The sequence below is a fragment of the Calonectris borealis genome, chromosome 1 (genome assembly GCF_964195595.1).
Source record: "Calonectris borealis chromosome 1, bCalBor7.hap1.2, whole genome shotgun sequence".
Taxonomy (NCBI): domain Eukaryota; kingdom Metazoa; phylum Chordata; class Aves; order Procellariiformes; family Procellariidae; genus Calonectris; species Calonectris borealis.
This window is the reverse complement of record NC_134312.1, coordinates 59,832,534-60,120,891: the sequence shown is the minus strand read 5'-3', so window position 1 is coordinate 60,120,891 and position 288,358 is coordinate 59,832,534. Positions and strand designations below refer to the sequence as shown.

General features: G+C 40.7%; 1 protein-coding gene across 1 annotated transcript; it reads right to left on the bottom strand.

The window, feature by feature from the left end:
• Window positions 1–59,801: 59,801 nt before the first annotated feature.
• Window positions 59,802–262,762, bottom strand: LARGE1 (LARGE xylosyl- and glucuronyltransferase 1). Its single transcript, XM_075156462.1, has 14 exons — window positions 262,657–262,762; window positions 207,427–207,728; window positions 201,183–201,265; window positions 188,108–188,231; window positions 168,581–168,752; window positions 125,446–125,550; window positions 109,132–109,244; window positions 107,486–107,611; window positions 95,375–95,530; window positions 83,825–83,988; window positions 79,061–79,339; window positions 72,537–72,683; window positions 67,209–67,404; window positions 59,802–62,940 (listed from the first exon to the last, which is right to left on the bottom strand). The coding sequence occupies exons 1-14, from the start codon at window positions 262,760–262,762 to the stop codon at window positions 62,743–62,745; spliced, it is 2,271 nt and encodes a 756-aa protein (XP_075012563.1). The 3' UTR covers window positions 59,802–62,742.
• Between the last annotated feature and the right edge of the window lie 25,596 nt (window positions 262,763–288,358).

The following is a 288,358-nucleotide window of genomic DNA, read 5'->3' as shown; positions in this document are numbered from 1 at the left end:
AGTGATGCCACTGAAATGCGGCTGCAATTATTGTTGCTAAAGCTTCTGTCGCAGTTATCACCAAAATAAAACACAGATGAGAATATACATACACTTAATCCAGCCCCTGCAGTCTGACCAGCTCTAGTTGACAAACCACTACTAGGGACATTATCAGCAAACCTACTATTGTGGCATCGTTAATAAAGAACTGCAATGCTTTACAGGAAGTCTTTCAATCAAAATTTTGCCTGGTAGGTTCTGTAGCAATAACAAAGTACAGTCACCTTTTGATTTATAGTGACATTCAATGGGTAGCCCAAGAAGAGCACAGAGAAAGAAGTCATTGGTAAAGGCCACTGGGGTCTGTGCTGTTTTAATTGAAGCAACAATGCTGTCTTTGACTGCTACACAAGTACTGCCAGACTTTCAGAGTTTTTGCTGTTTTTCAGAAAGCCTGAACTGAAATGAACTTGCAGAAAACTATATGCAACTGAAAACAGCTATTCAGAAAGAATGGACAAGTCAACCAAGTCCAGATTTTAATCTGGGGTTTTAAAAGCTTCTGTCTCATGCTGTAAATTAAGGTAATTGAGTTGTAAATCAACGGAGTTGCAGTGGGGGAAAGCTGGTGAGAGAAGACCTGTCTGGTGTTTAGCACACTAAAGCAAAAGCTCTATTTCAATTTTATGTCTGGAGAATGAGCAGCAGGAGCCAATGGACTTCCAAGCGGCAATTTACTAGTTTATCAAGACAAGTCTTGCAGAGAAGCAGCCAGCAAAGAGGAATGAGGGGAAAAAAAAGCCACCAACATATGACAAAGTAATTTAAGGTACTGCATTCAGACATCAGAATGCATTTAATTTAATCTCTGACTAATGTAAATGCTGCTTTGCTTCTATTTGTCATCAGTGATGCTAGTCTGTCAAGGTGACACAGACAAAGGAAACTTAAGAAATGTGTTTTCATTACATGTATCACAGATAAAAGCTTTGGCAGTCCAAGCAGAAAAAGGAAGAATTACAACATTCCCTCGTTCCATCATATGTAACATGCAGTGCATGTACCTCCCTTCCAGGATGGTTTCTTCATCACCACAAAACTTAGACTATTGTGGCTATAATGCACCTACTAATCAACTTCTCTTTAATTGGGTCCCTGCTATGTGTAATTGAGATGTGGCTTTTGTCATGAAGCCAGTCAATAACTCTTCTTTTCACATTATAGCAGAAAAAGTGCTTTCAAAGAAGGAAGCTGAAAGAAAGGCAAACTGAATAATCCTTCAAGATTCAACAGGGAAGCATGAACTCAGCTCAGTCATGGTTTGGTCCATCAATCTTACAATGATCAATCAACGAGGAGTTCAATCTCCTGAGCCCAAAGTTGCATGATGGGATTCTTAACCGCTTTGGACTCGTGCCCTTCCAGCCCAGTTGAAGTTGAGATTTGGCCAAACACTTCAGAGTTTTGCTGAATTGGGAATTTAGCCATGGGATCATGAAAAGAAGTTTTTTGTGCAGTACTATTTTTTGCACAAAACCTGGAAACATGTAAGGCTATTTACAGCAATAAACACATGCTAGAATATCAACAGCTTTCAGAGTCAACCAGAAGGCTCCTCTGGGCAGTTTAAGTTGTGTTCATACAGCAGGGCCTCAGGAAACCATTCCAAGACACTTGCTCTAGGGTTATTCCAAGCATTCAAGCCCAATCACACTAGTAGCCGAAGCAATGCTCTCCAGCCCTATTAGCATTTGTTATTTGCAATAGCAGTATGCAGAAACAACCTTCTGGGCAACCCCATGCCACCCCCTTGCTATATTTTATAACTTGGATTTCCTCATCCCCCGCTCCCAACTGTTGCTGACTCACTGGCAGGGTTTTTTCTTCTTTCACTTTGCTGTAATTGCTTTATGCTGAGACTCTATTGATCTGTTGAGGATGCGCGAGCAGGGAAATTTTTTGACAACTCTGAGGCCAGAGGTCTCTGGCTGCTGGCAAGCGATCATGGGGAAGTCAGATGGGCAGAGGTGCTGGGCCAAATCTCAATTCCTTTTTACTGAACACCACCTCTCCTGTGCCAGCGACACCACCCCTCTTTACACAGCCTAGCAGAAGCATTGAAATGGCCACATGAAATTGTGAACCACACAGGTAGTTCCTGCCTCTCCCAGGCCCTAAGACAGACAGAAAAAGAAAAAGCAAAGCAAAATCTAACAGAAGAACAGGCAGGCTAAGCATGTTATCTACAGTGACACAGATGTTTGATCCTGTGAGCTACTGAACCTTGTTCTTACAGCCCAAGCTGCTGGTGAGTCTCCTTTTCCATGTAGTTTTCAAAGCACTGTAGTTCTCTTCCTCGGGAATTGACCTGCTGTTCCACCCACCACTCACAACGAAGGGAGCATTTTCTGTTCCTTCGGTGTCGCGCATCCCTCTTCAGGCAGGGGAGCCTGCTGGGAGCCACACAGCCCTGAGTGCAGCCACATTAGTTCTCACCCACTGTTTCCTCAAATGTTACTAGTTTCAAGATTACCAAATGTTTATCCCGGGTCACAGCAATGACAGGGATGCTTTAGAAGTTTTATTACTGGTTAATGAAACAGGTATTCTGTTTGTCATGAACCAACTCACATTGTGCACCTAACCAGCCTCCTGCCTGACTTCAAACGCTGAGGTTTTCAAGCTTCCAGGCATGAAGGTGCCAGCACTTCAAACCTTACTATTCCTCGAATCTTTGGATTGGCTTTGCTGCGTGGATGCAGTCAAAATTGGGCCAAGCAGAATGCATAAAGTTCTCGCTTCTTTGTATTGCACAAAGCTCTTTCATTAACAGTTCCTACAATGCAACGTCATTTTGCCGTTCACCATGAGAATTGTTGGCGAAAACGAATTAGTCCTTTTATTTGGAGGGCTCCCAGCATACGAGAAGAGGGATTTGATAAAATCAAAGGTCCTCTGTGGTTCAGAAAGCAACTTTAATGTGCACCTAAGCTTTTGCAAGACATCATTCTCTGGCCGTGCAAGCTGCACTGCAGCCAATATTAGAAAAAAGGAAGAAATGAGTGGGTGTAATAAGGCAATTGCAAATGGGCTATGCAAACATAGAAGATGCTCTTACGTTCTTGTTTGGGAGATTTTTGTAAGCAGAAATAATGAAGCCCAACAGAGTTGATATAAAAGAAACATACTAAGCCTGTTTGACTAGATTACAGAGATGGTCCCATTAGAGAGCAACGTTGACACTGATCAGTATACATCACATGGGATTGTCCCCTTCCTCCCTTGCCTCTGAGATTTGTTCTGTCACCCAATAAATTTGATTTTTCTTATTATGACTTAGAGGCTGAAGACTTGGTATTGATCCGGCAGCACAGGGTCTCAGGAATTGTCTGGGCTTGTCCCAGCATGAGCTTATTTTAGGTTGTTCTAGCGACAAGGAAACCATTGCTTAAATTTGTTTTATTCTCACTTTAGTTTAGAGGGATAACAAATAGTTATTCTATATGGACTATTGTGTTGTTTGCACCTTTCCTCACCTCTGTGCTATCAGTAATCTGGTCTCCTAATCCTGCATACACACAAGGCTTCCTGTGCAGGGCTTGTCACTTAGATAAGAGACACTGCACGCCGTTACTTACCACCCTGCCCTGCAGTGTGCAAAGCAATTAGGCATGAAGCAAGAAAAGCAAAGAGGCATGTTGATATATTAGATGTCCTTAGCAGATGACTGTGGAGCCATGGAGGTTCCATCTTTGCTCTGTACAGGACTGTAGCTCTGCACTCCTTGCCTCTCCTGCCAGCAAGCTTCGCAGTTGCACTTTGCTGCCTGCAACACGCAATACTTAGTGGGCTGGATGGGCTGTTCTGCCAATGTATCTGGTGAGCAGCTCAGTTCCTTTCGCCACCTAATTCGCCTCCTTAAAACAAACACGTCAATACTTGGTTTCTTTAATTCAGGCCCCTCTATATATCTCCTGGCTTGCAAGCCATTTTCAGCTAGCAACACAGCTGAAATACAGTGCTGGTAGAAATTGAGCTGTCATCTTGCTTTGATGTCAAAAGGCTTTTGTAACTTGAACCCCTGATTGTTTTGGTATCAAGACTACAAGGCAACAAATATGCCTCTACTTGAACAAGCAAGACACCTGCCAAATAGCTATGCACAGTGATACATGGCTGCCTCTGACTGACAGCTTTTTCTGCTAAAACCAGAGCACGGTTCCCTTGTGAAGAGCTACTGACAGTGCAGAAGGTACCTCAGCTTTCCCTGCACCAGGTCCCCAGAGAACAGCGGCTTAGTCTGACTGGAGCGTGCAGCAGCCTGTTGTCGTCCCAGCCCCTTGCCCTTGAGAAAGCGGCTCCCTGTAGCAGCGACAGGAACCGCTGCTGCCCAAAGAAGAAAGGAATGACTTGGTGTAAAGCTCTCCAGGCTGCCTGTATCCCGTGCAGAGTCGGTGACCTTGGCAGCCTGTACACAGAGCAAAGATAACAAGCTGAAAAGGAGTCACAGGCTGTAGCAGTTTCTGCAACAACCGTACTTTCCAGCCTGACTAGACAGAGTAAGCGGTGAGAGAAAGGGACCTGCTGGGTCCCTTGAGAGGCAGAATTGCTGAGGATTGTGCAGTGGCTGTTTTGCTTTTTGTCTTTGGCAGAGTTACATCCCAGAGGTTAGGAGACAGGTATGTTTGCACGGTATGAGTACTGCTGCTTACGGAGCAAAAGGCAATATAAAGCAGCAATGAAGAACAAGGATGGCTCGTCAAGATGGTAGGAATAACACGGAGAGCCTAAAGCATTAGCCAGGCAGGGCTTGCAACTAACCTTGTGTCATGGTTTAATCCCAACAGGCAACTAAGCACCACACAGCTGCTCACTCACTTCCCACCCCGGTGGAATGGGGGACAGAATTGGAAGAGTAAAAGTGAGAAAACTCGTGGGTTGAGATAAAGACAGTTTAATAATTAAAAAGAAACAACAACCACCCACACCAACCACAACCATCACAACACCAACTTATAAGGAAAAGAAAAAAAAAAGAGAGAGAGGAATAAAACCCAAGACAGACAAGTGATGGAAATAAAAACAATTGCTCATCACCAACCAATTGATGCCCAGCCAGTCGCCAAGCTGCACCCCCCCGCCAACCTCCCTCCTAGTTTCTTTGCTGGGCATGACACCATATGGAATATCCCTTTGGTCAGTTGGGGTCAGCTGTCCTCCATCCCAACTTTCTGTGCACCTCCAAACTACTCGCTGGTGGGGTGGTGTGAGAATCAGGAAAGGCCTTGGGTCTGTGTGAGCACTGCTCAGCAATAACGAAAACATCCCTGTGTTATCAGCACTGTTTTCAGCACAAATCCAAAACATAGGAGAAGGGAGAGTGGGGTGGGAGTGGAGTGCAGGGAAGTGGGGGGGTGTCTGAGTTTGGGTGGGGGACAGGAGGGGTTATGGGTGGGTGGTGTGGAATAGGGAGTGTGGAGGGGGAGAGAGAGAGAGAGAGGAGGGAGGGGTGAGCAGGGGCACTAGATAGGAGGGCAGGGGATGTGGGGGGCCACGTCACAGGGAAAAAACTTGTGTAAAAAAAACCCGCAGCGGGGGGAAACATGGAAAACCTTGTGTGGTGAAAAACATGCATGGAAAACCTCGTGGGGGGGTGGGTGGGACAGAAAGACTGGAGGCGGGGAGACATATGTGTAAACACAAATCAAAATGAACATTGCATGGCTGCTATAGAAGTGCAGGCTCCCATTGATCAGGCAAGAGCAGTTTTAGAGGTAACAGAATAGAATCATAGAATCATACAGGTTGGAAAAGACCTCTAAGATCATCGTGTCCAACCGTCAACCCAACACCACCATGCCCACTACACCATGTCCCTAAGGGCCTCATCTACATGTCTTTTAAATACCTCCAGGGATGGTGACTCCACCACTTCCCTGGGCAGCCTGTTCCAAGGCCTGACCACTCTTTCAGTAAAGAAATTTCTCCTAATGTTCAATCTAAACCTCCCTTGGTGCAACTTGAGGCCATCTCCTCTTGTCCTATCGCTAGTTACTTGGCAGAAGAGACCAACACCCACCTCACTACAACCTCCTTTCAGGTAGTTGTAGAGCGCGATGAGGTCTCCCCTCAGCCTCCTCTTCTCCAGGCTAAACAACCCCAGTTCCCTCAGCCGCTCCTCATAAGACTTGTGCTCCAGGCCCTTCACCAGCTTCGTTGCCCTCCTCTGGACACGCTCCAGCACCTCAATGTCCTTCTTGTAGTGAGGGGCCCAAAACTGAACACAGGATTCGAGGTGCGGCCTCACCAGTGCCGAGTACAGGGGCATGATCACCTCCCTACTCCTGCTGGCCACACTATTTCTGATACAGGCCAGGATGCTGTTGGCCTTCTTGGCCACCTGGGCACACTGACGGCTCATGTTCAGCCGGCTGTCAATCAGCACCCCCAGGTCCTTTTCCTCCGGGCAGCTTTCCAGCCACTCTTCCCCAAGCCTGTAGCGTTGCCTGGGGTTGTTGTGGCCGAAGTGCAGGACCCGGCACTTGGCCTTGTTGAACCTCATACAGTTGGCCTCGGCCCATCGATCCAGCCTGTCCAGGTCCCTCTGCAGAGCCTTCCTACCCTCGAGTAGATCAACACTCCCGCCCAACTTGGTGTCGTCTGCAAACTTACTGAGGGAGCACTCGATCCCCTCGTCCAGATCGTTGATAAAGATATTGAACAAGACCGGCCCCAGCACTGAGCCCTGGGGAACACCGCTCGTGACCGACCACCAGCTGGATTTAACTCCGTTCACCACAACTCTCTGGGCTCGGCCGTCCAGCCAGTTTTTTACCCAGCGAAGAGTGCACCTGTCTAGGCCGTGAGCCGCCAGCTTCTCTAAGGAGAATGCTGTGGGAGACAGTGTCAAAGGCCTTACTGAAGTCCAAGTAGACCACATCCACTGCCTTTCCCTCATCCACTAGGCGGGTCACCTGGTCATAGAAGGAGATCAGGTTGGTCAAGCAGGACCTGCCTTCCATGAACTCGTGCTGGCTGGGCCTGATCCCCTGGTTGTCCCGGACATGGCTCGTGAGCACCCTCAAAACCAACCGCTCCATGATCTTCCCCGGCACCGAGGTCAGGCTGACCGGCCTGTAGTTCCCCGGATCCTCCCTCCGGCCCTTCTTGTAGATGGGAGTCACATTGGCGAGCCTCCAGTTGTCCGGGACCTCCCCAGTTAACCAGGGCTGCTGGTAAATGATGGAGAACAGCTCGGCAATCTCCTCCGCCAGTTCCCTCAGTACCCTTGGGTGGATCCCATCCAGCCCCATAGACTTGTGAACGTCCAGGTGGCATAGCAGGTCATTAACTTCATCCCCTTGAATTATGGGGGGTTTATCCTGCTCGTCGTCCTTGTCTTCCCGCTCAGGGGGCTGAGTACCCTGAGGATAACCACTCTGACTATTGAAGACTGAGGCAAAGAAGGTGTTGAGTACCTCAGCCTTTTCCTCGTCCTTGGTGGCAACGTTCCCCCCCTCATCCAATAGAGGATGGAGATTCTCCTTGGCTCTCCTTTTGTCATTAATATAAAAGCATTTTTTGTTGTCTCTCACGACAGTGGCCAGGTTGAGTTCTAGCCCGGCTTTTGCCTTTCTAATTTCCTCTCTGCACGACCTAACGAGATCCCTGTACTCTTCCTGAGTTGCCTGCCCCTTTTTCCACAAGTGATAAACTCTCCTTTTTTTCCTGAGTCCCAGCCAGAGCTCCCTGTTCAGCCAGGCCGGTCGCCTTCCCCGCCCGTTCTTCTAACGGCACATGGGGGCAGCCCGCTCCTGTGCCTTTAAGACTTCCTTCTTGAAGAACGTCCAGCCTTCCTGGACCTCTTTGCCCTTCAGGACTGTCTCCCAAGGGACCCTCTCGACCAGTGTCCTGAGCAGGCCAAAGTCCGCCCGCCGGAAGTCCATGGTAGCGGTTTTGCTGGCCCCCCTCTTTAGTTCACCAAGTATCGAAAATTCTACCATTTCATGGTCGCTAAGCCCAAGCCGGCCTCCGACCACCACATCTCCCACCAGCCCTTCTCTGTTCGTGAACAGCAGGTCAAGCAAGGCATCTCCCCTGGTGGGCTCGCTTACCAGCTGCGTCAGGAAGTTATCCTCCACACACTCCAGGAACCTCCTCGACTGTTTCCTCTCTGCCGTGTGGTATTTCCAGCAGACATCCGGAAAGTTGAAGTCCCCCACGAGAACAAGGGCTAACGACTGGGAGACTCCTGCCAGCCTCTGGTAGAATATTTCTTCTGCCTTCTCGTCCTGGCTAGGTGGTCTATAACAGACTCCCAGCAGGATATCTGCCTTGTTGGCCTTCCCCCTCATCCTTACCCACAAGCACTCGACCTCGTCATCACTACCATTGAGCTCTAGACAGTCGAAGCATTCCCTAATATACAGGGCTACTCCACCGCCTCTCCTTCCTCGCCTGTCCCTTCTGAAGAGCTTATAGCCATCCATTGCAGCACTCCAGTCATGAGACTCATCCCACCATGTTTCCGTGATGGCGACTAAGTCATAGCTACCCCGCTGCACAATGGCTTCCAGCTCCTCCTGTTTGCCGCCCATGCTGCGTGCATTGGTGTAGATGCACTTGAGCTGGGCTGCCGATTTCTCCCCCGACAATGGCGTGCGGTCCCTAGGCTCTTCTCTAGAGAGCCTGGTTTTATCCCTGTCCCCCTTCGAACCTAGTTTAAAGCCCTCTCGATGAGCCCGGCCAACTCACACGCGAGAATCCTTTTCCCCCTGTGAGACAGCTGAACTCCGTCCGTCGCCAGCAGGCCCGGTGCCGTGTAAACCTCCCCCTGGTCAAAGAAGCCAAAATTCTGTCGATGGCACCAGCCCCTGAGCCACGTGTTGATCCGATGAGTTTTCCTGTTCCTTTCGGTGTTCCGCCCTGCCACTAAAGGGATCGAGGAAAACACTACCTGTGCTCCCGATCCTCCCACCAGTCGCCCCAGCGCCCTGAAGTCCCTTTTGATCCCTTCGGGGGAATAGAAAAACTGGTGAACTGGGAACCAATTACAAGAGAACATACAAGTAGATGGATTAAGTGTAAAAAATAAACCCAAGAGGAGCCTAAGACTGAGGAAGAAATAATCATCAACACCATGCACCTACTAGCAAAAAAAAGAGGAATAAATAAACAGCACAGCTCTCCTGGGGAAAGCCTCAGGCCTCTGGCAGCTCATCAGACCCTTCCCCCCTCAGGCACACATGATTTTCTATATAACATTTTTAAACTGTATTAATGAGGCTTTTCTGTATTAATTTGGATTACAAATTTATAACATTGTAGCAAAGCTAACAGATAAGATCGGGCAGCTGTTAAAACTATCAGCCATTGCCATTCTTGCCTGCAACTTATCACACAACTTTTCTGGTACGGAAACTGAAGACAGTGGTGAGGTTTCTTCCCGTGGTACTGAGCTGCAGCACACTGACCAGCTCGGACTCTCAAGGATGCAAGAGTCAGATTTTCACCTTTATACCCTTTTCCATTCCTAGGATTTTCCACACCTTACTCAGACATACACCACAGGATCTGGCAGTTTTCTATCTCATTCCAGGAGAAGAGCTCTGTCCTTATTTGTAAATAAGGCAGGCATTTTCATGAACATCAGATAATCTGCAGTTTGTTATTGATATTCTAGCTCTGGGGCTTCTATGAACTTTTAAAAAAATCACACTTCAGCCCTGAAAGAAGGATGCTAACCCTTTCCCCTGGAATTATCTAACAACTTTTCCTGACTTGACGTTATCAGCTGTACTAAATGAGTGGTTATTCTGGAGAAATAAAGGTAGAAACAATATTGTGAAAACACAGTTAACCCAGAACTTAATCCATATTGAATCTCTAGTTGGCTCACTATAATTATTATTACAGCACCTACCAAAGTAATCCCTGTCCCCCCAATCCACTTCACAGAGCATAAACCACCACCAGCAAAGTCTTTCTACTTCTTCCTAGCAACAGTCTTAACCTTGATCCTAAGTTGTTTCTGAATTTTCACATGCAATATGACAAAACATTAGGAACTTGAAGATTTTTAACAACTGAAATTTACGGGGAAGCCTGGATAGAAGCAACAGTCTTGCATTAAAACTGCAGCAGATTCTCAGAAGAGTTTGAAAGTACAGTTTTTCAATCTTGTATTTGGGAAGATTTGAAGCGTCAACCCTTTCATTTTCCTTTGTCAGAATGAAAGATGTAATTTCTGATCAAAAGAATTCAGCATCTCTGATTTGAAGACTTTCAGAAAGTGTTTTCTTTCAGCACATTTCTGTCTCTGTGGACCAGAGGAGAAGCTAATTTTGAAATGTTTAAGCTTTCCAGGGATGAAAGCTCTATTTCTGGACCAGATCTACTGAATATGCTGTGTGCCACTTGGTCTTCGTGCTGGGAAAGAGCTTTGAAACCACCTCTCAGACATGCAGAACGAAGCCAGCCCAATTCTGCTCTTTGGTCATGGAGTTTAGCATCACATAGGGCTGACAGCAAACTGAGAGGGTTTACATCAGAAATGACAGATGGCAAGATGGTTGCCACCCCTATCAACTCTGCCCTGCCTACCAGCTCTTGAGTTTAAACCTGCCTGACACAAGGACAGCTCCAGTTTATGGCTGTTAAAGGTGAAAGGATGTATTTTTCATGTCAACAGAGCAGAACAGTTGGTGATTTTTCCAGAGCAGAGATTACAGCAGGCTGCCAGGCAGCCGTCAATTCTGACACGCCATTCAAAGAGCCCCTGTTGCTGCATACCAAATGTCTAATCCATGGCTCAGAAAAGAATTGGAAGGTGGACTACCAACGGATATGCATGTAATAAGCTGGGATTTCTGCAGCATGGTGATTTTTTTCTAACAATCCTTTAAAGATTATAAAATACGCCTAATAGTTTGCTGAAAATGCTGAGATTTAGCCAAGATTTAGTCACACATACACACTGATGGAAGGTAAGCATTCAGGTGCACACATTGAACAACAAGTTCTACAGATGTTTCAATCAGTATAAAACATTTAACATATTTAGGTTTGGAGAATGAAATGAAAACAGGCAATATTATAAAAAAGGAGGACAGTAATTTTCTGCTCTTCTTCCCCTTCGCAAGTGGGGAAACAGTGAAGAAGGTTACTCATTAAAGGGCAGACCTGGGCAGGGAGACTATCTTTACAGAAGTCTATAGGTCTGGCTAGGGACTGCTGAAAACTGTTAAGTCAAAGCCACAGCATTGCGTCTGAAGTGAAGGCATATTTCAGACCTGTCAGTGAAGTGCTCTGGTAACTACCAACACTTGATTAGCAGGTTGCGGCTAGAAGGGAACGCAGCCTGCCTAAACAGCAACCACCCCTTCCCTGACCATCCTGTTCTCTCATGGAGGCAGCGTTGCCCTTGATAGGTGACTGGATCCACTCTCCTGTGGAGAGAAAACATCCCTCAGGAAACAACATCTTGGCTGTTTGTTGTTTGGGCATGTGTACAGATAACTTAACTCTCCTGCTCCTACCCTCAGAAAGTCTCCATAAGGCTGGCTCCTACTGTTCTGGGCCATCTGGATACATCAATTCTAAAGTACTGTAATAGAAAAGCAGTCCGTAATGTACTAGAAGACAACATGCAGTGTTAGCTGGACACCAGAGACGAGGTAGATTAAGTATTCCCCAACAGTTGTCGTGTGCCATTTGTACTGTGCATGTAGGATGTGTGGGTATTCAACAGACACTGCTCTCTCTTGAAACAAGACCTCATTGACCAGATGGTCCCAATTGTTTTACAGTTAATTTAAAAAAAAAAAAATCCATATAAATTCTGATTAACCCATGTAGCTCCCTACTGTGAGAAAAATATTAGGTCGAATAGGTCACTTGTTACACCTTAAAGGTCTTCCAGTGTCCCAGTGAAACAATTAGACTCTGCAGGGCTCCGATGGCCTTGGTTCAATCCCTACCACCAACAAGACAGTCTTTCTAACAACATTAGAAAGGATAAAATTGCTGCAGCTATTATTTTTCATTCTTCACTTAAGAAAATGGTCCACCACCTAGAATTAGGCTAAAACATTTTCCCTTGAAGTACAGTGTATGAAACACACTGTATAAATTGCATACCTTTCCTTGATGTATTCAGGACTAGTAACCAAGTAAGAAGGGCCATACAGTTACTGCAGGAAGTTAGCTCTTACACTATTATGTGCCTGAGGCAATTCCCCATCTCTCTTACAGAGGGAAGCAGTGAACATACCCCAGGCCAATACTCTGTGTGATGTAACTCCAGCCAACAAAAGAGAATTCCAAGATTACTCTAATGCAAATGCATCAGTAGGAAAAAGGGTCATCTGCTGCCTCCCCTACCATTTTCCTTACAGCATTTCTGTCACCCTGATTTGCTGCTCTTCAGTCTATAGAAGCAAAGGGTAATCCTGTCATGCAACTACCTCCTTCTCCAGTAAATAATTTTTTGCTTGAAGGAACAAAACTAAATGACTTTTAATTCCATTTTGAAATAAACTGTGCTTTGCAACTCCTTTTGCGGAAACTAGAAAGGAGCCAATTTTATTCTGGATCATGTTGTTCTTCCTTAGCATTGTGTGCTTGGTGAATTATATTAGCACAGCATGAAGTTGGCACAAGATATGTGATGCAGCCTCAACTGTAAAATCAAAACTCTTTGGCTGGAAGAATAAAGGATATTACCCCCACCCCCTCTATCCATGAAATTCAGGAAGAAAAAAAGCATAGTTTGGCTAAGTTCCTTAATTTGTCATTAAAACATATAGATATATTCTACAGCAAATTCCTTTTGACTGATGTGAATACCTGACTAATTCTGTAGGTTGAGAACAGAAGTGACAAATCTACAAAATTTGCATTAAGTCAGTTTTAATATAACATATATTGAACTTTCTTCTCTTGGATCAGAATCAACTCGTGGATGTTACTTTAAAGAGTTTTGCTCAACCTCTGCAAAGACTCCTGCCAACTGTATAGACTGGATGGCCAATAAAGAAATCCAAGGTAATTGATTCAGGATCTAGCCCCGATATATTCCCTGTCAAAAGGAACAACTTCAACACTTCCTCAGGGTAAGACCTCTTTAGCATCCCTCTTTGGATAAATTTGGTCAAGACACTCAATCCACTGAAGAGATATGTTATCATGAAACACGTCTTTTGCCACTCCCATAAGGCACCTCTGGATTTCAGATGAATTCAGATGCCCTGAAGAAAAATATTTCCATTAAAATAACCAAAATTTTCTTTTGGATCAGTTTGATGTTGAATAACTGGTTTTCCTGTTAAGGTTTTCAATGAACAAGGGTTTTGGGTGTGATGAAATGCCAAGCAAAAAGCATTAAAGTGGCTTGTTATCATTTTTATTGAAGTTCTCTCTGAAATCCTCTACTCTATTTTTGTAACCAGCTTTGAAACTTACATACTGATTATTTCACATGGCAGGGCTTCATCCGTGCTGAAGACCATAAAAATGCAGTTATCTTAAAGGGACTCTCCACCTATCTTGCTCACCCTAACAATGAGCAAACTCTTCAGAAATAGATTTAGAACCCCATTAGCTGCAGTTACCTGAGCTGGTAGCACTGAACCTCAAATGCAGCTGTTTTAGCCCTGAGGGAAGCTCACGCTACAGAAAACTGCAGTTTTTCCAAGACCTTTGATATTGTTCTCTTGACATCTTAAATATCCATGGATAATGTTAAGACAGGGTAGGGCAGAGGACTCCCAAACCCGAGGGAAATGGAATGAGGATTTGGCTCCATTTCAGGAAACGACCCATAAAGCAGCTCCTGACTCAGGACCTTGGACAGGGAACAAAGGTGAGTCGATGAGAGCAGCCGCCTTCCCGCGGATGAGCACACACATGAACCGAGTGGTGCTTCTTCCCAAAAGAGAGCAACCCATGAGGCTTTCTTGGTCAAGAAGACTCCAAGAAGTCCTAGAGTTTTGGCACTAGCAATAAGGATGTTAGGGAATAAGCATGGAGAGAAAAAGTGGATGAAATATGAACACAATCTCCAAATGACCTGCATTACCGACAGGTTTAGTAAGACCCTGCAGTAGCTGCAATGTAGAGGCAGCGAGGTGAGGATACGTCTTAACCACCACAGCTGTGTACTGTTCACAACATTTCAAGTCCACCCATCAAGGATAAGCAATATGAAAAAAAAAAGAAGTAGAAAAAAAATTAAGGCATGTACATTCATAGAGTTACTACTTCTGCAACTTGTGATAGCACAGCATAATAGTACATGGTGATAACGTGAGTTTTTAAAAAAAGAAAGGAAAGCAACTAATATGATAAACTTAGTGGATGGGAGATATGTAAGTCATAAAAGGGCTTAAGACTCAATGAATTCTCAGGAGAACAGGTAAAGAGTACACTGAAATGCTGTAGAATTTCCGAGGTCTCTCAATCTCTTTCTTTTTTGATAGCATGCTTTAAGAAAACCAAGGCCCCAGTTGTTTTGTCACTCTCGCCCTTATTTATAAACCTCAGCTTATTTCCTAGCGAGGAACAATTAACCCTCCAGCACAAGTACCAATCCATATACTTAAAAAATAGCATAGAATGAGTGATGTGCAATCTGAAATTAAACCACACAAACATTTTAAGCTCTTGAACAGACTAGTGAAGATAACTGTTAAGACAGAAAGACATATTCATTGAGGGTGCCTGCTGAAGTGATCACACCAGTCTAGCCACAAGAATAGCCTCCTCACTATGTATGGCAACACATCACAATAAGCTGGCATCCAGTGAACTTCAGTCCAAAATAATCTCCTAAAAGATGTAACTTTTCTGAAGAACTGCATACCTTTCTATTAACCTGTAAAGCAATATGGTCAAACAGCGTAATTAAGCAAACAGAATCAGAGGTCTGACAAATGCCTTCAGTCCCATGGCAGTTTACTGTAACTTACTTGGCAAGAAATACTGACAACTTAGCTAATATCTAGAGTGCAGGTTTGAGTTTCATTAGCACAGCCAGTCTAGGCATTCTCCAAAAGGAATTCACCACACTTGAGCTATATTTACTGCAGGGACCACCATCAGTGAAGACATTTATGTTGTTCAGGAAATCAGTTCATGCTGCTGATATGCATGTCTTTAAGAAGGCTCAGACTGTTTTGATTTTTTTTTTTGTCTAGTCTTAGAGCAGCACTTGCCAACAGTGTTATGTCACAATCAGGGGGAGTTTGAAAAAAATTTCCCTATCTGTTTATTTGCAAGACTTCTACAGAAGATTAGCAACAGTTGCATACAAAACCTTGAGGAATTTTGTGTCAGGAGGACATCTAATAAAATACACATTGAATTTTTAATTCAGGCAAATGCATTTTTACCTTCCCTGAGAGGGGAAACCAAGCTGCTATCACAGCAGAATGAGTTAATGTTCCATTTCAGAGCTATATGTAGAGAGGCTAATATTATCTTTGCAGAAACATCAATAGTAAGCTGCCCAGAAGACAGAAAAATAGAGCTCATGTGGGGGCGCGCACACACACACACACATATATATATAAAAATTTAAATTGCAAGGAGCCTGAAGGAAGTTGGCTACATTTCAATTTTAAGTAGAAAAATCAATTCCACAGACTAGACAATTATTCCCACAGGGTGAAGGCTGGAGTATTTTCTGTATTTTCACTCAATATTTTCTAAACTTCCGTTATCAATCTGACATATGATACAGGGCAGAAATATTTCAGCATGAAGAAAATACTGCATTAGTGCCTTCCGAGGGACTCCATGGACATGGATAGGGTACCAGTTTGACTAAGACTGAATCCTGGCCTAATTCAATTACTGTGAGGAATTTAATTACTTTCTTTTGTTAGAGGGCGTGTGCAAAAGTGTCCAACAGACTGAGATCTGCATACTCAACTCCCATGGCTAGGTGAGGAAATATCACCTAAAGCATGCTTTCTCTGAAATGGTATATTAATCAAAACTTAAAAATCTAGAGCAAGGACTAAGAAATATTGAAACAAAGGATCTTCAAATTGATGGCTGAAGCTTTAGATCAGTCAGATCATCTAGATCATCCACAGCAGTTTAACTTGGTTTAAGATACAACAGCTAGGTGTGAACTATACCCAGATTAATCAACATGAGTGAAAAATTTGCTATAATGAAACAAAGTAGAAAATTTTTGAGGGCAGTAGAATGTTTTAAGACTGTGGTTAACTTTTCTCTACTGCCATTTTTACAACTCACCATAATGTGCTATACCTTTTCCTGAAACTAAAGCTCCTCCAGAAGATGTTGTTTAGTAACTCCCTTTTCAGAGGGAGCTACAGACCATACCGGTGCCAGGTACCTCCTCTGCTTTGAGCTTTACAAACTTCTTATGAAGGTGCTTACAAAGTTCCTTGAAAAAAATGTGAACAGCAGATCAAAAGGTAAAAAAAAAAAGAATGTATTTCTCACATTTTAAAAAATTTTTAACAACCTCAGTCACACTCCAAGTGTCAGACACTAAGTTAGATTTCCATGGATATCAAACAAATTAGACACAGAAGCTAAAATGCTAAACTACAGGTTGACTTGAGTTAGACTAATTTTCTGCTGATGCTCCTAAGTCACTATACGTTTCTGTACCCTGCAAATGAGGGGTCAGATTCTCAATGTCCTCTCCTTTCCCCCTTCATCAGTTCCCACACTGAGTTCCTGGAGGAGAAATCAAACTCCAGCCTGCTCACCTGAACTATACATCTTCAAGCAGCGAGAACCCCTCTCAGCACAGTAAGACAGCAGGACACGCAGCTGCATGCCTGAGGAGTGACTTCGTTTGATACAGTACACTATGGAGTAACAGACTGTGGGATACAACTTTGGCTTTGAGAAGCTGGCTTCTGGAGCCATCTAAGCTTCAGCCTTGGAGACCAGAAGTGCATCAACTCCTCTCCTCAGCTTACACTGTCCTGTCACATTGACTGCGTGTTTACAGTTCCGGGTGGTATTTTAGTACTACAAGAATACAAAGCTTAACTACTGATGACAGGGATGAACGTTGCATATCATGCAATACCACTTTTTTTTTTAAACACTATTTGCAGGATGAGTGCATTTTGCTTACTGCAAAATGGGACAAGACAGGATGGGACAGGCTAGGAAATATGCCAGGATAGCAGAATGGACACAGGGCTGCTACCTACTTCACATATACCAGAGCCAAGATAGCCAGGGAGGAGTGGGGTATGTGGAACACTAGGTCTTGCTGGGAAGGGGAAAAGAGCATGCCTACATCCAGGGGTGCTACTAGACCAGACAGAGTGGAAGAGATCAGTGTTCTACAGATGCACCCAGACAGAGCAGCCACAAATGGACAACCTACATATTTTAAACAAAGCACGTGTTTAAATATCACCATCAGGAGGAATTCTGATCTTCCCTACCTGACTTTTCAAAAAAACGACAGGAAGAAAATCAATAACTCCTCTCTTCCCACCCTGGACAAGATACTTTGGCACCACCAAGTACTGTCAGACTGGAAAAGGGGAGCAGGGTGGAAGACAAGTTTCTAGCCTTTGTCTCATTGGGTTTGCAATGGAAATCACAACTATTGATAAAAGTGTTGCCAAATGGGCAATATATGTTTACTTATTTTGGTTCATTTGTCTTCATGGAACCCATCAAAGAAAATTAATCTCCTAGCTGGAAGTAAGCCGTTGTCAGAGCCAAACTCTTCCAGCTTGCCTGCAGGGAATTCCTCACCTTTCACTATGATTGAAGGCCTGTACCACACTACTGAGCTGCACCTCATTAAATTAGCACTGAGCAGGCTTCACAGAGCTGCTTCCTTCCTACCAACACCATGACAGTCAGAGCTTGCTGCTGCCATCAGGAATGAGCTGCTGCATGTCACAAAAGCACAGACATTTCCTGCAGCTAGAGGTAGCTGTCATTAGGAGCCACACAGTCAGGTTAATAATAATTTCAGTATCAAATTTCTCTGCCTCCCCGCCTGAGAAACAGATAACATGTTATATTTTGGTTTCAGCAGCCTGATTTGCTTCTACTGTTTTTAGATGACTTACATCAACTTTGAGAAAAAATTGTGCACATGGGAAACTCTTTGACTCAGACTTGGGTCAGTGTGAAAGACTTCATTAGCAAAGCCTCTCTTTTGCCACAGAGTGCTCATGCATTTTATTAAAGCAAGTATTTAAACACATCTGCAGACTTTGTTCCACCAATTAGCAGAGGAGTCTGGGAGGGGAAAAATGAAACATTGAAGGCATGGCCTTCAAAAAGATGCTCATCTTTGCAGGCCAGTGCTTCCAGATAAAAGAAAAACAGCCTCATGGAGCAGCTACTGAGAGCAAGGACAAGGCAAAGCAGTTCCCTAGTAATCCTGTCCCAAAATCCATGTTTAAAACCTATTATTTATGGAGCAGAGTAGCTCAAAGTAGCTGATAAAAACTGGTTTCAGTAGTTACCATGATCATTCAATGGGTAGTCTGAGCTTAGAGTGGTGAAGCTGGACAGCCTGCAAGGAACAGGATTTCAGACTAAGTGATGCAAGGGTTCTGTCTGGCCTTAGGAGTTTAAGCTGAGCTCTTATCAAACTCTTCCTGAACAAGTGTCCACACTTCAAGTGGTGGTCCAGACAGTATCAGGGTGGAGGGGCTGATTATCATCATCATCCATTCCTGAAATTGAGCCTGCCATGGGAGAGCAGTGTCAGATCAGTATGTGGGAGTTCTGCAGCTGATACCAAGCAGTTCATTGCAGCTCTCAGTGCAGCAGATCTGGAGGCCCTGCTGTTCTCTTTGTGTCCCTTTCCAAGAATACCAGAGAGAGCTTTAAAAGGCAGCTCTGGAGACAGAAAGTCCGCTCATGCCATATCCCATGGTGCCCAGTTTGCTTTCTACGTTGCCTCTCAGAGCCCACCCTATTATCTGAGAGGCCTGTGAAGTTATATACTCTGTTACTGCGTTCATGAGTCTTGATAGGACTTTCTTTTGAGGGAATAAACTCAGCTGCAAACAGATGATTTCACTTGGCTAACAAGCATAGCTTTCATGTGTTTCACGGCACACTGCCGCCTCCCTGCTAGAGCACAGCTCAACCTAGAAGGATGCAAAAGAAAAGAAGAACAAAGGCTTGCCATAAGAAATACTAAAGTTTTCTTGCTGTTAAACATTGTTCTCATCCAGTCAGAAAGATCAGAGAGGACTTGAACACCTTCAGAATATCACTGGAGATTTATCCTTTCAAGTTGTGACATTTCCTTCTAGCGATTGTAGCTACCACACATTAGCACTGGTCACATCTTCAGATCTGGCTGTATGGCAACCGAACACTAAGCCACATGCAGGGTGTGCAAAATGAATGTGCCATTTTTACTACTACTTCGTCTGAAAGACCACATTCAAAACTCAAGAATTTCTCTTGCTGAACAGCCCAACTCTTACCTCTGATCCTTTTATCAGATCAGGCCTTCTGAGATTTTACTACCTACTGGAAAAGAGCACTGAACTGTGAAGGGAACCCAACATTATCCAACCTGCAGCAACAGCAATGCCTTCAGGTGGCTTCCCCCCAGCTGAACTGAATTTAGTCTGTTAAACACAAACCAAAGCTGAAGAGTAGAAACAGACATGACACATCAAAAAAGCATAACCTCATATTAAAGAGAGAGCAAAAAAAAGCCATGGGAAGAACTTCCCTCTTATCCTGCCTTGTAGCAATTACTGCATCTCTTGTGCTTTGTGAGTCCATCTTTTTATATTTTGTGAGATGACTTCTGCTGCTTCATTCACTTCCCACCAACTTACTGACTAGAGAGTAACTTGAGCAGTTCTTGAACGCCAGCAAAAACGCATTTCTACATTGCCTACTAGCACTTAAAAAAAAAAAAGAGGGACCTTGCAGCAAGAGTTGGAGAGACAGCTTAGCCTGTGTGGGCTGCAAACCGCTTTTGGACCTGCACATGCCCAGCTGAATCACACTTATCTCTCTGCCTCATTGGCACGGCTGGGCTGCTGAAGAGGCAGATTGCTCTGGTCTCTTCTGGGTTGTTTACTATTCAGGGGTTAGGACCAAAGTTTTATTTCTCTCACTAACTTCCTAAGTGCCTTTTGTTCAGCTAGTTTACTGCTTTCGGTAAATGGGCTGCTTGAAACTAGCTGAAATTTCTAAGTCGGGATAAGGCTATGACATCCGCACAGAAAAAGCTTTGGGCAGATGTCTTTTTTTAAAGAGCTTTAAACCAGTATGTATAATTAATGGTTCAATCAGATTTCAAGGTTTTTGTGATGGGGGAGCAATGGGGGAGAGAATCTTTCTGTGGCAGAAGGGCTGGGAAAGTGAGCCTTTTCCAGATTTCTCTCAAAAATGTTACTGGTAGGAGCCACAGTCCTTTGGAGCCTTCTGGGAAGGAAGCTGCAAGCTCAGCCCCTCTCACCAGAGCCCTGTTTAGCATAAAATGAACATAACATGCAGGGTCTCTCCTGCATGGTTGTAGCCAACCTCAGTAAAGACCGGGTAACTCAGCAGTAACCCCATTCACCATGGCCAGGCCACCAGCAAGACACAAGTCATCAAATGCAGAAGGTTCAGCTATTTTGGTGCAGTAACAGTGACTGGGTCTCAGATCATCCCAGGTCCCCTGCTACTGTCTCCTAGTTCTTATCCTGAAGCACATTTGTTCAGCAGTTCAGATTTTTTTTAAAGCAGAAGTCTCATGTTATGCTACTAATTTCACAGGGTCAAGGCCATGACCACTAAAACACATCCAATCTGGAAGTTGGAAGGTGAGAGCCAACTTTACAGCTGCAGGGAAAGGAAGTTTTGGCAAAAGACTGCAATTCTGAAGAGTACCATAAGACACAAGGATCATGCAGGTTGTGAGTCATTACAGCGTTCCTCCAACAGCCACCATACAGCCAGTTGCACAGAACTCTGTTTTTCTGCTTCCCATAACACCACAGAACAGTCTACCCCCTGCCATGATATGGATTCCACAGAATCCATACAATTTCATCATGGTATCTAAAATATGAAACATTTTATTTCTAGATGTATGTTTCTAGAAGGATAAAGACCCTCCCACACCCAACTTCCCTTGCTCCCTTCAAGAAAACTATTTTCAGAGACAGCTTAAATGTCTGTAATACCTACTTGCTTATCAAACTCCATTGCTTTAAGTATGTGAAAAATAGGGTATAATTCAGCCAGTACATATAACATGCAGAACAGCTCCACCACTAAGTACAACTTTCATTACTCAAATCATATTTGTTTTATGAATTTACTTACCCACTCACTAACAACGTAGTGCATTTCTTGCTGGACAAAGCCTCTACCATGGAGGGAAATGTGTTGGAAGCAGAAAACATCAGTGCTGGCTTGTTAAAAAAATAAAGATAAGTTGCGCTCACGTGCTTCAGAAACAGCATGTAAAGAGGGACTTACTAACCAAGAAGGAAGAAGATTTCTAAGGAAAAAGCTAGGAAATACGAACACATCTTAAGATATGTTCATTATAATGCATAGTACACTCCCAAGATTACAGATACTTGTAATATATCACATTTGCAAGCATATAGATGAAATGACTATATCAGAAGGAATATAATTGGGCAATTACAAGTAAGAGCATTTTGAAGGAATGAAGTTTTATGATACAGTTACTCTAAATGCTTTTGCACTGTTCTTAGAATGAACATTTTACAGGTCCTTTTCATGATTTCCTAACACTCCCATATCAGGCTTCAGAAAAAAATCCCTCCTTCCTTCAGGTTTCCCCATCATGGACCTCACATTTAATTAGAATATCTGCTACACATGCCTTCCCTGCATAAACAATTTCATTTGAGTATAAACACTGAATTTCTCAATGAACAGACCAGTTCAGTTTGGCAGCCAGCTCCCATGATTGCAAAGCGACATGTTCCATTTTAAAAAAAACACACAGGAGATAGACATCACAGGTTCCCTTCCCTCACCTTCCTAATGGTGCCCAAGCTCCATGGGGAAGTCAGTTATAGCTTTGAAGGGTTATCTGACAGACTATTAATTCCATAGTTTCCACACCAACTGCTTAAATATTTAATCTCTTGACACGTCTTAATGATATTTCTCACTGCTGAAGGTTTAGCTTTGTGAAGGCACTTACTAGCTGCCCAGCACCCTGCTGTTGAAGTCCCAGTAGACTCCTGCAGAAAGCCAGCAACGGAAGAGTTAAACTGGAGACAAATGGTGTACACACAATAATTGTAACTAGCCCTCATTTAGACCTGCTTGATGAGCATAGCAGATTATTTGTGACACAACCTCAAGCAAATGAAAAACCCCAAATGAATTTGATGCATTCCTATATGGCATGGCTAAGCACAGGGGGCTTTAGCAAGTTTAAGGAGAAACATGAGAAGGCAAATGGGGTTAAACAGCTCACATGGCAGCTGTTCTTGTCCCTGAAAAGAAAATGTGTTCAATTATTCATGTTCAGCTTAAACTGACAATGAAGCCAGCTTCAACAGAGCAATTCTACATTATTCATACCAGGGAGCCCGCAGTCTCTGCAACGAGATGTTTTTGCAGATGGATGAAGCCTACAAATGGTTCAGAAGCTGAGCTTGTTCATAAACTCAATGAAGAGAGCATGTGTGTGAGATTTAAATATGAAAATCCATTGAGTGTTCCTGTGAGCAAATAGATAAGGTTTACATCATCTGGAAGCTACAGAGGCTTAGAAACTTCATTGAGGTAAATTTTCAACTATCATCAGGAGGAAGCAGTGAAGTTTCCATCTCAGGTGTCTGGTCATTGCATCCATTATGCTGCAAGACACAGCAGTACCGATAAAATCCATTTAACATAGTTGTTACTACATCACAACAGGCCTTTTGTGTTCACTTCTGCTTAACTCGAGGGCCAGGGAATCTCAGTTTCTCCAAAGACTAGTCTTCAGAGCAACTTCAGCAGACAGCTGCATCTCTTCGCTATGTCTCTCAAGGAACACTAACAGCTGTGCTCCTCCGGTCATCAACAGCTGGAGGAGCTGCTCAGGTCTCCGAAAATCACACCTGCAAATTAAGTATCTCAGAGGCTATTTTGTGCGTACAAATTTTAGAGAAGTCTGGGGATATGCTTTGGCATTGTGTCTCTTGCTTATGACTGCAGAGCTCTCCTGTAAGAATTACAGGGCCCTGTTCAATGGAAGCACCGTGCAACCACAAGTTAACTGAAAGCAGGACCTGCACCTTTCAAAGTCACCCCTTCCATTCTTCTCTGAACCTGGTGTTTTCAGAGTAACATCCTACATGGATGCACTCATAGACCACAAATTTCCCTACAGAAGTTGTCTGTTTTAGCCACAGAGAGTGTAACAGAGAACGGGCTGGAGAGATACAGTAAGACTCTTCGAACAAGCCAGACAGAGCCCTGTTCTGCAGGCAGAGAAGAGCTGCCCTCAAGTGCTACCAGCACAGCTGAGAAGTCAGTTTTTCAGCAAACCTCAGAAGGTGCTCCTCAAAGTGACAAAGACTGAGATGGTTCCCTTTCACTCCAGCTGATTTTTCCAGTCACCACAACAGCTCTGCATGAGAAACGCTGCCTCCTTTTCTAATCTGAGGAAAGCAGCTATACAACAAAGCCTTATCAGTAAATCCCACCCTTATTTCCAAGCCAATACAACCTCTCTGGGCTATGCCACTACATTTATTTTACTCAATGGTGTGCAAACTCAGCTACAAACATGCACCTGAGGAAAGCAAAGGGCTTTGAACTCCAAAAAGGAAGAAAAGAGATCATAGACTAATCATATATATAGGACTGAACATCAACACAGCCCTCGAGGTGCATGGAGAAAAATAAGTACCATAGATAGGTATCCAAACCAGTGAGCTCACAAGATAATACTTGCCACAGCAACAAAGAGAGCATAGTACCAAGCTGTAAGTTAAGACCACAGATGACAGCAGCCCCTTTTAGTACTTCATGTTTTATGAAAGACGAGAGCCAGAGGTAGCACAGTCCTGTAATCCACATCAGGGGTCTTAGGCTGACCTCTCCCAGTAAGAGTATGCCAGTGTAAAACCAGCAAGGCACAGCAGAAGTCTTGTGATGCTTCCTCTGCCTTACTCGCCTCCAGCGAACACCCATGGGCACGTGCTTTCTAGTGACCAGTGTCACTGTGCAAAGCTCGTTCGTCTGATCTCAGCCTCACCTGTGTTACATAACTAAAGCCTTTATTCCTACTAAGTGGTCCACACATTTGTACTTCTGACCAACTCAGAAGTTGTTCTTCTATAATTGCTTTATTTCAAAGATTGAAGTCCACCCTCCACAGAGCAGACCTAAAATTTCTGTTGAAATGTCCGCATTGAGCCCAGAACCCATCTTTGGGATATAAAGCATTTTGAGAATGAGAGCCAGGTTTTTAATCAAGATTTAAATCACATAGTCCTCCTGTCCTTCCTGCAATTAGTCATCCCATTAATCAATTATCCTCACTGTTGGGAGCTGGAACTCAATTTTTAGTCAGACTTTGTCTCACTTGAGGTGCCAACCACTGTGTATCAGAATTCTCTCTTAGGTTAGAGAGCCATCTAGCAGCAAATTCAGCACTTTGTAGACTCGTGTAGCACATGAATCACAATCATCTTTCATATAAGCAAAATAAGCATGAATTTTTTACAACATACATTTTCCTGATTTAGCCTTGTAAACATTTTCTAAACCTTTCCAGACCTCTCCCACCACCAATTATCCTTTTTAAAAATATAGGCACCATAGACTGATTAAATAAAAGTACTCAGGGACTTAATAAGAGGTGACAGCATTACTGTTTTATAGGTTATCATTTCACTGACTTGTTAATTGCAGGGTTGCCTTTTACTACCCAAACCAATTGATTTTCAGAGCTTTACATATTTTCACATCATATGTTCCCAATGTGCTACACAGTATATTGATTTTTCACTGTGCTTTTTATTGGAATCGTAGTATTCTGGATGGGATTTCAAAGATCCACCTGGAGTTTATGGAAGATATTTTATGGAAAATGTTTTATTACCAAGAGGAAGCCAAGCTAAACATAGCAACATCCTGTCTTTGCATTCATACCGCAGGAAAGCTCACACCCTTCCCTCGAGGGCTTCTAGACCTGGCTTCTCCTCCCCACCAGCCTTGGCATAAACCACAGCACTGAAACACGGTGGCAGAGAATGACGTGGCTTGGAACCGAGGCTTTCATCCCCTAGCAGAAAGAATGCTTATTTTAGCAGTATGATTACAATAGCAGAAGAGTAAGCACTGGAGTAATAGGAAAAAGGGGAGAGAAAAATAAGTCAAGATCAAGAACAGAGCTGAACCTTGGTGCAGTGAGAACACGGTCAAATATTTATCTGTCCTGCAGATGTACTTGTCATTCAGACAAGCGACAGACACCAGTCTGACTTCATTCATAGCCTTGAATAAACTCATTGATGTAGGTAACCCCAGACTTACACGAGCCAGAATCTGGCCCTAAGCATTTCAGAAGAACCCTCTCTTAGAGAGGGATTTCTGACAATGCACCGGCCCTCAGGCAGACACAGACCTGACGTGAACGGCAAAGCAGAGAGAAATGCAGCTCTTCCCCTCCTGCGCTCTCATCCATCCCCTGGTTCCTCTGCTACCGAAGACAACGTGAGTTGGCAATGCTGCAACAGAGGACCAGGGGATGGTGACAGTAGAAAAGTGAACTCATCATGGCCCTTCTGGTAAATCTATGTGTGAGTCGATCTCTTGGGTCTGTACCATTCGATATCATTGCCTTCAGCAGCATACACTTTGCACAGTCGAATGCAGCCAGAAGGCCAGACTTGTAACAGGCATCTAAGCCACAAGTCTGGGCTATTCTAACCTAATTTTGATTTTTTTTGTTTTAAGAAATGAAGATTCTAGCCTTACATTTTTTAAAGAAATACTGAAAATATGAAAAATGTGAAGCTTATGCATGAAGGAAATGAAAATATTATTTTAAAATCTGAAAACATGTATGATGATGTTAAACATGCTCAGAAGTCAAAATTTTTATTTTATTTTTCTGATGAGGAGGATACTCCTAATATTTTGCTTGCTTTATTTTAGCTAATATTGCTACTTCAAACATACCTGAACCCCAGCCCCTTTGGTTATTTTTCCTCCACACTTGGCTTATTAATCAAATAACATAAGTCATTCAGATCACTACCAGGCCACAGGATCCAGGGATTATTTCCCCACCTGTGATTAGTCTAATTGCATGGACTTAATCCAAGTATAAGCTACTGAATTTCCTTGTATGCTGAAAGGAAAGAAACCACAGTTTACGCAGAATCAAAAGTTACCTCTTCCCTCCAAAGCATCTTTTCTTATCAGTGGGGAGGGGTGGGGGGGCAAGCTCACATAACACAGAGGTTAATGCTTCCATAGCTCAGTGTCTTTTAAAGAAGAACACAAACCAACTTCCAGTTGCATTTCTGCGGGACAGCTCTGCCCGCCCACGCACGCAGTGACCCCCTGCCCACGCATCCCCAGGCGGGGTCTGAGCCGTGCCGCTCCCGCAATCAGCTGCGCGATCCGTCCCCCCTCGCCTTCCCTGCTGCTGGTTTCCTGCGCCAGCATCGCGCTTTTCCCATCAGTAGCGATCAGGAGGCACCATCTAGTGGTGCCTGGAAAACCCGGTTTTTCATTTGCTTACAGGTTCTGAGACCTACAGGAAGAGTTTGTGCTATATTCTAAGCGTGCACCCTCTACCCCCTTCCAGGCAGGGAAGGAAACCTAACATAGAGCAGGCAGGACAGCCCTGCAGAAACAGGCGTGACAAGCAATTGGTCACCGGAGCCCCGGACAGGCTCTAGACTAAGTCAAGCTGCATAAAAAGACTGAATGGGGTGTTAGTGCACAACACCCAGAGCACAGGGGTGTTACCCCTGGACCCTGCCCCGGGACATTCAGGCTTCCAGAGCCACTGATGGCACTCCCAGACCCAAGCCTTGTCAAGACAAGGGCTTGCAAAAAATGAGGTCCTTATACCAAAGCCTGACCCTGAAAACCAGGTCAACTTGTCAAAGGGAGCAACTCCTTTTTGATAATGTGGCCATCTAATGCAAAGGTCAGTATGAGGACAATAAGACTCCCAGAGTTTTTTAAAGCCTACCCTTCCCTCAGCTTTCCCTTTGACAGCTATTTGTATTCTTCTCCCTATCCCTCTTCAGGAAAGCCAAAAAAGCAGACACTGATAGAAACAGACCTTGCCTAGGACTTAGCATTTGCAGTCTGTCTTTAGTTACATGCACTCAAACAAGTTATTTGGAGATAAGTATACTGTGAACTTAATGAGCTTCAGTTATTCCATGATAAGACACATAAATTCTTGTCCCATGGTAAATATAGGATTTTTTGATGTTCAGGAAAAGAGTAATGAGCTACCTTCACAAGCAGACCATGCACAGCATTTACTACAGTTATATGGCACAGTGTAAGTTTTCAACCTTTCCTACCTCCCAGAAGTATATGAGCATACCATCCTTTAAGGTCACTTCAGCTTGCCCATCTCCAAGAGGACACCCAGCAAGGCAGCTTCCCTGGAAAATTCCTTTAGGTCAAAGCCCCTCAAAAAGCATTTGCTCAGTCTTTGCCATGCATCCATCTCTCTAAGCACCAAGTCAGCTCTCCCCCAAGAGCCTCATAACTTCTCACAACGCTGTGAGATCCTTCAATGCTTTTGCTAAACCAACACAACCTCTAACCAAACAGGGATAGGAGGTCCCTCCTGGACTTTTAGAGCCATCCACCACACCCACCAGTGTGAGTCAGCTGATTGATTGCCCAGGTGATACAACACAGGCACAGCTGGGCTCAATGTCCATCAGTGATGCTGGGCAGCAATTGGTTTTTAAGTGGGGAAAATCCCGTTGTGGGAACAACATTGAGGGCTGGTTCTCTTGGGGCATGCTTTAAAAGCAAAGGAATCAGTACCCCAGAATTTGGACATGGATGAGGTTAATTCTTTGTCACAGGTCTGTAATTGCTCGCTCTATTGCATAAAAACTACTGCAGGTCCCAAAGAGTTTTATATCCTTCAAGCACTTTGCAGTCCAAATTACTTCTCACCTACTCTAAGCAAGATGGCTATCAAAGTGAGAACTCATGACACAGGAGGTAGCACTTGCCCATGGACTCACTAGGCTTTTTAAAGGAGTAGGAAACCCTCAGCTTTTAGAAATAGAGTATTTCAAGGTGCGTTATCAAACCTGAACTGAAAACAGATTTGCTGCTGGGCTGCAGCTGCCAACACATCAGCCAAGGGGAGCATGAAGTTGTGAGCAGTCTCCAAAGCAGGGATGGCTTTTTAACTTCACTGTTATCTCTCATGGATTTGCACTGATTCATAAGAGCTATAGATGAAAAAGACTATGAAAGAGCTATGATAGTGGTAACATTATTAACTGGTGCTTTCTCTGTGGTCTGGTTATGAGGCAGATGGAGTATCTCTTAGAATTAATAAAAGGCAAACAACACAAAGGAGCTCAGTGCAAAGTGATAGAATGAGGTTTCATCCAATATTTTTCTTGTATTTCACTTTTGTTTTTTTTCTTCTCCTGAAAAATGAAGAAAGCTCACAGGTCAAGCAGGATTATGCATTGAAGTAAAATGTTTAGATGTACACAGGTCTTTGCACTCCCAAACAATAACGAGTTCCTCAGATGATGAAACCACTTTGGTTTTGCCTGATATCCTTTTGTTTCACCTTCCACATACTAAAGCTTATCATACAATGGTTGCTGGCAGAGCACTGAAGGAAATGGAACAAATGCACCCTTAGCACAACAGCATTAATTTCAATACAAGTTTGCCAGGGCTGCATTTGGCCTAGTACACATACGCAGTAATTCCAGCAAGCTTTTTGTTGTAGCCATTATCAGATAAACCACGCTATTATCCTGAAGAGGCAGGGCCAGCAGTGGAGAGAAACAAAGACGTTTTGGGACAATCTGTTTGGATGTAATGAGGCAACAGGGATCTGGCACACTAGCTTGTTGGCTAGAGAAAGTTGGTGGGTCCTGGGAAAGGCAGGATTGTGGTAGTCAGCTTGGTAAGAAGCACTGGTTAGAAAAAGCCACTCAGCTACCTCTGCCTGTGGAGGTCCTGCAGCGTGGCAGAGCTGCGGGGAGAAGCCACAGCATCTGCAGAGAGGTTAACGAAGGGGTTTGTTCCTGCCTCCTGGGACAGCAGGAGAAAGCCAGAAAACTCACCCCGTGTCACATCACTGTTAGGTGGGCTGGGGCTCTCAAACCAGGCTGGGGCTCCCGCCTCGTGCTGGGAATCTGAAGTGAACTTGTGTTGTCAGCAGAATCCCACTGCTGTAAAACTAGAGAGGAGTATCAGCCCTGCAAGTAGATGGCTACAGCAGACTTAATTCTGGGTACCCCCAGATGAACCATGACAGGTAGAAGAGTGTCTCTGTGCCCCGTACTGGGGGAAGGGTAATCCAAAATTGTTTTGAATTTATATATTAAGATAATTCAGCCCTGGCCAGAAAAAATGGGCCCTCCGGGAAAACAAGGATCAAAGGTAAAGAGGGATTATTCAGTCCTCCTGGATTACAAGGGAGCCCAGGTGAAATTTTGTGCTGTCAGAAATCTACATTTCTGGCAAAACTGGGCAAAAACAGTTTGCTTTTTTCTACACGTGCCAGACAGTGATATCTGTGCTTTGAACCTCTGCAATGCAGCCTTCAGCTCCATAGTCAGAAAAATAACCCAACCCAAACCAAACTGAAACCCAAACACCACATCCTCAGAGATGAAAACGCAGCACCCAAACAAACAGACCTTTTTCATCAGAAGTTGCCTGTGCCTCAGTTCCCCATGGACAAGCCAGGATGATGCCACCCTTTCACCTCGCAGGACTTGGTGGGTACCAGCTGGTGCTGGCTGCAGTCTAAGGCGCTTTGGTCAGAAGATGCCCATTGCCATGTCACCACAGCCAGTTTTTTGTGAGGATTGAATAGCTGCTCAGGAATGATCCGTTTGCACTCAGTTAGACGAAGATCATGGGCAAAGTATTTCTTGGCATCTCCTCAGGTTGTTTCCAAAGGGTAAGCTGATCTAAACCCAGGGGGATACTGAGAGGTGCCTGTTGATGGTTTTTTTCAATGCCACCTGAGAGCCCTGCGGAGAGGGGGAGGCTGGGAATTGTCTGGAGGCAAGATATGGCTCAATCACTTTTTGGGGGGCTCTGGTTATCATAAGCCAAAAACCCGCTCCATCAGGCTATTGTCCATCCAAGATAAAATGGACCTTATCCTAAATTTTACCAGGAAAAAAAAAATGCTTTAAAAATCGCAGTTATTTCCCTCTCTTTCTTCACTAACATTTTTTCTGCCACCCAGAGCACTCCACACAAGTCTTGTTAGTTCCCATTGCATTTGCCTTTATAGCTGGGGGTATTTTACATATAAGCTTTCTTAAGCAGAAGAAAACATATTGCTCTATAATTATGTAACCCTGCACAATACTGGAAACAATAAAGTTTTCACACTATTTGTTTACTTGTGGTGTTTTAATCTCATCCAAGGACAATAATGTCCAGCTTCTTTCAGTAATGCTTGAGCCTGAAAAAGGGTTAAGAGTTTTCTTGTAGGTCTTTGCCTCACTTTGCCTCCCAGCGCAGGGCTGAGCTGGTTTTACATATGTCTCTGAGTGTTCTCTGTCACTTTTCCCTTACCAGTGGTTTAACCTTTTGTGGCACTGATATTTTGTATAGTTAGCTACCAGCACAGTAACTCTGGCCCGTACTCTCCATAAAATGAAGAAAGCAGATCCTTTACTGTTTAAGCTGTCTCTCCAAAGAGAGTTTTCATCCTGTAGACATATTTGCTTAAGGAATATAAAAATAATTGGAATTTCCTCACCTCTAACTATGAATATAACTTTTTCTTTTCAGCGTCCTCTGCAGATACTGCAGTAGAAGCACTCTCTCAGGTTAATCAGGTTTTTGTCAAGAAACCTTCCAAAATCAATGAACCATCAGACTAACACTACAGCTACACTTTGGTGTGCTTCGAGTCAGAGCAGCCCCCATACTAGAGCCCGTAAGGAGCACTGCAGTGAAAGCCATTTTGGTCAGCAAGTGCAGGATCACAGTCAGAGCGGGAGGAGGACAGAGATCCCGGGTGGTGCCGGTGTGAGAGCTGAGCTCGCCGACTGGGTCCAAACTCAAGACAGGAGGAAGCCAGACCATGGGGTGGGAGCCTTGGCTCTGTCCTTGGCTTCTTGACAGGCACTAGTATGGGATGGGCACTAACAGGGATCATGTGTCTGGACCACGGTTATGCTGGGAGCTCTCTTTTAATATTAAACTGCAGTCAAAAGAGGACCGTTTTAGTAACTGTGGGTATCAACAATAATATAAAACTTTACAGGGGTATATCTTTAAACGCAGATTGCAAAAAAAAGCTGCAAATGTTTCTTTTGGATGGGTAAAGTAAAGTTCCAGGATTGCCTCCCCTACTATTTTCCTGCAAAACAGGTGAAATAGTTGGGCTGATTCTGTCTAGAGTATAATTCAGCCAGAGGCAGATACCCACCATGGAACAAAACAGCTTAAACAATCTGTTGACATTGAAAGCAACAGAATACGTGCAGATAAGAATGTCAAGAAACATTGACTATAGCTGTTACTTCCTGCACAGCCTATAATTAGATACCACGATAGTACCTTATACATACTTAAGATACAAGCCAGAATACTTTTTTCTTATTTTTCTGTCTCTGCATTCCCATCTGTGCTCTTTGTGTTGTTGCTTGCCAGCTTTCTGATAAAGCAATATATCTGTGGCTGGTATCTGCTAGGAACCATTGTGAAAAATGTTTTCTACAAAAAAAAATGCTATTAATTTTTTTCTCCGAATAAATGCCGAGAACAGTAGGGTTTAATTTCCTGCCTCTCCACCTCCCTGACTTCTCTTGTTAACCTCAATTTATTTTTTCATCTCAGCCTGTAAAAGAGCTTTACAAACCACAGTGTCATTTCAACACTTATTTTTCATTCTGATGCCTGGTTTGTGAAAACATCAAGTTAGATATTCTACATTTTTTTAAAAAAGACCCTTTTTTAGGTGCCTGAGCACACTTTGAGAAGCTTGACTTTAGGCAGCCATTTTTTGGATACGATGGCCCTAGCAAAGTGCTCCTCGGACTCTTATGTCTGACTGATGATCATGGCCTTTTTTGGAAGTCAAGAAACACAGTCAGTATTTCAGGGCACATTTTCAGTCCTGCTCCTTAAACCCTCAGTTCTTTAAACCCTCAATAGGAAGACCCAGAAGGTGTGTGTTGGCAAAGGTGGCTCCTGTGCACACCCCACATTGCCCTTGGCACTGCATTTACAGGTGAGGGCAAAGGAAGAATTTGGCTGAAACACACTTGTACCTGCCTATCCCCAGCTGGGACGCTGGCCTGAAAGTGCCTTGGGGAGTCAACACAAGAACTGAGATATTACCAAGCTAGCGAGAGTAAAATGGCATCAAGACTCACAGACCGCGGCTCGGGAAAGCGGCGGGAGAGCTGTGGTGGCCAGGTGGGCTTGGGCACATTTCAGTCTTTGCTCTATATCCATGCCAGCTTGGCCAAGTCCAGTCCTAGGAGTTATTTAATGCAGTCTGAGGCACAGGGTCATGGTGCCGTTCCCAATTGAAAACTTTTGCCCAGCTCCAGCGCTTAACTGGGTTTTGTTACCACAATCAAGAACACTTGAATTGCAGTGCAAGCATGTGTCTTCTGCTACGCCTGGTGACAGGGCACTAAGCCACCCTCCTTGACTTTGCTTGAGTGCGGTAAAGTACTGGGTCTACACTATCAAACAAACCAGGGATGGATTTAATCTGTCTTTCAAGACTCTGATAAAAGATGAGTTCGTTAGTTCCAGGTACACTTAACAGGTAACGGTCAAGAGGCAAAGTCTTGAGCTATTTTTTCATCTCACTGTTAGCCTCCCTAGCAAAAATTGTGTTGTTTCTCTAGATGACTTAAGTTTCTAGAGACACTAACCCAAAACCTTCTGTTAACTACCAAAATTTCCCTACCAGCCACATACATCTAATGAATTACTGAATGTGACCATATATGTAACTTTAATTTCTTTAACTACTGGACAAAGCTAAAATAAGTGTGGAATTTAATGCAAGTGCTCATAAAGTATCACAGAATAGAAAAATATAGGAGTGCATACTCATTTGAAAGAAAAAAAGAACTTCTTTTAGTGTCTACTACAGGCTTTAGTTGAATGGGGAACAACAGAGTTAGAAAGGCCTGAAACATTGCCCTGTTATTTCCTGCTGTCTCATTTTAATGAACTTTTTGTATGTGTTAATAAAAGTTTCTTATTCTCCTCACATAAAATCCTTAATGTATTTGCAATTGTGCTTTCTCTAGCCATTTCTTTATTATATCAGTTTCTCTTTCCCAGGATTAGTTTGGGTGAAGGATGAGAAATATTGTTAATTACCAGCTTTTAGTGCTGAGACTGTAGTCAGCCCTTTCTTGAGAACATTTCCAACCGAAGGCCACCATCCTGCATCCATTAATGCTGAGGAGAGGTTGTAGGCATGTAAGTAACTGCATTGTCCTCTTTGGTCATTACTGATGGCTGTCCCTGTGCAAGTGCCTAAGGCACTTCCACCAGCCATGGGATGACCCTAGCTCCCCATTTGCCCCTGCAGCACTCCTACAAGGATGCTCTAGATGGTGATGTGCAGGACTTCTACCTCCTTAAGATCTCTGCTGTAAACTCTATACAGGACAAGAGAGTTTCGGCTTCTTGCCATATGACATTGGCACTGTGGATGTCTACTTACATCCCCTGCTGCCAACCACAAGATCCTTCCTCCTTCAGGCGATTTTCCCTTCCTCTCCCCACTTTCCCGCTCTCTGCAGGTAGCTGACTGCTCCCTCTACTGCCATAACAACAAGCAGCAGTTTAGCCATGCTGAACAGCCCATGCTGGTGGTCACCATCCTCCATTTGAGAGGGGAAAAAAACAAACCCAAACACTTTGTTTTTTATGGGCACTTCATTATCTTCTACAATGGGAGAGAAGATCAGCGTTAGTAAACTTCCTCCACACCACTACCATCACTTGGAAAACTCATTATCAAATACAGCTTCCAGGGACATATACACGTCCTTAGCTGTATGGTGATGGGAAGATTTCCGCATAAGAGTCTGTGCCTAGGAGGAACAGGATCCTCTGCAAGTTCCTGCCACAGACATGCATACACATTGGCTTGTCATCCCTGCCTAGGCTTCTTCTAATCATCATGCTGCAGCCATCTTTTACATCCATAAGGCGTTAGGTTAGGAGGTAGTAGGAAATTGCAAGTGTGTCAAGTACCCTGCAAAAAGTGAAGCAGGAGATGGATAGGGAAACATCTCAAAAATCAATATTTGCCCTAAGAATGACTTCCCAGCTGACCTCTTCTGTTCATCGCAACCCTGACCCAGGAACCAGGTCCCATTACCTTGCTCTCTATTCTGCCTGCATCCCTGCCCAGAAAGGTGACTTAGGATTACTTGCACGCTCTCTTTCTGTCTCCATAAAAGATTGATCCAAACTGAGTGGAAGTGCACTCACCCAAAGAAAGAGCATAGGGAGATGGTACTGTGCCTTCTGAGATGTCCGTAATACAATATAGACAAGAATCCTCAATTCATATATGCCAAAACTGGAAAAGAAAAAAGTTGAAGATCCAAAAAGAGAACTCTGCAAATCCCAACCACCCTGCAAAGGTCTAAGCTGGCCTGGATGTCTTGCAGCTCTTCCACCTCCCTCATTTACCACTGCTGGGTTGGCCGCCACCTCTGCTGAGGGTGCATCACATGGGCAAGAATCCCATCAGATGGAAGCTCCCCAGCGTCCCCATACTCAGGGTGCAGGAGCCAACTCAGCTGATGTAGCAACCTGGCTGTCTGAAGAGGTGCAAGTGTTGCAGCTGCTGAGGTGGGACAGCCATGCGATGAGGTGCTGTGGACTCCCCTAATTAGTTGATAGTGGAGCTTGAGCATGTGTACCAGGCCTGCCCGGTGGTTGCCTTCATTCAGGGTTTACTGTACTATCACCCTCCTCCTCCCCACTGATGGGGAAGGCAATGCTCTGCCCATACATCCTTGCTGCTGACAACATCCTTTGTGTCCTGGTGGAAATCACTGAGGTCTCCTTAGTTGCAGCCTCTGTCCCTATAGGCCCTGGAAACAGTGAGCCTTTGGCTGGCTTGCCCCGCTCCTCCTTGGGGCTGCAGGACCCAGCAGTGATGACTCTGCAGAGCAAGCCTGGAGACAGGGCTGATCCTGAGATGGGCTGTGGCGGTGACCAGGCTGAGGGGAAAGGCCCCCACCAACCTCAATACAACAGGCATCAGGCTCTTTCTTCTGAAAGACTTTGGTCTTTTAACAACTCCCTTTGGGTAGTGTAGGCTTGGTAAAGAGCATTCAACAAACTGATCAAGTGGTACTACTTGTTGGCTGAAGACTATCAGATGAGACAAGATGATACAGTCCTATGGTAACACAAGCACTTCTTTTTCAGTGTCTGAGTGATGAAGCCATTTCACCTCTGTGTCAGGTCTCTCAGAGAGTTGGTACAGGGGAAAAATGCTAAAAGGCATCCAAAAAAGTCACTGCATCTGTGGTGCTGTTTTGGGGTAATAGCAGAGAGAACAGCAGGAACTAGCTTAATATTCAGTTCACAACCTGCTAAAAAGCCAGTGAACATGTAGAAGATCTGACTGAGCATTCTTCCTCTTTATGTGACCTGATGTCAGGTACAAAGCTCACAGAAGCACACCATGCCAGGTGAAGATGGGTATTTCCCCACCAGCCATAACAGTACAGAAAAACCCACCAGCAACTTTACTAAAAATCGATAGATGAGTGCATACACTGGGCCATAAGCTTTCATCTAACACTAAAACCCCAAAAATATCTAAAGCAAGCAAAGTCTGTGCTGAGGGACAACTCTGCTGCTTCCCATTTCTAAGAAAATGAAAGCAGTTTTAAGGCTACTTCACTACTAACACTTGATCAAAGAAACCTGCAGCCAGGCCCCAGCCCAAGAGCTCTGCATGACCCATAGGGGCACAGAATGGCAGAGCTGTTGAGTTGAGAAGGTGCCTCTGGAAACAGTCTTGTTCAACCTTCCTGCTCAGACTGGGGTCACGTAGAGCAGAAAAGTTGCTCAGGGCAGTGCTTGGTTTGGTTTCAAGTACCTTGAAGGGTAGAGACTCTACAGCCTCTCTGGGCAATCTGTTCCAGTGGTCAACCACCCTCAAATGAAAAAGTAGAGTAGAGGAGCAGAGTAGTGTAGCATAGCATAGCTCAGCTGGAAGGGACCTACAAAGATCATCTGGTCCAACTGCCTGACCAACTTCAGGGCTGACCAAAAGCTAAAGCGTGTTATTAAGGGCATTGACCAAATGCCTTTTAAACACTGACAGGTATGGGGCACCGACCACCTTTCTAGGAAGCCTGTTTCAATATTTGACTACCCTCTCAGAAAAGAAATGTTTCCTAATGTCACTGTTCATGCAGCCATGGTCCTCCAACTCAGAAGACCGGGCAGACCAAGGTCTATCAGTATTATTAAAGACTGAGGCAAAAAAAAAAAGCATTGAATGCCTCTGCTTTTTCTTCATCCCTATTTGTCAGGTAAATCCCTTCTCCTCCTAGCCATCCTTAATCCTCAGAAAAAGTCCCCTGGGTAAGTGAATCAGCCTGGTGGTATCTCAGTTCTCCCATCACGAAACAGAGGTGGGAATGTTTCTTTTCTTCCGAGTGTGGCTGCAAGGGAAGAGGCATGCTCTGAAGCACTCGGACACTGGAGCAATGGCAGGGCGTGGGCCATGCATCTAACATGATAGATGCTGATGTGTCTGCTGTGACGAAGCAGTCATGGTGCTGCCTGTAGGAGCCGCTGGGTACAACCAGAATAAGTTCTGATGGCACCTCCTGGCATGCTGTATCTGTGACAAGGCTTTTGTTGGAGCACCATGGCCAGGCTATAGGCATGATTATTTTGATGAAATACATTCATACATCACCTCCCTGCTAGAGTTTAATTGACATAAGGGAACAGAACATGGAAGAAATCTGTGCTGCAGAGTGACCCAAAGATATATGGGGCCTACTTACAAGCTCAGGTGAAAAATGGAAGAATAATGGCATGTATTTTGCGAGGTATTTGACTTATGGGCCTATAACTCTTAAATCTCGGCAAACGTGCTCCAGAATGAGTTAGAAATATGAGAAATTTACTGCACACTAAGCATTCTTCCCCTAATGAAAGCAGTGGGCCTTCCCACACCTCCTTTTCCCCCCTCATGCCATTCATCACCAAGTGGAGAAAAGTCAGAAGCTCCAAAGCACGCAGGTAAAAATATGATCCTGACACCAGGTTTTACACCTCAATCTACCCCTTATTTCAGCAAAGGCTGCTTTACACTATCAGCCTATCCATCACTCCAATTCACATGATGGAGGAGGCAAAGAGGAGGGAAGAGACGGGATGTCAAGAAAGGTCTGTTTCAGAAGAGGTGTCAGGGAGGAGCGATTTTCACAAAGTGGTTTGTAACTGTGGAGCAGGGCCACCGCTGGTTGGGGGCTGAGGTGACACACACTCCTATTATTCATGCTAGTCAAAACCATAGGACATGCAGCCCAGCTCCTTTCGCTGCTGCTGGTGCTACCCCTGGCTCCTCAGAGTGGCTTCAAACACTGTTCTGTGTTCCAGGGATGGTACCCAACCAAGCTGGCTGGGTCTAGGGAAGAGAAAGATCTGTTCTGGGAGACAACCAAGAAAGATGGTCTGGAAAAGCTCTGTGAAAGCGCTTAGAGACGGAAACACTATAGATACCTCTTGGGAAATGGGAACCAGTAAAAGTAAGATGTGAGGCCATAGGGAGAGGAACAGAGTGAAAAGGTGAGTGAGTGCAGGCAGAGTGAAGATTTGTTTGCTCTGAATTCTTGAAGTGTTTTGCCTGCACAGAGTCAAAGGACAATAAAGTTCCAGTCTGGACTTGTTTTTAATACTTATTATTTCTTGGCTTGGAAGAAGAGGCCTTTATAGTTGACAGAAGAAATAAAGCAGTCTACCAGAAAATAAGTGAGGCGTGAACTGAGATAAGAACAAGGGGAGATCTGTTTACCAAGCAGGATGAAAATATAAGTAATTAGCTTACCAACAGACAGAGACTGCTCTATCAAAAGGCAACATGATGCACAGAAAACCTCTACTGATGGACGCATAAGAAACCATTTCAAGGAGATCAAATTTACACTCAGCTAACAAGAATTTAAACAATGCTCTGTCATTAGTAATTCCGATAGCTCTTGCAGAAGACCTCACCTGCATTATCCAAACTTTTCCAGTCCATTTTATTATTCATAAAGTATTCACGTGGCCCTTTGCAGTGAACCCCAGGCTGACTGGGGATGCTTCTGGTTAATGAGCAGTTCAGACTTACTGTGGATGAGGGGTGGCCTTAGGCACCGTCACAAATGCAATTCTGTGATCTTAAAAAGGACTTTTTCAGCTGAAAAAGAAGTGTGGATGAAGGTCAAAACACAGGTCAGGATGTAGAAGTTAGAGACTGTCACTTCTGATCCACCGACATCCTGTGTGACTCTCAGAAAAGCATGATCTCTGCATGTATTCATTTCAAAAGCTGAAATAATGCTAATAGTTACCTACTTCAAAAGGCTGCTGTCATGACTAATCGCAAAAGTGTTTATAGAACACTATGAAATTCTCAGGCAGAATACACCAGAGAAATGCAAAGTATTGTTTATAGTTGCAGAGAAAAAAAAACTACATTAAAAACATCAGGGTTGCAAACTCAAATATTTGAAAGCTGGGAAGCGCCAAAATTAAGGTCATCAGTGAAATCTTAGTTTGGCTTCTCTGTTTGCATGTGTTACAAGGTACATTGCAATTATGGCATCATTTCAGCTGAGCAAATGCTTTCCCTCTATCAACATATACATAGAAGGTGACATACACATACAAAGGCGACAGACTCCATTGTGGGAATGGAGTGGAGTTGGCCAAAAGCCTAAATAGCTGTGTACCCAAAAGTTTTCTATTGACGAATTAAGTGTTTAAAGGTGTGTGATAAAACATGATGCTGGAAGTATCCATCCTGGTGTGTATGTTACACCAATGGAAAGCAACACAACATACAGTAGTGTTATTGACAGTGATCGGTAGCACTTTGGCATTCAACTTTTTGTTAGAATTTGTTTTTAATTAACTCATTCTGGTCTTGCTTTTCCTTCTATTTGATCACTTTTTTGTTATGTCTGTGGCATCCCATACTGCTGCTTTTAAATTTCTATCTATCTCTCTTCTTTTGTTCTTCTCCCTTCACCCCTTCTGATTGTCCTTCCTCCTTTTCCTCTTTGCTTTTTCCTCACACACACTTCCAGTTCTTCCTCAAAACCCAGTCTTTCTCCTCTCTTTTCCTCACTTGCATTTAATCTTATTGTGTTATCTTACTGTCATCTCTGCTAGAGCCCCATTTCTGCCCTTCCACTTCCCCAGCCCAACACCTGCAGATAAAAACCAATTCCTCTGGCAAGAACTGTGGCAACAGATTAGCATCACTTTGATTACAAACTGCACTGTGGAATTGAGAAGACATCCAGAATAAGAGAGCAAAACCAACAGACAGCAGAGGCCAGGAGGGTTTGCGAATACCACAGAGCTCAATGAAGCATCTCCCTGCAACCCTGGCAGTCGTGCAGCCTGAATGGCCAGGTGGCAGCCTGTGCAAACTGGGAGGCTGCCCAAAGCTCTGCCTCTTCTTCCTCCTCAATAGGATTTCTGTATGGAATCACCCAGGAGAAAGTTAGGCTCTTAGAGAAGAAATACAATTCGAAGTTGAGTGTGCAGTGAGCAAACTTGATAAGAAATATTGCAGGGGAAATGAAACTTCAAAGAGACAAATGGGTTAATGATAAACCTCTCCCACCTGGGCAAATTTTTCATGTCAATTAAGCTGGGGATAAGTCTATTAGGTTTCACTGGAGTTACAACACCGTACACGACATCAGAATTGTCCTACGGTATTTTAAATATTATCCCCCCTTCCCCGCCCCGCTCTCCCTACAGCATGAAAGTGTCTGTCTAAAGGACAGGATTCACATTTGCACGACCCAAATAACAGAATTCAAAGTGTGCTAATGATCCAAGCTGTTGCATTTGGCATTTTGAAAGGGCAATGCTAGGATCTGAGATTATGGGCACAAAGACAGATTTAAGCAAATCAAATTCTCAGAAATATTCCCATATAGACCACTAACTTGAATTACAATGTTTCTAGAGATGACATTTAGCTAACTATAGCATTTAAAGCAACAGGACATGGCTTCCTAAGACAACTTTTTCTTCAGCTTCCTGAAACCATGTGCATTCACAGGATAGAGGGATAGAGCCCACTGTGATAAATGAAGTGGAAACTTAAAACATCAGGTTGCTTCACATAGGATTAAACATTCCTTTTTTCATCTCATTGAAGAGTATTGGCTTTTTTGCAGGCTGAAAAAATCAGACTGGGTCTGAGATAAAACATTGATTACATTGGGCCACCCACAGAATTATCCAGGAACGACAACTGCAATTTAGAATCATAGCCTGTCTTACCTCAACTTACTCAAGGCATGCAAGTCACTAGAGAGCATCACAAAGGATATTTACACTTCCAGGCTTATATTCCCTTCAGCCAAGCCCATTGCAGAATCTTCTTCTCTTTTATTCCAAGCATGAGTAAAATTTCTGTCAATTGTACCAGATAACCTGGCTGTGTTATAATGCAGTTTTCTTTGGGTTGGCTGTACAGACAGGAATTAGTTTATTTGGCTCATTGAGAATCCTGACTGACTCAGATCCCCCTGGAGCATTACCACAATAACCTGCGTAAAACATGTTGCAATCACTGCTTAAAGTACCTGCAGCTTTATGGTGTCTGCAGATAATCCAATCACCCTGGACGTAAATGATATAAAGAGCTTGGGACACCCTGATCTGAAGAGGTGTGCTGTTCCTGTGCCACGATGCATGTAAGAGAGACTGACAGGCAGAGGGACTGAGCCTGATCCCCTTTTCTTTTTCAGAGGGAGGAAACTGAGACAAGGCCCAGCAAAGATTTACCTGGAACTTGCCCAGTCCATGAACAGTGACATTGCATCTTGACACACGTCAACACATCCTGAACCCTGTTCCTCCCTAAGTGCTCCCTAATTCCCACAAAAAAGGCTCCAGGCTAGTTGTTCTCAAAGGACTTGACTGGCAAAACTTGATCTTCTCTCTTTGCATCCACCACACAAGCAGCAGCAGCAGCACTGGGTACCTCGTCTCAGAAGAGTCCTCCTCATCCTGACGCAGAACTCTCCAAAGGTGACAGGTATAGCACTGCCATCTCCTAGCAGGTACAACTCTCAGAAAGGGCTTAAGGTCAGAAGAACTTATATCCCCTGGCCTGAGTATAAGGGAAGTGGATGAAATATTATGCTCTATGTACTATGGGGCATAAGCATACAAGATCTGAAGTTCATTTGGCCATCTCCATGCTCCAGACTGGGCTTCCCAAGTTACCAGTCACTTGAGAGAAAGCAGGCCCACACTCCCAGGGGCACAGCTGTTCAGTCCTTGGGTCCTTTGCTAAGAACATCCCTTGGTTAACCTTATCCCCAACCATAATGTCAGTCTGACATATTACTTACCCTCCTTCAAGTGTTTCCAATGCATCCTCAGAGATTTCTCTCTACCTGATACAGACTTTCACCTTGGTTGGGTTGTTAAACCTGTCGTAGCTGCTATGAGGTACTCAGAAGGTGACTGATATTTTCCAGGAGTCTCTAGTGGCAGAACAGTGCCTATAATTAACCATAACTTGTTTTTCCTCCTTCTCCCCCTCGCTCTCACTCAGAGAGTGCAGGCAACAATGCACATCATAACTGGGTGGCCCTCCGGATGAAACTGTTGTCTTTGCTGAAACCAAAACTGAAAAACAACCCAAAATGCAGCAGGAAACAGGCAGATAAAGTTTCAGATAAAAACAAAAAATCATTACACTCATGATTTCCCCAACAGAATTATTTTCTGCTCCCCAAGGAACAGCTGTTTTCAGACTAGATTAGCATCACTCTACTGCTGACCCTTCAGAGTAAAGCTTCAGGGCAGCAGCTTCTCAAGTTCTACATGATTTACCATCCGTATTTTTCGTTGTTGTTGCCAATCATCTCGAGTGCAAAATAACACTGAGCAAACCACTGATTCCTGTTCAACATTAGTCATGAGCGGGATCTTCCACCTGATTCTCCACGCATCCATGTCACACAGAGAGCCATCAAAGAGAGGTGCTGAGCTGAGCGCTGTATATCTTAACTGGGGGAATTTAAGATTATGGACCATGGTTTTTGTTGCTGTTGCACCTGCAAGGACCATCAGCTTATGTCTAGCAGAGGATATTGTCCTAAACACTCGGGGGAAAAGATCAATTGATCCTATCTCTTCTGCTCAGCTGGCAGGAGCAGGATCCAAGCCACCGACCAGCAATATTATTGCATGAAATAAAGCACCGATGTAGGCTGTACTCCATGACACTAGTTTGGAAGTTTGCTCCACCACAGGAGTACCACCATCAATCACAACAAGAATGTATCACCGTAACAGACAACTTGTTATCAGATTGTAAAACAATTGCAAGAGTGTCTTGATTTTCTGTAAAGCTAAGCACAGACACTAAGAGATGTAATAGATTATCCAAGGCTACTGCAGTGCCAGATACGGAAGCCAGGTGGTTTCATGCCCACATTAGGGGTTTCTGCCTCCCTTTGTAGGATTTTCTATACAACTGGAGAACGCAGGGGGCACCTCTTCCCAGCTCATTAAGGTGACTGACCTGGGTTTCACTTCAGTGTTTCATGATAATCCTCTGAGCGTGAGGTATCTAACAGTGACTTTGTCCCCATGTCTGTCCACCTCCATTATCCTGGACTGTGCTGACACAGCGCATCTATCAGTGGTGTCCATCTGGATTAGACATAGGTCCTCAGCCCCAGACAGCAAGGATTTTCACCTGCAGTGGTTCTTTCCCTGTTGAGCATCCTTCACAATCTTTTGCAAGAAGTGTTTTCAGACCTTTTTCAGCTTCTTTTCATTCCCTGCTCTTCTCCTAGGTCTTTGCTTCTTGGCCCAGTTTTGTAGGCTGCCATTGCCAAGGGTGTATATTTTGGTGCTAATTGCTATGCCTGTTGTGCCAGCCCCACTGGGAGTTGAGCACCGTTGATATCAACAGTAACTATTGGTTGCATTTGATATGAGTGATGCCCACTTTGTTTTCATGGCTACTCTTACCTTCTCCCAATGTTTAGTTACTCTGCCCGCCAGAGGTGTCTGCAATGTTTCATTTTGTAAGACTTTGTAAGTCAACTCAAAGAAGGAAAACCATAGCCAGTAGTACTAGTTATCTGGCTCCGAGTGCGAGTTGTTGGTATGGCAGGACATAACTTCTAACCAGCCTTTCCTCTGTGCTCTTTCTTAAGTTCATTGGCTCCAGCGAAAAATCTGATGGTGCAAACCATCAGACAGCAGCAAAAGCCCTTCTGGTGGAGGGGCACAGTGCCAGGCAAGGGCAAAAGAAAAACTCAGTCCCTGGGACTAGTTGCTCTGTGAGATGGGAACAACTCATAAAAATCTCTCTGTTTCCCTTCTGCCCCCCTATCTGAAATTTGGCTTACACTTCGCTTCTCTCCTGTATCTTGTTTGAGATCCATATTCTCCCGGGAAGATACCAGCTCTCCAAGGGCAAAACTGCAAAATGCAATGTGTGTAATGCAATATGGGGAGAGCACTAAAGACTCTTCTCAGGGCTGTTGGGGCTGTGAGCTTTGCTCTTTTTTTAATGCAATGCCACTAAAAGCAATGGGCCTGTGCCCATCAGGGAATAGTGCCCCAGAAACTTAGGCAAGAGCAGAAAGTAAGTCATTAACCAGTACACTGAAAGTAAATAAAACCGTGAGAAAGCTCTTTCAGCTTCCCGACTCCCTCCAAAGGGATCCTGCCTTGTTTATTCAGCATTTTACAATGCAACGATTAAAATTTGCTAGCTGACTTGTTAGAAACACTAGCTAGCATTTGTACACAGTTGCTAGCACAGTGGGCAAGGATGTCCCTTACATAGAGGGGCAATGACTTTGTACTGAGAGAGAAGAGGAAGACAAGGCCAAAACTAGACCCACAGGAAAAAAATAAGTGGAACAAAGTGTCAAATGCAGAAGGGTGAATGAAGTTGGACCCTGCCCAGCTGCCACCAGAGGAGCAGGAAAGCAGAACCGCTGTTGGGCTACATGTCATACAGAGGGAAGGAGAGACTGTGATGAGCACGGCAAGAAACCTGGCAAAGTCCCGAAAAGCCCCGCGCACCCCGTGTGCCCAGCATCACCCACCCGAGCGCCAGCCAGCAGAGGGCAATGCCAGTCCACGTACACACCGCTTCACTCGCAAAAGCAATCGCGGGTGGCCCTGTCTGCCAGCCTGTGTCCCCACGCTGTCTCGGAACAGTGGATTAAATAGGATATTTCTTGTTTGCAGACTTGTGACACTCTAGTCCTGATCGTGCTCTTGCTTTCACTGATAGAGCCCTAAACAGCTCTATGTGCCATGGTGTGGGGAAACGGGGACCTGTAAGGCACCTGTCCAGCCCATTCAATACAGTCACCTTTATTTTTCTTATCAGCCTTGCAGCCCGTGCAATTGGCTTTCCTGAATCACTTGCTATGAACAATGGTCTGAGTTATTATCCACCGGCTTTCAGCTCTGAGGCAGGTAAATGATAAGCAGTTTTGTGCTGCGTGATTTCTCTGTATTTTTAGAGTATGCTTGGCTAAGCCTTTGGCACTGGACTGTGCAGCCTGACATCATTAGCGCCTTCAGAGAGATGCCAAGCAGAACTGCAGTCTAGTCTAACAGGCCCCAGGACAGAGGTGGGTGCTAACTTACCCACCTAGCAGCTATAGTCTTGGGTCATTCTTCCAGGCTATTGCCTCTCCCATCACTTGTTTCCAAAAGAAAACAGTCAAGTTTTGAACTGTCGCAAGAGTTTTCATGCATTAAATGATAATAAAAAACCTGCCTGTCTATGACCATAAACTTCAGGCCATGGAAATACAGACAGGTGTATGTAGTGACAGGAGCAGAGCACAGCTAAGAGAGATGAGGGCAGGAAGGCTGGTGTGCAAGGAGAGCACATGGAAGAGCAGGAGAATGCCCGGGCTTGCTGGACTCCCAGAAAAGGTCGGGACTGAGGTGCCAACAGGGAAGCAATTCAGACAGGTGCTTGGGCAGAGCAGGGCTGTGACGAGTGGGTGGTTGCAGGAATTCCCCTATGGATTGGATGAGTTTGCATAGCCTTGATAGAGGCTATGCACTACTGTGAAGAGCCTGGCTCTGTCTTCTTTATAACCTCCTCCTAGACTCAAGGGGGCTGTGGTTAGGTCCCCCTGCAGCCTTCCCTTCTCCAGACTGACCAAGCCCAGCTTCCTCATCCGCTCCTCACAGAGCAAGAGCTCCAGTCCCTTATCAATTTGAGGGCCCTCCCCTGAACTCACTCCAGTTTATCAATGTCCAGACCCAAAACTGGATGCAGTATTTCAGATGTGGCTTCATGAGTGATGTTTAGGGTGGGATAATCCCTTCCCTTGATCTTGTTGGCTGTGCTGTTGTTGATACAGCCCAGGAGGCTGGTGGCCATCCCTGCTGCCAAGGTCCCTGCTGGGTCATGCTCAGCTCACTGCTCACCAAGGCCCCCAGGGTCTTTTCAGCAGAGCTGCTCCCCAGGCAGGCAGTCCCAGCCTGGGTTGCTGCACCAGGCTCTTCCTTCCAAGCTGCAGCACTTGGCACTTGTTCCTGTTGAATTTCATGAAGTCTTTGTCAGCCCATGCCCTCAGCCTGTCTAGGTCCTGCTGGATGGCCACCCTGCCCACCACTGTATTGACCTGTCCAGCTGCCATCATCAGCTTTGTGTCACCAGTGAACATGATGAATACACACCTTGTCACCTCCTCCAAGTCACTGATAAAGATGTTAAACATCATCTGTGACACTCGTCACAGCCCTGCTCTGCCCAAGCACTTGTCTGAACCGCTTCCCTGTTGGCACCTCAGTGTCAGGAAAGACCCCTGCATTACTCCATTTGTTTCTGGCCTCCAGGTGAAGCACAATCCATTAACCATTTCATTGCACCAGCCTCTCAGTAGAGGCTGGCACACAGGAACAGGGACTTCCTACCCCCAGGTGTCTGGTGAGGATGTGGGACAAGCCCTTTACCAGTTTCCTTCCTCCCATTTCCTTACCTGTCTCCTCAGTCTCTTCTGTACAGTAAAGAGAAAGCAACCAGGCTGAAGGAACTTAATAATCCATTGGTAAAGCCTGTTTTGTTTTGTTTTTTTTTCTGTGGCATTGGTTTTTTTTTAAACTTTTTTCTGTAGAACAACCTGGAGACAATACCATTTAGGAACACTTCACCTATGTCAAATACGGATTTTAGTATAACCGAGGCATTTCAGCTGGTTTGGTTTTTTTTGTTTGTTTGTTTGTTTGGGGTTTGTTTTTGTTTTTCAGGAGTTACTGCCACATTTAGAAGCCAGTTAACGTCAACCTACTTCAGATACCTCAGTTCTAAAATGGGGTAAGCCCCCTTTCCTACAGAGCTCTACATACATGGAGGATGGACATTCAGGGGACACTAAGTATCACACTCTTTGGTGCAGGGCATCCAGCCACAGCCTTCTCATCTTGATACCACCTTCCAAACTCCGCAGGTACAGGGATGGCAGAGGTACAGGCATGAAAATACCTACAAAGGCCTCTCATTCATCTCTGGAAACCAGCTCCATGGTACTGCCATCCTGGCAGCCAGCGGACTGCTGCTTCCTCATTTGCCCTCAATCAAAGAGAGCCAGAAAATTTTGCATGGCAGCTTTGCCCCAAAAGGAAGGATCCAGTCACACATTTCTCACCTCATTTTAATACCTGCACATATATAGCTCTACACCTTTCTCTTCTAGTCAAAGTCAAGCAGAGCTGTGACACAGGCTGAAATATTTTCCTTTCCAAGAACCAAATGCTCCAGCTCCAATGCCTTTAGCTTTGCAACAGCTTGTAAAGCAAACTGTACCGAGTGCTGGAATCAGCAGTAAAATCGCATCTGATTATTTTTTTTCCCCCAGGAACAGCTGGGTTAAAAATCTTTGACTAACAAGCTTTCACTGCCATACTAATCACTTTTCTTAATCAAATCAATGAACCATCCAATTTAAATCTGTTTCTCATGAAACAAACATTTCACAAAGATTCAGGTGTGATAAATAACCACCAAACTCAAGACACCAAGCTGAAAGGGGCCCCCAGCTCATGGTTCCTGCCTTTCCTGACAGCCAGAGACACGAAGGGAGCAGTCACCCGGCTCAGGGCGAGGGCTGTGGCTGCTCCTCGCTGTGTCGGGAAGGGCAGATTAACTGCCAGGCCTCTGATGTATTTTGTTGTAGCTGAGGGGAGTAGGTGTAGCACTGCGGCAGAAGGACTTTTACAGGCTCCAGCTGAAAAGTAAACATCCTGTTGTTATTTTAAGGGACATTTAAAGTTAAGGTCCTATGCCTCACGCTTAACTGGAATGAGCAGAGCGGTGGATTGTTTCCATTGCTCAGAATAAACCTCTCCTCTCTGCAGGGGGAAAACAACAAAATTAAGCCAGACCATGCACAGGCAGACATTCCTATAGCAAGGTGATTCCCTGTCAGAGAAGAAAGCTCTCATCCATAAACCGCTTCAACATATGGTACCAAACACCCCTGCTATGCTGGAAAGCAAAAGCACGATGATGCTGTGTTAACGGGTTCACTGCATGGAGGTACAGTGACACAGATTTGTGCCTCTGCTCCCTCCCTTCAGAGTCACCCTAAGGAAACCACTGAGCCTCACTGAAACAGCCTGAGATTTCCCATACTCTCTGCCAGCCTGCAGCACCTCAGAGGGACATTGTGCAAAAATCATCTCTGTGAGGGCAGTAGCGCATAGAGAGCAAGCAGGAATTTACCACGGCAGTTCTTCTCCCCACGCTTGAAGCATCCTGTGGACTGCAGGCTTCCAGCCTACCCATACGAAAGCACACAGCCTCACGACCTGAAGCGCCACTGCATAATGGAAAGGTACAAAGAGAAGTGAAGAAAGGTTGAAAACAGTGTGACTAAAACAAGAACTGAGCTCTAAGAGGGAACGTTACTTAAGGCTTGAGAACAGGCAGTGTTGGGTTTTTAAAAAAAATCTTAATAGATAAATAAATAAATGCTGTCATTATGAAGTGACATTTCTGGTCCTTGAAGGCTGTCTCTGCTATTTGATGGAGCAGTGTGGCAGCCTTCTGAGCTGTGATGCTTATTCCCCTATTAAAGTAATTCTGGAGCCAAGCTGAGTGATATATGTTAGTGGAGCACCTCATGTTTGTTTGTCTTTAGCTGAGTCTTTGAGGATGAGTTTCCTTGCAGAAGCCTCTGAAGACGTCAGTACAGGACCATCCGAGTGATGCCCAAAGAGACACAAAGAACGAAACTTCTTGAGCCACATAGGATTTCTCAGCAAAGGATTGCTGGCAAGACTGAAGCGTAAAGGATCCCCTCAGTCTTGGGCCAAAGGAAAACAACCATGTAATCGCTGGGTGCCTTGTGACTCAGCTGACATATAGCATGTTGTGACTGGGGCCTATGTGCTCTTACAGGAGACCACCACACATCCACATCCCCACCCCCCAAGGTACAGCCACACTGAGCAACCTGCCAAGTGCTGCTAAAAGACCCTAACTGCCTTAACACGGACAACTCCTAAAGTCCTTGCAACTAATGTTTCATGCATGCCAGGAGGCAAGTACCCTATTTAGGGAAATATGACATTAATCAAAGAATTAGTTACAGGATATTAAACTCGCCGAGGTGCTGTTATTAAATACGTAAGGCAAACAACATTCTGGATAATTAACAGACATCTATGAAGAGTCTGCAATCTGAATGTGAATCTCTGGATGCTGCTTTGTTCCTTAAAGCTTCCTAATGGTTTGTCCAGGTAACCATGCTGGTCAAGCCTGACTTTACAAACTTCCCCCGGACTATTACAAAACAACACATCAGTAAGACGCAGCAGTAGTACAGATCTCCCAATTTCTTTACCACAAACCTAAGCAAAGGTTTCCCACTTGCTGCAAACGTTGCTCAAGCTGAGCAGGTAATGAGCAGGTACGTGGGTATGCACATGTGCTCCCCCAGCAGAGAAAGAGTTTAATCAGCTGAAGAAAGGACAAGGACTTGGGTCCCTCTAGGAGCAGGGCTGAGACTAACAGGATGGTAACAGGTGGGCGGCTCCCTGAAAAAAACATGAAAGAGCGATTCTCAGCAAGAAATACATGGCAGTCCTCAAGTGAAAGAATAACCCAAGGCCACGATAAAGGAAAGGCAACTGTATATGGATGTCTCACACTTGCCTATGCAGTTCGGGAAAGAGGAACAATTGCTTCGAAGAACTGTTGTTATGCCCTGAAGCAGAGGATGAATTGAACCCATTAGAGTTGTTCATCCTTCTCCCTGGTGGCCACTTCAAAATACTGGCTTTTGTTTAAAAAATGTGTACAGCACTTATAATTGGAAAATTAACCTTCAAAATCAGAACCCAACATAAATGAAGATGCTGTATCAGCAAAAGCCTGAAACAACAGCTCTGAGAGGTTGTTGCCATTTACCACCTGAAATTGCCAGCTCTGGAGCCAAACTGGGAGGTAAATGTCAGCAAAATGCTACTTCTCTCCTGGTATACAAAGGCTGTTTAGTGGCCAGCTGATGCTACAGGTTTTACCACAGGCAAGGAACCTGCCATTCCCTTTTTGGTTTTGATATGAATATTCTATGCTTTTATTTATGTTCAACTACAAAATTACCAAGACTAAAGTTTTCAGAACCTCCCAGTGCCTGGGCTATGAAATCCAAATTTTGATATGTGAATTAGATTTTGATTTTTCTTTTCCCCACAGACACTGGGTACCTTATAGCTACATTGACCATATGAGGGCATGTGATTGACACTACTGTCATGCAAAAGTTATTCTTGAGGTATAATTTGAGCGGGAGGAGAACAGAGGGAAATTGTAGACTGTGCTTTTGTGTGATATATGGGGAAGTGAAGAAATGGTAGCCAGATTAGGTCTATGGAAACCTGAGACAGAAAGTCAAGCAAACTAGGGAGATAGGTAACCGTCTTTTATGCCATTTTAATGGTTAAATCTGTGGCAGAACTGTCACCAACATCCCCAGCCTAACACCTGGCTCTTGAGCTACATAACATACCCCGAGGCAGCAAACACACACACATCCCACATCTGTCCATACAATCCGGTCACTAGCTAACTCTTCTTTTAAAGCAGCTTGAAGGTGAATGTGGTTACACAAAGACCACTGGGAATCACAAAAAGAGCCTGGAGGAGAGTTGGTACAGAAGTGGGTAATGCCCCATCAGTACTTCAGTCTTGGGAACTCAACTTGCCCCCTTTTGATGAAACATAACTTCTGACCTCAGGGTAAACATATTGTAATCTGCCCTACTGCATCTGTCCTGGAGCATTAATATTTGACATAAATCCTAAAGGAAGCTCTGTTCTTTATTACGGATTTGTCAGAGATGTATGGATAGGAAGGGTTGTGGGTAATATGGAAATGGCATAGGCAGAAGATCCCTTCTGGGAGCCTGATTATTGAAAATCAGCTGCTATTTACACAGTTAATGCCATTCACTTCTTGCACCTGCTCAATCATTCATTTCCCGGTGCAAACCAGCTTTGCCCTGCTGCAAAGTCAGGGAATTTAAGGGAGTTACACCTGCAGGTTTTCTCTTTCTTTCCAATGATTGCAGAGTTCAGCTTATAAAACTCCCACTTGTACATTTCTAGTCCTTCATCTTCCTTTTCTGTGAATTCTTTTTCTACCTATTTATATGTATATATACTTTTCCAAGTATTTATGTTTCTGATAATGAAGCCAAAAGCTCTCTCTTTCTAGCTCTTGTTGGACTCCCAGCCTGTTCCTGCATCGCACAAAATCCATTTGATTCTGTAATAGTCTGAAAAACAAGAAATTCAGCTAGCTTCCCAACTTATGCTAGATTTTGTTCATATTCTATTCAATCTTTGAGAGAGGCTCCATACCCTACATCCAGGGACATCCTGTTCTTTATGATGTCCCTACAAATGTAAATTCTGTGCTGACATCCCTGGAAAACACACTTTTATAGTAGACTCTACTTTTCATTTTGGTTTAAAAAAACCTAACAAACAATTCCAAAACAAACCACAAAGGATTATGCAGCTGACCTGTCTTCCCACTCTTGCCCCCATCGCCTTTCTTGATAATGAAGTTCTGCAGAGAAGCCTCAGGCCACTGAGCAGCCAGGAAGGAGGGAAAAAGCTGTAGTCCTATGGTTTTTCTTACTGGTGCTAAAGGATGTACAGCTGTAAGTGAGATTATGGGAGGTGCAATTGCAGATCTGAGCACCTGAAAAACCTATCAGCAAGGGTTAATTAATAGAAAACTGAAGGCTTCTGGTTTTTGCATTTTTTTTTTCCTATTATCAAGAGAAGGGCTCCCATATAATGGAAAACCCACGCATCCTCCTAGCAGAGAAAGCATTTGCAATACTAACCTGTTAGCTGGGTTTGCTTTCATGGCAGTGGTGAGGTGTTACTCATGGTAGAGTATCCATCTGCTTGTTGCCTGACTTAAATATGAACTGAATAAACTCCCCCCATCTGCCAAAGTCTTGTCTTTGATTACAGAAAGGCAACAGCAGGAAGAAGGTCAAGGTCAAGTAAAGCAGATAAACATATGATTAACTCTGAGCAGATAACGACTCACCTGTCTTCAGTGGGAACAGCCTTGTACTAATGTGTCTGATTGAACCAGGGTTGGAGGAATAAACCAGATTAAAGGGCATGACAATGCAAAATTAAAAAATAATAAAAAGCTTAAGGATGAAAACCTCTTTTTTTTGTTTCCATCTGAAGAAACGAGAGTCAGTATGCTCCTGAAATCAGCACATGTCAAGTCAGACACTGGAAAGGAATTGAGAGGATTATTTCACAATTTTATTGCACAACTGAAAATTAACCTTTTTTTTAAATATTTACAAGCCATTTATTTTGCACACACAATCTAAACAGCATTTTCCCCGATAAAATTGTCACCTAGAAAACTTACACATGGACTGAAGCATACATGTAAACTAAGTGGTTTCTGTTAAATGCAAGTTGCCTCAGTCTAACCCTGGAGGGGGAGGCAACCGGGAGATGGGGCAACAGAAGGAAAAAAGACACATTTTTCTTTTTTCTCTCCCGAAGTGTTACTTAAGATGCTTTCCCCAACCCAGGGAGAGAAACAAAAGGGTTCAGTATTAGTTCAAGCAGAAGGCCAGCCAGTCACGTAACGTACTGACAGGGTGGTGAGTTGAAGATTCAAAACCTTTCAGTGCCACAAGCCTTGCAAGAAAACGATAAGCCTTGTTTCATGCATGGTTCACCCTAAAGGTCATGACATCCCAATTTTCCCCTGGAGAATGTAGAATCACTTTGGTCATGACAGAAAAGGAATGAGGTTTGGCTCATAAGACACATGAAAAGCTGTTGTCGGTTTGGTTTTTTTTTTCCCCTTCTTTCTTGCGGATATCTTGCCTGCGCTTTTGGAAAAGTGCTGGCTGACACGTTGCAAATGCTGCCACGGCTCTCGGCAGAGCTACGCAATGATAATACAGCGCAACAAACGTTGCGTAACTTGACCAGCAATGCTGGGGGTAATATTTTAACCATCATTAGGAAGCCACAGCTTTGTGCTGAAAATGAGTGCTTTCCTGGCTGTTAGCATGAGCTGTCTGTCACAACGTGTATCACAGTCTCTGGAGTCCACAAATCACCCCCCTCCCATGGCTGATCTGCCCACACGTTTTCCATCATATAGATTGTTGTTTTCGAGTTTGTCAGCTAATATTGAGTATATGGCCTTGTAGCACTTACTGCTTAGCTTCCAGGGGATTTTGACACCTGCAATCTTAAATGAGTAGGTGGTAGCTCTGAAACTGGTGCTCACTGGCCCGGATTTGTCCCATATTACTTTGGGCAGGCGTACACCTGAGGCACCTGCGTGAGGACCATCAGCACTGTAACCTTTTCTGGTAGTCAGAGCGCAAAAGGTGATGTAGGGCTTAGGTGAACAGAAATGTCCTCTAGCAGAAGTCCTTCTCACTCCATTGACTACCAAAGGAAACTAAGGGGACCAACTCCAACAGAGTGGGTTTCCAACAGCTGCCAAGTTGCATAGGATGAATCTGGGCCTGAATGCTTCCAGCTGGGCACCTAAAAACCTAGGGGTTCTGGCACTGCAAGGTACATTTGGTATTTAGATCACTTTGGTGCAACCTTTTTTCAGGTTTTGGACCCTCTGCTGTATGGTGGAGAAACAGAGTAAGTGATGCCAACATGATCTATAGCGAGTTTGGAAGGAAGGGGAGTGTTTATAGACTTGTTATGCTAGTTAGTGCTTGTCCATTGGGAGCCATGCTACTGGGAGATGGCTTTGTGAAAGGCAATTCAGATGCATAGGAAAAATGAAACCTATGGCCTCAGACCAAATGATGTATGTCAACTCTTCTAAAGTCATTGTTTCTTCCAGAGCCACACATAATCACCACCGTCATCTTACGCATGGCTACCAAGTTGTAGTAAAGTGTCAGGTCCTAAGCAACCTGATCTAGTTTTGGCATTAACAGTATTGAAGGCCTAAGTCTCTCACTCTCCTCTTCCCCAGTAGCCCAAGTATTTGTTTTTCTCTTATTTTTTAAATGAGTTCTTGGTGGTTTAAGGGACCCAGCAATGGACAGTTGTCTTTTTCTATGTAATAGTTACAACCAGACCTCAACACTGTGGAAACTGTCTATACTGTTTTTAAAACACCTGCCAACACCTAACTAAGGCTGGTATAAACATGGATTTAGGGGTGCAGCAGATTGGGTATATGGAGAAAAGATTGAAAACCCGAGAATGGGCTAGCTGAGGAAGGCTCCTGCAATTGAGCCCTACAGAAATTGTAGCAAATTTGTAAATTGTAGAAACTTGTGCTAAAACTTATGGCTTGAGTAGGTTACTTATCTTAATAAATGCTGCTGATTTCAGCCCCATTGGGTTACTTGCAATGACTCTCTTCCTCTCAAAACAATATTTCTTTGGAAGATATATAGGTGTAGCGGACAGAAAAGTTTGAACAATATGAATATGTTAAAAATAAAACAAAACATAGTGATCCCATTCTTACAGCTTCAAATTGCCGAATTTTCTCTCAGGTATAGGCTTGAAGATTAAAACTGGAAAAAAACCCTGCAGAATAAATTTGTGTGGAGGCCCAGGTGCCAGGCCAGAAACATAGTGTGTTGATATTGCTTTAGTAATGAACTCACGCAGTGGTATAGCACAAGCCAATGGTCTTTCAAACTCACTGGAAGAGACATTGCTAAGATAGAAATAAAACCTGTGATAGCACAAAGCAAAGAAAATCCCCCAAGCTACAGGAAGGGCCATCTCTGCACTGAAGTGGTGCTGAGGACATCTCAATGACCCCTCAGTTCTATTCTTCACCCCAGACAATGCTGCAATATTTGCAAGTCTGATGGATGCAGAAGAAAGCTGTATCAGTTTAAGAAAATAAAAAAGTTTTGCAAACTGTTAGTTTCACGTATGAAAATGGAAATGAAAGCAACAAAAATTATAAAGTATTTGGGTCTTGGGTGATCTGATTCAGGGAGTTGTTTCTATTTACACGCACTTGTTTTGCTCTATGAAGTGTAATCAGAAAGAAGATAGCAGTGCCTGTGTTCTCTGCATTCATGACAAAAGCTGGCAGATTAACTTGGTGGATATTTTGCACTGATAAATTTCCATGAATGTTAATCCTTGTGGGTCCTTACAGAACTCACTCATCGATTTTTTTGGATTGCCTTTGCTGTTCTTTGAATAAACCCTAACAGTGAAAAGTAAAAGATGTAAACTTTCCATGAGCCGTGTGAACCAGGATGGCAATATTCACTGATGTTATGGACAGAAAGCATCATTTCATTCATCTGTCTGTTCTCTTATCAACACAGACAACAGAAGCTTACTGCCCAGCCTGAACATTGAGCCTCAAGCCGGCTGGATTAATCGGTGCTAATATAATTAGTAAACACTCGGCAAGGTGTTGAGGGAAAATAAACACATCTCTTGTTCTCATTCTGAACCAGTAAACTGCTGAGTCCCATCTCTTCCTAACCCCAAGGGGCCTCGGTCACTCACGGCGAGCTTACATCTAAAATGCAGAAAAGCTCAGCACAGTCTGTCATCAGAATAATAGATTTCATACTGAACTCACTATTGCCATCTAAAAAACCTCAAAGCAGACAGCGGTGCAGCTTCCTTCCTGCTGCTGGTGGTTAGTTCCGACTGGATGAAGAGTTCATGGATCAATCAGCACTGGATAGCTTTTCCTTTCCTCATAGCATCGCTGCAGAGCACCGCTGGAACAACAGATCCACAGGCAGATCAAAAGAATAAATTCTGCGAACCTCGCTAACTCCAGCTTTGCCCCAACCATTGACCCCAGTGCTGACAACTTAAAAAGGCTGGGTAGTCAGACTTCTACTGTTATCAAGTTGCTATTATCTTTTTTTTTTCCTTTTTCTTAAGAGCACCAAGGGAACAATGTGGGAATCCAAAGAATTGAAACAAATTAAACATCTTTGAGCTGAGAACGGTTTAATCTCAGTGCTGACTTTCATGAATTTTACAACCCATAGAATTTACTACAGGTGGGCCACATTGGCCAACGTTGGATAAGAAATGCCACAGATCCAGAATGAGCTTAGTCCAACCCACAGATCCTATGAACAGATGTTCTGAGGGACCTCAGAATGCTTTTGCCTTCCTCATTCCTCTGTAAATCTGGCTACTTAAAACAATTCCCTCATGCCTCCCCCAATTATTTACTCCATCTTTCCACTGCTTACCTGACAGACTGTGCCGATAGCCTTTAGAGTGCTCCCAAAGTGGGAGCAGACATGCTTGGACAGAGCTGAGATTCATCACTCTTGCATGTTCAGCTGTGAGCATTCATAGCTTGGGGGTGAGTGCTACAAGGCCTCTGAGTGTGTAATTTCCATCAACTCCGTAGGATCCCTCCACAAAAGAAAAGCCTGTAGAACAGAATTGCAGGCGTTCTGCTCAGAAAGCCTGAGAGCATGGGGGATAACTGATTTTCCTAAATCACAGTTTAAACCTATCCTTAGGAAAAAAAAAAGAAGAAAAGTCTGGCTTTGCTCAGAATCAAGGCAGCTATCATATTATGAAAAGCTCAATGAGAGCAAAAGTAAAAAGAAGTATCACCCAGCTGCTTCATTCCCTGAGTACCATCCACTCTGTGCACAGAATGAAAGAGGATTTCTCTAAAAAAACAGCAAATGATTGTGTAGAGACTATGTCCTATTACATATGTGCTAGGGGACAGAAAAAAGTTGTAAAAGCAAATCACCAGCTCCACCACCAATTTGAAATTTCAGATCCTCTAACTTTGACATGACTGATTTTGCAGCTTTAGCAGGAATCTTGTGATATAACGGTTAATGTTGAAAATTCACATGTCCATTGTCTGAGAATTATGTTGCCATAATACTGAGGAATAGGCTTAGCTTGGCTTGAATTCCTTGGCCTCGTGTTTGGGGACCTCTTCTCAAATATACTTGGTGAGAGTGGTGTCTACACGCCTCATTGGAGAATTACCCGTGGGTCAGCACTATTTCTTTTGGACTGAAATCTTGTATCTCATGGCAATGGACCACGGAGCTCAAACTCAGCCTTTGTCACCTGCACAGTGACTTCCCATGAATCCATGTTGCAGAGTTTTAGGACACTTTAATCCTACAGAAACAGTAATTAGTTGGGAGACAGGAAGTTGTTCTCATCCGGTGAGGGGAAACTATAGCACAGAATGACTGGAAAGACACTAAGCTCTTAGCCTGGGTTTCAGATCTTTTGCATCCTGATACCCTCAATGAGCTATCACTTCCACTGCAGTACCCATTAACATGTCTGGACAAATACATTCATACGATCCATCACACAAATAAATATTTGGCTGGCTTTCTAATTCTCAGATTATTTTTTCAACTGATCATAACAATTCTACTCTGCAGAGCAAACAAACCTCAAATCCCAAGTATTCGGAAGAAGAAAATGTTCCAGCCAACTGACACGTACATAGCTCCTTTTTAAATTCTCAAGGACTTTGTGTCTTGTTTTGGGAATGTATAACTACTGATGAAACAAAATTCCTATAAAAGCAAGATATTTCTAAATCCAGCTTTGTAAGCATTTCCCAAGCCATTATTTGCTGTGCACAGCCAGAAGCTTTTCCAAACTTCATTTTATATTGTGAACCAAAGTAACAATCTTCAAACAATCCCCAAACCACCTAGGTGTTTGGATGTAAACATACCGTCTAAATATACGTTATGAATTACTACTGTAAAAATGACTTCATTTAGCTATCAGTGCTTCTGTGTCTTCAATACTACAGTGGAAAAACTAGGTTATTGGCTGTCATTGTCTACTAGCGACTCATTTGTTCCAGTCTCACTTACTGGAGTTGCAGAAATTTAGCTGCTTTCTTTTCCTAAAATTGAAATATTTTTTGAGCTAACAATGATACATTCTTTTTTTTGCACTCCCACCATCTAATGTATTAGACCTTGATGAAGTTCATAAATAATGATGCGCACCCCACTCGCTGAGCTTGCTGTGTTCTCCTGTTGCTGCACTGAAACCTGAGGAACACCCATACAGTATCTGGCAGAGCAGGAAGGAATGGACTGTGCAATGCCTAAGAGTAATATCTCTGCTGATTTGCCAGGACTCCCAGTGCTGCTGGTCATTAATCTCTCTCAGCCAAAAACAGATGGGGCTATTAGGCAGGCTGGAGTATTGGGGAAACTGGCAAGATACAGAAAGAAATGCATTATCTTCTGGATAGAATTGCATGTAAAAATGAGAACATTAAAAATGTATTTTTCATATTTAATTGGACAATGTACGATTACATGTACCAGAAAATAATGTGCAGTGTGTTTTGTGCAAGGCATTCATAAAACTGCTCAGCTGTGCTAGGGCCTTATTTCCCCCCGCGGAGAGAAACAATTCTGACCAGGTTTTTGTGCTTTTCCCTCTAACGCAGAGCTTACTCTGCTGCAACAGCTACTGCAAATAACACTACAAAGTGCCTCCACTTGTCGCAGTAAAAGGAAAATGCAGTTTATGATTTACATACAAACCACATGAAGCCTACCAGGTGAAAAATCAGTACTTTAGGAATAATGTGAGCATATCTGATATGCAGTCTAACAAAAGTGATGGAACTGCAGGTACAGCTGCTAATTCTTTTATGTCACTGAGTCCAAGAGGATGATTACAAATAGAATAAAAATAGCAAATTATGAAGTGGAACTGGACTGCTTACACAGGAAACTAGCAAGGCTGGAAGGAATTACTGAAAGTAGGATTTGGAAAAAACATCTGATAGATACTAAGGACTATTTGGGATAAACAAAGACATTTTCTAGGTCTGCCAGGTAGGCAAATGGTAGATAACCCTTAGCCAGAAAATGATGGGATGGAAACTACAGCCAAACATTTAAAGGTGTATACTGTGACAACAAAGAAATCATGGAAACATATTAGAGGGTTACAATAAGGCATTAAATAAAGGCAAGTGCTTTGCCCAAAACTTAAACTGGCAAAGCATGTTGTATCAAAGGGAGAAGCATGAAAACAAAAATAGGAGGATTGGGTGCCAGCCAGCAGATTATTATTTGGAATAATAATTACATCTGAAATGTGGTGGGATGTCAGGAGGTGTTGGGAAATACACAGTTCAGGCTCTGGTGCTGGAAGGGGCTTAGGGGACTGAAAAGTTTGCACTCACTCATGTGTCAATGTTTTGGAGTGGAGGGGGAAAAAGGAGACACAGAACAAAATGTGTCAAGATAATACCCCAAATTAGAAGAAAAAAAGAATTTTGTAGGATTTTATTTCTGATCCCTTGACTAGGAAAGGAAGGTTAAAAAGGAAAATACAAACCCCCAAAACCTAGTTTGATATAAAATTTAATATAAATTATAAATATATAAATATTGATATAAAAATTTAAAACCAAAAAACCCTTTTTCCTTTTCAAGAAAGAATCAGTGGCTCTAAATAAAAATAAAAGAAAAACTGAAATCCTCACATTAAAAATGGAAAGGGCTTATAAATAGCCATGGAGTATGGTATTCCCTTAGATAAATGGAAGACAAGGACAAGGAAATGCTGATATGACTAAATTGGAAATTTTAGAAGTTATTCAGGCCAAATAGGAAACCTTCAGAGAATGGAAATCAAAACTTTGTAAAGCTGAAAGGAAGGTATGTAATAGTTAAGATGGAGTTTGAGCAAGCTAAGAGGGAATTTGAAGAGCAAATAGTAGGAAGTTAAAACTGAAAATACACATTTGCTCAGTACACCAAAAGCAGAAAACCGGAGATAACCAGTTGGCCACCCCAAACAATAAGTAGAAGAAACAATTAAAGACAATAAGGACATTGCCAAGAATCTAAATGATTTATTTGCATCAGTCTTCACCAGAGAGGGTGCTGGAGTGATATCTAAATGAGAGACTCACACTTTCCAAATATCAAAGATAAGGAGAGGTCACAGACTGAAGACTCAAGAGAGAAGTTGGTGGAACAAATCAATAAATCAAAGGCATTAAGTCACCAGGTTTATCTGATATTTCTTGAAGACTTCAGGAGAAAACTGAGAATTAAGTAACAAAGTTGCTAGCAAATACCTAGTACAGCAGAGGGCTGGAAGACAGTCAGTGTTACAACTGAGTTGGGGATTTTTGTTGTTGTTGTTGGTTTTTTCACGGTGTTGGAGGAGCCCTGGCAGTTACAGACAGATATGTAATCCTAATTTGCTATCATGTAAATTGGCTGAAATGTGTTAAAAAATCTCAAGCCCCACACCTCCCAAATCATGAAGCGCATAGACAAACATAGACACGACAGGTACAAGTCAGTACAGTGTCTGTAAGGGAAAAAAAAGGGGCTCTTTGAACCTACTACCAATCTTTGAGCTGGTTACACCAGCCAGCACACCTAAGCCTACCCAGGAGGTCCCATGACTCGCTGTACAGACAGGCAAGTAGCAAATGATTACCTCCCTGTTTCCCCATCCACATCTCACGACCACCGAGGAAAGAATAATGTTCATGTTGATAATGGTACACCCAAATAATGTACAGGTCCATGCTGCAGGTTATGCTGCTGCAGGGCAATCCAGTCCATCCTTGGGCAACATTGTTAAGCCAAGGAGAAATTTAATATATGTGAAACATAATGGTGGCCACACTGAAGCTCTGGAGATTTTATGTAGGTACAACCAGTGTTAGCCTCTCTTAGGATCAGCTTTTGACACCTTTCTGCACATTAGCTAATCAACAGGACTCTGTGCTGCAGGGTTCTCATTCTCAAAATGCAGTGACCTGGGCCCTTAATGGTGACTAATATGGGACAAGGGGAGTTAAGTTAAGATTTTTGTTTTTTTAAAAAATGTATCTTAGCCAGGACTGAGCACTCATTTCACTTCTTCTCAGCTCTTCTCAGCTTTTTATGTAAATCTTTACATGAAGCCATTAAGAACAGAAGAAAAGCACTTTGGAAAATTATGCAGTGATGTATTCTTATGCAGCCAACACTCCCAGGGGAAAAAGTGAAAATTACACATAGCCTCCCGCCCCTTTTTATTTCTTGTCAAAGATGTTGCCTTTTTTAGCTTTTCTTATATATACACAGCATGATGAACTGATATTTGTAGTTTAAATGTCTGGTTTAACCGCGTGGTTTCCACCGTAACAGAAAGCTCTCACGAAATGTCAGGTTAGAAATAAAACCAAGCTCTAGAGGGATGAGGTGAGGAAGAAAGTAGAAGGTCCAGTGGCTGAAAAACAAAACGGGAAAAAAGTGAGCAGAATGCAGTGTGGATCCATTTCCCAACTCAGGCAGTGGTATTGGTATGCGTGGTTGTATGGGGATCTGGGGTAGGGAGACAGACGCATTTCTCACTGAATTGTTTCTGCTTTCTCTATTAACATCGCAACAGAAATTACAAATAGCCCTGCAAGGGGTAGTGCATTAAACCTTATCTCTTCATCCCATGTAAACACAACATTAATACTGAAGAATAAAGAAAACGGTAAAAAGTCCAGTGTCTTGTTTTCTGCATTTTGCTTGTTAGGTTTCCTGTCCTCCCTCTAGCATACTCCTGCGTGTACCGAAGTTGTGAACTTGACCAGCCCGCGTTCAAGCAAACACTCACACTCAGATTCCCAACACATTCTTTCCTCCCCCTCGAATGGGGAGTTTATTCCTAACGGTTCTGCTCCTTTTATTTATAAACTCCTTTAACGAAGTAGTTCTGAGACCTTGCAGCAGGCAGTAAGAGAGCACCAAGGCTACTAGTTGCCATGTTTATAATCCCTGTTCAGCAAAGAAGTCCACTTAAAGCCCAAGGCCCAATGCCTTCACAGACAGGCACGCACTGAAATGAGCCTACAAATCAATATCCCCCTGCACAACGTGCCTTATAGGCAAAATCCAATTCTTGCTTAAAAAAGATAAAGAGTTACAGCCAGGCCCTTTATTTTACGAGACACACACGAACAAGTTGCTCTGGTGAAAACAGACCTTACACTGACAAGTTTTGTTCGCTTTCTGGCAGAGCTACTGATCTTCTTTACTGGACCACCAGAACTGAAGATGGGAAAGAAACACATGGGAGACATTTCCTTGGCAATGAAAGGAGCAGCATTTAGGACTGGGGAAAAGGCAGAGTGGGGTATAGGGGATTTTCCTGATAGAACAACTAATTTGAGAATAAAAGACCAACTGATATCATGTATACACCTAAACCAGCAACACACCTTCTCTGGAGTGCAGTATTGTATAAGCGTCCCCTTCGTTTTCAAGGCTAATTGAGACCTTTGGCTCATCCTGCATTAACAAGGTCATCCACGTTAGCAGGGCCCCTGTGAAAGTTCACAGGTGAAAGTTCCCTTTTAGAGTAGTGCAGATTTGAAATTCACAGGACAGCGACCCGAAGATCTTTCTTTACAGATAAAAAGCATGTCAAATTATTAAATAGCAACATGAAATCCTATATTCTGAAGGTCTGTCTTTACTCTGCAGTTGCAGAGCAGCGTGCGTTCCCAGCCCCTGCCCAGTCCCCACCTCCGGCAGCACGGCGGGCGTGTGGCCGCCCCTCTTGTTGACACCTCACGAATGCTAAAGCTGAAAGGCCTGGGGTAGTCGGGGAAGGGACGAATGAGCATAGTCCGAAGACATGTCACTTCAAATTTCTACTGTTAGAACTGCCGGGTATGATATAAAAACAGAAAGTATTTCTCAGTTCGAAGTTTGAAGACCAGGCCCCAAACACTGAGTGGCTCCTCCCTCCGGTGTCCCTGTTTCCCGCACACGGGCTCCATTGTGCTAGCTGTTGTTCTCTGCCGTGAGATATTTGAGGGCTGCAAAGCCGTAGTGGCGCGACATATCCTGCTGGAACTCCTCCTTCAGGGTCTTGAGACAGATGCGGTATTGCTTGTTGGAGCGAAACTTGGTGATGTCGAAGCTGGGGGCATGCGGCATGTGGATCATGTAGGCGTTGGGCAGCACTGTGAACTCGTACTCCTGGGGGAGAAAGACACCGGCTGTGAGGGTGTTCCCGAGCCCTCTTGCAATGCATCTCTCCCGTACTCCACAGTCAAACATGCTCCATCATGTAACAGTGCAGTGTAGGTCTCAAAAACAACAAACCCATACAGATATGCTATATAAGCCTTCTTTTTTAAAAGTTGTTTTCTCTTGGTTTTATGGAAGATCTACTTTCTCTTTTAAAATGCTTCTCTCCATGTAAGCCAAATAATGGGGAAACAGCACAAAAGGCATGCCTGAAGCCATGTCTGCAGCACAGATTTTGCAGTAGTGCGCTTGCAACCAACACAGCTGTGACTGCACACAGCACGAGTCTCCAGTGTCCATGCAAAAGCATGTTTTTGCCCCTACAATGTATCGTTTTGGGGATGCTGGAATAAGCTGTATTTACAAAGGCATCCATGGCACTACCTACATTGCTTTGCCTGTATACTAAGATACTTAGCGAGAAAACTGTCCAAAACTATTTATAAACCTGAAATGAGGGGAGAATATGATATCTTTTATAGGCGACATGTGAAAATGGACCTGCTAATTCCATATGCTTTGAGAAGGTTTTATGCAAATTAAGTTCTCCTTCACAAAGTATGAGATACTGTTTTAATTCCCCCTCTCCTCTAAAACTACTTCACTAATGCTCTTTCTTTATATCCGACCAAGTTCTTTGACAATTTTTGTTGTTAAAAAAGTCTCAACTACTCCTGTTAGATGTTTTCAATCTTTATAATTAAATATATGATCATTAGAGCAAAGCTAGACAAAGACTGATTCTTAGACAAGCTGAAAGTTCACTAGTGCAGGATGTGCAAGAAACAGGTATCTGCTCCTGCAAGGAACTGGGCAGAAAAGGGATGTGAACCTCAGTATTCTTTAGCCAAGCGAAGTACCCTAACCACTAGGACACTACCTCTTTTTTCATACGGCATTTCAAAAAGTCTGAGTTGTATGGGATGCAAATGACAAAGAAACTTCAAAGCCTCTACAGGCAAATTTCCTATTGTCCTCACACAGTTTCTATCTACTGCTGTTGCTGTATTGACTCATTAACATCTCCACATCAGACAGTGAGCAGGGATGGAACAGCCACAGAGCATGCTGGCTTTAGAAGAAATGGTATACAACCTCCCCTGGTTTGCAAAGTCCAGTTACTTGTAGATTTGGGAGTCTGTGCAGAGACAGAGTATCTGCAGCACAGAGGCAGAGTACTCCAAAATATTTTATTAGGGAAAGAGATTTATGGGAGAGAACACACTTGTGCTAATAAACATGAGTGTTTCACCTATAAATCTTTCTTCACCTAACAAAATATGATCAACCCAGAAAAGACTGAAAGCTGCTGGGTTAACGATGCTACCAGAAACCAAGTGTTTGAGTAACATAGCCCAAAATGAAGCCCAAACAAAATGGAAAAAAGTGAGCAGAATGCAATGTGGATCCATTTCCCAACTCAGGCAGTGGTATTGGTGAGCCCAAAGTGTAGCCAAGGCGTCAGTGCCTTCCCAGAGACACCTATGAAACAGTAGTGTGTGTTGGACAGCTAGGTGCAGATGCAGCTGTATGGTTGCTCCTTTCTCATTATGGGAATGGCTGTTCCCTGCCAGACAGCGCTGAAGTGGTAAATCTTTGTGCCAAATTACAATGCTGTCATATATGGGAATGGACCCCTCTGGGGTGACAAATGTACGGCGAGAGCAAAATAATCTGATGCTCACCGGCAGAACTCATTTAGCTGGAAGAGACTTAGAACTAATGGGAAACCAAACACAAAAACAAAGGCTGGCACGATGGAGTGAGGAGAGCTGATAAACTACAGACTACAAAATATGTCTCTACAGGACCTTAAAACTAAGAGCTGAAGCTGCAGAGGAAGATGCATCCCCCTCATACAATCTTTTCTTTGTTCTCTGTTTGCATCTCAAGTCTGTAATCCTGCAGGTCAGGGACCGTCTATGCTCTGCAGTGTAAACTGTTCAGCACAGCAGTACTCCCATCCCTCTGAAAGGCCTTCAGGCACATAAAGCCTTCAAAAACATGAGAGTCTGCTGCTAATAAGCCCCTTTGAAAGATTCTGAGCTGGGGTCCTGGTAAAAGGATTGCTCGCAGTCTAGTTCCACAGTCACTGGAAGAGCAGGGAAAGGTTTCCTGATGACCCGTCCCTACTACATGGAAACATCTGTTGAGAAAGCAATGCAGTTGCAGGAACTTCTGTCCCTACCTCACAGGTTATAAATTCTTTAGATGGAGACTGTCATTATCTATGTATTTGTACAGCATCCAGCTCAGTGGACATCTGCATGCCCCCAGAATAATAATGTCGATTATCTCCACGCTCTGGGCTGCTCTGAAGGACGGTAGTGGCACAGGCCCTTGGTAAGGAGTCTGAAACAGTTCTCTTGACAGACACTGCAGTTGTGAGGAGCAGTGAAATAATTCAATTGAGAAGCTGCTCTGCCTGCTGATAATGAAGCTCGCCAAGCAGCTGGCAGCGACCTGATCTGTGGACACCCTGAAGCAGAGGAATGCCGTGGGGGGGGGTAGGTGTGATCCCACGTCCTCTCCAGGCTGATTTTCTGGGAGAACAGGCCAATATCCATGTTGCTATAGATGAAAATGAAACTTCTTTTCAATGTGAGAATGTTTTTAAGGCTGGAAGAGTGAGAAAAACAATTCCCCAGAGTTAGTTCCAACCCAATGGCCATTTAAAATATCTGCACTATGATCAACTTCGAAAAATATTCCAATTTCCCATTCACTGATTCCCAGTGAATCTGCATGCTGGGCAAATGTCTCTGAACAGAAGAGTTAAATCGTGAGTGCTAGATGAGAGCTGCCAGTGGGAACATAAGCCTTGTTACCCAGATTAACAAATAATAAATCATTACACTAGCACTCTCCACAACTGATGGTTAATTGATTAGTGTTTGGAAAGTGCACTGGAAAATTAAAGTGCTATAGCAGAGCAAAGTATTATTATTATTAACGGTAATATAAGGGACAATTTTTTTTCTAGTCTGTAGTAATTTTTTCTCAACATAAGTAGATATAAATTTGTTGGGAATGCCCTCCTGCAAACAGAGGACAAGTGGCATCCAACCCAAGATGACCATGTGGTTTTATAAGCAGAAGTAGAAAATATCCCTCCCACATATGTGCCTGCACACGAATACACGGTAGCCCGCACCTCAGAGACACAATCTCCCAGTAACTTGCTGCGTGCCTTGTGCTGCTCTGCTTCACATAAACTGGTAAGAGTTGGGCAGAGAAGGATCAGCTATATTCCATCTACAGCAGAAGCTAGCATAGGAGGATACAGATGGCCAAAAAGCATGTTTTTTGGTTAGCATGGAATACTACCAGTTCAAAAACTGGGACTGAAACCAAACTGAAAAAAAAACCCAAACCCAAACTAAAAAGAAATGCCATGACCCAGACCCTGCTGATTAGCACAGTGGTTAGCTTCACATCCAAGAACAGCAGGGAGCTGCAAACCCTGCCATTTCAGTGAGCAGCAGCACTGGGCTCCCACAGAGCCACAGGCACTGCCAGCCTCTGAGATCTAGGTTGGTGGCAGGGACCTTGGCAGCTCTGAGAGCTCTAGTGCCAGTCTGGGACTCTCGAGCTTTCTCTGCATCCTTATTCTTATATATTCTGCTCAGCAGCTCCATCCCAAGTCACAGATCCAAGAGGCAGGTAGCCCAAGGATCAAGTACCTGGATCCTCTAGAGCCTGCTCCACAGCCAGAGACTTTGGAAATGTAAAGTCCTTGGCTTTGCAGAGATATGCTGTAAATCCAGGCCAGAAATTGAAGATGCTTGCCTTGGATTCAATTTAAGATTGCTTTTTGAATTCTAAATTAGCATTTGGGACTCACCAACCTCTGTTTAATTGGAAAACTTCCAGCTAGGTCTATAGATGCCCTAGTAGGTGATGAGACGGGCAACAAGTGCTGCAATGCTCAGGCACACTGTTGGGCAGGAGGTGGGCACTGCAGGGATCGTGCCACTGTGAGACAACAACTTTCTCAGCACTGACAAATAAACTAACTCAGACTCAGTTCTTCTTTCAATGCTTGACAAAGACTAAACTGAGTGTTCCCAACTGAAGAAGCACTCATTAAGGAGCTCAGAAAGGCCAGATGAGCACTTTGGTAATGCAAAGCCTGAAGCCTTTCTACAGAACACGCATTTCATTTAACAACCCTGCTGCCCAGCCCTGGGTGAGATATTCAGGTGTCATCTCCTCACCTGTGCATCCAGTTCCATGATGTGAGCTACTTTGTTCCAGCCAAATCCAACAAACCGCCTGTCATACTCCGGGCAGTCCTTCCTCACAACAACGTATGGCTCGAAGTCTGCTTCCCACTCAACGCGGTAGGGGGTGGTGGCTGTACGCCACTTGGCAAAGTTTGTTGGCGCATGCCCTTTCGTCCAGACGTGATACCTTAAACAGACATAAATGGCAGGAATGTGGGGAAGCAATTAGATAGAATGCATCTTGGCGAGGCAACAAAATGTTACTTGTTAGATAAAATGCTCAAAAATAAGGACATTAGCTTACAGTTCACATCATCATTTTCAGGACATAACGGAGGCAATTTCTAGGACTATTTCCAGCACGCTTCCCAGAGCCTCTATGTGCTCAATGCTTAAACACATCTAGTTGGTGAAGGATAGTGTGAAAACACTACCTAATGCTAATGTGAGAAACAATTACAAAGTACACAGACAGTTCATCTGCACCACAAAGTGCTGTGTCTCGTTCCTAGCAACCAAGCAGCTGTATCAGTGCTCTAAAATCGGTGTGAAATTCTGTAGCTCAGATAAGGTCCCTAAAATTAGTTATTTCTATACCACAGTGACATTCACGATCTGTTTTATATGCAATTTTATAATTTGTATGAGAGACACCTGCAGCTCTGGATAGATGTTCTGTTTTATTAATTACTGTTATTACTATGGCAGGAGCCAAAGTGCATAATTCAATTAATAAGTAAAATATTACATAAAGGCTTTCTGCTGTACTTTCTACATTGTGGGGAGCACCCATGTGATCCTGAGTAAGGTAATCAATTTGATTTACAGAAAAAGATCCTTTTATACTTCGTTAATCTTGTTTAGGTCACAGCAGGTCTCTTCCAAGCACAGCTTGAATCCACCCCATTAGTGCCAGGGTCAATGACTCTCTCGCCCACTTATTCTTATCACACCTTTCCAAAAATCAATGAGACAGGCTATTTCTGCAGACTCACAGATTAAATAATGAAACAAAGGCATAGCAGGCCATCTGTATTACAACACTCTGAGATGCGTGACAGAAGGGGCAAAACAAACATCCTGCCAGTTTGTAATGTAAGGTACATTGAATTCACAGGGACGACTCATGTGCTAAAGTAAAGGGATTTCAGCACTAAGTATTTGCAGAATTAGGACCTGAGGTAATGTTTCAACCCCAGAAATCCTTGTAACATTGCAAGCCATTGCTAAAAACAGGGACAGAAAATCACAACCTAGGAGTTTCCACTTTGACTGTATATTCGCATGGCTTATAACTGGAAAAAGAGAGATATGTTCAGCTTCGTTGACTCTCCTTGTTCAGAGACAGTGCAGGACGACAGAATTATTAGGATAGCACTGGGGTCCCAAGTAACGTATGGTCCTTTGAAGGCTGCATTTCTAAACTGTAAACAGGTTGCATCACTCTCAGATATCTGGCTTGGGGACCTGGAAAAACAAAGCCCTTAGGTATTAAAAAAATCTGACAGTGAATTAATTCTCTAGAGGCTATTAGAAACCAGCGCAGGTTCACAAAGATGCTTACAAGCCTTAATGCCCTTTGGAATCATCTCCAAAAAGCCTATCCCTTTTCTTGGTCTCTTTTGGAAATGAGTTTGTAACCTACCCAGTCACTAATGGGCAGCTATCTATGCTGGAAAAAAGCACAATCACAATATAGGGTTTAAAATGGTATGGGATTGTGGAGGATGCTGTATCTTCTAACATCCTACCTCCGGCATTTTGAAATTAATTATGATAATAATAATAATGACTGCTAAACACTTATGAAGTGATTTGTATCCTCAAAGCCCCATACAAACTTTGGCTAATTGAGAGATTCCTGCAGAGAAGCAGTCAAATGCTACTGCTATTCTAGTAACACTCTCCCACTGATTTAAACAGGGGGGAACACGACACTAACCATAAAAACATCAATTCCTTTCCACCCTTTCTGGGGAAAGCAGTGTAAGCAGTTACAGCAGCTCAGGTATAACCTCTGCGAGTCGAGAGAGCCGACCAGCAGGAAAAAAAAATGGGGTAGAGACAATTAAGGGAAAATCTGGAAGTGAGATTGGAGAGATAAAACAAAGCAGAAAGGAAGGAATAGATCTGATAGTACTAAACAAAATAATATCAGATGATCTACTTGCCTCTTCAGAGTGACTGATGTGAGTGGAGGGCAAGAGGAAGACAAAAGGACGGCTAAGGTCAGGACAAAGAGCAAAATGAGTACAGGACGCTCAAATAAGCGTGTGCACGCTCTAACTGTAAAGGAATAATTAGACTGGAAACAAGAATTGTGAGAGTTCAGGATTACATACATATCTGTACATACAATATATATGGGTCTACACATATATATACACACACACACACATATAATCTGCTGGAGCTAGGTCTTGGCCAATGGCTGATCAATCACATGAAATGTACTGCAAAGTAAGATATGCAGACTTCATTACATGGATGTCCATATAGAGGAAGCTACCATAAAAGAGTGAGTCATTTCCAATAGACTTGACTCTCGGTGACGCAGTTGTGAGAAGTGGTTCACTGTCTTTATTGGTCTTCCATCTCACAGGACAAATGAATAAATCTAATTTTCCTGCTCAGGCCCTTCTCAATTAAGATTTAAATACATATTAAATTTTAAGGCCACACTCAATCTCACTGACTCCCAGGAGAACTTTGTGAAAATTGTGAACAATGTATTTTTCACTACGCCGGCAATTTTGACAAATCCAAACCAAATAATTTGATCTCCGTAAAATGATGATGAGTTTCGTTCCCATGGTTGATGGAAAACAACTGCACAACCCCCCCCTGCTTTGGGTCAAATGTTTCATCTTACTTTCATTATCGATTGCTTTTATTTGAAACAAAATTTCAAAACTATAGCAAACTTTGCTAAAGTTAGTAAAACGAAATCACTATTCTTCTCAGAGTGTTCTTCCTCCCTGCCTTGTCCCTCAAACTTCCCATTTCAGTAAGAAAGATGATTTGGTGAAAGGAAAACTTTCCCAGTTCTGTTCTCAGATGCTTAAACATTTTGTTGGATTGTGGATGCGTTCAGTTAATTAGTTAATCAGCTGTTGCTGGTTATGTTTTCTCAATATGATGAGCCTTCTACCAGCTGTGGTATTCCTTGTGCCTGAAAGCTGTGTCGGCAGTATATTTGTGGTTCATCAGCTATTACCGAGGCACTGAGCGGACATGTCCTCGTGAGTCACAGCCAGGACCTGCAAACAAAGCCAGCAAGCTGGCACAGAGCAACCCACCGCCGCGGAGGGTTTCCACGCAGCACACCTTGCCAGCCATCGATGCTCACGTCTTCCCTTTTCTTCTGGTGGTGGCTGGGGGATGTAATTGAGAGCCGTTTTGTACTTCTTAGGTGCCCAGAGGTAGAAAAGGTCACCGTTTGGAAAAGAGGTGACAAAAGCAATTTCAGTGAGGGGAAGATTGTAATCTACCATGTGGTGTGAGGGACTGGGATGCTGCAGGCACTCTCAGCAATCACTGTCACAGCAGTCCTCCCCAGCTCACTCCCACCCGCTCAGCCTCGAATTGCAGCATTATTAAAGCACCTTGAAGGTGGAGGTGGAAATTCTCAGCCCAGATCACAGCTGCTTTGTAGCTGTTGATAGATTTGAGCAATGAAATGAGCCAAAGCAAACTGGGAAGCATTTGTAAAATGTGTCCTACGTTAATATGTACACCAGCTACAGACCGCATGTCCTTCAATTCTTATTTAACCTTGCTCTGGCAAAACTCCCACTGAAGTTAAAGAGATTTTTGCCTGAGTTAGACTTGAGAAAGGTTCTGCAAATCTGACTGTGTATGTAACATGCCAACATGCTGTACAGCTTGAAGATGAAATCTGTAGTGGAAGGCCACTGCTGTGCAATCTGAAAATTTGATTGTTGGTGGAATGTAACATCTGAAAATCCAAAGGGTGTTATTTTCCACCGGAAGGATTTTTTCTTTCAACTATGGGAGAAACAATTACATTCTATCAACAAATCTCTTGTTAATTTGTGTGTCTTTGACTGTTAAAGAATGATGGCAGAGTGAAAGGCACTTGCTCTATCAGGATCCTTAAGTAATTTTCCAGAGAGAGGCATGCCTCTCTCAGTTGCCTCAAGTTTCTAATTCAAGGCAGTCACTGGTAGAGGTAGTGTCAGAATTATGTTTTCCAGGCTCACATAGGCTGTCTGCTATGACACATGCATGCAGCCACATGAGGGAAGGGTGGCTGCTGCAATGAGAGATGTGTAATACAGGGAATGGGAGAAGTGTGAGGAAAGCTCTAAAGTAAGGGAAGGATGGGAGAGATGATATAGAGCTCCACCGATCACGGATAACACCTAGCTTTTTCATAGTTTTTATCTATAGATCTCAAAATACCGTAAAAAGGAGAGGTGAATATTGTTACCTGCATTTCAGAGATGGAGAACAGAGATGTAAGAAAGCGAACTGATTCACGTACCACCTCCCAGCAGGGCAGTAGCGGAGCTCAGAAGAGAACGCAGGTCTCCTAAGCCCCCTCTCTGTGCAATATCATAAGGCCACATTGTGCTCTTCCCATCACTGCGATGCTTTACAAATGTCTGCTAATCAGACGTTACCACACACACCCAAGAGACAGTTAATCCCTGGTAGTTGCATTTTAAAACTGAAGAGTCTGGCAGATAATAGAAGTGACTTGTTCACAGCCACAAAAGGAGTCTGCTTCAGAGAGAAGCTCCAGATTTAGGTGTTCTTTGCTTCTCAGCTTCTAGTCAGAGTACACTTTTACCTCTGCATTGAGAAACCCTAGCTATTTAAGCAGCTGTTTCACACTTTAAAAGGGCACACGACACGCTTGCGTTTGTTTTTCCAGTAAGTCAGTAAGGAAGTGAACAAACGAGCAGAGAGAAATTATTTTTGGTCACGTGAGGGACACAGCTATCCGGATAGTATTTGGCAGCCAAAAAGCAAATTACACACACATGAGTGTAATGGTCGCGCTTGATTTTGTAGCGCAATAAAAAATGATGAAAATAAAACAAATTCAATTTAACAACCGAAGTCCTTCAGTAGAGGATTATAATACTAGATAAAATGCTGAGCTTACAGATGGAATATATCCACATACGATTCTGTTCACTGCCTCTCTATGAAAAGGGGAAAAAAAATTCCAATAGGTTTCTTAATGGAGCTAGCTAGCTGACAGCGAGAGAGAAAAATCAAATATTCCAGAACATCAAAAAAATCTTTAGAGATAATGACCACAGGTTCAACAAAAGTACTTTCCATTACCTGAATGTGAAGAGGGTTCCCATGTCCAACATAGATAGCAGCTCTGCTTTTGACTTGGGGAAGGAGAGGCGGTAGCGTAGGGTCTCAAAAGCAGGTACAATCAGAGCTTTCTTGGTGTTAGCCAGATCTAGCTGGATGACAGACTTCCTGGCAAAGAGAAACAACAAATACAAGCAGGAAAATTTTACACTGAGGAAATCACTTGGCTTTGCAAAGTAAAGAGCAGAGAATGGGCAGTTTGGTACTGTAAATGTAACTATGGCCCACATTTTTTCCCGGGGGTGTTTCATATTTTCTTCTGCTTTTGAATCTGCTGCTCTAAGAGCAGGGAGAACAATCACAGTTCAAAGAGAGCTTGCGTGTTTGACTGATCAATGCTGCCCTGCATGTCCAGGGGTGCACAGAGCTGAACTAGCACTCTGAGCACGGCCAATTGACCACCTCTGTAAGAGAAATATAGTTAAATGTTACTACATATGTGGTAAAGAGTTGTGCAGTCGATGGCAGTTCTAAAAAATTGGGATTTATCCAGGACTCAGTAGGACTTTACAAGGTGAGAAGCCGAAAAGTTTGGTTGCATTTCAGCCTAGCTATTCTCTGTGCTATGCTGTGCCATCATACTTGCTTTCTACCTCTGCTTTAGAGCTCTGGTGTCCTGCAAGGCGAACATTACCTTAACACCGCTATAGACCAGATATTTGTTCTCAAGAACACTGTTGCCATGATGGTCGGTCTTTGTTCAAGGCAAGGCACAGATCTACTGCAACAGGCCATGGTGCAAATCAGCAAAACTGTAAATTAGCAGTATTTTTTTGACTGTTGTGAATAATGTGTGTGGCAGTGCCCAGAGATCAAAGCTCATTTGTGCTTGGCTCTATACGTCGGGCAAAGAGGCTGTTTCCTGCAGAGAAGAGCTGTGTGCTGGATGCGCCGAGGTACCTTGCTTTTTGCCTTCTTTTGCTTCAAGTTGTTCAGTGCAGCGACTGGTTTGGTGTGTGAGTGTGTGTGTGTGTGGCACATACTGTATTTTGCAGAGTAGGGCCCTTCTCCAGACAGGGGCTTTAGGACCACTGCCGCAGGAGAGCAACAGCTTAGCAACCTTACGCACTGCCTGCCAGAGGTATTCAGTCCATTCTTTCCTAATAAACTAAAACCCAAAGAAAAAGAAAAAAAAGTTACTTTTCTATCCTCAGACTGAATCTTACTATGCTTTTCATTAGAAATAACTCTGTCTCCATTTTTCTTTCATTATCTTTATATTTCATAGGAGAAATATGCCTCTCTTTCTCTGTCAAAGTCAGTTCCCCTTAACAGGATTCACTGTCCTGACTTTTATGTTCCTGCAACAAGCAATCAAGGACAATGTTGACAAGCAGCAAACTCTCTACAGCCTTATAAGATGAAGGAATTGGGATCACTGTCATAATAACAGAAGGGCCAAATAAACCACTTTTCTAGGCCCAGAATACCTAGAATTCATTTATATTGCCATCAGAGAAAAAGAAGAGCAGGGCTATTTAATAAAACCTGAATTTTAGACAATTCACATCACCCTATAGGCCTGTTCTATAAAAAAAAAATCTGTTCTCAGCGCTCTACTGCAAAGTTTGCATTGTTTAAAGAACCCCTGCCACATTCCAGTGAACTTTTCACAACTGAAGGATTTTAACAGCATCTTATTATAACTTTTTTGTACTTTCCTCACTAGCTTCTCCCTCACCATCACTAAAGGCCAAGATATCTGCATGTAAATAGATGACTCCTTCACAATCAGCCTCCACGACCTTCCAGAATCGCTGAGTAGTGCCAGCATCCATTCTTTAGGATGTTCTTAATGCTTCTTCCCCTTCACACCTTCTCTGAAAGCAGGGCACACTAACAAAGTTTCTCTGACAACATCTCAGGCTTTCTGGACTCTGTGCAATCTATCAGCCTTGAGCGGCACAGCTTTGGGGATTCAGTTCTAGGAAGGAGCAGGTAACATTTGCAGTGATGCTCACCCTTTGGGCTCTGCAAGAAAAGCAGCTTCCATTTACGGCTGTTGCTATCTCTTTGTTTGATGGACAGCTCAAAATTCCCAGGCAAAACTCAAGGCCCTGTTGTGCTTTGACAATGTTGAAGAGGAGGAGACAGCCCTGCCCACCAACGTTGACAGTTTGAAGCTGAAAAAAGCTGAAGTAGGGAGGGGTATCAAGCAAGGGTAACAGCAGAGACTGTCAGACAGAGCAAGTTGTGTTGAAACTAGTGTTGAACGTGACTCGTTTTGTAAGATATGGTATACAAACACAAAAATGATGTGGATATCAATAATCCTTTTGGCACAGTCCCTACTCTTGTCACCTGCAAATTTAATATAGGTGTCAGTGGCAGAATTGTCGGAAAGAATAGATGACAGTACCTTCGTGAAGAAAACCAAAAGGCAGAGGGAACAAACTGAAACAAGAGGCTGAAATCACTTCCACTGTCAAAGGTCAACATGAAAAGTTAGCAAGTGGAGAGAAGCGGAGGTCTGAAAACAAGATGCTTGTAGTGGATACGGTCAAACACAGAGAACTGGTGGAGGTATGTCAAGAGTGAAATAAAATAGCAGGATATTTTCAAGGATATGTGAGCATCTGAGGTGCATGTTGGTAAGGTCAAAGTGGAGTGTTCACCAAAACTGAGCTGGGAGTTGGGACATGCTCAGTCAAGAAGTTCAGTAGCACTGACTTCCGAGTAGAACAGTCTGCCTTTGATGTGGTCTAGATGACATAAAGGACTAATGTAAGGGGAAGAAGGAATCAGTGCTAACATCCAGGTGTTGAACCTGAGTGACAAAGGACAACAGAAGCCATGTAAATTGTGATAAAGGCAGGGAGGATTTGGTAGGGCAAAAAGCACCTTCCATTTTCTTCTGATAACTTGGCTGGTGGTCTGCTCCTCGGACAACCAGCTGAAAAACTAACCTCTTCCTATTAGAATGAAATCTACTTTTCCTTTTCTGTGGGGTGACTTTTTTTCCTGTTTTGAGTGGAGGTGCCATTTGTAGTTGACTGGTTCTGTGACACTTGGAATAGGAAAATTTTCACTGTTGGTGTTGCAAGATATGTGGAATATAATGTAGGGAATATATTTCATTATTTTGCAAACCAGCACTGGGTAATTTGTTTAATTCCTGCACTATCTTTATGAGTCCTATTTTTTGGATTCAGTAATATTGATTCAGTATCCATTTTCCTTTATCTGTCCTTTTTCCCCAAATCCTAAAATAAGAATATATGATTTTATGAAGAGCTTTCTCTTTGCTAGTGTTGTCCAGGAAACCGTTTCCCAGGCATCTTTTTGTTCAGACCTGATGTATGTCACTCTGTCACAGTGAAAGTTGGGTTAAATTTCTAAATTTACTAGTCAATCCTATTTTTCACAAAGCATGGAAGAAATTAATCTTAAATCACAACAATCTCCTCACAGGTTGAATGAACTCCAGCATGTTGATATCAATCTTTTCATCTCCATAGTTCTTTCCAAAAATTAACACAGAATTCTCAGCCTCATGGAGGCAGAGAGTAATAACATTCCCATTTCTGGAGGACAGAGCAGCTCAGATACAGAAAGGTTAGCAACTAAATCCTAAAGCACTGAATTCAGAAAAAAGAAAGAGTCCATTAATTCAAATTAGCTTCCACCGTCAGGACTCGCTAAGTGGTTGGTTCAAGATCAATGAATATGGCAGTCACAGAGCTTGCAGTAAGAACCAGAGAGTTGTCAGTCCACTGTTAAAATAATTTGAATGTTCTTCCTCTCTGCAAAAACAATGAATGCATAGCCTACAAAGGCATCCAACAAATAAAAAACAATAGGCACAACATGAAGAACAACCAGAAATACTTCACAACTCATGTTGCAGGGCACAGGTATAAAACCTGTGGATAGAGCTTGGATGCCAGCTCCCAGTTCATGCTAAATGTGTCACTGGAAGTGAAGGGCATATTTTACACAAATGTGTCAGGAAAGAACTTTAATGCTAGCTGTGACAACTGTGGATAGCCTGTCTAGTTATTTCATGTTAGAAGAACCTTTAGGATGACCCACACACCTTATTTGTAACAACCAGAAAGAGCCTTTGCCTCTGGGGCAATGACAAGATGACCTCAGTAACTAATGAGAGAAGGTAACAAAAGACTTTGACTCAGTACAGACCATGGAAGTGTCTGAATTTAGTAAACAGGAGATCTCTAAATGATACATTTCTTTCCTTTTGTACTTCACAGAAGGTAGGACAAAAATGGGGTTTGATGGAGATTAAAAGCATTGAAATGGTCTTACTTGGCAGCTGTGAAAAAGCTCAATTAGCACAAATCTAAGTGCTAGCAACAGATACCTAGAGGGACAGGTAACCATCAGCTCCATCAGCTTCTCCTTCAAAACTGACGGTAACCTTTCACATACACCACTTTCAAAATACTTCGAAAATATTTTTCAAAATTCCTTTCTTTCTGAGAATATATTGTCTGTAGAAACACAATATACAATATATGTAACTCAGCAAACTTGCAGCGAGAGGGACTTGTCTGGCCCATCCTGTACAAAGCAATGCCTGAAACACCACACTATTTCTATTTGCTTATTGTTGTTCTATCTGAGGAAATGAAGATGAAAATGTTTGTATGTCTCTCTAACAAACAATCGCTGCCATTCAGATAGATAGCACTAATCAGCTACTTGCAGAGGCGGTGGGAACAGTCAATGCAGAAAGATACAGGATATCTGTATTTAAAATAATCTCACTGCACCTCCCTGCTATTTTGCTTAGAAAAATCATTATTGAAAAAGCAACAAAAGCCTCAGGTCCACACGCAAAAAAATCCAATCCCTTTTTAAAGAGCTGGTAGTAGCAGATTAGCAATTTCGATATTCCCAGGCAACAGAGACTCACAGTCAGAATTAAGGTGGTACGGGCCCACAAAAAGCTGGTATGGGCCTCACAAAAGGCTGGTAGAATAACACAAAGTCTCAGATGTAACAGCTTTCAGCATGAATCTGTTTTTTTTCTGAAACAGCACCAATGTGCAGAGCATCGCTCTGCATTTAGTCCTATAATACATTATCACCCTATGAGAATTATTTCTATGGTTGTAATGTCTCAAGTATATTGCGGTACATAATTCTGTCTTCTCTCTTCTCTTCTTCCTTTCAGTGCTGGCTCCCGTCAGTGCAGCGCGAAGCAGCATGGAGGAACAAGTTGCTTTTTTAGTACTACATGCCAGTATCAACAGCTGCTATCCTCACTGTGTCCAGCATCGATCTGAAGAAATGTAACAGCATGCAACGCTAACGTCAAAGAACAGAAAAGCTAACAACTGTCCCCACATGTGTCTTGAGACAGCTAATGTGTGCAAGGGACAGAATTATTTTGGAGTCCTCATAGCACAAGTCAAAAAGAAATATCCCTAAAATAAGTGGGAAATGAGCTGACACTGTGCAATAGAACTTCAGTGATATTATTGCAATTCAGTGTCTTAAAAGCCATAGTGAATTTGGCCCCGTACATGGATGCAGAAATTGAAAAAGGCAATTAATTCTCCACATGAGGGAGAAGTGAGAAGATGTTTACTGAGTTGTTAAACCTGAAACAAAGGAATTCCTCCATAAGTTTACGATACCGAGAGGTATATTTCCCTTTACACTCCAAACCCCCGGGTCTACGAACTGAAAAGGATCACCTACAGGCAGACCCCTACTGGAACACTTTGATCAACTTTTACCAAATTAGAATAGAGATGAAAAGCAAAACTGGTCAGGACTAAAGAACTGAAATCCTCCTGTCTGGCCACAGGGTGTCCTCCTTGCTCTATGCTTTGGCCTCAGATGACTAGCCTCTGCAGGGGAAAAAGGTCTTTATTAAAAACAGCTCAGTTAATGGATCAGAGGTCTGTAGTTTGCTCAGCCCAACCTGCTCACATTCATTATGATACAATACACACTGAGGTTACTCTTCCCAGTTTCCTTATGCTAATTATTTTGCCTTGACAGTTGCTGGCGTTGCAGTCCTATTTTTGAGCTGGTTAGACTATCAACCTCTTTTCAAGATATAGAACTGGATTAAGAATGTGTCACAGGGACAACAAGTGTAGTAATGCTTTGCATGGTTTTTCTGTCAGTGACATTAAGAACCAGGGATGTTTAGGGAAATCATCCGGTTCACATCTCTGCTAATACAGGATGCTCTTGCACATACTTAGTCCAGTTCAATTTTCAAATTGGTTCTTCTGCTGCTCTGACAGAATTATTCTGATGGCTAACAGGGCTTACATTTAGACCTGAGTTTTTTCTTTCATAACCATATTGCTTTACTTCCAGTTACAGCCCCTTCCTCTACCCTAAAAATTATTGTGCCTTGCTGGGCATTGTCACACCCTAAAACCTATAAGCTGCCTCTTTCAGATCTGCTCGAACTGCATTGTTTTGGGAATATGTGAGAAGGGTGGGGTGTGGAGGGGCTGAAAACGCAGATGACGGTGGGAATCCCTCCACTGTCCATTTACCTGAGATACTCGTAGAGTCCATACATGGGCAAGAAGTCTATGTCAGACAGAAACATGTATGGTGTGCTGATATGCTTCATGGCCACATTCCTTAGCAGATTCACAGGATAGAACTGGCCCTCCTTGTACACGATATGGTAGCCGACATTGTGGCGGCTCATAAGTACTTCTGAGCCCTGGGCGTAGCGCAGAAATTGCTGGGCTTCTGCATCAGAAAGATAGAGTGCCAGGCTGATTGGACCTTCCCAGTGTTTGCAGATAGCTTCAAGCATCTGGAGCCTGAAAGAGGAAGGGTGAGAATAAGAAAAGGCTGTCTCCCTGTCTGGGACTCTTTGCCTGGGTTCATCTGATCAAATGCAGATATCTATCTCTAAGTGACACAGACTGGGGTGACTTTATATGCTGTGGAAAGCAATAAATATTTCTACAGCACAATTCATCTCATCTAAGCTGACATCTCCTTCTGGACAGATGGACTGCACCCTAGATATGCCTACTTCTCTCCACTGAATACAAGGGAGCCTAAGACGGCCCTAGCTCAGATACACACATCCACAACTCAGATATCTAAAGCTATGTGAAATCAACACCATCCTTTCTGCCTAAAGCATTGATGTTGCAGGAAAACCCACGTGGACAATGGGACTTCATCTGATGGGAGCTTTGAGCAGTTGCAGGGACCTGTCCATGTGGATCTACTTACAGGATAGGGGTCTCATAATCTTAAACAGTGTCTAGTGCCCAATTCACACTTCAGGTCAAGCTATTATCACACACTAACATATTACAGTTCTTGCATACTACACACACTTGCATTTCACCCAGCTTGTGGAGGAAAAAGGTGTACAGACCCACAGATCATTTTACCTCCTATTTAGGAAAACCTTCCCTAAATTTTTGCAAGGCAGTTAGTCAGATCTTAAAAGCTGTTAAAAGTGATAGGTCAAAAGTTATATGAACATTTGCATAGACTAGAAGAAAACTCACTGTCAGGGAAAGGGCAAAAGGATGACACATCAAGAGAAATGGGATTTACTATGTGTAGGGAGTAAGGAGAAAAGGAGGGAGAGACATGGCATTGCTGTGGAATATCAAAAGAACGTTTCAGACAAAACCATAATTTAAAATACTGATTCGTATATGTTTTAGTAATATCTCAAATTTCATTAAATCATTTTTAAAACGGGTTGTATCGATGTATATTTTTTAAGATGTCCAGCAGTTACAATACTATTGATGAAAATTACAACAAAAGATCTCATACACAAATGTAAATCAAACCCAGCCTGGTCAAAATCACTTGGGTAAGTGCACTTTGGGTAATTTATAGAGAATTGCCTAGAGATTAAGATATGCCACCCAAAAATACAGCAAGGACTGATTATAAAGCCTCTTGAGTTAATACAGAGAGAAATGAACCAATGCAGCCTAGCCAGATATTCTGTTAAAAATTAGGAAGAGTAGACTATGCAACACAATTATCTTCTTTCCCTTCCAAATCCGCATTACTAGATTTTTTCTATTAATATTTATACGGAACACAAGAAAAGTTTTCTGCATCATCGTAATCAGAGAAAATAATTTCCCCCTCCTACTATCTCTCTAAGCTTGCAGCAGAAAGGAATGATATACTCATACCAGCAAACACACATTCTGATTTAACATTAATAGCTTTTTCCCGCATTCCTGAATGATCGTGATGACATCCAAGACGATATAATAATTTTTTCTTAGGTATGAGATATTACCTTTACTAGTCTACACCAGGTACATTATTTTCTTTTTATCTATTACTGAAACAAAGGTTATTATCAGCCTGAAAAATACAGCCGAATTAGAAACACAAATCGATAAAGAAGATCTAAAAAGTATGTGAAGGCTTTAGGCTTTTGATTGTACAAATAATAAATAGAGAAAAATACTTTTTTTTTTTTTTGCCTTTTTCCAACATAGTGGAAACCTATGAATCAGGAGACTCCTATTCATCAGCACTCAGATTTAGGGCAGCCTTTTAAAAATGGAATACTTGCCTAGGAAGAAATGCAGCAAAATGCCTTTCAAGCACTCCAAGCAGTGGACAAATGGCATACATAACTTATTTAAACGGCATACCTGATAATGCATGCAAAGCTTTTCACGACAGTTAAGTGGGAACTGGGTTTTGCTGGTATAAATTTCCAGCTGGACAGCTTAGTGCCCTTTAGAATACTCCATTTTGCTGCGTTGTTCTCATTGACAGGCTCCACTTCCACGAGTTTGATACAGGAACTGCTGGGTGATGCTCCGTAATCTACTCTCTGTAGGCTTTTACAATAGTCTCCTTTGACCATAAAACTTAGAATTACGAGTTTCTAAGCACAACATGACCAAGTTATTTTCATTTTGTTAGGTCTTGAGGAATGCATTCTCTTAAGGACTCTAGAGAAAATAAACATACTCCTGTACTGCATAATAACGAAGTCATCATTTAGTTTGTAAATTTTTTGGAAGGTCTGTTTCAATCAAGAGAATTCTGCTGGAATTCAATAGTTTTGTGAGATTATTTGTTCTCACTTTTCTTCTTAAGAATACTCAACCAATTGACAACTCATTCTCACCCAGACTTCAATCAGTGTAATGCTTATCCTGTCTTTCCTTGTCCACATCCTGATCTCACATTTCTGTAACTCCCACTCTGATTTCTGAACCCCAGGTACATACCATGCCTTTAAAAAGGCTGTCTAACCAAAACACACGCATGAAAACCGCAGTGATGCAACCAAGCCATAACCCAAGAAATGTCACATCAGTATAAAAGGTGACAATTAACCAATAACGAACAACACTGGACAAAGTCTCAGAGCTTCTATCTAAAGACATTAATGTTAGCTCCTAAACTGCATCCCTCTCTTCCATTCCCCAAGCCTATACACAGGCAAACATAAGCCTGTCACGCGTCAGTCTCAACTCCAACAGGGCTATAACTGGAGACACTGGGAGTTGCTTTTTTGCCTTTCCTCATCTCAGATGATCATTTGAAAGAATGATGCAGCAATGTAGCGTATAGCACATTGTTTATGTACGTGTCATCTTATGTCTGAGACACCATTCTTAAATGTCTACAGCTACACTGGAGGAGTTTAATAAAAGTGGTTTAAAGAAGACACAAAAAACTAAGGCAGTAACTGAAAGATGTGAAAGAAAACAAAGCAGCTAAACAGTTCTTTGGTACGATATTATTTATTGATTTTAGCTGAAAGAAAGTATTTCCAACTCAAATCAATAATTTATAGCAACACACCAACGAAGCAGGGAAGATTTTTCCTGCACAGTATCAGGAGGGCTGTTCTTCCTGAATAAAAATGTGTGGTATTGTCTATCAATAAAAACATGTGCCCCAGTGAGGATCCAGAAAGGGAAACAGATGCTCAGACTTTGCATCAGTGCCAGTGAATCAGCACTGAGCCCCAGCTCATTGTTTTGAATCAAATTCTGGAGGGAAAATATACCATGTGCACACACCAGCTTTACTAATTTACTGTGGCACTCGCTCAGGGTCTGGCTTAATTTATTTCTTTAGTTTTTTACTCAAAGATTTGTGAACACTTAAGAAATGTTTCCTCAATTAAAAATCAATAAAACAGACACTGATGTGCATAGCAAATCATAACACAATGTGCAGGATGCAGTGCTGAGGCACTGGCGAAACAGAATAGCCCTCATTTGTTCGTGTTTATTTTTAAAACAGGCTGTAAATGTTCTGTTGATCTGAATTCCTCTGACTTTCCTGGAATACTGCTGACCTTCCGCTGGTGTAGCAGTGGTGGTATTCACGGGTCATGTTGTATTCTGTATGTGCTCCACTAAATGAAATATCAGTTTCTGGCTAATATTCAAGGAGTTCTGACCTGTTTTGTAACCCACTCTGATGATAGCAGTAACTACAAAGTTTGGACTAGATTTGAACTGAGAAGCAGGAGGAAAAAGGAGACTGACAATTCAAAATGTCACAAAGCTGGCTGATCCGGACTGTACTTTCAGAGCTTCTGAAAAACGACAACTGATTGCAATGCTGGGAATCAGAAAGGTGCAAGTGGAACTTGTTATGAAATGGATTTTTTTCCCCAAATGAAATACCACTTTATATCAGAAGTGAAAGTTGAGAAGAATTAAATTAGCAATCTTATTCTGAAAATCAACATTTGTATAAAAATGCAATGATTCCTCTCAAAAAGGAGATTTTTCATTTCACACTAGCACATTAAAAAAAAAAAGTTTTATTTTCAACTTCCCCATTTGAAACTAAAACGTTTAGTTTTGATTTTCACTATAAGAAAAATCACTAATTGAAATTTTCTGCAAGGAAAATGCCAATGAAAGCAAAACTAACATTGTCTAATGAGGAAATACTGTGTGTAAAAACTTGGTCAGCTATAACTGCTTGCCTAAGTCTATTACAAACATCTCCTGTTTTTCCTAAGTTGCTGCAAAACTCCATAAACTAATAATGCCTGACAATCCTGACAAGTAACAACCCCTGCAGTTCCAGTATTCAGCCTCTCATGAACTCTACCCACACTCGTGCGCGCACTGCAGAGCTGAAGTCTGGATGCACGTGTGATATCTACATGTGCTACTGCTAATTCAAGAAAGGTCTTACAGTATGACATGCAAGTTTCTACGAAAGTGAGTTTTTTCTCTACCCAAAGCATTATATAGTTGGATTTCCCTGTAAGAAAATATTCATTGTCTCACACTTCCCGATAAAGAAGAGGTTTTCCCTACCTGTCCATTGAAAGCTGAGCCACCAGCGTTACATCGGTATTGTCTGAAGCAGGCTCGTATTCGTAATGTAGAAAATACAAATGAGTGCGATGGACGGTGAAACGTTCTCGACGAAATTCATAGCATAAGTCATCCTCGTCCAGCTCAGACAGCTGTTTCTGGAGCTGCAAGGAAAGAGCAGACATAAAGATAAGTTCTTTATAACTATTTTAGCAAATCAGAGAGAATGAGGAGGTGGGGAACTTGCAGCATGATGCAATGGAGAGTGGAAGTGGAACATACACAGTAGCAGGGTTTTGCCAAGCCTCGCTCCTGCAAGTCACTGGACAAGAGATTAGAAGAAAGCATTTGTAAGTAAATTGATAAGGCAGACAGACCATCGTATTATAGTCTACATATTGCATATATTATCTGTATTACACACTTTCAACATCCAGATTAGCAATGAAACAGTGAACAATTACAAGTTTAATAACCGCCAAGTATCAGAGTTAATGCTCCAACGTGATGCATAATGTCATTCCTTATTAGAAGCAGTGTTTCAAGCTACTCGTAGACATACAGCTCCGGTAGACAAGACTCAGCAGCAGATTAAGCTTTTCCACTGGACTGAGCAATTCCCTTTCTGCTGCCTCTGTTGGAGAATAGTAACTGCTGTTTGCAGTATGGACAGACAGCTGGAAAAGTAACATCTTTAACTGATCATTATTCCATCTCTTGAGATTTATGTATCTTCACCAGTTCAATTTTGCAATGAAAATAGCCTTTCAACTGCAGAGGTGCCAGAATTAAGCCAACACTTTTAATGGGATTTATGCTTCTGGATACCTAGTTTGAGAAATCCAAAGGATGGCAGATTGGCAGAGAACAGGTATTTTTTTGGCTCCCTTGGAAACCAAGCCCCTTCAAAGTCAAAATGGGCATTTCAAAGCAATCCAATCCTGAGTCACTTAGACATGTAGCTTTAAGAGAATAAAAGTTTAGCTCTGGGGAAAGGAGGAAGAGGAAAACTGACCAAATGTCTAGGCAGCTGATAAATTCCATCCCTGAACTACATTATTTTAAAGCCAAACATCTGGCTAGATTATTTAAAATGCATTCATTTAAAAGGAAAAATCAGTCATACCTGCTGTAAAATGTACTACAAAATGAAATGAAGAAGAAAATTATATATGGTCTTAACATGTCAAATAGAGTTCCGTTTGTGTTGCTCCAAAATGTAGGTTATTAATAAAGGTATCATTTTTATATTTTATTTCTTAAAAGCATCATATAAGAAGAATATGATTCCATATTTATCAGTAAATAAGAAAAATATTCATTTTATAGGAATTTTACAAGTTTTGCTGAAAATCACAGTGCACTTCAAAACTGTTTCATGCAACAAGCAGATTATTGAATTATAGACATTCATTTAGATTTAAAAATCTCTTCTTTTTGTCCTGTTCAGAATGATTTAAAGTAATAGTTTCATTGTCTTCAAGAAAAAAAATTGAAAATGTAGGTGTCTCTATATAGTTCTAATATATATATAGTTCTAATATATATATAGTTCTAATACTGTGTTAAGAAGAAGAGACGTTGTTCTTGGAACTATAAGCATAATGGTTGCCATCAACAATAATACTTACAGCTGAATGTTTTCCTGTGAAGGCTGGTGGAATAATTCCTGGTATTTTCCTGTACATCACTCTATAATCTTCTTTTGAATCATGGAAATACCTCCTTTGATTTCAATGAGTTTTGGATCAGGCTCTCATTCTTCTGTGCTATTGTTCTGCACAGATCTTAAAACACCCCTCAAGAGAGACTGCTTTTAGAAAGATGAGAGTCCGAACCTTGACAAATCTTTACTCAGGCAAAACTTCTATTGAAATCAAGATCTCTTTTGGTGGAATAGAAATCAGGAGTTCTTTTACATATTTTTGGAGTTTCATTCATTCTGCTTTACAAATCATCATTCAGCTGAGCCTGTACTTTATTTTCCAAATCACATTCAAACAATATTTGAATTAAACTCAATATTTACAACAATGACTAAAAAGAATATTGTATCTTTCTGTTTCTTCCTTGAAAAGAGACATTAATATGCCGTTAACAGAATTATCAAGGAGATGATTGAAATGTAAATGGTTAAAATAATAGCAAAGCACATTTCAGGGGTACCTCATTATCCTGCTGTATGTACAAATGACCAGGCTAGAAGTTTATAATTGCACAGCAGCTATTAACCAGGCAGTCACTGAATGATTACCGGATTACATTTGGGTTGCAAGCTAAGAGGATATAAATACTTAATTACGAGTTACAAAATAACATTTGGGGCTAAATTATGGCTTTGTGTACTACAGGGCCCTAGGTGGGGGAAGAGGAGGACACACAGCTTCTTAGAGGCCCCAGTATTTTGATGGTTAAACTCACCAAGTCACAAAGTTGGTGATGGAGGTGAAGGAGAGCAGCAACCAGCAGAGGATCCCTTCTGCTACAGGGAAAGGGAAACCTTGCTCTTTCCGCTGCATTTCTTAGGGTCAGGATTTTGTCTCTGTCCTGTTACACTTTTTCTGAGTCTGCAGCTATGCTGATAGTCCGCAAGGTTCTCCCTGGCACTTCCCACGACTCATGCTCAGTACCATATGTAGTGTTGGGACCCAAGAGAAGAGAAGAGACGGCTGTGTCCATACCCCTTGGAGAGAGCAGTCCCCAGAAGGACCGGGGCATGCTCTGACTGTCCTCCAGCCTCTGCCCCCAGCACCCTCCACTTGAGTGCAGGAGGCTGCCAGGGCGAAGCCCAAGCGCAGGCTGTCTGAGAGCCCTGGCTAATATGTGGGCATCACTTTGCAAGATCAGACACGCAGCTCCATTAGCACTTTGCAGGAATGCTTCTGCTGTCCTTGCCTGCTCATACCATAAGCCTGCTAGGCAGCCTTAGGAACCATACTCTGCAGGCTGTGCAAACACAGCTTACTTAAGGTGTGCTCCTTCAGGCAGGACAACCAGCACAGGACCAGCTGTGATTTGGCCTGTAGTATTGTCACTGCGTATGTGGCAAGCAGTCTGCATTAAGGATGGGCCTCTCCTGCAATGATGAGGCAACAGGCACTGGAAAGCAATAGCATGTGAATATCCACAGGAAAACTCCTCTCCTGCTGGAAGCAAGGCTGGACACACTAGGCACTCTGGGTTTGGTCCAGCAAAACCTGTAAGCTCACAAGCTGTCTCACTGAAGCTAATGGTATGACGTGCCCAAAGTATCAGGACCAACCTGCTGGGTGCTGAACAGTTTTACCTAGTTTAAGAGCCCTTTTCCCTCTCTCACTTTCTTTGTTCCCCCCAATTCATATATATACATTCAGATACCCATCCTCCAGTATCACATACACATATAAAGGCTGCTTCCTCTTTACTATGAAGAGACACATACAACTTGTAAATACATATTGCACACTGTCACATGCAACTTTAACACACATATTTAAAATGAAGAATGTTAAAGATGCACAACATTCAAAAGACAGGAATTGTCTAAGACAGTCACATATATATTCTTAAATCTATCTCTTTCTGAGTTACCTCATATTATTTTTCAGTTACATGATCACATAAAATTTCTCCAATGATATAATCTTATCTACAGCACACATATTGCGTGGATCCATTATTTACAGACAAAGAACTTATAGCTTTGTTTAAGGTTTGTGCCCACATAATGCCTTCATGAAAAGATGGCATATAATATAATGGGAATGGTGACAGATCTGTGTAAACAGATGCTTACTTAAACACAGTGCACCATCAGAATGAGGACCTTAATATCAGCTGAATTTGATAAAAAGATGGCATCCCCATTACGAGCCCCTTTCATTATACTTATAACAATATGCCTAATATAGCAAAGACTTCTCAACATTAGAGTGACAGCATGTATTCTCATAAGCGAGTACCTGCTTAGCATGAGATCCACTGTTTCTACAAGATTTTCAATGCTAAGGCAATACTTGCCACTGAGCATGTGGGAAATGTCACCTCTAGGAAACATTCTCACAGTTGAAAAATGTATTCTTTTCAGGCTGCGTACGGTAGATGTTCTCTTAGGAAATACTGTAGTGGGAAATAACAAGTGCTTTCATTAGCATCATGATGTTACTTGTTTCAGAAATAAAAATGGCAGCCATGACATGCATAATGCCGAAATGAAGAGAAAAATACATAAAAAAAAATATGATAAATTACTTTTCTGGGCAACCAGCTGTGGCAGGTGATTAGACATCATCTCAGGAAAAGCAGTTTTTGAAACTAGGCTGGCCAGAGAGGCACAGGCAGGCCAGAAGGTATTCAACTCTACCATAAATTGTAATGATTTACCAGGTCTACTTGTCTGACTAATACATTTGTATGAGATGAGGTGGTGTTTTCTATCCATGTGATAGATGGCAGACCCATATGATACATGGCACACAACACGTGCCTTTCACCAGTGAACTGGTTAGTCTGCTCATAAATCTCTCTTCCTAAGGCTGTTCCTAGTGTAAGCAAATTTGTGACTGGCTTTGGGTTTTTTTTAACTGCTGTGTCACAGAAACAATTTACTTCCCACCAAAATCTACAGGATTTCATCTCAGATGAGATTTCATCTCAGATGAGATCAATCCAAAATCCAGGATCAGAAGTATTTTCTTAGGGATTAGTGATATTTAAAAAAAAACACCAACAAACAATGCTTTGTGTCTAGAGGCTATTTAGATCTTGGGGAAGGGGATAAAAACCCTAATGTAGGCATCTCTCTCTCATCAAGTGTTTAAGGTGAGGTGAGATGACACTAAGCTTAAGTTACTCACTCACTCAATACCATGCTAACAACAGCCACTGAGCAGCTTAGATGAAAACTTTTAACTTTCAGATCATCTTTCCTTCTCACCGGTGCGCATAAAATTCATAGCACAAAATCAACTCAGCATAGCCACTGAGATGAAAACTAACACCAGCCCAGGATGAAACTATAATCTGGTTATAAACTGCAGCAGTTTCAATTCCTCCTGTGTAGCTGTTCCAGTTCCCACCAGTAGGCAATTTGGATTGCAACATTTAGCACTTTCAAAGTGTGTGAATTAACTGTTGCCTTTAGCATAGCATAAACAAAGCAGATGATGATGTAGGGAGGAAAAAGCATTCCCTGAGTCTTGTTTGGGATGCCCAAAAGTACTTCTGGCTTCTCCAATGATTAGTAATAAAAGCCAGACTAATCCCACGTCAATTAAACCTTTATTCCTCCCATGCCATAAAATTTTGTACATCTGCTATGGGTCAAATTGAGCCTTCTGTGAAGCAAAGCTGTGCTAAGGACAAACAGGATGGTGTCTAAGCAAGCGTACCTAGCAAGAGGAATTTTGCTGCAGCATGTAAAAAGTAGTTAATACTCTTGCTAAATGGAAGTAATGGCTTCTCTTGACTGCAAATAATGAACCCAATTAAGAACCCAATTTTTAGGCATGCATAACATCTTAGTCAGTTCTGTATATTTGAAGTACATCTTCCCTTGATCTCAGCTGCAGATGTCAGATCTTGGTAGTCCTCTGCAACTCCTTTCCCCAGGTCCCTGCCAAACCTTCTTGGCTGAGCTGTTCTCAGACCTCCCTTGCAGCACAGTGCCTTCACAGGTTGGTCTCCCTGCTTTTGTTTGCCCAGACTGTTCCTAGCCCTGCTCCTTCTTGTGTGGCAAGTTCCATGGTCTAAGTCAGTCCCAGCCCTGTTTCTAGTCCCATGGTCCCTATTCAAGTCGTCTGCCAACTCCCTATACCTACAGGCACCCATCAGTCCTTTCCTCTTCCTGCTCCAAACACTCTCTTTCCAGAACCTACGTACCAATTAACACTTTCCTTTCTGCCTTTGACCTAGCTTTCATTGCTTTCGCATGTGAATCTGGATTTTTTTTCCTCCATATTGTCTGGACATCAGTGAGGGCAATGGATGTCCCTCAGAACAGAGACCAAATAGGTTGAGGCTCTCAGCTCTACTGTCCAGTCAGAACCTGGCATGGAGCATTCAGAAGAAAGAGTCACAGAAAATGCCAATCTTTGTCCAGGTCCCCTGCCTGCAGCATGCTCAACTCTGTTGTGTCACTGGGATATATATAATCTGGTCAGACGTATCCAGGCACACTCCTAAGAAAGAATCTCCAGAGATCTGAGACTCCTTAAAGTCAAAGAAAACACTACTGACGATGTGTAAACCATGATTTTTCAGCATTATAATTTGCCTAAGTTTTCACCAGGTTGGCAAAAGACATGTTTCTGGCCCAAAAGTCAGTTCCTTCTCTGAGGTATGGAGTAGTTCCATGAAGAGGTCATCAGAACTTGTGGTGTGGGCAACCCCCCCAAGCTTTTCCCCATGTTTCACTTTAAAAAAGGAGAGAAAAGAAAAAAAGAGGCACACCAGCATGACAAAAAAAATCCCAGTCCACATGATCCTCCATCTAGCAATATTATAAGCAGCTGAAAGTGGTATAATGGCAACTTTCAGGCAACTAACAGAATAAGCTACCAGCTCAGCATTTAATAACAATAACAGTTATACTAATAGAAACAACACAGCTGGGGAAGTCAGGATTTCACCTCAAAACTGCCGTACACCATCTGTTATCACTAGAGAAAGACTACGTCATGACAAAATAGTAACTTTAAATCCCAGTCCTACAAATGATGTAGTATCCTGAAATTCTGCAGGATCAAAGCATCAGTCTGACTGCAAGTTCAGTGCCCTGATACTGACTTGGAAGCTCCCTTTGCACGCTATTTTTAGACATTGAAAAATTGCTAAATTTGTTAGTAGAGTTTATACTATGTGGTACATTGCTAGAATCTCCTGCTCTTCTGGTGGATGTTACAAGCTGGCATGCACAGCCATTTGCTAATATTAAGAATCTCTGGTTTTGCACAAAAAAGTAAATAAGTAAAAACACATTTAGTAAGTAAGTATACACCTAAGCAAGTGTTTTCAGGGAGAACTAGATTTTTTTACACTGTTTCTTTGTATTGTTGATTTAAAAATCTGAAAATAAAAATCTGCAGAGAATTTTTTTCTATGTTTTCTGAAATTCTTCTCTAATGGGAATCTACCGTCCTTTTCTTAAACTGAGTGAAATCAGTGATAAACTTCCCACTGACCTTGCTCTGGGCTTTGGATCAGGACACAGGCTTCACTAATAGGGGACACCTCATTCAACCTTCAGATTTAATGCTTTGGCAGAAATACCTGGTGAGAAGCTGTCTGCAGGAAAGAAGTTTTATGAGAACGCTAAAAGGTTGAGTGTGTGCCTGTGTGCTAAAATCAGGCATACAATATCTACTTCATAGCGTAACTATAGAGATAGGCTGGTACACAGAAGATCCTGTTGAAATATTTTAGGCTTTACAGTAGGTCCTTTAGAATGAAACGCTGGACATAAGCATTAAAAGCCAATAGCAAACGTTCAAATTCGAGATTATTGTGAGCTTCACCTTCGTGGGTTTCCGTAAAATCTTCTGCATTGCATCAAAATAAGAAAGAAGGAGTGAGAAGGGGGAAATGGAACAGAATAAGTGGGATCGAGTGACTAAGGATGTGCCCCAAAGGCCACCTGAGTCAATGGCTGTGTTTTTTAGGTGGATTTGGTTCATATTCCGAACTTCCCATCCCGAATCTACACAAAAGGCAAAGGGGTGATTGTAATACCAATTTGCAGAGAAGAGTCTGCTCTGTGTAATCTCATTTTAGTACATATTGATTAAAGGGGACTTACAGTACTGCCCTATGGCAAGGAGCATGCGGCAGGCTCCTGTCCACAGCCTGTCCCTGCAACACACAGGGTCTTTCAGCTTGAATAGTTCAAGGAAAGGATGAAATATGTATGTACACATAGAAATACATATAAGCATTTTTACATAAACAGAAAAATTACCCCAGTCTGTGTTTCTTTGCCTCCAATATTTCAGTTTCAGAGCCCTATCTGTTCTGTTCATTCCCATTTGTAACATTTTGGAACCTAAAAACAGTGCTATTTGGTGCAGATGAAGATCAACAACTGACTACATCAGGACTATGCTGTATAAGATGCCTTTAGACCTCTTAAAATTCAGTTTGTGGTATTATACTTCCTCAGCAAACATTAAAAAAGAAAAGTACTAATCCTTCCACACGCATATAGGCCTATGTATTTAAGCATACATGCATGCACGCATACACAGAGGAAGAGTGAGAGAGATTACTGTAAGGTCTGATTACCTTTTAAACTAATGCCCCTTTACATTCCTATGGCACTGTAAAGAGTCCTTAAAAAGGGAAGATACATAATTTACATTCATTTTAAGGCATCTCAGTACTGATGAGAAGTGTAAAGGGGCCTTAGAGTAACAGAACCAGCCCAATGGTACCCACTGCCACAATTTCTTTTCACGTTTTACAGATAATTTGCATTACAAATGAGATCCCTTAATTACAGATTGCATTCTAAATAAAAACATCATTACAAATATTGAACTGCAGAGAAGCAATGGCTGGCATATTGGAACAAAACCTTAAGGGTAGATTCTGATACAGCCAGACTGTGAGTGACAGACTCACACCAAGCCACTGCTTCTTCCACAACAGGGCTCAGTGCATTTAGTGCTTAAGTAATTCTCTCTGATTATAAAACCAGCAGAGCTATTCTAACATTTTTGTCCACTGGTCCACAGTGCAGAGAAGCACAGGCAGCTGAAGGAGCACCTTTTACCCATATACAATGCCTAGCATAATAAAGCCCAATTGTGCTTTGGGGCTGCTAGTCTCAATTCAGAGAAGAAAGGAAAAATGATAGGTATTAAGATAAATCAAATAGCAATTCCTACTTTATACATACTTGACTTTGCAGAAATTATAGCCTTTTATGGAACAGATATGCTTAGGAATCCTTATGGAAATGTATGGCTGCATCTTGTCAGACTAAAGGTCCATCTAGCCCAGCATCCTGTCTCCAGCTGTGAGCTGACTGCCTAGAGAGGAGTGTAAAAGCAGGGCGAGTGTACAGTGATGCTTTCTCAGAACGCTCCCCTAGTCCTGAACTTGTGGTTAAGCACCAAAGCTTAACAGCTCCTGATTGATTTTCTTTCCATGAAGAGTCACTTTTGAGCATATGTATATTTTTAGCAACATTACCTCCTGCTCAAAGCTTCATTACATCATGGGTGAAATGTCTATCTTTGTTTTGAACCTGCTACTTGCTATTTCCACTTCATGCCCCCTAGTTCTTGTAATGGGAGGAATGACAAACAGTGGTTCCCTGCTCACCTTACAAGATGCTCCACTTCTGAAGATTATCCTGCAATAGATTACGGGAATGTACTGTATTTTAATAGGACACCTGTGACTCTCTATGTGCTACAGCAGACAGAGTGAGAGAGAGTGGTTTTCATGACAATCCTATTCTTAGGGTCTCATAACTTCAAAGCTGAAACTTGCTTTTTGTATTCCACAATAAAAAGGACATAGTCAAGTTTAGAGGGGAGCTTACATCAAGGGTAAATAATAAAAAACAATGTCTTCTCCTAAGTGACTAATCTTAAGCTATCTGAAGTTAGATGTTTTTCTATATCTGATTATTTTGATAGAAGGCTGTTAACTTTTTGGTGTCTCTTGGCAAGTTAGGACTCATGTATTTTTGTATGTCTAGCTCATTCTTTTCCAGTATATCTTTTTTTTTATTATTTATAAATGGAAGAATGAGTTACATTTCTTTTTCAGACACAAGCCATACCATATACCATATTGCGTTCTACTTGTCTTGAATAAGAAACAGGCTTGAACAGTTAGTCATTTCCAGTGTCTGTCAACTAGAATCAAGTTCAGTAAAAGGAGCCATTTTAAACTTTCAGGACTGCCATTTTCAGCAGCACGAACTTGCATTCACCGTGCACTGCTCCCCAGCAACTTGTCGTCTGGAATAAATCTGTTTATTAAGGATTTACAGAGCTCTGGAAAATATAGCAACAAGTCTGTGAATGCATTCATGCTTTTCGAACCCACACAACATCTTGTGAATTCAATATAATTTTAACCTGCATTCTTAAAGCGTGATGAAGGTGTGTTTTGTTCTGTTGTCTTTTTTTTTTTTAATGTCTCACTCCCCTTTTCTCTTCCTGTCCTACCCTCTTCTCTGTCTATTGTATCTTGATGTCTCTGACCATCAGATTTTTAGTGGCCTTTTATCACATTCAGTTCAGTTCATTGTCTAAAAGCCTCTCACTCTTGCAGAGGATTTTCCTTCCCCATGTGCTTTTGCTCTCACTGTGCGCTCGCTTTCTCTCTCTCTCTCTCATCCCTGCTTCAGTCTCTCCCAGTTAATGTTTATCTCCAGTTTCTCATCATTCCCCACTCCTTTCAGAAGACAGTGGGATGGTCAAATAAGTATCTGGGAAGCCATACCTTGGACTAAAATATATCTATCCAATCTCTGAGTGCTACAATTAAAAAATTGGGAATGGCATTTCCTGTAGTCATTTTATCCACAGACTAAACGGAAACACTACAAGCCTTAATGATGCTATTGATTGCCAATTACTTCTTAACTGCTAATGTGTACATGATACTGGCTTTGTTTTATTGATTTTTATATAAAGAATGTTGTATATTTTAGAATTTTTTTTTCTTTAAGATAACATAAAATGTTACAGGTTCCTTTTTATTTCATTTCAGACTACGTGGCCAAAATTGGTACTTGGTCCAGAAATCTCCAGAGACCCCATTTTACACAAAGAGTTCATATACATCTGTGTATAAACGTTTCAGTTAACAGTTTTTTACACTGGACTTAAATGCACTAAGGCATACACACACATAAGAACATTTGTATGTAAACATCCTTGATTTCAACCATTTTCAAAGGATTTGCTTTGTCTGAAAGGTTCTGATTGCAAATTTTATGCAGATACACAGATGCTGTTGTGTTTGGTTAGGGGCAATGCAGAAAAAAATTGCAGTCTCACAGCTTAAGTGTACCTTGAAGTATTAACTCATTCTATAGTTTGCAGCATGGCAAAAACTCATAGACCTAAATCCAGCAGTTTTGATATTTTCATTTCTTCTTCATTATTTGTGCATTAGTATCTACTAGCCAAAATTGACATCACTGTATGCTGAACAAACACACAGCAAGAAACAAGCCCTTCCCCTGGAAAGTTTTAGCTCTCCGGGCAAGATTTGCAAAATTGCCTAATGGAACTTAGAGCCCAAATCTTCATTTTCAGTTTGTGATGTTACCTTTGTTGGGGATTTTTGAAAGGCAAGGTAGACAAAAAAAAGCAACAAAAAGCAGGGGAAAGGCAGGATTAATACAACAGTTTTACAGGCGAGGACCTGCGGCACAGAGAGATTAAATGATTTGCACAGCGTCACTCCTGGAATCTGAGCACTGACCTCAATTCTCCTGAGTCCCTCCGCACTGCACTACCTGTACCACCAACTCTCCAAGTTTTCATGTAGCCTGTGCCTTGTATGAACCACCCTTTAAATCATCAAGCCCTAGACATCGCACTTACTTACATTTTCACTGTTAATGTCTGCCTCACTGGGGCAGCCAAAGAGTTCCCGTCTCAGCAAATTCCCATCATATTCCAGGAATGTCAGGTAGAGGTTGCGGAAAAACTCCACGTGCTTGTTTTTCACTCGTAGCTTCTTTGGTGAGTTCCAGTGAATCACCTCAGAGGGAAAAAAAGAGAAAACACATCCTGTTAGAATACAGATTTGCTTTATCTGCTCTTTTTATGTGTGTTCAGTTCGCTGCCCTCTTAAAAACAAAAAAAAACAACCCCAAAATTACAGACTTCCTTCTGTCTTTTTATCAGGAAGGCTTTGCCACGTCTTTCACAAGTAACTGTATACTCTACAGGTGATGGGCTTCGAAACTCCTCCATAGGATTACCTGCACATTTGAGTTAGGGTGCTGGTCTAGTTTGTGCTGCAGCACCTCATAAATGCTGCCACAACTTTTATCACAGACCTGATAGATTATGGACTCTGTTGAGGAAGGTGGCAGGACGAGGGACACAGGGATGTAGGTATTAAACATTAATCTCAGATTTCCACATGACTGTTTCAGCTCATGAAATTGATTCACTGTTTCAGGCCAGGCAGACTCTTCTCTGGTTAGGTATGGAGAAGAAAAAGCTTGAAATGAATTCCTATACCCATTGACATCCTCCAAAAAGGATGGAACTTAATCTGACTTCCTTTTTGTCATTGCTTCATTTAAACAAGAACTGATCTCAGTTGCATTACACAACACAGTGACGCAGTACAACGCTTCACCCTTTGAATTCCAATTTCTAGCAGGTATTTAGCCTCTGCTAGTGGGAGATGACTCTCACAGTGGCCTAGGTTTAACTCTAATGCTGACATAAAGGGCCTGATTCTCATTTACACCAAGGCAACTTTGCACTGCTGCCAGTGTGAAGGAGAATGCGGCCCTAAGGAAAAACTAAGAGGGAACCAAAAGTGGCTTGCAGGAATGATTTCATTTTATAGAGGCTACATTTTAGGCATAAGAAAAAAACACCAAATGCTTTGTATTCAGTTTTGTTCCTGGGACTTCTAAAGAGATTAAAAAAAAAACTCTCCCTTGGGAATATTTCCAAGCTAGGAGTGCTGGAGGTTCTCTGAATCCATGAAGTTAATTGCGTGAAGGCACCTTGTCACTCACACACAGTCACAGAGCTGCAACACCAGCTGCCGAGCTGGTCGCATGGTCAGCTTTGCTCTGAACATTGCATTTGTGGGAGGGAACACACAGAGCTGAAGCGCAGTGCATCAAAGAGAAGCAGCCCAGAGCAGGTGAACGCAGTTCCCTTGGTGTCAGCAACACAACTCCGCAGGAACAGGGCGCCCTCTGAAATCATGCTACCTGTTGCTGAATGAGTGGACTGGAGGAGGAAAGAGCAGGACATAGTCTGAATTCTTCCTGTACTAACTTCAGCAAACAACATAGTCTCTCCACTATTTATACTGCCATAAAAGCTATAGCAGTCTCTTCTACATACTCAACACCAATGAAAATATCTCCTAACAGGGAAAGCTTTATTCCTTCCTGAGGGATTTCACTGCTGAGGCTACTAGGGTGTCAGAAAACCATACACGCAGTTACAGAAAAGCAACTGTAGGGAAAAAGGATCATCTCAGAAATTGGCAAATCACTTTTTCCAGTTATAGGAACACTTTAAATCAAGATCATGATGCATCTGCACACTGTATAAATCTGGGAAATTATTTGGACAAAAATACTTGGTGTAGGTATTTTTCCCAGGTAATGCTACATTCTTTGCTGGTTTTACATTTGTCCATATGTTTGAAAGTGTAGCTTAACTGTGCAATAACATGTTGCTGCAACATGTGCTGAAAATACAGAACACCATAGAGACAAAAGGAGCTTTAGGTAGGTTAGGACATAAACTTAAGATGACAGATTTCCTCCACTGAAAAATGGATCTTCAAAATCTTCATTCTTTGAAAAGAACTTGACATATTTCATCCATTGCATTTAACTGCAGCAAAAGGCATTAAATGCATGCAAAAAAATCTCAGGGATTAAATCCTACCTCAGGGAACAGGCACACGTGACAGAAGCATAGGGCTGAAGGAACCTAAAGGGCTGCTTAACAGTTTTACAGGGTACTAGTATGCATTTTTATAAGCAGGCATGGAATGGAAACTGTCTGCTGGTAACTTGCACTTATTTAAGAGTGGATCAAAGAAAGCTGAGAAGCTGGCGAATGGGACAAGAAATACTTGCTAGGAAAAATCTTTGTGTGTTCTCCCTACTACTCCTACACTTTATGTGAATTTCCTTTTGGATGTCTTCGTGAGCGTCCTATCCCCCTGCTGAGCACTCAGACCGCTCACCCTGGGGACCACGAGCACAGAAATGGTTAATGATGATAGACTCAGTAACTGTTACAGGACAGGCTCCCCAGTGCTGCAGGAATTTCCCATCAACATACACTATGTCACATTACAGCCAAGTACTGGTGTTGATGCCTCTACCCAGTTGTGTGGGGGATGATGTCAAAGCCAGACAACTGCAGATGTCAGCGCAAAGGCTCTTTGCTGCCGTGCTTCAAAATCTGTTGTGTGTGTAAAAGCTGGTAAGTGTCAAGGGCCTAGCTGGTGGTTCAGATCTGATCAGATTTGAAATGTGTCAGGATGCTGCATGTGTGCAGATGTCAGGGGAGCCTGGAGTGAACTGAAGAAAGCTGAATGGAGCTGATTACTATCCAGAAAAGCTGTTTTTTTAATCAAGAAAGACAGCACACGCCAATGTAACTAAAGAACATCAAGGAACTATGCAACCATCTGGATGACCTGAGGTAGGAAAACCACAAAACAGGTCTAGCGAAAAAGCAGGCTGCTTTTCAAATGTAACATGATTAGATAAATATTATGTGATATATGAAAGCAGGTTTCAAAAGAACAGCAGGTTTCAAAAAGCAACAAGACTCTCAACCATTGACATACAACACTACATCCAAAGACCATATTCTTTTTTTGCTCTTAGCCCACAAATTCACCTTCAGTTCTGACTATAGCTGTCTGATTTGGTCTATTGCACCACCAGCTACAGCAGAAGTTGTACAGGCCAAGACATCCTTGCGTAGCCTGTCACAGGCACCAGTGAGGTACACAATGAAGACAATGGGCTACACAAGTAAAGCTATGGCCATTACGTTAGAAACTTTATTGTGGGCAACAGTGAATAGATCGGAGAAAGAAAAAATCAGTTGGAAAGAGACCACAGGGAAATCAGAAGGAAAAAAAAAGTCAAACTTAGAATCCACTTTATCTGCAGACTGAGCAAGTGTTATCTCAGCATTAAAAAGTGAATCTAGAAACTAAAAATCTCATTACTACAACATCTCCTTTCCAAGACTGAATAGCACCATAATACTGTGTTTATTTCTTCTCCTATTTTCCCTCCTAGTTTCTAAGCTATTCCAAAGCTCTGTTGGCTTACAGAGGAAACTGCAGCTAGAACATATAAAATTCCAGTGCCATTATCTGGGTGGACATCTCAGGAACAGTGCTAGCCTTCAGGCTGTCCCATGGATCCTTCCCACCCTTGATCAAGGCCTCCTGAGAACTAAGAAAAATACGCTCCTTAATCTTCATTTAGCAATTTAAGCACTGAAAGATCAGAACTTAAAATTCCACATCTATTTAACACTTGGTTAGTTGTCATTAAGCAACTTGGCACTATCTACATTTCTGTTAATACCATCCTAGTTAATCAGCAACCGTTACCACTCACTGATTACGCTCAGCCAGCCTCCTGGAATACTTCCATACACTTGTGACCTAGTGAAACAGGCTAATTGCGCCAATAGTTCCCGTTTATTTGACCCAAAGCACTCAAACGATGACACAGTTGGAGCCTCATAGACTGGCAATGGGATCTGAGCTGGAAGGTAACAGGGGATGTTATGTGCTGGTGGAGTGTAGGAGAGGGCTCTAAGGTCAGTTATCTCCATGGAAATACACTGAAAACAAAAATCCCAGCAAACCTCCTTAGGTTACCAGCTGCATTGTCCTCTCTGGGGAGATAAAATATTTTGAATCTGATGTTCAAACCACTAAATGATAAGCTTCAAAACAACATTATTTCTATAGGTCCCTTTATCCATTTTTCCCCTGAAGCATCTTCTCTCTCCAAAAGAAGTATTTGGCCAAATGTTTCCTTAACCACAATCTCTTCCATTTTTTACCCAAAGACACATCTTGATAATTTCTCACTCTGCTTCAGCTCTTACGAAATCAGAGAATACAGGATATCCTATATAGCTGTATACCTACTTTCCAGGCTGAAGGGGTAAAAAGTAAGAATAAATTAAGCTTAAATTTAAGCCTAAAGAAGTTTAATTTTGCAAAGCACTGAACAGGTATTCTTAATTAAGCCCATGAGGAAGTCACAATTTAGGTAAATAAGTAAAAGTGGTATTTTGTAGATGGGGAGCTTTCCTGCTTAAAAACTAGACTCCTTGTTTAGGCAACCAGACAGTTCCCACTGAAATAACAGGAGTTAAATGTTCAGCAAATCTGCACAGTAAAGCCACCTATATATGCCACTTTAATGCCATCTCAATAGGCTTTTTTTCAAGCACATATTATTGAGAAGTTTAAATATGCCCCAAGTCACACTGCAAACAAGCACCACATGTGTAACGTATGCCTCGATTACAGATGTCTGGAAACTTTATTTTTAAACTGCGTTTTATCAGAAATGAATGGTTTAATAAAAGAACCAATTTCCTCAGAAAGGATCAACTACTTCTCAAAAATGTCATCAGAGAGGTTTCAGAGTGCTATTTCTGAACTACATAAGCGGAAGAGACTCAGGTTGGAGTAGCCAGCTACCCAGAGGTCCAGGCACTGCTTTTGGATGTGGGATTCAAATCCCTGCCCTGCCTGATCTGGTGCCCATGGTCCCAGGGATTACTTTACTCCCCATCTTACTGCCTACGCTGTATGGCAGTAAGCTGACACTGTCCCTGTCTTGTACTTTTCAAAGTTCTCAATTTTTCCTCAAAAGGATTTGCAGCTCTCCCTTCAAGTCCTGTATCAATGTTTAATGAGAAGCCTCCTGTCTGCAAAAACACCCCTAACAACACAGTGCTCCCTTTTTGGCAGAGTGGAAGCACCTTATTGACTCCAATGTTCATTCAAGGGAAGGAAATGTTTAACCCTCTTGAGCCCTTACTCCTCTCAGTGTCGCTCTTCCTTGGTTGGCATTAAAAGGTGCAAGGCAGCAGAATGCCAGAACCACTGCAGATCAGTGCTGAGGTGCTTGGACAGCATGGGGTGGCTCAAGGACTGCGATAGAAAGAGATGCAATAGGTCATGTTCGAGGCAGATCTGAAATGATGTATTTGGGTTATGGACAACAAGCTGTTTAAACTTTTGTAAGCAATCTCACAAACTCATCCTGGCGTGGAGGACATTCCCAAGGAGGACACAGCGAATAACACAATTTCAGAATGGGGAATTTATGAGGTTAATTATTTATCTACCTGCTAATTTAGTATCAGCTGTGTTTGAAAAGCCATCAACAGGTTTTAAAGCATGCTCCTATTTTGAGGTGGTGGGGGGTAAATTCTAATAATTTGATATATTCCCATTGAAGAGTCCAGCATTTGATTTTTGTGATTGTGAATTACCAGATTCTCTGTGTGTAAATAGCATCTGTATCCTTGACAACCAGACCTCTCTTCATGACTGACTCATTAAATGAGGTCACGTTTCATTGTCACAGGCATCACAATTCATTACCTTCTTTCATAGGATTTTTCTTGCCATTTGGTTTGTGCCAAATCATAGTAATTAAGATTTCCTTACAGACAGGAGCAAACTATTAACCAAAAAGGAAAGCAAACACAGCGCCCAACCCAGCAAAAGTAATGCATAAATGAACCTCAGTTCCAGGTAGATCCCCACAGGCTTTGAAGCCCAGCAAGCATGGTCCTACAGCACACATGCTTGTCCATTGACACTGTGGGCTACTGGGGACCGTGTGAGGAGCTGAGATAAGCAAGATAGAAGTGGATGCCTACACAGAATGACTATTAGCACTTGCACATCTTTTGGCCAGTCTTCAATAACAATTCCTGAGTGTTTCTCCAAGGTGTAACAAATGCCATGCAAAAATAAACACCTCTGGCCTTTAGAGACTGCAGTTGGCTCACTTGGCAAAAAGAATTAAAGGGCATCTGCTTCCTCTTAGCCCACTCTTTGTTTTCTGTTAAAATCGTTCATTCCGAGACATTCTTGACTCATGCAAAGCATCCTTAATACAGGTGCCCTTGGGGTGGGGAAAGGAAGATTTCTATAAGTGTAATTGTTTATGTAAGTTTTGGTTCCGTACGCCACGGACAGCAGAACAAAGCCCACAGACTTCAGTGTAGTTGTGTAAGAGTGTGGCCTCTAGCACTATGTAGTATGACACAGGAGGTAAGTAAGCATTTAGATGAATAAAAATAATCTTATTTTGATGTTTCTTTAGACGGATATAAAATTAGTGGTCATTAATAATGCAGAACTTGGTTATAAATATTTCTATTCTTCTTACACATCTTCTGGAAGATCCCCATATACAAGTCCTTCCAAATTTGTATATGCTGCTCAGCTGCAGCAAGGAAGAAGAGTTCAGCAGTAGTCAAATATCTGACCTTCTCTAATATAGAATCATAGAATCATTAAGGTTGGAAAAGACCTCCAAGATCATCGAGTCCAACCATCAACCCAACACCACCATGACCACTAAACCATGTCCCTAAGCGCCTCATCTACACATCTTTTAAATAATTCCAGGGATGGTGACTCAACCACTTCCCTGGGCAGCCTGTTCCAAGGCCTGACCACTCTTTCAGTAAAGAAATTTCTCCTAATGTCCGATCTAAACCTCCCCTGGCACAACTTGAGACCATTTCCTCTCGTCCTATCGCTAGTTACTTGGGAGAAGAGACCAACACCCACCTCGCTACAACCTCCTTTCAGGTAGTTGTAGAGCGCGATGAGGTCTCCCCTGAGTCTCGTCTTCTCCAGGCTAAACGGTCCCGGTTCCCTCAGGCGCTCCTCATAAGACTTGTTCTCTAGACCCTTCACCAGCTTCGTTGCCCTTCTCTGGACACGCTCCAGCACCTCAATGTCCTTCTTGTAGTGAGGGGCCCAAAACTGAACACAGGATTCGAGGTGCGGCCTCACCAGTGCCGAGTACAGGGGCACGATCACCTCCCTGCTCCTGCTGGCCACACTATTTCTGATACAGGCCAGGATGCCGTTGGCCTTCTTGGCCACCTGAGCACACTGCCGGCTCATGTTCAGCCGGCTGTCAGCCAGCACCGCCAGGTCCTTTTCCTCTGGGCAGCTTTCCAGCCACTCTTCCCCAAGCCTGTAGCGTTGCCTGGGGTTGTTGTGGCCGAAGTGCAGGACCCGGCACTTGGCCTTGTTGAACCTCATACAGTTGGCCTCGGCCCATCGATCCAGCCTGTCCAGATCCCTCTGCAGAGCCTTCCTACCCTCCAGCAGATCAACACTCCCGCCCAACTTGGTGTCGTCTGCAAACTTACGGAGGGAGCACTTGATCCCCTCATCCAGACCAGAGATAAAGATATTGAACAGGACCGGGCCCAAAACTGAGCCCTGGGGAACACCGCTCGTGACTGACCGCCAACTGGATTTAACTCCATTGACCACAACTCTCTGGGCTCGGCCGTCCAGCCAGTTTTTCACCCAGCGAAGAGTGTACCTGTCTAAGCTGTGAGACACCAGCTTCTCTAGGAGAATGCTGTGGGAGACAGTGTCAAAGGCTTTACTGAAGTCCAAGCAGACCACATCCACAGCCTCTCCCTCATCCACTACGTGGGTCACCTGGTCACAGAAAGAGATCAGGTTTGTCAAGCAGGATCCGCCTTTCATGAACCCGTGCTGGCTGGGCCTGATCTGGTTGTCCCGCACATGCCTTGTGAGCGTCCTCAAGATGAATTGCTCCATATCTTCCCTATTACTGAGGTCAGGCTGATCAGCCTGTAGTTCCCTGGATCCTCCTTCTGGCCCTTCTTGTAGATGGGTGTTACATTGGCAAGCCTCCAGTTGTCCGGGACCTCCCCTGTTGACCAGGACTGCTGGTAAATGATGGAGAGTGGCTTGGCAAGCTCCCCTGCCAGCTCCCTCAGTACCCTCAACTGGATCCCATCCAGCCCCATAGACTTGTGAGTGTCCAGGTGGTGTAGCAGGTCATTAACTGCTTCCTCTTGGATTATGGGGGGTTTATCCTGCTCGCCGTCCCTGTCTTCCAGCTCAGGGGGCTGAATACCCTGGGGATAACTGCTCTGACTATTGAAGACTGAGGCAAAGAAGGCGTTGAGTACCTCAGCCTTTTCCTCATCCTTGGTGGCAATGTTCCCCCCCGCATCCAATAAAGGGTGGAGATTCTCCTTGGCTCTCTTTTTGTCATTATTATATTTGTAAAAACATTTTTTGTTGTCTCTTACGACAGTGGCCAGATTGCATTCTAGCTGGGCTTTTGCCTTTCTCATTTCCTCTCTGCACAACCTAACGAGATCCCTGTATTCTTCTTGAGTTGCCTGCCCCTTCTTCCACAAGTGCTAAACTCTCCTTTTTTTCCTGAGTCCCAGCAAGAGCTCCCCGTTCAGCCAGGCCGGCTGTCTTCCCCACCCGTTCTTCTGACGGCACATGGGGACAGCCCGCTCCTGCGCCTTTAAGACTTCCTTCCTGAAGAAGGTCCAGCCTTCCTGGACCCCTTTGCCCTTCAGGACTGTCTCCCAAGGGACTCTCTCAACCAATGTCCTGAGCAGGCCAAAGTCCACCCTCCGGAAATCCGTGGTAGCGATTTTGCTGACCCCCCTCCTTACTTCACCAAGAATCGAGAATTCTATCATTTCATGGTCACTAAGATAACATAAGACAGTACAAAAAAAAAAAAAATCAATAAAATGGAGAGAGATGCAACTTAATGAGGACTATAAAGAGAAAAAAGTGATTAAAATCCTCTTCAGGCAATATGAAATATTCAAGTGCTCCACAGGCCTGCAAAAAGTATGCTGGTCATCCTATGTTTGCATGAATGTGAACAGGGCAGCAAAGAAGAGTGTATATACATACATACACACACACACCCCCTGCCCAAACAGGAGCCAGCCCTGGGGGGGTCTAAGTTTATTTGACATAATGTTGCGTGTAAGAGATGACAAATCCTCAAGTCCCATGGACTTTGAGGCCAGATGGAATTAAATCAGCGCTTTTTCAGTCTGACATGAGGAATGCAGTCTGATTTGACTGAGGAATACTTGACTGGGCCAGATTTACCTTGGAATTTAAATCTCTCCTTCTTTCCTACGCTATCCTTCTTAATCCTCCAGTACAAACTTCACAATCTGTCTTTCTCTCCCTCATACCCTGGAGGTTTCTTTTACATCGTTTCTTATTCCAGTCTTACCATGAAATACAGGATGTGCCAAATATGTTGTGTCATACCATTTATATTAAATGCCATGGAACTGACTAACTTGGGTGATTTTAAGAGTATATTTTCTAACTTGGGCAAACAACATTTGTTGTTTTTTTGAGAGGCCCGCATACTGAACCAGCCGGTTTCTTTTCAGAACTAGAATTTTGCTAATTTTCATAATGCAAATTCACAACTTTAATTGATTTATGCTTTTTTTTTTAATTGTATGAAGAATTTTAAGCAGTACTGCCTGAGGGCCAGTTCTTTAACTGCTGAATATGGGAAGAGCTTTATTGAAACCAGGGGGCTTATATGCACTAGATAAGGCTCTGGCCTGTCTTTCAAAGCAAAGAATTTCAGCCCCGATTCAGTATTTAGGGGATAATTTTAGCAGTGTGCATAAGTCCAGTTCAGCTGAAGAAATTGCTTATGTGCCTGCACCCCTTGTTGAGTTAAATACCTGAGACCAGAAAGCCAGTGGAGGATATTATGCATCTTAGACTTCATTGCCTATCCTGTAATTGAACTGACAGGGTGACACAATATACGGTAATAAACAACCAAGCCTAAGTTATACTTGTAAACATAAATTTGTTAATTGACAATGAAGAAAGGATTCAGTTTATTTTTAAGATACTTCTATTAAATGCTTACTTGTAGGTGTTACATATGAGCTAGATGTCCCACACCTGAAGCAGATTAGTCAATACAGTCATTGGAGCCTAAAGAGTGATTTGGCTGATTCATCGTCAAATGTCTACTCTGAGGTGAGCTTAACCAGTCTCCAAAACCACTCATGGGGATCACAGTTCAGCTGCCTCAATACAAATGTATAGCGACACTGAAAGCACCTTATGGTTATCCTGCCTCCCATCAGCTGCCTTGACAAAAGCAGGTCTGTGTTGTATCTGCCAGCCCCCTATGGATATCTGAGAGTATCTATGGTGACTCAAACTGTGTTTAGGCAATTGAACCAAGCCCTAGATCCTCACTTTATTAGCTTCAATATCTTTTTCTCGTGTAAATGTACGTGTCTTAACCTTGGGCTGAAACCAATCTGACTGTCTTAGCAGATCATACGAATTAACGTCAGCCTCTAATTCACAAAAAGATACTGTGATATCTCGCCGGTAGGAGGTGTTTTTTTCTAAAATTCATCTTTTAGAAAACATTTTCCCTGCTACTACATCTCTCCTTTTGTTTCAGGCCTTGCAATTGCTGTCATACATGATTCTCAACATGAGCATAGAACTGAAATCTCTACCAGTGCTTTGTTACAAGGCGTAAAACCATGAGGCTTTTAAGTCCCTGAATTGATCCTGCCCTACAAACATCTACCATAAAACATTTAGTGATCAGTGTACTGACCAGTATACTGATCTAAGTTTTAAAAGCTGTCTTCTATGGACCACACCTGAATAGTTGATTGTGAATACTTTATGTATGAAATTCAAGCAATACTAGCCAGCTTTGACAGGTCAGTTAACACATGTAGTAGATACTCTGTCTTTTGGGAAGTGCAGCTTTTGAAATCAGTGTGTCAAGGGTGATTGATTTTCCAGTGTTTGTATTGAACACTCCTGCCGTTACTCTACAAATTGTTACAAGGGAAAATTTGGTTAGATTTAGGAAATATATTGCACCATGAGGGTGGTCAAACTCTGGAACAGAGGGCCAGGGAGGTTGTGGAATCTCAGTCTTTGGAGACTTGACACTCAACTGCACAAGGCGCTGAGCGACCTGATCTAAGTTGGTCCTGCTTTGAGTGGGGTTTGGATCACTGGTTTCCAGAGGTCCCTTGTAACCTCTTCTATGGTTCTGTTTTTCTTTTTTTTTCCTTAAACCTCATTTACTAAAGCATTCTCAAAACATAAATTAAGTATACGAACCTTAACTGAATTTTAAAATGAATCGCCAAAAACTACCTAATATTTACTGTGTTCTGATGTCACTAGACTGCTCTGATGGAATCTACTGCTGTTTAGCCAGCCAGTCTTATTCTACACCTGGTAGAAGCTCAATCAGCTTCAATTCCGAACTCTCTGCATGCTACATTTGAGTCTGGCCTTTCAAAATGACCACAGCACAATTGATGTTAATTTACCGATATCTGTTCAAATCCATCCCGCTTTCATATTCTACCTGACAATAGTGAAAAATGTGCTATTAAGCTGATACTATAGCTTCACTTTATTAAATTAACAAGTTTCTACTCAGCCTTTACTTCCAGGGCAAATGCTGGAAAAATGAGTGGCAGCGTGGCTGGGTTAAGTGTACACAAAGGCTAAATACAGTGTGCAAGGTCTTTAAATTTTGGCTAATGTATTGCTAGCTAGGGTCCGCCCAACCCTCTGTGAATTTCACTCCATTAAATGATGTTGACTAAAGAGTTTCAAACTTGTCCAGTATAAAAGAAAAGGTTTTGTATCACCTTGCCAAACCCCAAAGCAGCATATATCTTTGACTTTTCCAGCAGTCAAAATGCACAAAGCCAAAGTCATATTTGCTTCCCCTGCTCGGGTGTCCTCATAAACCTTATGTGCTAGTTTCCCCCTTACTTAAGGGACTTCATCTTTCTGTCACAGCGGAGTCCTGTATTCTCTGTTGCAAAGGATACCACGCATCCAACCTCCTGTAAAACATACCTTCAGGTCAGAGACATCTCTGTAGCACTGCTCGGAACGGGTGTGATCAGACAGCTGCACGTTCCAGAAACATGGGAGCTGGTAGACAAGGAAGGGATTTTGTTTGATGACTGCATTGAAGATATCCTAGCAGACAAAACCAGAGAAACAGTTGGGTACGTTGTTTCTACAGTGAGGCGATCTCAATCCCTCCCCAAGCTGACTGTCCTTCTCCCCCTCACAGGGAGAAAGGCAAGTGGTTATGCAAGCTGAACTCTGCAAACCTTGCTCATAATTCTGTTTCCATAGTGCTATCAATCTAAGGGGTGATGTGTAGATCTGAACAAGAGGAACAGGCTCTCTTGACACATGGAGCTAATGGACTCCAGCAAAGTTTTCAAAGCATGTATCTTGTATTGCTGGCAAGAGATGTGGTTCCTCTTCTAGTCACCAGGGAGAGTAATATGCAGTAAATGACAAACTGCCTGCTGTTAGTAAGTACTGCATCACTTTTCAATAAAGGGGATGAAGGTGATCCTGGCAGTTGCGCTGCTTCAAGGTGAATTACTACGTGGGATTTTCGCTAGCACTTTATTGTTGCAACAAGTATTCTAGGTGTTTCATGGAAAGGGCATGTAGGACAGATTTGCAGAACAGCCTACACCATGAGGGACAGAACGTGTTCTGCCTCTATGCAGCCATCCAGTTGGAGAAGTAAGTTACAAGGACAGTCTTGTGCTTAAGGTATTAGGGTAAGACATAAGCAACATTGGTCCACTCTGCAAAATTCTGCCCCATGCAGGTATCAGAAAGCAACTCAGGACCTAATGGAAAACACAGTGAAGTTGCAAGAATCATTTTAATGAACTTCAGTAGCTTTTGGATCAACCTGCAAGGATACTGTAGACAAGTGCGCATCTCTACGTGCACAGTAAGCAGCGTGCTTCCTTAGTAGTGACTGGTCATAAGCCAGATGTAGCTCAGAAGCAGTAGAAATATCTAAATATGATGCTGTATTGAGTTAATACACTCAATCTGTTGAGCAAGACTTACTGGTTCAGGTCCAGGGTTTCTGGATTTAAAACATTAACAGGGTTTCTGGATTTAAAACTGAGAGCTGGTAGGAAGCACAAAGAGAGTAAATATGCATTTCTGTGTATAGGCACACTTTTTCTTCTCTTGGCCTCAGTTTCCCATCTGTGGCAGGGAGACTGCAGCACTTTTGTCTTCACAGGGGTGTTGCGGCAAGGAGTACATTAAAAAACTGCTGGGACTCATCTGCCAGAAACAGTAAAGAAATATCTGGAGACTCTTAAAACTAAAGTCTGCTTAGACAATAACCAGTAGGAAAAGACATGGTATATTTGGACTTCCAGTGTCTAGAGAGTTTTATGTTAAAGAAAGAAGGACAGAAAATTAAAGCTTGAAAACCCCATTTGCCTATCTTATGAATCATCTGTGCAGAGGAGGTAAAAACGTCAGAGTAGTAAGAGAAACCTCGTGAGTAAATCTCCATTCCTCTCTTCCATGTTTTCCCCAGAACGATTCAACAAATGGTGACTACAGGTACAATATCTTTCCCCTGCCTTTTCCCACATCTCATCCCCTTTCCCTTTCTTACCTTCCTCAATCCATGGAGTACCACTCGTCTGCAATGTCCTACTCACCTGGTCAGCCAGTGAAGTGGACAGCATACTCATTAACTCCCGCTCTGCCGTGAGTCTCCACATCTGCTCCCATTTCATCTTCCGTAACTTATCAAGAAGCAGCAAGATAACACCTGAAGGAAAACACAGTGCAGAGAACAAAAGAAGCCATGATGTCCCATGCCAGCCAAGGCCCATCCTGTCTATGTGCTGACTCAGCAGTTAAAACAAGGACATGAGCTGAAATCTATCAGTGGAAACTACAGTCCTTATCCTGTGCTAACAGAGGAAGTTGACTAAAAAAAGCTTCAGGTTTCAAGATGCCACTAAGAGAAAGTTTTCCTGAACCCCTGAGGCTGCAGAGAAGAAATGGAGAGATGGCGTACGGATGAATGCTAGGTTATACAGGCTTGCAAGAAGGCTAAAGTAGCCAAAGAGGAGTGAAACTAGGAAGAAGAGAAGCAAGAGAAGGATGTTGTATTTCTAGTAGTCTCCTTAACTGATAAAGCTTGATTTCATTATGACATGATTAGCATTGGGATTATTCCTTATAAAATGAACCAATACAGGTGATTCACATGATGGAGGTTAACTCCATCCAAAGGTCATTATCATTCCAAAGAGAATTAGACAATATCCTACAAGAAAGAAAGAATCAACCTCTTAACACTCTGAAGTGACCCTCCCACTCCTTATTCTGAAAAGCTACAGGCTCCAAGAGGATATTCTGTCAAGTCGCTGTCTACTAGGGAAAGGGTAGAGATAATCCTGATTTATCTAGTATGACTCCATTTCTGCCATCTTCACACTGAACAGAGATCTGCTTCTTCCAAAATCCCACTGTTTAAATTAATTTCTATCTGGCCTGAAATGAAGATTATGCTGAGACGAAGAGAATTTTGTCACTTATATAAAACATTTTACTCAAAGTGTGTGGGGTGAAATCTGCCCCTTAATACTTACTGCCTAGGATGCAATACATAGACTGCATAAAATGAAATTGTAGCCCTTCCTCCACCTAGTAAGAAGTTAATCACCTGACACATCCGATTGCAATCCCTGAAACTTTTCTGAGTAACAGATTATAAATGCTGGTTACCACCTAGCCTTTGAGAGTGCCTGCCATTAAGGCAGCAAGCATTCATAGAGCAGGATCCTCAGATCAGAAAGTTACACTCGAAGGGAGAAAAGAGGTATCTCAACATGAATTGTTATTCCTCAATTGCTTTTTGTCTGGACAAAATCCCTAGTGTAGAAGAAGGGAAAACAGCAGAAGCAATGAAGCTGGATTGAAGCATCAGCAAAACCTTTCCTACAGTGTCTCAGAAAATTTTACTTGAAAAATTAATTTGGAAAGACTTAGATAAGAGCACTGTCATAGGGAATGAACGCAAACTGAAGGACCATAACGGAAGAGTACTGATAAACAGCAGCCTAGCAGGCTGACAGGAAGCGCCCAGTAAGAGCAACGATAGGTTCTGAGTTGTTTCACGTCTTCATTAGCAAAAGGGGGAAGTGAACAGAATAGTAATGACATCTGCAAGTGACATTACAAGAGGTCTTAAAAAAAATCATGGCAACTGTAGAGAAACATAACAGCTACACAGAAGAATATGAAATGGCAAAAAGCAGGCGCTGGGAAAAGCTGCCCGAGGGAGTCTAGGACGATAAAACTAAAAGTAATGAGAATAAGCAAGGAAATGTATTCTCAATACTTGAAAAAAATTCTCCTAAACCTTTTCTGGTGAAATAACCTAAAAATGGCAGATAAAATGCTTTATTTCATGAGTCTTGAAAAATCAGACTACAGAAAGATTAGCAAAAATACCTGGAACAATCCTGCAATGGTCGCAACAGAACAAAGGATGTTCCAGGTCATTCCAATCTTCAGTTTCTATGACATGGCAAATTTCTTTTTAGTAAAACCTGGCACTGCCATGAATAAAAAGAAAACCTCTTCTGGCAGTGAATTTTGTGGCCTATTTTAGTTCTGTTTTCCATTTCAGTCCATCTGGTTCCCAAAGATGCTGGAACCTGTACTGGAGGGATCCCTTTTCATCTTCAGTCAACCTTTCTGCTTCCAGCTGTTGGATTGGAAAGGGACGTATTGTCGCAACATGCTACAACACATTTCTGCCAGTGTATTTGTCGTCTCTCCAGCATAACCGAAGCCTATTTGGAGTGTGTAATGTGCGTGCAATAGCTTCTAAGAGAGCCATTGCGCATTGTCTGAAATTCTAGATCAACGTGAAGCAGATTCCTTGCGCTGCAGCAGTAAACTGGGTGGGATAAGCTCCTCTCTGGCAGTGGATTTTTTCCAGCTGGCAAGAACGGTCAGCTTTGTTTCAATAGTGAAATACAACTGAGGAGATTCTTCATTAAGAAAGATAAAGACTAATTGTAAGATTCAGTTAACTCTAATGTAATAGTATTTATAATTTATAGACAATAAAACATTTTTTCTTAATTTCTTTAAGCCTCCTCTCCGAGGAGGACAAGGGGAAATGTTTAAATATGTGCAGTATTCTTCATTTTTTTGTCTTCCACTCTTATGCTAGCAGCAGATTATGGCATCGCAGCTAAAGAGATTATGCTGTCCTGAGGGGTTATCATGGTAGCAGCTGACAGTAAAAGAGGCAGATGGGGTGGAAAAACTGGAATATATGTGAGAAAGCATGTATTAAATTATGATGCAATTATGGCTATTGAAAATATTCACAAGCTTTTAATGTTCCATCGTCAAGACTAATTTCGATGTGATTTCTATTTTAATTCACCTACAGGCTTGAGTTTAACACCTTTGTACAACCTTTGTTCAGGGCTTCTCACACTGTGGAATTCTAATTTACTGCTGCCGTAAAAATAACTACTGGAGGATATTTATAGCAAGTTTAAATATTTACTCATTAGTATTAGTGAGAATAAGAGATTTCTACTAAGAGGAGAATTTAATACTATTCGCCTAATTAGTGTTATTTAGCGCAAAAGCAAAGCAAAAGCATGTGTGTTGGGAACTTTTAAATAGTTCATGCAGAGGAAAAATTACCTTTTCTTCAGAACAGAGCACTTCAGTTTTACTTCTATATTGTTCTGTTACCAAAAGCAAACCTAACAAATGAAATAACTCCAATCTGCACAATTAGTTTGTCGACAAAGCGTCTGAAATAAGGAAAGGAAAATATTTGCCTCGGGAGCCCCTTCCCTCAGAGTCAAATTGACTGAAATCTCAGACTAAATTCAAGATGACATACAGCTGAACATAAAGGGAAAAGGGACTTACTCTCAGCTGCTGTGCTGGGGGAGAAAGAGACTGGAGGGGAAAAAAAAAAATCAAAGGAATATTTTATGAACATCTGGCTCCAGGCAGTGGGACTTCTCATCTTTTCGTGAGTGCAGCGTTTTCCTGCCCTAACCTCCCTGAGAAAAACAAAGGAAAAACTTGGCAGCAAATAAACAAAAAGAGAAAAGTGGCAACCCAAATATCTCATGAGTATTAAACAAATTATCATCAGCCACAGAACACCCTATTTTCCTTATCCCGAGGAAATAGTTCAGGCATATACAGAGATGCAAATATCTCAAAGAGCTCTTGGAAAAATAATGCTTTATTACTAAACCTGTGGAAAACGTCCTAGTCTAGTTTTTACTTGAATGGCATTTTCTCTCCCTGCTTGATGAGACTTTGCTTGAACTACTAAAATCTGACAGATTCTGAATTCTTCAAACAAACAAAAAAGCAAACAAACAAACAAAGGAGTTTCTCAAAAATGTAATTTCAGGACATACACAAAAAACTCCAGGCCCAAAAGCAAAACAGAAAAAAAAAAAAAGAAATTTGGTGAATAGATTGGAGAAAACAGGGCAAAAATCTGAATTAACATGTTTGGACTAAAATGTTTCAGTTGGGAAATATGGTAAATATTTTTTTGGCACGTTTTAAACCCCAACTTATTCTAAAATAATGTTTTTCACTTCAAAAATGATACAAATTAAAAACCTTATTGAAAATGGTTACAAGACCTGAAAAGGAAAATAAATCTTTCATTCTAGGTCTAACAAAACTCTGGGCGTCACCAGAATTTTTTGTCCTTTTCCCATTTTTTGATTCAATCCGAATCAAACTTTTTGTCTTTCCAATGTTTTGACTAAGCAATGGTTTCAGTAGATGCTTCAAGCCATCTCAGCAAAATAGTCTCTGTTTTTTTTGTTAATCCGCTCCAGAACAAAATATTTAATTTCATTTTCCTGAATAGTAAATTGGAAGTTTGCAGAAACATCAGCAATTTCCCTTGGAATGCTACCAAGCATCCCCACCTCTTGCTTCAGGAACACAAACTATGGCTTTTCCTAAATTCAGAGAGGAACGTATAGTAGAGCTGGAGGTAATAAACAACATTTTAAGATATAACAGAATCACTTACAGAAGTTACAGTGAAACTGGACAAGCTTTCAAACTCAATCAATTTATTACAATGGCCCTTTTAAGGTGGCTGAAAAAATACTCAGTGCTGTGCGGGAAAAAAATGTAGCTACTAAGAGATCATTTTCTGTAAGCACCACTTTGCTTGTTTTTTTCAGGTGGAACAGGATGCTTTCGTGAGCTGTTGAGGCAACGCCATATTATGTGAGCAGCACCTCAGAGCCTATCCTTCTCAGGTTTTTAAAAATTCTTCTCGAAACTAAGCCTGTAACAGTGAACCATCTAGACAGATAGCAAGTAGATACCATTACAATATCTGAGAAAGACAGGCAACACGCACTTCAAAATATATTATAAAGCAATAGTGAGTTTTAAAAAAATTACTGGGATTTTACAATACTTAACCAGCATACCAAAGACCATACACCAAACATCGAGTCTTAGATGCTGTAAGAAATAATGTTAAATAGGGCTGACATTACGGAGATTTGCTGCAATAACTAACTGACCCAGAGATTTAAGGCATACAAACAACTAAGCTACCATGTTTTGTGAAACAAATTTGGCACCAAAAACTTGAGTTCAGTTTTAGGTGCTATGGAAGGGACTTGTAGCTCTGCTATCCAAGGAGAAGCACCATGATAGTGTTGACGACTTAGTACTCTAGCAAATACTTACGCATGTTCTTTTAATTCCAATTTATTGTACCTGAAATCAACGGAAGTGGTCACAGTGTGTAATTTAGGAATATGACTATGCCTTTGCTGGATCATTTGGAATCCACTGGGCCACACCTCCACACCACTGACTGTGGCCTCTGCTCTCCACCCATAGTATCAAGAGCAAATAGAAAAACACAAGTATATGGCTGTTAGGGATTAAAAAATTGAATCAAAGCTGCAATTCCACATCAAGCCACTGCACACATTTTTAAATCTTCATTTTAAGTCTCTGTTTGGATGAAAATCACAGCATTTATTTCACTTGATTTATAGACCATCTATCTAACTGCTGCTCATAATTTGACTAGCTGCATCATTAATATAATAAAACCATAGCTTAGGTCTATAGCTTTTAACACAGTATGACCAAAGGACTGTCATTCTAACATATTTTTGGAGTAGTCTCGTACATTATTTAGCTATGAACTTACATGCATCAGCCTTGTTCTCCAAAAAAGCCTTTCACAATGTAAAAAAAAGTAATAAAAACTTGCAGGGATGCACAATGTGTTAATTGAGAATAAACAATGACTCCATATTTGAACTTTTCTCTGAGAAAACCGAACAGGGATGAGGAACTGTTTGGAAATGGAAAGTGGGTGTCCCTCCGGGCACAGTGACAGAATTCAATAGACCTTGTTTTCTCTGCACATGTATTGAAAGTGAAGCTGTGATAGAGTGCATTTTGAAATGTAGTGCAGTCACTCTGTTGGGAGCCTGGTTCCTCTTGAAGCTTTATAAACAATTTGTTTACACTTCCTGATGACCATTTAATGAAATGGAACACTTCTGTTTTCTTTGTTCTCCTCTTCCGAAGTATGCTATTTCTCCTTAGGCAGAATTAAGATGAAGGATATACTTGAACATGATTCTAACTTCTTATAGAGCTACTGACTGAAGTTGTAAACCTCAGATAAGACACCTAACTTCAGACCAGCAAAGGGAGAGAGGAGGGAGGTTTCAGCTTCTATCTGCTGTAGCACAATGGCAATGACCAATCTAAATGGAGCAGAGGAGAGCTGTCTGAAAAATGTGTCTCACATCACTGCCATGCATAAGTATCACCCAACACTCAGATGCACTCAGTGTGCATCTCTGTACATGTCTGGAAGTCATGATGGACGTGCCAAAAGTTGACACTAACAAAAAGATGGTCAGGTACACATCTTATAACAAGGCACTTTGAAATGTGAGATTTAAAAAGAAAAGTGACATGGGGAAATGTGGAAAATTTCTACAAAGTTTTAAAGAACTTTTCCTCTCTTCAATACTTAAAATGCAGTAAGTTCTTACACAGCAGGTTTTCTGTGATTTCATTTGCTTGGGTGCTTAGGTGACTTCAGTTGAGAGGAAAACGAAGTCCCTGTTAAATACATATTTAAGTGATAAAGTCAGAAAGGATAATTTTTAGCTCTTGCATAACAGAGGCCATAGGATTTTTCAAAATCAATTTGTGCTTTAACTAGAGCGGAACTTCTAGAAAAACATTCAGTCTTGATTTAAAAATTTACAATAATGGATAATCTATCACAAACTTTGATAAGTTATTCCAATGCATAATTATCCTGATGAAGGATACTTCCCTTATTTCTAATTTGAACATGTCTTTGAACTTGCAGTCATTTGATCTTGATGAACCTTTGCTAAATTGGCAAGCCCTCTATTAAGAAATGTTATTTTCTCCTGCAAATACTAATAAGCTATGATCAAACTATCCCTTGACTCGCTCCCAGATAAGCTCCCGGAGCCATTTTTCCCAAATTTATGGGAAATTTTCCTGTATTTTCTTTGAACTTTTTTAATTTGTAAGTACTCATCTTTGACCTGTGGAGATTAGACCTGGACAAGTAGCTAAATCCACATTTTAAAATATATCCACTCCAAGAAGTGATCCCTAGTACCCAGATCAAGGACTATGGAGTGATTGTACACACATTATTCAGGGTCTAGCTCTTTACTGAGCAGGCTGGCCACATTAATGCTACATAATACTTGTCTCTGAGGGCCTAGTCTGTGTTCTTTCAGTTTTTAGACATAACAATTATTTTGTTTGCATTTCTCAGTGTCCGACATTATGAGAGAGCTATGTTACAATTTTCTAGATTGGAGAGTTTTTAGCTGAGGGTCTATGTTGTGTGCACTGGAGAATGTCATCAGGGCATGTGGGAGTATTACAGAGTGTGAAGTCTTCTGATGCAGTGTTGAGAGGACTGGAAAGAGGTGCCTATCCATACTACCTTCCAGAAATATTTCCTGGAGTGAACTATCAACAAATTACACTCAATATTTTTCCTTTTTCTTGACAAAAGACAGGTTGCTCCCTGAGAAAGACAGGGTAGCAACTAATTTCTGTGCCCTGTGGATGATCAGTGAGCCAAGTGAAGAATGAACTAAGGAGCTAAATTATCTGACAATGTAGACATCCAACATGTCAGGATTAAAGAGCCTACACCCAAAAGAAAAGAAATAGATTTCCCCTACTCATACTCGAAATGTCCCTGTTTATACATCCAGTGATCACACAAAGTATTCTGACAACCATATTAAACCTGGAGCTTATGTTTCTCTGATTATCCATCCTGGACTGATTCTCTTCATTCTTTCTGAGTGTACAATTTTTCATGTCAGTGCCTCAAAAGACGGAAGTGCGAGTGACTGTCACAACTCTACATCAAGCCAGCATAACTGGACTTTGGGTGAGCTGTCCTGAACAGGAATCACAGAATAGTACAGACTGTACAGGATTACTGTGCAGGAGGTGCAGTCATTGAACCTCCCTGTGCAGGCACGTTTGGAAAAAGGGACCACACAAAGCTTGTTTCCATGGATAAAAACTGAGGAGGTTTGCTGGAATTCACTGAATATTTGCCCTAATGAAAGCAAGTACGTCTTCCAAAACTAGTCTACTTTTAAAAAAAAAAAATCTGTTTCTTGATCCTCAGCTCCTGTAAATCATCTTAGGTCTATTTAACTCAAGAGTCAGGCATTTATATCAGATCTGGACCTTATCCATGATGCTTATCTATGTTTTTTTCTTTCTCAGAAAGCAGCAAAAAGTGAAAGGCAACAGGGAACATTGCTTTAAATTATGTGGGGTTTTTTTGGTTTTGTTTTGATCCTCTCAAAAGCATCATATTTAATAGGGGTTGAAATGTCAACAATTTTACAAGGTTTCCACTTTGGACTAAGTGAAGAGGAAAAATGCACCCTGCACAGGTGATAATTATTTTGGCTGGCTTCTAATATTAACAGTAGTCCACAAGGCTAATTGTAGGGATGGGCACAATGAGTAAGAACCAGTCACAGCTTTTCTTGGCCTGATGTTCAGTCAGTGCCCTAGCAACAGTGGAGGGAATGTGGCTCATGGGCTGAACAGCCTCTCAGGTATTTCTTTGTAGGTGGATGACAAAGAGGTTTGGGGATTTTGCATTCAGAAGCAACCAGACAACATTTTTTTCCCCTCTTAATGGGCAGTTTATTGACTGGACGAGATTCAGGAGGAATAGAACGTTCTAAGAAATGGATTAGGGGAAGGAAAGCAGCAGCACAGAATGAACAGGCCTGAAAATTAACTATAGCGTTTTTTAAAAAAGGAAACACAAAGTACTTTAATGCAACGATTTCACCCAAAGGTCAGCTGCAGGTCAATCCTTCCTCCACGACCATTTCTCTTCTAGTAACAGAGGGACAGAATTATGTTCACAACAGAAATAGAGGGATGCATTTGCGTAAGGAGAAAATGTGTGTGGAGCTGTTTAGCATGCTCATAGCCAAACTGAGGTTTAGTTTGGATAGGTAGACTATAAGGTGCCTGGAAAGTAAGTTGGACTGCCAAGCTCAAAGGGTTGTGTTCAGCAATAAAACATTCAGATGGTGGCCATTTACAAGTGGTGTTCCACTAGAGTTGATTCTGGGGCTGATACTATTTAACACCCTGATTAATGAGCTGGAGATGAGATAGAATGCATCCTCAGCAACGTCGCACATGACACCAAATTGGGAGCTGTGGCCAATACCCTGGGAATAGGGCTGCTCTTCGGAAGGACCTTGACAAGCTGGACAAGTGGGTTAAGAGAAAGCTCATAAAGTTCAATGAAAAGTCCTGCATGGGACTATTCCTGAATGGACAGTACAGGCTGGAAGACAAGTGGATAGAAAGGAGCTTTTCAGGAAAAGTCCTAGGGGGCTTGATGGACAGCAAGTTGAACATAAGCCAGCAGTGCGACCTTGCGGCAAAGGCAGCCAACCACATCCTGGGCTACATTAGCCCCTTAGGTCAAGGGAAGTGATTATCACTCTTTACTCAGCACTTGTAAGACTACATCAGAAATACTGTTTTGGATTCCTCAGTCAAATAAAGACACTGACATGCTGGACCAAGTCCAGTGGAGAGCAACCACAATGGTCAGAGGCCTGGAGGGCATGTATGAGGAGAAGCTGAGAGAACTGGGCTTGTTCAGCCTGGAAAAGAGAAGGCTACGGGGATGTCTTATTGCTGTCTACAACTACTTAAGGGAGCCAAACTCTTCTAAGAGATGCACAGAGACAGAATGAAAGGTAACTGACACAAATTGCAGTAAAGGAAATTCTAATCACGTATTAGGAATTTTTACTTTTATTTTTTACTTTTCTCACCAAGACAGTAGCCAAATACAGGAACAGGTTGCCTTGAGAGGTATCTTTGGAGATACTAAAAACTCAGTTGGAAAAGGCCCCGAGCAACCTGAGTTGGCTTTCAGTCCTAAGAGGACTGGACCTCTGGAGATCCCTTCTGACCTAAATTGCCTATAATTCTATGATTCTACCTGGGAAAGCTTCTCTTTTCACTGTCTCTGCTAAGGCTGTGAGAGCAACCGTGTAGAAACTACCTATATTGCAGTGCTCCTGTCCTCTCCTGAGTTCAGTTCGACAAAGACCGGTGGAGGAGGGAGGGTTGAAGAGCTACAGCAGGAACAATGGAAGTCAGGATGTAGCTGAACATAGAGACAGAAGAAAGACAATGGGGAAAGAATTGAGCTGCTTCTTCTGAGATCTCAGTGTCCACTCAATTTTGCAGATTCTTCTTTCTCAAAAGTCTCTTGACATTTTTTTAAAGCGGAAAGGTTTGTCCTGAACCTAGTTTGCTCTAACACTAAAATGATTAAAGCATAGTGATTTCTGTAGCCAATAGCACCTAAGAGAGTGATCTCACTATGACCAAATTCAACTGTTTTTTGTTGGCACCCTCTTAGAGGTGACAGCTTTGATGCAAGGGTGTAGAAAGACATCTTAGTTACTCTGCTACTTTCTTGACAGGCACCAGGCTACCTGTTAGAGTCCAAAGACGGAGTCCAACTGTGATGCCTCTTTCTTTGCTCTGGGACTATGGCTAAAACTTCTGTTTCTGTATCCACAAAAAGGAACTGTCTTTACAAAATCACTTTTATGAGCACAATGAGAAACTGGAAAGTGAACTTGCACTTCAGAAGAAAAAGTACTGGTTTTACTGTTACTATGCGTTTGTCTGGGGTTCTCCTGTCATATAACAGACGTTTTTGTTCTCAGTTTAGGCACTTGGATGCCTCTACTAAGCTTTTATGTGCAAGTCTTTCATCTAAATTTAACCTGCTAATGATGGTCCCTTTATAATAAGGAGAGGGCATTTCAGAGTGCCGGACAACATAATTACTCATCAAGCTATGTATGTTCACATAAAGAACTGTCTTGATCAAGCTAAAAATACCACACTTCAGAACGATTCTTTAAATCATTAGATTGGAATACCACATATATATGTCCTATCTATGTACCTTACATGGAGAACTTTATATTATGAACTCAGGTCAGACCAGTTAAAAACCCCAAACTAGGACAATTTAATCAACTAAAAAGAAATACTTTTTATTTACTCCAATACAATGGAAACTAGAATCTGGTATAGACTGTCTGAATGCCATTGTTTTTTTATCACAGGTTTCTTAGGAGATGGAAGTTTTCAGTGTTTCAAAGAAAGTCATGTGTTGTTTTTTAAAAAAAGACAGTTATTGCAGGGTCTGATAGATTCAATTGCTAAGGAGCAGAGGATGTATCTCAGAGAATGCAATGAACAGTAGACTAATTCAGCCGCAGCAATGCCATTACTACCTGGATAGGCCTCTCAAACTAGAGGCACCATTTTCAAAATCAAATACATATTGACCCTCATTTCAGAAATGTCAAGCGAGCTGTAAACAAGTTCTCAGTACATCACGTACTTTAGAAACTGCATGAGAAAGACTGGAAAGGAAGCTATTCTTTGAGCGTAGTCAGCTTTAAGATAGCTTATTTTTAAGTGCAAGCTACAGATTATAGCCAACAAAGAGAGGGATGTGGTCATCAAAAGCAGAATTATCATTTTAGCTTTCCACCATTGACACAAACAGACTGACATTTCCTGTTGGGCCTAAAAGCAACAATGTGTTGGCACTTCCTAAACTACTACCTGTACAATGTGCACGATACCTGCACTTCAAATGCATTGTGCGTTATAAAGCATATGTGTATCAGTATGCTTTGCACTGATAACAATATTTGCTGAATGAGCTCACAGTATCTTAAATAAGGAATAATCTAATCCAAAAAACTGGTACAGTGGGAGTCTGAGTAGGTGAAGAAAGTGCTACTTTTTGCCTTGACATTGGTGTTGGACTTCATTTTTTGGTTTGTTTTTGGTTTTTTTTTTTTTTAATCATTAAAATGTATTTTTCTGCTATTTGCAAAGACTCCTGTACTTAGAACCAAACCTAATGATACCAGTTCCTGTACTGTATGTGATAATGTTTTCTGTAATGGGAGGTAGGAATATTGCAATGGCTTTTAGAGAGGGCATGGCTAAACTGAGTCAGGCCTCGATGGTGGCTATTTAAAGGTTCTATAAACCATGAGTTTTCTGACTTCTTCATTCACTGAGACAATTTGGAAAAATCTCCTCTCTCAAGCAACCGCTATACTCCTTTCTTTACACCATGGAGAAAAGCACTAGTTTTAGTCAGAATCTATGGAATATAGTTTGTAAATTAGTGCTATATTCAGATGGCTGTCATGGAATTCTGACTCCTCCAGGAGGAAAAGAAAGCGTTTTGGTAACAGGTCTATCCAGAATTAGGCAACAATAACTATTTAAAGCATTAATTGTGAGGATTTATAAAAACCAGAAATGTCTGATTAAGTTGAACGTGCTCAGCACTTAACATCAGATACATTATCATAATGTTGTGAGCAGAAGCCCGTGGATCTCGGATGAAAACGGTTATCGTGTTTCCGGAGCAGGACCACAGGCAGTTCCGTGACCACCACCACCCCATTTTGCACTGCTTTACTAGTCATTTGCTTTCTGCACTGAAGATAAACAGTATCATCACGAAGAAGCACAGGATGTGATCCAGTCTAATTTCATATAAACAGTCTGACCTACGCTTGTCTTTATTATTCACAATTGTTAAATATTATACAAAAATGACGTAACATATGCTTCCCACTTCCAATTCATCTTCCATGGATCCTTTTTTTCAGGGAAACAATAAAGGAAAGAGATTCATTCTAGCATTCTTCCAGTCATTACAAACATGGGAGTAATAACGCACGGTGTACATGTAGCCTGGTAATCGTCAGGTGCTAGCCGTTCCCTTCTGTTCTCAATCCCCAAATCTGGTAATGTGCCATCTCTCAGCGTGGGAGTATGAATCCTCAGCTCAAGCTGTTGAGACACCTCCTTACAGTATCTAGCGGTTGCGCTGAGGCAGTGTATTTCAGATGAGCCTCAAATCCTCAGGACAGGCTTCTGTAGTCTAGAAGTCTGAAATCCCCTGGGCCAAAGTTTTTACAAATGCCCCCCCTGACACCCAAATTACAGGCATAGATCCATCCTAAAGCTCCAGCTGAAAGGCACGGAGTCCATTCTCAGCTGATGTAAGTTGGCCCTCCTGCACTAAAGCCAGCGAATCCAGCCGATTCACACCAGCTGAGGAAGTGGCCTGAAATCATGATAATAGTCACCAGAAACTGCTTTTAAAAGCTGTTCTCCACCATGATGGAAAGTATAAAGCAGACAAAGTACTAAAAGCTTTTACGTTTAGAATTTCTTTGACAAGATATTTTTCTGAGGACTAAGATGACTGTTACTCCAGAAATGAACATCAAACCATGCAGTGCAATTCTGGAGCTGTCAGTTTAACGTCTGTAAAGAGGAAAATCATAATGCGGCTCAGGCAATGCTTTCGAAAGCACAGTTTAGTCAGTGAAAGACAATATAGATTGAGAAGAGAGAAAAGTCTGCTTTAACTAATGTACGAGGAGTCTGTAAGAGTTAATCTCAGTGGAGACAAGCAAAATGGAGTGGACGATATATAAAAAAAATATTTGATTAAGCAGCTTACTGAGTTTCGGCCAACAAGGTACAGAAAAAACGTGGGTACCTTTGTGGTACAGAAGGAACTGTGTCTAAAATGGCTTGAGGAAGGGAATGTTACCTCAAATAAAGAATGGTTCTACCCAAGAACATTTTAAACACCCATTAAATTGTCACTGAACTGACTTTTGAGTTTGGTCTGATTTTCCTAAGATTGTATTATCATGGATTAAAGTATGACTTGGATTATCTGCCTGTGCAAATGAGGAAGAAGGATGAAAAACAACCAAATAAAATCTTTCCTTGAAAACCTGTATTGGCTGTCAGGTGTCTGGACAAATGGTCTGGACACACAGGAATAGGAGAACACATGTGCTTACTGAGTTTAAAGAGCTAGTGGAGAAGGAACAAACACACCTTTGGCTTTAATGTATCTGCCTTCTGGGACTCTCCCAACGTATATGTTGTCCAGAGTGGCTCAGACATAGAAAGGTAGTAGTGAAAGATAAATTATTTGCTTCAGAAATTGGGAGGAAGCAGTGGAAGAATTTTGACTTTGAGGGGTGATTCTGCATCAAATCTGCCAGGATTGGGTCTGATTGAAGAGGCTCACATGAAAATCTCTTTACTTAGGATTGTATCCTAGGACTGTAATAAACACCCTCCCAAGTGCAAGAGCAAAGTCTGTCTGACGGCTTCCCCCTGATCCAGCTTTGTTTAGCTCATTAAAGTTTCAGGGTTTTGTACTGTTCCTAAGTACAACTCTAAGCACCTGAATTTCTGAGTCTCCCCTTTCCTGGCCCACTGTCTTTCATGAGTGTTTTGCTTAGAGTTATTGCTTCTCTTTCCTGTCCCTCCCCTTTAGTCTTCTGAATCCTCCTTGGCCACAGTGTTCTGTTCAGTGTCAATTATTTTAATTTACTGAACATATCAAACAAGCTCCAGTTTCACTTGCTATTTCATCTTCCTTGAGAGATTTATACCTCCAGTCTCTGCTACAATGGCAAACAATGAATTCAATTACGAAAATTATAGTAAATGATGCTGATTCTGTCAATAACATTGTTTGCTGCTTCTCAGAGGTTGCACTATTTCACTCAGTGACCTCTTGTTCCATGTACTTGAAAAAACATCATTCTACTTCTTATGATCACTTGTCAATCTTCCATTCATTATCTACCTTCTGGTTTTCTTTCTAAAAAAAAAGAAAGTCTTTATAGCTACAGGTGAGTTATCTGAAGAAAGAAATTGTGAGCAGACTAAAATCATGGACAGGATTATGCATGGCCTGGTAGGTATGTATTAACACACACCAAGAATTAACACAAGCAATGTATATGAAGGACTACAGACATTCAAATATTTTTGCTTTCAGTGGAAGAATTTTGTGATATACTGACATTTGGTATCCCTATAAGACATTTGGAAGTGTAAGTTAAGACGATACAAATTAAAGCTTTACAGCATTTTTATTTACATAATTGCATTTTAGATACTACCGACCATACATTTCTGGGTTATTCTAATGTTATGTGGTTGTGACACATTTCTCTCTGCCAGCATTAAAATGGCAGAAAGGAAAAAGCAAAAATGCAGTAGAAAGAAAGTAACTATAAAAGGTGGTCATCTCTCAGTAGAACAAAAGATACTGCTTTGTGGTGTAACACTGAACAGAATTGACATCAACAAGTTTAGTTTTCAGGTTTCAGGACAAATCCATGAAACTTAGCTCTGTCTCATGCTTTTGGGGGAGTGGGGGGAAGGGGCGGGCAGCCCAAGCCTTTGTATATGCAATTCTGCTCTGGCAAGTGGAGAACCTGGAAACAAACCTCTTTTGCCAAAATCTCGTATCCATATCTATCTGTGTTCTGTTAGGCTATTCTTTTGAACGTTTTCACAGAACAGAGATGTTTTGCAGAGGCTGAAATACAAATTCACAAAACCTGGCATGATTCCCCTAAATATACAAAGGAATATAGAAATACAGATGACCCAACCACAACTTGTGCAATCCTTTTTCTAGTTGTCTGTTTAATTCAATCCAATATATTTCTGCAAAGCAAATCCACTATTATGGTGAATAATTTCCTGATAGTGCAGGGATATTTAAATGGACTCATCTTTTCTAAATGGAGGCTTCACCATCTGTTCTGCCCTTTTATTACAAATAGAGAGGGAACCTAACTCACTGCATCAGCATGTAAAGCCTAGCATCAAAGTGATTTAGATGTATGTGTGTGTTCTTTATGCACCTGTATGTTTTCTCACATACCAAACACAAATCAGTGGGAAGACCTGTCTCTTGTAACCTAATAAATTCTCTGATCTAGTGCCTTTATTCCTTTCTCACAGCAGCAGAAATTGATGGCCAGTAGTTTGCATTTTATTAGGACAATTATGACCCTGTTGCTGTCCTGCAGGAGTCATATCTTTATTGGGCTGACATTTTGTGATACCATTTACCTCTTTACAGAAAATGACCCTTGATTCCTATTCTTCCCCTTGTGCTGGGCCTACATACGCTTCAGAAATCTTGTAGGAGATGTGCTGAGGATGTGTCAGACTGCTGAAAAGCTCTGTCCTTTCCCAAAGGATGCCATACAATCTCTCTTAAGACCATTTAGAGAAAGAACATATTATCCTCAGAGTACCACGGGACCAGAAACTCCAAAATGCATCACACTGCATCATTTTTACTGCTTTAAATGACAAATTTTGCAGTAGGTTGGAAAGGGAGGTGCAAATTACCACATCTCATATCTCTACACCAGGAGACTGATTGCATGCTTAATGGAAACGTTAATTCAAAGAAAACCCTCAGGGCCTACCTGTGTTGTAGCCCCTCCCAAGCGCTGGCCAGGGCCGATGATTCTTCCAAAGGTTGCCCAAATACCAATCACTCTGGTTCTCCACCAAGCCAAGAACCTGCTGCCCTGGAAATGAGCAAATTGCAAAAAGATCATGAGACAAAAGACAGTCAATCAACGGAAAACAAACATGAAATCTGGAGAGGGACAGCCAGTGGAAAGAGAAGGCAGAAGTTCGGGTGCTGCCTTCCTTCCGCGCATTCGGAAAATGCCTGCTTATGTAACACAGAGCAAGCCTGGCACAGCAAACTCAGCACGGCTCATTTCTTTCCTTCTCCCCTGGCTAGTCTGAGTAATTAAACACTGTGGGAACCTTTGTCATGCTGACAAAAATATATCACCCAGACAAATCTGAATGCTGCTTGATTTTGGAATACAATGATGGAGAATCCTCCTAGTGAGAAGTGAGTGTTGGTAAAATGATCATCTAATATGAAGATCTGTTCATACTCTGATGGAGATAATATAATTGAAGAACAAGGCTCATATAACATTATTCTCTTCCCATGCTCTCCCCGACTAGTTTCAGAGATTTTTTTCAGTCACAAAGGAAATCCCTTTTGCTCAGGAAAATATTGGATTCTAAGAGTTTACCTACATAAGAAAGTTGCACTGTTATAATTTAAGAGACTAATTTAAAAGTCATTTAGATAAGTCTCTGTGGAATGCTGCACAGAAATTATGATTTCAGTTTTAGATGGGCTTATTTTGGTTTAGCTTACATTGATTAGCAGCTGGCTTCAGCTAGAGTAAAACATGCTTTAAATCAAAGGTGTCTAGAAGGTTTGCACTGCTTAAAAATCAACTGAAAAGTGAATGTTTGTATAGATAAGGACTTAATTATCTATCCTGAAATGTGCTGTATAAAATGTAAATAAGAGAAGTGATTGAAATGATGCTCTGGTGACGGTGGATAGAGAAAAGGGGAAAAATGCATTTGGATCTAGTCAAAGAAAGAAAAGGGAATGCTGTTTTGACAGAGGGACCCACTCAGTGAGGGCACTAAGACTGGGACTGGAAATTATTTTGCAACCTTTTGAGAAAGCAATTAAGCATCATGCTCCGAAGGCACATTTTCAAATCCCAGCTATGCTCATAAAACTGGGTGTATGGTCACAGCAGTGCACTGAAAGCATTAAATGATCATTAGATGTTGCTTATGTAGGACCATAGCTGTATTACTAAAATTTCAGTATGGCCTAAGACAAGATTGGGCTGAGAAGCAAGACATAAAGACAGAAGTGATTAATTCAATTTTATAATCGGCTAGGAAGACGTTAGGATACTTCAGGAGATTGCGATACTCTTCCTGTGGTATCTCTAATTCGGTGGAACATCAGTATCCCCACATGTGTCTTGAATGTTGTTTCAAAGAGTGTGAGCAGCAGTGAGTGGCCAATGCATACAACAAATAAATCAGACATTACGAAAGCATTCAAGGAGTGAATGGAAATCAATCTAGAAATAACCTTGAGAGATTACCAAGTCCACTCCACACCACACCACTGTTCAGGCTCATCCTACTCTATCCTAATCACAACATGCCAGGCCTCACCAGACCTCATTTTCTAATGTCTCTCCTTTTCCATTATATATTATATATAATATATATATTTAATTTTTCACATTATACTCCATAACTCATTTTTTAAGAAGGTGGAAGATCTAGGGGAGAGCAGAAAGGATCATATAAAAGACCACCACACATTTATCACCCCATTGGTGCTACTGAAAACTGGTAATATTAACAGAGTGCAATGCACAAAAGAATGAAAGAAATGACAAGTCAGAGGCAGATGCATCCTAAGCAACTGATGATTTGTTCGCACAAATAAACTGTAGCATCTCTCAACCTGTGAGACACATGGAACACACTACACAGCACATGAGGTCCCACAAGCCATATATTGTGAGGAAATACGAAAGGGATCTCCACTGGCTGAAAGAAGTCTTAGCCAAAAAAGGCTGAAGGGCACAATTTAAACAAACACTTGTTGATTCTGTGCTGGAACAATGCCTGTTCTTTATAACCACTCCCTTACAGATGAGATAGAATAAATCAAAATAAGAAACTACCATGGCTAGTAAAGGATGAGAAAAAAATCCAATTAAAAATGCAGGTGCAGCTGGGCTGGAATGGATTGGCACAGCTGGTAGGAAGAGAGTGACCCTGCCCATATTCTAACAGCGCATTTCACAACTCAGCAGTCCACAGATCCTTCTCAGGATAGTACTGCTAACATCAAAAGAAATGTTAGAATTCCATTTGCAAGAAGCAGATACTGAACTTCCTTACCGTGGAGCATCAATCTGCTTTCATTATTTTAGCCCCATGCATTTCCCACCAAGCCACAGAGTTCAGCCTTCAAACTGATGAATAATAAAAAATGAACTAACCTTGCTGCTTGTTAATGGTTTTCCTTTCCCACCTACCAGTCCAAAATCTCAGTTCTGACAATGTCCCCTGAAATACTTATTTCTCAGTTATTATTTCTCATGCCAAGGTAAACTGAAAAGGCTCAGGAAATTATGTTCGCATGTATTTATTGTAGCTATATCATTTCCTTCCCCCTTTTCCCTTTATTTTTGAAGACACCTGAACAAATCCTGCTCTTACCAGTATTCTTTGAGGTTTGATACGGGACGTGGATGAAGGCAGAAATTAACATCATGTAAGCTTTAGGGCTTAGATACATGGATCAGATAGTGTGATTTACTGTGTATCAACTGAGCTGGAATAACTGCCTGTACATGTCCTTTTAGCTTGTCACAAATACAAAGTAAAATCTGTTAGCTAAGACACTTTAGTTTGCTTTTGCAATGGCCTGGGAATGCATACATGTTCACGTACTGTCCTAGAGTAGTGCATGCAACTTGTCAGGCTGTTGTAACTCTTGCTGGTGTCTAAAAACCTATTAGGCAGATGCGATGGCTTGTCTCCCAAGTCACCTTGGAGAAAGTTATGAAGATGTTTTGTATCTTCTCTACTTATATTTCTGTTTTCTCTAGCCTGCAATAGCGTTGCTGTCTCTGCCAAAGAAGAATATATTTTTATTTCCCTTTATATTGTCTCTATGATCTTGACTCAGGGCAGAAGTGATCAGGAAACCAGAACTTCAGCTGCATAGCAAATATTGATGGTTCCAAAAAATTTTTTCATTCTGGATCAGTATTAAGAAAAGAAATTCAGAAATATTCTCTGGGAAAAAATCTCCAAATATTTTGATCCTAAGATATCAAAATAACCACATCTAAATGTACAACCCTCCTCATTTTCAATATTATCAAACAATGTGACACATAAAACAGATGCATAATATATACCATATTATTCTATGTATCTAAAAGTTCAAACAAAATAAAATCTGAAGTTTTGCCTTTCCAATTTTGAACAACTAAAAATGTTTCATTGAAATCCAGTGTATCTGAGCATTACCAATTATTTAATTTAGTTATTTGCTTTTTCAAATGCATTATGAAGTTACAGAAATGAAGCACTGGCCAAAGCAATGCATGGTGTCGAGCAGGCACAATGAACGCCCTCCTTGCCCACAGTTCTCTGACCATCCATCAGCCCCGACCTGTCCCTTTGCCACTCTTCATGCCTTCCCCGCAAGGTGCATGCAGTTCTGCGGAAACTTTCGTCAGCTTCATTTCACCTCTGATCATACTGGAATCTGAATTCAGATTTTCTGAGGTGAAAGACTAGAGTTCCTTGCCACCATGGCCTTTTGTGAAAGGCAAGCATAAAAGAGAGTTATGTGCGTTATTCTTCCAGCAGATGAGAACACGGTGGCTACCATAATGAATTTGAATTGTTCAGCATTCTGAGCTGCCTGTTTCTTCTTCCTAAGAGTTATTATAATAAAATACTGTCACTAGCAGCAAAAGCTCTGTCATTGTTTTCTGCTCTGGCCCTGCAGTTATGATTCAGTGCACTCCTCTCACTCCGTTACTCCAGGCACAAGTTAGCTTATGAAAAGGAAGCTGTTTTTCTTACTTATTGATACATCACCACTAACAGCCAGACAACAGAAAACAAGGCTATGATTCTGGCATGACCACGGTGAAAAATTATCGAGCAGGCAGAATTACAGCTGGATTGTCGGGAACGGGGCTGTATGCTGCCTAGCTGCGGGGCGAGACTTCTCCAGGAGGCAACTGCACAGCTACAGCATTTTGCATAGTACAGATCTCGCATGATGAGAAGTGCTTCTCTCCTTGTAAAAACTTAGCTGTCGCTGGGAAGAGGTTTCCATGGAAAAACAGATACTTCTGAGCGTGATAACTCAATGCCTTCGATTCTGTTTTCACTTCATAGATTTCTGGTGGCTAATGGAGGGGAAAGCATGATCCTCTGATTCAGGCATTGAAGGGGACTTCAGATCTCATCTCAGCTCCTAGCTCAGATACCGATTTCTTGGGTGACATTGGACAGGTCACATAAAAGCCTCTTGCTCGATTCTCCCTTAATAAAAATGGGGATAACAATAACCTTTTATGCCTCTCCCATTTTGTCTGTCTCACATATTGCAAGTATAAGCACTCTGAGGTAATAACTGTGTGTTGGTTTGTACTGAAAGCATAACAGCAGCTGCATGTGGCCAGGCTGAAGCTCCATCCAGCACAGTACTGTGTCTCCAGCAGCAGGGAGTAGCAGCTGTGCAGTAATGGAGCACAACAGTAATGGGCAGCTGTATGGTGGCGCTTCTTAATAGTGGTCCTCCAGCTTCCAGTCACTTGTGGCACATGACACATCTGAAGAAGTATCAGATTTTATTTATGTTAAGTCTGGTATCTGCTAGTTTCATTTGGTGCCCAGTACAATCTTGGTGCCTGTGAACAATATTTTCCTATTCTGCCCTGATTTTTTCCCAGTTTTAGAGAATTGTATCTTCTCTAGAGTTCTTTGCTACAAAGGACCCTAACCTCAACTCTTGCCTTGAGGTATTTTGCTATTATAAACAATAATAATAGTCGTAAAAAATTATAGTTATTACATCTTCTTTAGTGGAAGCCTTTTTTTTCCTTTTCTTTTCTTTTTTTTTTTTGTTTTAGAGACTACAGTGGCTTTCACATGACTCCACTGCAATCACAGTAAGAGCAATGGGCCCACATCAAATACTCTGGGTGAGTTGCACTTTCTGTGGTCCTCAGGACATCAGGCTGTTTCCAGAAAGAGAAAACATTAGAGGGGTGGGAAGGGATGGGGTGGGGTGCCACCTTTTGATCGCCCATGGCCAAAGGGTGAGCTGATATCACAGGAGAGATCCATTTCAGCACAGCTCTCCTGGTTGTTACATTCACAAGGTTTAATTGTATTTGGTATGGGCCTCCAAAGCGAAAAGCAAGTGAAAAGTATTTTTCTGCCTTTAAAAACATAAGAAGTAAGCAATTTCTACACTGTGGAGGTTATTACAGGAGAACAGAGCAGAACTCTGTCTTGATGCTTCTAAACTACTTTCACAGCCATGGTTTAGATCATTAGGAATTTAATACCGACATGAATCCTGGAGCCACAGCCAAGTACTGCCAAAGCAATGCATGTCTTCAGTGTAAGCTGAAAGAACAGGAGAAGGACCCAACAAGAATTTAAGATTCAAGCTTGGCAGGAATCAGGAGAACTGCAGAGTTCTGCACCCAAAATGAGACACAGAAATAGAGAACAAAAATGTGACAGGAGGGAAGAGGGGAAAAGGTACATATTCTGAATGCTGGAACATTTCTAAATAGGCCAGTACCGAGTCTGATGAACATAGTCAGGACTAGCAGGATCTATAGTGGTACAATGAAGCTGGGTTATTTTCTGCACGACTTGGAGTTAAAATCTTTCATTAATGTCCCTTCCCTCCTCTCCCCTTCTCCTGATTTCTTTTTCTTTATCTTCTAAACACCTGCATAAGACACCCTTCCTTTCTGAAATGTGTGAGGCCCCATCCTTAGCTGGTATCAATCTGCATGACTTCAGTGAAATCAGTGTACTTATGCTGATTGATACCAGCTGAATGTGTTGCACTTCATGTTAAGTCTTGCCTGAGTGACTGACCCCTTCTCTATGGCCTTCCAGCCCCTGATCTTGCACCAGTTAATACAAAACATGTGGCTTCTAAAATCTTTCACTTCTCCTGCGACATCTCTCATCCACCTCTTCAGATCACTGTCAAGTTCAAGCTTTTCATCCTGACTATTGACGCCCTGTGCAATTCTTGCACTGTCTATATCAATTCATGTTTCCTCCTGCTCCCAAACTCACTCCTCTCTTCTAGTGCCATGTCCTCTCTCACCCCTAAAAAAGACTGTCTTCTCATGCAAGAAATGTCCTGAGTTACCTCTGAAAATACTTCTAGCACAAAAATTCTCAGCACTTCCCTCTAGAAAGTTTTTAGAAATTTTACCATGAATCCAGTGTAAAATATGCACATGAAATCTTGTGTGTGCACTGTAACACAAGCCTGCCTGTCCGCAGAAACACAGGATGACATTTTCTCATATGCCTGTACAGTGAGGGATATACTATGTTCAACAGAATTGAATACTTTAACCGCTACTGTGCATTTATTTCACAGGTGTGCACACACATAACAGATACATACATTTTATGTGCATGCACACATACTCATGCGAATACATATATACACATCATATACACACGCATAAATATATACTGATATATGTGTGTGTGTTTGTGTATACAGGCAGGTATAGGAAAAGGCAGTCTCTACTGTGAAGAAGTTATCTTTTACATGTGGAAAAATCAAGTTTCAGGGAAAACCGCCTCCTACACAAGTTTAAATTTTGATTTGATATCTCATTTGCATCAAATATGTTGCTGTTTCCCAACAGCCATTAGCCCTTCTTAGCGGACTAATTACTCATAGAGAGAAACTGCATGGACAGTTATTAAGGAGCAACTTGGATGAGAAGAAGGCCAAAGAGTAGCTCACTGAAGGTACTGCAGGACTGTTTCAGGAGAGGAGAGGGTGGCTCCATGGGAGCATCACATTGGATAGCACACTGGTGCCAGCAGAGGAAGAAGGGAGACAGGCAGTGAACACACGGTAAGAAAGGAGGGTAGATAAGTGAAGCAGAAGTAGACACAGGACATCAAGGGCAGAGAAAGACAAGATGGGCCAGCTTGATTCAGTGAAGGAAAAAGGAGCTAGTGAAAGGAATAAAGGAAGACACTAGCAATGCTGGAACAAGGATCTAAAGCAATGGTATCAGTTGACTTCTGGATGTACTCAGAGGTGGTGATGTGGCCAGGGCAAAAGAAGTTACAGTAAGTTGGGGCAGAGAAGAAGAATAACTCAGCAAGAGTCTGTACAGAAAAAAACATGATAAGTGTTTTGTAGGTGGTAGGAGGGAGAATTCAAAAGGCACAATAATACACAAAAGTAGATCAAGAGGATGAAGTACACAGAATTGGATAGGTTGGGGTAAAAAGCTAAATCTGTGATTCATCTTCATAAGGAAAGATGAAAGAACGAAATCAATCAAAAGAAGAGAATATATTGGGTTTTCGCGCATCTTCTCGTCTCCTCCAAGGAGCTTGTTAGAAAATGAAGAGGACAGTGAGGAGTCCAGCAAACTACAGCAAAGCTAGTAAATCTATCATTTATGTCTGCAGCACTTTCATCTGCAGAATTTCAGGGAAATGGATTCTCAGCAGCCGAGCACAAGAGAGCAAGTGTAGAAAAAACCTTTCACTTTGGAACAAAACTTTTTGAGGTTTTCTGTGACAATGGCAAGGCTTCATGCTCCCATGACAACAGGGATCCTGTGTTGCCAGAAGTCAAAGATGTTGTGATTTGGACATGCACCCAAGTTTTTGTTTGTTTTCTACCTCGCAGAAAAGGATATGCCTGACACATTGCAGGAAAAGTGCTCTAGCATGGAGTCTGGGGAAGAATGAGCCTGACCACTGAAACAGTGAAATTGTAAGCTAGACCAGAAGGGATGCCCGTACCAGTTTCACGTGCTGCTGAGCCTGTCCTTCTTCACCTCAGTTTTTATGTCACTGTTTATAGCACAAGATGTCCCAGCAGCAGAACTGACATCTAATTAACAGCAATAGGAGACTTGACATGAACCATTTCTCAGGTGATAGGTATTCTCTCCTAACCAGGCTGCAGGAGGTCAGCGAGATGTACTTGTTGCTCTGACTACACCTCACTTTTTTATTCACACCAATGGCCGCTTAAAGATTGTGTGCCCCAATACTGCTTTTTCCTCATCATGGTCTCCTTTTTAATTTTTAATTTATTCAATATAAAACCCCACACTCTTACAAAATCGAAAACTTCTTGCTCGGAAAGCAGCAAAATGTCCTTGTGAACACAGTGAATTCCAATCCACTAGTTCTAATATTCAGGCATTGGTCTGAGAGAAAAGGTATTTTTAAATGACTCTGCTCAGCGTTTCAGGAACATACAAGCTATTAAAACCATGGCTTGAATTTGTGCTATGCAGGAATACGTGATCACTGAACAAAAAATGCCTTCTTTTTTGCTGCCAAAGATAATGCAATAAAACTGTCTTGGAGGAGTGTGTGAAGAGCATGAAAATAACTGTCCACGCACCATGACTTTGCCTGTCACAACTATCAATTTTATAAAGGGGATAAGGTCCTGATATGCACATTTTGGTTGGCACAAACCTCATCTGTGAAACACATCTCAGTAATGGGGAGCTGAGCAGCAGGCTGCAATGTGTAATCAATAATCTAACTCTTATACAATCCCCTTCATTAGTAGCGCTTTACAAAGGAAAGGAGAGACCTCCTTACAGCAGGAGAAACTGAGGCACATGGTGATGGAGTGACATTTCCAAGGTCACCAGGGAGGCGAGTGGTGATCTATGAACAGGTACCAGGACTTGTGAGACCCAGAGCACTGCTCTTAGATACTGGGATACACCATCATTTTTAGTAGCCTAGTGCCTAAACTGCCACTGCCACTCTAATCATTTAGAAATTCCCACTCAGCTAGTCTTTTGAGCAGCTGTCAGCTTACTGGTTCCATTGATGGCTGAGTTTTTCTCGCCACATCCCTGAATGCTATATTCTGCTCTGCCATAGATTTACTTTGGGTACATCCCTTGGGATTCCAGGCATCACTCTCCTCTAGACGTTCAGGCAGCTGCTTGTTTCAGCTGTAGCGATGTAAACCTTAAGCTGCCTCCGTTAACTGAACAAACTTAACTCAGATTCACACCAGAGTAAGAGAGGTTAGCAGCTGGCCTGTATACTTTCATTCTGTAAAGTGAGGATAACACCACTGCTTCACTACATTTCATCAGGTTTCAGTAATCAGTGTTTGAGGTTCTTGGAATAGTAAACTGTTGTTTATTAGCAATGAATTAGAGACAGAGAATAAGAGCTTTCTAACATTCCGGAGACTGTTTATGGAAACTATGCACAGCTTCCTACTTCATATCCTTTTTAGCAGTTATCGCATATAAACTGCAAGATATTAAACCCCCTTCCTTGAAGGAACAAATCTTCTAAATCGATGGACACACCAGGATTGTTTGTAAGCAAGAAATCAGTAGGTATGTATCATAAGTACTTTCTCTGAACATCAGAGAAGTCCCAGAATGTAGAAACAGTAGCAGAAAAAAACCCAAGATGAACAAAATGAAAAGGATTGGTTTTCTGGTGACAAGTGAAAAAACCAAACCAAACCAGAAAAACACAGTGCCATATTTAGTAGAAAAGGGCTGTAGTCACCCACTTAATTTGAAAAAGGTTGCCAAGTTATTGTACGTGGTGTTGAAATCCAACTATGTTGACATTCTTTTTCCCCTTTGTTGGGTTCACTTCTGTTAAAAAATAAGCTCTGCTTTTCCCTTTCGCTATGTGGCTTTACCAGCTATGCAAATTTTTCAGGATGCAAATTTAGGAGTCGTCTTCAGTAGACACAGATTGCAGTAACATGCTGCTACCTGCCTAGCACTTCTTGCCAATGCTATTAATGGCGCTTACTATACTGACAACTGGTTTATGTAAACAGATCACCTTATCCTTTTAATTATGGGCTTCAAGACAGGTTAGAGCTCACAAACACTACCCTAAGAATTATTTATACATCAGGAGTATCAGATGGTAAGATGACACAGCAAACATTTGTTCACATGTAATGACTAAGCACAATTAGTCCTATATAGGGAAATATGATAGAGCTCTGATACCAAACAACAACCTGCTGTTTTGCATTTTGAGCCTACAGAAGAAGAGATGCTTCTGCCTGATACGACAAAACAGTGGCTGTACCAGAAGCTTATGCTTTAGTGATGAGCTCAAGAGTCTTGGCATCTGTTCCTCATTCTAATGTTGACCAGTTGTGCAATCACAGATGGGTCACCTCTTTGTTGAGTTTCAGGATCTCTAAGTAGGGCATGATTCTGCAGTCAGGCTAAATAGCTGATGTGCATATAAGAAGAAAAGAACAACCTGGAGAACAGAATGGAAAATTTTATCCTGACACAGTGTTGCAAGTTATTTTGTCAGCAAGAGATGGAGCACTGCAAATATCTAATAACTGTGCAGATAATTGCTCTTAGATTTGAACACAACCATTCTTTCTCTATGTCCTTCTCTGTCTTTTAACCTGTACCCTGGAGACATCCGGATTTACAGGGCAAAGTGGTTGAGATGTTCTCTTGCTGAAAAAGTGTCTACTTGTAAACTCAACTTGAAATCATATATAGCATTGACTCAGTTTTGCCAGCATGTAATAACCCTGTCCAATACTACAGAGTCAAGACTGGCACAAAGATAAAATTATGAAGCCGCCACTCACACAGTACCTTGAGCTCCAAGGTTGAATAGTACAGTATGTCTCATGGATTGCTAGTACGCGTTAGTTACTATTTACTTTATCTGTTTTCAGCTGTTTATTACATGTATGACACATTTTGCTAGCATGACAGTGAAGTGGTTAATAGTCCTGATGGAGAGTCCAGTAAGGCTTGGAGAAAGCAATAAGAAAATAAACATTCTTCAGTCTTTTGCAGATCACTCTTTGGGGATAGTTCCAGAGGTTTTAGGGTGTTTAACTGAAGTCCACCTCAGCACTGACATTTCCCTTTTTTTCCTGTTAATTAGCTTATCATTGAGTGATTTCCTGTTGTTCTGAAAGGAACCTCAGAGCAAAGAGGAAGAAGGCTGTCTCAACTGAGTAAAGGGATAAAAACAAGTGTTATGAAAATCACCTTAAGGTCCTTCTCTCTCTCTGTTGTTTAATAATTTAGTTAGTGCAGGTCTGGCTTTAACTGAGACAAACAGATGAAAAATGTGAGCCTAACAGTACACAGAGAGCGCAGAATTTTATTACACAGCCCTGAGCCGGATAGACTTTGAAGTGTTACAGAAGAGTTAAAGTCTAAAAGCAAAGAGGTGAGAGACTAGCAGAAGGTGCCAGTTTCATTAAGTAGATATGTTGTTGATAACGGGAAGAAAGGGCAAGGCTTGCTGTCCACTGAAACACAACAAGTCCCATAATGTATTCTGCACATCATATCGTTCAAGCCTCTAATATTTCATTCATTGATTTTATTGTCAAATGAAAAGGCGCTTGTTCCAAGTGGCATTTAGTGAGACAGATGGGGAGAGACCCAGACTTCATTACTGGGAGTTTGCTCTCTGGATAATGTTGACATTATATGGGTAAAAAGCAAAAAGAGTGCAGAAGTCTACCAGTCTTGATGTTTAGAAAGGTCTCTTTGGTTCTCCTCCTGGAAGCTGAAGGGCTTTTCACCTGGTCCGACTGCAGCCTGCCTCACATGTCATCTGCATCTGTGAAAAAGCGTCGCTCAAACTTCTCACACAGGTGCTTTGAGATAAGCTCTGTTAGCCTAGGATTCAACTTTTGTATTGACTGCAGTTTTCTGCTATAGGAAGAGAGAAGATCCGAAGAGAAGTCTATGAACTATTAAACTTTCTGGCATCCAGTTTTAAGGAAATATTCTGCATTGTGCTTACAAAACAGAGATGACATATTATATATGTCATAATCACAATATACATACTCAACTGAGCCTGTTCTCTTTAGCCTCAGTAGCAAATATAATCAGAGAAACTTTGGAAGTGTGTTTACTGACACGCAATAGTTACAAGTGGTTGCACCAATTGAGAGGCAAAGAAGGGCTCAGAGTTCCTTTTAGCCACAGAAATAAATGAAAGGAAAGCCCAAACACCGGAAAGAAGGAAACACACATCTGTATGGTAGTTCAAAAAGCACCCCAAAACAACCTGCCTGTTCCCAGATCCACCTAGTAGAGGGCAAGAGAATACTGAAACAGTGTTGGTGAGAAAAAACACCTCGAACCTTGCTCTCTTTGGAAAAAACTAGAGGAGGAAAATGCAAAAAAAGCAGTTTCTGGAAGAAAACCCAGAACTTTCCCTCTTAGAGAAGTATCCTCTTCAGTGAACGACTGCTTATTCTCCCTCCCTTTCTACCCTCATTAATTTTGCATTCCTGGTGCACAGCAGCATGGCCTCACCAAGAAGCCGCCTGCAGCCAGATGTTACAGATACTTTTTTAAGCAATAGAAGAAGTTGGTTCAAACCCTTACAGGCTAAAGAAGAATCTGTGAGCAGGCCCTCCCGTTTCTGGCCATGTGCTCCTACCCCTACATTAGTATGTAAAATGTAGCACTAGCACCCCACAAACTCTCCTTTGTACTCTTCCCCTGTAATGGGGTCAATTTGTTTGGCCCTTCTGAAAGGTTAGGTGCAGAAGAGTCAAGATACAAAATGGCTGTTGTCTGGCTTGACCAAAATTACAGCAACTTGAAGTGCCTGTGTGTTGTGGTTAAAAGCAAGGTGCCTATCAGCAGCTTGGAAAAACTTTTGTGAATTGCTTTGTTAGTTACGTGTATGAACTCCACCTAGATTTAAATATAAACAACAGTGTCCCTTTGTTAATCTGAGACTAATGTAACTGCTTTCTTTTAGTGATTTTTATAGCAAGGTTTAGGGTGCAAGCTTTCCTTCAAAAATACTGAAGAGAAGAATCAAAATGATCAGCTCAAATGCTGAAAATGTCTAGATAAGATAAACCATACTTTCACAACAAAACGAGAGAGGCATTAAAGTATTAAGAATTCTGAGGACATCAAAATGCAGTAAGCCAGCTGTGCAACCACTGCAGGAAAGCATGCAAAGGGCAGGAAGTTATGGTATCAGTTAATCCCCTTAATCTCTACAAATGCATGAAGCGTAAGCAACATTTCTTTTATGAAGCAGTAAAATGCTGTTATGAGTTTTGAATCTATCTTGCATCTCAATGAATTCTGTAATCAAAAGGCTAAGAACAGCAAGTCAAATATGTGTAAATTTCCCTTTACTTATTTTCCTCTTCACCTGTCTAGGGACAAGATGGAAAACAATATAAAAATGGAAAACTGTAAAATGGACCTGGCTAACTCACTCCCTCATAACCACAGCCGTTAGATGACACACTGTACTTGCTCTTAACAAGGGAACAAACGTATGAGATAAATACGATAAAGAAAATTATCCTCAACCTATCTGTGCTATAAGCCTCTTCTGCGTAAAAAAAGATATTACAAAACAAAGGGCTTCACTCTCTGTCTTCCTTGGGGAGAAAAAAAAGAAATCCCTCACCACCAGACGATCACAAGATCGGCTCATAGTTCCATCAGTAGTGGAAACCGATGTCACCTTTTTGTCTGTCATGCTGCAGATCTATTAAGCACCATAATAAATACAAATTACAATAGAAACACATTTAATACTTTAGCAAATTAAAAATGGATTGCCTTTCAGGTACTGAAAAATAGCAACAAATTAATATGCATTTGCAGATCGGAAAGGCGATAAGTCAAAAAAAGGGGGATGTAGATGACAATTTTGGCTGCGTATTGGGAAGATTAGTAAGACCCAGTTAAATCTAGTGATGAAATCTTGTTTTCCATTGGGTTTAACGCTGTGAGAATTAATTCAGACCTCAGTCACATAAATGCTGTAGAAGCAAGCACAGTAATTTGAGAAATTATCACCCCATAGCAGGAGTTACTGCCTACCTAGCTCATCTCAGTGTACAGCCATCTGGATTAGGTGCAGCCTTTTTCACTGGCCCTCTATAATGGCTGTATGGAGAGTGAGAGGGACAATGAGTCCCCATAAAATCTGTTAATGCAGCTCATGGAAAAGTAATGAAGAGATGATGGCAATAATTTCTTAAATCACTCCAAGCAAAATTGTCAGGACATTAGTTTATGGCTCCAAAAGCATCCAGTAAATGGGACATGTACAGTTAATCTGTTCTAATCTCTAGAAAAGGTAAATCCTTTGATAGTACTGAGGACAGATTCTATAACCTGGTAGATTTGTGAAAGTCTCCCTTCAGTATCTCACTTTAGCTTCCACCTCCTCCCTTTTAAAAGGCGAAACTGATCTTCTTTCTCCAGGATTCTTTCCTGGAGGTGCACAAATATTGTACTCGCTCATAAAATCCAACTGTGTAGTCCCAAATAGACAGACCTGCCTAGGATTTACTCTTCACAAAGGAAAGATAATGTAGGTGGCTCCGAATAACTCTTGTGAAATCATCTGTGCACAGATTTTTTTTCAAATGCACCCTAATTAACTCTTATTTTAGTCCATCCAGTTCCAGCCTCCTTCTATTACAGTGACTTTAGTGTCCCCCTGGGGCATTTCTTAACTCCCCACTTCATTAGTGCTACTTTTAGCCTGGACCTACACTTGTTCCCTATCATGCCCTAAGGGTTTTCAGAAATGAACTTCTTTTTCACAAGATTGTTTTAGTTCTAATTTGTATGATTTTCTCTCTGTGTTCAATGCTGTAAAATATGGATTGTCCACAGTGCTTTGTAAATTGGCATAAGAAATGTAGGGATCATTTTCAATGGTACATACATACTCAAAACAAAACTAAAAGAGTAAAAGAAAACAACACCCCTCTCTACAACACCTGAAATGACAGTTCCCTTCCTTCTAGAGTAAGATGTGACCTTCTGACTGAATTTAAAGCTCTTCTTCTGTCACTTGGGCTCAGCCAATTAATTGCATGAGGAAACAAACTCCAAGGCATAGATCAAATTCTGGGACAGCCTTCCATTTGTTATCACCACATAAAGAGGAACTCAGCTCCTGCCTTTCCATGAAAGGAAAATAAACAATTTCCCATTTAAGCTTGTAAGATCAATGCTGCAAGAAGAGAAATGTGTGAGTATGCATGCACCGAAGGAAAGGAAGATTTATGTAAGATGTGAATTAAGACACAAAGGCAAAAGAGATCATTATCTGTTTTGGAGGTGGAGAAAAGATCTTCTATGTATCATTATCAGATTCTGATCAGCTCCAGAAACTGAAAAGTACTAATGTTATTTCATTTCATGACAGATGGGAAGGTTCACCCCTCAGAAAGATTGAATGAGGTCTGATTCAACAGCAATCATAAATTATTAACTAATTTGAAGGATTTTTCCCCTCCTCTTTTTCTCCAAGTCCTCTAAGCTAATTTTGTAGCTAATGCAAGGACAGATCTGAGGGAGTAATTATCAAGCAGGTACGACAGGATTAAGTAAATGCTCTATGACAAGACAATGCTGGGCTTCTCTCACTGAACCACTACATAAATTATTTGTGGTGAGGATTAAAGTATTTAATTAAATCATCTTTGGTAGATGAAACATGAAAATAATTTTTTAAATTGCTGCAAGAGAGAAAAAAACTTCCCTTCGTTCGCTTCTTACAATCTATTATTGAGTCTGTAGTTCAAAAAACAAAATGATCAAAACAGCAGTGACTCACTGGCAAGAGCATTAGGATAAATCAACCTACCTTGAAAGTTATCTCCTTGCATACTCTTCTCCCCCAACCAAGATGATTGCAACGTTATGCAAATGCGTTACTGGAACAAGGACAGCTTCCAGACCAGAAAGGTAGTGTCCCTCCGAAGTCTGAGTGGTTTACACAGAGGAATTCTCCTTAATGTAAAGTTGTCTGTCACTTTAGTAAGCTCTTACTAAACATTAGCAGTCTGCTAGCGGACTCTGAGACAGAAAAGGGATTGTCAATTTTTTGTTTTACACAAACAATAGTGGGAAGTAAGGCAAGGTTTGATATTAAGAAAAGAAGACGCGTTGTGTAGAACAAAGGATTTTTTTGACCCCTGAGAAAAACAAAGGGGAAAACCCCGAAATTTAAGACATAGCTCTTCCTCCTGAGATTTATTTTCTGCAGTACCAGAAGGGAGAACCAACATTGTGGATAGAGTTGCTCAGTTAAGGTCAGTGGGTCCAAAACATCCTCTGCCTCTCTTATTGCCCACATCAGCAACCGTGAGACACAGCTAGCCTAGGACAGGAGAACTGAGAGACGTACCCAGAGTTTTATGGACTGTACTGAAGAACATCTGAAATCGTGGCTGAGCTGGGGCAGAGAGAAATTTCTTTGCTCCCACAAAAATGTTTTTTGAAGTCACATTTAGCAAACTGTTCTGAGAAATGAACATCTGAGTTTGCTTTGCATCCATTTGGCTGCAGAATTGAATAAAATAATCTAGTTGGTGGAAAAAATGCAAAGATTTGGACTTAATTCTCTAGCCACTGTCAACCAGGATGGAAGGGCTTCAAGCTATTTCTTGTTATTTGGACTAGTATCTTGGCTGAAAGAAAACCCAGTGGGGAAGAACTGAGTTGGTTATTAATGCAAATCCTTAATATGTCCCTTCAGAAGATAAAGGTGAAGGGAGATATTTGCCATTTTTCAAACTGGGTGTCTACTTCTTATTGCAGAAAGCAAATCAATCCTTTTGGGATTTTTCTTTTGATTTCAAACCGTAACAAAAAGTGGAAAAAAAAAATAATTTCTACAAAATCATTACAGATGCATCAAATAACAAAGTACTGTGAATTGATTTTTAGGTCTAATAAACTTTGTCAGAGTCTCTTTAAAGCTAAGAGGGAAAATCTACCTCCAGTTAAACTTTATTATTCCCTCTGCTGTATGGAAGGTAAAATAAATAATTTTCTGAAGGGGAAAAGAAAGCAAGCTAGATAGAACAAATTATTATTATTATTATTATTATTATTATTATTATTATTATTATTATTATTATTATTATTATTATTATTTCTTCCCAACTCTACTGTTTGGGAAACAGCATATGTATTCTTTGTTCTCAAGAATAGCAAAAACAGGTAACAAATATTCTATGCGAATAGTCATTAAATGGAAAGTCTGTATGGATATATGTGCAATAAAACCCATGACCTAACATTGAGTAATTTCAGTGAGCTTTGGACCACACAACTATATACATGCACATGTGCATATGTAGCAGAAGCTAGATGAACGCTGCTGAACAATGTAACAAAGAAAGCAGCTTCTTTTAATAATTCTAATAATTTCTGGATATATTCTATCAGTAAGTCACTGTGAATGAGAGAGAAACTAACACAATAAATATGCCTGCAACTGTATCATGTACCAATGCGGGGAAAAAAAAAGGAAACAAGCATATGGAACTGCTAATGGAAATGATCTGAATTCTATATAAGGATTATAGAGTAGAGGTCTGAAGTAAGCTATAAGCTATATGATACTACACATACTAAAATGTTTCCACAGTATAATCCAAAAGTGATTTAAACACCTACAGCAGCTTTCATAAGAAGTTTGATGTATTTCTTCTGGACCACTTAACAATCATGAGCTGCTGCTTAATTTCCTTTCCCATCATTACTTACTGTCAATAAATGCATGTGTTAAATTTAATTTTTCTCCTTTGTAATTAGTCTGGGTCTACCTGCCTGACATATTAATTGAATCTACAATCTCACATTTGTGACATCAAATGATTTCCATGGTGATAGATTGAGATACATTCCTGAATGAGACTGGTAAGTGGGTCATATTTGACTGGAAAGGGGAGAAAAAAACCAACCCTCCTTTATATATACTTGCTTTGGTTAGGCTAATCCGTAATTAAGGGAAGACAGAGTCTAAGAAAAAAGTCCAAAATGGTATAGTTAAATTTGCTTGGGAGCTGATAACCACAAAGGCTTGTGAAAAAGTTTTTAAGGTTATTGTGGGTAATGGAGATTTTCAGAATATGTCAATCACTTTTTTGAAGACTAACTAATTTGATTCATAACTTCGGACTTAGTTCAGTACATAACTTAGTTCAATGATTTTTTCTTTTGTTTATAGTGGACTGTTCTGTAGAATATGCCACTTTATAGGCATGTTGCAGCAGCTTTGATCATTAAGTTCGGTCTAGACTTGACGCTACAAAACCTCTGGTCCTTGTCCCTTTGCACAAGGAATTTGCTCTCTTCTCAGCTTTATTTCCATTTATCAACTTCAATTTGTACTGTAGAACAGACTTGAGCAATGAAACTGTATCGCATGTATCTGGGTCTGGATTAAAATTTTATGTGTTCTGCTGCACAGGCACCTGTGTCCTCGGATGCTGTCAAGGGTGCTCCAGTGAACACCAGCACTCTCAAGCCCTTGAAAGACAGCACTGCTGGCTTTGAAGGGCAGCTGAATAAAATATACTCAACAGAGTGGTCTTAGATGTCAGCAATAGCAGCTACTGTGGTTTCTGAACATGAGCTGGCAGTATGCCCAGGTGGCCAACAAGGCCAATGGCATCCTGGCCTGTATCAGAAAGTGTGGCCAGCAGGAGCAGGGAGGTGATCGTGCCCCTGTACTCGGCACTGGTGAGGCCGCACCTCGAATACTGTGTTCAGTTTTGGGTCCCTCACTACAAGAAGGACATGGAGGTGCTGGAGCGTGTCCAGAGAAGGGCAACGAAGCTGGTGAAGGGCCTAGAGCACAAGTCTTATGAGAAGCAGCTGAGGGAACTGGGACCGTTTAGTCTGGAGAAGAGGAGGCTGGGGGGAGACCTCATCGCGCTCTACAACTACCTGAAAGGAGGTTGTAGCGAGGTGGGTGTTGGTCTCTTCTCCCAAGCAACTAGCGATAGGACGAGAGGAAATGGCCTCAAGTTGCGCCAAGGGAGGTTTAGATTGAACATTAGGAGAAATTTCTTTACTGAAAGAGTGGTCAGGCCTTGGAACAGGCTGCCCAGGGAAGTGGTGGAGTCACCATCCCTGGAAGTATTTAAAAGACGTGTAGATGAGACGCTTAGGGACATGGTTTAGTGGACATGGTGGTGTTGGGTTGACGGTTGGACTGGATGATCTTGGAGGTCTTTTCCAACCTTAATGATTCTATGATTCTATGATTCTGATAAAATGGATTCAGTGGTGTGACACAATGTAACAGGGAACGAAGGCTCTCCATTTATACACATTGACTTGAAGGAGTCAATACAGAGATACAGTAAGCAGGTATGACTCCTTTCATATCAAACGGAGCCATTCCAACTTGTAGCAGGTCAGAATTCTGCTCACTAAATTTATACTACAGAAGAATGAAGCCTTTTTCATATATTTTCTCATAAAAACACCGGCTGTTGGCTTTGCTGCTGATTAACAACCTCCCACTTTCCCATTCTGGGCAAGTTGGTGAGAAAAGCTGTCAGATCAAGAACAGGATTGCTGGCAAGCCATCCTCTGGCCAAGGCACGCTCCATAGAGCACGTGGCTGTGTAGGAGAGGCTTTGCCATTGGGAAACTGGGCTTCATGAATTCTAATCCATAGCAGCCCAAGTTTAGTTCCTTACAAGAGCAAGCTGAATTAAAACTAACAACTTTCCCAAATGAAAAGGGATCCAACCACTATTTTTTAAATGATACCAGGATGGCATAGCAGAATGTGTAAATTGCTGCTTGATTGTTGTGAGAATACACCTAATTTGATGCTTTCATGGGAAGAAACTCTGCGAGAAGAAAGTACCAGAATCATGTGTGGCACTAAATGCTGAAATTCACAGAAGACAGTATTTGCACTCTGAAGTGTCTGACAGTTACCATTCAGGAGTGCACACAATAGAATCTGAGCAACCACAATGAAACCAGACAGCCTTAACTTCACGTATTCACAGTAAATCTTGCACAATTAGTTCACTAAGACTAAACGTGAGATAAATCAGAGCGAACTGTGAATTCCCAGTGTAAAAAGGGCTCAGTGTGGAAAATATTTATTCCTATGGACAATTTATTTGTACAGGGGTAGCTTATCCAGTGCTCTGCAGTGCTAGGTGCTGTACAAATATACAACTTGTAATGACTAGGCCTGCCACAAACAGGACCCAGGACCGCAGAGGCAGTGAGGTGCCCATGTACGACTGCGGCAGAGCCGGGAAGCAGAGCCCAGATTCCTGCTGCTCTTCTCGTTCTCAACCCCGCTATGGATTTTTAACAACTTATTTCACGAGCAACGAAGTTTGCCAATACGCTGACAACATTAATGTGCATAAATCACAAACCTTTTTTCTTGTTTCAACAGAAGAGTCTAAATAGTTGTTAAGATTGCAAATTAGTTCAGCTCTGCTTAAAGGATTAATTTTTAGATCTTGTATAAATCACAGAATTTGAAAGAAAAAAAAAGAGACAGATATATAATGTTTACCCGGAGAGTCTGAAGTAACTCCCCAGCAATGCTGCCTTCAGCTCCAAGTTCTGCTAACCAAGTGGCAAAGGAAAAGCTCTCTACACCAACTTATTCATGTCAGACATGACCTTGGGAAATGTTTTGTAACATGTCAGGACACAAAGAATATATAATTCAGGAATTAGCAAGCATGCAGAAAGATTATATTTGTGTTTTATATGTATTGGTGGGTAGACAACAAAGGAGGGACAGCAAACAGAGTAGTGAAACCATAGCAGGCTGGACAGTCAGTTTGATGAGAGCAGTTAAGAAGATTAATGTATACTCTAAACTGAACTCCCCCAGTCGGCCAGCGCTCAATAATTTAAAAGACAATGCCAGAGCCGTCATTTCAAGGTGACAGAAAATTCTGATGATGGAAGAGGTAGCTGAAAACTTACTTTTAATTAAAAAGCAAACAGGCTGGAGCTCCCATATGCCTAACAGGAAGTAATACCATTTAGGAAACAGTGGGGAGGGATTATTATTTACATAGTTCATTTTATTAAATAAAAGAACTCAAAGAGAACCAGTAACAACTTTTCCGCCCTAGTATCCTTAATAATATAAGATTATTATTCATCGACTTAATGAAAAAAGTTTGAGGCTAAAGAGAAAGCAATTAAACCAACAGATTTATTGCTACCAAGAACAGATACCCACAAAATGCAGAGCTAGGATGACCAGAATAATTCATGAACTTTCTAAGGAAGATGAATAAATGGATGACAAATCTCACATCTTTTACGCGATACAAATAGGTAGACAGGTGACAAGCAAAGTGATAGGTGCATGTTCAGATGGACACAGAGGTGATATATTCATTAAGTTCATTAAAAAAATGATCAAAAGTATTATACTAACAGTTTATGACACGTGAGAGGTCAGAAATTGGGCAAAAGAGGCCAAATTAAAACTCAGTTTCTATGGAAGCTGGAGGTTTCCAGTTAGCTCCACTCTCTTGCTACAAACACTTTTAACCTGCTGAAGTTTAGTTACAAAACTATTTTAGTGTTAAGAATTTATGAGTTGTGGGCAAGAGCTTTTTTTTCTAGGGATCATTGAGCTCTGTAGCCTCAGGCATGCATCATCTGCCACAGCACATGCCAGTGGGGAGCAGCAGTTCATCATGGTCACCTGTGACATTTTGCTGACTGCTCCATCTTTTTCCTAATGCTAAACTCAATGATCTTAAACTTCAGCTTAAATTTCAGCATCAAAGGGCTAATAGGAAGTTAGTACATCACATCTTCTCCTCTGCACTTGGAAAGACCACATTTGGCAGATACTGTTCAATGAGGGGGATAAAAGAGGATGCTGGTGGAGAGCAGCACCTGGCCCTGAATCTATTAGTCAGGACAGGCTCAGATGTTATCAGCCCTAACTCAATGCTGTATCTCAGTGCATCATCATTTTCAATCTTGCTGAAGTCAATGAGACTACTCATGAGTTTTTACACTTCAGCCTATGATTAAGTACTTCACTAAATAAGGTCATTAAATTTAAATTGTAGATGCTTGCTAGGTACTCCTGAAGGTTGTTCTTTCACCTGCAACATACTCCCTTCAGGCTCATGGCTGGCAAAACAAGTGGCAAAATAACATCCCAATCTGCATGTCAGCAATCCTCCCACTAAACTTAAGACATGGGAAATTGATTGATTTAGGGTGGAGCTGTGCTTACCCTACTGCTGATGTAGGGAAGAACAGTAGCAGAAAAGTATGAGGTACACAGAAAAGGAAAGGTGTATGAACCTGGCATACATCAGTGTCTTGCAGACATATCTCTGTTTGAGTAGCAGAAGCCATAGAACTGTGTTAATGCAGCATTTTGCCACTGTGTATTTCTGCCACTTCTCAGTAGGACTAATCAGCCCAACATGGTACTTCGCTAGTGCAGCCCAGGTACACGTGCATGTGTTGGCCCCCATAGAGAAGTATCCTAAAGGATTAACACAGCACTTCCAGAAGCTATCAAGCTATTTTCACTTCTCTCTCCGTTCAGCGTCTACAACTCAAAGCAGCCCTCTACCCTGCTTCCTACTCCCAAACAGGCTATCAATCATGCTGAAGTGTATGCTAAAGCCATAATGCGGATAACAGACCATTAAAAGCTCAAATGAGACTGCTAAACACATTTCATTAATCATAGCACAATCTAGTCTTGAACCAGGAGCTACAGCTTTGGCAGGCTGGTAATGGAAGGCTTCTTTCTACCCATTCCTAGTGACTTGGAAAGGAAGAACGGCTCCTGAGCTGGTTACCTTAAACCTTTCACCCTTCCTCCTCTTCCTCAGGTACGTGTGGCCTGTGAGGCTAGGGAAAGAGAGTGAGTAGAGGATAAAGAATAAAAATAAGAAACCTGCTAAGAAGAAAGAGTGTGAATGCTGTTCAGAGAGCCTGGATTCTCAAGGGAGCCAGAACACCCGCAACTCAAACTGATTTTAATAAGAGCGCTTCCGAAAAACTTGCCAAACTGCCTCCCTCTCCCTGGCAAGGGGTCTTTATTTAGGGATTTGAAGGATATCAGAAAAAGGACTTTTATTCCTAGAGGCCCAGACCCAGTGCTGATTTTACCAGTATAAAAGCATAGCAGGTAAAAGCTAAAGGAAACGTTGTGAAAAAGAGATGCCCTCTTTGCACCACTTCTTATTGTTACATCTCTGGCTTTTCTCAGTAGCTTCCCAAGTCCTTTCCAGGGAAAGTCAGCAGGTTACTCATTTCCTGCTAGGCAATTGGCAGGTTAACAAGAGTTACCTGCTAAGCACATGTGGCTGTTTAACTCCCTCCTGATGCCACATGCCTCTGCATACTAGCTTAAAGCGGGGGGGCATTCTTTTCTTTTTTCTTGGGGAGCAGGTTGGAGAAGGTGGGTTCAGCTGAGATAAGTTGTTTCCTTGAACAGCAGAGATAGAAGACACTATCAATAAAAGACCTTACTTTAATAATTAATTGGAAGAGTGAACATACCTGAACTAAAGGGACCTATCAGCACTGGGTTAAACTTTAATCCTAGTGGAGGATTTGAATCAACAAACTTCTTGCGAGGAGGCAAGTTTTCTTACCTTAGCTTCACCTCATTGTGGTCATGCTAAACTCCCCAGTATAGACTTATAAAAGACTCTTCCAGATGAGTAAAGAGATCAGTTGCTGACATCACTGGATGGAGTTTACTACGCAATGTTAAAAAAAGGGAAAGAAGTGTTGAATGGGGAACAAGAGTTTTCAAAAAACACAGTAGCAGAGGCTTGATTATGCCAGACATCAGTTACTCTATTTTTGAGCTGATTCTGTTCACAGAGGTATGTATTTGATATGTCATCACATAATTCCCATATACTAAAATCACATAGCTTCTATTCCAATGAGGTGTGTCCCAGGTAGGATTCCAGAGCACTACCAATTAAAAGGCAAAAATAATTTCCTATTTTAATAATCCCCTGATTCCTGTTATTTGTTGGGGAAAGAATGGTATTATAACCACACTATCGCTTTTGTTGTTTAATGCTGCCTCTTAGATATTTTAAGATGTGCAGTACCTAGTGCTCTTACTTGTACCCTGCTAAATGGAGTTGGGTTTAGAGGAGCGATACATCCCTGCAATATCTGCCAAAGAACTTTGACCCTACTGTGAAATTTCTTGAACACACTGTGCTTTATGACAGGGGCTGGAAACACTTCTAAGAATTTGGAAAATGAAATTCCTGTAAATTAATTATGTTTCTACAATCCAACATCTTCCTTCCTCTGCAGGGCTAGGCAGCAGGAGCCCCACCATACCTTGGGGGTGTTTATTAGTATTGCATATTCTAGAGGTATCTAATACTGGGAAAAACTTGCTTTTCTTCTGCTTTTTTTAAAGAGCAAGCTTTTTGCTCTTATGACTGCTATGAAAAGCAAGGAAGTGTAACATTAATGAGCCAGACAACAAACAACAACTACCTTAACATCATGATTTTTCTTAACATAATGATTTTAAGTAGGTCTCCTGATCCTTGAGGGTTTTACCATGGTAGGCTATCCCCATTAAGTCAGGTCTCAGGAACTAACCTCTCAAGGTCAGCATTTCAGATCCATATATTCCTTCTCACATGGGATTTTTTTCTCCTGTGTGCAGAAGGCTATGATGATACCTTTACTTTCTCTGGCACAGCTATATGTATCTTTTCTGATGCCAAGGTTTTGCAACAGAAGTGGTATTTCCTTGGTAGTCATCAAACGCTCATGCAGCCAACCAGGATACAATAGAGATAGAGATACTGGTCCCATACTGATAGCTAGCTGGCAGAGCTTTTTATACCTGTGTTGAGCGTTAACACCGGTGGGCAGATAAGCACCACACAGTCACTCTTCACACCCCTTCCCCGCAGTGAGATGGAGGGAAGAGGAAAGGAAGAATAAAAGCAACTCTTTGGTTTCAAGCAAATACAAGTTGTGGTTCACCTTATTTAGACTACAGACAGTATTGATGACCAGATTTTAAGTAACTTCCCAGTGTGAGCAAGGTGAAATACTTGCATATGCAGGTCAGATTAATTAAGGTTGGGGGTACAAAGGGGTCCAAGTCACGCTACACACTTTAAATTGGGAGAGTACCAAAAGGAAAACCCGGTGAGAGCATCGGAGCTACCCTCTCTTGGACACTTTTTTTTATTTGGGTTTTGCTGCAATATGGCCTCTTCAGGAAACCTGCTGGAAACCTTACATGGATGCAACACCTCCCTGCTAGCGGCTGCCCATCTTTGGAGCTATGTCACTTTCCTCTTTCTGCAGGTTCTACTGGAGGGAAGGAGAGATTCCTGCCCCGTTCAGTCAACACAACCTACTGTATGTGGGTTTCTTTGCTATGGTCTTTTGCCAGACATTTCACAGACCCTCATGTAAACGAGACCCGGGCTTTGTGTGAGGGAGTGAAAATGCTAAGGGAGGTTGGGAAAATGAAGGAAAAAATCTCACCACTATAAGACTGCATGAGTTGGGTAAGGTGTATCAATAATTAAACATTAAAAAGAAAGAAGCAGAACGAGTGTGGATTAGAGGTGCCTCCCAAATATGGGCTGGAACTAATGAGGCTTTTCTTTTTACCATCAGAGAAAGTTTATTACATGTACTTCAAAGGCAGTTGACTTAGTGAGCAGTGGAGGGCTGGGTCAGAGACACATCCTTTCCAGCGATGCTCAGAATAAAAGCAGAAGCATTCATAATGGAATGGCTGAACTGGCTATGAAAATAATAACCCATCACTTGGGAAAATTTTAAGGAGAGGATTAAACTTGAAATAAAAAGAGAGGGAAGGGAGGAATGGCATATAAAATAGAAACAGAATCCTGCAGTTATTTCACAGCTACAAAAAGTGCACGCTGATGCCATACATGCTTCTCATTTGGAGCTCTGGCCAGGTCCATAAATCCTGACCTGTGATACACCAGGCTGCTAAAATTTCTGTACTCTCTTCAGCTGAGGCTGCCCAATTGAATGTTAACAGTACTGAAAGTGGGGTAAAAAGCACTCTGATTACCAGTGTAGGTGTCATTAAATTGAAAGCTATTGCACACACCACCAGACCAGAAATGTTACAGAGAGACCTAGAGGGATAACATGAGGGTGGGGAAATAGGAAAAAAAAAAAATCCTAGAAAAAGCACAAGTTAATAAGCTTGAGGAATAGAAACCAAAACAGAGAGAAATAGTGAATGGGGTGGAAACTGGTGGAAAGCAGTATATTAGAAAATAAAGAGGGATAGCTATGTTCTGTTGTGCTTTTCACAGGAACTGAGAGACAGGAACTGCTTGGTTCTCGTCTCACTTGTGAGACTCCCTGACATTGAGCCCCTGCTTGAGTTAGATCCTCCTTCCTCTAATGCTGAGCCTTGCTTGAACTTTAAGTGATGTGGACAGAAAAAGCTCTGGTCAGAGCTGACAGTAAACAGGCACAGCAGAGCACCTATACAGTACCGGATATCTAAAACGCCCTTGTAACAGCGCCATACAGCCAGATAAATCTAGCTGTTTCTCTTGCCACCCTGTACCTAGATCTTGTGATTCACAAGGAATCACATCAGTTTGGCAAGTAATTATCAACAACTGTTGATACTGCAATGGCATTTCAGGAACAGGGCTGTGCCACTATAACATGGGCTATAGCATACGGAATAAATAAAGATGACCCTTAAACTAGAGCTCAGGCATAAGCAGACAAATCCCATGCTATTCGGAGCTAAATGAAAGCTATGACATCTTCTCTTTCATGATCACCAAATTTATCTACATTTCACAGTTTCCAAAGGTTTGGTTCCTTAATTTTTTTCTTGAATTTTAACAGAGTTTCACAGGTTTTTGTTTTTCAGAAAAAAAACATATCTGGATCAACTGTTTTCCTGGTTTTATGTTGAACATAGATGGTGAGATTACTTCTGGGAGACCTCTGCTGCTCACTGAAGTCTGCTGTCTTAGTAAAAAAACCCCATCTCACATATGCACTGTTTTCTAACTAAAAGCTGGATTCTCATCTCATCTCATTAATTTTCATCAACATGAATCCTAGGATAACTTAAACGAAAGTAAAGGAGTTACTCTGGATTCAGTCTATGGTAAATGAGACAAGGATCTTGGCCTAATCTCATAAATGTCTCCCTTAAGACCTCCATCAGCAACACTGGGTTTTTAGTGAAAAATGCACCACATCCTTGCAAGATCCCCTGGTGGGGAAAAATCGTATTTTTTAGTACATTGATTCTACACAATTACATTAAAACTTTTGGTGACATCTCAGGGGAAATGGTTACAATGTCCTGCTATCTCGATATACTTCCTCCCCAACAGCACTAGAAATACATATAGAAACTCTGCAACAACCCTAACATATAATTAAATAACTAGTTTGTGTATATTCCACATCTATAAGGGGAAAGCGTGATTCAACCACACCTGTTTTCCCTCATAAGTATCATTAGTACTAATTACTTACAACTTCACTCATGGCAATCACTGGATGATATTCAATTGCTTTCAATATATTGCTGAGAGATCCTAATTCCACTTGCAAGGCAGGAAATGGGCATCAGTAATTGGTAAAGGTGCTTCAAGCTTTCTGGCTAATAATACAATTGTGATAGTACTTTATCCTGATTCATCTGGAAGAGTTTGCCTCTTCTTTGCCCTTTGACAATGGACCCACTATGAACAAGGCATCACAGCTACAAAGCTCCCAGGAACAAGCTCATGTTTTGCCTGACAGCTAGGCCAGACAGAGGCAGTCTTTCGAGAGTAGAACAAAAAGTACTAGCTATTCTAGATGTCTTAAGAAGCATATCCTCAGTGCATTTTTGCAGAGGTGGACATGTAAGCCTGACTTCTTTTTTTCGCCCCAAAGCTCTCAGCCTTAAATCACAGCTCTCCTGTCTCTGCTTTGAACTCTAGTTGCAACTTCCTTCAAAGTTTATCACTGCTTTTTCAAGCACTGGTCACAAGGGAACAAAAATCATGAAAAGTGTTCTCCAGGTTTCAACACACTTTCCAGAGATTTCTAATCCAATCTTTAATTCTTAATTTTGACAACCTGGAGACCTTACATATTGCTAGAGAAATGATTAAACATCTTCCTTTTCTACCAAGGGATAAATTAAGACTAATCATAGCTTGGGATCACTAAAATCAAATTTCTTCTACTTTAGATTCTGCCTTCCAAGCTTCATCCCAAGAAATTAGCATTCCCATCTGCCTTCGACGTGAAAGTCAGAGCTACACAGCAAGGTACCCTAGAGCAATATATTTCAACGAAGTTAGTTCAAGCCTCACTCCAGCAATGGCTCTATGTTCATTAGTATACAGGATCTGTTCATGATTGAGTCACCCAGCAGAGCAAATCTGATACACAATCAAATGTGGGCACAGAATGACATTTCTATTGCATTAGCCAGAACACATGATTTGGAGTTTATGCTGACTTTAGCTCACTATGGAAAGACAGATGGTAACTGATCCAGGGTGAGGTTTCTCAGAATAGTTAATCCACTAATATTTTGGAACCGAAATGAATCAGTGAATTTATACCAGATTACCACTTAGTGCTAGGTGTCTATGACATTTTGATCCAGTACCAAAATCTCTAGTTTTTTATTTACTCTATCACTAAGCAACGGCCTTCATCAGTAAGTCTCTGCACCTCATAATTTTGTGCATTTTAGGGAAAGGTTAAGTACAGACCTGCATATCTGGTCTGTGTGCCTCGCCAGTTCAGAGAGAGTGTGTTCCAGCAAGGAACTGCAGATGGACCTCAGGTATAGGCTGCTAATGTTTTCAATGCTTTATAGAAAACACATGGTGATGGGAAGATAGCAAAAGGGCTGTAAACCATAAGAAAGGTGAAAAACAAGGCAGATCAAATATTGGTGTCACATCTGCAATGACAAAACAGCCCTGAAGCACATGAAGAACTATTGTCACTGAAACACAGTGATATTCAAGTGTAGTGTTTGCTGCCCACGCTTAAATGGTACTGACTGTACTGGCTAGGTCAGGTTAATGCTGATTATATGTTCTGTATTGCCAATATACTGAGACTCCCAGGAGAATACAGTGGGTTAGGATAACTTCTCTTTTGTTACAGGGCTGGCAAAGAGCATATTGCAACCTGCAGCTCTTCTTTACCTTTGCTTCACTTTAAAAAGAAAGCTCCACAAATTCTCTCTCTGCACAGGTACATATTCCAGATCTAGATCCACCCCTGACATGTTCCCTGGGACTGCAATCTTGCTTCTTTTTCTGAGCTCACCTCATACAGCAATCTCAGTCAAGTAAGACAGGAAAAAAAAATCAGTCATGAAACTTAAGGAAGGATTATTTGTTGATATAGAGGGCTCCATTAAAAATGAAGCTCATATAAGGGGTAACAGCTGCCTTAGCATTAGTACTGGGTAAGGTAGAAGCAATTTTAAAAAGCTCAGGGTATGTCTATTATTTGGTTTGATATTATTGCTCTTTAAGAACCCACACATGCATATTTCCTGCTCAACAGTGAGTTTTCTAATTACTAAACAAGTGGAAAAGATGGCAGCTTTGAGCATCTGCGCGTAGTCCAGCTCTTAAGAAAATTAAGATCTTCTAATCCAGCCATAAAATCCAACTATGAACCCCAGAGTTTATAACAGGACTGGCAAGAAGAAGAGGCTATGGCAGCCTGTTCTGCATGAGAGGCGGAAGGACTGTTCAGAGAATGGATTTGTACTGAATGTAGCTAGTTAGTAAGATTAATGACTAGAAATCACATCGCATGGTGGTCAGTGTTCAGTAATTTAATTGAAACAGGAACTAATTTCAAGGTGATATAAAAGTCCCTCTGAAGTTTGGCTACAATTTTTTTTCATAGACTAGAAGTCAACATGTCATCAGGATGTAAAGGAAAAGGAGAAGCAAGTATTAACAACATTTAACTTTAACCTTTGACTTACTCATTTGAAACTTCTTGACTAAAGAAAGGAGTTGAAGAAGAGCAATGAGGGAATCGTGTCCAACAAATCTTGGTTAGATTAGATGGAAAAAGTCTCATCTGAAAACTTCAAGATCATGGAGGGGATTTCCAATACCATAAAAATGAAGGATAAGGAGCATCCTAGGATGTCACGCCTCTGAACAGATTAGGGGGAGGCATTCAGAAAGCAGGAAGAAAATCCTGTTTCCCACTAATCATCACTCCCACGTAGGGCTGAGAAATCCAGAATGGAGCCTGGAGAATTGAGAGTCAAATAAGAGGAAGTAACAGCAGGCTTGTCTAGGCTTGCAGAAGGGTAAGTAAACATAAAGCACATTTGAACTTCATGGCGTTCCCTGCTGCCTGCTTGACCTTGGCAAGGAGCACTCTTGCAAGATCCTAGCTGGAAGCTTTTATGTTCTTTAAAACATGCATATCAAGAATGAAAAGTTTTTTCATCATTGATGCAACCGATCACAGGAAACTGATAGACTTGTGCCTCCCCGTAAAAATACTGATCAATAACAATCTCCACAGCTGTCTGGCTATGTTTGTCTATCCTCTTTCCAAATAAGTTGTGTGGCTTGTCATAAAATTATGAACCTCTAACAGTGTACTCTGTACGACAATGGTTTGCTGGGACGGAGTAAATGGTCTGCGACTGGTCCATAACTTCAGTTTGAAGTTTGATAGTAAAGGTGCACAGTAATCTATCAGAAGTTAGGAGAGCTGATACGCTCCAGCGGTCCACTGCTCTAGGGAAGCCAAGTAATGAGTAGATGGAGATGCAGATTTGTGGAAGGAAAAGCTCTATTACCGTTCTTTACAAACCCAAGAGACTTCGCAGAGCACAGCTGTTAAAGATATCATGCAGGGAGAGGGAAAGTCCTCAATATAGACAGGTCTCAAACAATTTAGGGCTTGCCAGGTCACAACCAACACCCTGAGGCTCACAGGCTATCAGTATGCAGCTGGAACCGTCTCTCAGCATGAAGCAGTGCTTTATAAGAGGGCTGCCTCATTCGGCAGTTCTCACTTCAGCCTCTGAATACTCTCAAGGAGCAGCCCCATGCAGAGAACATTAAAGTAGTCCCGTCTTTTGATAACTACAACTATCATGACAAGTTGTTTTTATACTAACTCCCTGGTACATAACCTAAACCCTAACGCCTCTTTTGCTGAGGTTTTGTTTGAGTATTTACTCATGCGGACTGATTAGCCAGACTTGTTTTAAGCTCAATACTTCTGACCTCCAAGTTAAGCAACAGGAATCTACTTTTACTCCTTCTCTGTTCTCAGTCAACCATGACCCCAGATTTTATTTTCTGCATTTAAGTATATGCTTCATTTTTGTTGTTTATTATGTCATTCTGACACTTTATGGAGCCCCTGTAGTGTACTGTGATATATCTGCAAAAAGGCCAGTGTTAGAGACACTATGTGAAGAGGAGAGAAGAAAAAAAATTCTCATAAAAACTGTCACCCACAACAGCATGTTTCTATGGTAATACAGGACTGCTTTGGGTTGTTATGGCAACTAAACCTTTAAAAGCAGTAGCATAAAACAGCAAAAAAAAAATCACAAAAATAGAGCTTCATCACTGCTCTTCTCAATTTTACAAATCATTCTTAGCCCTCCTACCCCAGACAAAGACTAGATTGGGTGTTACAGTGATCAAAACTCTTTAGGAAGAGGAAGAAAACCACCCGGCTTCACGGCAATGGGTGTGCAGAGCCTTCTTAGAAACAAGGACTCTTTTAGAAACAAGGACTAGAAGCGCTGGTCCACAAGCCGAGCTCTTGCACCATAGAGCAAAACAAATAAAAAAGTAGTAACAATGACAGTAGGACTAATTGCTGACTGCAGCCAAGTGGGGATGTCCCACCTTGTGGGAGGACAGGCCAAAATTACACTGAATTGAATGCTGGGTTAGCTCTTTAATGCTACTGTGTACTTCATTATTTCCTTGGCAAGTTTCTTCTTATAGTCAGATGCTGCTGCCAAGGAAATGCAGAAAATTTCTACATACATACACTTGCTTCCACATAGCTTCACAGAAATTTACTGTGATATATGACGGTTTTAGCTAATCTCAGATAGGTTTCAAGATAAATAATCTTGACTAACTTGGCTTGTGTTTCCACTTCTCCCTTTTCCTATTCTTTCTTTCTTGCTCAGTATCCAGTATATTCACTCCCACTTTCCAACTCCACAGTTTTCTCATTTACCTACCAGTTATGTCCACTTCCTATTACTATGTTTGAAAGAATTATATGATCATGGAATGGAACTGACAGTGTGCAAACATCCTTTCTAATTCTGACGAGGTGCCTCAAAACTCGTACCCCAGCAGTGCATCCCTTTGCTGCCCTGCTTATGCACATCAGACCTGGCTGAGGTCATCCAACTCTTTTGACTTGTGACCCGTACCAGGGGTCTAGAGTTGAAAGGAGACCATATTTAAAGATTACTCCAACTATTCACACCTTTTTTAGTTAGCCTATAAAAGAAGCTGTAAGTTCAAAGCAGGAATGTTTATGTAAATCAGGGAATAAAGGAACTAGACTTCTTTACTTATGTAAGTCAGCGTCATCCTGTTCCGTCCAATGTTTTATCAAGCTAGTTTATACCAGCCGAGACGTGCTCTCTCAGGATTTTAGGACAGCACTGTAGCAATATTTAGATCATCATTTCTTAGTAGTATGGGAAAGCACCTGAATCTCCAAGTAATGTAAAAATTGGTGCCAATATGACTCCGAAGCAGGTTGGTAAAAAGCGCGTAGACAGCCTTACAGAATGCCACTTGGCACCTGCGATAATCGTATCCTGAAGCATGCAGGAAGGAAATATTATTACTGTCTATTAAATATAACATGTGCAGGAAGACATGGTAATGTCATGAATTAACGAAGTTCAGGAGATCCTGAGCCAGTTTCAGAGGTGATGTGCGTTTCAGTAAGTTGCTCTGAGCATAAACTGGCAGACATTTTGTCTTGAAGACAGAAGAGTGGTAGCATAGAGTCAGCCAAGGACAACTTTGTATGAGAAAAAGTACGATGGCTCACAGTCTGGCCTATTTGTCAACAGCATCACTGAACATTATAACACCTTCTTTGCTATACACCTCCACTTCTGTTCCCATCAGACAAATTCTCTTGGTATGTCAGAATAGCACTTATTTGACAGTTCCCCCAGTCCCTAAGCAGATAGAAAAAAAACCCGCATACCCAAACAAAATATAAGTAGTTTCAGGGTTTCGCTTAGTTGTGCCAGTAGTCAATGGCTCTCAGGAAGCTGTTCTGCTGACATGTCCCAGCTCCAGAATGAATCCCAGAACCATGGGACCAGAAGCAGCTGACACAGGGCTCATCTTACACCAAGGCAGGAATAGCATCAGCTTAGATCTTGAGATCCTTTTGAGCATTCAGGCAGTGCAAAGGAAACATAAATTGGCCTGGGTCTTCAGCAGAAAATGTTGAATGTGCATCTCTTTTACTGACATGAACTTGCACACCATCTACCGCAGCTATGAATTTTGCACTTCAGGTCCAAATTATTTTCAGGACCGGCCCTTGTGCAATGCAGGGTGTTGCAGATCACCATACTTGACACTTAAGCCCAAACTATGAATTCCACTGCGACTAAATACAGGAAATAAATAAAAATACAGAAAAGTTGTGGACACACTTGGTCCCTGAGTTTTACTGTATGTTTATCGACCAACTTTAGGTACATATCTGGAAGGGCTAGGACAAAAATCTTCTTGTTGTTAGCAGTGTCTCAAAGCACAGAAAAGATTTACTTTGAGGAAGGGGTCAGAGGGAGAAAAGCTCCTTCATTTAATTGAACTGCTTGGCCCATGCTGAACGTAAGCTGGAGATTACCGTCAGAGTGGTTCCAAGGAATGTTTATCAATATGGTGATAGGCACTTTATATATATAAATATAAATATAAATATATATATATATAAAAAAGAACATGGAGTACAGCAAGCTTGAGATTTAGGTAAAAATAAAGACACTTGGGAGATACAGAATGAAGTGGGCCTTTACAGACATACCTACTTCTTTCTTTTAGCTTGCGGGTTAAAATACGGGATTCAAACATCCCTGATTCTCTAGATTGCTTGAAAAAAGGAAACCTGTGAGGTTTCTACTATTTCCACAAAATTGGATTGATTATTGATTTCATTTACATGTCTAACTTTTAGTTCATGTAACTGTCCACAGTTTTTGCTCATGGTGCATTTGTACACAGCCTCAGTTCAGTTATGTAATAAATTGGTTTAACGCTCTTTTCCCTCTTCCCTGGTTGTGCAGAGAGCAATACCATACACTCATCCTGCTGATGGGACAATCATACCATTGACCTCTGGGCAACACATTCTACCTTCCAGCTTGAGCCTATGAGACAGATATTCCCTACGCCACTTTACCCTACGCAAATCCATGTGCTGCCAAGGACAGTATTACAGACATAATTTGCAGTATGAAACCAAAAAGGTGAAACCATGGATGAGAGCTTTGTAATTGGAAATGGGACCTTAGGTCCTTAAAAATATGGATTGCTAATGCAGAACAAGGTAGGCTCAGAGAATATGCCTGGTTCAGAGAGGAAGAAAACAGAGTATTATGTTCACAGAGAACTGTGAAAAGCATATATGCGTGATAGATTGCACGTGATTAGAAGGAGGGCCTCAGGCACAGAAACCTATCTATTAAATATCTTTCTTTCTTTAGTCCTACTAATATAACTATCAAACCTTAGAGTAAACTTCATTTATAGAATCATAGAATCATAGAATCATACAGGTTGGAAAAGACCTCTAAGATCATCGTGTCCAACCGTCAACCCAACACCACCATGACCACTACACCATGTCCCTAAGGGTCTCATCTACACGTCTTTTAAATACCTCCAGGGATGGTGACTCCACCACTTCCCTGGGCAGCCTGTTCCAAGGCCTGATCACTCTTTCAGTAAAGAAATTTTTCCTAATGTTCAATCTAAACCTCCCTTGGCGCAACTTGAGGCCATTTCCTCTCGTCCTACTGCTAGTTACTTGGCAGAAGAGACCAACACCCACCACGCTACAACCTCCTTTCAGGTAGTTGTAGAGCGCGATGAGGTCTCCCCTCAGCCTCCTCTTCTCCAGGCTAAACAACCCCAGTTCCCTCAGCCGCTCCTCATAAGACTTGTGCTCCAGGCCCTTCACCAGCTTCGTTGCCCTCCTCTGGACGCGCTCCAGCACCTCCATGTCCTTCTTGTAGTGAGGGGCCCAAAACTGAACACAGTATTCGAGGTGCGGCCTCACCAGTGCCGAGTACAGGGGCACGATCACCTCCCTATTCCTGCTGGCCACACTATTTCTGATACAGGCCAGGATGCCGTTGGCCTTCTTGGCCACCTGAGCACACTGCCGGCTCATGTTCAGCCGGCTGTCAACCAGCACCCCCAGGTCCTTTTCCTCTGGGCAGCTTTCCAGCCACTCTTCCCCAAGCCTGTAGCGTTGCCTGGGGTTGTTGTGGCCGAAGTGCAGGACCCGGCACTTGGCCTTGTTGAATCTCATACAGTTGGCCTCGGCCCATCGATCCAGCCTGTCCAGGTCCCTCTGCAGAGCCTTCCTACCCTCCAGCAGATCAACACTCCCGCCCAACTTGGTGTCGTCTGCAAACTTACTGAGGGAGCACTCGATCCCCTCGTCCAGATCATTGATGAAGATATTGAACAGGACCGGCCCCAAAACTGAGCCCTGGGGAACACCGCTCGTGACCGGCCGCCAACTGGATTTAACTCCGTTCACCACAACTCTCTGGGCTCGGCCGTCCAGCCAGTTTTTTACCCAGCGAAGAGTGTACCTGTCTAGGCCGTGAGCCGCCAGCTTCTCTAGGAGAATGCTGTGGGAGACAGTGTCAAAGGCCTTACTGAAGTCCAAGTAGACCACATCCACTGCCTTTCCCTCATCCACTAGGCGGGTCACCTGGTCGTAGAAGGAGATCAGGTTGGTCAAGTGGGACCTGCCTTCCATGAACCCGTGCTGGCTGGGCCATTTGTTAGGTGAATGACCCATGTGTCTCATGTGCTTGGCTTTTTCACACGTGCAGAGGTGAATCATCATTACAGATTATTAACTCAAATGATGGACAGGTTGCCACTCCCTCCACATTCACTGCCTGCTCACACACTTGCTCTGCTTTACTGTCACCTAGGGAACGCAGACTGACTGGCCAGAGGGATTAGTCCATGGACTTAATTTGTGTGCTCCACCCAAGACGACTGGCAGACAGGGGTTTGGGTTTTCTTTAATAGCCCTCTAAAAAAAAAAAAAATTAAACAAGTTGTGATGGGGCAGAGGTACTAAATGTATCTGACAGGGAGCATGTCTATAATTGCACAAGAAGGTGAACAGACTGCAGGAGGAAACGATTAACCCAGAACATTCCTGACCGATTTCCCCTTTTTAGTTGGGTGGGGGGTTATTATTATTTTCCTCCTCAGTTTGTTCCCTCCCACTGTTCTCATAGCTTTTCATTTCAGCACAGCCCGCTGGCATCCCGTTCCCAGAAATGCACTTTTCCTCTGCCAAGAACAAACACACAAAGCAGAAATGTTCCTTCTCTCAGTGTCTACCCTCTGGGAGCTGGATCTTCTAGCTTCTGGAAAGTCACAGCTTCTGCTAGTCAAGGGAGATGGGGATATGCACTTTGCTCCTCCGATGCCGCGCTCTGCCCAGATTTCTCTCAATAAATATTTGCAAGGCAATTCAAAAAGCTCTAGGTCCACTCTCCATGGTTGGAGTACTTGAGATTAATAGAATTAAAGTCTCTTTAAATCCTGAAGAAAGAGCTCAGGAGACAGAAACTGTTTTTTCCTTTAACACTGTGTGAGTCATACAATGTTTAGTTTGGGTGTTTGATACATCATAGCATCTAAGCCAAAAAGACAGCTGTAGAATGAGTGGCAGGTTAACAAAGACTGGGGAAAAATAATGCAGAAAAAGCGCTAGATTGATGTTGAGAAGGTAGAAAAAGCGGCCTCAACATTTCAGTGTTGCCAACAAGATTTTATTACAATCTTGTAGTATGTGGTGGGTTTTTATTCTGAAAACTCCAGTTGAGGAATCAAAAGATGACAAAAGAGTATCAGCTTTCATTTTTAATTAAAACATTCCTAGCCCCCATGGGAAAAAGCTTGAAAACATGACCAAACTGTATCCCTTGGAAATCAAAATGGAAAAATAAAGAACCCAAATCTTTTATTTTATTTGACTTTATTTTAGAATTTCCCCCACCATGAGTTATACCCAATTTCTATGCACTGTTGGCCTTTCACCTCTAAATATTTCTGCCTGGTGGCAGAAACAGACAAAGAATCATTCAGCTAAAAAAGAACTACAGATGTTTCAGAAACTGCAGCCATTCCATTTTGGCAGCAATTCATAATCAGAATTTTCTGATTATGTCCCTTGTCACATTAAAACCCATAAACTAGAATGTGCACATGCTGATCCGTATAATAAACTCTCTCCCCTGGAGCTCATTTACTGAGGTCAACTTTCTTACATACTGCCTCCTCAATAAAGGAATACCATAGCAAAGCAAATTGCAATTAGGTAAAAAAAAGGGAAAAAAAAGAACTTCCAGCTAGCCAGCTTATCCGACAAGTGTGGAGAGACAGAAGTGTTTTTCCCTAGATCCACAGAATCAGTAAGTCCATCTCTTTGCTTGATCCCCTCCTAATTAAAATCAGCAAAATTAACCTCCAATCACAGTTAGAAACTTGTCTCTTTTCTGAATATCCTAAATCCTTACTTTCTTTGGCTCTTCACCAAGATAAATCAGTGTTCACTCCTGTAGTTTCACACGCAGATAACAACAGCATCATGAGACAGAGGAGCACGACACACCCCAACATTTCTATCAGTTATGGCTAACAAATAGGATTCTTAATCAATGATGCTTCAAAGCTTCCGCAGCAGAAAAGAAGAAAACACCGCGATATAACAATCAGGAATAGAAAATCTTAAGCAGATGGAGTCTCCACAGGGACCTTTTCAAAGAGAAAATGTATTTCATTTGTGGAATAACCCTGGGATGAGCTATGTACTGTAGTCTAACCATTAAACACTTACATAAGTCTTTCAGAACAACTAACAGATGTTCCTTTTATGAGCAAAGACAAGTGTCATTCGGCCTTTTTAGACACCTATAAAAATTCAGAAAATTTTAAGCTATTTTAATAGCTGCCTGACAATTTTATTAATGCAGTCTGCTACAATGTAATCCTGTTTCCTTCACAAAAAGACTGACTCATACCACAGATTTTTACACACACTAAGGTGCACATTGCTAATGCATTCCTCTTGATTAGTAAGAAAAGAAAACCTATTGTACTGACCAGAAGGAACAGAAAGATCTCTGCAGGTTTTAACACAAATAGTGTGTCAGCCCACAGAGATTCTGTCTCAAAATGATCAGTGGAAGCTTTAATGATTTACTCAGTGTAAACTGACAGACTGAACTACAGAACCTGCCCAGAATCAATTCTGTGGCTCAAATCCTGGCTTCAGCCATAGGTGACAATGAATTTTAAATTTTAATCTTGGCAACAACTGAGTATTTTACATCATCACAAGAAGAGCATACTATAAAAAGTACAATCTTTGCAGAAAAAGAGCCTAGGTCTACGACAGGTATATTTTTTTAAAACGGGACTTCACTGATAGAGCCAAATTCAAGGAAATTTATACAGCACCTGCTGACTCTGCCTGACTCTCACCGGTGCCATCAGCATCTCACTTTCTGGCACACTAAATTCACACACAAATAAAAAGTTATGCATGCATTTGATATCACAACCTTATGCATAATAGTTCTTGCAGGAATATCATTACTAAACCACCTACACAAGATGTTGACTTTTGTGATGGTTGTGATTTTTTTTTTGTTTGTTTGCTCTTTTTCCTGAAGAAGCTGCAAAAATAGCATGAACCTAGCTTGTTACCTCAGGCATTTTGCAGAACAATATGCCAAAGCACCCACATACTAAGTGTTTTCAAATTTTAAGTTTGGGATTGACTATGTGCCAACCTCTCTTCAGCTGTGGGCACTTGATCCTGCACCAAAATTGCTGTTGACCTTTTCTGGTATTTATGATGTCAGTATGGATTTTTATCATTGTTTGAGTTCCTGACACAAAGCAAACAGCTTCTATAGCATGTTTTTATTCACGCAAAGTATGAATATGGGAATCTCAGTCTTCCTATCAAGCTTGCCATTTCTCCTTCTTGGATGCTTGGTTAATGGAGGTAGGCAATTCTGCCTTACTGCCTTCATCAGCTTTCCAGAGAAGACTTATTTGCACAGATGAACACTAATTGTAGCTTATATTCTCTAGATGACTTAATCTATGAGTTATTCGAAATACACTAGTTATGTACTATCCAGTCTCTACTGCTTAGAAGTACTTAAAATATTCATCATATCAGCTAGCTGAATTGTGAGACTAACATGTAGCAGTAGGACATCACTGTTCAATATAGCCTCTGAGTTACGACATAGAAATACCATAATGCCCTTAGATGTGGCATGCAACTTAACACAGAGTCCCTCAACACTGATCTCTATGGGGATTATTCAGGTGTCATTTGTGGGTCTCAGTTGTGACTCATACATAGCAATGCCCTAAAGGAACCAGGCAGACACAAGAATTGTCACCTGACACTAGGTAAAGCACAAAGACGGTCTCTTGCTATTTACATGTACAGCACCCAGCACAAAGAGGCTGTGATCCTGACTGGAACTGCAACCTGTAACCCAAATAATTATGACGACTGTTATAGTCAGGTCCCAAATAAATTCACAATACCATTTACAATGAATGCTCTTAAGAATCCATATCTAACATACAGTTAAAGTAAAAATCAGAAGTTTGGAAAAAAGAACCCAGATTTCAGTACCAAGAGTTTGGGTGAGCAAGAATAATAAAACAATTAGCTGATGTGGCCTTCAAAAGATCATTAAGATTGATGGCAGAGAGCATAGCTTTGGACTGGTTCTTTTCTCAGAAGAATTCACACAATTTCTGCAATAAAAGCATATTGCTTACACTAATCCTTGCTGTCTGAAACACCTGCAGCACTTCATCCAAGAATGCATATGATCTACAGTCCCACTCTTCTGCCCTTAGGCTAGATGCTTTCTCAAGTTTATAACTGTCAAAATCCAGTGAAAGATGAATAGAAAACATAATCAGTGTCAACTAAGTCACAAAAAACATGCATGACAGGTTATCTTCACCAGACTGGCTGCAGACTCACACCTTTGAAGTCAATATTTTGGAGATATATCTCTGTCCTAGAGAAACAGACTGCTTATCTTTGGGAGGGCAAGAGAGAAAGAGGCTAAAGCAGAGATGTCCAAATCCCAGCTGAAAAGCTGGATCTGACTCTTTAAATGTAAGTTACTGGTTCCCAAAGATAAATCTATGCCTAGAGATTGAAGGAGAGCCTGTGGTTCTAAAGCTGCTCTCCAAGCTGAGATTGGGTATAGTGTCAAGTTCCTTTAGAGAGTAGAACTCCCCTTCAGAGTTGTTTTATTTCTCTTCTGTTTAAGTAATATTTCAACAAACACACTAGATTGTCTCAAAGAAATCTTCATAAACTTACTTGGGACTTCTGACGGAGAAACAAGGAGGGCATTAAAACATTAGTTTAAAAACAGATCCTTTAGAGCAATATTTGAGGCTAATGACATGAGACATCCTTTGAAACTTTTGTAATGCTGGCAGAAGAAATAAAAAGACACTGAGGACAAATTGAGAATCACCATATGATTTAAACCAAAAGCAGTAAAAGAGCAACAGTATCTCTCCAACTTACTTGCCCTTGTTTTTCAGGATGATCCATGTCCATTGAGTCTTGGCCTAATGGGACTGCACCCTATGATACAGGCTGGAGCACAAGCTTGCGCTCAGACACTTTCATTTCTCTCTCCTCCCCAACATTTAGGATCACTGTTTTGGGCATACGTGCCTTCCAAAGTCCTCTCCCATCCTGGTCAAGTCTTGGGGCTATGGGATTGTCCCATTAATTCTTTCTTTGTGCATATAGACACTGATTAATTTATTGCCAGGATTAAAAAATTGTGGAGAAGCAGGTGGTCAGCCAGAATTAAAGACAGACTGGACAACTTACAAAATCATACATTTGTGAGTTGTGATACTTATGTTATGAGGGCTGGCAGTAGCACAGGAATTCTGTCTCCCTGTATAAATTAGAGCTTTTCACAGCTCTAATCAGCTGAACAATCTTAACTAGTTCTATGGAGACTGCCTTACACCCACTTTTTACTTCCACTAATTGTCCTTCTCCGTGTTTCCGTATTTTCTGTCTGTATTTTTTTCAGTCTTAGGCCTGCCTCTGCTCCATATTCCTTTACAAGCAGTCTTCATGCTTGGTTTCTTTCCCCAGTAAAAAGTAAGGGACCTTCATTGAAAATATGACAGAAAATATAAGCAAGATGATGATCCCCCTCATCGTCTCAATTCAGATCTTGCTGTCTTTGACCATACAGTGCTCTGTGCCCAAGTTCAGTTTATACACATTTCTTTACCTGCTACATCATGCTAATACACCATATTCAGTAAAATATTACTATTAATGGGACAGTAGCACACAGTGAGACAGTAAAATAGCACAGCATTACTCCCTGTGCATACGTTTATGTAAATTATGGTTGTCAAGGTATATGTTTATATGAAACTCAAGGTTCAGTGGCAGGAAAGGCTTGATGAAGAGGTTTGAACAATACCTGAAGAGAAGGAAAAACTTTATATTCCTTAATAAAGCAAGTTTGTGAATAGTTCAGTTAAGTTAGAAGGTGATTGCTTCTGGCCTGCTGAAGGGACATCAGTGTATCCAGAGAAGGAAAAGGAAACAAATGCACGAAGAAGCAAGCACTAGAACCCAGTCCTTGACTGTAGAGTTGAAGATAATAGCTCCTGCCCGTTAGCTGGGTACTGGGAGAGGCAAAGAGGCCTTGTGGATTTCAGCATGGGATAAGTACAGTAAATGTACTCTTTTTTCTGGCACCTTTCTAAGAGTGGTTTATTTTGGCTTCTGTAAATAAACAGTCCCATTTGCTTAGGCTGACTTTGCTTGAGGTGATTTTAAGAGGGCTGATGATATGCATCAAGGCTACATTTTTACGGGGCTGTAAATCTTCAAACCAGGATACTGGAATGCCTCTGCACTTACCAGCACTCCAATACATATTTTGAGGGCAAGAGGAGAACAGCAGGGCATGTCTCTGACCCTGAAAAGCTGGCAACACTGGAGCCTGGGAGAATTAAATGGTTTTAGCAGTGTGTTAGCCAGGAAAGAGCTCTGGTTTGTGACAGAGTAGTGGGAAACTTTTTTGTGATCATCTCCTTACACAGTTACTCTGAAAGCGTCCTTTCTTGATCAAACTCTCAAGGAGTTTTTCAAGGAGCTGTGGGAAATTGGTATAGGTAGAGAAAACTACTTTAGGGGGATACTTCAAATCCAGAACCCTTTATCAACTCATTAAGAGGAGCAAGCAGTAACTCATTTCTACTCATATGTAAAAATCTGCCCCCTTCATCCTCCTCCCCAGTCTAAGTATGATCCTAACTTCAGTTATTTTCAGTAGTAACATGGAAAAGTTATACTGAAAGTAATAATTAGGTTTTATTAATAAAAAGTAATATAAAATGAGTTCTTCCAAGTATTGAATACTAACAGGTGCTTGAATGGTAGGTCACTACAGCAGCCTCATAATTCTTTATCATCTACTGTATTGTCAAGCTCTCACCTGTCCCAAATAATTAGACCAATAAAACAAACCACACAGATAATCAGTGTTGTCAATCATTCTATACAGAACATTGTTGAGGAAAGGGATCATAAATAGAACAATTATATTCAAACGCCAAAGATCGAAAGAGTGAAAACATTTAACAAATCTCAGATAGCCCTTTTACCCCGTTGTACTGTTTGCTTTACCATTCTCCCTCCCCCACAAATAAAGACAGTAAACAAATCATTAGAATACCTTTGAACTTGTGAAAGACGGCCCATAGCTCAGCAATGTCAGTGGCAAATGTTATGTCTGTGTCGAGGACAATGACTCGCTCAAGATTGGAAGGTAGAGTCTTAGTCAGAACCAACTTCATCAGCCCGTAAATCCCAGAGTAGTGTTTGTTGGGGATCCAAGACACTTCCGACTGATAGAAAATGGGAAGTGGGAAAGAGGAAGAAAAAATAATCTTCATTAGAGAGGGAAACTCTTCTTGACACTAGTTTCTTTTAATAGTGGAAGATCTCTGAGTACCAGCAATACAACACCATAAAATGCCAGGCAGAAAGAGTCATCTAAAACCCTGCTTTTAACTTCAGAAGCTCTGAAATATGCTGAAGTTTCTGAAAGCTTGAAAAAAAAAGTTCTTTGAGGCAACCGCTTTACACAATATGATTAAAATTAGTTGAGCCTTTCCAACCTGGTACGATCCATTCTGAGACATCCATGTATCCTGATAAAATTGAAATATATTTTTAATCCAAAACTTCAGGTGTATTGTACATTGCTTTCATTTTCAAACGAAACAGCAACTTTTGTGTTTGCGACTCCCAGAATTTTCTGACTCTGAAGTAGAAGTAACAAACATAACTTTTTTCTCCTTTTATTTCTTACAGATTTGGAGGTCTGAATTTCAAAAGGCTAGTCATCTGGAACAATGGGCCAGAAAATTGCAAAAAATTTCTTTCTTACAAACTCAGATTTTCCTTAAGCCTTACATCTTTAACTTGTAAATAGCGACATCACAAAGACATGCTCAAAAGTGGACAAAGTGGGAGAACATTTTTAGCCACATTTTTTTTTTTGTTATACATTGAAGAGGCAAACCCAATGTGCTGGTTTTGGCTGGGATAGAGTTAATTTTCTTCATAGTAGCTAGTATGGGGCTATGTTTTGGATTTGTGCTGGAAACAGTGTTGATAACAGAGGGATGTTTTCGTTATTGCTGAGCAGTGCTTACACAGACCCAAGGCCTTTTCTGCTCCTCACCCCACCCCACCAGTGAGTAGGCTGGGGGTGCACGAGAAGTTGGGAGGGGACACAGTTGACCCCAACTGACCAAAGGGATCTCCCTTACCGTATGATGTCATGCTCAGCAATAAAAGCTGGGGGAAGAAGAAGGAAGGGGGGAATGTTCGGAGTTTGTCTTCCCAAGTAACCATTACACGTGATGAAGCCCTGCTTTCCTGGTGATGGCTGAACACCTGCCTGCCGGTGGGAAGCAGTGAATGAATTCCTTGTTTTGCTTCGCTTGCGTGCGTGGCTTTTGCTTTCCCTATTAAACTGTCTTTATCTCAACCCACGAGTTTTCTCACTTTTACCCTTCTGATTCTCTCCTCCATCCCACCGGGGAGGAGTGAGCAAGCGGCTGTGTGGGGCTTAGTTGCCGGCTGGGGTTAAACCACGACCCCCAAACATTTACATTTCTTCATTAAGGGCTAAATAAAATATTTCTACAGCTTCTAAAATAAGTTGGGAGACTAAACTCAATATTTCATTGTGCTACCGACCCTAGGATGTTCCATGAGCTAAGTTTCTTTTTCTTTCTGTGAGATTCAAGTTCTCAAATGTCAAAAGTCACTGCTGAAAGTGGGATATGGAAGTTCCTGAAAAGTTCTTATTGCCATGTCTGAAACTCCTCTGTTTTAAAGGGCACACACTACAATTCCCAGATTTTAAGTTTTCCCCTGAGTCTTGCTCCCATTAACTTCAATTAGCATTTTGTCTATAGGGGACCAGAGTGAGACAGATTTCAGGATTTGTCCTGGCATGTTATACTTTGGAGGAAGTAGTCAGAAATTAAGCGCATTCATAAAACTGAGATTTATTCTGTTGTTTAACAGTCTCATACCTATTCACAGGCATTCTGAAGTTTATTATGTGAAACAGCTTTTGCACAGAAGAGCTCATTTCCACCAAAATCCTTCAAGAAAACCTTCCTATAATAGAATGGGTTCCTAAACTTTATTTGCAAGTTGGAAGAGTGGTTGAAGAAAGGCTAATAATAGCTGCTTAGAGTGCATTTCTTTTTGAATATAAAGTAACAAGGCCTCTGCCGATGTAAGCTGACCTGCTCTTTTCCCTTTAAAATGGCACACAACTTTCTTCTGCATTCCCAGGGTTCCCATACCAGTGCAGAGCTTTCCCTCACTGCTAAGTTCATTAAAATCTGAGGGTACTAGAGCAAATCTTTAAGGAGAAAGGCAAAATTTTAAGGGAAAGGCAGGAAAAGCAGGTTATCTTAAAACAACCCCAAAACAGAAAGTGCAAACTGAAATGTGAAGTTTTGTTTGGTTTTTTGAAAGGTATCTCATCCTGGCAATCCATCTGTGGTGTTTTCTTGTCTGTGCATATAATTCATATGTAATCATTGCATATACAATCTGGCTGGCATTGTCACCTACACACATCTATGTATTATTTACTTGTGCTCTCTATGGGATTTGCACTGTAGAATGCCAGAAGTAGCACAAGCAAGGAATGCTAGAACTCTGGTATAAACCACTATAAAAGAAATTAGAGAGTGAAGTAACACATAGCGTGGTTTTATTTACGGGTCTAAAAAGTCATCATTCTTATTTCATTTTTTCTTTCTTGCTCTCTCTTTAATTTGTATTGAGCTTAGAAGAGAAATCTAGTTTCTGTCTCCGAGATATATGCCAATATTAAGCCACTAGTTATTTAAAAATGCATCTCAATGCTCCCCAGAAATTTCTTCTATGTGTGTAACAGAAATAATTTCAAATTCGCACCCTCAAAACTCTAGTTACTTGTGGTCCTAGCTCTCCCACATGATGGCCCTAGGAATTGACCATCACATTAAAGTGTTAGCAAAGTGGTATTTACCCTGCTTCCCCAAACTCTGTGTATCATTCTGAATCTGCCACTTGATGTCCTTGTGCTAGACCAGCCATGGAGGTCTGCTCTCTAGTCATACTGACATAGTGAAAGAGTTTAAGTAACTTTACAGACTTGAGCTTGCTTTTATTATTACTCACCCCTATGTTATTAATTTTGGATGGCATGTCCTTCATTTAATTACTCCAAATGCAATACTGCTCCAGAATAACTCCTAATATGCTTATGCAAATAAGCCTAATAAGGCAGGGGTTCAGATGTCGCATGGATAGCCTGAGACAAGCAGGGAAGGTAAAAGGTGGCTGGAAAAGTAAGAGTGACCTGCAAGGAGCCATTACTTTCTTTGCTCTCAAGATTCCCAATATCTAACACCACTGCAATGTATCACTGCAGGGAAGAGATCCTTTCCTGGCTGTTTTTTCCAATCTGGAACACAGAAGCCAAAAGCCTGCCATCCAGAAGCCTGATGTCCGAAAGGATCGCTTTTGAAAATGAAAGGGGCAGTCCCTGTTCCAAATGGTCCACTACAGTTGGCTACCACATGTTTGATTTAAGCATATGTTGAAGCTTGAACTGTCAATTGGTTCAATGTATCTGCAGTTTTCTCTTCTCTGATGCAGAGTTGACTAAGACATAAACAGGAGTCCTAATTAGTCCCCAGCATAATTTCTTCACTGCTTTGCTATTCATGAATAATGTAACTGTTCCAAATTCATGCCAAGGAAAACTCCTTACGCTACACAACAGCACTGTGAAGGCTCACACTCTCTGGGTATTACATATAGTCTTACTAAAAGAAACACAAGAACACTATGGCTGAATAGGTGCTTAGTAGTTAAGAAGTGCCAGTTTGAGATAATTAAGATGGCCTAAGCACAAACACTTGCAAAATTCTGCAACCTCCAAGCTGTCCACTTTGATATAACTGGTAATATTTAGCCATTTCATTTATCTATTGTCTAAATATTTTCTGTAAGTCTTAATTTTTTTTTTCTCTAGCATAGTTAAAATGGCCCATGTATGGAATGTTTGTGAATCATTTGCTTTACAATCTAAATCAGAGTTGCCTTCAGAGAACAAATATTCCTAGAAGATACAGCAGGAACAGAAAAAAATAGAGTTAGTAAAAGGGGAAAGTGAAACAAAATAGTGTGACATACTTTGCCATTTGTATAATTCTCAATTCAGCAGAAATAGCACACCTCGGATCTCTAGCACTCAAGATCTGGATTTTTGTTCACGAGAGGAAGGTAAAGAAAGGCATTTAGCTGGTGCTGACAGTGATTCTTGTAAGTAAGCTAAGTGAAATAGTATCATCTCACTAAAGATCTTTTATCAGAACCATCTTTATTCTTTCCATAATTGAAGGCTGAAAACACACTAAATTATCTAAATTATTTTGTGCTTCTGCCTATGAATATAGAAATTACATGCCCATGAGTCTGCATGCTGTACACAACTGATCACTCTGGTAAATGCCAGAGAAGTGGGAGCAACAGGCTCTATGTCTAGTGATACTTTACCAGCAAGTTGTCTTCCGTGATTATACTCTTGATTATCTCTGGGAAAAGCTGGCTAAAACACAGTGGCTATACACGGCCTAACTCTGCTTTCTCACAGTTGCTACCTACTGTATAAATGCTCATTAGAGTTAGCAGAAGTGCCCTTTTTAAGGAGAGAAGCCTAATATAGACATACAGCTTAAAATCAAGTTTCCCTGTTTCTATGAGAGAAGAAAACAGTGGCTCCTTCTCTGTTTGTGAATGAATTGTATAGTGACTACATTCCCAAGTATTTAGGTATTTTTATTCTTAAATAAAGAAAAGCCTTCCTACCCTCAAGCAGATCAACACTCCCACCCAACCTGGTGTTGTCTGCAAACTTACTGAGGGAGCACTTAATCGCCTCATCCAGATCGTTGATAAAGATCTTGAACAAGACCGGCCCCAAAACTGAGCCCTGGGGAACACCGCTCGTGACCGGCCACCAGCTGGATTTAACTCCGTTGACCACAACTCTCTGGGCTCGGCCGTCCAGCCAGTTTTTTACCCAGCGAAGAGTGTACCTGTCTAAGCCGTGAGACTCCAGCTTCTCTAGGAGAATGCCATGGGAGACAGTGTCAAAGGCTTTACTGAAGTCCAGGTAGACCACATCCACAGCCTCTCCCTCATCCACTAGGCGGGTCACCTGGTCACAGAAAGAGATCAGGTCAAGCAGGACCTGCCTTCCATGAACCTGTGCTGGCTGGGCCTGATCCTCTGGTTGTCCTGCATATGGCTTATGAGCGCCCTCAAGATGAACCGCTCCATATCTTCCCCGTTACTGAGGTCAGGCTGACAGGCCTGCAGTTCCCTGGATCCTCCTTCCGGCACTTCTTGTACATGGGCATCACATTGGCAAGCCTCCAGTCGTCTGGGACCTCCCCAGTTAACCAGGACTGCTGGTAAATGATGGAGAGTGGCTTGGCAAGCTCCTCCTCCTCTCACCCCATCCTCTCGGGTGGATCCCATCCAGCCCCATAGACTTGTGAGAGTCCAGGTGGTGTAGCAGGTCATTAACTTCTTCCTCTTGAATTATGGGGTGTTTATCCTGCTCGCCATCCCTGTCTTCCAGCTCAGGGGGCTGAATACCCTGAGGATAACTGGTCTGACTATTGAAGACTGAGGCAAAGAAGGCATTAAGAACCTAAGCCTTTTCCTCATCCTTGGTGGCAATGTTCCCCCCCGCATCCAATAAAGGGTGGAGATTCTCCTTGGCTCTCTTTTTGTCGTTAATATATTTGTAAAAACATTTTTTGTTGTCTCTTACGACAGTGGCCAGATTGCATTCTAGCTGGGCTTTTGCCTTTCTCATTTCCTCTCTGCATGACCTAACGAGATCCCTCAAGAACTCTTCTTGAGTTGCCTGCCCCTTCTTCCACAAGTGCTAAACTCTCCTTTTTTTCCTGAGTCCCAGCAAGAGCTCCCCATTCAGCCAGGCCGGTTGTCTTCCCCACCCGTTGTTCTGACGGCACATGGGGACAGCCTGCTCCTGTGCCTTTAAGACTTCCTTCTTGAAGAATGTCCAGCCTTCCTGGACCCCTTTGCCCTTCAGGATTGTCTCCCAAGGGACTCTCTCAACCAGTGTCCTGAGGAGGCCAAAGTCATTTCATGGTCACTAAGCCCAAGACGGCCTCCGACCACCACATCTCCCACCAGTCCTTCTCTGTTTGTGAACAGCAGGTCACGCGAGGCACCTCCCCTAGTGGGCTCGCTTACCAGCTGCATCAGGAAGTTCTCTTCCACACACTCCAGCAACCTCCTAGACCGTTTCCTCTCTACCGTGTTGTATTTCCAGCAGACGTCCGGGAAGTTGAACAGAGCCCACGAGAACAAGGGCTAGTGATTGTGAGAGTTCTGCCAGCCACTTGTAGAGATCTCATTGATGAGATCCCCCCTGAGCCTTCTCTTCTCCAGGCTAAACGGTCCCAGCACTCTCAGCCTTTCCTCATATGTGAGATGCTCCATTCCCTTCATGTTTGTGGCCCTTGGCTGGACTCTCTCCAGTAAGTCCATATCTCTCTTGTATTGAGCAGCCCAGAACTGGACCCAGCACTCCAGGTATGGTCTACCAGTGCTGAGTAGGGGGGAAGGATCACCTCCCTCGACCTGCTGGCAAATCGTTGTCAAATGCAGCCAAGGTTACCATTAGCCTTCTTTGTCGCAAGGGCACGTGTTAAGCCTGGTGTCCACCAGGACCCCCAGGTCCTTTTCTGCCAAGCTGCTTTCCAGCTGGGTGGCCCCCAGCATATATTGGTGCATGGGGTAGTTTACAGGTGCAAGACTTTGCACTTCTCCTTGTTGAACTTCCTTGTTGAAGTCCCTGTCAGACCCTCTTGTCTGTTAAACAATATTTTTTTCCATTTTCTTAACAGAATTCCTCACTGTCCCACAGCATATATAGCACTGTAGCACCTCCTGAGCTACAAAAAGTGCTTCCTGTTCAGCATAATAAGATGAGGGAAGTTTGGCTGATGAAGTGTTTTCCCTGGCAGCACATCCTTAAATACTTTACACTGGAAAAATGCAACCTTCAATACTGTATTGATTTTCTCACAACATTCACTGCATTTTTCTAGATATACTTCGAAAAAAAATCAGTCAAAATAATCCTCAGTTATGACATAATTTCCCCATCCCCACTCCAAATAGAAGACACCCTGTCTGCTCAGCTGACTTCACAAAAGCACCACTATAGCCAGTATCTTGCAAGAGCCTGAAGGTCAGACTGGCTGGGTTGATGCACCAGGCTGAGAAACATCAAGCCTGGAGGCAGAAGGTGCCACTTGCGCACACCCCTCTCAGAGGTGGACTAATAAATGGGATCAAATAGACCCAAATACCAACACCACCCAGACTTAATGGCTGCAGAGTCACTGTGGTGGGGAAACAACCAGCAGCAAACAGGAGGAGTCAGAAAACAGAAAAGGCTAGGGGAATTTGAAAGGGCAATCTATAGGTAATTCTACCTTGCTAGAGCTTTCACACCACGTTTTGCTATTAAAAAGATCTGGCATCTAGAATATACTGATTGAAATAAGGAGAGATGTGAATTAGGCTCTGTAATGAATGACTTGATGGAAACCTCAATTTCCAAAAGTATTCAGCATCTACTTGCTCTCACCAACTTCAACATAGGCACCATCTTCCTGAAGATTATATCAGTCAGGTGATAAACTAACTTCAGGATCTTAAAAAAAAGCAAACAAAGCAAAACAAAACAAAACTTCAAGGCCACAGCACAATCATAAACAGTGTTGTAGGTCTGCACAAATTGTATCTGAATTGTTCTGAATTGTATCTGACACTGATCTGAAAACCAGTGCAATCTTCACGGTGCAAGAACTTGCAGCTGGAGGGATTGCTGTGAAGGAAGACCAGCCAAATTCTTTGGTAGCTGCTGTCTTCAGGCAACCCTTATAAATGGCCCACGCATGGGAAACAGCCCTGGAAATTCTGATGTGTGAATCAGGTAACCATAAAAATTGTTATTTCCTCAGATTGGACAAATAACTTCCTAGACACAGTTGATAACTTGTTTTTACAGTTTTTTCATTACTTGTTTAGTGCTTTGCTGCTTCTATGAACACTAGAAATAGCAAGATAATTTTTTTTTTTAAACCAAGTGACCTTTATTTAAGACAAAGCTAAGAGAACTAGGGCTTTCATGTTGTTCCTAAACTGGAGGAAAATACTGTCACCATTTTAATGACCATCATATTACTAAGGTTTTTTGCAATACAAAGCATAAAAAGAGAGGGAAAACCAACAATATCGTATTGCTGGCACAGGACAGGAACTTTTCTTGATGCACAGTGTTTCTCATCACTGTTTTTCAATTTCACACAGGGAGAACTTCATCCTGCTGTGAATTTTTGCCATATCTCTTCTCACATTCATGAAAACTGAGTCACAATTCCAGCAGCATTAGCACAGATCAGGGTTAGTTTCAGGATAATCTCTCCTATTTCACATTGACCATACCTCACAATATCTAAACTCTTTGCAGGGGCATCTAGTTGATCCCCTTTCTCACCCTCTTGCTTCCAGGAGAGCAATACCAACATCTTGTTGCTGAGATTGAGTTAACTGAATCATTGAGAAAGGAGGGGAATAGCAGGTTAAAATTAAATATGGGTAACATTCATGCCTGTCTTTAGCACACTGTATTTCTTTTTTACAAATAATAATAATTTAAAAAAGACTCAAAAGTGAGAGAGAGACCAATTCCAAGTGACCAAAGAGCCTGGGAGGAAGAAGGTGACTGTCACCTGTAATAGTTTCCTCAGGAGGAATGCCAAAAGGAATCTCCTTGCACCTCACCTTCGGAAAATCACTGCCTTTGCTCCATCCTCGTCAGGTATCCAGCAAACATTAACGGAAGAGCTTTATTTAAACAAAACCAGACTCTTTTGTTAATGCTTGCTGGATAACTTGTAACTTCAACCTTGAATTTAATTTTTTACTAGGTGATTCACAGGTTTCGATTATACTGATATTCCCCCCCATAACAGGTCCTTACTATTTATATGAATGGTTGTCAAGGCAAGCAGAAATACAGCAAAGCTGAGTAACTTTTCTAGATTCAGAATTTCTGGTGCCTGAGTATTTAAAAATATAATAATAATTCACACTCAAAAACAACTGTAAGGAGATGGGAACTTATACATTTTTGCTAAAATTATTTTTCTATTTCTGCTGGCCTTTGCTGTGTTATTCTTACTCATCACAGAAGCACTGGTGACTTTAATAGAATTCTGCCTCATCTCTTGCTTTATGAAGAGATGATATCTTCCACACATACATGCAACAAGTCTGGATACAAATAGCGGTGAGCAAAAAGGTTGAGATAGAAATGGATGATTATCTGAACCTCTGGGTCCTGGATAATGTAGAGCAAATGCAGAAACCGTGAAGCAAGCCACAACTGGAAACGAAGATTAGATATTAAAAAGGCAGAACAAACAAAACCTCCCAAATCAGCATCAGCATACAGCAAAGGAGAATAACTGCAAATTAATTCTCATCTCTGTAGCAAAGTCTGTAACATAGTCTGACTGATGCTGATGCTTGTTTTCTTTTTTTTTTCCTTCTTTCTTTCCAAATCTCTCACCAATACGTACATATACATAAAGGACAGACAAGAGGGAAGAACCTGATTTAAGAATGCTTCTTCAAAACAACTTCCTTAATAACAAAATTAACTGAGGGTGCCAAGAGTTAAGCCATGCTCTGTGTTTGGAACCAACATATTTTATACAGATGAAACTGCAGAGTGTTATATAAAGCAAAATGAATGTTTTTTTGTCTCTGTCATTTAGGTAACAAGATATTCAGCCATACAGCTTCTTCAGAAAAGAAATGACCAAATAGTAATTCACCTCCTGGGATCTTTGAGGATTATCTCCCTCCCCTTAGGTCCTTGCTGGCTTTCCTCCACAAGGTTTCCATTCCTCCCTCCTTGCTTAGCCCCACCAAACTCAAATAGCCAGTTTCCATTTGACTCTGAGTCCTTTTCTTTATTCTCATCTGAGACATTCTTAATTTTCTGCACTGTTTCTTGCTATCTCCAAAATGCCAAATGCTCTTTTTGTTTTTCTCTATTCATTTATGCAAGATGAGACTGCAGAATAGAAAAGAAATTCTGCCCAATCTCTTTTAGTGCTGTTTCTTGTTCCTTTGGGGCCTCTGGCCTCAACTCCAGCTGTTTTTCAGCATGGCAGTCAAGGGTGGAGGACTTACAAGAGTCAGAGCATCCTAAGAGAGGTCAGTGAGAATAAACCAAACACCAGCTTCCCAGTCCTACCTCTCCAGCAGAGGCAAAAGTACAAGTTTTCCCTATAAGATAAGATAAAGCCTTTTTTTTTTTCTTCCTGTCAGTGAATGAGTGAAAAGAGACACACAAGCTGGACTAGATAAAATGGCAGGAGGCCAGAGCTTTCTGCTAAAAGCTGACTGACAGGTAGATCTGGCTAGAATTTGGCCAGTGGTCAAAAGCAACTCATGGCTGCCTTTCTCATTTCACCTGTATGGAAAGATAAGAAAGATCAATTGCACGCTTTAATTGCTAGTGAACTCAATCAACAAGATCTTTGTACTAATCCATCAGGGAAGATGCAAATCCATGAAAATATTATAATTGCCAGCTTTTTAATTTTAGTAACTATGCAAATACATGCACGTTAGCTGCAGCCATTATATGTTCTGGCAAATTTCCATGCAGCTCTTGGGGTCAAAGTCCAGAGCTATCCAATCTGTACGATGTCAGGATATTGAACAGGTATCATCAAGAAGCACTGTCCAGAATAAAAAGCAACACCATCTCCTGCATAAACACATGTTAAGTTGGATAGATAATAACTTCAGCTCAGTGACAAAAATGTATCTGAAGTGGGATTTTTTTCCCTACTGGATTCTGGGCAAGAGTCCTTTTTTTAAGGATGATGAAAGAAGGCAGCAGAACAGTTACACTGACTATTATTAACCAAGTAATGCCTGGCAGGAAACTGCACGTCTACAATAGTAGTTATCATGTGCAACAAAATCCCCAGCCAAAACCAAAAAATGTTTAGGAAAGGACTTCTCACCCTTTTAAGACTGAAAGATCTAGTCCTGTTTGTATCCAATACAAAACAGAATGTACCTCAACGAAACAGCCAAAGTTGCAGAAGATGATGATTTGTGGAAAGGATGTGGGAATGCAGCTTCCACCAGACCTCTGACATACTAATATGAGGTCAAAACATAGCAAATACATAGGAAGAAAAAGGATTCATTCTTCGATTCAGAAGGAAACCACTAGCTACCATCCAGCATCTCACTAGTAAAATCACCTCTCTCCAGACCTAAACTTCTACTGTTTCTACCTTCAGAGCAAGAATGGTGAAACTTCAACAGCTGAAAATGCTGACCAAGAGAGAGGCCATTAGTGGGTGGAACACACATCCAGCTGGTGGAATAAATGCCGTATCCCTTAAAGAACTATTAGTTCTCTTATTTTCAGTAAAAGCAAAGAATTTGCAGGAAAACAAATCATTCTCCATCCTGCAGGGCTGAAAGCCAGGTGAGTAGGAACTTCTTATATTGCAATTATTGCTTCAAGAGAACAAAAATTGCATGAAGCAGTGTTCTTTTCTCCAATGATAAGTATTATAATAGATCAAAACTCCTGAAGACTAAAAAGCTCCAGGAATATATCTGGGATAAAAAGGATAATAAAGGATAAAATGTATTACAATTATGAACAAGCAATACTAACAATAACCTAGTATAAGAAGCACTGAATGCAACATGGGGGGAAAAAAATATTGTTTTTATTTGTTACTAGGGAGAGATAAGATGTCTCTCAAACAACGCAGCACTAACGAGAGAAAAAATCTGAAAAAAACCCCCCATAATTGGGAAAGTTGGGCTCCTCCAAAGCAAGAAATATTGAGCTTGATGTTCATGACACCAGTCTAGCTTCTTGCTTAGGTTCTGGTTAAATATTGGTCAAATACTTCAGATAACAGTGAACTTGCATGGGTGGTGTTTAAAGGAAGTGCCCATGTATCAGGCATGTATCTCTGACATTTCTTGAAACTTTTGGTGTGAGGGCTAAGGCCACCAGTGTCACCCTAATTCCATGTAATCTTGTATTTTCATTCTAAGGACCACCAGATAAAAATGCAGTCAGAAAGACAGGTGAACACAGATCCTAAATGGCTGATTAAAACAATACAGCTGGAACCATTTTATAAAGGCTTTCAACTGTATCAGCTAAAAACTGTGGAATCCATTCAACTGTGAAAGGGGTCAAACCTGAAGTAATGGAACAGTATACAGGAAAATTATCAGGGGATTGAAACACTGCTGAGTTTTCATCTTTGTTGCTGAAAGGGTGAGACCTAGACACCATCATCTTACCTTCAAAAAACGAAACTTTTGCAGGATTAAGTCAGTTTGATCTGAAAAGTGATATCTCCACTAACAGAAATGAAATTTCACAATTCAGAAATTCATATGTTCTCATATCAAGTTGACTCAAAAAGAGGTACCATCAGTGGCATCTAATTAATAACCTTATTATATATCTCCCCTTTCAAGCAGGTACTCAAACTCCAAATCAGCCTGAATGCCCTTATCCGGGTTGAGATGGTTTCAAACGACCTGTAAGAAGAATGACTTCACTGCGTGCTTCTGCTATGTCAGACGCACAGCATGGCTTGTAATTTCCAGTGCTGTGAAAAAGTGTCATACAAAGAGATGTGCCCAGGTAAGATGAACATAATTTTTTACCATCCCAGTATACCAAAATCTTACAGTTCCAAATCTTAAATTAACTGACAACATTTGTAAATCCAAGCAGAAATCACACAAAAATCTGAAAAAAGCTCTTCCACCTTTGGTATCTATCTTGCCTCTCTCCACAGACAAAGTCAGAGGTGAGGCTGCTCATGAAAGTTAGATGTCACTAAGCAGATGACAACTGCTGGAAGTCAGTAACCCATGACTCCCATTCTCATGACCAATTTCTGACCAGCCTCACTGATTTCCACAGCATTTCTTTCATCACCCCCTGTTCTGAATAGGCAGAAATTTAAGACCCAGTGTTATTTTACGTAAAATTACTTTTTTCATATTCTAGGCCTGAATAATAATGGAAAAGACATCTAATAATAATTTGTAATGTTGCATGGCTTTTTTTGTGCAGAAGAGGGACCGGGAGGGCAGAGGAAGTACTACTTAGGCTACTCAGTCTGCACGGATAGATTCTGACCACTTCACAAAGGTTCCACTGTGCTGGGAAATTTGAATTGCTATCTGTTTCTTGGTGGATACTCATTTCCTCCCAAGCAGTCTGAAGGAAAATATCTTGGCTTACAAAACTTGGTCTGTTAATTTCCAGTCATTTGGACTGAAAACCATGGATAAAAGACCCTGTTCTTAGCAAGGTAGCATTGTGTCACAACCACCGGCATATTTTGTCACCTGAGACGTCACGTCTCTAGTATTCAATATGTTCATTAGCAAATACACAAAATGTCAATCATAATGTGGAAATTCAAGTCTAAAACTAAGCCACGCAAGTTATGAAAATCTGTACAATGTTTTGATTATACACTTTGGTTTTCAAAATCTTAAATATGCATTTTTTAAGAAAAAAAAATCATTCTTCAAAAGAGAAAAGGAAAGGGCAGGAAGAATCAGCAGTCTATGCTTATTATTTCACTGGCACGTACAATAGGCCAGTTTACAGAAAGACAAAAGGCTGGTGAAATGCAGGAGCATTGCAAGTCCACCATAACATGTGACAGTATTTGACCAAAACCACAGTGCTGTAGAAACATTTTAATTGAATACCTACCACTGCGTAAATGAATGTAAACATAAACAGATGCTGTGTTTCACATCCTGTATTGCATTACTAGCAATTAGATCTTGCATATGAAGTGGAAAAGAAAGGAAGGAAAGTAACGTACGTCTGCTTTATAACTGTGTGTGTCTGCCTCTGAGGCATACAGTGAACTACTTAACAGATAAACAATCACGCACTGCCCTTGAACAATATATAATCTGCATGCAGTGCAATGCAAATATACTCTAACTGTTACAATCCGTGATAATGAGTAGCCAGTCACTGGTCCTGTGAAAATAGATCGTTATGGATGGCTGCTTCTGCAACATCCAGTGAACTGCTTGACCAGGAAGATGGTGGAATGCAGGAGAATGCTGGCCAGTTTTGTTGTTCATAGCTTTATCAACATTGCTATCACTGTTACTCTCTGCAGTTGATGTGACTGACACTGAACTAATAATCTGTTCATCAAATATCATCTCACATCTTCCCAATTGTCAATCAGCTCCCTCCCTCCCATGTTCAGCAAGTGGTATCTGCAATTCTATTGGAAGTTATTTGCTTGAACATAGTTCCAAAATTGGTATATGGCAATATATGATACATACAGCCCCACCAATGCTATCATTCATTGGAAAAGCTTCCACTGGTAGCAAAAAGATTCATGGCATTTGATTTGCTTTTGGTGTCATTTGTTGCACGAACACTTACAAACAGAGCATACATTAAAAAAGCTAACATTATTGGGATATTGGCTTAGGGTAACTCTTGCATGGACAATACAATTTGTCTAACGGGACACTTGGTTGCTGTCTGGATGGTGAAGGGAGTCTCCATGCTAAGAGTCCTTGCAGGGGCATCTTAGTTGGATCAGATAAGACTCCCTAAAACATGGTTCTGTCCAATTTTTATAATCCATCTGGCCTGTGGTCCTACATAACAACTGCAAGACACGATTAATCCATCACGATAGGTTACCTTAACCTACATACAAAACACTTCCTAACTATCTTAACTATGTACAAAAGACTGTCTTACATGATCATTTCTACACATGTAGGAACTGTTTCTATTGATTGTCTTAGTCTTGTACAATTGATTAACTTTGCAGCAGGAACTGTCTGGGAATCTCTGGGACAACCAGATTCTCCACCCAGGATGTTAATCAACACATTTAAGCATACAAATTGGTCTAGGCACAGCAGGGATCGCCTGGGAAATCTCAAGAACTGTCTGAAATACCCACTGGGACAACTCCTGTAACAATCTCCAAATACTTCTTGTGCAGATGGCCAGCAGTTCAGTCAATCACCTAGTTTCAACTTGGTCTGCTGTCTCAAACCAGCCCTTTATGTTATCTATGCAGATGACTAGCCTGGGAGTTCCTGGACCACTCTGGGAATTAGTAACTGAAGTGCATTGGGAGTGCACACAGGCACAGCCCTGAGATCCAGCTACACTACAATTATAATTAAAAAATTAAACTTTATTTTTCTGCTTAAATCTCATAGCCCTTGCCCAACTATCTGACCAAATGATGTCAACATCTGACCTAGTGAACTGCCTTCACAGTTCAGATGGAAGTGGGTGAGTGACTCACCTCATGCTTAAGTAAATGCCTAAAGTTAGGTGATATTTATGCCACACCTTATCCCAGCTTGGTTTTGCTCTCTGGATCACACTACTAATTTTGACTGAATGTGCAGACTACATCAACATTTCTGATATGAAATCACCTAAGGCAGCACTGGTAGTGAGATTTGTGGTCTATAGTTTCTGGGAACAGTAAAGGCTGGAATGTTGTCCATATATGCAGCAAAGTATGGAGCTTTTCACATTTCACTTTCACGTCAAATGCTCATCTATTGCAAAAACCTATTCACGATCCCTACCTTCAAGTTCACAGATCAATTGCAGCACATTTGTGGGCTGAACTAGTTAAAGGACATGGCTTTTCTGCCTTACCAGTGATGAAGAGACTACGTTTATCTGGGCCATCAAGATTCACACACAATAGAGCAGGCAACTGCTCATTCTACCTTCTGCTTCCCTCAGTTCACCTGATGTTGTTGGCAGTCTGTCAGGCAACATCTGGGAAAACAAACTCGCCTCATCTGTATTCCACACATCACACATACAGTATTGCTTTATCAGCTGCTCCTTCTTCTCTGGGCCAATGCAGATCACGACGAGCTTAATGCCTATACTTCCCTGTGAGTGAACTGACATGAGATTCCACGTTGAATAATGTTAAGTGTAGAAACTAAGTGCTCGTATTGCACATCTTCAATAGTTAGCTCTGGAGTTTCTTCACGTAAGACTGGACTGAAAAAACCACAATATCCTGCAGCCTGATATTTGGATCAATGTTTCACAGGTGTGGTTTTTTCTTTTATTTAATGTTCAAAGAAGACAATTTTCAGTTTCCAGTTATTCTGTGGGATGCATTGCTGTAATAGCTACATCTACTGCGTTAGGACCAAAGCTGAATAACACGGCGAATGTGATCATGTGAAGTGAATCTACATTGCCAAGTAACTTTCCAGTTTGTAGCCACAGCCATATGTGACCTCATGAATTTGGAAGAGTTATGTGTGGGCCATACTGAGTAGCACAAGAATGAAGTCTGCAGCTATGGAATGGCTCAATTACTAGCACCATTATCAGCTGCCCACACTTCAAGGATGCTTATTGCTGATTACTAACTGCATGTAGCAAGTTTAGTTAATGGGAGAGAGTTGCCCTGGCAGTATGGTTCACAATCTGAGCAGCTTCTAAGTTGAGAGAGAGCTTTTAAGCACAGATCTCCCTTGTGGTTATTGGCAAGGCAATGAGGAGACAGGCCAAGTTATGCTGGGGGAGGTTACAAGCATCTCAGTAGAACTGGCTGTTACAATCATCAAAATAGCTGTTTAAAAGAAATAATCCAGCGAGTTCCCATCTCAACTGCATCTGACCCTTTTCCTGGAAATGCTGTTACCTTGGCTCAGCTCCACGCCAAGCATCCTCCTCTTCCGCCCCATCCCCTATCATGTGCCTCAAGCAAAGGTAGACCTCTCCCTGGCCATCCTTTCCCGTGCTCCATCCCTCTCCCAAGCAGGCTGGTGTTAGTTTGGCAGCACCCACCTCTAGGGAGAGAATGAACACAGGCTCTTGGTGGTGCAGGATGAATATGAACAGCTGTTTCACCTTGCAGAAGGAAAAATAAGTCTTCTCTAAATTTTAAAAGAAACATCGGACATGCTTAATTCACAGCAGCAGACAAAGTAGATATGTTGGTTTGCTGGCCCTAGAAAATCTGGGATAATCAGTGGTACCTTGTCTTCCTTTCTTGCATTGAAGCGTCCAGTTCTATAAAACCTGAGAGAAAACAACACCTACTACAGAACCTTATTTTCTGCACCTTCCTTCAGGACACCAGTTGCTCTAACTCTAAGCTAAACAGCATGTGTTTTAAGAACTGCAGGATATGTTAAGAAACATTTTAGTCTCCAAATTCTGCCTCTTAAAAAATTAATACTCTAATGGAAAGTGTTGCCTGAATTCTAAATAGCTAATTGAAAACAAAAAAGCATCCATACTATTTATGGAGGATCTAACATTATGTTCTTTCTTCCACTGTTTGAGCAGGAATAGGAGCAGCAGCAGAAGCAGGACTTTTCCCAGGGCTTAAGCTAACATGCTAGCTCCTGCTGCATTAGAAGTAAGAGGCTGGAAGCTCATACTTATCCAAAGGGAAAAAACCAAACATGAAATGAAATGTTTTCTGTGGCAGCTAAAATGTGTTCCAAAACAATGAAGCATTGGTGAATGAAAGCTAAGCAGAAAATTCTCATGCTAATGTTCAGTCTAAACCCTTTTAAATGTCAGCAATTGGTATTGATTACAGGTTTAAAAAAGAACTATAGAGGGTCATTAAAACTGAAACATAGTATATACTGTAACACTGGATTCATAGATCACTTTAGAGAAAGGCAGACATTCTAGTAAACATTCCAGCATCAGCTCTTCGTTTTCCTAACACTGGACAGCATAATATAGCTCCCAAGAGTACAGGTGAAATACATGAACTCAAAACAATCATTAAATCGTCTCTAGAGGCTATGTAGGAAACAAATGAGATGAGCTCCTACAGCTGTCTGTAAACGGCTCCTCTGTCTTCATTGCTAAAACTTGCAGAATGATCTGGATATGAGCCAGCATCATACCTGGCTTTTTAAAAATCCATTTATATTTACAACTCTTTGCTGTCCTTTGGCAGTCTCTGTCACATTCACCTATGCTGAGTACTACTTTATACTGTGGTTTTTGGCTACTGAAATCAGGGAAATTGCTTGGGATGCAGTATGACGAACTCTGAGCAAGAGTGGCAGACCTGGAAAGACGTATTTATGCATCAACACCTGCATCCAGTAAGAAAGTGGTCCCCAACCTAAAGCCTATTGGTTACATGCAAGACAGTTCAGTGCTGCTTTAGGTCACCGGCCATATAAAAATTAAAGTTGAGTAAAGAGGGTAGGACAAAACAAGACTTTGCTCTGCAGCCTCATATCTGCACAGTGTTTTGCCTATAAATCAGCAAGTTGGGTATCACTGAAGTAAGCTCTCTTGGTTATTATTTACTTAACTGGATTGGACCATACCCAAATGACCAGAAGGAAAACACTAAGAGGTCTGTCTTGCCCGGCTGACTAATTAAGCACTATAAAATCCTACAATTTGCAGAAAAGCACATGTAATATAGACACGTACAAGATTTACAAGAACAAACCTCCTCCTTGATATGAAGCTACAAAGAACAGAAGGGAGATCTCTAGCTAATTAGGTTAGTATCAGCTTATGGTTTCATGTAGAAGAACCAATAAAACAATAAAATCAGCTAGAAACAAAGTATTTTTCTCAGGGATCATTTTTTCCCTTTTCCATCTCTTTCTACAACTTTCTGTACTCAAGATTCTACAACATGATGTGCTTTGAATTTACCCCTTAAATAGCACAGCAATTTGCTAAATTTTGTTTTTTCCTTGTTTCAGGGTGCTGTTCAGAGCAGTCTAATAAGTCATACAAATTATTGCCACCAACTCCAAATGCTAAAATCTGAATACTTCGTTCTACCTCCACAGCTAAAAAACATGCAGCTTAAACTCAATGCTGTGCCTCTGTGATCTAATTTAAACTTTCTAACTATGAAAAGATAATTACTTTATGCTTTGAGTAAGTGATTTTTTTTCCCCTTGGAACTCTCCTTTCTTCATATTCATTCCTTTTGAAAGGGCATCCAGATAAAAAAGGTAGCTATTTCAAAATGTAATATTGATACCTCATCAGAGTGTGTGTACTTACGGTGTTAAACACCCATGCTTAAGGAATGCAGGAAAGTTGACTGTTTCCAGTAACAGACTTGGGCTTATTGAACAAGATACTTAAGATTCCACCAACGCTACTAGAAAGAAGTATCCTTAGCAAAACATAATGTGATCAGATGCAATTCAACCTGGGCAACCAGAATTCTCTTGATAGCAAGTAAAATTCTAAGCTGCTAAACAATGTATTCCATTAGTGGAGAAACTGCACTGATTTTAGCCATTTAGTATCTTCTAGTTCAGTGTAACTGGGTATACAATCATATGGGTTAGAATTAAGTTTTAGCCAGGGAGAATATTTGAGCCAGCAGTTCTCCCCCAAGTACCCACTCCAGAGAGATGAATAAAAAAGGGATGATGTGAAACCAGAAGTGTATGAGTAACATTTCTGTTTGTCTTTCTTTACCTTGAGCTCATCTGCATCATAGAAGTCTATGCGCACAGCAGGGACCATCCATGTCTGGAACAGAGTCGCCAGGATCTGTTTGGCAATTGCATCTGCGATGAGATGGAAGTGGAGTGGGTTTCGCCTGATATGAGAAGAGAGAAAAATGCGTTAGTTCAAAGGTTTCTAATTCCTATCGTAAAAGGACAACACCAGAACTCACAAAGCTTTATCTATGACTAAGGTCTCAAGGTAAAGCATACAGCATGTTCGGTGGAGTCCCTGCTCTGTGGCCAAAATGCTGAGACACTTCGAATTTGAATAAACATGACAATAATAGAAATCCTGGATCAGTTTCTGGGTGGTTGTAAATAAATATAGTTCCTTTGACTTCAGTAGAATGTGATGATTTATAACAGCTAAGGATCTGGTCCCTTTGGGGACTTGAGCTGTGAAAGACTTCTAGGTCAACCTGGTAATTTATCTTTGTGGTAAGAACAGTCGTCTGTGAAGAAGTGGAGGGGGGAAGGGAAGGTTAAAAAATAATCATCTGAATGAGGTGAAATTCCAGGACCATTGAGTTTACACACATCTTTTCTACAAAGCAAACTTGGGGTATCAACAGCTATCCTATGGGAAACCAAAATTAGATGTTTCAGGTGAGTGCCTTCTAGCTACTGCCATAGTGAATAGCGTGGAGATTGTAAATCTCCCCACATCCTTGTTCCTAAGAGGGATGGAGAGTTGAAGAAAAGCAGAAACAAAGAAAATATTTTACTTCAAAACACCAGATTTGGGTTCACCTCTGTACTTACAGGACTTGGGCTAAGTGAAAAGCTTCAAAACAAGATGAGTGAAGCCAGAATCAGCAAGAGTGGCAAGGTTTGACAAAGTGTATGGATTTTTCTACAGTAACGTGAACTTGGACATTACAAATACCATGTTTAAATCCCTTAATCTTGCTTCTCTCTTTGAGGGACAGTAAGCAACAAAGTCTGATCTTTACTCAACTTCTGTGGTAGGATTATGAAAACCTGCCAGTGGAAGTTAGTCACAATTCGTAGTCTTCCATGTTTAACCCTAGCTTAGCAACTTTCCCTGTCAGCAGAGAAGGACAGAGTTTGCAAAAGCCACTAAGAAGAGAGACAGTTCATTTAGACTTTAGCATTGGCTCAATCTTTCTTTGATCCCTAGGGTGGAATAGTGGAGTCTTATTTCTGTGAAATTTATGAAGGTAAAAGGGTGTACTTGTTAACTGATATTTTTCATCTAAAAAGAAGAGCATTTAGTTTCAGGTGCTGGTTAAAGTGGAAGACGACTGATGCTACTACATTCTGCTGTGTGAACGAGAAGAGAGGAAATCTATGTTAGTTCAGGCCAATGTACTTCCATTACACTTTTGGGCTTAACCCAAAAGATGAAGGTTATTTCTCTCTCCATTTCCTGCATTAATGAACAATATGTGTCTTTTTCTTTAATGCTACTCTTCTTGCTTTAATGAGTAATACTGTTTCTCACTGAACAAAATCCACAAGAAAATGTAAAAATACATATAAAGTTTCACAATATCATAACACACCTTTCAGCAGGAACAGGAGATTGTTGTGAAAAGCAATGTATGGCTGGATTTTGCAATGTTAGAAACACTGCACCTAAGATCCAGTCCAATACTCAGGGATGTCAGTGAAGCTGTGGTATTGGCTTCAAGGGCACTGTGGATCAAATTACGTGCTTACAGGAAAAGCAGAAAAGGGCTGGTAGGAAGCCTTATATATGAGATAGTCATGATGGCAGAATAAACCCACAGCTGATCTGCATTTAACAATATCCAAAACACTAAGCCACAACATGCTTTCCAAAAAGACAAAGGTCTTTTGATCTCCAGCTTGCCATGGAGTGAGGAGGGGAGAGGGAAAGGCGTAGGCTGCCAGCTGCTGAACGTCCCATTACCAAGCTAAAGGGATCACAGCAATTCTATCTGCCTCACCAGCCCAGCAGGAGAGAAGAAGAGGACATGCAAATTCCGCAGTAACCAGGCACCTTGCCAAGAAAAAATCGGGAAATAGCAGTAATCAGGTCATACATTTCATTAGCAGAGAAAAGGCCAAGAGAAACAAAGTACGACACCAGTGGCTTTGGGTACAGGCAAAGCACTATCTCAAGGCAAATAGGTGTTGAATGTCAACATACACATTCCACATAGGTCCATTTGCTTAGCAGGGGCTGAGTCTAATATCTGGTAGGACTATTTCCCAGCTGGTGTTCTTTAGTAATTTCTTTTCCTTTTTTTTTAGGGTCATTTATCTATATTTTGCAAAGTAGAATAAGAAGAGTAAAAAATTAGTTAAAAATAAGAAAGCTACATCTTATTTCAAACCATCATTTGGTTAAATGGAATTGATATAAAATATTTGAAGATGAAACACACTACTTGAAAAGAAAAAATCCGATACAAAGACACTCAGATGTTCAGTAGCAGTTTATAGTTATCTGAATGACCCAGAGTGTATGAGACTTAAATGGGAACAAGTGGGTGACATTTTCTTTAGTTCAGCTCCCACTGGGAAAAAGAAAAAAGGAGTAGTTGTACTCCTACACAGAAATCTCTTTCAAGTTGTTAGCCTCATGGTAAAGATTCAGCTGGAAGGAAAGTATGTGTCGGAGGCAAAGCAGAAGATTATCACTTACAAAAATATATCCCCAAAACAGAATAGTGACCCACTGACATCTACAACTAAATGTGCATCAGTCACAGAAAATTCTACTCCAGACGAGATTTTAGTTCTGTGAAATGTGAGGTTTAGCATGGTGTTAGAAGCCAACAGAGCACAGACTCAAACCTGGAAGACCTTTTGAAGGTAACAGTACTAGCATACACACAGATGACATCTTCTACCTCTTCTGGTGTCTGCAATATGCAAAGCCTAAAAGATATGGATTGCCTCAAAGTGTTTATAAAACAAGTTCAGAAGCTTAAAGATCAACCAGCATCCATTGTAAAAGATACGGAAGAGATTCTGTAAGATGAGAAATCTTTCTCAAGAAATATGAGAAAGGGATGTCATCTTTCCTCTTAATTATTTGCCAACATGACTGAATCACTGGCTGTAAGAATTAGGGTGACAATCAGGATATTGTGAAGGATTCCACCAAAAGCTACATTTCATTACTCAGATGTTTTGCTGTACCCTTTGGTGTCAGTGAAACCTATTCCATTCTTCAGATTGGTCTTTTTCCAGAACAGAGACATTTTGGGATACTCGTATCAAACTGTATTGCTTCTATGGTAAGTTAAGAGATAGCGATGTGAGAGCTATTCTTCACTGGCATTTAGCAGCTACAGTTTAAAAAGTTTGGGAGATATCCAAGTCTTCCAGAGGGAGGCTTCAGAGTCCCTCACTTGGGTAACAAGGAAGGGTGGCATGGCTTTTGAAGAATTTTAACAAGGAGCTGAAGACACTGAAGTTTGCTAGTGGAAACTGGAAAGCATGAACTGGAAAAATATGATGCTCTGGTTAAAGAAAAACCCGCCTTCTTTCTGTTGTGAAAGTAGATCAAGTTATGAAAAGGATTTCAATGCTGTGGTTTCCTGCTATAGCAGGGGAGCTAATGAGATGACCCAACAGGTTCTTTTCAACTCCCTGAGCCTCAGGACTTCAGTGCAGGACATCTTTCTTGGGCTGAAGGGAACCTGGAATTAAGTCTCAGAGAAAGTGATGACCAACACAAACCTCCTCTCATTCCAAATGTGAGGTGGACTTCCTTTGACTTCAACTTCTCTAACCAATTCAAAGCACAGCTGTGTGTTGTGTTTATTTTTCACATATATGTTATCCCTTATAACTCATTTTCCACTGGGCATGTCAAGAGAGTGAAAGAACCACACACGGTACAGGTTGGTTATATCTTGCACTGCTAGAAAGCACTATACTGTAAATGGTGACAGTATATGCAACTATGGAATAGTACAGGTCAATATATGACAATTTTGATAAACTTCTCTTACAAAATTAAGAGGTTTTGGAAAATTCCCAGTATTCATGTGAATTGCTATGTTTGGAAGTCAAGGTTTCTAAGTGTCCCCGGTTTCAGAACAGACAGGCCTTGAACTATAAGCCCCAATCTTCCAGATTCCTCACTATAGAAGCAGGTATTGAAACAGCCAGAGAATTTCTCTTGAAGTCCAGAAATCAGTTAACCTCGTTTACCTCAAAGATTTTGAACATCTAAATTTTTACCAACTACAACTTTTCACAGTTTCTGCTACATGGAAAATGCTGATGTGCTAATGCCTTAATTCGGAAGAATGCCATTTCAAAATATGGGTATTTCCCATCAAGTGGAAACTCAAGGTTTTAACCAGTCTATTTAGAAAACTGCAAATCTTCATATATTAAATTATTTCCACTTATCTTAAGATCAGAACACTATCTGACAAAGTAAACCATACGTAAAGAGCACACATTTATTTTCCTAAATTGCTTTCCTCAAAAGTGAATGAAAAGAGATTCTGGCCAAGATTTTCAAGCATGGATGCTTAAATATAGGCCCTTAGGCCTAAATATAGGAGCTTAAATGAATGCTCTCATTTTCAGAATTGCTGAAGTCCTATAAAGTTTAGTAAAATGAAAAGAAGTCAGTAATTTTAAAAGTCAGGCTATGAGTTTAGGAGCTTATTCCGAGGTACCCGTTTCTATATATTTTTTTTATCATGATGTCTTATTTTTACATTTCAAAACTTCTTGTTCTTCATCAGAGTTTTGATCTGCTTGCTCAAGCATTTGTGGCCCATTCTTTTCAAATAGCTACTGCCACAGAGTTAAATACAAAAATCTACAATTAAAAAAGGGAGTAGTGAACCAAGACTCACTCTTCCCTTCTATATTATTCCATAGCACAATTGTTAGCAATTCAAAAAGCAACTGCTTGGTTGCACAGTTCTCTCTCTGCAACAGAGGAATTTTATTTTCTAAGAATATAAAAAGGTCAGTAGCCCAGGAGGTTTATTTCCAAAACCTGTACTTTATTAAGGGAAGCACAACAAGCTAATACCTTTTATATCTGTAACAAATGGTTACAAGAACTTAAAACAGAAATTATAAAAGGCAGCTTGGGAAATTTTTTTTTTCCTAATGCCCATATGACCATCCCTCTCTCATACGGGGAGAATTTTAATGTGAAAATCATTACAGATTTTTCAGATCCCTTCACATCTAGTATTGATTAAAATGCTCCCCAAACTATGGGAGATATCTTAAAGATGCACTAGCTGCCTCATTCATGGATCTTCTTGTTTTGTGTTAACTTATAGAAGCACTTTGGGAAATAATAAGAGGTTTCATGGGCAGATATTTTTTTAAACATTGCTTTCTCCATTGTGCCTCCATTGTTAGGACAGCTAGAAAATACAAAAAGAAGTATTATTGATGCATCTGTATGGATCAGAGAAACCAGTTCATGCTTTATAGTTTTTGCCAGAAGAATCTCCCACAAAATAGACTGACATGTTAGAAAAGTTGGAAACAATGACAGAGGTTTTAAATTCTCAAATTAACTCCATTAAGGCAAAGTGGTCTCCATGGAATACAGCCATTAGATTACATAAGCTTTAATTACCAGCCAGTGTTGACTTGTGATTCTTACTTAGCAATTACATGTCATTCTTTTTATTTAATTTAGATTTTCATTTGGTTTGCCTTATTCTACTTGTTCTAAGAAAAAAAGTTTATTATTCATGCAGCAATCTATAACACAGTTTAATATCCTAACCTTAAAAATGCTTAGACTTTATATGCTTAACTTTAAGATTATAAGCAGCCTTCTTAAAGCAAAGAGGCTACTTCGTATTAGAAAGCATTTGTCTAGCTGACTGGTTTTGTTTACACTACAAAACCCCATCACCATTACTATGCCACTATTGCTGTTGGATCGATGGAGCGTACAGCTAAAGAAGTAACCACAACAACTTCTCCAAACAAGAGGGACTAACAGGAAAAAAAAAAAGCAGCATTAGCTGGCACAAAAGAGAAGTTAATTTTTCACAGATTCTCAGGTTGACCTAACTGCCAGCAACATGTTATAATTGTGTAATTTTGGCCTGTCTTTGTTCCCAAATGAAACATGGTGTTTAGCATGTCTTTGGAAAAGATAAGAGTACATTAAAAATAATTTTAGCTCTTACTCAAGTTAAGACATATTGAAGCAGAGACAGAAATGATCTTTGCAATATGAAACTATAACTCATGGGCTGCTTCTGTGGCACTCTAAGCTTTACAATTTTCAAAAACGGAGTAAAACATTGAAAACGACCGATGTAACTTGGACCAGTAGTCACAAAAGTTTCAAGGAGAGTTATTAGCCACAGGATACTGCTTCAGTTTTGAAAAAGAAATGCAGCTGCTTTTTGCATACTACTATATAACTTCCTGACGCAGCTGGTAAGCGAGCCCACTAGGGGAGGTGCCTCGCTTGACCTGCTGTTCACGAACAGAGAAGGGCTGGTGGGAGATGTGGTGGTCGGAGGCCGGCTTGGGCTTCGCAACCATGAAATGGTAGAATTCTCGATACTTGGTGAAGTAAGGAGGGGGGCCAGCAAAACTGCTACCATGGACTTCCGGAGGGCAGACTTTGGCCTGCTCAGGTCACTGGTCGAGAGGGTCCCTTGGGAGACAGTCCTGAAGGGCAAAGGGGTCCAGGAAGGCTGAACGTTCTTCAAGAAGGAAGTCTTAAAGGCGCAGGAGCGGGCTGTCCCCATGTGCCGCAAGAAGAACGGGCGGGGAAGGCGACCGGCCTGGCTGAACGGGGAGCTCTGGCTGGGACTCAGGAAAAAAAGGAGAGTTTATCACTTGTGGAAGAAGGGGCAAGCAACTCAGGAAGAGTACAGAGATCTCGTTAGGTTGTGCAGAGAGGAAATTAGAAAGGCAAAAGCCGGGCTAGAACTCAACCTGGCTACTGTCGTGAGAGACAACAAAAAATGCTTTTATAAGTATGTTAATGACAAAAGGAGAGCCAAGAAGAATCTCCATCCTCTATTGGATGCGGGGGGGTACGTTGCCACCGAGGACGAGGATAAGGCTGAGGTACTCAACGCCTTCTTTGCCTCAGTCTTTAGTAGTCAGAGTGGTTATCCTCAGGGTACTCAGCCCCCTGAGCTGGAAGACAGGGTCGGCGAGCAGGACAAACACCCCATAATTCAAGAGGAAGAAGTTAATGACCTGCTACGCCACCTGGATGCTCACAAGTCTATGGGGCCGGACGGGATCCACCCGAGGGTACTGAGGGAGCTGGCGGAGGAGCTTGCCAAGCCGCTCTTCATCATTTACCAGCAGTCCTGGTTAACTGGGGAAGTCCCGGATGACTGGAGGCTCGCCAATGTGACGCCGATCTATAAGAAGGGCCGGAAGGAGGATCCGGGGAACTACAGGCCGGTCAGCCTGACTTCGGTGCCGGGGAAGATCATGGAGTGGTTGGTTTTGAGGGCACTCACGAGCCATGTCCGGGACAACCAGGGGATCAGGCCCAGCCAGCACGGGTTCATGGAAGGCAGGTCCCACTTGACCAACCTGATCTCCTTCTATGACCAGGTGACCCGCCTTGTGGATGAGGGAAAGGCTGTGGATGTGGTCTACTTGGACTTCAGTAAAGCCTTTGACACTGTCTCCCACAGCATTCTCCTAGAGAAGCTGGTGGCTCACGGCCTAGACAGGTACATTCTTCGCTGGGTAAAAAACTGGCTGGACGGCCGAGCCCAGAGAGTTGTGGTCAACGGAGTTAAATCCAGCTGGCGGCCGGTCACGAGCGGTGTTCCCCAGGGCTCAGTTTTGGGGCCGGTCTTGTTCAATATCTTTATCAACGATCTGGATGAGGGGATCGAGTGCTCCCTCAGTAAGTTTGCAGATGACACCAAGTTGGGTGGGAGTGTTGATCTGCTCGAGGGTAGGAAGGCTCTGCAGAGGGACCTGGACAGGCTGGATCCATGGGCCGAGGCCAACTGTGTGAGGTTCAACAAGGCCAAGTGCCGGGTCCTGCACTTCGGCCACAACAACCCCAGGCAACGCTACAGGCTTGGGGAAGAGTGGCTGGAAAGCTGCCCAGAGGAAAAGGACCTGGGGGTGCTGATTGACAGCCGGCTGAACATGAGCCGGCAGTGTGCCCAGGTGGCCAAGAAGGCCAACAGCATCCTGGCCTGTATCAGAAATAGTGTGGCCAGCAGGAGCAGGGAGGTGATCGTGCCCCTGTACTCGGCACTGGTGAGGCCGCACCTCGAATCCTGTGTTCAGTTTTGGGCCCCTCACTACAAGAAGGACATGGAGGTGCTGGAGCGTGTCCAGAGAAGGGCAACGAAGCTGGTGAAGGGCCTGGAGCACAAGTCTTATGAGGAGCGGCTGAGGGAACTGGGGTTGTTTAGTCTGGAGAAGAGGAGGCTGAGGGGAGACCTCATTGCGTTCTACAACTTGTGGGTGGTAGGTGGGTGTTGGTCTTTTCTGCCAAGTAACTAGCGATAGGACAAGAGGAAATGGCCTCAAGTTGCACCAGGGGAGGTTTAGACTGGACATTAGGAGAAATTTCTTTACTGAAAGAGTGATCAGGCCTTGGAACAGGCTGCCCAGGGAAGTGGTGGAGTCACCATCCCTGGAAGTATTTAAAAGATGTGTAGATGAGGCACTTAGGGACATGGTTTAGTGGATATGGTGTGTTGGGTTGACGGTTGGACACGATGATCTTAGAGGTCTTTTCCAACCTGTATGATTCTATGATTCTATGATTCTATATGCACTGTTTCCAAAAGCACTTGCATTTCGTTTTGCCCATTTGACCCAGTATATTTAATTTTTAGTGTTTAGTCTTTTGCTTTGGAAAAACTAAAGTTGAGTTGCAGTTAGGATACATTGATATGAGCTTGGCTGCCTTAAACTGGCTCAGAGAGAAGATTTTTCGCCCCTGCAACAGATTTATAAAATCTGTCATAATTAGGCACTAGATGCCCAAGAGAGGAAAGCAGGAAAGTTGCAGACTAGGACTAACTACTCATTCTACAAGCTTCCCTCTGTGCAGCGCTGCCAATGCATATTTATCATAGTCTGCAATCCCTGCACTATCCCAGCTCTGCTGAGTCTCCTCCTGCGAACAGACCGTCAGTTATGTCAAAGTGGGTGTTAAAAGCTGCTGGGATTTTGTGGCTTGAGCATACGTTTTCTAAAGAAAAAACTGGAATCAAGCTCCTTTTTTGCATTGGGAATGAAACGCATTTCTGAACTGTGGTGTTTTTATCAGGAATCAACCACATCTTCCCTCTCCTCTCCCCACTTTCTGGAACTTGAAGATAGTTATAGTTTCTCAAATGGTTTGGACAAGTAGCTTCCATAAGTCTCACAATATATATTAAATGACTAGAATCAGAAACTTGCTTTTTTAGACCTGGAGAGAGCTGAAATGTTCAATATGCAGGATTTGCTGTACATTCATGCAAGAAAGGAGAGACAGCACATTCCATCTATAGAAACTCCTGTAGTTTTTATTTTTGATGACCCAGCACCCCTGCTACTTTGTGTCTTTCTATCTAGCACTCCAGCTCAAAGTTGGGGGTATAAAAAATAAGTTAATGCATAGGACATGCATGGAGGGAAGATGATTAGACTGACATGGCCTCCTTTTCTCAGAATTTTTATATTAGAGAAGTAAGGATTCCCTACAGAAGTAGAGTATTTAGGTGCCTCTTTTTGTATCAAAATGCACAGATAAAACATGCTTTAATTACTAAGCTAGGTGGAAATGCTAATAAAAGCACATGACATCTCCATGAATTCCAGACAGATTCACTGAAATTGGTGCTCTTACAACAAACACCAAGTGATGTGCAGCAGGAACAGACAAGGATATTGCGGTTGCTTTGAGCGGCCAGTTGTTTAACCAGTAGATTGTATTCAGGGTGTTGCAGGGCAGGATTGAGGTGTAATGGCTGCCCAAGGAGAACCCACACTGTGCCTGGCTACATAATAACAGCTGTGATTTCTACACAAGCGTCTTTCAGTCATACAATACACTCTTTTCCAGCCTGATTCTGCGCTTGGAATGAATTTGGCTATTCTTCTGCAGTCAAAACAAGAACGTATTTCTTCTGCTATTTTTGCTTCTGAGGTTTTTTTCCATCAGGACAGCACATGGACAGACACAAACTTTCTGAAAGTACTTTTGGAATGAAACAAGCTTAAACCAGTGACTCTTGTTAAGGCAAATTCGGCAACTGCTATATCAGGTTTGGTTGAACACTAATAGTCAGAAACTTCAAAAAAGGAAAAAAAAATCTCTTTGACAATATGTTTGGAGGCACGTTTATTCTGTTCTTGCAAAACTATGTTTGAGATTGAATGTAGTGATCCTACAAATGAAGGACCAGTAGCCTAACTTTAGAGATTAGGATAGAACAAGCAAACTACTTCTTCACTGGAAACATACAGTCCTTTCAAATGTCTGTTTTGTTTGGCTTATTGGACAACACCAGCTAGGATGCATTTCCTGGTGCACATTTAGGAGTTAGAAGAAGAGACATTTCCATGCCTGTTTTCACTGATGACCCTCAAGTCAGATGGTGAACTTGTTACTGATGTCATGAAGCATCCACCATCTGAACCAACCACCTCCAACTCTCCTAACTCATTCCTCCTAATGCAGTATCATGACCTGTCTCCATCCTTCTTTCCCACAATTAAATAGACCCTAGCAATTAAAATCAGCCTTCTTTCCAATCATAATTTTTGAAGTCTCCGAGATAACATTGCACATGGCAAGCAATGCAAGGAATCTTGGTTCTAAATCAATTTTCAGCTGAGTTTGTTGTTTGTTTGATGTTTATTCTCCAGCCTTTTTCACCATTACCACTCCAAAGATAAAGATCCAAGAAAGGAGTGTTTCTGAGGCATGGACCTCTGCACACGTAGCCATAGCATCAACAGATGCTTAAGAAGACTGCGTTTTCTAGAAGATAAGGAAGAAATGTCTGTAAGAAGCTCTGTCTCTTCTTTGAGAACATCTTCCCTTTCTAGCGAACAATTTAATGCCTAGTGAGAAAAGCTAGTTCTAGGCAGGAATGGACTTAAGATTTGTCTTTATGTTTTGAGCAAACAAGCGAGATAGGTTATCTTGATTGTAACTAACTGTAGTAAAGTTTCACTAGCTATACTTTATCTTGATCACCTCTGCTGAGCTAGACAAATCCTTCGAGACAAGCAGTACTCCTAGTCAAATAGTAAATATGTTCTTGACAAGGGCAGAATCCACCAGACTTAGAAATACCAATGTTAGTTCCCTTTGGTTTTGTTTCATGTTTTCAATTAAATATATTTCCAAATTACATATTTCTGCCATTCTATGGCAGAATTGTTTATAAGTTTGCTAATTGTTCAGATGAGTGGCTTATGTAAAACACGGAAATTTCCTTTAAGTAACACAGAAAGAGACTATTTAAACCTTTGAGCTGTGAGATTCCTGTTATTTACAGCACATTTGGAAACTTACAGAATATTAGAGTCTTCTCAAAACGGATGCAATTACTAGGAGAGAAAAACGCCAAGAACCTAATCACTAGGATAACTCATGTCACCATAAAAATGCATATTTGCAAGAAATCCCTTAGAAACAACAATCAAAATAGACAAAACACCCCACATCTTTGCAATATAAAGCCAGTTTACACTGAATAATTCAGAAGTCTAATTGGAAATAGATATAGTTTTAAAATTCAACAGGATTTTAACATTCAGAAAAATTCTGCACAGAGCATGATACAGGTTTTTACTGTTGTTTTGCTTTTGTTATGTTTATTTTAGCATTGTTTTTCCCGCTCCTAGCCCTCATCTAACATGAACATGCTACTTCTGGAAAGACTTGCAAAGGCTATGTGCTGATAGTAAAAGTTGCTCTCATATTTTGGAGAATTTCCCCTCTTCGTCTGCACTCTAGCCAACCTCTTAAACAATATTTACCGAGTCTTTTTCCACATTGTACAAGGTAAGCATTTATCTTCTTTTACGAAGCTTACCAAAAATGGGTAATAGTTAAAATGGTGTACTAAAACCACTGTAAGGGAGTGATTGCTAAGACTGTTCCAGCAGAGGATTGGAGGCAAACATGAGGAGCAAGGTAGGGGACTGGAACGCCCCACTCCAGCTAGCTCTAAGAAGATATTAGCACATGACAAGAACAAGAGTCATCCTCCCTGGTATAAAATATCATTCAATATAAAGCAGCGTATTGAAACTACCTCCTTAGTAAACTCTTTATACTCTATGCATGTTTTACTAGTCTATTTGTCCTGTTTGAGTCAAAGTCTGGTTAGTCTCTCAGGTCCCTATTTGATCCACTTTCTGCAATACTGTTAGAAAACATCTCTCAGAGACATCACCAAACTGGGTGAGGGATATACACATACACCCACACACCGTTTAATACCATTTCTCTTTTTCTGGAGCTGCTGTTTATTAAGGGACTTGGTTGTTTTGTCTTCATTGTACATTTATGCCTCTCGATTTTGGGATCTAACTGTGCTCCATGTCCTAAAACCAGGATGCAAAGCCTTCTGAGGGGCTGCACGTAGCTCTTTCAAAGACAGAATAAATAATCTGACTTTAATGAAATAATACAGGTTTACTTTGAAAAATAAATGTCTAAATGGGAAGCTGGGATGGTCAAGTAACCAGTGTGTATTTATGTGCATGGCTTTCAAATTACCATCTACACATGTGCTATAAACTGATACCAGAAATAGGCTAAATGAATACAATGCTGTTATTACTATTATTATTATTTTACAACATTCAGGAGTGTGCAGATGCTTTACAGTACAGATACATAGTGTCACTATTCCCACAATGCAACAAGAGTAGCAGGTGGATCTCTGATCCCTCTCACTCACTGTAGAAATCTTTACACAGGTGAATCTATTTGTGCTGGTCATAAATTTCGTGCTTCCTTCCTTCCAAAGAAAAAGCAACCAGGGAAGGGAATCTGACTTTCTTTTGAAGTAAGAGAGTAAATGTAAAAAGAGCTTATTTAGCCATAATCAGATATACAATACACAAGAAAAGAAAGCTACCTTTACCTGTGAAATAAAACAGACTTGACAAGTGTGACAACATCCCGACTGGCATTGTACCCTGCACAAACAATGGCAACGTGGATGGTCTGTGGGAGAAAAGGAACAAAAAGAACAAAAATTAAAGTCTACTACTGTGTTCTATCATTCATTAAGGAGAGCACATACATGACAGTGCTATTATTTAGCGCAGTGATTGTTAAAGATTTGAGTGGGCGTTTTGCAGCTGTTCGCAGCCCACTTGAGGTCGTTTGTTAAAAATATCTTAATTGAGTTATAACACTGTCATCATTCCAAAGTCATTACTATCCCTGCATTACATCATATGTCTGAACAGAATTGCATTTATTAGCTAAAAGCATACGTGTGCACGTGTGTACACACACATTCCCATACCCATTTAGCAGCACACAAAATTCTGAGTATGTAAACATGCAGACACTTCAACCTTCTGATCTAAAGTTTAAAATTATGTCTGATACTTAGAAGCAGATATGCTCTTAGAAATTTTGCTTTATTTCTGTCTTAAGGACAGCTGCTAAGGAGAGGGAGCATGGGTGGGACAATTGGTTTGTCAGGGGCTGGGTGCATCCCGGTGACAAGATAGGATGCAAGCTGTGAAGGCAGGTGATCACTTCCCTGCCTGTGACTACCAGTATGGGCTGTACTGGGCAGTGTTAATGTGAAGTTAAATACAACCCACATACACACATTCTCCTCACCCCAGCACCTTGGTCAATTATCACTTATTCTGTGCCTTCTTACCTCCCTTTTAATATGAGGCAGAGGTTTACTCATCTCTTCAAGAGGAAAGGGAAAATTGAAAAGGCTCTACTAGTCATTATTATTAAGGTATTAAGTAATAATTTGAAAAATGCTGTTAAGTAACTCTTCTCCGGTTTTAAAATTAGCCATTGCTATTCCCTGGGGATAAAAGAAAATTAATCTTAGCAAGTTTTGACTCCAGCTTCCGTATTTTTCTGTTTCTTAGTGGTCACAGAAATGAAGGAGAGTTCACCATACTGGCAGCACAAAGCTGTGATTGGGGACACAGCTGTGAAACTGCAGGGAAGCCTCATTTGGCTTCCATTTGAAACTTGGTTAGCGGGTTTCTCACACACACAGCTCTAATTTTCCACAGAAAGTCCACTACGCAGAGAACAAATGAGGAATTCTGCCGCCTCACATTGTCATAGATTCCCAAAGTCTGGCTTGTAACAGAAGCAGATTCACACAAGAGGTGGCATGTGTTGGGCACGTCTAAAGAGTCCATAGGCCCATCCATTAACGTTGCCTGGTACAGGGCACAATTTGAATAATATAATTGCCAAGAGGCTGTGCCATTGTGCAACGCCCACATGAACATCGCAGCTGCCTCCAGCCCTGGTGTGCCTCACAAGCTGAGGCACATTGAAGATCTGAGGTTTTAAGAGGACTTGAATTAATAAGACAACTGTCTGTCCAGAGAGGTGTGAGAAAGAATAGATATTGCAGTACACTTTGGCAACAGCTCTGTCAGGTATTCAGCGCTTTAAGTTTATGTTAAAGTCAATGGGAGTTGTACATGCTCAGCACTTTGCAAAAATTGATTGTGTTTCTCTCTTGTGATAACAATAGGGGAGAACAGAGGCTGCTTATTGACAACTTCTATTGCAGCAGCGGTTTGTACCGTACTTACGGGCATGGGTTCCTGTGGGTGCACAGATGCCTGACACTGCATGCACTGCCTCCTCTCTGGTTGCCACCTGGTTCTTTCTCAGACTTTTGGAAGACCTAAGATCCTTCCCTTCAATGCCAATTAAAATCAAATTAACTGAGAATGGTTTCATGCCTGCTTTAAACACTTCACCTGCAGACACTGGACCAGACAGAAGCATTTTATGGGTTTTGTCAGAATAGCCCTGTCATATCACTGTCAACATCATTTTATACTACCTCTACTTGTCAGAAAAGCTCTCCTCACAGCCTCTCTCTCCACCTTTCAAATCCCCACAGAATCAGAGTTTATTCTGTCAAGGACTTCCTGCATCTGTTCTCCTTTTCCTAAATCACTTCGTTTCAAAATTAGAAGTATGCTTTCCTTGGTAGAAGACAGCACTTGCTGCTCTTCTGAATGTCCTTCTCCAGTTCAGAGACACAGGCATCCATACACCTTCTGCTCAGCCTCTCTGTGGTGTTTGATACGATTTATTACTTCTATTCCTGCCTGTGATCAGCTATAGGAAAGAGCAATAATCCTCAAAGAGAATAGAAACCTGGTCCTTTTTTTCCACAGTTTTTGCCCATAGCATGCTGCAAGGCTCTGTCTGTTCCTGGTTTTCTTCATTCACTTTCCTCTCCCGCATTGTTTAACTGTTAAATAAAATAGTGGGAAAATTGATAAGTCAACATGAGCTCAACGACCTGAACTGTCTGCAGATGTTTGCATCCTAAAGAAAAAAGTTTTATTTCCAGTTTTCTCCATGCTTGTTCCAAATACATGTTTGGATAGAGAGCAGCTGGCTGTAGCCAAACCTGGCAAGACAGGGTAATAGCAGCTGGAAGAAGGAAGCACTTCAAAGAACTTGCATCCTCCTGAGTATACTACTATAAGCATCAGCTCCCAGATTATAAAACTAGTCAGCAGCATCACAGCTCTCTCAAACTCCTCATTTTCCATCTGCAGATGGCTAGAAGATTGTACCCCCATCCCACCAGAACTGGCCACTGGACTCGACCACCTCTGGACTCGACGACTGCAGCTAACACCTAGAAGTGAAGTCAGATAAGCCAAGAATGTTCCAACTTCCACAACATGCGGCAGCCTATCTGCTTGGTTCAACGTGTCCCTCCAAACATCTCACACCAAGGCTCTGCATGCTACACTTGCTCCTCACTGTTTACAATCTGTGATAATTCTAGTTGTCAAACTCTAGCCTGGATATTCAGAAGTCACCGTGGGACTAAACTGAGCTCCTTGAAAGTGTCCATCCTCCTATAACGCTCTTTTTAAATTGAATGACAGGCATGTTCATCACTAATAGATGTTGCAAGAAGTCTGGACACAGGCCATTCACTGGAGCTGCTTTTAGACAATGGGACTCACTGCAGCAACAGATTAAATGATGATACATCTTGCTTTCCAGACTCAATGAATTCTTCCTCTGCTTATGCATACCGATATGAATAGCTACAAGCTTTTCTTCCTATAGGTTGGGGATCAGGGACACAAAGTGAACTATTTTTGATTTTAAATAGTTCAGGGAGCACTCAGGCCCAGGTATTGAAAGGCATTTAAGGAAGTTAAGCTTCTGTAGGAAAGGGAGTTTAAATAATCCAAGGTGCATACTAACATGGTTTAGAAACTATTACTTTAGCCACTACAGACCAGGAAAAACTGGTTCTGAAAGCAGTATTTCATATAAGTCCATTTTGCGGTAATATTAATGGGAAGAAAAAATCCAAAACCACATGAAGAACTGGGCCTGAGATCCCACACTGATGAGGAGTATAAGGTGCCTAGATAAACAGATGTTATTTTTTTTCCTCCTCAGGCTACTTTTTGGAATGGTGAAATAATGAGCTTAACAAACTCTAATTAGTTCTTATAGTTAAAAATAATCTTTGCTAAAGCATTTCATACTTCAATAATTTTCCAGTAGTACTAGCAAGGCCTTCCATTGCAGTTACTTAATTCTTCATAAATAATTGTTGAATGTGGTTAAGAGATTTTAAGAGCATGTTACAAAAATGTAAATATGCTACAAATGTTTCCCAGAGGCAGGTAACATCTGCTTTTCCTGTGTTTTACAGTGCTTAAGTTGGTGAGGGCCTGTTTTTCATGGTTCTGGCTACGGACTTGACCCTATCGAGCAACACCGTTGAGAATAGTAACAATACAAATATGCCTGTAAAAATGCTTCAAATGTTAAGCATTCAGCTAACCTACTAAATGCTATACTGCTAATTAACCATTTTCTAATATATAATTTCTTTTAAAAATATTTATAAATGCACACTTAATTCAAACTAAATGCCCAGTTTATGGAGGCACAAGCTGGAAAGATACTGCGATAACATCGTAATAGAGAGTCATATAATTCTGTTTGCTTCCATCAGCATTATGCTCTTCTTCTGAAGCCTGTTATTTGTGCCTATGTGTAAGGACTACTCTTACTTATATTTCCAAGGTTTGTGTTAAAATTGTCTCCTACTGAGAAGGCACGACAGGTATCTGCTCTCTCCAGGGAGAAGGCTCTTGGTTGGAACTCTGACTTTTTCTTGCAATATAATGCTGGTCCATTTTGTAATATCAGAAGAGCTCTCCTATGATGCAACAGAGTAGGAAGCAGTGGCTGGAATGCAACAAACTCACTATTTTTTATATAGATCACATTTATTATCACACAGATTATGCTTTATCAGATATCTAATGTTCATTCATTGTAACTGCAATTTCAAATGTTTTAATTATCACTAAAGACCATCCCAAATTAGATTCTGAAATGTCAGCTTCAGTAAATCTCAAAGAACTGCCTCAATAAAATAAACAACCTATTCCTAGCTCTCTTTGTCTCCCCCAGAGCCCCAGTCTTCTTCTCAGGACCCTTGTCTCCTTCTACCCAAGTTGTTGACTCTTGCTGTGATATATTCCAGAGTCAGAGGCTAAAAAGGATTTAGTTTACACCGCTGAAACACTGAAAATAGAGGGTGAACGCAGTCAAGATACCACTCACACAAACCTGGAACCAGAATCTACAGTAATAGGATAAATGACGAGACCTCTGGCAAATCTGATAATAAGGAAGTTTAATTTTAACTTCCATTGCTGTTACTAAATTACTGAGTGAATTCCTTAAGAAAAAGAAGAAAAAGCTATTTCGTTATCAGAATAGTGTGCGGTGAGATAGGGGGTTGGCAAATAAAGTGAGGTTTCGCATTTTATATAACCATTGCCTTCAGCACAATGCTAAACCCCACTGAGCAAGTAAATTTATTGGCAAAACATATTATAAACTGAAAGGCCACTTAAACTATTCCTCCTTTAAGCTGCTATTTTTGTGTCCCAAATTGGTTGGTACATTGAACAACCAAGAACTGAGATTCAGCTCATCACTGCTTGGCATGATAATAAGGGAGAAGTGAGATTTGCTTATTGATGGCTTGAACCTTCCCTTATTAAAAGAAATGCCAAAACGCTTGCAGGGAGGAAAATCAGACCCTCATTATCAGGAGGAGGAAAAATGAAAAACAGACTCCCTCTTTTCCCTCTCCTAGAAATAATGTTGGTCCCTTTTCCCACACTGATGGACAAAGATGTCCAACTGGAAAGCAATAATTCATTTTTAAACAATATTTGATATTTGCCCATTAAATAGACTTTATCTGAAGAGATAATTAGGACTTCTTTTTCTCCCCCACTTATTTTCTTTCAACTTTTATCTCCCCAGTAGCAGAAAGCAAGATAAAAGGTGATACGGTATTACCCTCTTTGTAGAAATAAACGGAGGAATTATTTTTTACATCTTCACCAGCTGCGATAGGCACAAGGCCTTTAAGCAAGACTTTCTGTTTTGGATCTATCCGTATTTGGAACTGTCATCATTCAGATATCTGACAACTAAATAGCTGGATGACATCCACAAACCTACTGGCATAAAATGGGGAAAACCAAACCAAAACAACCCCACAAAACCTTCTTAGAAACAGATCTCCTGTTCCCTGCAGCTAACCACACCTCTTGTGGAGGGCTCACGCAAAGCAGGTAGTTCCACAGTAGCATCCAGATACGCTCCTGAAAGTGAGTCAAAAGCACAGGCTGGCTCCATAAGCCACAATTTAATAAATGGTAAACCCTGAACTGTTCTAGTACAGATGCACAAACAAAGGAATAAGGCTTTTCAAAGCACCGTGGTGCTTTCATTTAATTTAGAAACACACGGGGTCAGTTTGCCACACAATCAGCACAGCTGTTTTGAAGTCAGCTTGGAACAGAGCTTTGATTTTTACACCAGGTTTGGGGACACAAGAATTAAAAAGACAAAAAAGTCTGACCAAATAATAACTCAAAAGATATTCAGATGATTAAATGTTTTGAAGTTTTTAAAAAAAGAATAATTAAAAATTATATGAAAAGTTGCGCCCAGTAATCCTTTAAGAGGCTGGTTTATGAGCAGAAAGTTTCAGGGGGAAGGAGATAGGGATCTGTGATGTCCTTAAAGGATCAAATCTATCAAGCTTTGTTTCTGGCATGTTCCTTTTGTTTATTTACCTCACATTTTTCCACTGCTGGTTGCTGCCCGCACTCGGAGCTGTTCCCTGCCACAATGCCAGCCCGCAGGCTCTCGCTGTCGCCTGTCCCCTCTTCCATGGAGTAGGTTTTGGAGTGGTTGCCACGGTGGTGCGAGGGGCTGCGACTCTGTGCCAGGCTGAGCTGCTTGCGAAGCACGCGGTTCTCCTCCTCCACCTCCCGCATGCGGACTTCCAAGCTCTCGCGCTCCCGCTGGCTCGACGCCATGTACTGAGGACTGTGGGGCTGGGATTCAAGTGGAGACAGCGACACGGGCTTCCCATCTGCAAAAGAAGGAAACAAAACATTTCTGTCAGAATATACTTGAAGTTGCATTTTTCTTTAATGTCAGCATTGTGAGGCAGGGATGTGTTTCAAATACAGCCCCGTTTTATGCAGACTTGGCACTTCATGGCAGTGCTTAAGTGCACGGTAAACTTGGACAAATGCTGAAGTTCTATGAGCTACAGGTCCTACTAATTTTAAAACCACACTAAAAGATAAGCATGTGTTTCTTCTGTTCTGGATAGGGCTGCCTGCCAGTCTCTAGTCTAGGAAGACAGTCAAGAACAGAAGGATTTAATTCAAAGACAATTAATATATAGTTAAATATATTTTAGAAATGTATGCAAGACAAAATAGTTTTCCTATTCCCCATTTCCTCCACAGTCCAGCTACGGCATTTTGGTTACCATTTAGTGCCAAACAGTAGCCCCAGCTGATTCACGTTGAGGAGCAGATTGTTTTTATTCAGCAACACAGTATTATGTGCTTGCTGAGAATTAAGAGGTTCAGAAGGACAGAAACATTCAATACACATTGAATGGGTCAAATTCTGGAAAGTATTTTGGCTGAAAAAGACAACAAGGGAATTTTGAAAAAAGCAAAATGGTTCAATTCAACACTTCTAACTGAAAAGTTATATTCCAGAAATACGAAACACATCATTTTCACATTTTCAAAAGGTATCTTCTTTGTTTAAAACAGCATTAAAAAATAAGCTAGATATAAAGTATAAAAAGGATAAATTAAACTGAAACCAAGGTCCATAACCAAAAACAACAATTGCGACACATTCTACTATCACTTTCCAGTACGTTATTGCTACCAAATTTTAAGGGAGCAAATAAGGATGCAGCTGATGTGTTTTCAAAGGGGACATATTTTCACATAACTTTAATAAAGCTATAAATATACACACAGAGTACAAATGCTTGAAAGGTGGTAAAAAACCCTCAAACTCAACTACTGTTCAAAAATGTTCAAATGAAATCAAATTGAAACAAAGCAAAAGACAGTGAGAATTATCCACAGTGTCATAATTAGCAAGACACTCCTTTACAGTGAAGATACGCGAGTACCTTATACTAAGGTATTTCTCTGAAATAACTTTTTACCTGCATGTATTAAACAAAATGTTTGCTATTTAATAATTTTTCCAATGCAGAGAGTCCCTTTGGTTTTATCAAACACCAGCTTGAGTGGTTTAGAAAATGGGAATCATGCAGTTATTATTTAGCAGTTTTCCTTAACAAGTACATTTCTTACCCTCTGACTCAAAACTATCTCCCTGCTATAAAGACCTGCTCATTGCTTGTTCTCTTCTATTGTTTCATATTTACATGAATGGTGAGCAGTCCTCTAAACTGAGTTCATGAAAAAACAGCTATAGAAATCAAAACCTCAATTCTAATTTCCATTGTTGAGTTATGCAGGTGTACACACTTCCTGTTATCTATACAAATAGCTATCCTGGTTTTAATACACTATTTGGATAGAATATCTTACATTTGCTTGCAGACTTTCTCCTGCAAAAATTTTCTAATTTATTATTTTTACCATTAGCAAAGCTTATGGATAAATCTGAGGTTGAAAAATGTCTCAAGACAGATTCTGAAGTTTGGCCACTGATATTTTGGAACTTGAACGCTCAAGCAAATGGTTATTAAAAAATAAATGACAGATTTGAAAAGCCTGAAAATCATGGGTGTAACAATACAGAACTGTCAACATTAAGGACAGAGCCATGCTACAATTAGAAGTGCAATAAAATACTGAGTTATCTTTCTCCATCCAACTTGGAAGGTATGGAACTGAAATTGTGTTATTTCTCAGCTGTTGATACCCAAGCTAGGAAGACTAAAACTCATTTGGATGTGCATTGCTATTACTGGACAGCAAGAGTGTGTTGTGTAGACACTCTCACATACAAAGAAAAACAGCAGTGCTACTCACCCACACAAGACCAACCTATGTTATCATCAGACATACAATTACAATGCAAATCTAGCTAAAGACTTCACTGGCAATCATAACTCCCTGCTTGGTGAATATCCAGTATGACACAGATGTTACTTATCTCTTCCTATTCTTGTCATTGGATTCTGCTACCTTCTCAAATAATTACCAGAAAAGGTAGCAAGATATGGAAGTAAATCTCAGAACAACATTCATCAAGATTTCAAAATATGGAAAAAATTTAGACATCTCTCTAGCTATTCTACGGACATAAATCAACAGGTCATAAATGTTGCTTTGCCAAAATTAAAAATTAACATTTTGTACATCTGAACAATTGTAGCTATATTAATGAGAACAGTTGAACTGTTACTACATAATATTTAGAAGAAATAGCATAGTCTGAGAAAGGAACTGAAAGAAAATATCACCTCACTGCCTGAAGATTGGCAGTTGGAGCAACTAATGACTCCAGCTCAGTGTTTATGCAGCCTTAGCTTTAAATGCCAGCAAACTCCACTACTGTGTTCTCAGTAGTACATATTTCTGCTGGTATGTAAAAGGCAGTAAGGAAATCATGCCAGGAATTATACAACCAGTTAGCTTCTTGATCTGAAATACATAACTAGTTGAAATCTATTGATTTAGTATAAAAATTATCCATGTTTTGTTACAAAGTGCGAAGTCGAAGACATTTTCTGGGACGACCTCCTCAGGGTTCGTACAGCTGGACAAGTCATGTTTTGTTGCTAACATTGCTGATTCTTCTCAAGTGTACCTTGATATATTTGGTATATTCGTAACACCCCAACTTCCTGCTGCAAATGACAATTCCAGGACCCATTTGAAATAAAAGTATAAAATCAAAAGTGGACTGAGTTTGATCTTAAGACTCAGAAATCAAATTATTTTTGACATAAATGTTGAGATGGTCTAACTCATAATTTTTGCACATCTGAGGTTGGCAAGGCTGGTGGCAAGGTAGCATTTGATTTAGTCCTATTACCTGACTGGACATGTGAAAATATTTTTACGTCAGTGAAGATACAGACATGGCAAAATGTCTCTTGGGACCTACTGCCTAGTAGGTAAACGCCAACACATGCTACCCTGATCTGCTTCCTATCAGTTTTCAAGGCGATGCAAGGACTGTGTTTTTCACCTCATCTTTGAAAAGAAGTAAGTGGACTACTGAAAGGGACCACTACTATTTGATTGACTGTGTGTGCTGCTTGGTAGAAGAGTTAAACTGATTGCACTGCACTTGAGTTTTATAGTTTTAAGTAACTGGCAGAGTGCTCTGAGCTGATGTCTAGGCACTTTCTATCTCATCTAAATCAAAATAAAATAACATAACACGTAACGAGGTCTGTGTGACTTTGGGACAGAAGATTTCCCAGGGAACACTGCAAGAAACATTGCTGTGCTCTGAAGCAAGTAGTACACTTTTGAATGGTGCAATAAATAATAATAAAGCTATTATTTTTTATTATTCATTTGGGGTTATTGCTCTATTTTTGGGCCTTGGCAGTCTCAGATTTAATATTTTTTTTTCTGTCTGTGACAAGCCTTTTGCTTCAGACTTTCTGTGTTAATACAACTGTACCAAAGAAATAAAATTACCTACAAAATTCCACTGTCCACAAAACAAAATCCGAACACAAAACTGAATAATTATTTCATGGCTGACAGCAGTCAATGACTTATCATCACAGTAGGTCCTGTGGAGAAGAATTAAGAGGTGGCCTAATGAGTACCAGCTGATTCAAGAACAGAAACAGGTGAAGGGAATTGTGAGCAGACATGTGATCGTTGCCGGAAGGAAGATATAAGAGAGGCAACGGAGAGAGATAGTAGGGCTGCCCTGTTATGATAAAGGCTGTGCATGTATGCTGCAACAGGTCCAACAATTCAGAAAACTTGACAACATGCAAGTTATGAATTCTATGGATTATTGAATGCTTCTGCATATGTGGAGTCACCTGTATTTAAGGCAAGGGATTTCATTAAACCTTACTTAAGCAGAGCAGCTTAAGACACTGGAAGAAATAAAGCCTATAGAAAGCAATCCAGGATAGTTTATTTGAAAGGAGAGGGACTGAAGCAATGGAATTTTCTTACATACAAAACCTAAAGGATAAGCATTAACACCAAGTTCCTGGTTTTGTAGTTATCAGACTTGGAGAGGTGATAGTCCTGTAAAGGACCCAGCGGCATGGGAAGCTTGCTGGGTAAAGAGCCACAGAGAAAACAAAGTTTAGCCAAAGGTTAACTGCAGGGCTGGATAAGGGAGAAAGAAGCAGAGTGTAGGAAAGAAAAATTCACCCTGATTCAGAAGAGAAGACAAGTGCAGAAGCAGGGATCCTGAGTTTTTCAGACGACCCTGATCTGAACTCAAATGCTTAAAATTTTGTTAGGAACAAACTGAGGCAGGCAAATTTATGTAGAATGTTGTGGGATTTTTTTCCTTAATTTTTTACATTTCTTTTGCTATCTTAAGTGCAAACTACTTGTTTTTTTGGCATCTTTACAAGGTCTAGAGGTTTCTATGTGTTTTAGCTCTTATTCATCCCCTGCCTAATAGCATGTAAAGCCTTTATAATGAATTAACTGATGACAGTGAACTCTAGGCTGCCTCTGAGATAAGAGGAAGTTATGCTACTCACAGCTAATGTTTCAGTCTGTCTGACTACAGATACAAGAAAACACCACTCCTCCATTTCACATTCGTTCACATTTGAAAATTCACATTATCAGTGCACCCTTTGAGGACTAGCAGTATAACAATTTTAACCAAAAGCCAACATTCTGCAGAAAGAACTGGGATAGCAGGCAAGCACCCTCATGAATTTCCCCCTGTTAAGGCCACGAGCAAAATCATTTGCAGTTCATTCCACAATTTTTTTTTTCCCCATAAAGATCATTGTAGAGAACACCACGGACCCTAAGGGAAAAGAAAAATAAGAAGACTGCAGTCGGGACTATGGAGACATAAAAGCTCTGTGTAAGTAGATAAACTATCCCCTTTCTTTTGGAGCTCTAGCTCAGCTTTAATCATCTAACACCTTAGTACTCTATGCACTTCTGCTCAGCTGGATGCTCTGGTAGGTATTGGTTATATGGGCAGCTATGAATGAAGTCCTTTTTGTTAATAGTTTGGTGCTTTAACATACATGCCTCCACGAGTAGGTGCTAAGGCATCCCAAGGTGCCTATTCTCACACTCACCATGGCATTTTTTTCTCTGATGCCTTTTTGTGAATCACTGCAGTGTGATCTCAGCTGGAAGTAGAAAACCTTGCCCAAATAACCATCTTAATAGTGGAATATAGTCGAAGCACTTTACTCCAGATCTGTGAACACAGAACTTCTTCATTGTAACATGGCATGAGGCAATTATGAGCTTATGCTTCCAAGTTTCAGTGGTAGAAAGTTGTGCCATTGAAAGATGTCACAGCAAGAACACTGAAGGCTGGTACAAGAATACAGCACAAGAAACGACAACCAACCCTTTCTATACTGCCCAAACAAGTTTCTTCAGCTCTGACAGAAAAGCTGCTCCCATCAGTATTAAGCACAAACCCTTCTCAGGATTTGGCATGGACAACGTATGTGCTAAATTACATGTTCATTGGTAAGAAGAGACTGTTAGACTGTTTCCACACGAGATGCCAATCAACCATCAGCCTTGGACTTAGGCAATAGTAATTGCACTTAGGGACTTCCTTTAAGTGCTAAGTCTGTGTTCACTTCCACTGCTGTTAATGGTACTTAAGCACATGCTAACATGTTTTATTGAACCCAAACCTGAACCATTCAATTCCACTGCAGGCCAGCCTTACTTAAAGCATCACTTATTTATTCCCTCATTGGCCTATGATGCTCATCGCTATAATACTTGAATGTGGCACAGGGATCAGTGACTCATTTTTCGAAGTTATTTGAGGGAAAGGGGGTACTATCAGTGCCTCTTTACAAGCAGAGCAGAGAAGTTTGGAGTCATTAACACTAAAACAAAATACCAGTTTTGGATGCACAATTGAGACGGTTCTGATGTGGTTTTTCAACAAGTAAGCACCTTTTCTGCACTTCATTTGTTCAGAGGACAGACCTCACCACCTGCATATGCAACAGTATACGTTTAACATTTCTGTAATGCAAGAGTCTGCAAGCTGGAAACCCAGAAAATGGGAAAAAAAATAGTTAGCAGTCACTTGTAATAGCTTTGTTTTATGAACATCATGTAATGAACTCAGTGGTAGAGACAGAAACAATTTTCCAGGGCAGATTCAACTTCATAAACTACAAAGCTGTCCCTTTTCTTTCTACGCTCCTCTGCCTTGTTCATGACACACCTTCCAGTCTCTTTAATTAACTAAACGGAGTGGTCCAAGAACCACTCACCGCATTGCTGCATTTGCTCTGCACACAAAATGAGGAAGGGTTTGTGTCTCGGAAAGAGTTAGCAATTGTACCGTTAATGATGGCATCACATTGCATAGCTGCAGAGAGCTGTTTTATGTGTTGGCTGAGTTAATGTAATTCTGGTACTTCTAACAGGGATAATAGGGATGGTAAACAGTAAAAGACTCTACGTAAAGAAAAAGCAGGTAGCAACAGAATGCAGGAAGAAAGAGGGAAAGAAAATCTAAACATATCATACATCTTTCCTCAAAATGGATGTGGTTCTTTTTAATAGTTTGTTTTTTCAAATGAAATACTAGCTTATTAGCTAATGTTATGAATGTTAGCTTATTAGCAAATTTAAAACAAAAGCTCATAAGTCTCAAAATTATTTGCTCATTTCCTAGTCTAGAATACAATGACTTTTTTTTTCCTTTCTTCTGTTGTCTTCTCATTCTTCCTCTCCCTGCTTTGCATTGCCTTGGCAAAATATATGCCTTTCCAAGAAAAGGACTAAAAATAATGTTTCCCCCTTTCCATTGGGAGTGGAGATGTAAGAAAATAATGTCTTATCAGAGTAAGCACTGAGTGAAAATAAGATTTTATCAGGGACTTGGCTTGACAAAGATAACGTTATCAAGAGGGGAACTTGGCAAAGATAACACGTTATCAATATCAGGAGTAAAGCTTGGGGAAAATAATGTTTTAATACCTATTAGATTCTAAATAAGCCATCTGTGCTCTTGAGGAATTGTTATTTTCTCCAAGCCCCATTCCTGTAAAGATGCCGATTTTTTGGCAAACCACTTCTGTAGCAGTTGGGGAAGGGGGGGAGAAAGAGGAGAAAAGGAAGCTCTTTCTCCACAAAGCTAGAGGGATATTCTCTTTCTTTTCAAAAGCTTTGCATGCAGGTAAAAACCGCCAATGTGACAGCTCGGAAGACTCAAATGTTCTGACACCAAATGGGTATTGCAGGGAACACTCCCACAACAATGCTCTGCAAGTATGCTGCAGAGAATCCCATAGCAGGCGAAGAGAGCCAATACCCCTTCTGTCCTTGACCACCCTCTCCAGGCTCAGAGGTGCTACCTATAGTATTTTTGGCAGAAGCACCTCTCTATAGAGCCAATGACCAGCCATCACTTAGCAATGACTTTTTGTCATAAACAACGACACCACAATTAGCAGTGGTCACTTGGGGGCACAAATAAATGACCCCTTTTAGATCAGTTGCAGACATTAACACCATTCAGTTAGAGGTCACCATTCCCACAGCTTAGCTGACCCAAAGGGTCACACAACACTTCATACCTCTTGCAGTGCAAAGCATCCAACTCCGTTTAAGCCATCAGTGGAACTGGTTTGAGCTAGCCTGATTGCCTCTGCCCTGAAGCATTCCCCTCTACCACCTCCACCATGGGGGTAGAGACAAGCCACTGTCTAGTGGGTGTCTGTGCCCTGCAGCTGAAACCTTCTGCAATTCAATTATAAATCTTCAGAGTTACAATCCGGATGAATTTAAATAAATTGTGGCACCTCCTGGAAAACAAGAAATCCAATTCATAGTAGGATGGACTACTAACTACCTTAAATGGCAGAATGTGGGTGAATGCCACTGGTTATTCATAGGAATGGGCAAGCAGGGAATAATTAGAAGGGAAGCTGCAGAGGGACTGTAGGAGTGTGATGTGCATAATAAAGCACACTTAGGAAGAGGCATATGAATGATATCTGCAGGGTAAGTATTTGTAGCCAGCTGAATTTCCCTGGTGTACAGTAGGAGTGGGAGGGAAGACAATGGGATCTGTTAATCCTAAGATTTCCTATGGAGGAGCTCCATCTCTTTTTTCATTAACCATTTGGATATCTCATGCCCAGAGATCTCTCTACGTTCAGGTGTGAGCTTGGTGTTAAGGTAACTTCTGAGGCCCTGATATAGCAGAATACATAATCAACAGCAGGCAGCCATTACAGCTCTCTAAGGTAAAACATGTGCCCAAATGCATCCCTGCAGCTGTACACAGTACTGTGACTATCATTCATGGCAGTGGGACGTAAAAGACTGAAACTCTTCTACGTTGGCTCCTGCTCAGTAAAACACGGTGGAAGAGATAGGAAGGGAAAAATCTAAAATACAACATTTTACAGTGTTTTTTAAGAGTACAGAGAGTACAAGAAATAAATATCTGTAGACTTAGAAAAGATTATAAAAATACCTATAGGTTTCTACAATTGCCACAGTAACCACAAGCATGAGACAAGTATGCTCAATCAAAGCCTAGTAGTAGTTAATTCAGATTCTGTTGCTGATGATTAGCCTCAGCTGCTCATCAATAGAGACTCCAGCTGATAATTATTAAGTTAAACTTCTGAGCAGTATTTGCATATGTAAAGCACACTTTCCCCGTTGAAGCAACAATGGATGCTATAATGCATTTCCTGATTGTACAGCACTTGGATTTGGGGAACCTGGGCAAGAGAGTCTGTTTTGCATATCCTTCCTTACCCTCATCAGGCCAACCATTCAGAAGAAATGCACTTACACATACTGACATCTACAAGCTAGAGCAAAAACCAGTCCTAACCCTGCATAAGACTAAAAATGCAACCATTCATTTCAACCAGAATATCTCTAATAATAATAATATAAGACAGAGTTTTGCATATTCCTCGAAACATTTACTTAAGCTTCCTTACAACCTGAAAAATGTGTAACAACTGTTCTATGATAAGATAGCCTGGTCACCTTAAAAGACACGCAGAAACTCCAGTGGACAGATTCAGCCCATTACTTCCTAGTGACCTCCAGATGTGGCCCCCTCCTCCAAAGGAATATTGAATATCGTTATGTCGTTCTCTGTTTAGCCTTTTCTCATCTCACATTTCCTGAATATGATTCCTGTTCATCAGTCATAGCCATGCCCACCTAGTTAACTGTAGTATCAAGAACACAGATAGACACACAATGTGTAGATTACATTTATGTATGCAATTCCCCATGTTTTCCTAATTATATGACAGACAAGGCATGCCCAGATCTGCTTAATACCAGAGGAGTTCATAGGCACATTTGTTTTAGGGATAAGGAAACGTGGAAAAGAATAGGGAAGATCTTTATGGAACCTGTAATACAACTATCTGTCCCCATGTAGCTACCGTACCAGTTCAGTTTAAGAGTCCACCATAGGCTTACTATTAACAGACCTGAATGGTTTTTTATCAGACAGCAACGAACAGTAAAGCAAAAGATGACCGAGTTTGGCTTTGGTTAGACATAGGAGATGGGTTGAAAAAAGGAGGTCTAAGGGAATGCAAGTGGTCAGCCTCTCTGAAAGCCAGCATTTAGCCTCTTAAGTAATAGTTCAAAATTTAGCTACAGCAAAATTATGTATATTGCCAGAAGTCACCTGGCAGCACTGTTACACACAATCTCAAAAGTTGATTTTCAACACATCTACAGAAATGCTGCAGTATTAGTTCAGGCTGGTTGCTGCTGCTGAAAAGCTTGTTATATCCCTTAATCTCCCTTGGCACAGAGATGCCATCAGAAAACCATGTGCTAGTATTTTGATTGAGGCTGCTGGAAAAGGAGATTGTCTGAATACTGACTGACCATCAAGGATTGTTCAAGGATAAATAAGTAAGTAAATAAAAAAATCCAAATTCTGCACCACAGCATTTCTTCCTTAGCAGGAACCAGATCTGTAAGAACATTCAAATCTTACAGAGCTCTGGCCAACAACAGATATGAGCACATATATATAAAGGCAAGTAGCAAAGAAGAAATTTTCAAAACAATGATTTCTCTTCTTTCTAAATGTATCTGAAGATTACATATGCAGACAGAAATATTGCAAATTTATATTTCTAGTTTAATATGATGTTAGGAAATAACATCAGTGTTATTTCACTGATGACATAGCAGTGCATAAGTTATTAATATCTTTCAGTATTGAGTCTTCTATTTTCCCCACACATTCTCAGCACTTTTCATTTGCTGCACCTGTCATTTCAGCCACTTCAGTCCTGAAGAAGAGTAAGGGGAAAATGCAAATAACTGCACATTCAGAACACATGAAGGCTGATCAGTGTTATGACATTTATCTTCACTTATGACAAGAGATAAAATAACTCATGAGTTAGTTTCCTGTCCTCCTCATGAAGAAAAATGTCATAACAGATCGTCATGTACTATATACAGCAAAATTTCTAACACACCTTGCAGAGAAAAAAACATCACAGCAGTGATGCAGATGGTAGGTTACATGTCACAGCTATGAAATCAGAAATGAAACACATAGCATTTTAAAATAGTAGATATAAAAATAAGCCATAATATAAAAAACCCCTAGAAGTTCACAAATTAGCTAAAGGCAACTAGTAAAGATTATTTGCAAAAGTTCTAACTGCATTAAACAGCAATGAGTTGTCCATATAGTTCAGTGGAATCCTAAACAGATTTTCACATTTTCTAACTTTCCCCACATTTTCCAAATAGAAAGCTACAGCTGGCCAATATATTGTGTTTTAAAAAATAATACTTTTCTACTTAAAATCTTAAAATCCCATAATACATACAAAAGGAAGTAATGAAATTAAAACAAACAAACAAACTAGAAAATACACTCTTAATTCTCATGACAAAGGTAGTACCTTTATCCCGTGGAAATCAACAGTGGTTTCAGAATTAGCTTCAGTGTGGACAGATATCTACCCCAGGACTACAGTCTGGTTTTGGTGACCAGACTCCATTGACACGTGATAGGGAACCTCTTCTTTGCATTAACTTACTTAACATTTTCCTTTTAAAAAAACAGTTAGCTTTAATATACTAGAGATGCTCCTTCTACAAAGATAGAATAAGTATGTACCGAACTGATTCTATATCAGATATATCATATAAGAGGATACAGATTTAATTTCAATCAGTAACCTAGGTTTCCTATAAAACATGAGGAAATTACTCTTCTTTATGATATTCTTGTTTTGTTACAAAAGCAAAGAAAGCCTATCAGAAACATAATCCTATTTCAAGTGAGTCAAAGGCAAAACTCAGTGACTTTGATGAAAACAAGCATAGGTCTAATATTTCATGATATTCTGCATGCACACAGCATGGTGGTGTTAGTCATTTTTATGTTGTACCATAAATGTACATAGTGCTGTACTGTGGTAGGTCAGAATGTGGGCCATATCCCCTGTGCCCCATCACAAACCTGCCGAGCTTCCTGTGTAGCAAGCAAATGAAAATTTTCATTTTTGAGCAGCCACAAGTTTATTAAGGTTAAATATCACCAACTGACAGCAAGATTTAGATGTTCTGCCTACTAAGATTTTGTCTTCTAATAGATGAGGTATATCTAAGAGACTAATTCACATTTCTGATCCAGCGCACAGAAACATCTTAATGTATGTTTAGGATCCTAAATGAGAATCCTAAAGAATATGCCTTGTGTAAGATGACACTGAGGTTAAGCCCCACTGACATGCTTACTTACTATTCTAAAAAAAGTTGCTTTACTCAATCAGGGCAGCAGTGCTCAATATTCATGGCATCTGCATGTATTTAAATAAACACTTTCTCTTTTTTTCTCAAGTAGATCTCTTGTTTTCTAAGTTTTCATTATCTCCAGGAATTTCTCTCAAAAGTAGAATATACTGTGGGAGACCTCTTTATTAAGTACAAATCAAATACTACAGTGTGACACTTTTAATGATGCTTTTGTTAGGTAGCCTGTGATCAGGGCTGACAGCCATAGACTTTCTACAATGACATATACTATGAACTAATGGATGCCTATGACAAGTTATTGTGCTGAGGTAAAGGGAAAATGAAGGTGGAGGCATTTACAGAAATTCTTGTATTGTGTTTAGGAGTAAATACGTTGTGTGTAGTGGTCAATCACAGTCTTGCAATTGCCCTTTATTTCTGCTGATAGACTTCCATTAAAATATCTATTCATCTTCCTTTGTTAGTGTAATTATAGATTTATTCATTTCTATCACTTTAAATAACTTTTGCTATCTTAAAGTCTAAGCCGAATAGATGGAGACTTGACCAAAATTGTTTCATATTAAAAAACCCAAAATCAACACACCTTATGCGTAAAGAACAACCAAACATGGAAAAAACCAATAGATCAGCTACATAAAAAAATGCTGCAACTGCAGAAGTCCTTTAAAGGTCAAGCTAAAGAAGAAACAACAACAGGAAAAAAAAACCACAACCCCCCAAAAACCCCCCAAAACAAGAGGAAAAAGTAGCTTCCCTTCCTATTTACTCCCGTCTTGGTCTAGGAAAAGGGAAGGATCTTAATCATTATTTTTAGTTACATATTCCGTATTAATTTGAACAAATCTAGACACAGGAATCAGCTGTTAAGAACTGACATAGGATAAAGTTGAGGAGTGAATGCTAGAAGGACATTGCTTAATTCACCCTTCTTTTCCCTCTGAGAACAGGCTGCTGCAATACATACCCTTACAGCAAATAAGAAAACATGGCCTTCTCCCTTCTAAATTATGACCATCTGCCCAGGAAAAACTGAGGCAGACAACAGAATAAGAATACCTTATTGTGGTATTACTATCAAGTTTACTTTTTAAATTATGCCTTCTTCTGGTCTTAACTATCATTAAAATAGTACAGATATTGAGTTATACCAGCTCTGACTTCATGTGCTCCTATGAAGAAAATCCTACATTTCTATCAGTATATAATACGTATTTTGTCCCTTACAGTGAAATTGCACTTGGCAGGACATTTGAATGTGATTTCTTATGTTTTGAGAGAGCCTTTCCTCTTTTGAGAAACTGTAACTTCACCAGGTATGTATTTAAAATTCATACTAGCACGTTATACTAGCACCTTCTATGGAAACAATTTAGTTTCTTATTTGATGAGCACAAATATTTATTGTAACTTCCATCAGACAATGCTTTTCTTTCTTTTCCTGAATATTCTGATGGAATCCAATCAACAGAGAAAGTAAAATTCCAGACTTGCTAAAGACCACATAGGTTTATTCTACTCTACTATTATGTGACAGTCATTAAATCTTATTCCAACTTGGAATATTAAGCAGTACACAAGATGTAAGAGTGAGCAAAGAATTTGCTGCCTGTGTTCAGTATTTCCAGTTCTTAAAATTGTACTTAAAGTCTTGCAATATTTTATATTTATTGGAAAGTCAAATCTTGGAGTTACATGACAAAAAATCAGTGCTTTTTGCTTGTTTGTTTCCTTTGCAGTAAGATCTCATTTTCATCTCTGCAGGAGAAAGCTGAAAAAAACATGACCTGTCACGATGAAAAAAATCAGGAGCCAAAGCTCTTAAAAACTTATAATTTTAGATATAGTGAATTATGATTTTTGGACACTTTGAACTAGCAATGCCACTTTTTTATTATGACTGTTCAAATGACTTGTGCTTTACTATGATGGGTACATTCTGTAACAGCAGACACATCACCTAGGGTGAGTAAATGGAAGGGCCAGCACCTGTGACAAGCTTGTGATAGCTATGGTGCAGCCATCAATTCAGCCTGAAGAGAGCTTACTAAGACAATCTTAAGTGTTGTTGGGTATTTAAAGGAGCACTAAATATCCTGTGGTAATCTTCAGCAGAACTTTCAAGATAACAGTATTATACCAGATAAATAAACACACAAAATTAACAAGTATTAATCAACAATCATTTGAATTATTGCTTTTTTGTTTATTTTTGTTAGAATTATCCTTGAGAGGGCTCTGCAGGCAAAATTTTGTACTGAAAAACATGTTATTTCCACTGATATCTCCCCAGTAGACATAACAGGGTTTTCTCCTTCTCCATACTGGGCACTCAAAAGGTGTCCAGATCCCAGGCGAAAATGCTCAGATAAAAGTAAAGTGATAGCAATTCCACTCTGCCTCACTATAGCACTTAGAAAGCAGAAGTTTAACTCTGCCAAGAATATAAACCTCCAAATCTGTTAGATATCAATTACTATGTATTTAATTTCACAGCTGTGCCTTTTCCCTTTTTGACCCCCCCTCCCTTTTTATGCTTCTCTTGTTCAAGCATTTTGGATCTGGTTCTTAATCGGGTCCTGATGATCCTTAATACCTTAATTTCAGAGCCCAGCATTCCCCAATTCCCTTCTTCATTTTGAAATTTCTGCAAATTCTATATTCATCCTCTGTGTAGCTGTGCAGACTGTAATCCCTCATAATAGGCTGATGCTGATCCTGCTCTATGGATTAGCCAGTGTAAAATGCTTATGTAATGAATTTTCATCAATTCATGCCTTCCAAACTCAGCCCCGAGCAGCCCAGGTATATCTAATCTAACCGACTGGCTTTTATCAGCTGCACACAAGAGATGTGAAAATAAGCCTCATTTCAAGCCTCAATCGCATAGCTACAACCATGTTATTATTTATTTTATTTAACAGAATGAGTATATGTGAGGAATTCTAAGGTACACTCTGTAGTTATACATTACTGGATTTGGTATGGTGCATGTTTCTTTAAAACTTGTGAAATGACAATATTTTCATGCCTGTTTTTGATTATTTCTCTTAAAAAGAGAGAGGAAAAAATATAGCTGAACTTCAAGTGTAATTCTGCCGCTTTCTTCTTGTGAAATCCCATGCCAGATGGTGTCTGAGTTATCAAAGTTATTACCCTAAACTCAATTAGGGAAGAATGAAAGTAATTAAGTAGGGGATGAAGTGACAGCAGTATTCAAGATATAAAGCATCTAATATAGGTGAGGATTCTCTAAATTAGATAGAAATTCATCTATAAATTCCGCCTAGAACATAACAGCTTGAGCCTTCACTTTCAAATATTCGAAGACATTGTGCAAAATTCCGTACTTGCTCAAGTGGGCACAATTCCCAGTGAAACAGTGGTCTATAGAAGGTGGGAGTCATTTTTGTATTCTGGAGGGGCTATTACTAGCAATCACCAAATGCACTCTGAGACAGTTATTGTTCAAATGTTCCTGTATCTGTTGTGGGATGGTTTTTCAGGCTGTTGGGTGACCTCAGGAATGCTTGCTTCCTTCCCTAATCCTGGCTTAACCCACCACAGCAAAAAACAATTACAGTAAATACTTTTTACTATAAAACCTGTAAAGTAGGCACCACAGAGGTGCTGTTAACACTCAGTTTATTTTACACTTCCTTTTTTTTTCTCTATTTGCTTTTCCTTTGGTGAAGTAAATCTAAACAAGTTGGCACTGAGCTATAGGCATGACTGAGAGCTACAGCTACAGGTTTTAAATGCAGTAGTGAAGCAGCCAAAAATTATTTCTTAATCTACTAATGACAGTCTTATAGGAGAAATATAAGAAAACCTAGCGAAAACAAATCTCTTTTACTTATCGAAAGTCATTTCTGCATAGCTTCTATTGATAAGAATCATGCATTTGTGAACAAAACTAATCAGGATAATTTGTTAGTGCTCTGCAAGCTGTTCACTCATTTTCTCTTTAACAGAGATATATATCCCCAAATTCTCAAGGTATGCGTAGGTGAAGAAGGATGGTAAGGAAAATACTATTATGTTCTGGAATGCTCAGAATTGGTGCTTGCATGGCTGAAAGAAAAGAAACATCTCACTTTGGAGAACAGGGATGTAGCTTGTGCTACTGCTACAGGCAAAATCCCTGGCCAGAAAGGGAACAAATTAAATCCTAAGAATGCACGCATCTCTTGTTCCCACACCGGGCATAGAAGTGCTGGGAGGGAAAGGGCCTTAGGGAACATATGCCAACTACCATACCATACCATACCTAACAGTACTATGTGGAAAGAACACAAGGATTTTAAGTATAAGCACTGAAAAGTTAGGAAATACCAGAAGTACTTCTGCCTTCGTTTGCCTCACTTGTGTACAGGACAAAACAAAGCAAAAAGCACTCCTGCAGGTACTAGCAGCTGAGATGCAAACACTAACAGTGGTTCCAGTTTGCAGAGGCGATGGCCTGACAAACTGCAGTGCCGTGATACACATGCTTAAGGAACTCCCAAGCTCTTTTCCTCACTGCCGTAAAGAATGGGCTATTTTTAAGGCAGACCACTTAAATCTTGTTTTTAGCACAGCCTCACAAAGGTTACAAACTTATGCAAGAAGGGAACAGTGGGAATGAGTAGTTGCTTAGGAGAAAGAGTAGAAGCACAGGCAGGGAGTATGAACTTCCTAAACCGGCTGGGCCAGGGTGTCAGGGAAATCTGCTTTCGATTACATCCTTTCAACAACAGTGGCACACACCTTTCCTGAGCAGGGCCACTCTCAAAGGCTTTACCAGGACCAAAAGCAGATATATTCAAAAGACTCAAATTTCTGCAGCTGAAGAAAGAGAAGGAAAGGTTGGAGTATGGCCACAGCAAATACACCACTCAGAAGTCTTAGAAAATATGATCCATGAGGAGAAGTGAAGCTGATTTATGCCACTGGGAACCACAAACCCTTGCTGACAACAGTAGGTTTTCAATTGTATCCTGAAACACAAGGTTTGAATTGTATTCTGAAGCACATGAGTTTTGATTCGTTACTGCAGAACTTTTAGGGGAAATCAAAAAGAAGCTACTTACGTGAGTTGGTGATAAAACAAGAACCAAAAAGAACTCACACAGATCCTTGTGGACAGGTAAGTTCAACAAAAAGATGGTAGCAAGGGTGACAGAGTTCTGCTTGCCCAAGTGATATCATTTCCCACCCTTTATTACTCATACTGAGCACTACTGTCTCACCTGGAAATGGAAAGATCTTCTGCTCAGGGGACTAAAACTTGCAGGGCCTCTGAAGGCTTATACAGTCAACGATCTCAATTAAAATGGATCATGAAAAAACCCAGAAAAATTGACTGCTGGAGACTTACGTATCTCTGGGGAATTGATCCACTACAGTCACATATGGGATGTTAGGGTACATATGGGACTGGCGCATGCACATTATATGCACGTCTATTACAGGCTTCTAGAGAAAAAAAAAATCCCATCTGGAACTATTATCAGTTCAGCTGCAACATTACTGAAAATACAGTAACGATCCGTATTTTCATGACCGTTGCAGGTCAGGACAGGTGAGGCAATGGCACATTCGAGTGGTGTATGAACCCTTTCATCCTATGCCACATGGGTAGCATAAAGGGCAGACTGCAAATTGTTCCCTTTTTGACCACTCCTACCCTATCAATTAAAGCTACCAATCAATCATGACGAGTGTATCTTGCTGACTGCATTTCAATGCATGGAGAATTTTGAACCTAGGGCACAGTGCAATGATGGACTTGCAATGTCTTCAGGAAAAAGAGCTTAATCTATTAGGGCAATGGAGTATGCAGAAAGCAGTGAAGTGCTGCTCCAAGAAACATGAAAACCAGTAACTTGAGGTCACGTTTCATATATTGCTCCGTAAAATGAAAAAAGCAAAAGAGAGGCACAAAGCCAATTTAGAATAGAGAACACATGAACCAGAAAAAAGCATAATGAAACCCCAGAAACGGAGCTGTTAAGATGAAGATGTCAAAAATATCTATCGAGTTTAAGACAAGCACAGGAGACGCTGACCTTAATTTAAATTTTACTAAGGAAAAACATATCTGGTAGACTTTTGGTTAATTCGTTGAAGAAAAACAGAACTGTGTGTTTAGAACTCTTAAGACTACTAAATTTTAGGGAAATCTAATGAGCACATATATTACCCTTACCAAATTCACCTATCCTAGTTTCAGCGGACAATGAAATCCTAGAGAACTAGTAACCTTGTTCCTAGTACCTAAAGCTTTTGTAATGTTGACTTACTCAGAAGTATGAGAAATAGATCTAAACCAATGGATATATTTATATAAGAATAATTCTCCATAAGTAGCGACATATCCACCAGCACTTTCTTTGAAAGAGAAAGAAAATTACTAACTTCAGTAACAGAGGCAGTAGTGATTCTCTTTATAATTCAGATGAGGGTGAATCCTACCACTCATCTAGCAGGCCAAAATTATTAAGATAGTTAATTGAGAACTCTTTCCCAGAACAGCTTGCTCTACCAAATCTACTTTTTAATCTTAATTTGAAATTAATTTATTCCCTAGCTGTCAAGAAAAGTCTAGCAATCAAAAAGTTTTTAATTTTCATTTTTCCCTGTTTCTGTGTAAACTCAGGGATGGAAAATACTGAGATAGAAAAGCACCCCTAATTATTGTTTTCATTTAGGTGATGAAGAAGATGAGTATGTAATTAAAAATAAACACCTATATTGATACTTTCCAATGAAATTCTATTCCCTGGATTTTTTGTATGTTGACCAAAATACGGTCTTAAAGATCACTTAGATGACTTAGAAACACATTCCATTAAAAGAAAGAGTCACTGAGGAGCCTAAGAGGCTTGAGAGGACCAGATTTTCAAAGAAAAGCAGGCATCTACAATGCAGGTAGGTGCACCTTTAGGCACCTATCCTTACTCAAATTGCTTAAATGACTTTAAAAAGAAAGTCCTAACTGACTAACTTTGCACTTGAATATAAGACTTAATATTCTTTTGAAAATGCTATCCCAAGACTAATTATAAATCCGTTCTGACTGCCAGGTACCTGCCAATGCTCTGTAAGCAGACAAGCCTCAGGAAATGCAAGAGATATTTAAAGGAGAAGAAGAAAACCCACAAATCTGGAACATGCTCTCTATGTCAAAGGCTGCTACTAAAGAGTTTGACCATGTCCAGTTCTAACTTCTATGTTGTACTGCAACAATTTGGCTCTGAAGATGTTGTTATCTTCTGCTTTATATTTATTATACTGATAATGAAAATGCTGCCAAAATTGAAATTTGAACTCTCTTTCCTATTTTAATAAATGAGAGAGGGTACTGCCTTGTCCTACATAGTGATGATTAGCTTTGTGCAAGTAACAGAACAAAGCATTTCAGTCAGCTCTTAAGCGTGAGTTTTGATAAATGTAGCCTAGTTTTAGGCTGCTCATTTCACTGCAGTAACTCTGAGGCTGTCCGTGCTCAGAAATTTTAGAATCAGAACAGAACTTCTTGTGCTACTTATTGAAAGCCACCATGCAGCAGTTAAGCCAAATTTGAGAGAAGAATACCAAGCAGCCTCACAAAATTGTATACATCAAACATCTTTATGTAGATATAATGTGGATATGGAAGACCAACAAAAAGATTTTTGGAAGAACAGCTCATTAATTTCTTCTTAAGTAAGATCATATTAATTAAAATGAAAATATTCCTCATTTGCTTCACCAGCTCCAAATACAATAGGAGGTCCTAAGAGTACCTTGTTCCCAGCAGAGATCAGGAAAAATAAAAAAAAAAAAAAACACAAAACCCAAACCTTTAATGATTTTATACTATTATATCAAAAGCCCTGTTACTTTGGTAACAAACTAAAAACCAAATCATTGTTCAGGGGATTCTTCAGGCTTTCAGGCAGTACACCTAAGCTTCCGAGGAGACTTCTTGAGCCATGAAATGGGGTGTGAAAATGTTTCATACCTGTCTGAACTGTTATCCTTGGGGAAGCACTGTGAGTACATACAATTACACCAGAAAAAAACTCATGTTCACCAGCAGTACATTTCATTGTTAGAAAGCAGCTTATTCTATCAATACAGAGGGTTTTTTACTGGTACAGCTGCCTCCATGCTAGAAATGCTTTACCAGTATAACATACAAATGATTGTATACTGGTGAAGTGCTCTTAGAAAAGACACTGGTTAGGTCACTGCAGTATTGTGCGATTTCTTTATCACCTTCCTTCCTTTATAACTCTATGAATAGCATTTTTCAATTGCCCGCAATTTAACATATATATAAAATTCGGGAGTTGGAGTGCGATTTTCAGAATGCCATTCATTAGTTATAAGAACAAATAGGCTGTGCTCATCTTCCTAAATCTCTCGGACACTTTTGAGCCTGCCATGTAGGCCCTAGCTCCCAAATCACTTCGGTACAATTGAAAAACATATTCCTAGTCAAAACAAATTCTCCCCGAGACTCTCAAAATGGGATGGACAAGATTAAGCTTTTAAGTTAATATTTAAATTCTGACATGAATTTTAAAGATATTCAAAATTGTTTAGCTGGTTTAGCTTCTAAACATTTCAAAACATAATAAATTTACTTTTGGTATTAACAGCATTTATTAGATAACCAAAATCATGGATTTGCTTTTTTTCAAATTATAAATTTTGCAAAATATTTTTTGAGTTTTTAGAAAACTTTTTCAAGCATTCTTTTGGAAGTGTGAGGACTACAATTTTTTACTTAAGTTAAAAAAGAGATTGGCCAACAATCATATTAATCTGTGAAGGTATTTTTTTAAAAAAAGCAAATATCAGGAAAAAATGAGTATACACTGATAGTCTGGCTGGCTTCAGGCAGCTGCATGAACAGTAGGAAGGAAGATCGTTCTTGCCAGAAAAAGAGCATGGCTTTCTGGCATTTCTTGTTATTACTTAAATGAACCTATTTTATAAACAAAACTACAAACTGTACAGATAACAGATTCTGTAAGGCTTAGGTTAGCATTAAAGCAGTATAAATTGGATGTCTTCTATACTGTCCTTCTTTTATTGTTTTTTCTCAAGAAGTTCCGTGAAGACCAGCAGTTCAAACTCATATGAGAATTCTGGTTACTATATAGAAGAAAAACTGGACGAGGGACTACATTAAGCACATGCTATTGTGCAGCAAAAATTGTACTTAAAAAGTTATCACAGATGTCATATACTTTTACTCAGATATTGCAGTGTAATAGTTTTGATGATGAGGTCAGCTGCCAAAATAAAGATTTGGAAGAGTAATTGGAGAAAAAAAACATATCAAGAAGTGGGGGTCCAAAATTTCCTCAGTTGCAATCCACTTTAAAAAGTTCTCTTAGCAGCTATAGTAAATACAGAAAATCTTCCTTTGATATCACTAAAAAAAAACCCCAAACTTTTCTCACTTCTGCATGTTCACGGTGGTGGGCTGTGGAGGGGGGGTGTACGTAGTATTTGGATTCTCAGCTGTAATTGTGAAATTCAGTACTTATAAAATAAGAGTACAAGGAGTCTCATTTTCTTGTAATGAATCAGCTACAAGTACAATACTCCATCTTTTTAGTTTAAATGAATTTCATGGCACAATTGGACAAAGCCATCTGCTGCCAATTGTCTTGGCAACTAATAGCATTGCTGCTGGCAGCTGCCAAAGAAAAGCACATTGCCGTACAGCTGTTACAGCCGCTATAAAATTGCTAGCTAGCTTCATCGCTCCTCTCCATTGCTTCTTCCTCCCAAATCCCTGAAGGCTAGATCATGGCCAAAGTACCACTGTCGTGTCAGAGGAGAAAGGAAGAGGCCACACAGAGCTGGGAGACCTCATCCAGAATTCTGGCTATACTGGCAAGCATGCAGCATCTCTCCCCTAGCTTTGTCCACCCCTCTTGGCTGCTGTGAAGGCAGAGAAAAACTGTGCTAGTATGCCCAGTAGGCATAGCCTCCCTTCCGGTACTTACCATTTGTTGATATGCTAAAAAGGCTACAGGTAGTCATAGGCTATTTCAGATTGCCAACTATAACCTGCTGAATTTAGGCAGCGCGTCTTCCTCCTTCTAGCAGCTATACAGGAAACTGGGGTCAGGCTGCCCAGACAGAAGGTGATCCGAGCTGTTCATCTCTCTCCTTAACTTAGGTGTTGCAATTTAGGCACCTAGGCAGCTAATGTGAACTTAGCTCATGTTTTCAATAAGGATTTTGATCAGTACCTTTTGAAGCATGCTGACAAGACCGTTGAAAGCGGCTTCAGGAACAAATCCATGAAATTTTAATTTGTGGTGCAGTTGAGAGTAGGAATATACATACCCAGTCCATATGTCAACCACTGTCAATCATTCAGGAAAACCAGATTATAATGAACTGTCATAACAGGAAACAACAGTGAAGGATCTAGACATTATAAGCACTGACATGAAACTCATCACTTTCAAAATACTTGCTGATATTCTCCAGCCTCTAACAACTGCCATAATGGAATTATGTAGGATCTCAGGTTCTAAATGAGTGCAAAAATACACTTAGCCCTGCTAAAGGTAGAGAAAGATTGAAAAGTAGTTCCTAAAGTTTGAAAAATAAAAGAGTAAATAAACCTTCTCCCTCACCACCCATCAAGATTTTCTGAAAGAAGTCCTAACCCACTGATGCCAAGGGTAAAACTTCTGATTTTCTGATACTGTCTCTTTTGGTCTTTGCTAAATCACAAAAATAGATATGAAAAAAAACCACAAAAGCAACATGCAGTCACAGCTGCTTCTTAAATCACCACATTTACTAAATATAGGCAAAGAGGCCCAACTACGTTCCCTATATTTTGCTATTCTGGTGTGTTCTTAGAGGTTTCACAACAAAACAAGCATCAGCAGAAAGGTCACAAAAGACATAAGGAAATACCCATTTGTTCTCAGACCATACATGTTTTAAAAAAGAGAAATAATTTCTTACTGGTTAGGCTGATTTGATGGATTAGAAGAAAATGGAAGTCGATTCAGTGTATTTATAAACTGGCACACTAAACACGTCAGAAATGAACACAACAATATGTAGGCCTGATGCTTAACAGAGAATAAATCAATCAATCAAGTGGACACAGATTATTTTATAATACACACACTCTGAGCAGCAAAGGGATGAACGGTAAGGTAAGGAGAGAGTAAAAAACAGAAAACCTATTACCTTTTATTACAAACTACTATGACTAGAGCCCATAACCCATTTGCACATGTAATAGTAGGGACATCAGCACTAGATGATCTACAGGCCATAAAGACTCTTAGACAGCATTAAGTGAATTAACTGGATTCTTAGCCAGTATTAACGATTCGCTAAAAGCAAAAGTATCCAGTTGGAGAGAATTCTTATTTCCTCTGCTGCTCCAGATGGGGAGCTCAGGAAGCTGAAGCCAAACTGACAAACCAGCAAGAACCTTAATCTAGCTGCCTTGCGACAGAAAATGCGCTTTGAGGAGCCGGGGCAGAGGGAAGTAAAGCAGGCTACTGTCTTTCAAGAAAATGTACAGTGCCTTTCAAAGTCACTTGGAAGACAGCGTATATCTCTGCACCTTGCAGCATAAACAGAACTTGCTGATGACCACAGAGACAGTCTTTAATCCCGTGGAATCTTCCCTGCTTCCACCCACATGTGAGGTGACTTGTATGGCTATCTTACTATAATCCAGTGCCCCTTCCCTCACCGTGCTATGGACCAATGACTCATGCTCTTTGTCTCGCATCTAAGGGTGACTATCAGAGCTACTTAAATTAGTTATCCTGGGAACGCACACTGCTCAAGACGCATTTACCCACTTCCAGACAAAACACCAGCGTTGCAACTTGTGTGTGCATCAGAATTTCAAAAATCTTCCAACGTTAGGCCATTCTGCTCTACTTAGGGTCGACGGGGCTCTGTCAGATCCAAAGTCAGGTGATTCTGAAAACATACCAGCTTCCACTTTGCATAACGTGTTCATTTTCATTTCTTGGTTTACGTTGCTTCTAGGATGCTAGTAACTAAGCCCGATAAAAACATATATGCATGTTAACCACATGAGAAAGAAGTTATAGCAGGCAGTGTGGTTACTTAGATGCTTGAATTTACGTAAGCACTTAACTTTATACAGAATCAGGGCCTTGTATTTTAGAACAGGACTTATTTCATTCTATACCTTACATATTCAGTGGGAAAAAAGCTGTGAGTGAGTGCAGTATTGGGGTTCTGAATTTAAAGTCCAGAAATTCAAAGTCATACACGGTTCCCACAGCATCCATTACTCTCTCCACTGGCACATAAGTAGTGTTTTGCACTGCTGTTTATGCTAAGAAATTTATGCCCTGAAGTGTATGTAAAACATTACCAACTTATGTTTCCCACAGCTGCTGTAACTCTAAAATTCTTGGCTTCTGTGCATTTAAATTAACAGTCATAACAATACACCAAAGTCTTTTCTTGCACTGAAATTCAATTCTACATTTTTTTTTTTACAGTATATAACCAGAACACTCACATTGATCTGCTGAAATAGCTCTCCTTCTCAGTATGTTCTGAACTAACAGTGACAGGTCATTTACTGTTGCTCCTGCACAACATCTGATTTTCATACCTAACATTTTCTCAAATGTGTGTCTTTTTTTCCAATGTCATGGTCACTTGCCCTTTTGAAAGGTCATATTCATAGCATGTGTGAAGTTTTCCACTTAAGCCTTTTTGAAATAACCCACTCACAGAAAATCACATCAGAACAAGGCAGTTAACATACTGTTTTATTCCCTATCCTGTGTCAATCTGCACAGCATTTTAGTTAACTCCTTTGCACCTGTCCCCTCCTCACCATGAAATAAATAAAATTCTAAGCAAAGAAGCATTAGAAACCTCAATTCAATGGGTAACTTCCTTAAAGTCAGAATGGGCAAAAATAGGGACAAAGAATGAAAATACTTCCTATTATGGTTAAACAGTGATTGAAAAATATTTGCAAAGTAAATTATCTTCTCCTGGAAAATAAGCAATTTTCTCAAATAATTAAAAAAATCTTGCAGAGGGTCTGCATCAAAAATGTAAAATTTTAGCCTGAATAGTTACAGTCTTTGAAAAACTGTCAGCCTCTTAAAAAGGACATTTAGAATGCAAACATTTTGACAATCTTAACTCTTGACATTTCAATATTTTCCTATGTGTATTTATACAATATACATACATGAAGAATATGGTACACTGTTCTGTTCTGGTGATCCTTATTAAACAAGGAACTTGATAAAAAGGATTATGAGAAGAGCTGCAGAATGGCCCAAGTGCTAGAATTTCAGAATGAACTGCTGAAGGACAGAAATCTTTTCAGATAAACAAAAGTATCGATAATAGATAATTTGCTCATATCCTTAAGTACTACGAGAAATACTAAAAGACTCTTCCAATTGTAAGAGAATGGTACAAGATCCAGTGGCTGATAACTGACTTTTCAAAAATGCAAGACAGAAACAAGGGGCAAATTTTGAGCAGAAAAAGTAATTAAGCATTGAAATAACTAGCAAGAATCACTATCAATTTTCTGTCTCTGTACATTTAAAATCAAGAACAAGTTTTTGTAAAAGGCAATAAAAAAATCCTGTGGCCTGTGTCATGCAGAAGACTGCAACTATGTTTTTTTGCTTGGTATACTAGAAATTCCCTTTATATCAGTAATGTTGGTGAAGGACTGAGAGCACTACCAGAGCTAAAGAATGTGCACCCCAGAGCTCAGTGATCTCCACTGCACCTCAGCCCCTGCCTGGAGGACCACACTTCTGAAATTTCCAAGAGGAATTTGGAAGTGTGAGAATTCAAAGGTTTAGGGCATGTGAACTAATGCAGTTCTACCACACTTCTGTTGTGAAGCCAGCCAAAGCCAAGCTCTGCATTAATCTGCTGCCACATCTCATGGCACCAAAATGGCCAGGTTTTGTTTCAAAAATCTACTAAATCATACAAAACTTACGCTTTAATATTATTGGCTGCAACCAAAGAAAGAAAGAAGCAATATAAATGTTAATGAGAAGATGTCTCTTTCACTTTATTTAAAAGCCAGACTAATCCCATAATCCTAACAAACAAAAATATTAGGCTCTCCACAATTACAACATAACAATGTCCAGATGGTGTCTCTCTGTGGGGAACAAGAAGAACAAGGGGCTTTACAAGCTAAATTCCAGTGAAAAAATCTGAGTCCCAAAGAAAACTCCTACTAGTGGAGGTGTTGAAAGAGTGACTTGACTGCAGTAAGTAGCACTTATTGCTTATAAAGGTATTCCATTTCATTTTTTAAGAGGAATTCTCACAACACAGTGAGCAGAGGAGTCAGGTGTGTATACTCCAATATTGTAGAAGGAAGAACAGTTTGTGTAACACAGCTTGAAGATTTTTCAGTTTTCCTTTCTAATTTTGTGTGGTTTATTTATTTTAAAAGCTATAAAAATTATAAATCAGCCATTGAGTTCTCAATGATAGCGGCAAGATTTAAAGGTAGGCACTAACAAAATGGACCTATGGAGAGTGTCGTGGTTTAACCTGGCAGGCAGCCGCTCACTCACTCCCCCCGCCCCCCCAGTGGGACAGGGAGAGAATCGGAAGAGTAAGAGTGAGAAAAACTCGTGGGTTGAGATAAAGACAGTTTAATAGAACAGAAAAGGGAGAATAATGATAATAAATAATGATAGAATATACAAAATGAGTGATGCACAATGCAATTGCTCACCACTTGCGCTGACCGACAACCAAGTAGTGACCGGTACTTCCTGGATCACGCCTACCCTTCATATACTGAGCATGATGTCACATGGTATGGAATACCCCATTGGCCAGCTGGGCTGGCTGTCCTGATTATGTTCCCTCCCATCTCGTGTACCTAGCTCAGTCAGTAGGCACGGGAGCTGTCCTTGGACTAGGAGGGCACTTAGCAACAACTGAAAACATCAGTGTGTTATCAACATTCTCCTCATACTAAATCCAAAACACAGCACTAGGAAGAAATTTAACCCTATCCCAGCCGAAACCAGGACAGAGAGCTAGAAAGACAAAGAAGAGAAGATTAGAAAGAGTTCATATTTTTTCCCTTGTGAAGCCTCATTTTGGTGCATAGTTGGAAGTGCCATTTTAGTATACTAAAGTAGAATTATTGTGCAAAGATATACCCATTCAGTTCTTTGTAATGCAATACCCCTTTGTGTCAACTCAGCCCATGATGCTCTAACGCAGGCTTAAAATGGGGCTTCAGCAAAATTTCAAAAGGGGTCTTGAAGCTGGCTGATTCAAGCTAGAAGGATATTCCCTCAAGCAAAGCTTTTGAAACTTAACTGAAAGGAAGCTAATATGCTGATGCGGAAAGAGGAGAAATATGTCTATTCATCACACACCGCAGTCTTGGAAAGCACGGCATGCTTGGAAAACTAAATGTACTTGAAATCAAACTGAATGTGGCCTTTTTCCTTATTTAGAAATTTTAGAAAATCTGTAATTTTTGAACACAATAAGAACTGTGATTTTACGTAATGTAAATAGTTGCATTACAGACAATTTTAAAACTTTACTTTTGTTAACAGGAACGTAAACCAGGATATCTTCTATCCAGTGGTCCATACTAAATAACCAGGGAAAGACAGTGTGCTCAAGCATAAAGGAGGGAATTTGTCCAGGGAACAACCAAGAACACTACATAATAACTATCAGAAAGGATACGCTGTTTTATTGACTTGAGTATTTATTCTGAGCCAGTACTCAAGAAGGGGAAACAAAATGATCATAATGACTCTTGGGCCTGTTACACTGATGCCAAATGCACTAAGTGCACTTAAATTAATGAAAAAGTTAATCCAGAAATCGGTAGATAGAAAATTAGTTGACAGGAATATAATTAAAGATACACAGCTTTTTTTTTTTTTTACTATTGATCTGCTCTGATCAGACCGATTTTTATCTTTTTTATCAGTTTTAAAATTGGCAAATAAAGATTATGCATGGATGTAATGTATTAAGGCATCTGCAAGGTGTCTGACCTAGTAACAAATTTTCGTGTTGAAAAGATACAATACCAGGACATGAACTAAAAACTGGCTAGCTAAACAGATTGCAAGCAACAGGTGTCAATTACTGAAACAGGAATATCTGCTGGGACCTCAAAGGAATCAGTACTCTTCTGGTTCCTATTTAACATTTCATTGGTGCTTTGGAAATAAAAAAAAGAACTTTACACATGACACAAAGTTAATAGTGTAAATTATGCTAAAGACAGGGCAATCCTGTCCCACTCAAACAAAATGCAGTTTAGTATGTCCAATTGCAAAGGTATACTTTTGAGAACAAACAATGCAGACCATATCTATAAAATAGAATCATGTATTTTGGAAAACAAGGATTATGGAAAGGACTTAAAAGTCAGAGTAGATAAGCAAGAAATTGAAAAAGAGCTTCAGGAGCTGAAGCTATAAAAGAAAGGGGGGTGTAAGTAATTAGGTCTTTGGAAGTCTAATTGGGGGAGTAAAGAGTAGCAGAAGATAAATATATGCAGTACTGACAAGAATGATACTTCATACCACTATGACTTCTGTCACGTGTATTTTTAAAAGCATGTTGAAAATCTGGAGAGGGTTCAGAAGAGAGCAGAAAATGAGTTGAAGACTAGAGATAATGCCCCACAAATGAAAGAGAACAATCTGTTTAGCTTATAAAAAAGAAAACTGAGAAGTTAGTTGATTAAACTGTATAAGCTCCCTCAAGGGAGAAAATAGCAGGTACTGAAGAGCTCTTTAATCTAGTGGAGAATGACACAGCAAGAACCAGTGACTGGAAGATGTAGTCAGACAGTTTCAAATTAGAAACGGCATGCACATTTTTGTCATTGAACATGACTAATCATTGCACAAGCTTCCCATGATGAGTGATAATTTTCTATGTTTTGAATCATTACTACATTTCTGAAGGATAGGCTTTAGCCTCACAGAAGCAATATTGCAGTAAAACTTAAGTGGTCTGCCTCACTACAATAAACTTTGGGGTAAAATACAATGATGTAATAAAAAGACCAGCTCAGAAAACTGGGAGGTCCTTAATGGCCTTGAACTCAATGAACTTATGACTTCCATAAAGGTTTATAATTGGTCCTGAGAAGTGCACACTGACAAACCTCATTGAAGTTTTTGCTGCTGTCAGGACCAAGCTCTACGCTACCTACTCCACCATTGCATACAAGGTCTAACCTAATATACTGCCTGCCGTCCACCCCCAAGTGTCTCTTTTGCCACACTTTAATAATTGGAAGGCAACCTATCAAGAGAGGAAGCAGGTATTTCACGACATTTTTGCTAAGAAAACAAGCAGGCAATTGCCACAAGCATCTGTAGCCAAGTTCCATAGGGCCTACCGAGCTGCCAGATGTCAGCGTAACCATCGGGAGCTGCACAATGCAGTGCAAATGCTAAATTCATAGAATCAAAGAATCATAGAATAGTTTGGGTTGGAAGGGACCTCCAACCACCATCTTGTCCAACATCCCTGCAATGAGAAGGGACAACCAGGTGATCAGGCCCAGTCAGCATGGGTTTATGAAAGGCAAGTCCTGCTTGAGTCACCTGATCTCCTTCTATGACAAGGTGACCCACTTAGCAGATGAGGGAAAGGCTGTGGATGTTGTCTACCTAGACTTGAGTAAAGCCTTTGACACTGTTTCCCACAGCATTCTCCTGGAGAAACTGGCTGCTCATGGCTTGGACGGATGTACTCTTTGCTGGGTAAAAAACCGGCTGGATGGCCGAGTCCAAAGAGTTGTAGTGAATGGAGTTAAATCCGGCAGACGGCCAGTCATGAGCGGTGTTCCCCAGGGCTCAGTTTTGGGGCCAGTTGTGTTCAATATCTTTATCAATGATTTGGACGAGGGGATCGAGTGCTCCCTCAGTAAGCTTGCAGATGACACCAAGTTGGGTGGGAGTGTTGATCTACTTGAGGGTAGGAAGGCTCTGCAGAGGGACCTGGACAGGCTGGATTGATGGGCCAAGGCCAATTGTACAAGGTTCAACAAGGTCAAGTGCCGGGTCCTGCACTTGGGTCACAACAACCCCAGGCAACGCTGCAGGCTTGGGGAAGAGTGGCTGGAAAGCTGCCCAGAGAAAAAGGACCTGGGGGTGCTGGCTGACAGCCGGCTGAACATGAGCCGGCAGCATGCCCAGGTGGCCAAGAAGGCCAATGGCATCCTGGCTTCTGTCAGAAATAGTGTGGCCAGCAGGAGCAGGGAGGTGATCATGCCCCTGTACTCGGCACTGGTGAGGCCGCACCTCGAATCCTGTGTTCAGTTTTGGGCCCCTCACTACAAGAAGGACATTGAGATGCTGGAGGACGTCCAAAGAAGGGCAACGAAGCTGGTGAAGGGTCTAGAGCACAAGTCTTATGAGGAGCGGCTGAGGGAACTGGGACTGTTTAGCTTGGAGAAAAGGAGGCTGAGGGCAGACCTTATCGTGCTCTACAACTACCTGAAAGGAGGTTGTAGCGAGGTGGGTGTCAGTCTCTTCTCCCAAGTAACAAGCAATAGGACAAGAGGAAATGGCCTCAAGTTGTGCCAGGGGAGGTTTAGATTGGATATTGGGAAAAATTTCTTCATCGAAAGGGTTGTCAAGCATTGGAACAGGCTGCCCAGGGAAGTGGTGGAGTCACGATCCCTAGAGGTACTTAAAAGACATGTAGATGTGGTGCTTAGGGACATGGTTTAGTGGTGGACTTGGCAGTGTTAGGTTTACGGTTGGACTTGATGATCTTAAAGGTCCTTTCCAACCTAAATGATTCTATGATCCTATGATCTTCAACGAGATCAGGTGGCTCAGAGCCCCGTCCAACCTGATTTTGAATGCTTCCAGGGATGGGGCATCTACCACCTCTCTGGGCAATCTGTGCCAGTGTTTCACCACCCTTGTCGTAAAAAATTTCTTCCTTATATCTAGTCTAAATCTACCCTCTTTTAGTTTAAAACCATTACCCCTTGTCCTGTCGCAACGGGCCCTGCTAAAAAGTTTGCCGCCATCTTTCTTATGAGCCCCCTTTAAGTACTGAAAGGCTGCAATAAGGTCTCCCCAGAGCCTTCTCTTCTCCAGGCTGAATAACCCCAACTCTCTCAGCCTTTCTTCATAGGAGAGGCGTTCCATCCCTCTGATCATTTTTGTGGCCCTCCTCTGGACCCCCTCCAACAGGTCCATGTCTTTCCTGTGCTGAGGACTCCAGAGCTGGATGCAGTACTCTAGGTGGGGTCCCACCAGAGCAGAGTAGAGGGGCAGAATCACCTCCCTCGACCTGCTGAACAAGCTTCTTTTGATGCAGCCCAGGATACGGTTGGCCTTCTGGGCTGTGAGCGCACATTGCCAGCTCATGTCCAGCTTTTCATCCTCCAGTACCCCCAAGTCCTGCTCCACAGGACTGCTCTCAATCCCTTCATCCCCCAGCCTGTATTGATACTGGAGGTTGCCCCGACCGATGTCCAAACAACCCAAGACTCAAAGGAAAGCATTACAGACAGGGAATAACATTTTTTCCCTCCTCAACCCCTGCTCCCAAAGTAAAATGTGCTTTAAACTTCAAACAATTAGTGTGGATTATCACAGAATTTCCTAAGAGCTGCCATTCCCTGGACCTTTCATTAGAAAACTAATGATTCCTAAGTCTATTTTGGAGTTAGAGAGAGAGAGATGCAGCACTCGGCACTCCTGTGCTGTACGTAGTAAGGACTGTGAACAGGAAAAAAAGTTGCACATCCCAAGTACTCCTTGAGATGTCATAATTCTTCAACAAATCCTCCTTAGGACTGTATGACAGCTTAAAGAAGAAAATTCGGCAGTTATTTAGATGACCTGCCTTACGAGTACTGCTCAGATTATACAGTCTCCATTAATGTGAATGCACGTGTGGGCTGTAACTCAAAGAAGAGTCTTGGTTTTCTTTTTTATAGCAAGCAGATTTCTTGTTCCATACAATGCCAAAGCAAAGCTTGAAATTGTTATCTAGTTATAAATTCTGATCTGATCTAATAATTCATAACCCAAATGGCAACTAATGAGGACTTTTATTTTTAGGAGAACAGATGTAGAGTTGCTTTAGAAACAAAACTAAAAATTCAATGTCATGATTTTTGTGATCCAGAACTCATGATATTAGGACATTTGGGATTGGCAATACTGTAAATGATATTTTTTCTAGCCAAAGAGACACCATCAGTCAAATTAAATTCTATTAATTCTTTAAAAATGGAGAATGTTTAAAATATTTAAAAGTTTGAGGAATTAAATCCATTCTTTTTTCTTTCTGCCTATTTCTGTGATTTTAATATTAGATTTTCTTATTTTACAGACTAAGAAAAGAGAAGGATTTTCTGTTCACACAGAGATAGAGAGATATAGTCTTTATTTATTTTTCTGATACTGAAAATGGGTATGTAATGAAGTTTTCCTATGGGTGAGTTTAATTCATTCATGACAGTTATGTATCACCTTGTCTTGCAATTTTTTTAACATATCCTCATTTTTTAAAAACTCAATTAAAAGAAAAAACTCTTTAAATTGCCAGAGATAACATTTATCAGCTTCAGGCTGGGATTCACCAAGAAGTCTGAAACTCAGTTAAATATCCATCTTCTTATAATTAATAAGTTTTTTTCTTTTTTTTTAAGGAAGAGAAATATCTACAAAATGGAAAGAATGGGTAAGACTTAGAGAATAATTACCCTTGAAGGTTAAAGATTTTCAAATACTCATTAAAGAAATGAATGGAACTATTAAAAAAAAAAAGTACTGAATTTTCTTTTCTGATAAATTTCAAGAAAATTGAGAGGTCCACTTTGACTTATGTGGTAAAATGTATCTCAGTGTCCTCCCTTCTTTGCCTCCAGTGAGCTGATATCTCATTCCCTTCCAGAAATTTTAAGCTCATTTGATGCTACTGACTTGGAAATAAACAACAAAGAAAGTTACATTTTTACAGATACTGACTTGTGAAAACCTTGCAAATACACAGCTATTGGTCACCTCACTCTACAACCTGGTGTCTCGGCACATGTCTATTTTTGGCTTCAACATCCCAGAAAGAGACCCAGAAGAAAGCTGGCAGGGTTCTGTGGGAAGGAGGGGGATCCTATGTCAAGCTCTGCAGTAAAGCATCTGCGTTTCACATCCTGCTGTGCAGCTGGCAGGGAGAATTCCCACTACAACCAAACCAGTTCTCAAGCTAGGAGCAGACTACGTCCTTCTGCCATTTCAGAAGGGTTGTTCATTTAGGGTTGTCTCCTACCTGTACGTAGTATCTACCCATTTGCAGCTGTGGCATAACATGCACACAGTTTTGCTTGCCATTTATCAAGTCCAAATTGCTCATTACTCCTCGGGTAACATGCACTTCTGCTCTGGATAGACATTTGCCACACAGGTCTTATCTGCAATTCAAACAACCGAATACTCAAAGGAAAGCATTAGAGATGGGAAGTAACACTTCCTCTCCTCTCAACCCCTGCTCCCAAAGTAAAATGTGCTTCAAATTCTGATGATCCATTTAAACCTCCATCATTCAAAAAGATATTCTTTTTGTCACTGTAGAAAAATGGACATATCTGCAGGTACTCCATCGATAACACTTAGTTCTTTAAGTATCTTCTAAATCAAATTGCTTTCCAAACTTTCAAAGTTCTACTTTGACTACAACCAGATGTCAAAATAATGCCCAGTATTTACTAACAGTAATTACCCCAATAATTACTAATTAATAATTTGGGAGTTCCATTGAATCTTTTGCCCCAAGGCTTTGCAAATTCCTGACAGCGGGAACTAGGAGGTAGGAGATAAATTGCCCTCTCTGTGATTACCAGCAGCAGATCCGAACCTCCCTGGAAGCAAGCTGGTGCTGGCTGAGAGACGGGACATAATTGGTTGGATCAGTGGCTCGGAGCACTTGGAAAGACCTCTGTTCTCCTCCGTTGTTTTTTACAGTCCCTCTACTCTTAGGCTCCCTTCTTGCCCCTACTCCTATCACACTAACCATTATGTCTGCAACTTTGGTGTTGGGTCATGACAGCTCCGAAGTGCAGAGATGTTTTCATTGACTAGTTCAGACACTGACACCAGTGAGGCTGTATCAGCCTGGGCTGCACACAGAATCTCAAAATATCCATGCTGCCACAGTACCAACAGCAGTGAAGATACTGGATCTGCAACAGCAGTGCTCCAATTGTGCTTTTAAATGCAATGTAGATGTACTTTGAGATTTGCTACCTGTCAGAATGAATTGCTTTGCTTATTTCTATAAAACACCTAAACATCTCTTCTCCATCCTAGCACCTGTTCCCCTCAGCCCTCCCCAAGCCTGGGATGCTATCATAAATGACTGAAAAAGAGACAGAGCTGCTTCTCTTTGTAAAAGAACATCATGGCTTGCCTCTTATTTATTCCTAGTTGCATCAGTTACAGTGAAATAATGCTAAAACCATCCAGCAACTAGCTAACTGTAACTACAAACACCCTCCGACAACACCACCATTTCTGGGAGGCGTTAGCCTAACATGCTAAATCATGAACACTAAGCAGAGAGAAGCAGGGCATGGATTTTTGAAGAAATTTTCAACTATCTGAAAATCTTATACTTTTCTAGTTACTTTTAGTTGGCCGTATGATTTCAAATCACATTTTCTTCAGAGGAAGCCCTAAATATAAATGCTCCTAACCAGCATTTAAGTTTGTGCAAATAAATCAGATGCAAGAGAACTATACAGCTGAAGAGTATGTTACAAAAAAAGAACAGAAAGCTAAGTTGGTTAGGATAAATTTACTCATAAAGAGGATAATTAATTATAATATAAGAACGAGTCCCAATACAGTAACAGAAACTGCAGTCCGTGGGGTTTTTATGTTAAGCATAGCTAAGCAGGTATTTAGATAGCAGAATATACAGCATAGGAAAACAATAGACAGGTGAACTGTACACAACTGATTTGCATGAATTCTCCATTCGGAAATGTCACTGTTGTATAGAAAGGAACGTCTGAGCCATATTGGATCTGGTCTATTATAACTGGGAGGATGCAGCACTCAGCTCCATTTCCAGGCTCCTTGGGACTTTTGCACAGAACACATTATAACTTTGCTGAACAACGTTGCTTGGTTTTGTATCTCCAAAATAAACTTGTTTTTCTAGTGAAAATCAATTTTAAAAAGAGGAAGCAAATGGGATTATGTATTTTTTTAAAAAGAGAGAAGGAAAATTAATGATGTACATGTGGAGGGAAACTAGCAGTGGTTAAGATTTTCTGATCGTATCATCATTGGTGCTGAACAAGGAACATAAAGACCATTAGAGAAATACCAGAAGAGCAGCCCTTATTCCCGTTAGGCAGCACTGCAAATATACTCCCAGGAATTCAGTGATAAAGTAGAGAAAATTGAACATGTGTGACAGAGAGCCAGAGTGAAGTGAAGCACAAAAAGAAGTGCAACACAAAAGGCTTAAAAGGGCTCAAGGCGTGAAAACACTGAGGAAAGAGTAAGAGTGTGAGGGATGTGTGAACCAGTGCAAGTGCAAGAAGAAAACAGGAACACAATTTTGAGTGAGTGAGGCTGAAAGTGACAGAGCATAACCAAGCATAAACGTGAAAGAAAAAACAAGGGTACGAATGAGCATACAAGTGAGCAATAGAGCATGGCAGAGTGACAGGCTGTGATGCAGTAAGAGATGGCAGAAGTAGGAAAACCAGATAGAAAAGAGTTCTAGTGATGAATTTCTTTTTTTTTTATTACTTTTACCTTCATCATTTATCAGAAGAGAGACTGTTACATGAAGACAGACCAGCAAGCAATGTAAGAAGGAAACAAGAGCCATAGTTAACTACTAAGACTTCTCAATAAACAAGGTATTTGGAAATTGCCTTCAATTTTGTCAAGCAAGCTGAGGTGGTCAGAATGACCATGCAGCGCGTCCTTTGGAAAACAGCAAAGTGGAAGAAATGGGGACCAATATCTTCAAAAGTGCAGCTGAGCATTTAAATGTTTTCTCCCTTATGTGATGAACTGTTTTTGTTACATTCTACTGTGAAGCCAAACATATGTATAGCATCACAATAAAAAGTATTCAGCAAGGAATTAGGGGCACATCTATCTGTAAGAGACGGCTAAATAAAAGTTCTACCACACAGCTGTAGTTACATAAAAATATGAAACCAGGAAATATTTCTCCATTCACGTAAAAGAAACTTGAAAGAAACACAGGTATTCAAATACTTCTCTGGATAACAACAGTTATGGTACTCAAATTACTCTGCTTATCCTAGTAACAGCCTTGATGGATCTCTTGCTCTCTTTCTTTCATATCTAGACTACAGGATGCTTTTTTTTAATCTAATATGCTTTCCAAGAGTTTCAAGAAAAACTCCACTTATGTAAAATGTCAAGTAGAAGAAAGAGTGAACTATTTCATTCTGTGTGGTTAATGTTAGAGAAACTGCTTGTTTGTTTTTTTGAAGACAGCCTCAAGTTTGTTAGAGTGTAAGAGTATTAAAGCCAAAAGGTTGGACAGCTTCCCTGTGAACATTCAAACTCTCAAAAATACTGATTTCATTTAACCTTTCTACAGTCATATATATTTTATAAAGGATTCAATTTGTCATATTCATGCCATAATCTTGAAAAACTATAATAAAAAATTCCTATAGATTCATTTATATCTTGAAGGTTATTGAAGGTCTACTTGGTGAATAAATACCTTAATTGTGCTTATCCAGTCTCAAATTTGGATCTCATGGATTAGACTTCAGCAGCAGCTTTCTAAAAAACTACACACAGAATATATTATAAATAATAATGAAATAGACGATTAAAATAAAATTTTCTTTACCTCAGTTTTAAGTGGGAGTGACCTTTCTTTCAAAGACAACTGGGCAAATAGGAACACATCTTCACATTTTACACATACATACTTACACATACTTTTACAAATGCTTTTTGATCTTCAATTATTGTTTCAGCAATTTGGTTTACATACAAACTAGTTTCAGCAACTAGAAATACCCATAACGCAACCTGCATCACAAAAGAATCCTTTTTTTTCCAGCAACAATAAAAAGAGTTGCTTATCAAAATGCTGCTAGTAATTCTGTTGATATTCAATTCAGAATAGTTTCCAATTCATTCTCCTATACGTGGAATAGCTTTGCAGTGCTAAAAAAAATCATTTGATGAGCAACAGAAAAACCATATGAAAAAGGGAGGTGAGTCCAAAAAAAGTTGATTCCATCTAATCACTTTCATACATAATATAAAGTTGTATTTCAAAGAGACTACCTTCTCCTTCCGTTAAAAATCTATAGACTTGGACAACATAAAATTAGTACCATGAGTGCAAAAAACATGCAAGAAAAGATGGGCCTGGGTCTAGGCTTTAGGGCACCTGACTTGAATAAGCACCAAAACATATGGAAACTAATCAGTGGAGAGGTGACCTGTATCTTATAAATTCAAGTTGGGCCAAACAGGACACAATGCAATTCCACCCAGAAGAAAAGCTGTATGCATTATGTGAAGAAACCCAGTTACCCAGTATGTTCAGTCACCATCACTGAACAGGGTTTGGGCATGCTATGAAGAGACATCATAGCCACTTACCAACAATCTCACTGCATTTTTGCAGGACTGGGGCTGTTTGCCCCTGCATTTTGGTCACATACGAATATAGTAACTATACTCGTCTTTAAAATTCCTCCTTTTGTGTCAGTGTGTTGTAGTGTTACTCTTCACACCCTAACCTTTCCTCTTGTGCAATGCTTCCAAGGGGCTTTTTATGTTTGATAATAATGGACACTAACTCCCCACAAATAAAATCTAAGTCATTGGGAGCTACAGGTTCTCAGCATCTCTCAGGATGAAGTCTGTATTTTGCAGAACACTTCTGTATCCTTCAGGACAGGAAGTATAGCAGGAGAAAAATCAATGTGCCAGGCAAAGAAATAACAGGTGGATCAGAGCTTTTTCAATACATGCTGTGTTTTTCTTTACAAATTGCATTCCCTGAACCACCCACTTTGAAAGAAATCCACTTTCCCACACAAGTGCTTTGAGTAGTTCAGGTTACACAGAGAGCCTGTCACTCAAAAGAAAACTTACAAGCAGCGTTCCCAAAGCTTAACAGCATTCCTTTTTCTCCATCAACACTTCTTTTCCTTTGCCTAAAAAAGGTTGGTGTGACTAATTAGTCCCCAACACTCCATTATAATAACAATAATATTACCTAGCCTATATAGTGTTTTTCATCCGTAGATCAAAAAGTACTTAGTAAAGAAGGCAAGTGTCGTTACCTCATCAAGTAATACCCACTAAATAATCAGCTCTGCTGCTGCTTTAATCCTTAAAAATGGTGTTTTAAAACCATGAAGAAGCCAAAACATAATATCCAAATAATACACCTTCTCTAGCAAAGAAGATTATTGCCTGTACAGTGGAACCCAAGAGGTTTCCATGAAGCAAAAAGGGAATATATTTGCAAAGATACCACATAGGATTAGAAGGGACCTTTTCAGTTATTGAGCTAAGGCCCAGTTGTCCCATGCTGATATATCATATAAGCCCTTTCTTAAACAGCTCGAGTTTTGCCTTAGAACTAGTGAGAGCTTTTTGCTTTTCATTAATTGCACTGAAAGGCTGTGCCAGAAGTGTACTGATCTGATGAACAGATATTTTCCTCCAATTTCCACCCTAAATGGATTGTTGATCTGATAAAAACCATTTATCTTGGTATTAATAGTATCTGTTCATCTGAAAAGCTCTGCCCTGCCTTGTGTATTTAGAAAGCTCTCAATTTCATAAAGGAATGGAAAAATACAATTAAGTCTCCCATTCTAATAACTAGCAAGGTCTATCAAATTTTGCCTATGGCTACTGACATATATACATTACCTACTACCTTCCAGTGTCAAATTCAGTTTTCCTAGGAATATTTATTAAAAGTCCAAGATCTAGTTCCGGAGCAGTGACAATCACCTGAGTCCACTGTAGTGTATTAAGGTTATTCTTTCCCAAGGTGCCTTACTTTACACTTACACTGAACTTAATTTGCCATTGTATTGTCCTGCTTTTAAAAAATCTCATGGTGGAGATTCCACAACTCCTGTTCACGATCTATTAGGACACTTCACACTCCTTATGTTTAGAGCTGCTTTTCCTTCCATCAAACTCTACCTAAATCTCCCATTGCTGCAATTTAAGGCTGTAACTTGTTATGTTCAGATCAAATCCACTTCTGTATGCAATGAAAAGTCTAGGCGGCTTGCAGCATTGAATACAAATGCGCAGTCCTCATCTTCCTGAGAATTTCACTATTTATCAACCTTTCCCTCTTTAAACAGCCAAGGAAGAGATTTGACCTTCCACCATATGCCTTAGGACAGTACTAAGATACACTTCTTTCTCAACAAACATCTTCAGAAATAATACTTCAAACATCTCACATTGCTGCATTTGTGAAGTTCTGATCTTTTTTATCCTATTTTTGCTATCTGAAGAAGCAGCAAAGACCTCCTCATATACTTTTTTCTCCTGTATCCTTGGCTGACTTCTCTGTCAACTTGGTAACAACATTCTGCTGTTTTCCCTGGAGTCAAATAATAAATAGTATCAAGTAGGAATGTATTTTTGCCTTTATTCTGGATTCTCACAGCCATTATTTCATGTTCAACCAGCAATCTTGAAATAATGACAATGCTGACTCTTTCAGTTCAATCTTTTAACTTTTCTTCCTTTTCTTCAGTTTCAGCATCCAGAAGTATACCTGTCCTTTTATATATGCATAGAAAACAATTACCCAAAACTTAAGTGTTCTAATTACTTCTTAAGTTGCTTTTTTTGTGATACACTGGAACTGTTGATTAGAGTACAGAGGCAGATTACAACTTCCTTATGAAGTTTCAGTCATTGTCTTTCAGTTATTTTATTCTTCGTATTATTTTTAACCACATAACCACCAGTTCTCTTACTGGGGGGTTGATGATGTAAAGCCTCTGCTCTTTAGTTAGACTGATAATAAAAAGGTGCTGGGAGGTCTAGAGAGTCTTCAATTAGCCTTAAATAATCCTTGCACCATCCACCATCATCAAAAATGCTGCACCTGCAGGATCACTTTCCTCTTTCTCTTCAATATATTGTTCATTCAATGTTGTATTTGCTCTTTAGAGGACCAAATAGGCAGGTTTTCTGTATTCCTTGTAACAGCAAATTCTCTCTTAGCAATTCTTAACAATTTCCTTCAACTTCACAACACTGATTCAGTTAAATCCACAAACAAATGCTTGATGACTACCACATATCAATTATCCATTTGCAAGTTCGACTGGTAGCTTTCATGTTTAGAGTGAATTTCAGATACAAAAATTCCCTGTAATTTCAAAAGATTGAAACCTAAAAGAATAATTTGGAATGGATAATAACATACGTGTTTCCGTGATGCTGAATCCTTTCACACGTATGTGATCTCAAATACAACAATGAGGTTAGCGTGAGGCACAGTCAGGCTGCTTTTAGTAATATCACAAATGATGCTCTCTTAATGGAACTGAGTGTCTCCCTGACTCCTCAAGATAATACCATCTCTTTTCCATATGAATCCACTTTTTTACTACATCCCACTACTTGCAATGCATGCACATCTCTTCCTTTGTCTTCTCTCCCCACTCGGATTATTACAAAGAAGGCAGCACTCAGCTTCCTACCAAGAAATTGTTTATGACAGGTGACAATAACACTTGAGCACGGTTCTTTCCTCACTCTCATTCATTAGCTCCTCCATCCCTAGTTAAACCTTCATGTCCTCAGTTTTCACCACACCATTAGAATATCTCTTCTGTGAGACCCAATAAAAACACCGCTCCCAACCTTCACCCATTCTTTTTGCGATTCCTACTCTCACTCGCTGAAAATCTGGTTCTTCCAACAAGCACCACTTAAAATTACCGCAGATAATCTTTCCACCAGTAGAAGCTTTTCATTTCCCATCTGCCTCTAAGCTGAATTTCTATTCCACCACAGCTCCTAAATCAAGTATGTTACTTTTGTGCAACCAAACTGTAATTAGCACAAAAACATCCCCTGTTCAGAAGTGGCTCAGATTTTTCCATTACTTCTGTGCAGCCAAACTATAACAAAAACACTGGGACCTTAGTGGAATATTTCTAAGCAATATCCAAATAATATAGTATCTTCCTACTCCTTGTAATTTACTGCTGGATATGTAAGGTAAACAGTCATTAGTTATTAAAAATACAACAGTTTATTTAAATATGCAAATGTTTTCCCAAACAATTTGTTTCCAAGGGCAATACGTTGCCCTTGAAAAAAAATGAAGGAAATGACAAGTCTCATCCTCCTCTGTACATCAGGTATGTTCATAGATTGCAGTCCAGTATGCTCTAAACATTTTTTCCAAAAAAAAATACCATTATGCTTTGCTTCACGTTGACAATATTATTCTAGTACTGGCTCCCTTGAGTCAACCTGTAAAATAAATTATCATGCCAATTAAAAGAAAAACAGTATTAATTTTGCAGATTTCTTGGGGGAGGGCGTTCTGCCCTTTCTTTAGTGGTAGCAATTGCAATGGGTAATAGCAATTTTTTCTAAGCTAATGTCATTTTGTCTTGATTTACTGGCCTATTGTGTTTTCAGTCCCCAAGGTGGAAAAGTGGCTATTGACAGCAAAACAGTTCTTTTTAAAAGGCCATTTTTAATAAAGCTCAGGAAGGTTCCATGACTAGAAAACTTAGAGGCCTGCTGCATTTATAAGGCTCATCCCAAGTGAGCAGTGTAGGAAGTGAGCTTTTTGGAAGCTAAAAAAAATGCAGTGATGCAAGAGTCTTCCTGGCAAGAGGGAATAAATCAATCCCCCCAGATCAGCGAAGTGTCAGGCTGGGGAGCCGTCTTTTCTGCAGAGATTTTAAAAAGTAATGACTGATTCTGGGTTAAAGTTCTCGGGTGCTCAACTTGAGCCTCTTCAAATTTGAAAGGGCCTGTTTTTTTTAACAGGAAGAACACTGACTCAAAACCAGGCATCCAGAGCCAGTTCATCCACAAGTATTCAAGCACAGTAGCATCCACAATTATGAATTGCTTAAAATTTTACTTAAGTGCTTTCACAGCATGTGCTGTACAAATTAATCAGCTACTTCACTGTTCAACCAACAAATCCACTAATAAATGAGGTCTATCTGACACATAGAGAAGACTAAACATTTTGCTTTTGAGCTCCCTGTGTTACTTTGTCTTAGTCTTATCTGTTCTTTTCTGATTTACAAAACTAACATGCTGCTCCTAATTGAGAGCTTCTGCTTTTAAAGCTACCTAGAAGCTGATAAAACAACCCCCAAATAGGTGGGGTATGCAAATTGCACTTCAACACCTATACAGACAGTACTTCACTGTTTTATTGTAGTTAACAGGTGACAGTAGTAGCATCATCTGAGAAAAGAATTTTGTTACGTTTAGGGCTTCTGTGTAAGATAAGCTTATACCAGTCTAAGATGACATGCCATTTTAAACAGCTATTGCTATGTCAACTAGCATACTATCCCACATGACTGCTTTTATTGGTACATACGTCATCTTGGAAGTTGTGTTAACTGAAATGGCAAAAGCCATTCTTACACTGCAATAATGCTATCCACGACAATGACGTACACCAGTATAATTGTACTGGTGTAATTTATGAAGTTATCTATGTGGATTCTATCTTGTCATCCCCTGATTCGGTGTGCTCCACATCCGTATTGTACCACAAATCTAACCATACTTCTGAGGCACAAATAAATAAATGCATACAAACAGGAGCTGGGGTCAGGGAGGACGTGACATTTTTGAGGGGAACAGGTAGTGAGTCACATACCAAAACAACAGTTCCCATAGTTTTCAATATCCTGATTTAACCCATCTTCCTCCTGAATACAATAAAAACCATGAGTCCCTGAACTAGCTTTGTTCAAGGAAGAATTTTCTTCTTTTCATCTCCTGACAGTGGTCTTCAATTAAAGCTTGCAATGATGAAACTCACTGAGATTGACAGAGGAAATAAAAGGAAAGAAACCACTGAAATGCATCTTCAGAAGCAGATTATTAAATGTCCCGCAGACATTGGTGCGAGTGACAGCCGCCAGAGCTTAGTGAAAAAAGAGAAGCGGAAAATTAAACTTCTCATTGGGCCTGATGATGATTAATATCTCTTCTCTGATGAGCTGAAACTGCTTAATCTTTGCTATTAATATCAAATCACTGAGGTGCAAGTATGGTAGCTGAAGAGAAAGGGCGCATATGAGAATGTTTAACATTGGGGAGAGGAAAAAAAGACAGAAATAACTGAGAGATGTTTCGCTCTTGAATCTCCTAAAGCAAGAATCTCAGAATGAAGCTGAGAGTCATCATCAGCGGCTCTGAAGTCAGGTTACTATGAGGCAGCTCTTGGGCAAACGAAGTCGTACAATTTAAAGGAGGTAAATAGTAGATTTCAGTCGTTTGGTTAAAGGCATTTGCATTCTACAGGAAGACTACTTAATTCATCACTTCTCCATTCAAGTGTACATGAACAAACATCTAATTCCTTCACCCAACTCAAATATGTTAGATAATTGTTATTTTCAGATTTACTTACCTCTGTATATATTGGCAAAGCTTTAAAGAGAGTTAGTTGGAGTTCCTTGGAAACCAATAATTATGTGTAGCTGTGCAGACAGATTTTTATACCTGGTTCCTATAAGAATATTCTACAAAATGTAACCTCTCTGTTGAGATTTTTACCTTAAACCCTTGGGCTTGTAATGCACTGAAGCAAGAGGTGAAATAGCTAAATCCATTATAGTTAATACTCCTAGAAAACATTCTGTGTGTATTACATTTTTAGACCAAAAGAAACCTCTGTTTATGTCAATGTATATCACTTGAGATACACATTATAATAGTTTGATTAGTAGAGAATAAAAAGCAGACTTTTATAGCACCCATTCATCTGAAAACATTATTCCTGCTAAAGTTAACAAGCAAAATCACTGAGTTAGGTTAAATTAAATCCAATGACAAGCAGGAAATTTACTGATTGTGAAATATTAAAGCAGTGGTATTAGTTCAATACGATACTAGAATACTGAATGCCTTAATGCGATGAAAAAAATGAGAGAGAGATCTTCCATTTCTTAATGCTGTAAAGGTAACTTGTAAACACTGTACAGTGTTTTTATGTTTTATTTGGAGAATCAAGATTACAAGATTGATAAAATATAAGTTTATAAGCCTTGATCTCATGAATAATTGGTTGCCAAATTAGTGCTCAAATAAATCTTGTTTCCTAAATTTAATAAATCGTCTTAACTTGCAGTTGAAACTGTGTTTGATTTGATCCTTTCTGAAGGGTTATTTTTCACAACTGAAAAGGTACGGTAACCTGGAGCCCAAAACAAAGAATCTGCTTGGGGAATCAGTTTTTCAGGCCTGGGATAGCAACTGATCATCCTGATAACTAGTTTCTATTAGGTATGGTAAGATTAGTAATTATCCTATAGATTTATCTCTTTTTTTAGACAGCTATATGTTTTGGTAACTGTAGCACTATCTTCTATAGTTCTCACAGTAATATTTCTTGCAGTGCACTTTATGTACTACAGTATCTCACAGTCATGATCACTTATTTTACAGGAAATTGAAACTGTTAAAATTATCTTTTTTTAATTATTTTTTTCCTTATCTACTTCTCATCTTCCACTTCCTACCTTGAAGCCAGAAAAATCTGGACAAGCATTAAAGCACGTATTTTTGAACAAGGTGGAATAATTTATTCAGAGATGTGCTAGAATCCTCCACCAGCTTTAAAACCAAGTTCAGAAATCTGGCTAGAAGGAAAGTTTAGTTTTATCTGGAAGGCATGGGTCAGATGCAGAAATTACCAGCCAGTATTATTCTATCAACTCTACAATATATACAGCCTGCACTATGCAATATACTAGAGACATTGATCGTTAACAGTCCCTCTGATTCTAAAAATCTACAAAACTTCACAAGCTAACAAAACATCAGTAACTGTTTTGTGTGATTTTTTTGGAGGGAATCTACAGATGTGTCTGTCAATTCCATTTTGAAACACAAAAACAAAAGGCTGCTGCAACTACTCTAGGAGAGATGGAGTGACATGTAAGGAAGGAAAGATGAATGATAAAATGGGAAAAATAGGAAAAGAAGAAAATGAGGGGGAGGAACACAACTACTTTTGGATATTATTCTTTTTTTACTCTACTTAATCACATAATAAACAGATAGCTCTTTCATGTTTTTTATTCCATCTATTTCTTCAAGCCCTTTCCGGCATATAAGAATATTTCTATCTTATTAGCTATGGATTTATTTCAGTTCCAGAAATAATCCCCTACATATTACACGAATGCTGTGCAACATTCTTTGGTATTAAAACTACACCATGACAACCTCAATCCCCTGTCTAGAGAGCCAAACGAAGATGCTTATTGTAGCACCAACAGCTGTAGATGGACTGGTTTTAATCTACTTAGGAAGAACAATAATCACTTTGAAGATGCAGGGGCAGAGGCTTCACAGCCTAGAAAACAGTGTACGAGATGACTAGGCTTCTTGTGCTTCTCATACTGGCCTATCTCTACCCCTCACAGTGCCTGTGCTTGCTCAATTACAGCCAACACAAGCAGGTCTGACTGTACTACAGTCACATCTTCAGTTTATTTTGTAGATACACATTTTGAGTTTTCCAATTCATGACCTTAATGTGTAAATCCAATCTTGTAAGCTATTCCAGGTGTCTGAAAGTATATGTTGGTGGTGGTGATGTCATCAGGCATCTACAGAAGTTCAGGAATCAGTATGCAGAGAGCCGATCATGCATCTCTTCTTTACAATAGGTATAGACGTGTTATTACAAGCTCACTGGAAAAGTATCTCATTATGAAACACTTTATTTAGACAGTAAAATATTTTAACTGGGACCATAAGTTGTTATCTTTAATATTTTTTTTTTTAAAGTAAATGTACCAACAGAAGTACATTCTGTTATGGATTGTGAATTTAACTTAGCAAAATGTGATGAATCCAACATTTTTTGTAGTTTTAACTTCTCTACTTTCAGTTCTCCCCCCTAATTACTGATCTCTGCAAACTCTGACATTTAGCAATTTAAAAGCTAAACAGAATTATAAAGAAAAAAAAAAGAGGTTTAAAACCTTGATGTTTACATCATGGTCTTTGAGTTATGTTTCACAGAACTATGGAGAAGGACAGTCATGCTACAGGTTAAAAAAAATGATTGCAGCAGGATAGCTCAAATAGCTTGAACATTGTTAAATTTGAAGAGAATCTCAGGCTAAAAATGTATCATTCTCCAGGTCACCAACTTTTCCTCCTATTGTTGGTACAAAGTTGAGTGAACCAAGATGACTGCTGTCAGCCCATGTTTTTGAAGTTAGCTGTGCATTTCACTCAATTCTCCAAGGATATCTAGATACATTTAAAAAAATCTCTTAGATTCAAGTCTCAAAATAAGAATTGCAGAAGGCAAAGCAACACAAGAGAGATAAAACTTCAAGGGAGGGAAATAACTACTCAACTGAACAATTTAATAGTTGTCATGACTGAAAAATGTTTGAAAAGGGTAAAGAGGGAGTAGAGAGATGTGTTGAAGACAATGGTATTCTTAAGCTAAGCATACCTAAAACACATCCATCCAATATCAAGATATTAACGTTCACACTAAGTTGCTTTTCCTAAACCATGCCTGAGCATTATCTGCAGAACATAAGAATGACCACACATGATGTGTGAAGTACTTCTTCGAATTTATTTTTAACTTGACTCCTTCTCCTTCTGGTATTATACACATTTAAATAAATATTCAAAACATAAGTTTCAAAAGTACTGGCAGACACTACAGATGCAATTTGCTGTCGAACAAGAAAGATTCTGATATCAAAATTTTTCCTGATCTGAAAAAAAAACCCCACAGATTTTAAACACAAAAACTCCACAAAAATCAAATGATATAAGTTAATTGTTCTGAGTTAACAGAAACATTCACCAGAATCAAAATATTAAATTTTCATTTCAATCTTTTAAAACATTTATATTTCAGGTATTTTTTTCATCCTGTACGTACACATTTGTTGACCTACTTGCCTGTTTGCCCCCAAAGCTCATTGGCTAATTTCAAATTACATTGTTAGAGGGAAAGAAGTCAGAGGTAATGAAGCTTCTACAATTGTAAGGAACACACAGAGAGAGATGACAGATGCTATACATTTTACCATCGAGAAACACACTGCAGCATGAGCTCAAGATTTATTTAGATACCAGGAGACCCATATGGGAGCTAGATTTTATAAATGCTCTAATTGTGGGAAAAGCAACTTCAATATCAATCAGCTGCATGACATCAATCACAGCAAGTCAGGCTACATTAGTTACAGCACTCAAAGAAGATCTGGTGTACTTATAAACTACAAGTTTTATTTCAAAAAATCAAGCACTGTTTCTTAGGGATTTGGCTTTTTAGAAAAAAACAAGGCATTTGAGCTCATCTTGCTTTTCTGTTTTTCTGCAGAAAAACATTTTTTTACTATGAAGTTAGCAAGTACCTATCTTTGAAACAGAGAAAGAGGAATAATCAGGAAATAGCTCTCCTACTGCTAGTCTTCCATGCAGCCCTAACAGAATTTAGACATCCAGATGTCCCTTCTTCTTGGAAGGAATTTGTTCACCTTTGCATAATTCAACTTTTATAGACTGCATTTTTCCCAAAAGTTTGCTCAAAGAATGAGGAAGACAAAGATGAAACAAAAACCTTGAGAAATCCCACACATTATACTCAGGGTAACTGCTTTCCAAAGAAGCTGGCAACTTATTCCTGCTCAAAGAATTCCTTTTCATTCTGATCTTTATGTTTCTGCCAGAAATTACAAACTAAGAGCCGACTAGAAAAAGAAAGCCAAGACAAAACTGGTAGACATGTGTTTAGAAACACAAAAAATTCCATCCAATCAAGGGATGTATAGAGAGGAAAGAAGGTAAGCCTATAGCTCACTTTACTTTTATGAAAGAATAAGCATGTACTTAAAAAAATGAGTGTCAAAAGAGAACGTGTGTGTACTGGAATTCCTGTACTGGAATTCAAAAGAGCAATGGGGACTTGCTTTCATTTGGCACAACACTCTGACAAAAGAAATGGCCGTTACAAGATTCATGTCATTTCCTGAGATGATAATATATTGTTTTAAGGATGTGAATTCCTGGCAAGCTAAGGAAGAAACAGCACTGACATCAGCATTTAGGTGTTGCGCTATTCGGTGGACCTTGTTAATTAAGGATTAAAATTGTATTGCAGGATCGGAAGTATTTAGTTTAATTGAAAGAGTCGTTGAGAAAAAAAAACTATGGTCCTCACTAACTCCACAGTTTGACCCCCAAAAGCTTCTCATGACCATGTTGTATTTTGGCTCACATTCTTTGTCTAAGGCCATTCTCGTTTTGCCACAGAAACTACTTCAAATTTCCAGTCACTGCTTACAAGCAAACTGGTTTTTTATATAATGGGAAGTAAAACTTTTTATTTTTTCATATTCACTTGTTAATTTTATTTTCTTAGATGATGGACAGATAAGGGTTCTCGTGTCTGTGAAACAAAATCTAACTGTGGGGATACTAACTTGCAAGCTAAAGACGATGAGCAGAGAACGAGACTCAGCCTTCACAGCAGAGACCTTATGGTCAATGGCATACTTCAACCAAACTTCATCAGTACTCTATATATCCAAATCACAACGGTTTCATAGAAAGGCAAGTTTTCCAGGATAAAGCAACAAAACTTGGCATAAGCCTGAGATCTTTACTATCATGACTGATTTTATTCTTATAGGATCCCCAAGTAAAAACTGCAGGCGTACTTAAGAAGGTGTCTTGATTGCAGCTGAGATAAAGGACTTTAAGTGACAGTTCTCAGCATATCTCCTAAAAAAGATAACAAGAGAGGAGTAAATAACCACCATTTACTCCAGAATGGAAACGTACATGGAAACAGCTTTTATGAAGAGGTTGCTGGGAAGCCAATCTTAACTAAAACACGTCCTATAAACCTGTGCAGGCACCCATCACAGTAACATCCTTATTATATGCAGAGGCACCCTTTCAGGACCTCTTTTCTCAGAATTTTATTAAAAAGGCAGGATCAATACAGAGGTTGAAACTTCTACTTTAAATGGACACTGGGTTAAGTTTTCTTGTTTAATCCTGTTGAGACACACAGCAGATAAAATTCAGGCAAACTGAGTGAATCATAATGAAAAAAGCAATTTTAGATTTTGCCCCTTTCTGATTATATTGTCTGCAAAGGGATTATTTTCTGATGTTTGTTCATCAGTTGCAAATGTCTGATAGACATTTTAGCAATTAATTACTTGTTTGCCTCTTCCTATGAGCAACTCATTGCAAGCATTAAAAATTCAGGCAGTTTTAATCACGCACATAGATCATGTGATAAACTTCTGGCACTTAACTGGATAAAGCTGAACTCCCAGAATCAGTTTTCTGATTCAAGTATTCACAAATATGATTTCAAAATCTGCTTCCCCTGAATATTAAAACTGGATCTTCATTGTTTCTGTAGACAGTCTTCCCAATTAACATATTCACTAGAATATTTATGGAAAGCATACACAAAAAGAGTGTGAACAGCATCAAAGTGAATCCATTTAAATACTAAGATGAGTATTTGCAGCCTTCCTTCATTTCACTTTATTGTATTTTATGAGGTGTTTGCCCAACTCTGGCTTCAATCATGTCTCTACAGATTACTTGGACTAAAATGTACTGTCAGAGAATGATAGTCACCCAACACTGAAGTGAAAAGAGGACAATCGAGGAAAGCAAGTCCCAGGAAAGAAGGTAGGCTCTGTTTTTAAAATGTTACCCTGGCAGTTAAGAAAAAACGGAGTCAACTTCCTGCTCTCTCACAGACTCCCTACATGATCTCATGCAACTTCTCAAGTTTTCATCTTAAAGTTACATTACTGACCCTTCCTTTGCTGTGAAATATGTTCTACACAGGAGCCCTACACAGACACTTCATGGCTTTCAACCTGAAGTGGATCCACCACATAGAAACTGGTAACTCAAGCGTGTTTTCATCCTGCCAAAACGGAGGTGGCTGTGAATCTGCTAAGGCCACACAGCACAGTGGACACTTTCTCAAGGAATCAGTAATCTAGAGAGCATGTGTCAAATTACAGTTCCAAGCCTCCATTTTATGTGACCTTCATGGTAAAGGGGATAGGAAACTGCTGCATATAGCTTGGAAAATGATGCTCTTTCTGGAGCTACTGTTGGTTAGTGAAATTGCTGTTTTCTTTCTAATGAAAATTCATCATATATTATTTGATTATTTACTCCTCCCTGTTTGAAATGCACTCCACCCTTCCTACTCTATTACCTTGCCTTTTGAATGTAATTTAAGAATGTTGGAACGATTAGCTTTTTCATTCAAAGTAACAGATAACTGAAATTATGCTGTCCTTGTGCATTATTAAAAACAACAACAGTAACCAGGTACATTCAAAGGCGATACAATATTCAAAATCCTCCTCAATATTCTAGGTCATAACCTTAATAGACATTTATACATGATTAATGAGGCTTTTAGTAGCTGTTGCTGTCACAGCTTGGGTAATGCCACCTCCAATGAATATTCCAAGAGAAGGGTCTTACTGGCAGTGTCTGAGTGACAGCTGTGAAGTAGCAGGCTGCAATGTACTTTCTGACAAGAGAAACAAAACCCAAAATGAAACAAAATTCTGTCCTGTAGAACTGCAAACTATTTTAAAAGTAGAACATGGGAACATTAGGGCATATTTTATATCACAGATTCACTAACAAAGAGCTTATAAAGGGTTTCTAAATGTGATCCCACTGCCATGCTATGGCAAATGAATAACTTAAGTTCTTAGATATAAACACATGGTTGAGTAATGTAATTCCTAATTACATCAAGAACACATGATTTTAGGACACAGCACTGCAGATATCAGTACCGAAGAGAGATACTTGATTCTGGAGCCCTGAAACATACAAACAAATGAACAAAAAACTGCAAAAGAATATAAAAAAGAGAGTTATGACAGCTCAGCTAGCTCAACCTCTTTAGCTTAGTGAAAAAAAGACTGAGAGGTGATTTGACTACTATATATAAGTACCTTCAAAGGGAAACATACCCAGGCCTGGCAGGGGAATAACTAGCATTGATTCACCAAGGGTCAATCATGCTTGACCAACCTGACTGCTTTCTGTGATGAAATTACTAGATCTGTGAATAAGAGATGACCAATAGATGCAATCTCCCTTGAACTTAGCACAGCTTTCAATATGGTCTCCCACAGCATCCTTGCATTCAAGTTGGGATTTTACAGTCTATAGGGGTAGACTACTACGGGTGAAAAACCAGCTGGAATGTTGGGCTCAAAGCGTGATGCTTACTTGTTCATGCTCTGTCTGGAAGTCAGTTACATGTGGAGTTCCTCAGTGTCTATTCTGCAACCGGTCCTTTTCAATATTTTTATCAGTGACTCAAAGGATAAATCAGAATTCACCCGTATCAAGACTGCAAATATCACCAAGCCTGGGGGTTGCAGTCAATACACTCACAGGCAAGGGTGCCACCCAGACAGACTGGAGGGATGAACAAAGCAAAGCCCGGTACCTGGGAAGGACTAACTCTCTCATAATGACACAGGCGGTGGACTAGTCCTGATGGGAAGGACCTGTAGTCCTGATGGACAGAACATTAAACATGAGCCAGCAGCATGCCTGGACAGTGATGAGGGCCAATGGCATCCTGGGCTGTATCAACAGGAACATAGCAAATAGACTGAGGGAAGTGACCATTCCCCTTTACTTGGTACTCATTAGACCACATTTGGAACACTGTCTCCAGTTTGGGGTCCCAAATATAAGAATTACATTGATGAAGTTCAGCGTAGGGCTATCAAGTTGTATGGGGGCTGAGGTGCTTGCCCTGGGCTTGTTCAGCCTGGAGAAGAGAAGGCTCTGTGCAACTTAATAGCAGTCCTCCAGTACCTACAAGCAAGTTGCAAGAAGACAGAGCCAGGCTCTTCACAGCAATACATGGTGAGGGAATGAGTGACATCAGACATAAATTGAAGCAAGAGAGGTTCAAACTAGATATAAGGAGAAACTCTTCCACCTGAGGACAGTCAAGCAGTGGCACAAGTTGTCTAGGGAGGCCATGTGGTCTCTATCCTTGGTGGTTTTCAAGACACGACTGGATAAAGGCCTAAGAAATCTTGCCTGACCCCAAAGCCCACCCTGATTTGAGCAGGAGTTTAACCAGAGAACTCCTGAGGTCCCTTCCACCCTGAATAATTAAGTGAGATTATGAGGATATCAGGTACGAACAATTTCTTTAACTTAGTGGAGAAAAGTATAACAAGAACCATTTACTTGAATCTAAAACCAGATGAACTGAAAAGAAAACTTCTAGCACTGCCTGTGATTAACCAAAGAAACTAGAACCAGAAGACAGAGAGAACTCTCCACTCCTGCTGGTTTCAAATCAAGGCACAATGCTGTTGTGGGACATTTTTGTACTCAAGTATACACAGAAAGCTTAAAACATAAGTAAATTCTGTGAACCATAGTGGAGTACAAAACAAGAAGTCAGATAAAATGACAAAATGGCTTTAACTCTCTGCCCATAATACCTACAAGTTAAGCAAAATGCCAGCTATGATTCGGTTAAATAAGTATTTTAACTGACCTTAGTTTTTAACCAAAAAAGATTAAATCATGCCCCATCCAAAAATTAAAAGAAAAAGAAAACAGATACAGAAAAATAACAGAAACAGTTACTAACTTTACATAATTTCCAATCCTTTTCCAGTGCAAGGTTTCTTAACAGGTAATGGGCTTTGCTCCCTGGTTTGCATTTAGGATTAATTCACACTGAGAGCTTTAAGTCACTTCAACTACCATGTAGCAGCAAATTTCAAGATTTGTTTTGAGCTCTCTGTAAAAACAAAGGATTCTACGCACACAAGAATTTAAAGCAGCATGCCATTACCAATTGTGGACACAATTAAAATAGTCATTACGACAAGGCAGCATAATATTCTTCTAAAAGCAAAAAGGTGAGGCCTGCATTCGCTAAGCTTTTAAAAATCAAACAAAATCAGTACTTTCTGCCTGCCAGATCATTAGTTTTCAAGTATGCAGCCAGCACCCCTTATATTTCCAATTTAACATGAATCCCATAAGTGTTTCATTCTAGAATGAGCACATAGAATTACTGCCCATTAAGACAGAATTTTAAGTAAGCAAATAAATTTGCATAAGCAAATATTTGTACCTGGCATGTAACTAATTCAGAAATGTATGTAATACGTACTGAAAATCTTTACATGTTCTTACTTGCAATTTAACTTGGAATCCAGTTTTGTTTTGAAATAAAGCACAAATTTGTCAGCCAAGGTTACATGAAAGAAGCTTGATATTTTAAACAATGCCTTTTTAAAATTATCATACTGTAAACTAGTGTTTGAACAGTTTTTAAAAGGCTGAAACACCTTTCCTCATGCTAAGATAACTACAAAGGTTGAACAGCTCTTTTTACTCTTGCCAAAACAACTCACTTATTGCCAAGCATAAAATGCTCCATCTCGAAAGAAAAAAAAAAAAAGAACATACAAAGTAACAAAAAATAGGAGATTCAGCATCTTCTAACCTCACCTAACTGAAGTATCACTGCTGAACTCCTTTAAGGCCAGATAAAACATTCATCAGATAGACAATTTAAAAGGCAAAGTAGTGGTTAAGAATAAAACATAAATTATATATGATTAAAATATAAAATATAAATTATATATGATTATAAAAAGTGTTAGTTATATAGCTGCAAGTCAATGTACCTATAAACTTGAGGATCTCCACCTGAAGAAAGAAGAGGACAGAAAGATATTCCAGCTATAGCAACCCATCGCCACCCAGAGGGATATGGATTCAAACTGATCTTATATAAAGTGATTTTATATAGGTATTCATTGATTTTCTGTGTTCAGCCTTCTAGTACAATAAGCATAGAGGCAGTGGCCAGAACTAATAACCTTCACACAGGCAAAAAAAGAGCCTCATGTGTTTGCAGGTTTGGGCCATGTAGGCATTTATATAACTAAATCAGGAGCCCATAAAACATTTCACAGAATTCTCTGCTGCTACATTTACACCTCATAGAACAGAGTCCCACCACTGTCCGACATTCCACAAACTAGGTACCACCATGTGTTCCCTGGTCCAGTGAGCAGCAGTACACGGGACCACAGGACAAGAGAAAACCTGCACCTGAGTGACCATTACCTAACAGAGCCCACCATGCAAAGAACCACGCCAGACACACATTTCCCTGACTTGTACTGTAGGCCCTCCATGCTCTCGTAGCTAGATATGCTTCCTGCTTTATGTCCCAAAATCAGACTCAGTGGCCCATGTCATCCATACACGAGGTCCAACACACAGGTCCATAAAAACAAGAGTTGTGTAAAGAGTGCCCAGAACACATACAGATGTCTTTTTAAAGACTTTTAAATAATATTAAGGGCAGATCTGAAATGAGACTTTAATTTTAATTAAAAGTAAAATCTAACAGGGCACAAGATAGATCAACTTTTAAAAGTTAGAAAACACAGTGAAGAAATGAGTAAGGTGGGGTTTTTTTGTTGCACTTTTTAAAAGTTCAAAGATGAGAGGAAAATCAAATAACCGGGGCCAGAAATTGCCTCCTCCTCAGAAGTGAGAACATCGTACGGAAGGCCCTTTGTTGAAATCTGCACCTTGGGAACTATTTCCTATGCAAGCCAAACAGATTTATTTAAATAAAATCACTGATGACTGATCTGCATTTGTCTGCCCTGATACAAATCATTCAGCACCCCCACCCCCAGCCATTTTATTCTCCTCCTACCTTCAAAACTCCCAGCAAACAGATAAATCCACGTAATGGCTGGGACAAAAAGGATGGTCAGAGAGGCAGCCAGGAATTTCCGTCGCCCTCTGCAGATTCCCAGCATTCTCTCAGGAGTGCAGATTCCCAACCCAGTGCTGTTCCTATGTCGGAAGCAAATAGTCCACAGCCTCCCACATATTACTCCCTGAAAAGGAAAGGAAAAAATGTTTTAACAGCTTATCTCTCTACAGAAAGGTAGACTATGCCAGTGTTCCTAAAGAGTTAAAAAGAACAAGGCTAAAAATAGGGTTACCACAATTGCAAAGCAGTACCCATTTCAACATTATCCATGACTACTTAATAATAAGCAACTTTTAGAAGTCAGACTAAGACAGTAAGTCAATAAAACACATCATATCACCTAAACACACAGAGCTAATCTTACAAAGAGACATCACCTTTATTTGTTTTTTCACCACCCTTTTACTCTACAGAAACTCTGGGTTCTTTGATGCCTACGTGTGGTGGTGCCCCTGGGCAGATAAGAAAAAGCCACCCGTATTTCTTCCCCTGCTCCCAAAGAGCTAAAGTCACACTGGTGAATCAATGAGCTGGCTGCAGGTGGTCATGAACTCAAGAGGGTGAACTGAAAAATGAAAGGTAAAGTATGGGGGCAGAGGGATGTTATTAAAATGACCCACTTTGCTAATAAAAAAATGCTGATGAACTGCTACATAAAAGGGGTGAAGAGAAAGAGCAAAATGGGCAAGGAAGCTTCCTTAAGCACAAAAGGGGATATCAGGAGCTTTAGACTGTATGCTATGAAAAAAAAGGGGAATTCTGGAGAGTACCACTGTTTTTATGAGGAAAAAAAATAGAATCTTAATTTGTTTAAATTATTGTCCTGCATTTCACAGAGGCCAAGATGGCAAAATAATCTGATGATTTTTCTTCACAGGAAAATGAATATTCCCACACCAGTGCAGGCATGCAGGGTGTAAAGATAATGTTTCACATCTTTTGGGTTTTTTTTTGAAAAGAGAAGAAAGGCTAATGTTAGACTAGAGAAGGAAAGGGAGATATTAAGTCCATGCATATCTAGTTCAAGCTTTGTGTGAAATGGCTTATGTTTTCTAATTTTAAAAAAAGAATTGCTCTACAAGAACGATAGGGAAAGAAACACAGACTATGGCAGTACGAGGTGTTTAATAAGAGTGCCCTTTGGCTTGTGCTTAAACTAGTACTAGAGCTGAAATCAGCAATTAAAGCATTTCTACACTGACGTATTAACAATGGCTACTGTGTGCCTTGAAAATACGTCTCAGCTCTACAACTCCACATATATTGCAGTGAAAGTCAATTCTGAAATCACATTACAGCAAAAATGAGAATTATAAACAAGAGAAATGGGTTCAGACAAAGAACTCTGCTGCTGGAAATACCTAGCTGCAGTAATCAGGCAAACTTACAGCTGTTCCTTGAACGTTCAATAGAGCCCACTTTACTACACTACAGTTTAAGAGCCATGATAGTACTCCTGACCTTGGAATTGATAAAATGGACTATAATTTGTCCAGAGCTAGCACAAAAAGCATTCCATTGTGTCAGCTTTTCAACACAATGAATGCCTCACCACAGAGATTTTGCACAAAATATGTGGACAGACTTAATATTAACAACTGTGGTATTAGAGTCACTGTGTTAGAAAGAGACACACATTTGGTAGATAAATTGTGGAGAACTCTTATCTTTATTCACTGTATTTGGATAATGATTGCATTTCATTTCTTTTCCTTACATCACATAGCTTGTACAACTACTCTGAAGAGAGTCCTTTACATGCCTACTTGAAAAACACAGATAATTCTCCTGTCTTATGTGTTGTACACTTGCTATATGTGTGTATATTGTATATTGTAAAGTGCACATAATCACTTACTTTAAATAGCAATATTATTATTTTTTCCCTGTAACATCATGGTGTGCACCACTGACATCAATCTGTGCATGTAAAAATGAATTTTTGAAAAAACAAACTCACAAGCAGGGTCATTCTCCAATAGCAACGTCTTGTAATGCAACATGCATTGGATACATACTGCTCCTACCAATGATACCTGTAACACCCACAGGTAGCGAAGTAAGAGTCAACACTACATGTTTCCAAAATCATGCTATTACAAGAACACTGATATCAGTTTTTGCAATAATGACACACAGACTCTGAAGCTTGGGGTTATAGTGCTACTAGTCGATTAATTAATCCTGGGGCTGCATATTTAAGAAATAATTCATTTTTTCCTATATATTTCTTTAAACATCCATGCATGCTAAGTTTCTGAATAGGTCAAAATGGAGGATGAAATTTGGCTTTTCTGCCCCATGAATGTAAAGTACCCTAACAAATTAAGAAAGTATAAGGAGCAACATTGAACTCCCAATTCAGCTACAAAGGAAAGCTAGGAATGTGGCAAATTCAGCTTTCTACAAATTGTCATCATTCAGACAGAACAGCCAAATCATTCTGCGCATTCATGCACATCCGTTATCTATCTAGGAAGACATTTGGGAAAATCCTAGACAGACAAGTCAGCTTGTGATATATCATGCTAGGAAATGTTGAGATACTTCTTTTAATGGAGCTTTAAAAGAGGAAAGAGCCATAAACTATTTTAAAGGAAGTTTCTATTATCTTCCCACCTCTCCAAAGTTGTGAACAGCTTCCCTTAAATATTCATTTTCAGTGTATAAAATCACCACACCTGCTGAGTATTTTTTTACAAACTAGACAACGCATCCTGTGCAAACCCTACACAAGCAATTGTATAAAAGGTCCATGAATGGTAATGAAGATGCTTAGCTTAAAGGAAAAGCTTTGGACTCAATCATGTATCCATTATTGGTTTTACTTGTAAAGAATTTTACCTAATATACCAACATCAAATAAATTGAAAGAAGATATTGCAGTTCTTTGACTTGGTTTTGCTTTCAATTCAACAGGTGCCAGATTGATATTTGTCATGAAAGGAAAGTGACTGACGACACTGGCTGGAGCAAGGGCTGAGCACAGAACAGGAGAGCGCTGTGCACATTCCTGCCATATGAGCTCGCCATTGCCTTTCAGACTTCTATAGCATCCACTGCTCCTCACGCCACAGTCCTACTGAATCAGACTGTCACCTGCCTAAAAGGTCGTAGAAAGCAGTTTCATGGTACAGGCTAAAAATAAAGCTACTTTGGATGTGACATTGCTAGTTATATTCATCTTTTCAGTAATAACAAACACTGTAAGATGGTTCACTTCATTTACACAAATCCATGCAGTGTTCCTCCTGATAGCTTTCAATCTTAATAGCTGTGCTAACTAAACACCTGTAGTCAGAAATACATAGCATGAAATATGTTGGAAGAAAAAAAAAGGATAAGGAAGTAACTGGCCAATTTAAGCACAGAACCTAGGTGTGATACTCTGATCAAAAAACAGCCAGTGGCTGCTCTTAATCTGTTGCCCAATGTTAGTATTTTCAGATGCGCTAACTGAGCCACACTGAACATCTGCAACTTTAGCCACCTTTACTGGATTTATCTCAAAGCAAGGGAGATCAAAATTAGCCCCGGAGTGAAAGGGAATGGTTGAGAGAGTTTCTGGTAAGGGGTTTGCAGTTCAAAACATGGTCTCAGCTTCACTCCTCCAGACACAATCAGATTTTCTGCCCGTGCCACAGATCCAGAGAAGGTGCATGTATTTCAGGATATTCTTCTACCTTGGTCTTCAATTTTTAATGTACTCAATGTGCTCCAAGAGCATCATACAATTATATTTTAGAAATCTGATGAAATAAGTAATATCTACAAAAGTATTTACATCATGCATGTATGTCCTGCTGTCAGTAAGTCAGATGCTCTATACTTCTACAATATACCCAGTTCAAGATTTATAAAACCTACTGCACATGTACAAAACAACAGACATTAATACAGCAACCTCAGGCCAGCTCACCCTTGATTACTGCTAATGGTGCTATAAAAGGCTACTAGCTTGGACAATGCCTGTGTCACGGGTCGCACCGGGAATTAAAATAAATCGGGTTTCTCATTACAAAGACATACTCATGATCTTCTTACCACATGGCAACAGTGAAGGGAATGACTTTCGTTACCTTCACATATGGTCAAATGCTTCCATTAACTACACTACCTTGTCAGAGTGGTTGCTTTGTTTTAAGTCAAGGATTATCTCCTCAGCTAAGTGTGAATCAGCTCTCAACCAGTATGAACAGCACATACATTAAAGCAACACTAATCACATTGATATTCAGTTTGGTACCATAAAGGCAGGGTGTGGAATAAACCCAACATTATGAAATAAAAGATGAAAGAATTAAATGGCAAATCTTTATTTAAATAAACATCCCTTTGTTAATATACTCCACTTCTCAAGTTCTTAGAACAGAAATAGCATTTTGAAGGAAAATGCCATCTCCTCTCTCATCAACCTCTCCTTCTTCTCCCACATGGAAGAACGTGCTACAGAAACAAATCTAAGGCTCCCTTTGCTCTCAAACTCTGAATTCTCTTGGCATTGGAGATCTTCCCCCCAAATCTGATTGGCAGGGAATCCTATGGTATCATGACTTTAAAGAAGGATTTGAGTAAAATCAGCAACCACCTTAGAAGTTCTGTGAAGCCACTTTAAAGGAACAGATTACAGCAGAGTTTCCAAATGCTACCAAATTTACTCTTTCTCAACTAGTTAGAAGAAAATAGTCCTATCTGTAAGAGCAAAAATAGCCAATAACTTGACAGCACAAATGAGTTCTGCCTTGGAACTGTGCTAACTGCTCCAAGGGCACACAGGATTGACACCTTCTTTTATATCTTCACTCAGTATGTGCCGTGGCTCAAGGAAAATTCTATTAGTGTCCTGTTAATCAAAGTTTTCTAGAAGGTTCCAGCTGTAAGCAACACTATCACAGGAATGGGGATCTCATCCTGACAGTAGAGTAGTCACAGACGGAGAGAAGTAAATAAATAACACACTTCCACATTTTTCCTTTTTCATTCCCATGTGTTCCTTTATATATACCTATATATATGCATGTATTTATATATGCATTTTTTAACGGCATTCCTTTTTCCTTTCAAGCCTAGACTGCTCAAAAGAAGGAAAGCCTGCAACTTTTAAAAATTATCAAGAAATAACACGATTTAAGATCAAAAGGATAAGAATCTTCTCCTAAGCCTCCACTAAAATGTCACTGTTAATATGGGGGGGGGGGGGGGCGGAATCTATCAGTTGAGAAGAGATAGCAGCAACAAAACACAATCATGACAGAAAGATCAATCTTGCCTCTTATTCACATTTCATTTGCAACCCAAGAATTATACTTATTTTCAAAGCAGCTACTGACCTGGTTTTTCAATGAGTTCTCCAAACTGCTTTACTCTACCCCCTCACCTATATGGGCATATAGCACCAGTATTTCCTGACTTCCCAATTTATCTCAGGACTGAGCACAGCTCAAAGAAAGTGAAACAGAGCCTGACTCGGTTTGTGTATGGCAAAAGTCTAGCCAGATACAATATATATACATACTAAGAATACCTTAGAATTTGAGATCCCAATGTCACTGAATTATAAACATACCTAGAGACCATGGTCAACCAGCAGTAATAACTGTGATAGAGAATCTTTCAATAGTAAAGCAATTCTGCTCCAGAATCACAGTTTATACTCAGACCACAGCATTATTACGTATCTGAATTTCAGGCTTTAAAAAAGGACAAAGCTCCACATCTTTCCAAATCCAGGCCTCTCCACCTGAAATAATGGCAGAAGGAAAAGTAACATGCTACTTGTTCACGGCTGGAAGAAAACATCAGGGTGTTGCTGCATCATTGCTCTCCCTGCCTCTATACCAGGCACCTTTCTCCTTCATAATCAAATACTGAAGAGTCATGGGTTTGTCCATTCATTAATTCCCTTTCTTAGGTATTGTGTGCATGCAACCACACTGAAAACAAAACGGTCTTTAAATCAGAAGTAGGGCGCTACGTGCCACATAAATAACACCTCTCAAGAATTTTGATGCTAATACTTTGCTTCTCAGCTAAAGTTCTTGGATGCTTATCAAAAGCAGTGTGTATCTTCATTAGAATCCTCTACGTATAAAACTGCTCTAACAAGGAAATTGATTAAAGATTCATAAGAAAGTTTTGCCCAGGAGAAAACAATTATTGCTTGAAGTGTTCCTCCCTGACAAAAGAATCCATGTCCCTCTATGAAGCAAAGTCCTATTATAACAACAACAAAAAAGGAACCCTTTATTTTTCTGCATAAATCTCAAACCACAAGTTAGTTTTACGTGGGGATTTGTAACATGCTTACAGCAGCTACTTACTTGTCAGACGGAAATAGAAGTTGGCATCGTACTTGCAAATAGCTCTTTATGAAATACTCGTATTAAATTAAAAAAATTAAAAAGAGAGAAATGGGCCCACGTGGCTCTCTCCTCAATCCTGACAGTGAGAAGATAGGAGCTGAGAAGGAGTGGATGGAACCTCTGGGTCAAAAATTGGTATTGACAAGAAATATTTTGATTTTACAACCATGAGACCCTCTTTGAGAACTGAGGACTGCTAACAAGAGACAGGATGCATCTGACCACATGGGCCAAAGGTGTCTTTTCTGATAGGCTGGGGCCAAACTGGTGAGGAATTAAATTGTGAGTAACAAGGAGGGAAATGAAAACCCACCAACAAATGAGACAGTAGTGGATTGGGCCGGCAAGCAAAGGATGTTGAGTGATGTGGACAGGATATAGACATCTGCAGCATAGAATCATAAATCATTTAGGTTGGAAAGGACCTTTAAGATCATCAAGTCCAACCGTAACATTGCCAAGTCCACCACTAAACCATGTCCCTAAGCACCACATTACACGTCTTTTAAATACCTCCAGGGATTGTGACTCCACCACTTCCCTGGGCAGCCTGTTCCAAGGCTTGACAACCATTTTGGTGAAGAAATTTTTCCTTATATACAATCTAAACCTCCCCTGGCACAACTTCAGGCCATCTCCTCTTGTCCTATCGCTTGTTACTTGGGAGAAGAGACGAACACCCAGCTCACTACAACCTCCTTTCAGGTAGTGTTAGAAAGCGGTAAGATCTCCCCTCAACCTCCTTTTCTCCAGGCTAAACAGTCCCAGTTCCCTCAGCCGCTCCTCATAAGACTTGTGCTCCAGGCCCTTCACCAGCTTCGTTGCCCTTCTCTGGACACGCTCCAGCACCTCAGTGTCCTTGTAGTGAGGGGCCCAAAACTGAACACAGGATTCGAGGTGCGGCCTCACCAGTGCCCCAAGTACAGGGGGACAATCACTTCCCTACTCCTGCTGGCCACACTATTTCTGATACAGGCCAGGATGCTGTTGGCCGCCTTGGCCACCTGGGCACGCTGCTGGCTCATATTCAGCCGGCCGTCGACCAATACCCCCAGGTCCTTTTCTACTGGGCAGCTTTCCAGCCACTCTCCCCCAAGCCTGTAGCGTTGCCTGGGGTTGTTGTGATCCAAGTGCAGGTACCGGCACTTGGCCTTGTTGAACCTCATGCAACTGGCCCCTGCCCATCTATCCAGCCTGTCCAAATCCCTCTGTAGACCCTTCCTATTCTCGAGCAGATCAACACTCCTGCCCAAACTGGTGTTGTCTGCAAACTTACAGAGGGTGCTGAGGGTGCACTCGATCCCCTCGTCCAGATAATTGATAAAGATATTAAACAAAACTGGCCCCAAAACTCCGCTTGTGACCAGCTGCCAGCTGGATTTAACTCCATTCACCACAACTCTTTGGACTTCGCCATCCAGCCAGTTTTTTACCCAGCAAAGAGTACGTCCGTCCAAGCCATGAGCAGCCAGTTTCTCCAGGAGAATGTTGTTGGAAACAGTGTCAAGTAGACTTGTCTTGACTCAAGTCTAGGTAGATAACATCCACAACCTTTCCCTCATCCACTAAGCGGGTCACCTTGTCACAGGAGATGAGGTGACTCAAGCAGGACCTGCCTTTCATAAACCCATGCTGACTGGGCCTGATCACCTGGTTGTCCTGTACGTGCCACATGATGGCTCTCAAAATGATCTGCTTCCCCAGCACCGAGGTCAGACTGACAGGCCTGTAGTTTCCCGGATCCTCCTTCCAGCCCTTCTTGTAGATGGGCGTCACATTTGCTAACCTCCAGTCAACTGGGACCTCCCCAGTTAGCCAGCACTGCTCATAAAGGATTGAAAGTGGCTTGGTGAGCACTTCTGCCAGCTCCCTCACTACCCTTGGCTGGATCTCATCTGGCCCCACAGACTTGTGTGTGACTAAGTGGTGTGGCAGGTCGCTAACCATTTCCCCTTGGATTATGGGGGCTTCATTCCGCTCCCTGTCCCCATCTTCCAGCTCAGGGAGCTGGGTACCCGGAGAACAACTGGTCTTACTATTAAAGACTGAGGCAAAGAAGGCCTTAAGTACCTCAGCCTTTTCCTCATCCTTTGTCACTATGTTTCCCCCTACATCCAATAAAGGATGCAGATTCTCCTCAGCCCTCCTTTTCTTGCTAATGTATTTATAGAAACATTTTTAATTGTCTTTTACGGCAGTAGCCAGATTAATTTCTAGTTGGGCTTTGGCCCTTCTGATTTTCTCCCTGCATAACCTCTTGACATTTTTGTCAATCAGGCAATGGATAGATACAGGCTTTTCAGGAAGGACCAGCCAAGAAGGCAAGGAGGAGGAATTGCCTTGCATGTGAGAGCAGCAGAAATGCATGGAGCTCTCCTTGGGATCCTTCTCCTCTATTCATCACAGGTGAGAAACATCTGGAGTGCTGTGTCCAGGTCTGGGCTCCGCAGTGCAAGGACACTGCCAGAGAGGTTGCGGAGCCTTCATCCTGGGGGACATTCAAAACCCAGCTGGACATGGCCCTGAGCAACCTTCTTTAGTTGACCTTGCTTTGAGCAGGGGGTTGGACTAGACGATCTCCAGAAGTCCCTTCCAAACTCAATTCCATGATTCCGTGATTCTACAATTTTGTACCCAGTCATAAAATATATAGTGGCCATTCAATTTAAATCCTCAAAAATTCCAACTAACATCTACTCCACTATGCAGGAATAATAATGCACATGAACAATTATACCGAAATACACAGATAATCTCAGGTTAAACTTTTAGCTAGTATAAATCAATATACCTTCACTAAGGTCAATTCAACCTGCATCAATTCACAACAAATAGGGACTAAGTCTCCCATAATTAATGGACAAGAAGTTGAATTTTTTATATAAGCACCAAAGTTCTCACCTCATCACTATATATTGCTTAAATATTACTAAACCCACAAACATTTCTATCAAACGTATATAAAAATAAAACAAATGATATAATGAAAATTCCAAGAATTGCTGGGAATTTCATATGTGAATAATCAAGGAATCGGCAAATAGGAAAAAAACGTAATATACACATGGCCATGATCGAAAGCAGAAGACAAATCCTTTGCTATCCTATGCTACTTTACTAACCACATTAGACATTCCTAATAGTTCTTTGATGCTACTACAGAACATCAAATAGCACCATGAGTTGTGAGCTACTTTTTTTAGTAAGTTTCCCGGTGAAATCCTTGTGCGTCAAGGTCCAGTATTTAGTTGTTCTTAAATATTATACCATCCAGGCAGGCTATAAGGACTATCCATTTCTGTGAGACTTTCCCAGGGCTGAATGGGTTCTATACAAGTTCATGGGAAAGGTGCTTCCCCTCCATACTCCTTCTTTTTACCTGACATAGAAGCAAAGCTCTTGCAGAATAATTTGGTGTCAGGTACTTTTTTAAGTAGGGAGGGCAGCTGTGCATTTAGGTTATTTCACATAGGACTATTCTTGAACATTGGAACACTGGAAAAGTGCTTGATAAACTGGAATTTATAAATACAGATTTCTCATGGCTTCTTATTTGCCACTACACAGATTAATGTGGGTATTAGACAAGAATGGCATGCGAGTTTAATGCAATTACAAAAGGAGCATGAAAGGTGTTATCAAAGCTGAACAAAGCTGTAGAAACTAGCCTCAAGAGGAAACACTGACAAAAGCACTTACTAAAGAATCCAAACTTTCCCTGTGTGGAGTTAGCATTTCAATAGAATCATAGAATCATAGAATAGTTTAGGTTGGAAGGGACTTCTGGAGGTCATCTAGTCCAATCCTCTGCACAAAGCAGGTTGAATACTGTTTTTTCAAACCAATCTGTAATTTGGATAGCTCTTTACTCTTTATTTAAAAGCTATCATTCGAGGGAGGGTGCTCTGCCTAGAGAAAAAGGGCAGTGGGCTAAGGGTTTCTATGATCTCTCCCCACATTTCCTCAAATTATAGTGATTTTCACTGAACATTTCATTGTTCCTCCGCATGAGAACTTCAGTCTTCGTAATCTTTTACTGATCTCATTATCATCACCATTGTTCTCTGAAGTTCCTATTATTCTGCAATTACATGAAGGTGCAGAAATAATAAATATAAAAATATTTAGCAAGTCCCTTGTAAAGAAAATGAATATACTGAAAAGAATGACCTTATTCAAATGCACATAATTAACACTTCCACTTTAAATTTTATTATAATTCATCATTTTCGGAGCAGGGGGGAGGTTGCCAGATCTTTTCTAACAAAAAGAAAAGAGGATAACGATGATGCTGAGGATCATCAAAGGATGTAGAGGACTGTGCAGTCATGGACATGTCATATAACACAACTAGTGTTTGAGATTAGGGGAGGGAAAGAGAGGAAGAACACCTCTTACTGTCTCTCCTAACTCTGCTTCTACATTCTAATATCTTGTAAGACAATTTGACTCCTCCTGTGTTGTTCTGGAAATCATTACTATAAATCCAGAGCAGAAGTAAAGGTAACCTCTAGTAACTTCAACAGTGGGTCTTCTGAGAGTAGGACAAAGGCTGGGTAAGAGACACAGAGAAGAATTAAGGTGAAGGAATTCCTCAGACTCTCGTCTGAGACTGTTGTTGACTGGATGGAGGTACTTCACCAGAGTGAGACGATCAAGTAGGAATGACTGAAAGTTATATTATGAATAATCACACCGTTAAAGGGAATTCTGAACGACACCTGAGCTTTCTATACTGATGACTTATTTCTGCAACAATTCTGCGTATTAGATCTTAATAATAGTTTAAAACCAAAAGATCCTTAAATATATCTTTACACAAACACTTGTATACAAACACACATATATAAATATAACTTCAATTGATACCAAAGCCAAAATAATACATTTGAAATATATTTTAAAGAAAAGAGAGTCTAACCAATGGAGCTGCAGTTAAAATAACCCCATGTGTACCAATACTGTTTAATAACTTTGCTCCCTTGCTTGTTCCAGATCTGTGATCTGCTATGGTTCTCCACACATCTCTTGGCTCCTGAGCTTTCCTTCAGGGAGCCATCTAGGTCCTTCTGACACAGAATCAGAAGTTTTGAAGAAGATTCACTACAGACAGTGAATCTGTAGTGACCCTTCCCTACAGACAGCATGGATGAGATTGCTCCCTGAGCACTATAACAATCCCCCAGCACTGCCTCAGCAGGCTTGCTGCCTTCAGGTACTGCCATCATGCAATGCCTCAAGAAATACAACAAATACTCTTTGCATCACGTCATGACTTGGGTGAACTCTGGCAGTTTTTCTGAATCATATAAAGAAAGAAAAATACGAATGTCTTGGGACTCAGAGGAGATTTAAGCAAAGTGTGTTATGCAACATGGACGCAGCCAGTCCGCTCTACAGGGGCCAAGTGCTGTGAGTGATGGCTATTCTCCACCTCTTGGCCTGCAGATCAGGATGGGCTCTCTGGAGGCAATGCCTGTGACAGTATAAATGTCATTGCTATAACGTCTATTTCATTATCTACAGATGGTCTACCCTATTCTTGTATCATAAGCATTATCTTTTATCATAACCATTGGGGCACAATATTTAGAATCTACAGGCCATGTAAACTGCAGGTACACAGCAGATATAATGATCATAAACTAAAAGGGGTCAATTCAGTTATACCAGTACAGAAACGGGGATCATGATACTGACCCCAAGGCCGATGTTTCACCAACAAGGTAAGATATACCTCAATATGTATTGCAAAAGATAGCAATAATCACTATAGATCACTGCATTTTATGCAGAAGAATTTTCTCAGTCGCTCATGGTGAACTGTCAGTAAGATAGCATTAAAATGTAATGATCATGAAAACAATTCTAGCACACTTCTGAAAATAAAACTTTTTAAAACTTTTTTTGTTGCTAGGAGATTGTGCTGGTTTTGGCTGGGGTAGAGTTAGTTTTCTTTATAGTAGTTAGTATGAGGCTGTGTTTTGGATTTGTGCTGGAAACCTTGTTGATAACACAGGGATGTTTTAGTTACTGCTGAGCGGTGCTTACACAGGGTCAAGGCCTTTTCTGGCTCCTCACCCCACCCCACCAGCGAGGAGGCTGGGGGTGCACAAGAAGCTGGGAGGGAGCACAGCCGGGACAGCTGACCCAAAATGGCCAATGGGGTATTCCATACCATATGATGTCATGCTCAGTATACAAAGCTGGGGGAAGAAGAAGGAAGGGGGGGACGTTCAGAGTGATGGCGTTTGTCTTCCCAAGTAAGCATTACGCACAATGGAGCTCTGCTTTCCTGGAGATGGCTGAACACCTGCCTGCCGGTGGGAAGCAGTGAATAAATTCCTTGTTTTGCTTTGCTTGCACGCGTGGCTTTTGCTTTCCCTATTAAACTGTCTTTATCTCAACCCACGAGTTTTCTCACTTTTACCCTTCTGATTCTCTCCTCCATCCCACACGGGGGGAGCGAGCAAGTGGCTGTGTGGGGCTTAGTTGCTGGCTGGGGTTAAGCCACAACAGAGATGCAAAAATATAAGACATAACAATGCAGTTATTTGAAAGGCAACAAAAGTAGTCCATAGCATTAAAAAAAATTTACCACACTATTATTGGCTATAGTGATTCACACAGATTGGTTGATTTTGACAACAAATTACATAATATTGTTTTTCCAATAGCTATGAGGATACACGTTAGTAGGACAAGTTTTGTTTACTGCCAAGATTATATTAACTACTTTCTCAATTGATGAAAAGATTAAAAAAAAAAAAGCTGAAAAGGGCTTGGGTGTCTTTTTTTTTTGCTGCTGAGGATTAAAACTATAGATATATAAAATACTTGCAGTGATTACATATTATTTCACAGCTGAAAGAGAATGTAAATCCTTTATTTCCAAGACAACGAAACCGCATTACGAATATTTGAAAATTAGAGAACACGTTCAAATCAAATGGTTTGAACTTTGATAATATGTCATCATTTGCAGTTCACATTAACTTTGAGATACACAAGTTAATAGAAACTTAAGAGTATTCTTTCACCACTAATTGCTGGGAAAAAATAGATATTGTGTATATTTTACAGGCAACTGAGAATTTGGTCTTGAAAGTTCTGAAGTTAAGTTTTCAATTTCATTTCCTTATTTGTCAAAAAAGTTTCAAAATTATAAGACTTATTTTGTCTGCCTTGTTTTATGGAAATGTCAAGGCTTACCTTGTAGTGACTGTATTTTTTATACCATGCTATTAAAAGAAACTTAAAATGTATTCCAGTTATTAGAAGTTGCTCTGGAACATCAGGTGAAGACAGCTCAACTGCATGTTTTGAGTATGTCAAGAATGACAAAGCTGGAGGTGAGGGACAGACCTATACAGTGACATAAGGCTATTTATACCTCTGCTATAATACATTAAAAATGTCCTGTACAGTCTTAAGAATAGCGTGATCTTACATTTGCTGGTATTTACCCATAATTTTGTAATTACAGGGAAAATTATGACCTAAGTTGCTGATTCTTTGGCTATAACTGTATTTCTTATCTCTTACCTAACCTAAAACATATGCTGTGAAAGCAGAAAAAAATGTGAAAGGGTTTCTTTCAGTAATATGCATTAGCTCTAAGTGCATACCATTGACTTTGTATTTCAATGGCACCAAGCAAAATCATCTTCATTGATGATTCAATCTTTGATTCAATTTCTCTAAAATGAGATCATTTTTTAAAGAAAATATATTTATTCCTGGAGGGTTTAGCTAAAATGCTAAATATGGATGTTAATTGTTTGTATTTTGTAAAGTTTATGTATTCTTTTAGAATTGTGTAAGAAAATGGAGTAACGTTTCACATTTGAAAACTTGTGAAATGTATTAGTTTCTAGCTCACATACAGTAGTTAGAAGAATATTTTACTTTTTAAACAGACTTGAATAGATTAAAGAAACCGGTTAATATTGATTGTTACAGCTGACCTTAAAATTATATTTCATTTCTGCAGGTAAAGACTTTTACAAACTGATTTTGAAAGAGAGAGATAGTGAAATATATTGAAAGCGACAATAAGTACCATTTTAAATAAGAAATTGAAGCTTTACATAATTGGACAGTAGGGCTGAAGACTATAAAAATGTATAGTTGAGTGAAAAATATGCTAGAGGAAATGGTGTTCCTGTAAAATGCCCCTTACACTATGGTAATATGTCTTATTTCTGACTAAGTGGCCATTTTAACAAGAAGCATTAGCAGCCTGACAACCTCAGGTGTCTCAGAACTGAAAGAAGAGGCTCCACCAGCTGGGGGAGGGGAAGAAGGGGCTGCTCTTCTCATTTTCTTAAATAGCACCTTCCGATTGGAAAGCTTTAAAAGTTCAGATCTCAAATTATACTTGCAACTAGGAAAACCAGGAACTTCTCATTTTTTTAAATGAGAGCTAAAGTTATATTAGAACTTCAAGAACTGAACTTGACATAAAATGCCACCTCCTCATGCTCACGAGAAAATCGTAGGGGTTAGCAACACTGTTGTAGGCATTACTGAAAAAGCACGTGCCTGCTGGAAGAGAGTTCAAACCCCTACTGGATATCAATTAGGCTGTTATCTTGCAATTTCTGAGTCCGATTCAGGCAGATACACGTCAGCTAGGTCTGCTATGTTACCTGTGTTCCAAACACACATTGTGGTGACAAACTGTTTATAAACTTTAATAAACAGATGCCTGGAGTAGTTTGTATCCAATGAAGGTAGAGGTCCTTTAATATTTTAACTGTTGAGAAGACTTTACCAAGTATTCACATAGAAATAAGAACCCATGTTAAGACCTTTCCAGATTATTATTATAAACAAGTAGTATGAAGTAAAGTGGAACTTTATAGGTTGAATCATGTCTTTTTTTGTGTCTAAACACTTCAGAAGAAGTAATGTTGAATGTGCAATACGTCTTGCGGTATTCTTTGTCATCTTCAAAGCTATAGTCAATAATACTATCAAACACTGTATGTGTCATTCTTCTAATACTTAAAGTGATGCTGGCAAGTAATTACACAAAAGAGTTCAGGAGGAAAACTGGCTTTTGCACAGAAATGATGGCAGGATTTTATCAGGCTTGAAGAATTGAAAAACTGAAGCACTGAAATAGTTCTTTGGGAGAATATAATTTTACTACTTGTGATACTACAATACTTTAGCAGTATAAACAGGGGGTTTTTAGCTATTCTCAGCCTTTATTTGAAGTTCTCAATTTTTTTTTAGCATTTCTAACATTCCTGTAATGTACCCTGATATTAAGATACCAGGATCTCTAAATTAAATGTCATCATATTTACATATCTTCGGGAGTCCTTGAGTCTTTAAAGTAAAAGGTTTAAGAATTCAAGGAAAATTGAGTTTACTAGTTACACAACAAGTCAATGATAAAGTCAGGAGAAGCATCCAAAAAGCCTAACTGCAGTGAAAATATCTAATCTAAGCAATACCTCAGTCCTCGTTAATATTTTACCACAGTAGCTCAATAATATTGTCTAAGTGCCACTAACAAAGATTAATGAATCAGATCTACACATTTTGGGTATTTTTTTTAATTTTTTTTTTTTTCATAATGACATGCTGGATTTTCTGTTTAGTTTTTAGTGCCATCTGTGAGGTTAAGAGATTTTGGATAAGAGCATCTAAAATTGTTGCACTATGTGAGTAATATGAAAGACTTAGAGGTATAAAAATTCAAAAGTTTATGGGGAAAAAAGTTCAATCAGCATGCTAATAGCAGTAACATTATCAATTGAAACCTTACAGCTACCATGACATATGTCCCAGAAATTCAATCTCCATTCCTTTTGGTGAATCAATGTGGAAAAAAGCAGGGAAATAGGCAGTTTCAGGTCCAACTGAGAAAGAAGTCAATGAGTGAGTTTACATCAGCATTTTAATTTAGAGGAGGAATACCTTTATCCATTTGATACAATCTCCCCAAGCATTCCTGCTTACTCTAGGCTGAGCTACGTGATTGAGGAGTCTGAGAGGGTACAAACTGGATACGCTTAGGATGAAACAAAACCAGAAGATGCATTCCAGAGTGTATGCTAAAGGATGCTACGGATGCTCAGCTGCTGGGACAAGGCTGTAACTAGCCTACTGTAAAAATGTTGAATGAATGCAGCCTGTGTATCAGGTCCTCGGCACTAACTATTTCACTCTACAAATCCACTCCTACTGGGCCTCAGTATTTGCTCACATGGACAAAGCTGTACCACATCAAGCTGCAGAAAAAGCCGAAGCCACACAAAATGTGATGTGAACTGAAAAAACACAGTTTCATATAGCTGTATTAATGAGGAACAATTCACAGGCTGTGGCACTGTCAGGAGAATCAACAGCTGTGATCAAATGCAAGTTTCTTCTTCATCTAAAAATTAGGCTATAAAACAATTCCTTTTTTATCATCCCATTCATAACCTGTTTTATGTTGAAGCATAAGAGCTCAGCTAATTAGGTACTTGATAAAGGTAGCTTATTTGGGGCATTTTCCTGCTTTTGCACTTACGGTAGGCAAAGGAGGTAAAGATAAATTACTTATTTAACATCAACACTTTTTTTTCCTCAAATCTACAATTCCAAGCAGTTATTTCCTCAAAGGTGGCAATGAAAGGAATTAGATGTATTCTAACTTTCAATGCTTCAGAGAAATTTTTTAACTAAGACAGACTGAAATTACACAGCCTGATGTTGTAGCTCTAAATGCTTCTAAGAAAATAAATGAGTTTCAACTGAAAGGGTCCTCCATTTGAAAGTCAGCTATATAATTCCATAAAGTGCTTGCATTTTTCAGCAATGCACACTGAAGCATTGCAATGCCACAGTCAGACAGCAGATGTCACATTTTTTAGCAAGATGACTACAAGAGAAGAGTCATCCCTGATGCCTCAAGGAAAGGGGAGAGGCGAGCGAGAAAGAATTAATCTCTCTGACAACAGTAGGCAATAAAAAGTAATGACACACATTTGCCAGTTGCAGAAAAACATACAGTAGCCAGGCACTGGGAAAAAAGGCCCACTGAATCCTAGAAGTGAGTGGCTGGCTTACCCACATAGTGCAAATAACAGTAATATTGTGCAAACAAAAACTTACTTGCAGTCAAAATGGCAAGATTTCTACATTTTTCCTCCTCACAGGGCAGAAACTTTTCCTTGCACAATTATACCTATGGGCCTTACCACGGGAGGATCATGTCTGACAAGTGGTGTGCAAATACAGGGAGTTCTTGCCCCACTTAGGCACATGGTTTAGCGGTGGAGTTGGGAGTGCCAGTTCACGGTTGGACTCAATGCTTAAAGGTCTTTTCCAACCTAAATGATTCTATGATTCTATGCAATCTAAAAATACCCAGAAAGAAAATATTCTGATTTTCCATAGTTCAGAGAGTATCAAGGCAAACTGATATAATCAGAGTAAGCCTGAAACGTGAGCTGAAAAATGGATTCTGAAGATCAAGTCCACCACCTTAACTAGAAGTTATTCCTCTTTAAAAACATTATTACCACGGAACCCTTCATGCCATGATCAGACCCTCTCTCCCAGTTCACCGCCCGAGAGAAGCTACAGGCTCAGGCTGCCTCTCTCTCACTTACCGACACATTCTTTAGCAGCGCAGTTGAACACCATACAGAGAGAAAAATTAGCAATTGAGAAGACACTTTTTCATAATTCTCCTTTGGTTTTTTGCATTTAACTAACTTTTTAGAGATGACCATTTGGGGATGAAATTTTTTAGGACGTTCTCAGTGTCACACTTAAAGAGTCACTACATTTTTTTCTTCTCCAACATTTTAAAACATAGGAAGGTCTAAGGCTTTTTTCAAAAGTCTATTTTGCAGTCCTATGATCTGGCATGTGCACAGTATTTAGCGCTGAATTACAGCTCTGGGAAATAAATGAAACTCCATTTCCAAAAGAAATGACAATTTTCACAGCAGTTTACAGATGCATTGAGGGATAAATTCCAGCTTTAACAAGCTGGTCAAAGTCCGTCCTAGACAGGAAACTCCAACGCTATGCTACACTTGCAGTGCAAAAAAAAAAAAAAAAAATTTCTTCTAGGACAGAAAACACTTGCAAAACAGCTCTGCATGATGTTATTCAAAAAGCAAAAGAAACATGTTCTTTCTGTGCTGGGGGACTGGCAGGGCTAGAGCCTCTACCCTAAGGATCATGAAGGTCTGACCTTTTCTTGTCCGTCTCGCCTCTACATACATAAGAAGCCAATGCAGATCTGGATTTTACCTGCCTATTCATATCCTTTCCACTGACAATGCACATTCTTACAAAATTTAAAAATTGATATTACAATAATAATCTTTTGTTCTTTCCTTCCAATTTTATGCGGGTTGATTTAAGTTAACACCAGTCACATTATGCATATGGATAGGAACACAAGCAGGTGTGTCACGTTTATGTGCACAAAGAATTTACAGAACTAATACAAACAATTTGTTTTTACATTTTTGCTTTACAGACACGGAAGTAGATGATTCTTTTTACGAGTTATGGAGCTGACTTTCACAATCTAGGTCTTATGAAAATACACACATGGATTACCTTATTTGGTTAAAAGTCTCATGTTTTTAGGACACAGCCACAGAGCTGTGATGTGGGATTGCGGTCACAGAGGGAGAAAGAAGTGAAGTCTCATATGGGAGCTATGTACAATCCTAAACACCCCAGCTAACATCACTTTTCCTGAGATAGCATCTGACTTTGCTCTGCAGAGAATTACAGAAAGGGAGATTACAGCCTGAATAGGTGTTTTGCAAATAAAACGCTAGAATAAGGTTGGCACTATCTTTCATTATCCAAATAGGGTGATGGAAAAAGGAACAAGGACACTAACGAAGCTGATAGGAATGACCTTATAAGTTGCTGCCGAGTCAAAAAGACCATCTCTGCAATGCCCACACTTTGTAAAAATCACTGCTTTCCTTGGTAACTGGCAACTGCAAAGCAGAGACATCCTTATGCACTAACTCAGTTCATACTTTTTCCCCCACTCACACTTAAGTTTGACACTGTGATTATTAGTTTAGACGCCCATAATCCTCACATTTAGGCAGCATGAAAATGTTATCTGACCCAGTGGGTGCATCATTCACCTTCAAATCCTTCACGGATAGAAAGCAACTGCTGAGACATACCCCACTGATTTTTAGGAAGGTAGCAGAAAAATCAAAATCCAAAACAAAGAAATAGAAGAAAGATGGAAACTTAGATTCTAATTATATAAGACAAACTATTAGTTATTTATTGAAGACAGTCTTCTCATTACCCTTTATGAAATCCATAAAATAAAATACCTTAAGAAAGGCCTATTCATTTTGTCATTCTTTGGTTTTGCAGAAACAGGAGGTGGTAGTAATAGTTTAGGTGCAAAATGAACTATTTTTTCAATGGTTGTAATCTAGAGGCAAATACTCTCTGAAGTCCAAAATTATTTTTTTTTTTAAATCTGCTTTGCCACTGTGGGATGTCTACTTTTTAATAAACCCACTTTTGTGAAGACTCAGCGAGACACAACTGGACAGAGTGCTAGATAATCTCATCTACGCTCCGTTTTCCACAAAAGGTTGGACCAGATGATCTTTTGAGGTCCCTTCTAACCTGAGCTGTTCTATGATTCTGTGAACAAAAATGTCCATTCTGTATTAAATACCACAGGTTCTAGATTTAGATACTTCCACAGAAGTTATGTGTACTCAATACTTCTGTAAAACAAGGTCTTACAATGTCTCAAATTCAGAATTAAAATTAATACAGATAGAATTAGCAACTAGCTTCAGACATGTAGGTTCTAAAAAGTTATGACCTAAATTATAATGCAAAAATAGGCCCCAGAAGGGAAAGGTCATAACAACGAGCCACCCCTTCTCTTTGTAAAAAGAAGGCAGAGCTCGTAGAAGCATTAAAAATTTTTTACCATTTTATTTTGATTTCAGTATTTTTTCACATACCGCTTTCAATCATCTCTGTATTGTTTGGCAAATATCAAGAGTTTGGGAAAGGAATTGAAAGACCTTTCCCCTACCTGAGCTCCAATAAAAGAAAGGTTGCTTCGTCACTTGCCTAGCTGTGATCTTAGCCCTGGATAAGCAAAGGCTAATCATAATATACAAGATTCTTGAAATAGAAAAGAAACATAATCTACTATCACTCACATATATCAACAAGAAACAAAAATCCTCTATAAAAAGGAACATACCTTTAAATGATCTCCCCCCCCCTTTTTTTTTTAATTTAAGCAGCAATTCACAATTTATTTCACTTCATCATCACAAATTTATTTAGGGAAACAATCAACCAGCTCACACAAACCAACCAAAGATACAGAACACCCACAACTCCAACAAAAAAACAAAGCCACAAAATCACATCATTGTAGACGTCTGAGCCAGCTACTCTCAAAAGATTAGCTGTTATTGCAGAATAGGTATGACAACTCACATTTCTAGCATGGATAATGCCTCTTAGGAAAATACATAAACATCCTCCAACCTCTTTACAAGAAAAAAATATTTTTTCCATATAAGAATTATCTACTCTGCTTATTACGCACGTAATACACACATGCTCTTCCTCTGTCTCTCAGATCATTTAATTACAATATAAGCTAATGAAGTCAGTATCCTCTAGTTTTTTCTTCGTTCATGAAGCTTTTACAAGGAGCATAAAGGTCCTATTTTTCAAGCAAAGACTCCAATAATAAAGGGCCAGAAAAGATAAACATAGAAGGCACGACAGAGGAATTTTTTCAAGTGCAGTGCTTGTCATAAGGCAACATGGACTCTTCAGTTCATGGGGTGCTCCACACAATTAAAGTGGTATTTTCTAACCGGAGGAAGGACAGAGGAGAAGGGGAACACTGTAGTGACTTCTCAGGCTGAGATACAACAAAACAGAGCATATACCTACAGCTTTTATGATGTACCTCTTCTTCTCAAGGACTGGAGAATTCAAAGGGATTATGGAACTCTCTTGTACTTTGACAAAGAATGTTGTTGTATCCCATCAATCAATTAAATGTGTAGAGATCTGTAATAGGACTACGAAGAATAGTTTGAATGAAGTATGAATGGAAATGTATGTGTTGTGAAAGCAGCAAAAGAAACAGTCAAAGAAGGAATAAAAGATGTCACGTGTTGATGGGCGCTACCAAATACAGCGGTTTCAATTGTACTTCTGTATGCAGTTTCTCAAGAGATCTGGTTTTGTAAAGTAAAGGACAAAATCAAATCATTAAGAGAAGGTGACAAGAAGATAAAGAACGGGATTAGAGCTATAAACCACCCAGACAAGGTGGCAGGCAGGACAGTGGGGAAATCAGCAATGTTGCTTACTGACTTACAGAGATGGTACAGGATGAAAAGCCTGAGATTGCAATCACTGTCAACTCCTAAAGAGTACAAAAGGTACAGTCAAAAAACACCATGTGATCACCAATCAAGAAAAAAACAGCAGATATGATGAGGACTTAATAGCTGGCACCTTTTACCCTTCCTGTCGCTGTAAGTAATTCTAGCCCCATCACTTGGCCACACGTCTTGGTGCTTCTGGATATGTGAGTAAGAGTGTGAAATCAGTGAAAGAATGAGTGTGAGAGAAAAAAGCGTTTTGTGAAAGCAAAATCACATTCCCCTTCTATAGGGCTTCCACATTACATTTTGTTACACTAATTGCAAAAATTATGATCACTTGTGGTCCCAGGCCAGAGCCCTGAAAAAAGTCATGGGATGCTTAGCTCACAGCAGTAAGCTTAGTACTGTTCCCTTGCTGCACAAGCCAACATGCTTGGGTATGCTGAATCATATGATCCCATTCACAAATGCATGCCTACCGCATAGTCTCATGTGAAAACATATGCCACATGATCAAATAACTATCCCTAAGCACCTTACATGCTGGGATTTTAATAATTAGGGAAATCTGTTCATAAACAAGAAAAAAGAGCTATATGTCATTCAAGTATAAACACCCTTGTCATGCAAGTATTTTCTTGCTGTCTTCTATAAAACGAACCACTGGGAAAGCATAAAGCAACTTAAAGCAACTATCCTAGAGCCAGTAAAAGCCACCAGCTCTACTGTCATTACTGGTACCAATGCAGTAATTAATTGCGTTTTCTCACACATGGTAGTCTTCACTAGTAGAGCCCCATACACAAATACCAAACAGGCAGAGTCCTTTCTCCAGTGGCATCGAGGCGAGATTTGTGATGCATACAAATCCAAGTCCTACCCCTGCTGTCACTGTGAAACTCCATACGGTCATGGTGAACGACACAGTGACAACCATGAAGAAGCCGCAGATTTGTTACAGTTCATTCCCTGGTTAACAGCAACCTGAGAAACATTTCTGCTCACCCTTGTAGTTCATACTCTCCACAGAAGGAATCATGCTTACAAACATAACATCACACATGCACTCGGTGTTATTATTTAACTTTTTCCTGCTGTAAGCACCTACAGTGAATGGATGAATACTCCATCGCATTTGATGGAACAGTAACGACTTTTAAGCAAACAATAACGCTGGCCCCAAAGAGCTTGAAAGCTGAAAGGCAAAACAAAGGGAGTCAATTTTCCATACCTGAAAAGCAGTAGTACACAAAATTGTGGAAACATTGATAAATAAAGCATGTTATTATATAAGTAGCCTTATACATTGTAAATACTTGATGCATGGTTAGTACTTTAATGTTAAGTACTACTTTTTGAAGTTTTAACTCAATAAATTACAGCTCCACTACTCTGCCTCTTTGAAGAGGGTTTTTTCCTTTGGAAAGTATTACAATGTAGGATAAGGCAACATTTCATTAACATGCAAGTGTTGAAAATAATAATAATGAGCCAACACAGTCACAGTTTGCAACACAGACATACATTTTTATTTTATTTAAACAAAAAAAAAAGTTGGTCAGGAAAAAACAGCCTATGTTTGCTCTAATGAGAGGTAAAGAAAGAACAAAGGAACTTCTGACCCCAGGCACAGCCAAAAATAAAAGGAGTAATGTGGCTTCTTTCCTCACACAACTGCTGACTCTGTATTCACTTATTCCCATTACATATTATTCAGATATGCAAAGGAGCTCATAATTTCTTCAGGGGAGATTTTTGCCATGTTATTTATTAGCTAGGAAATATTTCCTGACACATGCTAAATTTTTGACAGACTTGCTCAGTTTTGACTCAGCCTTTCGATAATTACACAGCAACAGTGTCTATGAATACAAGTAATTTCTGTTTGCTTCTTATGCTGTGATTATTCCAGAGTTCTCCTGATAGCACTTACTGAGTCATTTCAAATACTATTCATTTTTTAAAACTTCTACCTATTCATACTACTTGGGGTTTTTAAGCCTGTTTGTTTATTTTGCCTTAATCTCAAATAATGGTTAGATTTTTAACATCCATGAAAATGGCTGTGTAATGATTAATGGTATAGCATAAATCCTCTGTAAGCAGGAATTGTATGTGTTTCTTCACTCATACCTCAACTAGCATACCTCTGTCTAACCTTCAATATTCTCTGCTATTTCATTCCATAATAGAGAGAGATACAGTTCCTAAGGTGACAAGCCTTTTTGAATCATTGCTTGTGAGCATCTAACCTGAGACATCCTAGTGAGAGGCCCTGCTTCCATAAATTAGAATTCAATATTCCATGAAAATCAGGCCCCTTTCAGGCTCCTTAGCAGCAATGACTTTGGATGGGGGAGAAAGAAGCACATACTGGATGAGAAATGGTCATTTAAGTATGTTCTGGTGTAGTACTAGTTCTTTTAAGGGTCAAAGACAGCTTTCTGTTTCTAAATCAGCTAGTTTAGGTCAACCTGGAAATGAGATTGTCTTGACATCTTTCATGCCTCTTCTGGACCTGCTTATCTCAGTCTTAAATACTAGATCCATAACGTTAAGTAGCTTTTCACAATTATCCAAAGTTCTGGTAATACTTGGCATTTTAGTGGAATAGCAGCTTGCCTTTTCCCACTTGTGCCAGACATCACCAGCTGGTGGGTCCTTCAATCTGCTGTATTTAGTAAAGGAAACAAAAAACTTGGACACTATGCTGCACATGGGGTAGGTCTCCTTCCAATGCCCAGAAGAACACTGCCAGAAGAGACACTGCCCACTTGCTACCTAAGATTGAAGCCATTCTGCCAACACTAGTAAGCTGACATGGGCCCTCCATTTTCACAGGAAGACATGTACCAGACAGGCTGCTCACTACAAAACTTGACACAACGCTTCTGACATGGTGAAGCCAAAGACATTTCAGATGTTTGTTCTTAAGGACACAGCATAGGGACTTTAGTCCAAATCTGAAGTTGCATGAACATAAGGCTTCCTGAGATAAATGTGCCTCATATGCAACTGTTTAAAAACTAATCCGATTATGACCTCTTCTGTATGTATCTTAAACATTAACTCCAAATTCTAACATTTGCATTGATTCATTACCTAGCACAGCAACCAGTGAATCTCCAGCAAAACACTATGGTATGGTAAGCTAACTGATAAAGTTCGTAGCTCTAGATCAGGCTTAAACTCACATGCCTGACAGGATAAAAACAAGTGCAAGAAAATTAGAGCTCTGTGCAAAGCAAAACACTTCATCATTGATGACAGAAGATGCCTGGCACTGTAACATGCTATGCCACTAAACCTGAACTATGGTCATGAAATGTTGAGCCTAAGCCCTATCCTTGATCACTTTGAGTCTGTATGTTGTGTAGCTTCTTTGACTTCTGCTTGCTTTCTTTTGCATCAAAATTTAATTTATTGGAGAGCATCATGCATATAAGTATTAAAACACAACAGAAGAGTCCAAGTTTCTTTTCAAAGCATCACCGAGAAATCAGCATGAAAACTCAAAGGAATATGAAGTACTCTAGCAAGCAGTTAGGTAATTTAAAGGTTAGAAAATGACTGAAAAAGCCGTAACCACCTGGTCATTTGCTTGAGAACAACCTTATACACAACCTTTTTTTTTTTCTTTTTGTTTTTCTTTTTGACATAATCAAATGTTTTTAGGGTCTCCTAACTCCTGTGGTGCAGTGGAAGGAACCACAGGTGACAGAGCACTAAGGGAAAATAGAGAAGGAACTGAAGAGGAATAGGATACTGAAAGGGCCTTGATAGATGCTCTAGCCCTTTGCCAGCACTCCCACTTGGGTATAGAGACTGAGGGGCAAGGACATCCTAGGCATGACATGTAAGCACTGCAGCTAGCTAGAGCACTGACAG

Bases quoted from the DNA above. Each gene is read 5' to 3' on its own strand.
- LARGE1 (XM_075156462.1), bottom strand. From the start codon at position 262,762: ATGCTGGGAATCTGCAGAGGGCGACGGAAATTCCTGGCTGCCTCTCTG. The intron at 109,245-125,445 runs GTAGGCCCTGAG...GTTTTCCTTCAG, and splicing joins TGGGAGGGGCTACAACACAG to GTGTTATCTTGCTGCTTCTT. The intron at 83,989-95,374 runs GTAAGTAAGTGC...CTTTCCTTGCAG, and splicing joins CAGACATTAACAGTGAAAAT to CTCCAGAAACAGCTGTCTGA.